The following is a 243,793-nucleotide window of genomic DNA, read 5'->3' as shown; positions in this document are numbered from 1 at the left end:
TTTCTATCATTTCACTTTTTGCCTTTCTCCTAGAAAGGTATAGCAATCACTGCAAAAACTAAAAATATAAAAGTGCTCAAAAGAGCCGAATGTCGTTAATCACTCGACTCAGTTCGACGAGCTGAGCATTTTCTGCATGTGTGTGTGTGTGTGTGTGTGTGTGTGTGTGTGTGTGTAACGCTCTCCCAATCTCACTCGATTTTCTCAGAGATGGCTGAATCGATTTCAATGAAATTAATTGCAAATGAAAGGTTTAGTTGCCCTATAAGACCCTATTGAATTTTATTGTAATCTAATATCTAGTTTAGAGGTTATGTATCAAAATGTAAAAATCACGAAACATCAATATCTCAGAAACTATGCAACCGATTTGTACAAAATTAGTTTCAAATGAACGGGCTACCTAAACAACTCTTAACTTTTGCATTTTATGGAGATTGAACATGTGGTTCAGAAGTTATGGAAAGAAACGTGTTCTGGAGACTATTTAATCTCACTCATGTTTCTCAAAGATGGCTGGACCGATTTTCATAAAATCAATGGTAAAATGGAAGGTCTTGTTGCTCCATAAGACCCTATTGATTTATTTTGCAATCGGATTATTACTTTGCCTGTAATGTTTAAAAATGTGAAATCCAGCTATGAAAAGAAACATATTTCGAAGACTACTTGGACTCACTCACTTTTCTCAGAGATGGCTGAACAGATTTCCACAGAATTAGTATCAAGTGAAAGGTCTAGCTGCTTCATAACACCCTATTGAATTTTGCTGTAATCGGACTGTAACTTCGTCTGTAATGTATCGAAATGTGAAAATCACGAAACTTCATTATCTTAGAAACTACACAACCGATTTGAACAATATTGAAATCAGATGAAAGGGCTATTTAAGGGTTAACTGATGAATTATGATTGAACACGTGGTTTCAAAGTTTGGCTGCCCTATACGTTACCTTCTCATTTGATTGTAATCAAACTTAAGCAACCGTTATGTTTTAATTCGTAAAACAACGAAAGTCTATTATCTCAAGTATTGCACGACTTATTTGAACATAACTAGTGTCATACAAACGAGTCATTTCTCAAACTTACAAATAACAACTTCATAACAATTTGATATGCTGTTCAAAAGTTTTGGAAAGAAAAAAAATTCAAAGACTATTCAAAACTATACCTGCTTCGATCGATATATGTGGCTTCAAAATAATTTAAATGTGGTATCGTACTATCTGAACGTTCCCGGTATCGCTCTTGATTAAATTGTTCGAAATTAAGAGTCATTTCTTTTATTTCGCTATTTCTTAAGCACTAACATTACGTCAAATTTCATATTTTATACTTCAATAACAACATCAATATTTCAGAACCCAAAGAGTGAATATACCTTTATTGGATTTAAGCATTCATGTAAATCTATTTTTATAAATAATAAGTTTGAATGAGAAAGGCTGAGTCTGACCGCTAGGTGGATTAATTTAGGTTTTTTTCTTTTTCTAAATCAAATCATGACAGTTTTACAGACATTTTTTTTAAATGTGATCGCCTATTTTGAGGCAATAGTTTTATTGTTTTATTATTCAGGACAAAAAAGAGAAAAAAACATTACAAACATACGCTCCCTCCAACATACGGAACTATCGCGGCATAATGCTGATCAACGCTACCTACAAAGTTCTCTCCCAGTTTCTACTCCGCCGTCTATCTCCTTTAGTGAAAGAATTCGTAGGGCAGTACCAAGCAGGCTTCACACAAGCACGCGCTACTACGGATCAAATTTTCACTCTCCGGCAGATCCTTCAGAAACGTCGGGAGTACAACGTGCCCACACATTATGTTTCCGTGGACTTCAAGGCAGCGTATGATACAGTCGATCGATAAACTGACACGACTTATCAAAGCTACCTTAGACCAAGTTATGTGTTACGTGTCCGTGTCGGGGACACTCTCAAATCTCTTCGAAGCGCGCAGAGGGTTGAGACAAGGAGATGGATTATCCTGCACGTTGTTCAACATTGCCCTTGAGGGTGTAATCTGACGAGCGGGCATTGAAACGAAAGGCAAAGGTAGTCAACTCATAGGCTTCGCAGACGACCTGGACATTATTACGAGAAACTCAGCGACGGCGGAGGAAATCTACGCCAGACTAAAAGTAAAAGATAGAAGAATTGGACTAGTAATGAATGCATCGAAAACCAAGTATATGAAAGGAAGAGGCTCGAAAGAAACTAACATTCGCCTCCCACGGGTGGTGATCATGGACGGTGACGAACTCGAAGTGGTAGAGGAGTTCGTCCCTCATACGACGCGACGTGGGACAAAACACAACACTAATCGTTCTTACTACATTTAACATTTTAAAATTTTTACCTTAAAACTGGACCGGTTTCGGGCGTAATACTGCCCATCTTCAGGAGGAGAGTCCGACTGGTTACACTTCTTTATACGTTGTTCGTATACGTCAGAGAGCAAAGAGATGCCACGGGATTCTCTGCTTTACTATGTTAAATAGGCAGGATGTGATGGGGGGATCGTCTTCGTTCATCAGCGGTTCTGTCGAATTACTGATGTGAAGCGATTCCCAAGCATTTAAGTGGGACGTTTTCCTTACGTTTTTTATAATTCTCGCGTTTTTCCAGTCTATTTGGTGGTCTGAAGTTACGGTGTGGGCGGCTACACTGGATTCGCAGGACTTGGCATTATCAACGGCATGTTTATGTTCTTTGATTCGCACTTTCACCTCGCGTCGAGTTTGCCCGATATACACCGAGGGGCAATTCTGGCATGGAATTCGGTATATTCCGAAATGCTCATCTGGGGGAACTTTGTCTTTTTAATTGCATAGCAAGTCCCGCAATGTGTTTTCGCTTTTGTGCACGATTTGAACATGAAGTCTTCTCAGTGTATTTTTAATTCGATTGGTTACTTTGGGGTAGAATGGTAAACTGATCCTTTTTATTTCACTACTTCCGGGCGATAGTGTGGTGATTTGTTGTCTCTCTTGTTTGCGTTTGTGTTTTTCTAGAATTTTGTCCACGAATCTTTTATCGTAGCCATTTATTTCTGCTGCTTTGTATATTTGTTGCTGTTCTTTGGCAAACTCCTCGGCTTCCATTGGCACATTGAACAACCGGTGGGCCATGGCATGAAAGGCTGCTTGTTTCTGTCCCCCAAAGTGGTTGGAATCGGACGTTATATAACGGTCGGTAGACGTCGGTTTTCTGTAGATCCCAAACTTCAATGTGCCATCCTCCTTTCGGGTGATCATCAGGTCTAGGAAGGGCAATTTACCCTCAACTTCCCGCTCTACCGTAAATTTGATTGAGTTGTGGCGGGAGTTGAGCAGATCTAATGTTTGGGGTAGGTAGCGTTCTTTCACCGGGGCAAAGACATCATCCACGTATCTTTTCCATACTCGTGGGAAATAATTCTCTTTTCCCGCGGCCTCTTCGAAATCGCTCATGAAAACGTTGGCTAACAGCGGTGAAAGTTTGCAGCCCATACTTAGGCCGAACGTCTGTTTGAAGCATTTTCCTCTAAAAGTGAAGTAGATTTGGTTCATACATACCTCAGCAATTAACAGGTAAGCTTCCATGTGGTGATGTGGCACCCGGCTGCGTTCTAAATGCCGGCGCAAGCTCTTTAACGCGTCGGTAACCGGTATGCTTGGAAAAAGCGCTGTGACATCGAACGATACCATAATTTCCCCTCGCTTAATTTTGAACCCTTCTAGTTGCTGAACCAAATCTACAGAATTTTTCACACTTTTTCCGTGGGTTATCGGGTACTTTTTCATTTCTTCCACCAGCCACGCTGCTATTTTCTCGGTTGGTGTGCGAATGTTGAAGGATATCGGTCTCATTCCAACTGGATTTTTGTGGATCTTCGGCAGGCAATATAGCGAAGCCACCATCGGGTTGGGGACGTGAAATTTCCTCTCGAGTCTCTCTTCATCCATTAAATGTGCTACCTTCTGTCGCGCGAAATTTACTTCCTCGACCACGTATACGTATACGAACAACGTATAAAGAAGTGTAACCAGTCGGACTCTCCTCCTGAAGATGGGCAGTATTACGCCCGAAACCGGTCGAGTTTTAAGGTAAAAATTTTAAAATGTTAAATGTAGTAAGAACTAAGGCTGTGCGAGATTTCGAATGATTTCGTATAATTTCGCAAAACTCGAAATTTCCCGAAATTTCGCGAAATTTCGGTTTCGCGAAATTGCCGAAAAATTTCGTTGAATTTCGCTAAATTCCGCCTAAAATTTCGCGAAATTAAAGTTCCAATTTCGACGATTACGAAATTTCGCGAAATTTCGGACCAAATTTCCGATGCACATTATTACATTATTTTGGTTTGTGCTCATTGCGCCTATAAATTAAATTGAATATATCTCAACAGATATCTGGTATACTAAGTCAGTTATAGAAGAATAAACTCTCAGTCGGTAATTTTTGTTTATAGAGACAAAACCGTAACATATTTTTTATTCACGCAGAGCATAAAATTCATGTCATCACTGAAGTCAAATTCGAGGAATATGAAGCCGTCCAAATGCACTACAAGGTATCTAGTAATTTGTTTGTAGGAATAAATTTTACGCATCTTTTACGTACATCAAAATGTGGTTATATTTGCAGCCCACAAGGTTAAAGAGGTCACTTTTTGTCTTTCGTTTAGGAGGGCATAGCAATTCCTGCCAAACTAAAGCTCTGAAGCTCTATCTTACAGGCCAAATGTTCTATGCTACTCGACTTGTAAAAATTTTCAAGCGTTTTTTCGGATTTCACTGTGTTAGAGGACTCCTCTTCGCACACCGTAGTGTATTTAAATGTGTTTTTTCAGATAGTTCATTGCTATCACTAGGCTGACCAGATATCGAGCCTTATAGTGTGCAGACAGAGTGATCGATGTGTTAAGCAGAAAAAGTTGTAATTGCCTGAATTTTTAGTATTGTTTCAAAACACTCTGACTTCAAAGTCAGCATAAATTTCAAAATTGCCAGGTACCTTATCAAAAATATTTTAAACGTGTTATCAAAAGAGTATACTTGATCAATGAATGAATAAAAAGTAAATGGTTCGCTATCGTTGAACACATAATTGGAAAATGTTACTCTTGTATAGGGGACACACAATTTTACAATGTCAAAAACAAGTTCAGATTATGGCATAGAAGTGATTCTGACTTTGCACTTGACGAATATACAAGGTGGAAGAAAAGAAAGGTTAGAAAGAACGAGAAATAAGAGAAGGAGGATGATTACGAATAACTTGATTGAGTAAAAAGAAAACTATTTGTTTGTTGCATTACAACATTCCATTCTAACTGTTGATTGGTTGAAAGAAAAATAATTTTTGGTTTGTTTCAAAGGGGCCGTTCCCAAACACGTAGTCATATATAGGGAGACTGGGGGTGGCTTATCAAAAGACCACGAAAAATCCCCCCGCGTGCGGGTTAACGAATAGACCACGTAGTCTTTTTTCTGACTTATAATTTATTATTGCCACTAAGTCAAGACGAAGCTTTCGCAATTCTTTAATTAATATATTTATTTGACACGACTAATTAATAAGTGGCACGGAAAGTTTGAGAGTTGTCAGCAATTAACTGTAATCAAATTTTTGAAACATATTTCAAATTTATCCGAACGAAGAAATTTTTTTTTTGTTTTAAACAGGCTTTGCCTTATATGGCATTTACTTCTTTAGAATAATAGTTCTATTTTGCAATGCGTCGGGATTTATGTTATTGACGTGGGACACGTCTTTGTTTACTATACTGGGATGCATTCTGTAAAATTGGAAATGAAACGGGCAAATGTTGCGTCAGATTTCAAACGCTAATAACAGCATAACCACATGATGGATAACAATAACCAATATGTTGTTGGATAGATAAAATGTATAACAATTTTGTAATGTGTTAATTATCACTCTAATTTCATTGCTAAGCGGTAAAATTGATAATTATTTTCAATAACAAATTTACGCGAATAATGAACCATTTACATGCGAGCATTCCTAGCACAGACGACGTGAATGGACACCATCCGTTCCCTGTGATATTCCCTGTATCAATTTCGAAATAAAAATTAAAAGAGTCTCCCCGTCCCAATAGGTCAATTTATTTTTGCTTCCATGAGCTTAGACTAATATGATGTCTCGAAGGTAAAAGTTTTCCTAAAAGTTTGAAACAATACCCATCCTTGAACAATCTCTAAACCTGCGTGTTAGGTACTGTAGAACCTAATAAAAACTGATGTCTTGAAAGAAAACATGCCAGTAAAAGCAACAGTACCAGTGGAGTATAGAACCGCAGGTCTCTCGTCGTCTATGATTGCATTGGTACTCTTCTATTCGTACTGCAGCAGTACTATTCGTATTGCAGTGGTACACTTTTGTTCGTACATTTCTATTCGTATGCAATTGAGGAAAAACTACAATGCTGCTGTTGATGGTGATTGAAAGTTTATTTCATAAATATGATTGCCATGAATTACTCAACAAGATTTGTAAATTTTTGCAACGAATATTTTTTTAATTTTATCTTCGATATTCACTAAATAATCGTGACCGGATAGTATCGAAAGAGTAAATTCCTAAATATATACATTTATAGAAGAGTAAGAACCTGCGAATGCTTGTGATTTTTTAGTTTATTGAGTAAGATTCGTACAGAATCTCTTTTTATATTTCAAAATTGTTAGATGATATATTATTATTCTTAGCTTTACCATAATAAACGTATATTTCCTGTCTTCGTAATACAGCGAATGTAGTTGCAGGCAAATGAAAAAATTGTCAAGCAAAAAATAAAAATGTAATTGTGGATTTCTACGATTTTTTGCTGGAACTTGTTAGGAGCTTTGTTCAAAATATTTTCTTATGTTTTCCAATTGATGAACCTTTGTAAGGGCTTCCATATTATTTTGAAAGTAATATCCATACTATAGATTTGATTTAGTTACAGTTAAATAAGACAAAACCATTCATTATGATAACGTAAGCATTATTGGATTTGGTTTTTGAGGATATAGAGATAATTCTGACTTTGACGCATCATGAGAAATTCTTGGTGCTTCTTCAACAAGCACGATATGCTTGTGCCTTGTTGAATACATATTTTTTTGCACAAAAAAAAAATACTAAAGGCATAATATCGCCAAATATAAATGATATTTCTTCGAGTGTTGTTGAATATATTCTAAAAATTGATTTCCAGGGGAGGCTGAAAATAAACACATTGATTCTGTCTGCAGACTCTGTATATTTTGTAACAAAAAATCCCCTAATTACAGTGTTTAGTCCCACGTCACCATTTCATACAACCCTAGGGCTGTATACCTTGTAGTATTTTTCCTGGAAGTATATTTCAATACTCAACGACCGGTAAAAAAATCAACGTTTTGGTCTTAAAAACAATATATAAGACCTGGATGTTCGTGAACTGAAGGAAGAAAGAAAGATGTTTATATTTTGTTCGACATTCAAAAACTTTGTAATTTATTTCAAGGGAAATACGGCTTTTTCAGTCTTAGGGGTGTATCAAAACGCTACTAGGTTTTATGTCCGACGTTTCGGCCTTTGAACTTGGCCTTCCTCAGGGGATCTACAAGTTTATTAAAAACATTTTATAAAAATAGTACTTTTTTTTTCTTCAAAAACTCTGACATTGTTTTTTTCAAAAAACTTACATAAAGTTGTACCGTTTTTCGTACAAAGCTTTACGATAGGTTGTCATAGCTGTCTATAGGATCTCTTTCAAAGTACCTATATTGAAACGTTAGAGTTAGTTTGAGCTTTAGAGATTACCTACAAACTTTTATCACATCACAAAGCACGATGCGTTGGTGGATTCAATTTCTTTTTCTCGGGCTTTTTATCGCATCACTCCCCTACGTCCCAGGTTTAAGTAATGCTATCGTCAGGTCACTATGGGGCCGTGTCGACTGGTGTGCCCCAAGGTAGTAACTTGGGGTCAATTCTTTTTCTGCTGTTTATTAATGACCTGGCCAAGTTAGAGCTGCATGGAAAGTTACGTCTCTTTGCTGACGACACGTCAGTCTTCTACCAAGGAACAGAATGCACCGCTATCTAGCTTCAAACTAATTTGATGTCAATGAATCTATCGAAAACCAAGTATATGCTCATTCACTCGTTCCGCAGAGAACTCCCGGCTCGCGAGCCAATTGAAATCGCCAATCGTGTCATCGAAGAAGTATTTGAATACCCATTTCTCGGCCTAACGCTAGACAATAGAATGAACTGGAAGGCCCATCTTGAGTCTCTCAAGCGAAAGCTAACATCACTCTGTGGTATATTAAGGAAGGTTTCATCATTTTTGCCTTTGGCGACTATGAAAACACTATACTTCTCACTAATCCATTCTCGGCTCCAGTACCTAGTTGAAACGTGGGGACTGGCTTGCAAATCTTCTTTGAGAGAGCTACAGGTGATACAAAACAGAAGCTCGAAAGCCGTGTTCCGGAAACCTCATCTGTATCCCACTCATCTACTATACGAAGATCCCAGGGACATAACCCTACCAATCCGTGTACTCCAGGAGTATCAAATGTTGATCCACTTGCGAAATAACAACACTTCAACCGTCCTTGTCACAAGAAGAATGCACGAAAACCGCTCAAGCAGACAAACTGGTCACCTGTATTTGCCACGATTCAACACGGAATACGGTCGCAAAAAATGTCGTACATTGGTAGCAAACTGTTTAACGACCTCCCCCCATCATGTAAAAATGCCCCCACAACATATATCTTCAAGCGTCGTTTGCGAGCTATCATGAAAACGAAAATACCACAGTATCTAGCCTAATTCTGGATTACACCCGAATACCACAAAACACTACTCACCAATGCCTCTGCCGTACGCCGTAACCAGAGCAACGCCATCAACGCGCGAACCACCAGCACCACCCCACAATTGTCGACAAGTATCATCACCAGCTTCAACTTATAGTTAACAACATCGTATCACACTTCCTTAAAAGAGCAGATGCTCACTGAAAGTGCAAACTTGTTCTAGCGATTCAAGTGTAAAAAATATATCGGAAATAAATTAAATTAAAATTAAATTAAAAGGTTTCACTTATTATCAACTAAATATTTTTCTAGATGATTTCTAGATGAGTATACAATTTACCATAACTATAAGCGAAAAATTTATCGTAGATGATCAATCTGCTTAAGCAAATTTTATTTATTTTGATACTCAACAACAAATTAAAAATCATTTTGAATATACTCAACAGAAAAGCGTATTTTAAATTACTTTCAGGTAAGGAAATTATTATATTTGTTAAAGACAATGAAATATTATCAAAAATTAAACAACCATTATCTGTTTGTTATTTTGGTTTTGAGAAAATGATATTACTGAAAATTCTATTTACAATTTGCGCAATATCTAATAATCAGTTTTCTTGAACCTTCTTTTTTTTCATAAAATTTTCATACTTTGTTGTACATATATTTGCAGAATAAGATCACAAAACAAAAGACCACGAAAGACCACGGGGGAGAAGGGGGGTATGAAAGGGATCAAAATATGACCACGTAGTTTAGGAATGGTCCCGAATGCATTTTATTATTTTGGGTGTCGCAGAAACTCACAGGGCATATTTTTTTAGGACAAAATTATTTTCTACAACCTTACCAGAGACGCTAATTATGCCAGTCAAACAAACCGATTTAGCTGAAAAAATAATTTTAATCTCCAATTGGACACTCTGTGGGTAATTAAAATATTTTTATAATCGAAACAGTTGGTTTGATTGGCATAGTGCCTTTGGCAAAGTTATAGATAATAATATTGTCCTTCCAAAAATAAACATGTTGTATTTTTTTTTAATTTAATTTTTCTTTGATTTCTTCATCGCTTCGGTATTTTTTTGTAATTTTTACACAAAAAAAGATTTTTGAAAAATAAGCTTTTTTATGTTAATTTTAATGTTTCTTTTACATTAAAAAAATGAATTTTTCAGGGTTTTTTTTCATCGGAAAGATAAAATTACTGTCTAAAACTTTTCCAGAGACGTCACACTGATCAAAAAACTTTTGGCTCTGAAAATATTTATAATCACAATAACCCTCCCAAAATAGCATTTTAACTAGCTTCTCAGCCTATAGAAAAGTTTATGCAAAGTTTAGGCCAAATCTAAAATGACAAAAAATATTGAAACTGAGACATTTTTTGTGGAACTGCTCAGTTAAAAAGTAATTTTAGGTTATATTAAAAAATGTGCAAAAATATTGAAAACTTCAAAGTTTACAGAATAGTTAAATTAAATTTTGTTTTCCTCGATTTGATAAAAATGTCACTTAGTCTAGTCTGACTAAACGGTGTTAAAAAAAAATTCAATAACACTGGTCGACAAAAGCGAAAAAAAAGTTGCCCTCCGAAGGTTTTACAGCTTTTTAACCATTCCTGTGAATTTTGCTGCTTTTAGAGAATGCAGAAATGCATCAGAAGGCCGCCGAGGAATTGCTTATCGGATTCGTCGCTTTTACGTTTGCATAGGGAACAACTCTTTGGAAAAGTTATCTTTGCTAGGGACACCAAAACTCACAGGAATGGTTGAAAACCTACCTACCATCTCTCATGTTTTCCAGTTCGAGCTCTAGGACAAAACTTGGATTTTGAATGATGAAAGTGCTATGAAAGAAGGATTACTATTATAAACATAGTTGCATTCAAACCAAAAGAATCAGTTCAGAAGTTCATTAAATTATTATTTACAAAGACATTTCGAGTTTGACCTTTATATCATTTGTATCTATCGCGCTACTATTACCTGCAATATAATCTGTATAAATGAATGCATCAAGATTTTAGTTTTTAACATTTTTGATTTTCTCGTCATTGTCGGTTTATCGATAACTGAATACCTACGTTACTCTTCGTCGACCAGGTAAGCACCTTGCGATCAGCTGTTGAAGGGTACTTCGTTAGCGTACGCTCCAACGTTACAAATCATTGTAATGCTATGTTTCAGAAACATTTATTTTATTTTTCGAAATTTCGCGAAATTTCGCGAAATTTAGAGACCAATTTCGTTTCGTCTCGAGAACTCGAAATCCACCTTGATTTCGTTTCGACTAATTTGGCGAAATCGAAATTAAGGGTCAATTTCGTTTCGTTTCGTTTCGACACCAGAAAAGCCAGTTTCGCACACCCCTAGTAAGAACGATAAGTATTGTGTTTTGTCCCACGTCGCGTCGTATGAGTGATGTTAGTTCTTACGTTGCACGAAAATACCAAATATTGAAGTGGGGAGGAGTTCGTATACTTGGGATCTATGGTAATCGCCGACAATAACACAATTAAGGAGGTGCAACGGCTTTGTCCTTCGCAGAACGCTTCGATCCAGAAGCATACGCCGCCGCACGAAACTGACGATGTATAAAACCCTAATTAGACCCGTAGTTCTCTATTGGCGTCGAGAAACCCAGGACCGAGTAGAATAGTGGAAAATTCCTGATACGGCACGAGCTACTTCGAGTACACCTAAATTCTAGTTTTTATATTCCTAAACAATTTATTAACACCGTAATGACCATTCATCGGTAATTTTAAAAGAAAAAGTTGCATTTTCAATCATTTGAAAGTCGCATGATTTACTTACTTACTTACTTAAATGGCCGTACGTCCTAAGACATGGCCTGCATAACGTGGTTCCGCCAATTCACTCGGTCCATGGCTGCCTGCCTCCAGTTCCGCGGGCACCCGGTACTTTGCAGATCGTGCTCCATCTGGTCCACCCATCTCGCTCGCTGCGCCCCACGCCTTCTCGTTCCCGCCGGATTTGAAGCGAACACCAATTTTGCAGGGTAGATATCCGGCATTCTAGCTACATGCCCTGCCCTGCGTATCCTTCCAGCTTTAGCCACTTTCTGAATACTGGGTTCACCGTGGAGGCGCTCAAGCTCGTGGTTCATCCTACGCCTCCACACTCCGTTCTCCTGCACACCGCCAAAGATGGTTCTTAGCACCCGACGTTCAAAAACTCCGAGTGCTCGCAAGTCCTCCTCGAACATTGTCCACGTCTCATGCCCGCAGAGAACGACCGGTCTTATTAGCGTTTTGTACAGGATACACTTGGTGCGAAGACTCAGATTATGCGACCGTAGTTTTTTATGGAGCCCATAGTAGGCACGACTTCCACTGATAATACGTCTCCTTATCTCCCGGCTGGTATCATTATTCTCAGTTACCAGGGAGCCGAGGTACACAAACTCGTCGACCACCTCGAACTCATCCCCGTCGATTGTTACCGTATTGCCTAGGCGTGCCCTGTCGTGCTCGGACCCACCTGCAAGCATATACTTAGTTTTTGACGTATTAATCTTCAGTCCGATCCTATCTGCTTCACGTTTTAGTCGGGTATACTGGTCTGCCACCGTCTCAAATTTTCTGCCGACAATATCCACGTCATCCGCAAAGCAAATAAATTGACCTGATCTGTTGAAAATCGTGCCCCGCATGTCAAACCCCGCTCGTCTCATAACACCCTCTAGCGCGACGTTAAACAATAAGCAGGAGAGACCATCACCTTGTCGGAGCCCCCTGTGAGACTCGAATGGGTCCGACGTTCCACCCGAAATTCTCACACAACACTTCACATCCTCCATCGTAGCCTTAATCAGTCTTGTCAGCTTCCCCGGGAAGCCGTTTTCCTCTAGAATTTTCCATAGCTCTTGTCGGTTTATTGAATCGTATGCGGCATTAAAAACGACGAAAAGATGGTGTGTAGGGACTCTAAACTCACGGCACTTTTGGAGAATCTGCCGCAGTGTAACGATTTGGTCAGTCGTAGACCGTCCTTCCATGAAGCCGGCCTGATAGCTTTCTACAAACCTGCGGGCTAATGGTGACAGGCGTTGGAAGATGACCTGGGAAAACACTTTGTAGGCGGCATTCAGGACTGTGATCGCTCGATAGTTCTCGCAGTCTAGTTTGTCGCCCTTTTTGTATATGAGGCAGATAACCCCTTCTTTCCACTCCTCCGGTAGGTGTTATGTTTCCCAGATCTCGACGATCAGCCGATGCAGCGAGCTAGCCAGTTTGTCGGGGCCCATCTTAATAAGCTCAGCTCCGATGCCGTCTTTTACGGCCGCTTTGTTGTTCTTGAGCTGCCGGATCGCATCCTTAACTTCGCTTATTGTTGGGGGTGGCACATCTTCGTCGTTCGTTGCACCGACCACGTCTTCTCCCCTCCTGTTGTGGTCTCCTGCTTGCACGCCATTCAGGTGTTCATCGTAGTGCTGCTTCCACCTTTCGATCACCTCACGATCATCCGTCAAAATGCCTCTATTCTTATCCCTACACATTTCGGCTCGTGGGACAAAGCCTCTGCGGGATCCGTTGAGTTTTTGGTAGAACTTTCGTGTTTCGTGTGTGTGGTGCAGCTGCTCGAGTTTTCCACATTCCTCCTCTTCCTGGCGACGCTTTTTTTCCTTGAAGAGTTGGACTTGCTGCCTCCGTTTCAGTCTATATCGCTCCACATTCTGACGGGTGGCTCTACGCAACATTGTTGCCCGCGCTGCGTTCTTCTCGTCCAAAATCTGCCGACATTCTTCGTCAAACCACTCGTTACGTCGATTCGGTTGCACGTGTCCCAGGACTTCCTCCGCAGCACTGCTGATAGCTGTTTTCACGGCATTCCAGCGATCCCCTAGAGGGGCTTCTTCAAGCTCTCCTTCTTCTGGCAGTGCAGCTTCGAGCGATGACGCGTACTGTGTTGCGATGTCGTGTTGCTTCAGTCGCGCGAGATTATATCGTGGCGGGCGACGGTACCGTATGTTATTCACAACGGATAGTTTTTGGCGTATCTTAACCATCACTAGGTAGTGATCCGAATCGATGTTGGCGCCTCGATGTGATCTGATATTGATAATGTCCGAGAAGTGCCGACCATCAATCAAAACGTAGTCGATTTGTGTTTCTGTTCTATTCGGTGATCTCCAGGTGAGTCTAGGGTGGAGGCTATGCTGAAAGAAGGTGCTACGTATGGCCAGGTTCTTGGAGGTGGCGAAGTCGATAAGTCTGAGGCCATTTTCATTCGTCAGCTGGTGTGAACTTAATCGTCCAATCACCGGTTTGTACTCGTCCTCCTGGCCAACCTGAGCGTTGTAATCCCCGATGATGATCTTGACATCATGTTTGGGGCAGCGGTCATATTCACTCTCCAACTGCGCGTAGAATTCGTCCTTGTCGTCATCAGTACTTCCGAGGTGAGGGCTATGCACGTTGATAATACTAATGATGAACAAACGGCCTTTGATCCTCAACCTGCACATTCTTGGGCTGACTGGCCACCACCCGATCACCCGCTTCTGCATCTCTCCCATCACTATAAAAGCTGGTAGATGGTGTGACCATCCCTGTACGTACGCACCATCGTCCCCTTCCAGCATACCTCCTGCAGCGCTACGATGTTGAACTTGCGGGTCTTCAATTCCTAGGAAAGCACGCGGGTACTTCCTAGGAAGTTGAGAGATCGGCAGTTCCATGTTCCGAGAGTCCAATCGTTAGTTCGTTTTCGTTGCCTAGGTCCTAGCCGTTTGTTCCGGTCCGTACTTAACGTTATTGCGTTCGTTGCTGTTGTTTTTTAATGGTGCGGGCTTGCAAGGCCAGCGACCAACTCCACTATGTCGCAGGAGGGCCATCGTAGTGCCATTGTTTAGAGTCCCGGACACTACCAGGACTTGAGAAGGACACTGCGTTACTTAGAACGCTTCTGCTGGTGTCGATCCCAGGAAACTCCCTTCCGAGGAAGGAAGCCCCGCCCCCTGTCAGCATGCGACCAGAAGTCCCACCAGGGTTGGTTACCCGATCTTTCCACTGGTTACTCGCACATCAGTTGGTACCACGAGAAGGTAGACGTACGGTAGCTGGAAGGCTGAGGTTCACTAGTGGGAACTGTTATGCGCCTTTGGTCCAGTCATTAACCAATCTTTATCCTTTTACGCATATCAAAATATGATTATCTTTTCAGGGTTAATAGCTGTTGTTGAAACGCTTCTACGGAAACGGGTATGAAACAAGAGTCGGTTAAAAAATGTCTACTAATCGCCTTGCGTTAAAATACATGTTCTATAAACGTGATATAGATGTTGTATCAACCAAAAGAGTTCCACAGCAGTTTATGCTGAACAAATAACACTTAATTTTTACTTTCAATCGCTAACCAGCGCTTCTAACTTTAATCTAACAACTCTTACCATTACAAATATTTGGGATGATTTATCTATTTAATGGGTGCTTAGTTTTAAACTAGAAAGCAAAGCAAAAACCTAACCAACAAACAATTTTGTGAAATTATGGCTTTGTAGTGCTAAAGCTCAGACGGAATACGCATAATAATACTTTAATAAACTGTAAACAAACAAGTTGTCTGTTGGGATGAAAGCGCAATTGATCCCTAGGACTAGAGGGTTAATAAGGTATTGTTCAACTGAACAAAAAGCCGGCCCTGCAACTACTGTTTCACGATGAAAACTGAAAAAGTGACAATCATAGTAAGCACAGTGATTCCAACTTGAATTGGTCGGTGTTAAGTCAGACCAGACCAAGTGACATTTTGAACAAAGATGAGAGAAAAATGAGTTTGAAGTTTGTTGCTCTGGGAATTTTGAAGTTTTCGATATTTTTGCGCAGTTTTGATGTCATAAGTTGGAGTAACTCTCTAACTGTATCATGCAATGTGACAATTAAATGTACTTGGTCCACTCTGATTGAATCAAAGAAGAATCATTAATGACTTGGTCCATTATGACTGAACAATTGAACAAATAATTTTAGTCGAACAGTCAGAAGACCATCGAACAGTCAAAAAGTTTTTAATATACATGGTTAGCTTCTGCGACATCCACAATTATTGAAAATAGTTTGAAAAAACTTTAAACTGTGTTTGTTTCAACAAATCAATGGTAGGAGCGGAATGTTTTAATGGAACAAAAATATGGTTAATTCACTCAATTAAGTTATTCGTAATCATCAACTTTCTCTGCAACTTTGGCCAAAATTGCCGTAGAATTGATAATGAACTGGATGGTTTCCTCGTGTTTTGGTTCTGGAATTTCTGTCACGTTGGGATGTAGTGCTTCAAGGACAGCTTCATGAAAAGTTGGCACAGGTTCTCCATTATTGATTAGAACATAATATTGAATAGATATTGACAACATGCTTTACACACTAAAATGTCAATCGAGTCAGCTTCTTCTTGTATTAATATGAAAGGTCTTCTCCAAACAATCGCTTGTGTTGCCTTTAGCTTCGTAATTTCATTACGGGCATCAATCTAATTAGCTTGCATAAAACAGTAACAAACATACACTTACCACTTATTTCAACCTCCTGAGGGTATAATTCATTGGTAAAATCATCAAGTTTTAAGTCAGTATTACTACTGTAACTGAACTTCTTTCTGAAATTGTGGAATGTTGTGTCACCCACACAAATGATTAACGTTTCTCATTTACGTGTTCAATCAGAGTGGACCATGTACATTTTCCTCATTTACTGGTAAAGTATACTTTTCTGACTAACGGGTTGAGAAGCATTCCGATAAGTTGCCTGATAGTGTTGAAATTCATTTATGTTGACTTCAAACCGATGCTGTAAATTCCGATAATTTCAACTTTTTTCTGCTTAACACATGGTTCACTTTGTCTGCACACTATAAGGCATGATATCAGGTCATGTTAGTGACAGCAATAAACGGTCCAAAAACACATTCAAAACCACGGCAGTGCGTGAAACTTTATAGATTCCGATGGGGGGTGAGTGAAAGAGTTCTCTGATACAAAGAAATCCGGAAAAACGCTTGAAAATTCTTCCGTTCGTTCGCTTTTACCAATAGCTGATCGAAGGCAGTCTCCTTGAAAATAAACACTTGGTCCATTCTGACTGAACACTGTAATTGCTTTTCATTGGTCATGCAGACAAAAATCATGCTGTTATTTCTGCTGTTTTAGAGGTAAATAAAATCTGATTGTTGTGTGATGTAGCTTAAGAAAATCTTTCTCCACTACTATCGTTAACTCGTTTTTTCCAATTTTGCGACTTGGTCCGGTCTGACTTAACACCGACCAATTGGTCGCATCTTCTTTCACCGTGAGAATTTCCTTGTTGTGACCGTGAATTGAATCCATATTAGGCCCCCAATTAACCTACCTCGTCTTGATGTCCCTTTTCTAGCATTTCATCCCGAGGACGAAGTGTTCACGCGCCGCTTCCATAGTGAAAAAAGAAAAAGAAAATCAATCTAGAATGAATAGTTAGTAAGTTTTTAGCTCTGAATCGTGTTCTAATCTATGCGGGCGCAGTTTATGCTATCAGTGATACATTTTGATGCTGTTTCGCAAGGTAATTTTCCAAATTCTAAACATTTTCTGCAATTGTCATCATAACCTTAATCATCAAAAAACTATTTGCGTTGGTTAGTCCTCAACGAAACACAGAATTTCACCGAAGAAAGTTTTTATGTTAACCTGTAATATATGTTTAGTAATTGAAGATAGTTAGGCAGAGGCATTTGTCTCTCGCTGTCTTTTGCATTCGAGAACATGCGGTCAAATCTACCTAGCTCTGATATGGTCACTTAATTCTGTCTGCAAGTTATAACGATGATTTGCAGAAGCAGCCAAGCATGGAAAAGTTCACTCACTAGCAATTTTTCATGCAAATGTGTTCTTTGATTTATCAGTTATCGTTCAACTATCTCCACTCGCGTGCAAGTTTTCCATAGAAACGCTGCTGATTGTTTTTCGCTTCTAAGAGTTCCGAATACCATAGAAGGAGACTGAATGCTTCAAACACGATAGTATTTATTGTATCCAAGTTCACTTGCATTCAACATTATCGCGAGAAGCTTTGAGATATTATCGCCAGTGATACAAAATTATGAATCCAAATGAACGTTAGATTGTGTTCAATTGTTTGCTTGCCGGAGCAAATAGGTATCATCAAAGCTTACGGAAATTGTAGCATGGTGCATTAGCATCTGATACTTGAAATCACCAAGAATCATCGTGGTATATCACGATGAAAGCACGACGTGGAGTAGCCGAATTACGCCTACAAGCAACCAACATTTGAAAGAATCATTGCGATCGCTTGAGTGCAATCGTTTACGATTCTTTCGTGAAACACTCGCTATATGTTGCTCGCTCCGCCTAAAGCAGGCAATACTAAAACAAAATCATCAAAGAAAGCTTCCATATATTTCTTTGCTCTAAGTTGTCTCTTGCAAGCTTGAGAATGTGTAACTTTTAATAGCGATGGTTTGCTAGGATTGAAAGCTTATAAATAGCACATTCAGAAATGATACCCGAATGATTGTTATGCGATACGAGTTTTTCCATCCTTGGAAGCAGCTATTGTTGTCTTCACGTATTCAATCATCTGATGCTATTAATTGGACTGCACTGTTTGCACACTGTTTCCAAATCTGCAAAAGAGATATTGAAATCATTTTGACTTTAAAAAATTGATTTTAGAGCCGTAGGGTCTTCAGCAAAGTTATTCCATTAATTACACTGGTCAACACAGGTGTGGCCCTTCAAACTAGAAAAAAATAAAAGATTGTAGGTTTTTAGCCATTCCTGCGAATTTTGGTGCCCCCAGCCACCAACATTTTTTTCAGAGACTTAATTAAGTTCTCTCGTAAACATAACGTTTAAATGATGAACCCAGCGAGCAAATATTATGCGAACTCTCACGTAAGTTAACGCGTTTGCCATTACCAAAACGCACCAAAATTTACAGGAATGGTTGAAAAGCTATAATCTTTCTAGGGCAGCTATTTCGAACCTTAGGGCAGCATTGTTTTCGCTTTTGTAGACCAGTGTAATTCATCATTGTATAAAAGGAAACCGGCAAAAAATGAGAAAATATTTTTTTTTCTCATTTTTGCATATAAAAAACTGCTCTGTTCGCCGAAGTTGTAGCACATTTTATGAGAAATCTGCCTATTTAAATGGATTTATGTTGATTTTGTTTAGAGTGCACCTTAACGCTCCTGTGCACCCCTGTACAAAAAAAATAGTTTTTACCTCGAAACATGAGCTTTGAACTTGTTTCTAATAAAATGTGCTACCACTCCAGCGAACAGAGTAGATTTTTGTATGCAAAAAGTAAGAAAAATAAAATCTGTTTCTCACTTTTATTTTTGCAAATTTCAACTTTTTTGTCAATGATTAGTTAATCTTTTGATGTTTTTATATTTTTTTGACACTTGCATTTATTACAGCTTTTAAAGTGAAATAGCGGCTAAGCTTATAGAGTTTAAGGCTTAATGTCAAAGAACAACTTATAGAGTAGACTTCAATGTTTAATTTAGTTACCTACAAAATCCATGTTTATCGCACATTTCAGACAGAAAATTGCAGTTAAGTTCTCAAAACACATTTGATTTCACATTTATTCTTTCCTAAGTGCTTCTTAATTCCTCTAGTTGAACGTTTTTAGGACACTATTGATTACGAAATTTTCTCAGCTTTCCAACGAAACCAACAGAATTGAGGTAGCTATCACACTTTTTGTGCTAGACCACATTAAAGGCAAACATAACCTAAAACTGAAAAAGTGAATAACTCTGCATTAGTTGAATTTTGACCATATGCGTAGAAGGATATTTTCATCTAATAGGGTCCTCTATCACTCTTTAAAGGATTTTAAGTGAGCTACCTAACACCCTGTATTTCTTTCGAAAGAATAAATTCTTATCTGAAACTTTGCCGAAGACGTCACATCAGAATAAACCGTTGTGGCTTTGAATATATTTGTAATCAACAATTCGCTTCTGGCATAAACCCGTCCTGAATAAAAATAGTTGAAGAGTTTGTTTATAAGACGATCGAAAATCGAAAGTCGGTAGTTGCGAACACGGCCAAAATTGCATTTTTCTGATACAATCCAAGATGGCGGCCAAATTCACGATGGTGGCCAAAATTTCTGAAATATGATTAACCCAAATGAAAGCCCAATCATTCCACTTTACAAAAAAGTGCTACTTGTAGTAGGCTCCATTACGAATTTCAGAGATATAGCTCAATAAAACATCAAGAATTGTTAAAATTTCCACTTTTCTAGGAACTATTTCACCCCTTAGTGACCGAGGGGTCAATAAATTCAATCAAACAAAAATGGCATAATCATTTTTTCTCTATTCCTAACTAATATGTGCATTTATATCAAATTCAAAAGACCTTAGGCACCTAGTGGCCTGGTTTCAGCGAGAATTGTTCATATATCAAGCCACACACGCTATAGGCATGCACAGACACGCTATTGACATGCACTAGAGATGGTCGGGTTTTTTTTTTCTTCACCTATCGTTTATTTGACACGGCACAAATACAATTTAATGTTTAACGGCGCCAATTATATCTGATGACTTAAAATCTTCAAGCAAATTTTTTATCCTCGCTGCCGACTACGAGCTGAAACTAAATCTAACTTAAGCTAGAATGTTTTGCATGAAAAGCACTGAATAGTTGTTTGATGGTTTTCCATCGCCATAGGTAAGCAGCATATTGAATATGTTCCGCTGCTGGGCCAAGATATTACGGACTGGCATATTGGGTTGTCTCCCTCGGGGCCTGAGAGTATCGTGCGGGTCTAGTTGCTGTTTCCGGATCCGGGGTCTTAACGTGTTCTTGTCGTTTGGTTGGATGTAGGCGGAAGGGGATAGGACTAAACTGGGGCGTGGATGGATTTCAGGAAAACGTATATAAGGGACATGTAGGATAGGTCACGGCTCGCCAAGACATCACGAACAGGAACAGCCGGCTGCCTACCTTCGGCCTGCAGGGAAGCTACTAATCTAGCCCTGGCGTCACGGTGTACAGGGCATGACCAAACAACGTGCTCTATGTCGTGATAACCTTCACCACAGGCACAGATACCACTCTCCCCGAGCCCAACACGACGGAGATGCGCGTCAAATCTATAGTGATTGGACATAAGCCGGGACATCACGCAAATGAAATCCCGACCTACATCCAACCCCTTGAACCACGGGCTCGTCGATACCTTGGGGATAATGGAATGTAACCATCTTCCCAGTTCCCCTCTAGTCCAAGAATTTTGCCAACTGATGATCGTATTCTGACGTACAAATGCGAAAAACTCATTAAAAGCAATTGGTCTTTCATAAATTTCACCGTTTGTTGCGCCCACCTTAGCCAAAGAGTCCGCTTTCTCATTACCCGGTATCGAGCAGTGAGAAGGGACCCACGCTAAGGTAATCTGAGTAGATTTTTCGGATAAAGCACTCAGATGTTCCCGTATTTTCCCCAGGAAATACGGAGAGTGCTTAACATCTTTCATCGATCGGAGAGCCTCAATGGAACTGAGACTGTCCGTAAAGATGAAATAATGGTCCGTGGGCATTTTTTCGATAATCCCTAGGGTGTACTGAATTGCAGCTAATTCTGCGACGTAAACAGAAGCAGGATTATCGAGCTTATGGGAGACGGTTAAATTGTTATTGAAGATACCGAAGCCAGTGGACCCATCGAGAAGTGATCCGTCAGTGAAAAACATATTGTCGCAGTTGATATTTCAATATTTATTAGAAAAAATTTTGGGGATCTGCTGCACGCGTAAATGATCCGGGATTCCACGAGTTTCTTCTATCATGGATGTAACGAAAAACACAGTAGAATCAGAAGTATTTGATAAGTTGACACGATTTGGAATATTCGAAGAAGGGTTAATATTTTGGGACATGTGATTGAAATACAATGTCACAAAACGGGTTTGAGAATTAAGTTCGATTAACCTTTCAAAATTTTCAATCACAGGACGGTTCAAAACCTCACATTTGATAAGAATACGAGATGACAGGCTCCAAAACCGGTTTTTCAATGGTAGTACTCCAGCTAAGACCTCCAAACTCATCGTATGGGTCGACTGCATGCAACCCAAGGCGATACGCAAACAACGATATTGTATTCGCTCCAGTTTGATCAAATGTGTGTTTGCTGCGGAGCGGAAGCAGAAACACCCGTATTCAATAACAGACAATATCGTTGTTTGGTTAAGCCTTATAAGGTCTCCTGGGTGGGCTCCCCACCATTGTCCGGTTATTGTACGAAGAAAATTCACTCTTTGTTGACATTTTTTCATCAGATACCTCACGTGACAACCCCAGGTGCCTTTAGAGTCGAACCAAATACCAAGATATTTGTGTAACAAAACCTGAGACATCGTTTTACCCATTAATTGTGTTTGGAGCTGAGCAGGTTCATGCTTCCTAGAAAAAACTACTATCTCAGTCTTCTACGGAGAGAAGTCGATACCTAGCTGTAAAGCCCAAGCAGACAAATTGTCCAAGGTATCTTGCAATGGTCCTTGCAAATCGGCAGCTTTGGCCCCTGTAACAGAGATTACACTGTCGTCTGCAAGTTGTCTTATCGTGCATGAACTTGCCAGACATTCGTCGATGTCATTTACATAAAAGTTGTAAAGAAGGGGGCTTAAACATGAGCCCTGGGGAAGACCCATGTAGCTAATGCGAAAAGTTGCCAAATCGCCGTGCGTAAAATGCATGTGCTTTTCGGACAACAAATTGTGCAAAAAACTGTTCAAAATTGGAGAAAATCCTTGTCGGTGAAGTTTACCCGAATGAATGTCAATAGAAACGGAATCAAAAACCCCCTTAATGTCCTAGAACGCAGACGCCATTTGTTCTTTGCGAGCATACGCGAGCTGAATATCTGTTGAAAGCAACGCAAGACAATCATTCGTCCCTTTTGCACGGCGGAAGCCAAATTGAGTATCTGATAGTAGACCATTTGATTCGACCCAATGGTCTAAACGACGGAGTATCATTTTTTCCATCAATTTCCGGATACAGGATAGCATTGCAATCGGCCTATAAGAGTTGTGGTCAGAAGCTGGTTTTCCCGGTTTTTGGATGGCGATCACCTTCACCTGCCTCCAATCCTGCGGTACAATGTTTTGCTCCAGGAACTTATTGAACAAGTTCAACAAGCGCCTGTTGGCATTGCCGGGTAGATTCTTCAACAAGTTGAATTTGATTCTATCTAACCCAGGCGCGTTATTGTTACAGGACAGGAGGGCAACTGAAAATTCTGCCATCGTAAAAGGTGATTCTATCGCGTCGTGGCCCGGAGACGCATCGCGAACAATGTTTTGCTCAGGAACAGAGTCCGGACATACTTTCCTGGCAAAGTCAAATATCCACCGACTTGAAGACTCCTCGCTTTCGTTGACCGTTATGCGATTCCGCATTCTTCGGGCTGTGTTCCAAAGAGTGCTCATCGATGTCTCCCTCGACGTCTCGTTCACGAACCGACGCCAATATCCGCGTTTCTTTGCTTTAGCCAGGCTTTTAAGCTTGGTATTAAGCTCCGAATACCGTATATAGTCGCCAGGTATACCTCCCTTCTGGAAGGCCAAAAACGCCTCGGATCTTTGCGTGTAGACATCGGAGCACTCTTGGTCCCACCACGGAGTGGGAGGCCGTTCTTTGATCGTTACGCCGGGATATTTCTTCGTTTGGGTTTGCAACGCGGCGTCGAGAATCAAGCCCGCGAGGAGGTTGTATTCTTCAAGTGGTGGATGATGTTGAATCGACTCGACCGCTTTTGAAATCGTTTCCTCGTATAACTTCCAATCGACATTCCGTGTGAGGTCATATGGAATGTCAATTGGTCGCATGCGAGTTGACCCGTTAGTAATTGAAATAAGAATAGGCAAACGGTCGCTACCGTGAGGATCGAGGATTACCTTCCATGTGCAATCCAACCGTAGCGCCGTTGAACATAATGATAGATCCAAAGCGCTTGGGCGCGCTGGAGGTTTCGGGATACGTGTCATTTCACCGTTGTTCAAAATAGTCATGTCAAAGTCATCGCAAAGGTTATAGATTAAAGAGGAGCGGTTATCATTGTAAGGGGAACCCCAAGCCACACCATGAGAGTTGAAGTCTCCCAAAATCAAACGTGGCGAGGGAAGAAGTTCTAATCAATCAAAGAGCAACCGTTGCCCAACCTGTGCTCTGGGAGGAATATATATTGAGGTAATACAAAGCTCTTAACCTTGTATTGTCATTTGACATGCGACAACTTCGATGCCTGGAATCGAGGGGAGGTTAATACGATAGAAAGAATAGCACTTTTTAATCCCTAAAAGTACTCCTCCATACGGGGTGTCTCGATCAAGGCGAATAATATTAAAATCGTGGAAGTTGAGATCAATATTTGAAGTAAGCCAAGTTTCACAAAGGGAAAATGCATCGCATTTGTTTTTATTTATCAAAACTTTAAATGAATCCATTTTTGGTAAAATACTTCTACAATTCCACTGTAAGACAGAGATAGAATCCTTCATATACGCAGTTGAATTAGGCATCGAAGGATACAATCGCTGCAAGGAGGGGCCATTGGGCAGTCAACTGCTTCAAAAATGTTCTAACTGTTAGGAGAAATGCTGTGAGAAAAATTTTAATTGGATCGGGTACATTGAAAGTTTCAAAAATCCAGTCCACAATGTCAGAAAAATTGACCAGTCCAGCATTTGATTAATCAACTGGATGTGCAAAAGAAACAACTGGGGTTTTAGATGTTCCTGGAAGTGCTGGGAACTCCTTCTGAGACTTTAAATTTGCAAGCCCAGGAGGAGTTTGCTTCGGCTTTTCCGCAGCACTTTTAGATTTGTTCGTATTATTCATTCCATCTTGAGAAACCTTAGGGCCTTTCCTGGGAAGCTTAGGAGAGGAAATATTTGTCCTCTTTCTAGATTCTCCAGGATTGGCGTAGGACGTTTCTGCTGGTGGATCGTCAGAGTCCGTTTCATCCGAAGACAGCAGATCAAAGGGGTTCGATGTTATGGTAGAAGTGGTCACGGTCTTCTTAAGAATTTCAGCGTAAGAACGCTTTGAGCGCTCCTTAAGAGACCGTTTAATTTTATCTCTGCGTGGTATGTACACCGGGCATGTGGAAAGCTCATGCAGATTTTCCCCGCAGCGAATACACTTTTCAGCGTTTACGCTGCAAGAATCTTCCGCATGAGTCTCCCCACACTTGCCACACCGTGCCTTATTGCAGCAGTAGGCAGCTGTATGACCTAACTGCTTGCAATTGGTGCAATTCATAACACGGGGCAAATACAAACTCACAGGCAGACGAACCCGGTTAATCGAGACGTGGCTAGGGAGAGCAGATCCGGCAAACGTAACGCGAAGCGAGTCTGACGGAGTGTATACTTTTTTACCGCTGACGAGCGACATAGACCGTAATTGCTTACAGTCCAATATCTTCGCCTCAGTATTGGAATTCTTGAAGCAACCGGTTGCACTCAGGATACACTCGACAGACAGACACGAATCGGTTATCACACCGTCGATCTCCACGTCTCGTGCGGGTACATACACGCGATACTCGCGTGTGAAGAGCTCGGAGCAAGCTATATCGTTGGCCTGATCCAGATCATTCACCACAATACGGAGCTTGTTTGGTCTGACTTTTGATATTTCAGTCACGGCCTTGTATCGTGACGTCAGATCCTTCGCGATTTGCAACGTGTTAAGCGATTTACCTCCTGGTTTGGGCCTCATGTAAAGGACCAGTGGACCCGTTGATCCGTCTGGGTAAAGCCTGGGACGAGGATTGATTAAAGCAGGGACAGACGGAGACTGAACAGGAAGGACAGGGTCGGTTGGGTTCGGAGACGGGGGATCGGGGGCTAAGGGATCCACGTCCATTGCGCTCAAACTAGCGCAACAGTACAGTGGCAAAGAAACACGTACCTCTTCTTCTTTGTTGTCTTCAATAGAACAATCACCGAGTCTTTCGGTGCTGGAACGGGCAGCTGCGCAGCGACACCACTTAAGCACAATAGCAGGATGACCTTCACTGCGGATTATCAGATTATCTTCACACCGCACTTCGCACTCTTTGAAACGCGACCGGGTAAGCAATCCCTTTTCCAATTTTTCTACACAATATCGGTTTTATAGCGAGACAACCACTTAATGCGTCCGTTATTGCCGAGCGTTCGGGACGGAATGATGGTCGGGTTTGATGTTTTTCAAACCCGTACCCGACCCGAACCCGAATTTTTTTTTTCGGTCGAAACCCGAGCCCGGCCCGAACCCGAAATTTTTTTATTCGTTCAAACCCGAACCCGACCCGAACCCGAAAAATTTATTTCTATGTGTAGGGAACCCCGGGTTACCCTACCAGGAATTGTGATATTTTGCGCGAAGAAATCTACACCGAACCACGAATTCCTGTACGCACGGTCACATGACCGTGCGGAATCTCTTATACTTTTAAGTATGTCACCTAATGTGACGGAACCCTGTAGGCATCTACGGGACGCGTGGGGGCCGTTACATATGAAACCCGAACCTGACCCGAACCCGAAATTGTGGAACCCGAACCCGAGATTTCATAGATTTTTTATAGTCGGGTTTCGGGTTTTCATACCCAATCCCGACCTGAACCCGAAATTTTCAAACCCGAACCCGACTCGTACCCGACACTTTCAAAAATTTTCAAACCCGAACCCGACCCGAGCCCGTCGGGTACGGGAAAACCCGAAACCCGACCATCTCTAACATGCACACGCTATATAACTAGCGACACATGTTATAGATATTCACACATGTTATATATGTGCACAAACCCTATACATATATACATACACGCTGGATGATGGTGGCTTCTCAAACCACTTGGCGGTGCGATTCTCGTTCAGTTTCTGGCTGTATACACCCAACGATATATGAATTGGATTACCGCTGGTGGGGTCCAGCTCAGATCGAAGGGGAGCCGAACTGAAAAAGCTAGGAACTGCACCTAACCACTACCACCTCCGCTGTTGCCAGCTGCTGCTCCACGCCGCCTTTGCCCAATGCCATCGCTGCTATTGTTCGCCGCTGCTACCGGCTACTAGTAAACTGAGCCTGCTTGATTTTTTTTAATTTTTACATTAAAATTGGCCTTTATTTAATTTCTTTTTGTTTTGTACAATGATGAAACATTTCCAGAGATTTACAACGTTTCGTTTTCAACTTCGGTTTCTTTGTTAAATATTTTTAATATCTGTTATTTCTTTCTTTTTCATATGTTCATTATTTTGATGGTTCAACCATCAGTACAGTCAAACCTGTTTTTGTGCGAGGGATAGGGACCGCACAAAATAAATCGCATAAAAAAAATCATTTGAAACTTCACGCGCAGCTACAAAACAATATTTCCACAGCATTATTGAAAAAAAAAATTATGTGGTGGATAGGGACCGCATAAAAAAAAGTCTCAGTTAAAAATAACTCGATAGTTGTTGATTCTGATTTAGAATACCTATGAGAACAATTTTAAAACATCGGATTGATAAACGAAACATTTTTAAACATACTCATCCGAATCGAATTCATTCCAAGAATCGGAAAAATTAAATGGCTGAAAATGTTGTCGGAAGTGGCCCTTTTTCATATACCGCACAAAAAAAATTCCCACAAAAACAGTCGCTTAAAAAAAGTCGCACAAAATAAGTTTCGCACAAAAACAGGTTTGACTGTATTTAGGTTTGAAATTCCTACTAACACTAAAATTTTATAACCTAATTCACCAGAATGAGTTGGTGCTCTGAGAAGAGAGAGACTTCTCCACAAAACTGGCATAGGAATCCTCTATTCACTCCTGTACTGTCTTGCATCCGGCCGCTCGATGTAGGTCTGTAATTCGGATGGCGTAGGGGGCATTCATAATGTTCCTTAGCAGACGATTTTGGACTACCTGGAGCTTTTAGTTTACTACCGGAGCGACTATCCTTTTGAAGATAGTAATTATATTTCGTTGCGACAACCGCGACCTACGGCATGTCAAAGGGTATAACTGCTTCATCAGTCCGATGCATCGTTTTCTGAGGCTATCTGTGTGAGCATTGCATTGTAGAGCAGTTTTTTGTCGATGGTAACACCGAGGTAGCCTGCCTTGCTGGACCATTCTACGGGATGACCGTTGATCGTGATTCGGCAACTTTCCGGTGGTAAGAGCTTTTGCGATTGTCGGTGCCTGAAGATTATTGTTTGAGCTTTCGCTTCATTGACTTTGATTCGCCAGCTGGCAAGGTAGGCTACGTATGCAGTTACCCCACGCTGCAGCCGGGCTCGGTAGTTCTTTGGCATTCGTCCATTGGCCAGTATCGCGCTATCATATGCGTACAGCGATAATTTGCACCTACTGGGAAGTGGAGGCACGTCTGATGTAAATATGCTGTACAGGATTGGGCCCAGTAAGCTGCCCTGTGGTGCTCCAGCTGGAATGCCGTGTAGTTCCGAGTCCGTTCCATAGAGATGGACTCGAAAACGCCGATCGCTCATGTAGCTCCTCATCATTTTGACCAGGTACAACGGGAACTTGGGCAGGACAAGTTTGTGGTCCGTCGTACTACACATTGTCGAATGCTTTTTCGACGTCTAGAAGTGCCATGACAGTGTTGTTGGAGAGTGATTCGTTTCGGTAGATGATGTTTTGCCCTTTCCGATGATGCCCTTTCCGAAAACCAAACTGTTCGGGAATGATGACCTCGTGCTCTTCGATGTGCCCCAACATGCGCTGAAATATGAGCCTTTCGAAGGCCTTGCTCACCGCTGACAGCAGTGTGATGGGCCTGTAGCTTGTCGGTAGAGTCGGATCCTTTCCTGGCTTCAGAATGGGAATATCTTTACATGTTTTCCATCTGGTCGGAAAGTGTTCCAACTAAAAACATCTTGTGAAGATGGCCGCAAGAAAACCGTAAGCTTTGCTGGACAGTTTCTTCAGTACCAAGTTGAAGATTTAACCGCAGCTTGAGGAGAAGCAGTCTCTCATATAGTCCAACGAGTGCATTCCCGGTTAACTAGGTACTCCATTCTGTCGTTCTTTTTAGGGAAAGGCAGCAAGCGTCCAATCAAAATTCGACATTTGCGTTTCGACATGGATCAACAATTTTCAATAGTACAATAGTTCGAGCAATCAGATTACAATTTTCTGCATTTGGACGGGTGCTTAGATGATTTTCCAATCGATTACTGCAAAAATAACGAAAATCGGTTGGGAGCTGACTGAGTTTAAAACGTTTGAAATTGGACAATTTTCGTAACGTTCTCGATGTTGTCGGTTTTGGAAATTGGATCCCTGTATTGGAATTGGTCCCTTGTATATGTTGCAGAAGACGTATTCTACGTCAAAAAAATTATAGGACAAAATGATTTCTTAAGCCCATATAGGATTTTAGCCAAATAAAAATGGTCAATCAAAATGGTTTTTTGTGGAATTGCACAATTGCTTGGAGATAAAACGGGCAATATTTGGAAGAATAACTACCTGACACAGTTTGCTGGTAGTTTCTTGCCCGGAAACAAAGGAAAAGTTATTCGAAAATGTGGACGAGTTATTTCCTGGCAAGGATTTTGTCATCATCGAATATCATTCAGTAGAGCCAATCAAACATATTTCATAAACATATATCATCTGCTTTTGCATTTTATTGGAACAATTGCCGTCGGTTATTCGCTTTTTCGTAATATCTCTGAATTGTTGAAAATAGCTCTTGTTTATTTATACAGCTCCCTCCACTTCTGCGCTCTGCCAGACCGAACTTGATGCAGAAATAAGTATACATCATCTTGGAGAGAATGATTCGAAACAAAGGCTTTCGATTGGTTTTCGACTAGTTACTTTCGCGCAAATTACTCACTGATTTTCAATGGATGATTTAGTTTCTGTGTCCTATGGATATAACTTTAACTTTGCTTTTGGACTATGTTCAACTATGTTTTTTCAGTGGTATCTTCCTATTGTTATTTGTTTTTGTGTGTCACACTAGAGATAAACTTTGGTGGGAAATAGTGTTTTTCTTTTTTTTCTTCTGCGGTTCTTTCTTACGTCTACTCAATAGGGTTTTTTTTTCTTCTCCGTTGATTTATAAGCTTGTCAGACACAGGTACATTTAAAAACGGCTTAACGTTATCTTGATTACAACTGTTGATTTCTTTTTTTGCCTAAATTTCATAAACTCTCTTCGATAAACCTATTATTTTTGTCTGCTCTAATTTGCTGTTATGCAATAAGTTTTAAGTACATTAGCGCTGTAAGCTGCCAGTTTTGTGTATAGGTTTTGGAAATAAAGTTTTGTTAATTTGCCCCAACTGGACTGTTGTTAGTTTTATGTTTGGGAATCAGCTGTAATTGACCGATTGAGGGTACAGTTCTGACGACAAGTGTAAAGGGGTTGTGTAAAGTTGGGATCTGACCGCACAAATTCGACGATCGTTTGTAAAATATATAAATTCGTGTTGTGTTATATTGAAGTATATTTATCGAAAAGTGAGTCATTGCCTCAAGGGTTTCAAATTCAAATGTCTTTTTTTTCCCGATCAACAAAACGTGTGTGTTTGACTGGTTTCTATTATTCTTGAAAAATACGACACTACTTGTAACTACCATGCAAGCGTTATCTGTCTAACGATGTCAAGTTGCAGTGTCAAACGTAGTTTAAATTCAACCATTAGTAAAAATGGTAAAAGTTGAATGGTAAAATCTTAGTTTTTGCAACAGTACAAAGAAGGTTGAATCAAATAAACAGGTTAGCATAGTGATACTTTAGTATTTTTTCTTGTTTGGTGGTGTGATTAAAAGTTGCGTTACCGGCGTATGAACGATGCGAAATTGTCGTTTTCAGTAAACATTTGTTTTATTCGGTAAATAACATGAATCTATCAAAACAACAACTGCTCAAATTATTTGTAATCTCGAATGGAACCTAATCTGGTGTAGCTTTTGCTTGGTGAAACTGTTCTACAAATATCAACCCTGGGTTGTAAGCGGATTCTTATGGGCACACTAGAGAGTATCCTATATTATTCTTTACTTATCTTGATGACTGTTACGATGGATGCATTAAAACGTTCGTCATGATTTAAAACGGGCAGATTTTTGCTTTATTTTTTGTATGACTTGTTAGTAGGCAGATTGTTACACATCAATAGTTACGTAAATTTTTCATACTAGTGGGAACTATAGAGAGAATATGGAATGAACGCACCATTCACACTACAGCTGCTGATGGCTTTCAGTTAGTGGTGTTTCCGGCCTGCTTTCAATTTTGTTTATAACTGAAAAAATCTTTGTGCGAGTTCATCCGCAAAGACTTACATAATTGGTGTTTTCTGTGTTTTGCTTTGACTGCATAGAAATTATGGTGATATTTATACAACCCTTTGATCATATCCAAATAATTTGACTTAGGAAATGTCCTTAATGGATCAAATGCAAATTAATATAACGTGTCTCGACAATGTGTTTTATAACAGTACTTCCCGGTGAGGCTTTCGTTTCAAAGTTTATAAGCTGAGGAATTTCTGTTTCTACTTGAACCGTCCTGGGATGAGAGATTTATTCTATTGCACTTGGATATTGCTCTCATATTTGTTAATTTTAAAATAGCTGTCGAATTCTAGCGGACTATTTCATGCAATGAACTTCATGTTTCTTTTTTTTAGGTTAAATCGATTGTCTATTGTCAACTAACACCTGTGTCTCTACGAGCATTTCAATCTATTTTTGTGAAATAAAAATAGTAAAATTCCGTTGTTTTGTTTATGTATTTTTTCTTATTTTCGATAATCTCCTAGATTTAATCAAAATACTATTCCAGTCAATATCGTTTGCTTTAAAATTACATATGTCTTAAATTTTCCAATTCTTTTATCACCTATGCTAGTTCAGTTAATTTACATCTTTCTCTAGTTCAATATTTCATATATTTTTGTTGTCTCTTTATTAACTATATTCTAGTATGGCATTTGGAATACTTTTGAACGTCTTACGTGTAAACTAATCTGCGAAAAAACAATAAGATCTGTCATAAAACAAATACTTCGTTCAATGTACTACAATATTACATTACATTATCGGAATATAATATTGCTTCAATTGTGTGGAACATGATATGAAATTTTAAAATATTCACGACGCCATTCTTCGGATAGGAGGCCTTTCCGAGAGTGGAACGGAGAGGAAATATAGCGAGTACATTAGGGTGCCAACGGCAGAAAAAGTGATCTTTTCAAACCGGACTGTGCAGGAAATATTTTTATCGCATCATTGGAAAACTCTGCGCAAAATATTAGGTCAATCATCTTAATAATATGAAAAAATTGTTGACTGGCTTCTGAAACTGTTCACCAATGGAAACCTCTTTTATTTTTTTTGCACACTATTTCAACCAATTATCAACATTTGGTAAGTTAGGCTGCACTAATTATCGTACGAATGGTAACCAAAAAATCAAGCAATTTGATGGTTTTAGTGTTTTGAAGTCAACATTTGTGATTGGCCACACAAACATATTATTTACCAATAATTATTTTAAATACTTTAGCTACTAACAAACCCTCCATAGTAAAAGGAATCCCATAAAAGTTTAAAGACTACTGAAGTATACGAGTTCTTGTTTTGCCTTTCTCCTAGAAAGGTATAGCAATCACTTGCAAAACCGAAGATATAAAAGTGCTCCAAAGGGCCGAATGGCATATATCACTCGACTCAGCTCGACGAGCTGAGCATTTTCTGTGTGTGTGTGTGTGTGTGTGTGTGTGTGTGTGTGTGTGTGTGTATGTGCAGATTTTTATTCTCACTCACTTTTCGCAGAGATGGCTGGACCGATTTTCATGAAATTAATTGCAAATGGAAGGTCTTGTTGTCCCATAAGACCCTATTAAATTTCATTCTAATCGGATTTTTAGTTTAGAGGTTATGGTATCATAATGTAAAAATCATGAAACATCATTATCTCTAAAACCACACAACCGATTTGAATAAATTTGTTTCAAATGAACGGGCTACCTGAAAAACCCTTAACTTTTGAATTTTATAAAGATTGAACTTGTGGTTCAAAAGTTACGAAAAGAAACGTGTTCTGAAGACAGTTTAATCTCACTCATGTTTCTCAGAGATGGCTGGACCGATTTTCATAAAATCAGTGTCAAATGGAAGGTCTTGTTGCCCCATAAGACCCTATTGATTTGTTTTGCAATCGAACTATTACTTTGACTGTTATATTTAAAAATGTGAAATCCAGCTATGAAAAGGAACATATTCCGACGACTACTTGGACTCACTCACTTTTCTCAAAGACCGATTTCCACAAAATTAGTGTCAAATAAAAAGTCTAGCTGCCTCATAACACCCTATTGAATATTACTGTAATCGAACTGTAACTTCGTCTGTAATGTACCGAAATGTAAAAATCACGAAATTTCATTATCTCAGAAACTACACAACCGAATTGATGAACATAATTATCAGACGAGAGGACTAGTTAGGCGTTAACTGATGAATTATGATTGAACACGTGGTTTCAAAGTTTGGCTGCCCTATGCGTTCCCATTTCATTTGATTATAATCGAACTTTAGTAATCGTTATTAAATTGTTAATGAAACAACGAAAGTCTATTATCTCAAAGATTACATGACTTATTTGAACATAACTAGTGTCATACGAACGAGTCATCTCTCAAACTTACAAATAACAAATTTCATAACAATTTGATATGTGGCTCGAAAGTTATGGAAAGAAAAGAAATTCAAAGACTATTTAAAACGATGCCTGCTTTGATCGATATTTGTGACCTCAATATAATTTAAATGTGGTATCGTACTATTTGAACGTTCCAAATTCGTTGATTCCTTGCGATGTGTTTAAAGTCTGCAAATGCACGGAGAATCGGCCATAGGATATGATCAAAGTCAAATAACAAATCGTTTGAAATGATTGGTTTTATCGAAATGACAACATCCTCGACTTTTGGCTTCTGTACATCGCCTTAATTCTGAATATATTCATATTAGGTGGTATTCGGTCATTTTCAGCAGATTTTCTGGCATCAATCTGACACCGGAAATACCCATATTGGAAGTTATTTAGTTATTTTGGTTGTTCTCCAGAAACTAAAAGTGGCCGTCTTTAAATTCAAAATGGTGCCCAGGGTCAATGTTTGGTTTCTATGCATCATCTCGATGTTCGTATTGAGTATTATTCGGTCATTTTCGACTGTTTCCTAGAAGTTGCCATTAAGCAATTCAAAATGGTGCCTGATTGGTTATTTTAGGCTGTTTTTCACAAACCGTAAGTCGCCGTCTTGGATTTCAAAATGGTATTTAAGATAATTTCTGGTCTCTGAGCGTCATTCTGATTGAAGAAACACCCATATAGGGTGTTATTCGATCATTTGCGGCTGTTTCCCAGGAACCGGAAGTCGCCAACCTAGAATCCAAAATGGGATCTGTGGTCGATTTCAGCTGCTGTGTATCATTCTAGTTCCGAAGACAATCATGTTAATCGGAAATCGGCCATTTTTGGCTGATTTCTAGAAACCAGAAGTTGCCATCTTACAATTCATAATGGTGTCTGAAGTCTGAATTTTTAGCTTCTTGCAACATTCTTGCTCCGGAGATACTCATATTCAGTGGTATTTGGTCATTTTCAGAAACCGGAAGTCGCCATCTAAGAATTCAAAATGGTATCTGTGGTCGATTTGAGCTCCTGTGTATCATTCTAGATCGGCCATTTTTGGCTATTTTCCAGAAACCGTATGTTGCCATCTTACATTCCAAAATGTTACCTGAGGTGGTTACCAATTATGGAACATATTTGTTACCACTGAAAACTTTCAACCACCAAATATGGTTCCATTTAGTTGATTAGTTCGCGAGATGTGCAGAAATTCATGCAGAAATATGTGCTTCCAGAAGAGGGAGGGGCGTCGAACCATTATGGACATATGTGTTACCTCTCAAAACATTCTCATACCAAATTTGGTTGTATTTTCTTGATTGGTTCTTGAGCTGTGCGAAAATTGTGTTTCATTTGTATGGGACCTCTCCCTTATAGAAAAGGGAGGGGTGTCAAACCATTATGCACATATTTGTTACCTCTAAAAATGTTCACCTGCAAAATTTGGTTCCATTCACTTGATTAGTTCTCAGGATGTGCAGAAATCTGTGTTTTTATGGCACCCCTCCCTTCCAAAAAAAGGAGGGGTGTCGAAACATTATGAACATATTTTTTATCACTAAAAACATTTACCTGCCAAATTTGGTTCCATTTAGTTGATTAGTTTTCGAGATGGGCAGAAATTTGTGTTTCATTTGTATGGAACTCCTCCCTTCCAGAAGAAGGAGGGGTCTCAAACTATCATAGGGACCTTTAGCGGCACCAAAAACCCCTTCATACAAAGTTTCACGCCGAGCGGTTCGGTAGTTTTCGAGCCTATTTGGATCAGACAGACAGACCGGACTGAATTTTTATATGTATAAATTACAACATCAATTTTTTGCAACCTTAAAAGTGAATATACATTTATTGGATTGAAGCGTTCATGTAAATCTATTTTTACAAATAATAAGTTTGAATGAGAAAGGCTGGGTCTGACCGCTAGGTGGATTAATTTAGGTTTTTTTTTGTATATTTCAACTGTTTAGTTATTCCTCTGGAAAAAGGGGAGAGGGATTCCAGCTTGAAAAAGATGCGAAAAAACCGATTCCTTTATGGTTCGCAATGCTACGATCTGCTCTCTTTATTGTAAATAAGTATGAATCAAGTTAGTTGTAATATTATTTGCAAAAGCTGTCAAAGTGAAGGAAAGTGATAACAACGTAATCCAACGAGAAATATGAAGGTGCGGAATAGAAAGTTCATCACATAGCACAGCAAATTCCACACATCGTCAAGCTCAAAATAATAAAGTGGAGATTAAAACGGGTAAAATGCACTAAAAGTTTAGTGTTTAAAAGTTTAGTTCAACACGAAGTTTTTGACGGAAATTGTTTATAGGAAGTGAAATTTTTGATATCCAATTTCAAGCAAAGATTGAAGAGCTCGGCCTTGACAACCGCACTTTTTGTAGTTACACATCCGTGACCTCGTTGGTGACTATTTGGAATAACTTTACCATCTTCAACGTACAACAATTAAGTAACGTCCATTTTGTATAGATCGATAACGGCGTCGACTACGTCCTTACGGTCGGTTAGGAAAAGGGAGGTTTGTTTGTTAGTGTAACAACCGTTGTTGTCAGAGACCGAGTTTATCTCTGCATCTCCAACGACTGTGACGGAAAGGTATGCTTTTGTGTTATTGTATCACCGTAGTAAGTGACAAATTACTGCTATACTGAGCCTCGTTACTCCTGCCAAGTACTGGCAATTATAATTCCCAGAAAAGGTTTCAACTGGGTGTCGCTCTTTTTTTGGAAACCAACGTGAGAGAGGGTGCAATTTAAAAGGGCGGAGTCTGAAAATAAACCCATGCCTAAAATTTCCCTTGGCATCGAATGCCTGATTCTATCAAGCTTCGAGTTTATAATCAGTCCGTTGTAAAAGCGGACTATGTAATCTTGAGGCTATGCAGCTCCTCTTTTAGTTTTGATGTCTTTTTTTGAAAGTACAAATTCAAATTTCACACACCTCTGGAACAAAGCATCGCCTGTCATAAAAGGTATGCAAAGTATTGTAGAGTTTAAGAATTGAATTTCCGCCAATGAAGCATTGAACATTTGCAAAAATGCCCCTGCACAAACTGCAATTCTTTACTTCTGTATAAAACTCGCTAGTAGCAAATAATTCGCTTTCATGAGCATCTGGTATTTCTGTTTACAAACACTTGAAAGTTGAAGGTTTTGTTGAATTTTCATAACATTTTCTTCATATATGTCTATCGAATGCGGAAACTCATTCATTGTTTTTACGGTATAAATCCTGAATATGTTTACCGAATGCAGAAACTCATCTGGGTTCCTATTTTGACCATAACATTCCTATATTCGCCAGTCGAAACTTTTCTAATGGTCAATTCAAAAAGTTCGTTTTACTTTTTTGACCGATGTAGGAAGGCGCCAGAGTAGTTCATGAAATTATTGATATGGATTTTTTTTGAAGTGCTAGAAACTTCGAACTCTGGTGTAATTTCGAAAAAAAAAACAATCGTGAAAAAATCTATTTTCTGGGACTTTGGAATTTTTGAGACGAGAGGAGTTTCATAGCTCAATAAGTCACAAAAAGTCATTTTTTCCGAGATAAGAACAGATCTCGGCGTTTTATGCATTTCTAAGACATTTGGCATCAAAAAAACTTCCATGTCAATTTAATTTCATAAACCTACTACCTGTGCTTTTAATCATCCATCGAAAAAGTGAAACTTTGTTTGCTTTGAGGCATGTCCGATTATGCGGAAATTCTGTTTGAGGACATTTTCCGAGAAGCCCAATCGTTAAATGAAATTCGTAGGTCAATTTTTTGTCATTGGCCCAGGTTCGGAAATTTTCAAGTCCCAGAAAGTCGACTCGACGTTTCATGCATTTCTAAGACATTTGGCCGCAAAAAGTTTAAACTTTGACCGCTTCGAGGCACGTGTTCCTGAAGTTCGATTGAGCTGAAATATTGCATGGGGACTTTTTTCGAGAAGACGTAACTTTTGAGCCCTCCTACTGCTAAACGAAGTTCGAAAAATCGATTTTCATTGTTCCATTGTATAATACTGAAATGTGAAAAAATTGTCAACTACTTGAATTGAAAGCAAGTGATCGTTCCTGAAAGGACGGTTTTGTTAGTTTTCTACAAAGCTAGGAATCAATCGAATAATGCCTTTTTTCCTGTTTTCTTCAAAGACAACAGCTTGGGTATTCGGAAGAAGATTTTCTTGAGTGTTTCTTGCGAATTGCCACTTGCAGGATGATTCTCGTTCTATTATTTCTAGCAGCGTTTCCCGCCAATTCCAACTCTTCCGCAGCAAGGTACAATAGAGCCGCCAGGTACTCCTGTATCAACCCGCATCCCGACCAGAAAGAAAAAACAAAAATGTAACAGAAGCTGTTAGTTTGTTACGGGAAAAACCTTACAGGTTGTGTTTTCAATTTGGTCTCGTTAGGTGTTAAAATAACAAAAATTATAACAGAAATGATTCTACTAGTATCAAACACATATCAAAATTTGTTACTAATATATCAGCTTTCTAACAAAATAAGATAGTATGTAGAACAATATAATAACAAACATTGTTAGAAACAACAGGTTTTGATAAAAACGAAAAGTTAGTTAGACTTGTTTCAGAACTAATTCATTACACGTTTTGTTATTATAACTCATTCAGATTCAATATTGTAATCAAAATTATATGGAAAAAAAACAAAATTCTATCAAAATATGTTATTTGTATCTCACGTTGATAGAGTTTTGTATTTTTTTAGTTATGCTCTTCTGATCGGGATATTTTACGGGTACTGGCCGTGGCATTAGCAGCCTTAGGACTGGCTATGAGGTTTCTTTCACGTTTATCGCCCACGTGGTAGGAACGTAATCACGAGAAACACGAAAAATGTGAACTGTAACCGATTTTACACCCTTATCGCGCGAAAGTCTGTTTACGCAAGGATGATGGTGTGACGAAATAAACTCGTGTATTGTCTTAAATTCCTACGGAGATGACTAACGCGACAAGTGGGCGGAGTCACGCATGAGAAATTATGGAAGAAAAAAAAAGGTTGGCTGCGTTTTACGTCAACGTTACGTGTTGTTCAACCGTCAACAAACTCGCCTTTAAGATGGCATCGAGCACAAAAGCTAGCCAAGTACGCTAGGTCCGAAGCTAAAGCTATTTCGAAATACACTAGCTCAAAGTGAATTGTTTCGCTCCTCCAGCCTAATTACAAATTACAGTTGGCTCTTCTCAAGTCCATAAACACGTTCTTGAAGCAATGTTGAATTTCTTACCTTGCAATTTATAAAAATTGCAGTTGCACATTTATTTCCAGCGATTGAAAAGTGACGCAAAACTATTTTTCAATAAATGCGATCATATTTAACTATTCGAGCTAGTTCGAATTATGCTTAAAACTTGTTTGTTGTTGTTATTACGTCGTTAAGTATGTGTAATTCAAATTAAACGGTTAGATTAATGCTACACAGCTCGGAAAAATCGTTTGTTAAAAAAGTGAAAAAATGCCATTGGTGTGTCACAATATAAAGACAATATAAACACAGTATCAAGATGAATACGACAAAATGGTGGAGGAATCAAAACATTTTCGATCGTTGCTTTTGCCTTCCACGGTCAAAACATGAATACTAAGAAGAAAAGCGAGATTTCTAAGCAGCGCTCTGGCGAGTGGCAGAAAAATAATAACTAGGGGAGGAGTGCCAGCTATTGCAATTCCTAAAAAATATACCAATTATGGCATTAGCCAGTTATGGCCCATGGAGTTTAAATGGAGTATTGCCATAACTGGTACCATTACGCTAATGCGATATGGCCATAACTAGTGCACTTGCCATAACAGACTTACCTACCCTACTACAATTGAATAACTTTGAAGCACTTAAAAACAAGACGCTCTTCGCTGCGGAATGCTAGAAGTGTGTGTTGCAGCAAAAGCTATACAAACATGAAATCGTCGCCTGCTGCACTGCAGCAAGTCTGCTTGCTACTTGTCGATCCGGTTTTCAGTCAATTATTCTGTTGCGACTGTGATCGGATGAACAATGAAAACTAAATTGTTGCATGTTAGCTTTTATATGTGACTAATGACAGTCATACTTCCAGTGTCGTTGTGCACTCGATTGAACAAAGCAACAACAACAACAACAACAACAAACCGTTTGTAAAGTCAAATCGTTTGTATACTCTAGTGTCCGCTGTGCTGGGGAAGTGCTTGGATTGCATCATTGCAGGCACGCGATTTGTTGAACTGTAATCAGAGAAATATGTTTCTCTACCCAACAAGATATCAGAGACTAAAATCATTCTATTTTCGATGTTTCGAAATGGCACCCTATTAGAGTAAGACGTATTCTACGTCAATAGAAAAGAAGTGTTCTAAGAAAAACTAAATATTAAGTTACATTGGGGACCCCCACAAAAGTTCACTTTTCATGACTCATGACTAAACAAAAACCATTGAAAACACAACAAAATTTAAGATACTTAAAAAACCAAAATTTTGTTTGAGACTAACACAATCCTTCCGTAACCTTTCTTCCACTCATATATTTACATGATATATTCCTTCAATCAAATGTTGACAGCTGAAAAGGGCCCGCCACAAGGTTCGTGCCCCCCGCACCCCCACAACCCTTAATCCGACCCTGGCAATAAGTGTTGAATGGGTCATAAGGAAACTGGCTTGCTATTAAACGAAAAGCTTTCATCGGTTGTCGGACGAGGATTGAGATTATTGAATTTTTGGGTGTTTCGCCCGGAAATTTGACCGAATGTACCGAAGATAAAGAGATTTTATATGAGTTTTCAAGAATATCATACCATGAGAAACCTAAATTAAACTATAAGGAAGACATTCAATGGATTGGCCGATTGATTTACTTCAAAAACATGTTTTTTCCGTTTTTAATTGGTTGGCCATGTATCATGAGATACAAGTATGTGATAAGATGATAGTAGATACAATTATCTTACATAATATGAAAAATAATAATAGAAAAAATAACTATTATATCGCACATCATATATCAGATGTCAGTAATGTATTAAAATCGCACACAGTTAGTCTGAATGAGTTTTTGAACAATTTCAGATGCCAGTTTATAAATGTTCCAAATTCCAATCTCGAAATTGCATGCATTTTCTAACAATTTGACATTAATCTTTTACTCCTTGGATAATTTCACGCCTTTCAACAATTGCATAGCTGTCAATTTCAACACTAAACAATGACGTCCGGTAGCGCTGAAATTTTGCGCAGTGCTTTTTTTTTAGCAGAAATAAGTATTTCCTGTGAATGACCACCGTCGTTGGCATCCTAAGGTACATCCAGATCTATTTTGAAAATTTATTGTTATTTGTTCTAACGCTACCGTTCGGATTATTTTTGCCTTTTGCCCGGCGCTTGACGCCATAATTAAATGCAAATTCGCCGCTACTGCCATTTCTCAAAGGCTGTTTTTATGGATCGTTGAGTATCTGCAGTAAGCTTAGCTTGTCTTTAACTTCAATCACATAGAAATGAAAGAAACAGATTAGTTTCATATGCACTTTTCGCGACGACCAAAACAAGTTAGTAAGTGAGTGAGTGAGTGAGTGAGTGAACGTACTGCATTCAATCAAACCTTGTCGTGACTTCACTTTTCCTCCCACTGCGCACTGCCCAACTAACTCTCAGTCAGCCTACAAGTTTATCAGTGCAAACCGGTCCGGATCCGCTGCTCGGCGTGAACCGCCGGAAACACTCTCGCAGGACGGTCATCAAAGGCAGGTGTCGAACATTTGTAGTGACTTGGTAACGACGTCATCCTTCAGGCAGGCTTCCAGGAACTCTTCGATCGTGATTATACCATCCTGATTGAGGTCTAGCTTTCGAAACACCCGATCAACCTGATGAAGTTATCAAAAAGTAATAAAAAAATTGCTCGTTTGCTCGCTGCCACAACCAAGGTAACCTACCTGTTCTCTAGCTTTCTGATCGTCATCGGGCTGGTGAGGCCTCCTGCCCATAAGCTCGTGCACAGCCGTCACAATTTCGCCCAACTCCCCCCGGCTTATGCAGCCATCACCGTTTATATCGTACAAGCGGAAGGTCCATCGCAACCGCTCGTATACGGAACCTCGCAGTAAAGTGGATAGTGTGACCAATAGATCCTGCGTAAAATTGAAACAAAATCACTTAATTATGGCGTTATGCTTTAAATATTTAACATAAAAACGTGACTAATTAAGAAAAAGGTAGCTAAATTACGTGCGCCACAAAACCCTTCAATCATTCGCCAGAACTGGAGCGAAGGGTAAATATTTAGCGTATTTAGCTTCCCAACTTAGGGGCTTGGTTGCGTGACGAAGTGCATTGGATCCTTTTGCTTGACTTGGCTCTAATAAATTAATTAAACTCCAGCTGGGGGTGGTTTGAGCTTTCTTCCCTGGTGCATACGACCAAGGAGCTAAGTGTTGTGGGAAAGTGAAACACCGTCCAGTGGAGTTTTCAGACAGTACCTGCATTTTTACAAACTTTATCGTAACATATTGGTGGCAATCTGTTTAGGGATGCTTCGCAAATACCGTTTGTCGATAGGTAGGGAATGAAGCATTCCTTGTACGAAATTAAATTCCCAACAATCGGTTTACCTAGTATAATGCCAGGTGCTAGAAGCCCCGTTTGACGGTAAATCTACCGTAATACGTAAATCTACCGTAATACCTATACTCGAACGGTGCATGGTGCAACGTCGTTACTTACCCGAAAGGTGATGGATCCGTTACAATTAACATCAAACGCTTTGAACACATAGTGTGCATAAAGGCTGGAGTCTGGGGAAGAAAGACGAAGAGCAGTAATTGTATATAAATGTTATGCAGACGATGCTGGGATTCAGTGCGAAACGGATGGCCGACTTACTTCCATGAGGGAAAAACTTTGCGTAGATATCCTTAAAACTATCTTCGTGGACTACTCCATCGGGGCATTCCTGAAACAAAAAAAAGGATATAAAAAAATAAATAAAAACACACAGCGCTAATTAAATGCTAATTGAAACAAGCAGGTAATACATTGTGTTTAATTTGTAATCAATTATACTGCTTTGATACGGGCGAGCGTGACTAATTACTATATGATTTTTTTCCAACCAATTTTGCAGCCAAGCAATAGCGGAATTTTAGAATCATTCGATGTTGGTCTCGATCATACAAAGTCTCGTCACATAAAAAAACTTTTGACATAAAACATGATAAAGTTCGTACACAACTTTTGCCAAGCAAATCTACTTCAAGCTTGATTACTGTTTTTAACTGGATTATTGTGTATGCTTTCCGCTGATTTCTTTGAGCAAAATTGCTAGAATCAGAAACAAACAATAATTGATTAAAACTCAAACTGAAGCTATAAATCGAATTCCCTATATTTCTACATTTTCTCAACTCACGTCATATGGTATTAATTGCAAAACTCGACACGGATGTGAACCAGGATGAATTCTCCGAGTGATTGTGCACGATTGTTTTCCTGTCGATTATTTTTCCCGCGTTTTGATTATTTATTCCGAACACGTCCGATTTGAACAGTAAAAAAACAATAACCGTATGCATCACGCAGTTCGTACCATTTGCCCTTGAGGGATAACGCCAAATGGAGGTTTAATGTGTTTTTGTGGTAAACCTGATTTGATGCGAAAACTATTATTATTCTAATCGCATCTAACGTCTTCGGCAGTAGCTTTCTTCGGGTATTCTTGTAAAAACCTGCCGAGGTCGTTCGATTATTTAGGTTTATCAGTTATTCAATTGTAATCAAATGTTGTCTTTATTTTAATTTGAATTGTTTGTTGCTATTGAAAACTGACTAATTCATTTGTAAAAAATCATAATTCGAACATTAAAATTTCTTTCAAAATAAACTTTAAGGAAATATAATAATACACCTAAAAAATAACTTCGAAATACTCAATAACCATTACAAAAATCAAATTATTTCAGGTAATGTTGAATAAGTTCTTGTTATTCTGTAGATTATATCTTGATGGAGAAAATTTTCGAGATTTACCAATAGATCAAAACACAATAAAATAAAATAAAAATATCTACCAAAATTGATATGTCAAAACTACATTTTTGGTATTGTTGACGTGTTTGACATTTTCGATATTTTTGATTCTCATTTTTACAGCTTTGGCATATTTTGGGTTTGCAATATTTTTAACTGTTAAAAAATTCTGCAATTTTCGGTGGTATTCAACTTAGTTCTCACTATGTATCAATAGATAACGCCATCAGTAAGTGCTGGTTGAATTTGACATATTCAAAACGTAATGAATCAAGCAGAGATTTATAGTAAACAAACTGCGTTGACAATTTAGTGACTTTATTGTGGCGTCATATACATTAGTTGTGTGGAAATTTCTCATTTTATGCCACATAATCGTGTTACTTTTCTCGTTTCATCCAAAGAAAACGGCGATTGAAGTGCATCGAGACCAAAAAAAATTTGCAGAAATTTTACTCTAAGTGAAACAACGTGCCGGTAATTTAGATATTGGCGACTGTCTGCGTGGTCCGGATGGCCATGAACCTTTGAAGACATTGAATTGGGGAAATTACTCGGTGAGGATCAATGTCAACTGCAGGAACGGCTTGTTTCGGTGTTAGGAGTTACTCGCCAAGCCATTTCGAAGCGATTGCATGATCGAGGAATAATTCAATGATTTTTAAACAAGAACTCGGGTTTCTTAAGATTTGAATCCAAGGGAAGCTGAGTGTCGTTTTTCGCCAACAAGCGGCAAAAAAAGGAAAGGTTTTTCCATAGTATCGTGACGGATGATAAATAGTAGGAAGGTGGTATCCAAGACATGACCGCTTGGTAGATGTAGGACTACATAAGATATTATTTATTGAAATCTTCTATTATATAATTATGTCGGTGCCTGTCTGAAATTTGCAATTATCTTTCTCAGTAACATGTAAAAGTTTGAGTAATGATTTTTGTTAAACTGCAATTGCGTTTAGAAGCCGCTGTAGATGTGCAATAGTGTAATGCTTACCACAATTCGATGAAACTGCGCATAAAAAACGGTATATTAAAACTAATCCGAATTAAACTGCAAAATCCGTTTTAGAAACATCACAACACTTATTAAAAATGATCTATTGTCTGAAAAAGACGGTTATAACTCGAAATTATAGCAGAATTTCGAACTCCATACTCATGTCTACCACCAGTCAATGTCAGCACGAACATAATTTTGCTGTTTCCCAGTCGCACAGTGGCAATATGCAACACGCAGCACTCTTGGTAGTTGCTTGCATCCGACCTCAGAACAGTTTTTCTGTCTTCCTGCCGAGCCGATACGTGATACATTGTTGCGTCTTTGAGAGCTCCATCGATCCGGTTTCACTAGTTTCCATCATGAAATGAGATTTATTTTTCGTACATCCGTATTCCTACATACGGAACAAAATCTTTGCGCGTCTTGCCCAGCTAAGAAAATGAGATAACGTGAAAGAAATACGGAGCCTGTAATAACTCGTGATTAGTTAGCTACAGCTTGTCCAATCGATTTTCAGTTAATTTTTTCGCTGGTTTGCAGTTAAGCGGTTACATACCTTTTTAGTTTTCAAAAAACCGAAAAAAAATTTTGTTGCATTATCTTCAAATACAACATCTTGAGAACATTTTCACAAATTTTCATGAAGATCTGAGCAATAGGAAGAAAGTTAGAGCGTTTTGTAACGCCCCTCGCCACGGCCGAATAAACTAAACTTGAAATTTTACACGCGATTATCTCGGAATAGTGTTTTCCGAAAAATGACTGCCGTGATCCTGATTGCGGGAAAACTACTGAACCGATTTCCTTCATGTTTTTTTTTTAATTTTCGTTATTAAATTCGCTGGTACTTGAACGATCGCTTTTTGAAACATACAGTTACATTTTGCCGCAAACATTTTTTAATGCAATTTTCAGCGCTCAAAATGTGCATTTTTTTGGAAAAATGTTCCCGTTTGCACTGAAAACAAAATACTTATGAAAGCGATCGTTCAAGGATACGGCACACTTCTAAACTAAAGAAATAATATGAGTTTTTTGATTTCGGTTAACCCGCTGAATCTCTATCAGGATCACCGCAAGCCTCTACAAGAAAATAGCGTTTCGGGGAAACGGCCATTACCCCAGTAAAAATTGATATATATCAAAATCAAACGTAATTTTTGGTGGTGGTGATAAACTGTACTTTCAGGAAAATTCCACTTTGATGCAATGAAAATGGTGCTATGCACTTAAAAATAAATTCAAACTTCACTCATTTTTCTCGACAAAGAGATATATAACCCCTTAAAAAGACATACTAATTATTATACGTCAAAAATAGAATCTTTGGCATCGGCAGGCAAGAGTAGCATCACCGCGAAGTAGATCTGATGCAAATAATAGGATAAATAGTTAAAGAGGTTGTTTATAAGACACGACCGCATGGTTAACGTAGAATTACGACAGCAATAGGTTTGGAAATACACTCGATTGGGGTTAATCAATTTAATGGTGTGAAGCGGTATATTTTTCCGTATATATTATCTTTGCTTTAAAAATGAACGAAATCCGTTGGAAACTGACTGAGTTTAAAACATTTGAAAGTGGGCAATTTTCGTGACGCTCTCGATGTTTTCGGTTTTACAATTTGTACCCCTATATATGTTACCGTAAGACGTAATTCTACGTCAAAAGCGCACTAATCGATGTGCCTCTGTTAAAAGAAAAATGAAAAATGTCAAGAATTTATATTAATTAATTCATAAATGATTCATGATCGCGTGCGATATCCGCTCTGACATAATGAATCTCACTGGACTCAGCACCGTGAGCTGAACGTGCCGAACTTTTCTGTTTGAAATCGGATTTGTTTCGTATATACCCGATCAGAAGAGCATAACTAAAAAATTTCAAAATTCTATCAACACAAGATACAAATAACAAATTTTGATACGATTTTGTATTTTCCCGTATGCTTTTGATAACGAAATTGAATCTGAATGAGTTATGATAACAAATTCTGAAATGAAGTAGTTCTGAAACAAGTCCAATAGATTTTTCATCTCTATCAAAACCTGTTATTTCTAACAATGGTTGTTATTGTACTGTTCTATATGCTATCTTATTTTGATAGAAAGCTGATACGTTAGTAACAAAACTTGATATGGGTTTGATACTAGTGGAATCATTTTTGTTACAATTTCTGTTATTTTAACACCTAACGGGATCAAATTGAAAACACAACCTGAAAGGTTTTCTCATAACACACTAACAGTTTTTGTTACAATTTTGTTTTGCCCTTCTGATCGGGATACCGCCGGTTATGCACAGTATCAACGAATCGTAATAAATACTACAGTTGCAGTTTATTAATAACCATTCATTATGCTTTTCCCGATACATGTAGTAGCCTTGAAAAATGCCGATTACTGAAATTGCAATTTTCCCTCAATTATCACATAAATGCTTCATGGTCAGATCGCGTGCGATATCCGCTCTGACTGAATATTTTTGCGAACGTTGCAGAATGACATAACTGGAAATAGAGGCGTGACTCCTTTATTTCCAGTTATTCCATTGTCCAACGTTCGAAAAATTTTATTTCGTATGTCGCAATACTAATGTACGGAAAATATTTATTATTTTATTCTGGTTTAGAGCTATCTTCTGAATAGCTCCGTCTTAATTTCAAGTTCCTACAGTTTATCTCAGTTTCGTAAAGGTAACAAAATAACATTGTATCGTGTCGTATTGCGGCTTGTCAGGAGACAATGTTCCCGTTCCCGTATCGAATGGAAGCAGGTTGTTGCCTGTTTGAAATTGCCGATGGTAGACATCATTATGAAGGTCAAAATTCTGCTCTGATTTCAAACTATAACTGTTTTGTTTTAAGACGCAATAGCATAGGAGCAAAATCATTTTAAATCGCCGAAACTTTGCACACGTATTTGGTTTAGCAAACTGAGCATTTTTCACAGGTGGAGAGATTTTTTACACCCATGAGTTACATTCTAAAAGGGCGTATGCCTTTTGGCATAGGTTTTATTCGAAGCATTGTAGCCCAGGAACCGTTGGTTGTATTGAAAAACTGTCTGAGAATGAGTTGTAGCGAATCAAAAATGCATCATAAAAAAAATATCCACTGTACAAAAAAAAATTTTTTGACCAAAAAAATTTAAAATAAACATTATATTTCAATTTAAAAAAAGAGTTGAATTTTTTTTAATTTTTTTTTTAAAGAAACTTGACGTTAATAGCAACTTTTAAAACAAGTCCAGGATGGAGAAATGAAAAAAAACTTTTTTATGGTAGATTAAATTTTTTATGAAAATTCTAATTAAAACCTTTTTCAAAATATTTGTATTCTGATGATTTTGAAAGATGCAGAGAAATATTTTGAATCAAAAAGCTCTTGATAGTTAACATTCTAAAGGCATCAGTTTTCGAGTTATTTCTAATTTAAGCTCGAAAAATTATAATTATTTAGGAAAATACACGTTTTTCTTAATTTGTCCATGGTTCTCCAGCAAAAACCATACGTTCATTGAAATGCTTGATTAAAAATATACAATTCATTCTTTGACAACAATACGATTGGGCGAACGGTTCTCAAGAAAAGAGTTAAATGTTTTTAGTGATATAAATATACTAAGTGATATAGATATATATAAGAATCAAATATTTATTTTCGAGTTTTATTATCTTAAGAACATATTTTTTTATGACATAGATACTTTACAGAACTAATTTCAGCTTATATTTTATATACATCATAAGTAAATGATTCGTCATCTTTTGAAAACAGCTTCGTTTGTATCTTATTTTCTGAAATCGGAACAAAAGAGTATTACTTTTGTGTGGCAGCTATTACTATAGATTTTTTGAAAATATTGCTCCATTCTGTTACTTGTTACCTTGTTCATATTCTTCATATGATACCCAACTAAATGACATTTTTGATGAATTTTTATTATTTTTCTGATTAGACCAATCATACAATTCTTTTGCGCTTGTAATGGGATGTTCATGTTCTTTAGCTATACTTGCATTTCTTGCCATTCGTTTTAATATGCCACCAATTGCATCGCATGGGCCTTTACCATGAGAAGTCGCAAAAAATGCCACTCTGCATCGACGTTATATTTTGTTTTGAGCCCGCAAAGTTTTCTCTATTTTTATATAGTGAGGCAGCTCCATCAGACATTAATATCGCTTTTTTCAACTCTATTGTTGTTTTTAAAAAACTCATTAATTTGGCAATGAACACCTGAACCGCAACAGTATCATGATGGAGTACTTCCGATATTATGATGAAGCTGATATTTTTAAGTGTTCCAGATTCTGAATAGTAAACAACGAAGGGATGAATGGTGGCTTGACTATTATTCCAATAACTACACGAATCACAAATTGATAAAGACGTATTAAAATGAGCTTGACTGTTCAATATTTTTAATTTTGCAATAACGTTTTCGTTTAATTTGCGTAAGCTTGATGAGCACCGATGATCAGGAAAGGGTTTACAGCATTTGGGCTTGGTGTATTCCGTTTTCACTTCATTCATCTTCACAAAATGCAAACTGTTACTAACACATCTGGTGTAGTGCAATCGTATTTATATACGAAAACAGATATTATAAATAACCCAGTAGTTATGGGTTGCGTACTTTACAAACAGTTATTATTAGTAAACAAGTAGGTAGTGTTGCACGACAAACATATTTTTTTATAAAACATTCGGCAAGGGGGAACGTGTAGGTAGGCTAAGGTTTAGCGCTTGAGTTATTTATCCAATCGTATTGTTGTCAAAGAATGAATTGTATATTTTTGATCAAGCATTTTAATGAACGTATGGTTTTTGCTGGAGAACCATGAAAAAATAAAGAAAAACGTGTATTTTCCGAAATATTAATAATTTTTCGAGCTTGAATTCAAAATAACTCGAAAACCGATGCCTTTAGAATGTTTAATACCAAGAGCTTTTTGATTCAAAATTACTCTCTGCATATTTTAAAATCATCAGAATACAAATATTTGAAATATGTTTTAATTAGAATTTATAAAAAAATAATCTACCATAAAAAAATTATTTTTCATTTCTCCATCCTGGACTTTTTTTTTAAAGTTGCGTATTAATATCTAGTTTTTTAAAAAAAAAATAAAAAAAAAATTCAACTAATTTTTTTTTTAATTGAAATTTTATGTTTATTTTTATTAATTTTGGTCAAAAAAATTTTTTTGTGCAGTGTATATTTTGTTGTTTTTATGGTGCATTTTTAGTTCCCTACAACTCATTCTCAGACAGTTTTTCTATACAACCAACGGTTTCTGGGCTACAATGCTGCGAATAAAACCTAGGCATACGCCCTTTTAGAATGTAACTCATGGGTGTAAAAAATCTCTCCATCTGTGAAAAATGCTCAGTTTGCTAAACCAAATATGTGTGCAAAGTTTCATTCAAATCAAAAATGGTCGATATTCGACCATCGGTCATTTGGTGCGATCTTGCTCATAGGTAACACGTTCTTGAGGCAATGTTGAATTTTCTTGCCTTGCCAATTCTTTCATTTGCAGTTTTTCGTTTGTTACACACGATGGAATGCATTCTACATAAAGCACAAAGCGCGCATTCCTAGCCAACTAGGTATATTCTGTCGACCTTGTTAGGGAAAGAAGCATTAAGCGACCAATTAGAGATCGGCATTTGCGTTTCGACGAGGTTTGAAAATTTTCAGGTGTACAATAGTTCGAGATTACAATTTTCTGCATTTGGACGGGTGCTTTGATGATTTTTCAATCGATTGCTGCAAAAATAACGGAAATCGGATGGATACCCGATCAGAAAAAAAATAAATGTAACAGAAGCTGTTAGTTTGTTACGGGAAAAACCTTACAGACTGTGTTCTCAATTTGATCCCATTAGGTGTTAAAATAACAGAAATTATAGCAGAAATGATTCTTTTTGTATCAGGCACATATCAAAATTTGTTACTAATGTATCAGCTTTCTAACGAAATAATATAGTATATAGAACAAAATAATAACAAACATTGTTAGAAACAATAGGTTTTGATAAAAACGAAAAATTAGTTAGATTTGTTTCAGTTATACTTCATTCCAGGTTTTGTTATTATAACACATTCAGATTCAATTTTGTTATCAAAATTATAGGAAAAATACAAAATTGTATCAAAATATGTTATTTATATCTCGCGTTGATAGAATTTTGTAATTTTTTAGCTATGCTCTTCCGATCGGATACTGACTGAGTTTAAAACTTTTGAAAGTGGACAATTTTCGTGACGCTCTCGATGTTTTCGGTTTTTGAAGTTTGATCCCTGTATTGAAATTAGATCCCTGTATATGTTGCCGCAAGACGTAGTTCTACGTCAAAACAGTGTATGTCGCAGAATGAATAAATTTGTGTTAGCAGTAGTGCTTTGTTAATTTGAAAAGTTGCCCTCCTGGGAAGGAACGAAAGGGTCCCTGCTCCCATCCGGCGCAGGAACGCGAGCATCGTCAATCGACCGGTGCAGGTACAGTCCGCCGCAGCTCCAACAAGGTCGGTGTTATTTATTATGAGCTATTGAAACTGAACGAAACCATCACTGAGGAAAAGTAATTGAATTGATGTGATTAGCCGCGCACTGCGTAAAAGTGATTTTGTTTGCATGACAACGCTCGGCCTCATACTGCCAAAGCCGTTATAAAAACACTCAAATGGAAAATCCTGCCCCAACCTCATATTCACTGTCCGATTATTACTTGTTTCGGTCGATGACACGAGATCTGGCTGATTAGTGGTGATTATGATTAGTGCTCACTGTGATCCAATCTAAAAACCAGAATTAATCCACCTAGTGGTGAGACCCAGCCTTTCTCATTCAATCTTATCACATATTTGTTACAATAGATTTACACGAACTTATCGGCAGCGTCAAAGCTATTCGAAATAATCGTCAGTGTATGATATGTAGCCAGTCTATAAGCTACATCTCTAATGATCAGCACGGTTTCATGCCTGGGAGATCTGTTACCACGAATTTGTTGGATTTCACCAGCACCTGTATTACTGCAATGGAGAACAAAACTCAAGTGGATGTCATCTACACATATTTGAAGGCGGCTTTCGACAAAATCGATCACAATATACTGTTGGCCAAACTGTCTCGTCTTGGATCTTCTTTGTGGCTGTTATCGTGGATTAGATCTTATTTGACTGGTCGTGAACTTCGTGTTAAAGTTGACTCCAGTGTATCTACGAGATTATGCAATTCATCCGGAGTGCCCCGAAGCAGCAACATAGGTCCGTTGTTGTTTACGCTTTTTTTTCAACGACGTTGCTTCGAAATTGCGTCTGGGTTGCAAATTCCTTTATGCTGATGACTTGAAAATATATTTGGTGATTCGTTCAATTGCAGACTGTCACTGTTTGCAAAACCAGCTGAATCTGTTCACGGACTGGTGCTTTCGCAACAAACTAATCGTGAGCGTACCAAAATGCTCCGTCATGACGTTCCATCGCTCAAAACAAAAAAACGATTATATTTGATTATTGCATTAGCGGGACTTCACTCCGAAGGGTTGAGAAAATGAATGACTTGGGAGTCGTTCTGGACCCAATACTGTCATTCAACAACCACTACATCTCGATAATTGCCAAGGCCAATCGACAACTTGGTTTCATTTCGAAAGTTACCAAAGGCTTCAATGATCCATACTGTTTGAAGTCCTTGTATTGTGCGTTGGTGAGACCAATTCTGGAGACCGCTTGCATTGTCTGGAATCCTGTTGATTCGTGCTGGATCGATAGAATTGAAGGCGTTCAGCAAAGATTTATCCAACTGGCCTTACGTCACCTTCCATGGCGAAATCCTCTAGCTTTTCCGGAATATGAAAACAGATGCAAACTTTTAAACAAAGACACACTTGAAAAAAGGCGTAAAATTCAACAGGCGTTGTTCGTTGCGAAGTTGCTCAATGGAGAAGTTAATTCCCCTCGACTACTTTCCATGCTGGATTTTCGTGTGGCTCAACGTCCTCTCCGGTACCGGTCACTGTTGCAGGAAAGATTCCACCGTATTGCCTATGCATTTGATGCGGCGATACCCTCGATGATTCGGACTTTCATGCTTGTGGAGGATCACTACGACTTCAGTGAAACTTCTAGTCGTTTTAGAAATAAGATTTCACGTTCGACAAATTTGTAAATTTTATTTATTCATTAACACACTACCCATGTCAGATGAAATACAGACAAATACAAATACAAATTCGAACACTTCAGTTTAAAAAAAATACACCTTGATTATTTCTGCTGGATTTTTTTCACTCAAATTTTTGGTAGCTAATAGCACAACTATATCGAACAGTTGAAGCATAACATGCAATGAAGAAATTCATCAAATCCACAGCTTGTTCTCGAGTTGTTCTTCTATATAGTTAAAGGTTCAGAGTTGAAAATGTACTCTTACAAGATTTTGTATATTTCAAGCACAAAACTATAATGCTCTCGAATGTTTTTAAATGTTATTTTAAACTTACCGTTTTGAAGCCTCGATACATGACGCGTATTTCCTGCCGGGTGAATTTTGTGAGCCGACAAAGGTCCTCGAGCGCCACCGGGACTGGTTTCGGAGCTCGGGTCGGTTCCAACTCGTATACGACTTCCTCGATTGGACTGTCCGGTGGGGTTGCCATGATTGCATTGAACTAATATTCCAACGGGACCACGGTTGCTGCTATTGATACTACGCGGGCTACGTAAGGATCGAGTTTAATTAACTTTCCGTAGGAGTTGCACTGCTTTCCTATGCTATGCTTAAACAAAGAACGTGGGGGAAAGGCCCTGTACTAACTCGCACTTGATGCTTTCGGTGGTATGGAGGACTCGGATGTGTGTGTGTTAACTTTCTGAATGAGGAAGCTTGGCTAATGGGCTCTAAAAGTTCTCTTTCGACGCCACTACCGGTTCCGCTGCAGTTCCATTGGAGGTGGTGTCGATGGTGTTGACTCTGGAGTGATAGATGGCCTCCGTGGTTTACCGCAAACCACAGCACGGGGTCTGTTTTCGACTTGTTTTCACGGGATCTGGAATAGACGAAAGAACACATATTGTAACACATTTTTTCAACGCTGTTTGTAGCAACGAAATTGCTCCTATTTGGAGGAAAATTATTACTTTAAAAAAAGTACAGGGGGACACACACGTTTGAATCATGAGCTCTACCGCTCTGGTAATTCTCATTCTAATTATACTAATGAAAAAATTTCATGATGGTTTATGACGCCGGAATGGGTCTATTCTCATAACGGTTCTTGCCCCATTAACGCAGCCAGCAGAAACCTGCCAGTCGAACAAATGACGACTTGTTGGTGCACGTAACCTTACCCAACAGAAAGGTCAGCTTCAATTTTCCTGTTATGGCCGAATCTGATTGTTAATGCATACCGTGACCAAATATATTAAATACCAATATAGTTCACTTTCGTGAAATTATGAAGACAAATTGAAAATGACAGAAGCGTTAGTCACCTTTTCGACCGCTAGGTGCGCCACTTCTGATTTTGTTCTACACGACATGCGAAATAGAGCAACTTTTGACAATAATATTACCCTAATGGGTACACTGAAAAAAATTCACATTTTATTGTGAAGTGGACTCGGCGGAATATTTTATAATAATAAAGTTCGCCTATGCATAAGGCAATGCATGGGTGGTGTTCCACGGTTTGTACGTTTGTCGACCTCCGACAATATTTTGAGTTGTAAAATGTCGACTTCCGGTGACTGGGAAACTGCCGAAAATGACCAAATACCACCTAATATGGGTTTTTTTAACTAGAATGACGCTCAGAGGCCAGAAATTGTCTCGAAATGCCAGTTTGAAATCCAAGATGGCGACTTCCGGTTTTTGAAAAATCAGACAAAACTTTGAATTGTAAGATGGCGACTTCCAGTGATTGGAAAAAAGAGGAAAATGACAAAATACCACCAATATGGATGTTTCTTTAACTAGAATGACGCTCAGAGGCCAGAAATTGTCTCTGAATACCATTTTGAAATCCAAGATGGCGACTTCCGGTTTCTGAGAAACAGCGAGATATGACCAAATACCATCCAATATGGGTATTTCCGAAATCGTGATGATGCACTGAAACCACAAATCGACCTCAGACAACATTTTGAGTAGTAAAATGGCGACTTCTGGTGACTGGAAAACTGCCGAAAATGACCCAAAAACAACCAAATATGGGTGTTTCTTTAACCAGAATGATGCTCAGAGGCCAGAAATTGTCTCCAAATACCATTTTGAAATCCAATATGGCGACTTCCGGTTCCTAAACAACAGTGGCAAAAGACCAAATAACACTCATTATGGGTATTTCCGGGATTGTTATGATGCACTGAAGCTACGAATCGACCTCAGATAACATTATGAATTGTAACATGACGACTTCCGGTAAATGGGAAACTGCTGAAAATAACCAAATAACACCCAATATGGGTATTTCTTCAACCGGCCGATTTCCATCCAATATGAGATGTTTCGATACCAGAATGATACACAGGAGCTAGAATCGACCACAGACAACATTTTGAATTCTAAGATGGTGACTTCCGGTTTCTGTAGAACAGCCGAAAATGACTAAATAACACCTATCATTGGTGTTTCTCAAACCAGAATGACGCTCAGGGGCCAGAAATGGTCTCCAAAAAAAAATAACCTAAAGGGACCAAATACCACCCAATATGAGTGTTTCTTTAACCAGAATGATGCATGGAGCTAAAAATTGACCTCAGAAACCATTTTGAATTGTAAGATGGCAACTTCTGGGAAACAGCCGAATACTACTGCATATGAATATTTCCGTAATCGAAATAATGTATAGAAGCCAAGCATTGACCCTGGACACCATAATGAATTCGAAGATGACCACTTTCAGTTTCTGGAAAACAACGAAAATAACTGAATACCACCTAACATGAGTGTTTTCGGAATAGAGGTGATGTACTAAAGGCAAAAGTCGAGGATGTTGTCATTCCGATAAAACCAATAATTTCAAACGATATAAACAAATCGCAAGAAATCAATGAATTTGGAATGTTGAAAATTATTGAATTAAACACAAAAATAGGCGGGACGAAGTTTGCCGGGTCAGCTAGTAAATACATAAATATGCTGGTTAAAGCAAAGCTGCAAGTGATGAATATGAAGATTAGAACTCGGGAGCAAAAAATTCGGAGGGATAAAAAAAACAAAAAATACTTTCAAAACGAAGAAAACTAAACATTAAATAATAGTTTTTGCATAACAGTTGTTATCACTAATTATGTTTGTTTTGTTGAATATCTTTTATATATAATATAATAAAGCTTTCAAACCAATTACAACATGATATGTATCCATACTTAAATTGTTAAATTGATAGAACATTCGAGTGTTATCTAAGCTAAAAGTTGCACAACAACCATATACGACTATTGACAACCATTGTGCGGTTTCTCCTTTTATCTTTTTCACGAGGTAATTGAAATATTCATTTAATTGTACACATCGTGGCCTGATTATTGAGCTTGAGCTTGACGGCCGCACATTTCCTAGTTGCTTCCCGTGATGGATCTGAGCTAGTGAAGTTACACAGGGAACCACGTATACAGCAACTTGGGATTAGTTTACCATTTACACGTCGTGGCCTGATTATTTGAATATTTCTTCTTCGTGCCTCGATAAGCTACATCTATTATATTATCAATATTCAACTCCCGGAATGGCGTTAGTTTTACATACAAACAATATACGCACGAAATCTGCAACATATTTTTTTCTGTGAAAGTATGAAATTGAGTCAACTAAATCTAAAATTGAGTAAATTCAGTTTCGTGTGTGAGAATGTCACACGCTCACAGAAATTCAACAACAATGCACAGTGATACAGTAAGGCAATGTAGGCGGACACGAGTTTTTCGATGCGATTTTGTGGTTTTAGAGTAAAATTTTTTTTTTTAAGAACTTGTTTCTTATATTTAGTCTATTTTTTATGTGCGAATGAAAATTAGGGTGGTCCTGAAATCGACTAAATGAAAAAACTAACTTTTTATTTGCATAAATAAATGTATACATTCATCGGCACAGTTGTAGATCAACTAATTTTAAGCAACTTTCGGTATTTCTTTGCAATATTTGTTCTATCAAATGATACCAAAAAATATTATTTATGTTTGCCCCAAACGGAGACATCAATATATCAAAAGGGCCAATTTTTAAAATAGAAATAGTGAAAACTCTTCATCTGTATAATATATCGACAATGTTTTTTCGTCAAAATTGGCGTATTTTTGATTAAAGTTACCGAAGAAGACCGAAAAGACTGTTTTTGGAAACCAAATTTCATGTCTACAAAAAAGTTTTTTTACAAAGTTACTTAGAATTAGTTGGTCTACAAGTTTGCCAAAGAATGTTTTATTTTGTTGATTTTAGGACCACCCTAATTTTCATTCGCACATGAATAGAGGACTATGTATAAGAAACAGCTTTTTACAAAAACTATGGCTTTAAACCGCAAACCAAAATCGCAACGAAAAGCCTATGTCCGCCTAAATTGCCTTACTGTACCACTGTGCAATGAGTTTAGTTACCTTTTTCACCACAAGAGGGGGTGTTCCCTGTCTGTCTTCACGGGAATATATGGGAAATTCGAGAGTGAACTATATTGTTATTTTAAGATATTTGCCGTGACCCAAATTTTCCACTGATGTACTCGTTTCATTTGGTAGCATCGGCATCCGCCCCCGTACGCCAATCAATTTTCAGGAAGTGGAAGTGAAACCTGCTTTCGGTTTTCCGCTTTCCAAATCGGTTTTGATTGTCCATTGGGGGCGATGAGGGAGGAGCCAGAAGAAATTGGCATTTATAAGTTTTCCGAGTTTGGTGAGGTGTACACGGGTAGCATCTGATAACGCAACAAATGCTAACATTGGTTTTCTTAACAATTTGGGTCTCATCTTCAACCACAGCCTTCGTGCTACAACTGGACACAGGGTTTCCGTTTTGGAGGCTTGTAATTCATTCCTACATTTGTTTTCGTTCGTATTCTGTCCACATGTAATTTCAAATAATTTTGAATTGATCGGTCCTAATAAATTTCAATTTTTTCAAATTTGGTCTGTTAATATAGGTCCTTCACTCATGTTTTTACATTTATTCTCAAAGGTTCCACATTTTCCTCAGCTCCTGAATATTGAATGTTTCCGAGCGTCGACGAACTGTTAATCCAAGATCCCCAAGTGCGGCTGATTCCCAAACATAATTTACCCCTTCTCTCTATATACCGTTTATAACCTGTACAGGTTCGGCAGTACTCGTGATGAGTGAATTTACTGGAATCCCTCCTCCGGGGTCAGTTTGGTAATTGAATTTATTGCTTTACACGTTCATACTATGAGGTTATGAATCCGTACGTGTTAACATGTTACGATTGGGTCATGAGTGAGTTTCGGTTATGCCATCAGAAAATCATTCGATCTGATAATAAATTGAGCTGCGAAGGTAGTATTACTAGGTAGTTTTACGAATTGGATTATATAAAGCTACTTGTTGCCTTGCTACTGGATAGTGCCACCTGGATGGATTTGTGATTTTTTTTAAGTTTTCCAATGAAGAAAATGAAGGTATTCTAGATGTGAGAAAGTCGAATAATATATAGACAATATCATCATAAAACACGTCACAGGGTAAAAAAAACTGAAAAAGAACGCTTCATTGTTAAAGGTACTCCCACAAAGGAAACGGAAATGGTTAGACACTGTTATATACGGTGGTCTTCACGCATTCTCTTTCTACAGCATTCGAGCATTATTTCCCTTTCGCATTCAACATCAAACAACACCACGTCTGAGCTCATTAATATAACAAACAGTAGAGCTTCATGGTTAGTGCATGCATTTTCTTGCTGCTTATCGTGTGTTCCTTTGGTTGTAGGGTAAGTGACGGAAAATTCGTTCATCGCATGGGGCGCATCTTGTAAATAAGTTTGAGAGACTGGACATTCTTGCAGCTACCCTAGTTTCACGCGGAGCTTACTGAAGGGCGCCGCAACCGGTGTAGTGGAACTTCATTCTCTCTTCATCGTGTCCGTGCCTCGCTGAAGAAAGGCATTACCGGAAAGTTGGCTCCATTTGTCACAAATGTGCTGTAGTGGCGTTATTTTGTTCACCAATCGTCCGGATCGTCCGGTTATCCGGTGTAATAAAGCTCATAGCAGTGGTCAGTTACGTACCAATGCAGAATGTTGGGGTAATGAATGGGAAAATAAACATGAATCATTCTAATTTCAGCATTTTTCAGCACTTCGTGGATTAGTGGTTTAGTGGGACAATAAAATCAGCGGCGAGCTTTTGTGGCTCTTTTTAACAGTTCAGTTTAAAAAACAATGCTGACTGTCATATTTTTGCCATCTGGCTTTCGAATGAATTTTTAAGGCGATTCCACTGCCTCTGTGAAACTAGAAGAAGGATGTACACCAAGGCAGAAATACATAAATACATTAAAATTTAGCTCCGTTATATAAATTTTCAATTGCTGCATCTTGCAACTTCGTCTACTGGCGAAAAATTGGTTGAAGCTGAACTAATGCTATTCGCTAACCGATAGTCGAAAAACTCTGAAGGTAATCATTATTCGCTTTGTAGAGCAACCAGCACGAAAGGAATAACTCTACTGGCATCATTATAAGTACAACGGGGAAGTGGGTATCCTGGAATTCAAAAGATTAGCTTTGCAAGCAAATTTAATTAATCCTATTGAGGCTTGCGGAAAATGCTGTGACGATGACCCGGATGAGATTATTATAATTTTTGGATCCTGGTACATAATTTATTCATGACTTTCGGTTTGATATATCAAATAAACGAGAAGCAATTATTTCCTATCCTCTACTGAAGATTGATTTGGTATGATTAACTCCAAATTAATGAGAGTTTTTAGCAGCTAAATGAGTGCAGTGCTGTGATACTGTGCGCTCGTTAAGATGGTCGATTTTTTCACTTTGGAAAGTGGAAATTATCTGCGCTTCTTTAGAGCTCTAGAGCCGCGGGGTACGCACGTATCAGGTTACTGACTATGTTTTGATTCTGTTTGGTAACCAAAAACAAAAGACGCCTTCGAAAAAATATGTAAGTACACTCCCCCCACAATTACGGATCACTTTTGTGGTTCATGGTGTTTAACTCAGTTAAAAAAACTGTTTGAAGGCATGTAACATTTTTGCAGTAAATCAAGCCAAATTAGCTAGCTTTGAACACAGAGAACAACATATTTACTGCCGCTCATGGCAAGTCCGTCCCAATTGCATTTTTGTCAATTTTGAGTTTATTTATGGAATCAATTCCTTTTTATATCTACTTTCGATAAAACAAATATTTTTGAATACTTTGTTCTGAGGAACTATGAAAAAAACAGCAAGTCGGTTTGTCCCAGCAAAAGTGATCGCAAGTCGGTCCTATTGCAAAAATCTTCGCAATTTAACCCCACAGCCAATAATGATTATGAAAAATGTGATATTTACCACAACTTATGGTCTTCAGGTTTAGAATTGGATGTACCAAGTGATATTCGATAGGAGGTTTGGTTGAATTTTACGCGTTCTACATCATGTGGCTCTAGGTGATAGTACAATGTTTTCTTCAAGACAAAGTTTCCACCAGTAGCTTTTTTCAGCTGTTGTTTGTTGACAGTAAACGCTTCAGGTGTGTCACTGTATTGTTAGTTAAAGCATTCTTTAGTAAATACTGGTTTTCGTATTTTATCCGTTTTTTTGAAAAGACGTGGGCAAGAATTGTTCAATTATTGTCGTGAATTTCATTTTGAAGAATTTGTCAGTCATATCAAATACTTCAGTACGCTACTTAGCGGTTTTTTAACGGAGCAAACATTTTCCTATAGGTGTTCTTTCATATTTGCTTCCACTGCTACGTGGAATCTGTCCGCCGGTCTTGATTGGAAAAGCATTTGAGTGCAAAATTTCACCTAAAGTGTTACGATTTTTAATTGCTGTTTTCTCATCAGCACCAAAACGCAAATGGGACGGACTTGCTATGAGCGGTAGTTTATTCCTAGATTGATGCTTTTATTATAAACGAATAAAATTGTCATCGAAAATCTATCAAAATATTTGTCGTTTTTATCAATCAGCATAGGAAGCACCCTCCTCATTCATAAAGTTTCTTTGTGATATAATCGCTGGTTCTCGTGCAAAAAATAGCGCGTACACAACGATCAAGGTAAGTTTTTCACGATTCATCAAAATGTTGATAACGATTTTTCTGTAAAAATAAGTAATTTTCTAAGTGTTCCATAATGGGGATCACTTCGTTTTAAGTGTGATTTTCACTAAATAAACCACTCTCTCAACTTCTATTAAGATCTAAATGAAAGCTAAACAGTGCTGAGTCTTTGGACAATACTGTTTCTAAAGCATGCGGGACAGGAAAGCTACCCAAATAATGGAGCAGTTCCCTTATATGCCTGCTGCACATCCTGCTGCACAACATGCAATAAGGACACAAGATATAAATGAGAATTATGTTTTCAATGCAACTAAAACTGTATTAAACTTGATTTATAATTTTTTTGATAAAGTGTGATAAAATCGAAATCAGAAGCGTGAGAAAACCAAGTGTGAATTTGGCGAGTAGAGATAAATACGAGTATTGATAAAATCGAAACAGCGCTGTAATCAAACTGATTTTTTGTTAGGTTTCTCTTGCAGGCGCTGTGATAAATTTTAAATGTTCTCATTCTGAGTGCCCAAAATCCTAATAGGGCATCGAACGTCTTCGGCAGTGGTTTTCTTCAGCAGGCTTTTGCACAAGAATGCTGCAGAAAACCTGACGAAGAAAACCACTACCGAAGACGTTCGAAACCCTAAATAAAATAAATTGGTGTCCGTAAATCACGTCATCACCCGAGATCAGCTCAACCGTGAACGGTTTGCATTGTTCTGCGTCAGGTTTGTTTACCATTCAAATAACGACAATCAACTGGAAAAGTTGAAAATCTTGGCAAAACAATTTTCAACTTTCTACGCCTTTTATAGCAAGAACAACGCCGGCGAGGTTGTGATGGCGGGTCATCAGATTAGGTACTATGATATGGGGATACGCGGTAGGCAACAAAGTCAAGCTGATGTAGCGTCGCACAGTGCGTTGAGCGATTGACAAAAAACGTTTTTCTTTCTTTTTTATTTGGATGCACCAAGCACTCAGAAGTGTTCGCAGATATCTCTTGGGTTGTGAACAAGTATTGGTGAGCTTTGGGAAGCATCGCAAATACTAATACAAGCATAGCAAGCGTTAGCGTTCAGAGCAATCATTAGTTTCACATTTCGTGCTAAATTTTCGCGCGTTTTCTAAACGTTGGTAAAACTTAATTACTTCGTGTATTCCAATAACACAAAATGGAAAATAATAATCAAGGTTAGTGCAATATATTTCATTGATAGAGAGACTTGGTTTCGATTGCGTGTATGATTAATTGGTATCATGAGTTGGTGAAGGTATTAATCCTTAAAAAAACGCGAACTCAAACTTTCGTTAGCGTTTTAAAAAAAGTTCCACCGAGTTCCTCTCTAAAACATACATCAAAAGTTTGCTTGAAGTGTCCTCTACAAAATATATAAAAATTAGCTGCAACTTCCTGCAACTCTGAGAGATTTTTTATTTTTCGTATGTTAATGCCGATCGCTCGTGAAGCGGCAGATATTTGAAAACTGGTTTAACTGCAATGCAAGCAAAAGAACACCATGTTTATTTCGTTATTGTCTCTACCAGAAGACACAGCTGAGCATGTTTATGAAAATTTGCACAAGTTTTCTGCTGTGTATTGTCCGAAATTGAACTCAAAATGGGAGAAATGCAATAGAATAAAAAAGTATTTCATGAAAAAGCATGAAATTTTGTTGGAGTCACCGCTTGCTCTTCCTCGATTCGGTGAGAATGATAATTATGAATACAACCACATTTCTTCTCGTGAGCGTCCTTAGAAACTTCTTGAAAGCTGCTCAACCAGATTTAAAAAACGGCGAGTTGCAGAGCTCGTTGAAAATAACTCCCCAAAAGAATTAGTATTTGCTGCTACCGTTTCGAACAACTATTCCAATTCGTCTAAAGATGACCCAAAACTTGACTTGATAATATAATCTGCATCATGAAGAATTTTAAATTGTTTGTTACTCTGGTGATTAAATATACAAAAAATAATAAAAATTATACGCAAAAGAATACCTAAAAAATCTTTTTTGTTATTATAATTGCGTGACTTATCTTTTGCAACTATGCAAAAGTAAGTAAAACATAGAAACCGCAGGTTTCGTTACAATGTACAACTTTTACAAAGAGATTAACGGTTTCTGGTATAGGATGAGTGCGTTGGCGTTTGGGACAGTTTTGTGATTAAGTGTATTACATAAGACTTTTATGCATTTGGTAGCTCTGAAGATAACGAACAACTTTCCTTGTTACATCAACATGTTTTATCGACAAAATCGTGTAGTTTTGATTTTTGACCCGTCTTACCCTACATTCAACGCACTGTGCGTCGTTGCTAAGACGGTTGTAAAGTAAATAAAAACGTGTTTATGAAGGAAGTTTTTAAAAGAAGAAGAACAAGTGATATTTCTGCAATTTACAAGTGATTTTTGTGTTGGTTTTAATTCCTTTATGTTACTTTATGCCTTAGATTTGATTGCTTTTGCTGCTGCTGCTCCCACTGAAAATGTTCAAATCAACTTAATGGTTGTGATTAAAGTTTTTTATTCAGAGCACAAAGACTGTAAGCATACATTCCTTGCGGATTTTTGCCTGATGACCGCATCTAAGGCTGGTCATTAAAAATGCAAGGTGTAATAAGTTGGCCAATTGCACTCAGAAAACGTAACAAAATCATGAACCAAGATGCTGTTGCTAATAATCTAATCGCATTTCTTAATTCAATGGAACTGCATTGTAGGTTAAATCGGTAATTATAAGGTTGTGGAATCAGCAAGCAAGACAGATTGAATACCGGCAGGGCGCAAGACCAATAACTCCGTCCACGTTTTGCCGGTCTCTAGTTTAAACATTTGGTGCCAATCCGGCACCAAATCGAGGCAATTTACAGCAATAGAGAAAATATAACACTTTCAGCAATAGAGAAAATATAACACTTTCAGTTTTTTCAGCGACCCATCCCATAGTATATTTACATAAAGGAGCATATACAAACAAATAAACCGCTCCTGCTCGTGGTTTGTATATTTTGGTAGTATCATCCTCTATTGGTAGCAAAATTATCCTTTATTTATTCCTGTGATCAATGGATGACCGTTTACCCTCTCTGTTTGCACAGGAAGGATTAAATTATGATGTAGCAAACAGGTTCTCGCTCTCGCAACAGTGGTTGTGATAATAAATAAGCACAGTCACCTTACCCTAGGCATACGTTGTGAACTTTGGCTTGTTTGACCACGGAATATGGAATTCATGGAGGAAGAAAGCGGAATTTCCAGGGAAGAATACGCTTAATGAACGGCAAACGATTACATGGTATGTCGGTGTGAACGACATAACCACCATCGGTCGACGTAAACACGAGCTTGCGAGCAAATTCATTCAGCTCAATAATTAATTTATGATTATGATTGAACGAACCGGAACCACCCAGCCGATCGACGGAGCGGCACGCCAAATGGAAAGGACCATAAAACACGCAATCGCCCGGATACAATCAGAATCGCGCGCTGCCGAGGAATTTCCATCATCCTGAAGGGGTCGTTCTTGAACTACGGGTTCTGGGTTTATACCCTCCTCCCTTTGTGTGGCTAATAGCTTCATTAAAGCTACAGAAAACCACCTTGTACTAGCTTGTCCTTTCTCTATGCTCTAAAATGTTTCAAACACAGTTATGTGCAATTTTTGAAATAATTTAGATATAATAGAGAATGAGTGTACGTTAGCGGTTAGCCATAATTGATGTAATCCATAACGTATCTGAGCTTTTTCATGCGAAACCGATTATTTGTTAAAAGAGATTAGCTATGTGCTCTGATTATCACGAGAAAAAGATCGTGATGTGATTTTTAGAAGCATATGAAGTCCCCAATCGGTTAATCGAAACGTTTGCTACTTTCGCGCTTCTGCTGAGGTATCGTCAGTTGAATTTAATACTGGCACAACTCAAAATTCATAGTTTCAAGAAAACTTGTTTGAAAGTTAGTGTCAAATTTTGTTTTAATTTTCGTGAATACTTCAAATTTTAAGACTTCCCATTTTTATTGAACCTGTTTAGGTCTATTATGTGTATATAATAAGCAAGTTATACGAGTTGTAACCTCAATTTGTCTTTTTTGGGACATTTTAGGTTTGAGCTATAAAGGCACATCTAGTCATAGTTCAAATTTTTTTTTGTGAATTTTGAAACGGATCTTTGTGAGATGAAACTTAATGGTATTTGGCATCGTTTGCCATTAAAAATTCGAAACTGCAGAATTTTTAATTATGCCAGTATTGAATTCAACCGACGATATGTGACCAACCGGGCAAGTGATTTGTTTAAGCCGAAAGCAAATTCGGAAAGCCAGCTGATACTGGCTCAACCCGCTGCTGCTAACGCAACCAGCTGCTAATACTGCCGCAATCTGCTCTTTTATAATCCAAAGAGTAATCTTTTATAGCCCGAAGAGTAAAATTAGGTATAAAGCGGGCATTACACGAAGTAAACATTCGCTTGAAATGACAGTCAATATTTGTTTGTCCTTGTAATAAAAAATATATGCTTTTATTATTTGTAGAAAAATATTAACTGTTGTATTTGCAAAACAAAATATTAGGTAAATATTTGCTTCGTATAAATCGTTCTTTGCTAGTAAATTTGCTACTGAGCGAATATTTGCTTGAATTTTTTCTTTGTTCATACTGAAATTTGGTATGAGCAAATTACAGCAAATGGGAAGCAGACTTTCCAATGCTCTTGTAGTTTTAAATCAACAAGAAACTGATATGATTTCTTTTACTGAAGGTTGAATAGTCGAAGAATATTAATTCAACTTGCAAGTCCTACATCTTTTACCCTGTAGGAGGAACTTAAGTAATAAATATATGATAGAATTTTATAATTGCAAGCTTGCTCATTAAATACATTAATATTTGCTTATAATTGATGTTTAAAAAATTACTATACAGGATTCCGTATAGTTTTTTTTATCAATTAGGATTACAACTCGATAAGGGTGTGAAAATGGACTTTGTTCACGCGCAGGAAGTTTTGATAAGAAATCGGCACTTCATCTTCTTCTAACTCTCGTCGTTCCTGAAGATTGTATGGCTTCCTGGCTTGAGCGAGCAGCTCCCGTATATGAACCCCGGTTTTTCAAGCGCACAAATACTGATGGCAACAGAAACATCCCGATCAGACAACTTCACAAGGAAGTAATTGTGAGCCGTGAGCTGTGCATATGAGTCGGTTCAAAGTGTTGAGTGAGCAGTCTGCAAAAAGTAGTTCCAAAAAGACAAAACAACAACGAATTTCCAAGAAAATATAAGGTATGGAACAGTCAGGGCAGTACCGTACATCATCCAAAACAAAGAAATAATATTCTCGAGTGGCACAAAAAATAAGCGAATGAAAACTAGATTCACTATTTTTGCTACGAAGATTATTGTCTAAAAATAATTTGCATCGTGTAATAGCACAACAGATATATTTACCACAATATTAGCAAAGTGGCTTCGTTACCTTCAAAGCAACCAGGGTTTTGTTCAAATATTTTATATAGTGTAATAGCAAGTATTTTCCCGAAGAAAAATATTGTGCAAATAAATTCCGGGGAGAATATGCCAAATATTTGCTCCGTGTAATGTCCGCTTTAAACTCTGTCGAAAGCCAGCAAGCGACCAATCTGAAGACGTAATTTCCGTTCCAACAAGGCTTGACAATTTTCTATAGTACAGTAGTTTCACAATCGAGCAACATTTTTGTGCATTTGGACGGATTCGTGCCTAATTTGCCAATCGATTGCTGCAAGAATGAAGCACCGACTCAGAGGCTTTTACAAAGGGACCCTTTCCGTTGAAAGATTTACAATTTGCACCCCTATGTATAGGCTAAAGAAAAACGTAGTTCTATGCCGAAAATATACCTGGCAGCTTTTGTCATATTTTTCTTTAAACGAGTACGTACACCGAATGAATTGAAGATGGAAGAAACTAGAACTCCCAAATATGTTCGAAATATGCGACAGTATGTGTTGTTACTTGCCTGGAGATGAATGTTATTATATTTTATCTTAAATTATATTTAATATAATAGTATATCTATACATATAAATATGCAGCTCTGTCTGCCTGTCTGTCTGTTCCTCTTTTGTAAGGGAGGGGTCCCCTACAAATGAAACACAAATTCATGCACATCTCGAAAACTAACCAAGCAAATGGAACCAAATTTGACAGGTACATGTTTTTAGGGGTAACAAAATCATTCATAATGGTTTGACACCCCTTCCTCTTCTGGAAGGGAGGGGTCCCATACAAATGAAACACAAATTCATGCACATCTCGAAAACAAACCAAGCAAATGAAACCAAATTTGGCAGGTGAATGTTTTTAGGGGTTACAAATATATCCATAATGGTTTGATACCCCTTCCTCTACTAAAAAGGAGGGGTCCCATACAAATGAAACACAAATTCATGCTCATCTCAAAAACTAACCAAGCAAATGGAACCAAATTTGGCAGGTGGATGTTTTAAGAGGTAACAAAATCATCCATAATGGTTTGACACCCCTCCCTTTTCTGGAAGGGAGGGGTCCCATACAAATAAAACCCAAATTCATGCACATCTCAAAAACTAACCAAGCAAATGGAACCAAATTTGGCAGGTGGATGTTTTTAGGGGTTACAAATGTATCCATAATGGTTTGATACCCCTCCCTCTTCTGGAAGGGAGGGGTCCCATACAAATGAAACACAAATTCATGCACATCTCGAAAACTAATCAAGTAAATAGAACCAAATTGGGCAGGTGGATGTTTTTAGGGGTATCAAATATATCCATAACAGTTTGACGCCCCTCCCTCTATTATTAATCCACCAAATAGGACCAAATTTGGCATGTAAATGTTTTTAGAGGTAACAAATATGTCCATAATGGTTCGAAACCCCTTCCTCTTATGTGAGGGAGGGGGTCCAAAAAAAAAGAAACACGGATTTCTGCACTTCTCGAGAACTAACCAAATTCGGCAGGTGAATATTTTTAGGGGTAACAAAGATGTCTATAATGTTTCGACACCCCTTCTTCTTCTGAAAGGAGGGGTTCCACACAAATTTTTGCACATCTCGAGAAATAATCAAGCAAATGGAACTAAATTTGATATGTTGAGGTTACTGAGAGCAAGAAAATTTCGACTCCAGACGCCATTGTCAAATTTAAGATGGAAACTTCCGGTTTCTATCCGGAAAATGTCTCTTAATATCATTTTGAAATCCAAGATGGCGACTTCCGGTTTCTGGAGAACAGCGGGATATGGCCACCCAATATGAGTATTTCCTAAATCGTGATGATGCATTGAAACCACAAATCGAGAAATATGACGCTAGAAATTGTCTCCAAATGCCATTTTGAATGCCATTTTGAATGCATTGAAACCACAAATCGAGAAGAATGACGCTAGAAATTGTCTCCAAATGCCATTTTGAAATCCAAGATGGCGACTTCCGGTTTCTGAAAAACAGCGGCAAATGACCAAAAATGAGTATTTCCGGGATTCTTATGTTGCACTCAAGCCACAAATCGACCTCATACAACATTTTGAATTGTTAGTTGGCGACTTCCGGTGACTGAATAAAAGACGGAAATGACCAAATACAGTCATACCTCGATATAAGGCAACTTAATTTTTATTTTCGTTACGTTATATCGAGTTACGTTATATCGAAGCAAAAAAATTTTTTTTAAATTTATGCAAGAATGTTAATGGTTGCTCAAATATGCGCGAAAACCCATTTTCCATCACCTATCAGTATTTTAAACCTTTCTTATGCCCATTTAGAAATATTTTCAGGAGCAAAAAAAATGTTTTTTCAATTGATACACAGGTTACTCTAAGATGCGTGAAAACCTATTTCCTATCACCCGTCAGTAATTTTAAATCATTCTTATGCCCATTTAGGACAATTTTCAACAAGCAAAAAATTTTTTTTTATATTGATGCAAGACTGTTGACGGTTACTCAAAGATGCGCGAGAACCTATTTCCCATAACCTATCAGTATTTTTTAACCTTTCTTATGGCCATTTAGAGAAAATTTCAACAAGCAGAAAAAAAATTTATTCTAATTGATGCAAGACTGTGAATTGTTACTGAAGGATGCGTGAAAACCTATTTTCCATCATATTAGTATTTTTAAACCTTTTCTATGCCCATTTAGGATAATTTTCGCATTAGTTTCATTAATTTTAAAACTTACTACAAACACTTTTTTGAAGCAATTTATACCCCGAAAACAGTTGCTGTATCATTTATTTTCAATTTCAATACACTTTCAAAGTTACGTTATATTGAGGTAAAAGTTACGTTATATCGAGTTATTTTATATCGAGGTTGCCTTATATCGAGGTATGACTGTACCACCTAATATGAGTGTTTCTTTAACCAGAATTACGCTCAGAGGCTAGAAATTGTCTTCAAATGCCATTTTGAAATCCAACATGGCGACTTCCGCTTTCTGAAAAACAGCCAAAAACGGCCGATTTCCATCCAATATGAGATACTCCGATACCAGAATGATACACAAGAGCTAGAATCGACCACAGACACCATTTTGAATTCTAAGATGGTGACTTCCGGTTTCTGGAAAACAGCCGAAAATGAGTAAATAACACCTATTATGGGTGTTTCTTTAACCAGAATGATGCATGAAGCTGAAAATTGACCTCAGACACCGTTTTGAATTGTAAGAAGGCAACTTCTGTGACACAGCCGAATACTACTACATATGAATATTTCTGTAATCGAAATAATGTATAGAAGCCAAGCATTGACCCTGGACACCATCTTGAATTCGAAGATGACCACTTTCAGTTTCTGAAAAACAACGAAAATAACTGAAAACCACCCAATATGAGTATTTCCGAAATAGAGGTGATGTACTAAAGGCAAAAGACGAGGATGTTGTCATTCCGATGAAACCAATAATTTCAAACGATATAAACAAATCGCAAGAAATCAATGAATATAAATGTTGAAAACTTATAAATTAAACACAAAAATAGGCGGGACGAAGCTTTTCGGGTCAGCTAGTATTATATATTATATATTATATAATATTTAATATATTATTATATTTAAATTTTCTACAAAAGGGAGAATTTTCAGTTACTGCTTTGATGGTAACAATAAACAGTTTTCCGTGTGGTTGTAACGGCCATCATTAGATAGTCGTGATCTCGTAACATGTGCAAAATATATGACAGCATGTGTTGTTACTTGACTGGAGATAAATGTTATTACATTTTAAATAACAAATTTGTTACAAAAGGGAGAATTTTTCGCTAAAAAATTTGCGTGTACCATTCAACATGGGTATGGGATGATTCTCACAGGTCGGGAATCGGCTTAAGATGCCATTTTGAAATCCAAGATGATGACTTCCGGTTTCTGTGAAACAGCCTAAAACTATCAAACACCATCCAATAAGATTATTTTTGGAATCGGGATGATGTTCAGAAGTCGTAAATCGACTCTAGACATCGCTTTGAAGAATTGAATCCGAATACAATCCAGTATGAGTATCTCCGCTATGTGCGTTTTACTAAAATTGGTTTTGTATTCGGTAAAGATTGTTAGATTGTAAAGGTTGAATTATAAGATGTGAAATGTGATGTAATATTTGTGAAGCGAGTTGTGCTAAAGAGGTAGTTAAATATGCTAAATATGTTAAACAGCGACTATGAAATGCGATGTCTCGCCAGCTATACTCAAGACGGCAGTCCCGTCGCGAGACTAGGCATCGCAGCCCTAGTAAGGCAGCATGCTGAAATAAACATATTACGAAAAATCAAGAGTTAAATATAAAAAATTAATCTTAATTTTGAAACCTTAAAACCCACGCCGGAAAAGCTCGACTAGTCTAATATACATATAGAAAATCTCCTAGCGCACTTGATTTAACTTATATTGTCACTTCCAGTCACCGAGGAGACGAGCAAAATGTTGTATTAGAGAACGCGAGTGAAAGTTGGCTGGTGAACGCCGAGCCGAGCAGTCTCGCAGACTCGCAGACGAGCTACTCGTCCAAAATCTAGCCGACTCGCCATCTGTGGCGCCAAAATTAGTCAGGCTAGTCGCCGCTCGCCTCGTCTTCTGTAATAGGCCCTATAGTCTTTAATAAATTCGAATGAGACAAGCATATTCCTAAATTATTTCCCCAAATCAATAAACTCGTCTGAACTTCTATTTCGACCATAATATTCCTGTGGTCGTCGCCTTCCTATATTATTATTACTATTATTACTCCTATATAAGCCATATTGCGAAAAACGATGTGAAGGTTTTCGAAGAATTCATTTTCTCATGCAAAGCAATTTGGTACTTAACTTTATTAACAATTTTGCGTTTTTTGACTAACCTTAAATATTTTGTAATGCCAAAGGATCTGAGTACACCATTCGATTCTTTTTTGTGCTTTACAATGAGTATTGCGTCGTTTTTTTATTACTTTTGTTACTTTACAACCTTCAAAAGGGCATTACTCAAAAATGTACCGTACGACGATTTTGAAATTTTGACCAGAGATTCAAGACGCCAAAACAAAACGAATGTTGTACTCAGATCCTTTGGTGCATTTTTTATGATAACAGTCTGTGGGAGCACCGGGATCTAGACAATTAAAGTCTGCAGAGTTATTTTTGAACAAAGTATTCTGAGGCAGAATAAAAATTTTCCACTTCTTATATTAAAGAGCGGTGCATGCCAAACCGCCAAGTCACAACTTTTCCCATTCTTTTTAAAAGACTGAGACTCGAGGGCAAGATTTGTGGGTTTGTCTATTTTATGCTATTGTAGACCGAAGAATTAATTCCGTGCTTGAAGCGTGTCAAGTATGCACTAAATACGTTACCATGACTTCATTTACTTATGTTGAAATCAGGATTTAGAAGTATGGAATTAAATTGAAATGGTAGCAAATCTGAACCTGCCAAGTCAATAATAGCGGTTTTTCTATGATTCACCTGGAATTGCACGAAATTGATCCTAATAATTTTGAAATGGGTTCCAGCAACTATGAATTGCGGATTCGAAACTATGGGTGGTACAATGAATGATATTTACCAATAAATCAGTAACAAAAAATAATAAGTTTTGATTTGATGAAATGAATATCAAAAAAAGAAACTCCACACGAACCATGTTTCTTACAGACCACGTAGTTTAGGAACGGTCCCTAAGCGAAAGGGCAGCGCTGCTCGGACCTGGACTGAGTAGAACTGATGGCGACGAACAATGAATGGATGACAAATGATGCAGGATCGGTACGACCATTACTCATGGTGTCCAATAAATTTTACATCGCTGCAAACTTAGCTGTCTGTCTGTTCATTCAGGCAAATAAAAACTGAACCGAAAGTAAATCTGCTCCTGCATGTTGTTGTTGGATACAGGAAATTTCTCCTCATCCTGTCGGTGTTTTGTGAGCGAAACGGAATCAGCGTGATTCATCCGAAAAACGATTCGTTTGCATTGAGATACATCAGAATTCCCTTACTCTGCGCGAGTCACAGAATCTGCAATTAGAATCATTTGTCGTGTAAATTGTTCCGCCTTTACCGGTTTTATCGAGATTATTTCTGATACAAGTCTCTTGCGGTAGACGAGTTAAAGCTGAACTGCCATCAATAGTAACTATATACATGATATTCAAAATGATGTAACACCTTGCGAAGGACGTCTTTCAGCAGAACAAACGTGACTTATCTTGCCATCGGTAAATTTGCATACCGAGCGAACGTAGAAAAGTGTACGTAGCATTCGCTCCGTGGTTCTACGATGAAGTTTCGCTGTGTTCATAGCTTGGTCCTATGGTTTTTTTTCCTCAGCTAATTTACATCTTCTCCAGAACGATTTCGCAAACCATCTATATTTTTTTCCCCTCTTCGACTTTGTGATTGCACTTTCGAATCATTTTGCCAGACTATTCATGCTGGCTTTTTTCCATTTTCCATACTTTCACTCCTGGATCATTGCCCAGCTTTAATGGTCCGCAGCCACAAGTTTGCATCACATTTTTCATCGTGGGGCTGCTGCCCGACACTTTTTTATCTTTATAATTTTTCACCTCCCGTGTCAGAGCGCAAGAAATATTTGTTCCCTTATCTGCATTCGTCGAGCGGAAGAAACGAGGACTAACGGACTGATGTTCGGAAGAATATAAAAGTCTATTTTTGCCGCTGGCTTGGCCAACAACTGTCGAATGAAGGAGGCCAATCTTCATGTGAATGGGTAGAGGTAGGTGAAAAGGAGGCGACAACGTCTGAAAAAATTAGTCTTGGAAGTGAGAACAAGATACCATGGCCTACAAAAAAAGAAGAATGAGAGTGGAATGGAACGTTCCCGATCAGCATCGTGTAGCCGAAAATGTTAACTTCATATCTCACTGTGAATTTTTATGCTATTAAATATAATGGAATAAGATGTAAACTCCAGAAATTTTGCTACCCAATTCCGATCGGGATGCCGTGTGGGAAAACTACACAGCTGTGCAGAAAGCAGTTGGCACTATTTTCTTGGCGATAAGGTCATGAATAATGGATTTGTGCATTTTCATCTTCGAGTTGAAATGCTTTTCGTATCGTGTCGATTGTGCAGCATGTATATGTGTTGTCAAAAAGAAACCATACCGTTGCATGCTGATGTCGAAACTCGTCTGTGATGCACAACACTGATGAACGCAAACTATTTATTCATCGAGTGATCTTATCTCGTTTTTAAAATTCAAAACTTTTTTAATCATGTCTTTCAGATCAAGACATAGAATAATTAGTGTGCAAAATTTATCACAATATAACTTTATTAGGCTATAAGTAGCTGTCTTGATGTCAACTGTCCTCTGTACAAATGTCAAAAATTGTAAAAATCTCATCCTAATATATATATATATATATATATATATATATATATATATATATATATATATATATATATATATATATATATATATATATATATATATATATATATATATATATATATATATATATATATATATATATATATATATATATATATATATATATATATATATATATATATATATATATATTAATTTAAAGCATAGTAATAATCTGGTAGAATAAAGTGTAAAATTCAGAACTTGCAATTTTTCTCAAATCAAATGATAAATAAGCCTTAAGTACATTGACTCTAAAACACACATTAAATTTAAATCAATTCCTAATATACACACTGGAAGCACGTTATCTTTTTCCAGACAGCGTGCGAGCGGCGGCGAGTGTACGTAACATGAAAATAATTCGTTTGTCGAATCACTTCTAGCTCTCGAAGGTTGGGCCTAATTCATGTAAGATGGATCAAGTTTCTCCTATTACGCACCGGTTAGCTGTGGACTGCTATCACCGCTATTGACCGCTGGATCCAGCGGTATATTCCCAGCGAAACATGGGAATAAACAGAGATACAAAAATGTAGGGCTGTTCAACCGAAAGCGGTTATTCCTTGGGCGGGCGCTTCACTGTGTCCTTATATAGTTGCCTTTCGATAAATGTTCCTAAAGTGGTCATTCGCTTTCAGGAATGGAAACTGCCAGCATTTGTTTACAAGCTCAATTTAATGTGCGATTTGTGGCTGTGAGGAAGCGATTTGATTCTCGTCTTTTCGGAATCTGTTTTAGACTCAAAAAAGAATCCTACTTTGCAGCTTTACTATCTAATATAAAAGATGATGAGAAGCTGGAAATGTTGAACCGGTTTAACTCGTATGCTAAGTCGAGGATTCGGCTCCAACCACAAGAGGCCACAGGTTATGGTAGAGAAATCGTTCGAAGTGCTGGTTTGTAGAGAAGAGCTTGTGGATCAGGTCATTTACTGTATAATGGGCAATAGATCCGATAATTTATGGGCGCTTGGGCGCTCTTCATACAGTATTAGATGACAGAAGGGGACAAATTGCATTGAAATCCACTTGACTGAAGAGCCGCTGTATGAAATGTTATCATTAACTTTCAATTACCGGATAGACATATGCAAAGTACCCTAATTTCGAGAGGGAGAGAGAGTGAAATGAAATTCACTGTCATCGCTTGCAACTCTGTGTCAGTACATATAAACGAAATGCTTCGCGGTTTTTTCACAGTTAATCTTGAATCTATATATATATATATATATATATATATATATATATATATATATATATATATATATATATATATATATATATATATATATATATATATATATATTGACCCACGATTAAATTTAACGACTTCTACTGAAAATTCTATTCGTCATCAAAAAGGGTCAACTTGAGTCCATCGCCTAATTTACAGAGAATTGAATCCTATAGAATCGGTTCTTTTATCTATCAACCGAAACAATAATTTCAAACGTGTTCGACATTTATTAGCAAGTCGGCAAAGTTTTACGAACTTGTACTATTAAGCATAAATAACAATCAAATGACCATGCGTTCACTTTTCTTCTATCGATGGAGGCGCACCGAAAAATCATTCCATGTTTCATTATGGCATGGCAGTGAACTTGCGAAATGTTTTGAATATTTTTCACCAAAAAGACATTTCAAACGCTCTTGAGATTTTTGATTTTTGATAAACGCAAATCAATAAATAAACATTATTAAATGGCTCGCTAAAACTTTGTATGTCGGTGCGACGTAAATCTACGATGTAACTTTTTTTTTATCGTGATTGGTTTGATGTGTTTTGTATACAAATCTAGAACTCGGTATTTTGTTCCATAATTTTTACAAGTATTTAGGCTTTGAATGCATGTTATTAGTTTGCCATTTTCATATTAAATATAAGATATAGTTTGTTTATCATACAAGCGAACTCGTCGAGCACGTTCTAGTCTACTTTAGTAATGGACGATTTCGCGCGCGCTTTAATTATTGTGTCTGTCGAAACAATATATTGGCCTATATTAAAAATTCTAAAATAAATAGGGCCCTCCGTATTTTTTTTAAAGGTTCTTTAGGCATATCCATCACTTGCTCTGAGAACCTTTCGAAAATTTCAGGTATAATTAGATATATTTTTTGCCCTTTCTCTCGTTAGCAGAGGTACTTTCGAGGTTTTTCTGTCTAATTAAAAATCATTTGTAATAAGTTTTGTTTTATCTCTCTGAGGCACCTTAAACTAAGTTCAACTTGGAATCAGGTTTGTCTTTTTAGCCTTTTCCTCTCCTTAGAATTCTTAATTTGAACCAAATTTATAGTCATTTTATTTTTTATTTTCTTCTGTTTCTTCTTTTTCCATGAAGCATTTCCATGCCATTTCTGGCTAATTTTTCATCATATTTGACTGTATTTTTCTGTCTCATTAAAGCGTCTTTAATCATCAATTTCGATTTCATAAGAAACAACTTTGTCAAAGGGACCACACTTCTATATGCCTATTGAAATAGACCTTTGAGGAGTTTTCTACAGATTGCCTAAAAATCATTTTTTCAATATAAGACTTAGCAGCGATTTTCTACATTTTTTCAATGTTCTACAATGTTGTTTGCTATAACAAAACAAACAATTTCATCACAGAAAGTTCATTTTTATCCCTCATATTTATTTGGTTACTGACGTTTTATATTAAAACAATGTATTGATTTACTAACAGATATCTTCAAAATCTGCAAATATCTGCAGACTAAACCATTTCTATATTAAAGTATAAGTAAAACATCACCAGAAACAGGCATTTGTCTCCTGTGTATGTATCTGTATGTAAAGTAATCTGTATGTGCCTTATTTTAATAAAAATCTTTAATAATTAAAAAAATACCTAAGTGTTAGAAATAAACTTTTTTCGGTGAAGTCGTGTGTTTTATTATAGTATAAACAACTTTGTAAAACATTGAATAATTTTTCTTGAAAATCACAATAAAAAGTTATATTGAAAAAATGATTGTATGGGTCGTTCAACAGGAAACATTACAACAGTTCATTTAAATTGGCAGACAGAGTCTTCAACAAAGTTGTTTCTTATAAAAAGTGCTTAATAATATTCGTTTCTCACTTTTAGGTAGATTAATCAGAAAATTACACCTCCATAACATAGAGAATAATTAATTGAACAACTTTTCTGAAGGTACTGTGGTTCTAACATTAATTTGGGCTTTGGAGACAGTGTGTGGTGGTGATTAATTAAACTTAAGCTCTTAAGATTTTTGACATATTTGATTCCCTTGACATTTCTTATATTTTTTGATATTTTTATCTTTCCGATATTTTAAATATTTCTACGTAGGACTACGTCTTTGTTTTCTGTACAAGGGAGTATCCTTTAAAAATGCAAATGAAACCGGTAAATAGTCGGTTAGATTTTCAAACGGCAAGGACAGCGTAGCCACACGATAGATTACAATAGTCAATAAATCGTTTGATAGATAAAATGTTAGATAATTTTGTAATACACTAGTTAGCATTACTAAATTATCGTTCGGGGGTAACAATTGATACAAAATTTCAAAGTGAAACTCCCGCGAACGATGAACCAATCATGTGTAAGCATGCTTAGCACAGACAACATGAGTAAACACCAACCATCTACTGTGATACCTCTTTATCAGTATCAAAACAAAAAAATAATAGAGTCGGCTCGTCCCAACAAGTTAATTATTTATTAGTTAAGCAAAAATGTATAAAGTTTTACGAGGATGTGAAAAATGAACTAGAATAGAACGTGTGACCTGAACTTAGGAAAATTATCCAGACATGATTCGAACCCGCAATCTCCGATGTTGTGGCGTAGGCAGAAATTCTGTATGGGGTGGGTTTTGATGAAGAAGAAATGTGAATTTTGATAGCATTGAAGATAGAGGTAAGTTGAGAGGCTGGGTGTAACCTAAACCAACTACTGTCATGTTACGAAACGGTATTGGAAAAAAATATTCGTTTGGCGCAAATACATCACTCATCCGGGTTGAGTAGCGTTGTAGTAGATAAATTAATGCAAGAGAACCACTTAGTAGCTGAATTGTTTTTCTGCTTTCATTAGCGATTAGCGATACTGTTTACCGTGAAATGCACGTGCTGTTCAAATTAGCTGTTGCAAAGTTCAGTCAACGATCAATTCGAAAACAACATTCAAATCAACTCAAAAAATCTGTCTTCTCGAAGAAAGTCTTTATGCAAAATTCCAGCTCAATCGTGCAGCAGCCTATTTCCTAGAAGTATAGTCACAAAATTCCATTTCCATAAACAGACATTTGATGTAACCTCCCGCAGCGTCGTCTGAAATAGTATATTTTCCTTCTCCAGAATAAAGTGCTGATACTAAACACCTTGTTTTCCACGGGAGAAACAACGACGACCGCACTGCAGCAAAATGAGTAGGTAACAAAAACAGAATAGTGATGGAGTGTTCCAAGCCAAGGTATGAATAGCTAGAAAAGGACATGGGGAAAATCCCAAAAAAATATAATACTTGATATCGGGAAAAATAGTTTATGCCAAATATTTTATAAATGGATGGATCGTTGAGTCAAAAGGTCAATGAAACTTTGACCGCTCGGAAGCTTGACATCCCGAAGTCCCATTAAGCCGGAATTTTGCATGGGGACTTTTTTCGAGGAGACATACCACTAAATTGAATTCATTAACTTCACTTACATATTAAGTTTAGTAAAGCGGGCAATGTATGTAGTTTCGTGGGAATGCGAAGATGAACGGGAATAGAAGGTGTAGACTTAGAAAAAATTTCCCTCGTCCGCCTTCCATGGGAGTTGGCCACCAACTGAAAGGTCTCATCGCTTGCGTCGCTGTAAATATAATAGGTCATTTTACATAGTGTGCGTAAAGAGACCACTCTCTAAGTTACAGAAATAAACTCCCACAGGGCAGTGTGTGCAGTTTTATCGCGGCGTGATGAGATGCGGGAACACAATAGTAGAGGGTGATTCGACATTGGTCTTAGGAAGAGTTAACCTTACCCAGTAGTTTAATTGGCCAAAACACCTTGCCGGAGACAACGGAGATTGCGGGTTCGAGTCCCGTCTGGACGAGGGAAATTTTTTTTTCTAAGTCTAGTCACACCTTCTATTCCCGTTCATCTTCGCATTCCCACGAAACTACATACATTGCCCGCTTTACTAAACTTAAAATGTAAGTCAATTATGACAAAAAATGAAATTAGTTCGTGAAGTTCACTTATAAACTAACAATCCATTAGCACTCTAATAAACAATAATGATGAATCCAAATATTGAAAAAAAAAAAATAAGTTCACGGTGGCAATGGAAATCGATTTCTCGAGTTTTGCTTAGAAGTAGTGCTTAAAAGTGTCGTTTTCCGAAAAAAAGCTTCCATGAGAAATTCAAGCTCAATCTAACTTTTAAAACACGTACCTCAAAAACCGGTCAAAGTTTCACTTTTTTGATAGATGAAAAAAAAATGCATAGGTTCTTAAAATTGTCGATATCGATGTTTTTATGCCAAATGTCTTAAGAAATGCATACACAACGTCGAGATCTGGTGTTATTTCGAAAAAAAAAACGATTTACTGGGACTTAAAAATTATTGAAATAGGGAAGTTCTTCAGCTCAAATTTCTCGCATACAAGTCATTGCCAGTCTACTTCACACTTTCTGTTCTCGTTTTTTTTCGCATTCTAGTAAAACTTCCTACATTGCTCGCTTTATCAAAAACTTAAAATGTAGTCATAAGACGAAAAAAAATCAATTTAGTTCCTCAAGTAAGGTAAACAGAGATGCCAGATGTTTTTGAAAAATGTCTGCAACTGCTCGAAAAACCGGAAAAATGTTCTCTAAATCTGGAAAAAATCTATCCGTGATCCGAAAAAATTTCGTTCGCGCAGGCAAAAGTCTGTAAAAATCTGCACACATTTAAAGAAAATCTGCGCAAATATAAGCAGACTCTTACAAAAATCTGCAGAAACCGTGGAAAAACTGCAAATATCTGTAAATCGATAAATATCTGCACACGGATTCCAAAAATCTGCGTTTTGCAGACAAACCTGCACATTTGGTATCACTGAAGGCAAATTGATATTTGCGAACTAAGACTAATTTGATGTCTCGAAGGTAAAGATTTTTCGAAAAGTTCGGAACAACCCTCGGTCTTGCTGTTAGAATGTAATAAAAATTGATGTCTTGAAAGAAAACCTGATGATAAAGGCAACTGTACCGTTTACGATTTTCTGAAGGTACAATGCGGAGAATGAACATTAGCGGCGATTTTGTGAAACTCGTGATGACCTTCATGAGGCACTCTAAATCTCAATTAGCAGTCAATGAATAGCGGACAGAGTCTTTCGACATAAAATGTTCACTTCGTCAAGGAGAACCTCCAAGCATGATCTTATTCGTAGTGTACCTGCAACAGCTTGTAAAACGACTGTCGCAGCAATATGGGTAGTCCATCAAAAAATATGTTGATGGTATAACTATTATTATGAAACATCCTAGTAAAATACGAATGATAATAGACTGCTTTCGTCACTTCAGCAAATCTTCTAAAGCGTGAATGAACCTTCGAAAACAAAATTCAGTAAGACAAATCGATGGTTGTGGGGTGGCGTGATCCACTCACAACCAACCCAACTGGTCTAGATTCAATCCTAGCCGACACCGGAAGATTTTCTGAGGCGAAAAATTTGGGATCACGTCTTCCATCGCATGAGGAAGTAAAGCCGTTGGCGCCGGCCCGTTAATCAACGGGTCGTCAGTTAGGGTCCTGGGTGGAGTCGCCTCCCAAGCGTCGGTGATTGGCACAACAACAGTGGCGGGACTAGACCGACGGAAAATGAGCGAGAATAAAAAAAAACACAAATGGTTCACTCTACGGGGAAGAAAGCCAAACGAACTATGCAGTCTCCGTGAGAAGTGACCCCTGCAAACATCAAGAGCCGCCTGATTGAACTAAGTCCCTGGGTTGGTACGTCGGTGGGTCCACTGCGGTCCACTGAGAGAGAGGCCGAAGAGGCTGGCACCCAATAGTTGCCGTGGTTGATGGGAAGCGGACCACGAAAGGTAGTCAACAAGGTCAATAATAAGGGTTACTCCTCGCACTCAAGATGGACGGGTGTAAGTTCTCGGATGTCTTGAGGACCATGGAAGGTGGCGCCCAATTGATTTGGGTGCGAATATGTGGAGCTTCCGTCGATTTCGTGCAGGCTAGATGATTCTCGAGCTCCGAAGGGATGCCAAGAGTAAGAGTCTTGACTGTAAAACGGTACCCAAACAGGCTTAATGGAAAGACGTGCGAGTTCGGGGTGTTGTATTGCTTATAACCTAAGGTGGCCACCAAGGAATTAGCCTTCTCAAGGGTCCTTACGAAACCCAGACAGTTACCACGAAACTTCCATCGACAGGTGGAAATCACACCCTGAAGGTCGTCAAGCCTAAGATTGGCAGGTTTTTATGCACCATATGCTTGAGTTCTTCGAAAGAATGCATAACTCATTTACTTGCCATGGACCCGCAGCACAGCACCGTCTATACCGAGCAGTCTCTGAGTTAGATATTGACGTCGTATCGAACCTACACGGCATCTCTCCCGGAAATGGTAACTGGGTTGCGGATTAGCTCAGTATGGCGGCCATTGGACGACAAACAGTTTCCCGGTTCTAGGTTGCTCCAATCTCAAACAAAGGATTCGCGGTTGCCAAGGTGGACGGAGTGCTCTATTGCAGTTGGTATGGTCAACCACGTTGGTTTGTCCAGCCGTTCGCCCGGACGGTCGACCAAGCAATTGTAGACCTGACGGATTTAAAGCCGTGAGTTTGGTTTGTGACTTAGATCTCCAAAAACAAGCGAATGCAGGAAGACAATTTCAGACGAAAAACACCAAACTTCTCTAAAAAATTTGTCGAATATTGTGGGAAACATTGTTTTTGAAGTTTTGCGTCATCAAACAAAAGCTCTTTGAACCTGAGATTGGAACCATCTGCTGTGCCGTACCTGTATACTTCAGTGGTGTAGTATATTATTTTGCATTTCACCGAGATATACCACATGTGCGTGGCTCCAATAGCATTATATTGTCTGTTGGTTTAAATCAGTCTCAAACCAGGATATTTAAGCGATTTTGTGCTCTATTACATAAACCAATCTATTGAACAAACCACACACACCTGTCTGTGGCCCCAACTGCATTCTGGTATTATTGGTATTCTGTGTGTAGCCCCAACTGCCTTTTGGTAAACCGATACCAAATATGAATAAGCTAATTGTGCTTTTCTATTCAACCTGCTAAACAAATAACTTAATTGAGACAGATAGGAGTTAGGGTAAGGACCCCACAATTCGCCCACCCACTAATCAACTAATTGTTTAGCAATCATGATATGTGTAATTAGTTAAGCTAGCTCATTGAATTATTTTGACTTAGACGCATTAAAAGAAATTTTTGGTGCTTAATCAACATCGCTCGTGATTCGCTTGTGCATTAGAAATTAGAAATAATTACATAACAATATCATCAAGTTTAAATGAAATTCTTTGGAGTGTTGCTGCATATATTATAAAAAGACTTTAAAGGAGGCTGAGAAAAAAACACGTAAGTCATAGAACAAATGAACGGATTCTGTCTGCGGATTTTGTAACCCTTGTAACTTAAAGCAGCGTTAGGTCCTACGTCATCATTTCATAAAATTCCTACCTTGTAGTATTTAACATTTTGCTTTTTGGAGATTCTTGACATCTTCGGAATGTGCCATTTTTATCATATGTTGAATGTTGAAAGTGACGTGTGTGAACGATTGAAGTTTCGTTGTCAATAAAATAGTCAACAGAATAGCCAATCGAAAAACCGCTCGTGATTTTGAATGGTTATATATGCATTTGATTCTGCTGCGGATTTAGAAAAAAGGAAATTAAGAAGTTCGTCCGAGCGAGTAATGAACATTGCTTCGTAAAATAATCGAGCGACACTAAGGTAATCGTATTGCCACACCGTAAAGTATTCTGATAAAGCCGCTGTGAAATGAGTTCGTATCACCACCGTAGTCACCGAATGTCAGAATTTCTCCCTGAACTCATGACCTTCCGCTTGTCGGAAGGATACGTAGAATCAACGGTCTGCAGAGACCCTCGTGAATGGACGGGCAATAAATTACATACCACGACCTTCTACCGACTTTTCAAAACGTTAGTTTATGCTGAGTGAAAGATTCATCTGAACCGCCCGGTCGTTACCACGGGAGAAGGGGGAAATCCGGTTTTCGTCGAGCTTTTTCTCCCCATCGTCGCAGTAATTTTTCAGCAGTTATACTTTCTATCTGCCCACCATGTGTTATCGTCATTTCGAGTTGCACTTGTGTGCTTTTCAAGGGCCAGTTTGTCTCTGAGTGGAGCACCATTTAATCTTCGACCCGCTTTCGTTGCTGTTGTACCGATAGATAGATTAGAAAGGTAGGTGGAGCAATCTGCAGTGTAGGTTGTGTTACGAAAAAAACTCTAATGGTTTTTTTGCTTCACCATAAGTTCGTCTTCCATGAACCACGCCAATATAGCGCAACCGTAGTTCCGAACGTACACTTATGGCATTTACGATGCAATTATGAAGGACCCAGAAGTTCGAGAATCTGTTCGCTTATGCCAGAACACAAGTTTGGATGGACTAAAATGTTCCAAAAGCACCGCACCGGATGCGCTGGAGATTCATATCAAATATGGAAGTGGGTATCTGCTCTTTTGCGAAAAAGATGTTACAGAGCGCTTTACAATTTGAGCAAATTGTATCCATTTGAGTTAATCGATCTACTTTGGCCGTAGAATTTACCAATTGTGGACGTGCAACGCTCGCCTTTGCGAGCACCAATCCGTCGGGATGATTCCAACTGGCCGGCTGAATCAGTAAAAGTACAAAGGAAACAGTCGTAAAAAGAGCAATCGAAATTTTCTGCAGCACGGTTTGCAGGGTAGAGTAAAAACAAGAATAAATATTTTATTACCACTTCGATAATACTTTTAATATCCAAAAAGGATGTCCTCTCCTCCAAAAAGGATGTCCTCTGGTTTCAGCAGCCGAATCGCTGGTGAAGCGAGAGGCATCACTTTTGTCTTACGATGGTGTTTGGTTTTGGTTTGTGGAATATCATTGTAATAAAAACGGTAGTTTCACCGAGCGCCGGCTAATGCATACTAGCTGTTGTATTATTATAACGCTAATTTATGGCAGGATTAGTAAAACTTTAAGAATTAATGTTTCTATTAGGTAGTAAATATATTTCTCGTTTTCAGAATGGATGTTAGGTACTTCTGTAAATTCAAGTGCAAATTGAAACATATACATTTCCAGGATTGTTACCCGGAAACAACGTTCGCTTGTAAGTGCTGATGCCAATATCCGCAACTTGTGGCCCATAAATATTCCCAACAGTATAATAATAATTTGTTTTGTGCCCTTTCAGTTTATGATTATGTGAGCAAGTTTCCTTCCACTTGTTTTCCACTCGGCTGGCACAAGATCATCAGTCCGCTATGCATGTTTCAAAAAGTCCGCAAGGGTTCCGTTGAGACTTTCTCTTTTTCTCCGATCTAAAGAAGGCTGGTTATGTAAACTTGATGTGTTTCTTTTGTGTTTGCGAATCATTCACACATGCTTCTATTCGCATTCGCACACATCCACTTGCTCACTCGGCTCGAGATCTGCCCAACGCGGCATTTTGCCTTTCATAAACCGGAACTTCCGACACTTCAGTCCAGTAGAAGTTTTTACCACCATTTCACTGTTTCATTCAATTGTATGTGGAAAGCTATGATTGTTCTTCCACACAGGAGCGCAAAACAGACGCTATTTAGGATGCCAAGTGTTATAGCTTTGCTCTGATCTGGCTGGAATTGTACATCTAAAAATAACACCTGCACTAGGCAACTGAAAGCGTAATCAGAATAAAACATATTGCGAATTCATGGTTTGGTGTTTCAATCTAGAAATAAATTAATTTTTTTTGGGCTAAGAATATTTTCAGTCATCAATACCAAAACCCTTTTCAAATATTAGTCGTGATTATAAAATAAAACTACTATATTAGCAAAATAATAATTCTAATTATTATTTTTGCTGAACACTGAACACTACAAGTCTAACGTCTATTACTAAGTTCTACGTGACCATTTTTCGCCATTGAGAGCAAGTTATATAATTTTTTATATATTGAGAAAAGAAAAAACAAAATGCGTCCAGTCTCTTAACCTATCGAGAAAATTTAGGTCATTTTATTTAATGCCCAAAAGTTTTACGATTATGAGAACAGACCAACACCGATAGACATCCACACCAGAACAAATTTATCTCAATAAAGCTTGTAAAACAAAAGACAACAATCATTAGCGCCGCATAGTCGAGGTTTCACTTCACCCAACCTGAACCTGGCGCTTGGGTGGAAGTTTGTGGTTTCAAGAAATCTCCCGTTCACAAAGGCAGTCTTTCAACAAAAAAAAATGCGTTCATTAGTGACATAGTCGGTGAAAAGTGCTGAATGCAGAGAACGTTTTATTCGAGCTATGTTTTGAAATACTAAAAGTTTTTTTTCCATGTTCTATATGGTTAGTAAGCAAATAGTTTTTCGCCTTTGATTGTCTGATCTTTCAAGGAGTCTCTCCACCTGTGGCTTCAAAAAAGGTAGTTTTTTTCTTTTTTTTTTTCGATGTGAAAAAGCGACACAGAGAAACAATCTTTTGCATTTATGCAGTTTGGACATGTCAAATTTCGGAAGAAAATAACACAAAATGGAGAACTTAAAACTATTTTGTACGGTGGCGGCGACGAATCCTATACTCCTAGAACAAAATGTGTTAGTTTTGACTTGATTTCCTCAGGTTTCTCTCATTCATTTATCATGTTTTGTTTTACTTGGAGCCAAATTTTTGAAAGGGTATATTCAAATATTGACTAACTCTTTATTGCAAAAATCTTAACTTCAAAATCAAAAATCCGATTAAAACGAAATTGTGGATAATTGAATATTCTAGGAAAAATTTACGGTAAAGAGGAACTCACAAAACTACTTTAACATTTCCCACTTCTGATTTTTCCATTTTTGGAAAGAATAATACCAGAAGTTCAACAGTTTTCACCTAAAGTAAGGATAAATTTTACACGTCACCTGCAAAAATTTAAGTAAATTTGTGTTTTAACTATGAATTGCTTTATTTTTCATGCATACTTACTAAAAGAATATTCAAAGCTCGACAACACTGCTTGCACAATCGATCCTTTTTTAGCTCGTAAAGAAAAACATATAAATATATAAACTAAACTAATTTCAAATGTAATGAGAAGAAATATCGATTTTTTTTTAATATTCATTTCATATATTTTTGTTTTTCAATTTATCATTATTATTATTATTACTATTCATAGTTGTAGTGTTGCATTTACAGTATTTATACATTAACTAGTTGGACTTGGCAAACGTTGTTTTGCCTCAACCAAATTTTAAGTTAGTAATATTATGTTGAAAACTTTAAATTATAAACTTTTTTGTTGTTGTTCAAGTTTTACTTCTAACTACAGTCGAATAGCATTCTATGCAGATTATTTCTTTGTGATGCTTGCTTACTTACTCAAGAATGGATCAGCTGGTCATTAAATAAATTTCGTCCCGCTTTCTATTCTCTTCATTTATTTAATTTTAAACTGAAGGTATGGGAATTCTTAATTGTTTTCACATACTTCCAAAGATTGACCTGGAGGTTTGTTTATAGTCTGCAAATACATGACGAAACGGATATTAGATCTGTTTAAACTGAAAAGGAAAATTGTTGTTTGTAATACATTGGTTTTTAGAGGCTTCCAAGCATGATCCGTTCCAAGTTGAGTACTTCGTGATTATTCTTACAATCTACTGAATTATTGATATTGACAATATGTTATGTAAATATGTCGTTGACGTTTATTGCCGCCAGGAATGCAAGTGCACTTGGCAATAATATTGCGGGATTGAAATCATTAAAATAAAAACCTCAACAGGTACTTCTTTATTGTCAATCGCTAACAATTGTAACGAGAAAAGTCCTTCCAGATTAAGAAGAGATGACTTCCAGAATCCGGAAGTCGACATCTTAGAATTCATAATAATCACCTTCATTCTTGTTTACGTTCGTATCCAACATTCGTACGAAAGTATGGTTTCGAATGAGTTCGAAAATGCCATTCTTGTTTACGTACAAAGGCCATACGAATCCATTCGTATCGCATACGAATGCGATACGTATACGAAAAAGGTGGATGTCTATGCAAAAAAGGTTGATGTCTAGACTTAAGGGTTAGAAAAAGTTTAAACGTCAGGAGAGAAATGTCAAGTGTGTCAAGCCGATTGAGCGAGGCTTCTGACGGCAAACAGTTTTTCACTGAATGAAAATTAAATATATTTTTTATTATAATTTGCATCATAAAAATACTTTGTTCTTGAAAATATCGTCGGTAAACGTAAGCATAAAACACAAGAAAATTCCGGCTACTCAAAATTACCTTTCCAGAAATGAAATTTGCAAGCGAAATATGAAAATGGAACCAAATTTGGTGCAAAAACATAAGATCGTCATGGGCCTGCGTGAAGCAATAAAACTTAAACTATTTACATTTTTTGTGCAGTTTGGGTTGTGTTTTGAAGTAAGTTGATTCTGTTTAATTCTAGTAAATATTTGTAATAATTAGACGTGTGGTCAGGTGAGAGCCGATAGACTCAAACTGTGATTCGGCAGGAGTGATAGTTTTTTCTCATATAGGGGACTGATAAGCATGGTTGATAAAAAAATCATCCTGGTCTACAAGCGGCCTGAAGAGCAGGTAAGTTTGCTAATGGAAATGATTACTTCCACTAGCCAAAATCAAACTGATACCGATTTTCTTGTGTGCAGCTGTTTTTAAGTTTTTTTTTTGTTACAGAACCTACAGTCGACGACGTTCTTCATCTACATTCAGGTCCCGATCGCAATCTCGACGTCGCACAACGTGTGACTTAAGACCCAACAGCAGTGATGGGCTCTGGCTACATCTGGAATTGATTACGACAATTAAAGTTTGGTCCTCAATGGATAAAGATATGACTCGTTTCGATCGGGAGGCAGCCACCAATGTAAATAATTTCATACAAAAAAAATCAAAAGGTGTTTTTTGCCTAGTAATATTTTTTTTAGCTCATAGAACGCAACGCAGTGATGCTGGAAGAAGCCAAGGACACCATTACGGCGCCGGCCTCGTTTATGATACGAATGCTGGCGTGTATTCATTCGCTACGGAATCGCCGCAGTGCGACCCAAGCCGCTGCGGCAGGCAATGATAGTGAAAGTGATAATGCCCCACGGGAGGGCAACAATAACAATGACGATATGACGGCGGCGACCTATCCCAGAACCGACTCGTCGTCCGACGGTAGATCGCCGAAACACTATCTTCAGTTTTAGGTTAAGAACGGGAAATGTGTTATTACACACGCTTGAGGAGCCTCTAATTTTTAAAACTGCCTCGCCCTCGCAACTCCTTAGGGGAAAGTGAAATCTAAACTGATTCGCTTATATAATGGTTTGTGTATTAACATTTCAGGCGACAGCGTAGGCAAGAATGATGTGATTTTGTTGTATAAATATTTTTATAAATAAAAACCAATAATAGCCAAATGTAACTAGTGTTAAGTTTTAGCAATTTCATGTCTTGCGTAAATTTGGGTTCCATTAAGCTCTCTTTAGATTTTATTTCATATTGTATGAGAATTGTTGGACTTCAAATGGTGAGTTGACAACCTCGAAGGAGCGGAAGCTGTGGGCCTCATAAGTTTTTGTTGTCAATACGACAACAGCTAAGTGCGAGGACGCTACGCGATCACTTGAGCGTTAACCATATTTCAGCGACAGAAGAAATGCTTCGACAACCCGAGCGGCTGTTCAATAAGATAGTGCGACTCAAAACAGCATCTGTTCCCCTTGTTAAGGGTGGCTGATCCAGTGTGAAACACGGGATTGGTGAAAGCTTTACGTGCAGTAGTCGTAAAAATCTTTTGTACAGGAAGCAACAAATGTAAATACAGACCGGAACCGGAACGAAAATGGACTAACGATTGGAAACTCGGATCTGTTGGGCAAATCAGACATTGTACAACAAGTAAAACCGCGATTTATCGTGAGCAATGTGTTAGTTAGACTTAGTTTAATTGCACATGTAATAAAAAATGACAAAATATAGAAGGGATTGTATCAGCAGGCATCAGACAATTTTTGGGATAGACGGTGTTGGTTTGCTCTCAAGGTAGACCGGAATAGGGCCCTATTACAGAAGTTTAATCGATTCGACTCGCCCATGTATTTCAAATGAGGCATGTTGCTCTTCGAAGCTTCTGTAATACAGCCCAATGTGAGAATTTTCGTCATGTACTTTGTGAGTAGAAGATGATGAAAAATAAAATACATAGTTGTTAAACCCTTTTACTCGAAGCATTTCGCTCTTTGAAGTTAAGTCCTGTTCGTCAACTCTATTGGATTTTATATATGTACATATATGCCCTTTTTTCAAGTATTCAGGCTTTGAATAGATGGAACTTTGCCAGTTTTTTTATTAGGCAGGTGTCTAAACTTTTTCGCCGTCTCAGGGAACTCATTCAAGCGCGATTCAGTTTACTCTTGGAAAGGGTGATTTAACAGAGATTTCACGCTCTATTATCTTTGCGCTCGATATGACTATTTCAATACAACGGCTTCAAAGTTCAATGATCACATGATGTAATAGTGAAGTTTTTGGGTGTGTCTCATGATGGCTCTCTAGTTAGTGACTTCGTTCGCGTTTATTCTTCACTTCACCAGTTTTCCAAGCCCATAACCTATCATATCACAAAATCAACCCGTTATAATTTTTGTTTCCCGTACAATTGCCAATAATTTGCTTTTGGCGTAATATTTGGCTTACGTTCTACAAAATCAATGCGTGAGATGGTGCACAAATTTAAACGGGAATTTTTTTGTGATACAAATTATTAACGATTGGGTATTAGGTAACCGAAATTAATTTGATATTTAGATTTTCTTGTATACCGATACAGCGGCTATGATACGGTGTCATTTTATTGCCTCCCTGGGGGCAGATGCTCAGAGAATAAGCAGTAACCAAATCGTGCGCGTATTTGTAAAGCAAAGATCGCACCACCAACCGTGCTGATCCAGATAAGTTTCTTTTTGAGTGCGGGGGGCAGGGGGCAGTTCACTCCGGATGTCTCCCTTAGGAAAATGACCCCATTGAGAATAATTTCTTGCGTGTCAGGAGGATAACATCCGTAAGAATAATGAAATCACCATGCTTCTCTATCGAAGAGTCACTGCAACAAATAATGGAGATACATCGGACATATTTAGTGGCATTGAAAATTTTAAAAATTCCAGAATAAAATTTTCCCATCAAGTTACATAAAAAAACTTATTGATTTGTTACATGTTACATGTATTATCATTGAACACGTCACACTTCATCTTATCGCATTGAGAGCAAATCACAATAGAAATATTAGTCCAAATTTTATTTTTCATGTAAAGTTTCCTGAAGAAACTAAAAAAATCAAGCGATATATATATATACATACATATATATATATATATATATATATATATATATATATATATATATATATATATATATATATATATATATATATATATATATATATATATATATATATATATATATATATATATATATATATATATATATATATATATATATATATATATATATATATATATATATATATATATACATATATATATATATATATATATATATATATATATATATATATACATATATATATATATATATATATATATATATATATATATATATATATATATATATATATATTTTATATATATATATATAAGTTAAAGTATGATGGACTTCGGGAGGTTTTCGATCGATCGACGGACTCCGACCCGGGCGATATACTGAGCTTGTGGAAGAATGTATCGAACGATGGTTTGGTTCGATCGCGTTGATGTTCCGATGAATCGATGGTCTTGCTCTTGCTGATGGTGCAGCGGTTAAGTTGGTGCACCATAAGTGATGATGTGGTGTTCTACTTGGTGGATTTGTCGATTGGTTGGCCGGGTGGCACTTGGTCTAACTTCTGATCAGCTGGCTTAAGCAAAACTGGAATCCGTTGTTCGATGACGATGACTAGATGGATCTTTTAAGGAGTGTGCGGGGATGTGGGTGATAACTTATATAACTTATATAGCTGCAACTCAAATATGCAGTATGTGCTTTTCCCACACCGGCGGCAACAACAACTACAACAACAACATCATCAGCAGACGCATCGCATTCCGGAGCACCATAAGTACCTGGAAACACGCGCTTGGACAGATAGATTAGATCAGCAGTTCGTTCAGGAGCTAGGGTTCAGTGTAGGTGAATTGCCTTAAATAAATCAGTCTTAGAGTGGAGTCGAGGTTGAATAGTCCGTTTTTCATTCTTAGTTTTTCAAAAACCTAAATTTCAATGTTTAATACTTAACTTATCTACTATATAAAAATGGAATTCCGTAACGTTTGATCTTATTGATATTATTCACTCAGTCTCTGAGGTGTACAGTAATCATCATCATTTTGAATCGTTCTGAATCAAAAATAATTAGCGGTGACATGTATGTTTTTTAACATGAAAATGTTCGCTGATGTTCAGGAAAGACATTCGAGAAAAAATAATAGGTATCTAATTACTAAAACTTGAGATATTATTCATAAAACTACGTAAAACATGCAAAATTATGACTTTCTGTGTTAAATTTGCCTCTAAATCAAAATTCTAAGCGATGATATATGATTCTTTTTTCACTAAAATGTTTGTTAATGTTCAGGAAAGACATTTGAGGAAAAATAATTAGTATCTGATCACTAAAACTTGAGATATTATTCACAAAACTACGTAAAACATGCAAAATTATGACTTTTTATACTTAATTCGTCTCCAAATCAAAATTCAAAGCGATGACATGTGATTCTTTTTTCATTAAAATGTTCGTTGATGTTTAAGAAAGACATTTGAGAAAAAATAATAGGCACCTAATTACTAAAACTTGAGATATTATTCACGAAGCTGCGTAAAACATGCAAAATTATGACTTTCTGTGTTAAATTTGCCTCTAAATCAAAATTTAAAGCGATGACATATGATTTTTTTTTAATAAAATGTTGGTTAATGTTCAGGAAAGACATTTGAGAAAAAATAACAGGTTTCTGATTACTAAAACTCGAGATATTATTCACAAAACTATGTGAAACATGTAAAATCATGACTTTTATGCTGAATTTGCCTCTAAATTAAAACTCGAAGCAGTGATCTGTGATTTTTACTATAATAAAATGTTCGTTGTGTTTAGGAAAGATATTTGAGGGAAAAATAATAGGTTTCTGATTATTCGAAATTTAAATATTTTCCACAAAACCACATGTAAAATGCAAAAACATAATTTTTTAGGCACAATTTGTCTCTAAAATTCTGATTTAAAGCGACGACACGTGATTTTTTCAATAAAATGTTCGTTGATATTCAGGAATGACATTCGAGAAGAAATAATAGTTATCTGATAACTGAAAATAAAGATATTAGTCACAAAACTAAGTGAAACATGCAATATTATGAATATTTTGGCTCAATTTGTCTTTAAATCTTAATTCAAAGCTATGATGTATGATTTTTTCCATTAAAATGTTTGTTTATGTTCAGGAAAGACTTTTGAGTAAAAATAACAGATTTTTGATTACTGAAAATTGAGTTATTATTCACAACACTACGTTAAACAAGCAAAATCATGAATATTTGAACTCAATTTGCCTCTAAATCGAAATTCAAGGCTATGATATGTAATTGTTCTTTATTGAAATATTTGTTAATGTTCGGGAAAGACATTTGAGGAAAAATAATAGGTATCTTATTGCTAAAAGTTGAGATATTACTTAAAAAACGACGTATGTTTGAAGATGATTTTCTGCATACAGAAAAACATATTAAAATATTCTTTTTTAAATTTATATATATATAATACATATAATACATGCAAATTTTTGACTTTTTGAGTATGAGCTCAATTCGCCTGTAAATTAAATTTTTGTTTTAATAAAATGTTCGTTGTTTCTTCAACATCGTGCGAGCCGAGCAGAAAAAAATTACATTTCTGATGTTTTCTCATTTTCGTGAATAGTAACACATTACGGGATTCGAAATACTTTTTTACTTTTACCAAAACTAGATCTTGGGACATTTGGCTGGAGGAAAGGCCGTATTTCATTGGTTTAATTTTTTTTAATGTCTACGTAGTTATGTGAATTAAAACGTAAAATTTTTCTCAGACGTGTTCCTTGGACATTAGCAAACATTTTCGTTATATAAAATTCACATGTTATCTCTTTAGATATGATTATAGAGGAGAACTAAGCATGAATGGTCACGCTAAATTATTCTTACTTTGATTTCTTACTTCTAAAAGTTACATAAAAAGAGGTTTTACTGTGAACGATTGACGAATATCCGGTTATCACCCGAGTGTGGTATATTCGGAACTGGGATGACCCCACATAACATTTTCCAAAATAACGACTTCTGGTTTCAGGAAAATAATCTGAAGTGGTATTTGGCCAGCCATTTCAATACTTCCGAAACTTCCGAACTCCATACGTCATTTTGAAATCCGAAATAGCGATTTCCAGTTTCTGTAAATCATCCCCAAAATATCAAAATATGCAATCCAATATGGGTATTTCCGTTCTGTGCGTTCTCAGAATGTTAAAGTACTTAAAGTGATGATGGACGTATAAGATGTGAAATATTTTTGAAGTGAGTTGTGCTAATAATGCAATGAATTATAAAAAATGATTCCTAATTTTGAAACTTTCGATCCCGAGCATCGCCGGGAATATATATATATATATATATATATATATATATATATATATATATATATATATATATATATATATATATATATATATATATATATATATATATATATATATATATATATATATATATGTATATATATATATATATATATATATATATATATATATATATATATATATATATATATATATATATATATATATATATATATATATATATATATATATATATATATATATATATATATATATATATATATATATATATATATATATATATATATATATATATATATATATATATATATATATATATATATATTACAAATTTACAAATGACTAAAAAATGCATAAAACGTCTAGATCTGGTGTAAACTCGAGAAAAAATTTTAACGGAAAATCGACCTTCTGGGACTTTTCTGTGCCGTTTTCTGTGCAACCGAAAGCTTAATATGGAATATTTTAGATCTGGCTTATGACAACTCGTTCCAAACCAAATGCAAATTACTATGATGTTCATTAGGTATCTCAAACTTGACTTTCATTAGAGTGGTTCATTTATTTTTATCCAGGGTGGTTCCAAACAAAATTAAAATTGAATTTGACGTTGAGAAGTAAGAAAAACCCTCATGTTTATTTGCCTACTTGACATCTTATACTTGATGTACCACGAAGATTGACCTACTAGTCAGTTACCACAACCACTAGGGTTGTGTCAACTAAGAAAACCATGACATTTTTTAATAATTAAACGAAAAAAAAGCCACCTCTTAACCTTCCGTTACACGCGCTGTTATATTTCGTACGAAATTCTCTGTAATTTCCCATTTAAAAAATATCGCTAGTCATGGTGCGTGCGGCAATGTTAATGACATAAGTTTCCTACTATGATTGCTTTTTCATATTCAATAACAATAAATTTCGTTCTAATTATTTTGGGAACCACCATAGTAAAAAATAAATGAACCACACTAATGAACATTAGAATCATGTTTAGCACGAGTTGGTAAAATGACTAGAAGCCAGTTTTAGAATATTCCATATTAACTTTTCGGTTACCCAGATAACGGCAGAGTCCAAGGTGGTCGATTTTCAGCCAATTTTTTTTTAGGTAACACTAGACCTCGACGTTGTATGCTTTTAAGTCATTTGGCATCGAAAAATGTTTCGATTTTTTTAATTAAATGTACTGCCTCCTTGGTAGATTTTCGAGATTCGAAAAATCACAACTTTGAGTGCTTAGAGGCATCCCTTAATCATCTCCGATTGAGTTGAAATTTTGCACAGATCATTTTTTTGGGCCAATGAACAGCGATTATCCGGGATTTTTTTTTTTGGTGTTTTCAATTTTTTATCCGAAATTTTACTTTTACCAACCCTTCATGTTTGGGACATATTCAAATGAAGTGAAATTATCAATGTCCATTTTTTTCCGTTTCTCAGGGTTTACCCCTTTCCGCCTCAGAAATAATTTCTGGTTACGTCACTGCATCATACAAGTAAAATAAAAAAATACATATTTATTCTATGTTCGTTAAAAGCAAATTTGAATATTTTTTCTGTGATTCGATTATTCGGAACGAAAAATTATTTGATGTTCCGGATAATCGTGTCCGACCTGTATATAGGGTAAGGAACGGTTCAAGCAGTGGCGCCTATTTTTATCAGTCAAAGAAAACGACCCTCAAACACCCGAATTTTAATCAATATGGACAGTTTCAATGATTTGAACAAACACTCCGATTACCTAGTTGTCTTACGAACACATAAAATACCGTTTAACACAGAAAAATCTTTGAATAAACATCAATTAAAAAAATCTAACAAAATTGCAGGCAACTCGGGTGCTGAAAAAAATCCCCTGCAAAACCGATGCAAACTGCTTAGAATAGGTTCGTTCGACGGAATAGTGTCCCTCGATTGGAAACATTGATGGTTTATTGTTAAAATTTGCTAACTCAGTTTTACAATCTGAAAACAAGTGCTAACAGACAAAAAGATAAAGAACAATTTGGTATTTTCATGTTTGAATTCCACCCAACACATATCGAGTATATCATCTCAATACACAGGCGGCTCCTAAAACTGCTTAAAATATGTTCCCTACCCTATATATACATAATTTTAGGAGGAAATTAGCTTTTTTTGTTTCAATTCCAATATTTAAGTTTAGTGTTCATTCTCCTTTTTTAATTAAATTCAAAGCCCCTTAAAAACGGGTTTATTTGGGAAGTCAATCATCATAAGCTTTTAGGTTCTGAATAACTGCTGAAATTATTTGAGGGCCATCCACATACCACGTGAACAGATTTTTAACAATTTAACCCCCCCCCCCCCCGTGTAGACAACTGCCCATATAAATTCTGAAACTTTTGTATGGACCGTGATCATTACACAACCCCCCCCCCCCTCAAGCTGTCCACGTGGTATGTGGATGGCCCCTAATACCATTGGAATGCAACTTTCATTAGATATGTGGAAATTAGAAAAATGCTCTGAAACTTAACCTCCAGGGAAAATGTTTTGTTTCATTTCTATATCCTGGATTTTTTGCCAATTTTTTTTAACACGCTAAGTTACTAAAAATCAACTCTGTTTTGTAAATAAATATTTATAAATATTATTAATAATTATTAATAAAAATTTATTTGTTTCACGTCAAAAACATGTTTTTACTATGCATTATTTGTTTTTCACATTTAATTTTCAGACAGTTTTTTTATACAATTGAAGGTTTATGGGCTACATTGCTTTGAAAAAGTCTGTACCAAAATGCATTTTACATCTTTTAGAAAAATAAATCCCGCTTACGACAAGTACTTAATTTGCTAAGTCGAATACGTGTTGAAGTTTCCGAGCCACCGTTATTGAGAAAGTCTCCTAGTGGTCCGTCAATATTATTTCCAACTGTTGAACCAGTCAGAAGAGAATCGTAACAATGTGCGCCACAATCCGCTATAATCGGCTGTTTGGCACTGGTTCCCATAAAAAAAGCCGATATCGGTGTGATCGACGAGGTATTTCAACCGGTGCTGAATCTAAAATGTAAATCTTTTAGTTAACAGAAAAATAGTTTTTTCTATTAAGCTTACCTTTTTCCTAATAATTCGGTTTCACCAACGGCTCTGTATCCTGACTGCTGAAATCGATCCTTTTGCTTATTCGGCCTGCCTCGTAAATTTTAATAAATCCATCGTCAATCAGTGATACAACAACTTTGTTCGTTGGCATTAAATGTATAAGCGTTTGCCACGACTTTCGCTGTTTACGTGAGGCAATAATCTAGTATGACTGTTTAACGTAGGTAGTTTGCTGGCTTATAAACAACTTGATTTTCTCTAGGCCAATAAGAGCGGTTATGGATCGATTCAACGCAGCTAGATCCGGGAGTACTTTTTGGTTAACAAGTTGCAGTAAAAACTATTTCTTCTCCGACGGCCACTGCAGCAACCTTAGCTACTTTCATTGTGATGTTCGTATCCTGTTGCCCATATACTACTTGCACTAATCACAATTTGTTTGGTGACCGACTCTTGCTGATATCACCAACATCTAATTACCCGGCACCGTCACCAACACTTTTTTTTCTTGATGGTAGCGACTTTTTTGCTTTTCTTCCGCTCAGAATTTCCCCGTAGCTAGTGGTAAACCTCAATCACTTACTATCGCTCTGTGCTTCGCTTTCAAGCTAGGAGGTTTTCACGAAAAAGAAGTTTTATTCAACTTAACCGATTTTTTCTACACGAAACAACCAAAACAACCCGCGGCGACGGCGATTCGTAGAGCGATCCGCAACTTTCGACTGACGTTGCTGTTCCGATACCAAAACTGGATTTAAAAATAATCGATTGTCACAAATGTTTTGCATTAAACACTTCACAAAACAATACATTTTCTTCGTCTTATTCAATTTTGTCAAAAAACTAACACCAAACAGCAGAAAAACCAGAAAAAAACTACCGGCGCCGGCAATTCGTACAGCGATTCGCAACTTTTGACTGACGTTTGCGAACGAGAGCAAAAATAATACGGATACGCATACGTACGTAAACAAGAATGACACGTTCGTACGAAAGCAACGATGTTCGAAAGCTCGAATTGGTTAGAACGAATCTAATTCGTATGCGTTCGTATCGCATTCGTACGTCGCTGCTGCTTTCGTACGAAAGCGATACGGCCGTAAACAAGAATAAGGGTGAATGTCTGGGGTCGAATTTTGGTTTCTGTGCATTATCTTAATTATATCAAGCTGTTTTTCGGAAGAATTAGTTTAAGCCTATGTGTTTTGTCCACATGCCGAATTTGGTTTTATTTGCTGGATTAACGTTTGCGGTAAAAAAATGGACAAACTTGCCTATTTTTCATAGGTTTACCTTTAATCGCACTGACAAAACTACTCATTAGGGTGGGACAAAAAATAAATTCTAGCTCCCATGCACTTTTCGTGTTCCTTATGGGTCCTATAATAACCGTGTAACTTTTCAAATTGATCGGTGGAACTATATTTTTGCGCCCGATTTTTAAAGTTTCCATACGATTTTATATGGGAAAATTCACTTTTTCAAAACTTATTCTCTAGATATGTTCAGTTGGCTCCTGAAAATATATCAATACATGATATTTGTAGGAAATTTTCTTGGAAAAAACTCTTTTGAACACCGTAAAGCGCTGCGATGCTTGTAGAAAAAGTTATTCACCCCAAACTGATTGAATTGAATTTTACTAGAAATACTGCTGCAGCATGGTGCTGTTACAAATTCAATCATGTGATAAGAAATGATATCGCGTAAAATTTATCTCGGAGGCTTCTCCGAAGATACTATGAGCAAATATTACACTTTGAAGCTTATTTCCACGCGAAATTATTTCTAATTTTTAAGCAAGTGTGCAATAGCAGACATTCAATCAGGAATGAATAACTTTTTCTACAAGCATCGTAGCGCCTTACGGTCTTTAGAAGAGTTTTCCCCAAGAAAATTTCCTACAAATATCATGTATCGATATATTTTTAGAAGCCAACTGGACATCTCTAAAGAATTGAAAAATTTAAAAATCTTCCCATATAAGTGAATTTTCCCATATAAAATCGTATGGAAACTTTAAAAATCGGGCGCAAAAATATAGTTCCATCGATCGATCTGAAAAGTTACACGGTTGTTATAGGACCCATAAGGAACACGAAAAGTGCATCGGAGCGAAAAAATAACACCATCGCTTTTTTCCATATAACCGTGTCCCAGTCTACTACTCATGCATCATCAATCATAGTAACCCATGAGTTAGCAAAAAAAAAATTGACAGCTTTATCAGTCAAACTCTGACTGTGCTATGCAGAAATTCGTGTTTCCCTTACAGAGAATAAAGGGGTCATAAACCACCATAATAATCTTCCATAGCCCCAGAAACTCCTACATACAAATTTCACGCCGATCCGTCGATCCGTTCTGGAGTTTAATCGTAACATACGCTGCCCATAAATACATAACAGTCCCATGTGAATTTCAATCACTTTTGAGATAAACCTCAGAAACTCCTTTACATTACGTGTGTTCTCGAACAATCATAAGAATAAGCTATGTTTATTGCTAAAATGATGGAAAAAATATAAATTCTCGTCAGGCCCATGTTACAAATAAATGTAAAACAGGCTCAGAGCTGAAAATAATTAGTAGAAAATTATAGTAATTGTCATTAAAAGATCAATTAAAGTGTACTAATCGGAACAACAATAACCTTATGGCATATATAAGTATTCTACCATGTATATTTAGATCGGATGAATGCATGTTTTAAATTTTTGTTTTTGATTGAATCAATAGGAAAGAGAAATTAAGCAGGGGTTTACTTGCGACTACTGCACTTTACTCAGTTGTACGTTTTTGGCAGTGTGACTCTTATGCGTTTATGGGCAGTACGGACAGCAACTTATTTTTTTTTATTAAATTGTTTATTTGACACGGTACAATGCAACTCGGCTTCACGGTGCCAGATACAAAATTACGAAGACGACTTTTGTTTATTTAAACGAGTGATATTTTTTTTCCGGGGTGGCGAGGCAGCCTCTGCCCTTACTACCTCAGAAAATGGGATATCCGAGTTCATGCCTTCATCTTCACTGCTCTCCGATACGATCTGTGGTGGTTTCTGCTCTTGCTCTTGTGTCTTCTTTCGTCTGTTATGTTTTTTGTCCACGGTAGTGAACTTATCGGCCAGCTCATTGAGCTGTAACGGGTTCGCTCCAACTGCTGCTTCTGCTACGTTCGTCTCTGTTGGTGTCTCAGCTAGTGGTGGTGTCTTTGCTGATGATTTCGGGGTTGGAGTCTCGGCTCTGCTGTTGGTAAAGGCTAGTTGAGTGGGAGCGGTTGAAGTGATGTTCGGTTGCATCTCGGATGGTAGTGACGAATTTCCTTTCGCTGCTTCAGTGCAAGATCTTCCGAAATGCACCTCCTTAGTGCAATATTGGCAAGTTGCAGGGAGGATTGGTCGGTGTAAGCGCATTCGTAAAATACGTACACCGCTGTAAACACCACCAAAAAAGTTCTTCAACTTGTCGTATCTGGTAGATACGACCCCTCCATATGCTGCCATTTGCTTACAAATCGCGTTTGAATTGACATGAATCGGCAAATCGTGCACTCGAACTTCGATGGCATCGTCTTCAATGTGCACTGGGATGGTGTATCGAGTTTGTTGATGGGAGATAGCGTGTTTAAAGCTGTTCTGTTTCACAAATTGTTCAGCTATTTCACGTCCACCGTGAAATGTTATCAGGATACAATGCCGTACATGGTGCATCTGTATAGCCTTGCACAGACTGAAATCCATTTTCATTCTGTCTCTGAGGAGTTTTTCTACCTCTTTAATCGGTGGTCGTATCGGGCATACTCGAAAATCGACACAGACAGTATCTCCACGCATTTTTGGAATGTTGTTCACTTCCATCAGTAACACGCGGCAGGCAAACCACTGCGAAATAATAGCAAATATAGCAACGTACGGCAATCTTAATCAAACAAAAGGGTATCGAAAGCGTATTGTTCTCGCGATCAAGAGCACTTGCGTCTGTTCTGGCTGGAAGACGAGCACGAACTGAGCAATTTATTTTTATTAATATAGATATATTATATGCTATGATGTCTGATTTTGTGCCAAACAATCGTCATTTGCGAGACGTGTTAATCTTCCCATTTCACTTGAAGAAAACCACGATTGCATACTTTGGGAATGATTCAAAACCAAGGAATAATGATTTGAAGCCAAAAGACGGTGAACACCGTTTTCTCGCCTGTTATAAACTGCTCCAGTGACAAAAAAGAAGGGGTTTCTTCATCTCACCCTGACGGATGACGAAAAATGGATTTATTACAGCTACTCAAAGAAAAAAAAGTCCTGTGTCTATCTAAAACTAATGAAATAATTCTCAGAAATTAATATGATGGTCCCGAACAGAACCAACATTACTTTTAGCGTCTGAAATTATCTCGATTCTGGAAATTCCCATATTTGGTGATAATCGGTTATTTTCAAAAAATCTCCAGAGACCGAAATTCGTCATTTTCATTCAAAATGGCATGTGGCATGTGGCCACAGAGCGAAATTTTCGTTCCGGAAATTGTTATATTGGGTGAGTGACCACACTTCTGGCTGTTTTCCAGGAACCGAAAGTCGCCATCTTGCATTCCACAATGACCCACAATGATATATTTTTTAACATCTGCTTCATTAGTTCTTGAGTTGTGCAGAAATGTAAGCTTTATTTGTATGGGAGTCCTCCTTTCTAGAAGAGGAAGGGGTGTCAAACAACCGTGGAAATATTTTTTGCCTCCAGAATTCTCCCGAAGTCACATTTGGTTCTATTTACTTGATTAGTTCTTGAATTGTGCAGACATTTGTGGTTCATTTGTATGAAGTCCTTCATTCCAGAAGAAGAAGGGATCTTGAACTATGCTAATCACCTTTTCCAGCCCCAGAGACTTTACATACAAATTGTCATGCCGATCGGTTCAGTAGTTTCCCAGTTTCTATGGTTCAGACAGACAGACAGAGCCGCTTCAAAAATGTATGAGAATGGGATGCCATCAAAACTCATCGGAGCACCGAGCAATAGACCATCAGATGAGATTACAAGGCGTCGAAAACCAAATAAAATCTCTTAAAAAAGTAGCAAAATATTTCCAGGGCGTTGAATAAGTTCGGATACGTTTTGAAAAAGTGTTAAAAATTTAGGTAATGTTCATTGTGAACCTTTACGACAGCTGCGAGCACACCCCCTTTGTGCTGTATTACGAGCATGATGTTTCTCAAAAAAGTAGGAGGATGGTATCAAAGACACGACCGCATGACGTAGGACTACGGTATTTTCCTATATTTTTTATCTAACTGTGCATTTTTATTTGCTGATACATTAGAACGCTTTGAACAATAGTTAATATAAATAAAACATATGAATGAATCCTTATTTATATAGGCATCTCCGCTTCGCAGATATTCGAATTAGAAAAGCATTTGTTCGTAGCTTGTAATGACAAGACAAACATTTGAATTAGCGTATAGGTAGATTTTCCTTTTCTCAGTAAACAGCAAATACGAACCTATTCGGTATTTGAGACCAGAACGATTCACTGCACCGGCCGCTATCGAAAAATGAACACCAAGGAAAATATGCTTATTTGCAAGGCTTTCCTCGCTATCAGCAACGTTTTGTAAAAGAGAAAATTCAACTAGCCATTTCAATTACAACACTTTGAGGCGCCAAAAAGTGCCAGGTGCCGATGATTCTTGTTCTCTGATTATTCCGGCCAGAATTCCAACCATTTTAATACTTTTGCAGCTGCCATGGTTTACTAACAGCCACCAGCATTGCGGGTGAAACCTGGCACGAGATGACCGGTACTATTTTGTCTTTCCCCCTTTCAACGGCCTGCATCTATCGTCCGTACGTCACTGGTACGGTTTTAGAATGAAAATGATGGCATGGGATGAAATGTTCGAATGTACCTTTGATATCAAGGTTTCGTCAGTTAGTTGGAAAGAGGGAGAAGTTAAGAAAAGCAGAGAATGGTAAGGGAAGTTAAAAAGCATCGGAAACAGAAAGTGACAGCAACAACAACAAATCGTTTACAAAGTCAGCTCGGTTGTATCTGCTAGTGTCGGCTGTGCTTGGGAAGAGAGGTAGTGATTGGCTGCTCGGTATGATTTAGACAATCGATGTTATTTACCAGTTTTTCAATAGGTTGTTTTTGTAACATAAATTTAACCGTATAAGAATTTCTGATCGATTGATGCCAGAACCTCGATAACCTGATTATAAATGACTGAAATATAAGAGCTCAAAATCTGACTACTTTTCCCTGGTTTTCCATGGTTCCCAACTTCCAGATAGAAGTAGTCCTACGTAAAAAAATCACACGCAGCACGCATTTGATCGATTGATATCTAGTCCCAGATGTTCAAAGTGCTCACTTTAAGTTTGCTCTGCTTGGTCAACATGTACGACCATACAAACAAGTACAGGGGAATAGGTTCCGGGGAGCTGGGAAACCACAAAGTCTTATCAAGAAAATCACTCAAATCCTCACCACCACACTTGGACGATATCTGCCATGTAAGCTGGTACGCCCTCCTGTTGCCTAGGTCTATTCCGATCATTTTGGATATTGTGCGGCTGTTGCAAGACAAAGAGTTTCTCTTCAGAAAACAAGAACTCCTACCCGGCGTGCCGTGAAAGTATCAGATTGGACACATCTAGGTCAGCAGTGATCTTCCGGTTCGAGCGGTTTATTGTTTCGACGAACCCGCTCTCTCACCTCCTTGATGACACTGTGGTCCAGAAATGAAAAAAGGTGGTCAAAAGTAATTTTCTCCTAAACGTTACATTTTAGAGCAATACTGTCTTCGGGAGAGTTTTAGAATAAAAAAGACCCTTCTTTGGACATTTACAGATCCGTGATGAATCCCCCTACAAGTGAGATAAACAGAATATTTTCTCTAAAAATCAATCTTTTTATCACTGTGTATGGCAAAGTTTATCAAAATAACATAACAAAAAACTTTGCTGAAGACACTAGGTAGCTATTTCTCAATCTTACTGAGCTATCTGATTATGTTCAACTATGTTTTAAAAAAAGGTTTTTGCCGTTAAAATTCATATTTTATACCATTATACCTTCGAAATTCGCACTGAATTCTTAAAACAACATCAGACCTTTATTTTTTATATGTTACAGCAGACTTTATTTTATGATAATTAGGTTTCTATCAATTTTTCCTGGCAAAAAATCAACTTTTGACAAATTAGTTTCGATTTTTTTGCCGTTTCCCAACACATCTCACGGCAAGATTACCACCAATTGAATTGTCCATGTGCTCTGCACACACGGCAGTTAAAATTTCTTGCAGAAATTTGCAGAAACTTATAAAATCATGGAACAAAACAACTTTAACGTAAGTTCATTTATGTCATGTTGATCAATGGCGGATCTTTGTTGAAAAAAACATAGCAAGCTTTGCATTTTTACGTTTTGATGCATCTTTTGAAGTATAATCGATACTTCTGAAAAATAAATCATCCAGTAAAGGCAGATCAACTCTAAACATAACCTATAGAAACGCAGCGACGCCAGCGACATTACTTATCTAGGGACTAAATAATCTTATGTCTAGAGCTTATTCCCGGCTGTGGAAATACCCATATTGAATAATCTTTGACCATTTTGAGCCTGTTTCCAAAAACCGGAATTCGCCATTTTGGATTCAAAAAAGACATCAGAAAGTAATCGCGGCTTCTCGATTTGCCAGAAACTAAAAGCCGCCATCTGGGATTGAAAAATGGCGTCTGGGGTTGATTTTCGGTCTTCAGATATCATCCTAATTCTGGAAATATTCGTATTGGGCTCACTTCCTCTAACTCAGTTTCGGTAGCCTACTTCTTCACTATATAATAAGAGTGTGAGAAAAGTCAATCTTTCATTTCGTGTTAGCGTGTAGGTGCAGACGGCCAGAACCGAACGCTATCAGTAACGCGACTCGTTTCGTATTGCACCATCATTACCATCGGTAGTTGAAGCTGGAAGTACTCAGAGTTTGAGATTGTTTTCGAGCATTTCCTTCTAGTTTGAATGTGTATAAAGCTGCACATGATCGAAGTGCAACAAAAATGTCTTCATTCGTTAGTTCCGGTTCCGGAGTCTGATGATGTAAAAACCTAAATTAATCCACCTAGCGGTCAGACTCAGCCTTTCTCATTCAAACTTATTATTTGTAAAAATAGATTTACATGAATGCTTAAATCCAAAAAGGTATATTCACTCTTAGGGTTCAAAAATATTGATGTTGTAATTAAAGTATAAAATATGAAATTTGACGTAATGTTAGTGCTTCTGAAATAGCGAAATATAAGAAATGACTGGAACGTTCAAATAGTACGATACCACATTTAAATCATGTTGAGGCCATATATATTGATCAAAGCAGCTATAGTGTTGAATAGTCTTTGAATTTCTTTTCTTTACAAAACTTTTGAACAGTATATAAAATTTTTATTAAGTTTGTTATTTATAAGTTTGAGAGATGACTCGTTCGTATGACACTAGTTATGTTCAAATAAGTCGTGTAATACTTGAGATAATAGGTTTTCGTTGTTTTACAAATTAAAACATAACGGTTGCTTAAGTTTGATTACAATCAAATGAAAAGGGAACGTATGGAGGAGCCAAACTTTTAAACCAAGTGTTCAGTCATAATTCATCAGTTAACCCTTAACTATCCCGTTCATTCGATATCAATATTGTTCAAATCTGTTGTGTAGTTTCTAAGATAATGAAGTTTAGTGATTTTCACATTTCGATACATTACAGACGAAGTTACATTCCGATTACAGCAAAATTCAACAGGGTGTTATGAGGCAGCTAGACCTTTCGTTTGATACTAATTCTGTGGAAATCATGTCAACCATCTCTGAGAAAAGTGAGTGAGCCCAAGTAGTCATCAGAATATGTTTCTTTTCATAGCTGGATTTCACATTTTTAAACATAACAGGAAAAGTAATGATCCGTTCGCAAAAAAAATCATTAGGGTCTTATGGGGCAACAAGACTTTCCATATGACACTGACTTTATGAAAATCGATCCGGCCATCTCTGAGACACATGAGTGAGATTAAACAGTCTCCAGAACACGTTTCTTTCTGTAATTTCTGAACCATATGTTCAATCTTCATAAAATTCAAAAGTTGAGGGTTTATAGGTAGACCGTTCATTTGAAACCAATTTTGTTCAAATCGGTTGTGTAGTTTCTGAGATATTGATGTTTCGTGATTTTTACATTTTGATACATAACCTCTAAACTAGAAATCAGATTACAACAAAATTCAATAGGGTCTTATAGGGCAACTAGATCTTTCATTTGCAATTGATTTCATTGAAATCGATTCAGCCATCTCTGAGAAAATCGAGTGAGATTGGGAGAGCGTTACACACACACATGCAAAAAATGCTCAGCTCGTCGAACTGAGTCGAGTGGTATACGACATTCGGCCCTTTTGAGCACTTTTATACCTTTAGTTTTTGCAGTGATTGCTATACCTTTCTAGGAGAAAGGCAAAAAGTGAAATGATGGAAATGACTTTTAATTCCAACTTAAATCCTGAGCAAGGCCGCAACATTGAAATAGTACAATATTAAATTTAAATGATGTTGAGGCCACATACTTTGATCGTAGCTATAGTTTTAAACAGTCTGCGGGTTTAGTTTCTTTCTATAACTTTCAAACCACATGTTTAAACATTATGAAATTCATTGTTTAAAGTTGAAAGCCCATTTATTTAAATTCAACTATGTTCATAGCTTCTAAGATATAAGAGCGTTTTTCACATTCTGACGCAGCGCCAAAACTAAAAGTTTGATTACAATGAAATTCAATAGCAACCTAAGCGGCAAATAGACCCTTCATTTGACACCAAGATAGAAAGAATCGGTCAGACCATCTCTGAGAAAAATGAGTGCGAAAGAAAAGTGCACATATACACGTACACACCCACACACAAACATATACACCTATACATGCATATATGCAGAAAATGCTCGATTCGTCGAACTGAGTTGAGTAGTATATGACATTCGGCCATTTCAATCATTTTTCTACCTTTTAATTAGCCAGTGATCGTTAGGAGAAAGTCATTATGTTTACTTTCATTATGTGATTTCACATTTTTATGAACAACGGACACAGTTACAATCCGATTGCAATGAAAATCAATAGCAACCTATGGGGCAACTAGACCTTTCATTTGACACTAATTTTGTGAAAATCGGTTCAGCCATCTCTGAGAAAAATGAGTGAGTTTAAACAACCTCAGGATAACTTTTCTTTACATAACTTTTGAACCATATGTTCAATCATAACGAAATTTAAAAATTAAGGGTTCTGGAGACAGCCCGATCATTTGAAACCAGTTTTATTGAAATCGGTTGTGTGGTTTCTGAGATATTGATGTTTCGTGATTTTTACATTTTGATACATAACCTCTAAACTAAAAATCCGATTACAATGAAATTCAATAGCAACCTATGGCGCAACTAGGCCTTTAATTTGCAATTAATTTTATGAAAATCGGTCCAGCCATCTCTGAGAAAAGTGAGTGAGAAACAAAAGTTGCACATACATACACACACACACACACACACACACACACACATACACACATACATACATACATACAGAAAATGCTCAGTTCGTCGAAAGAAGTCGAGTGGTATATGACATTCGGCCATTGGGACCACCTTCGGTTTTTCCAGTGATTGCTATACCTTTCTAGGAGAAAGGCAAAACATTTATACTTACGTTGCAAAAATTTATTGAATTTAGCGACTTTATGTTCACCAATAGATTACAAAATGTTATCCACTGTTTGCTTATCCGCTGCTGATTTCGGGGAACGGAAAAATACTTAAACATTTGATTGTGTTTTAATGGCATCTCCAAAATGTTTACTAAATTTTGTGATGCACTTCATATTTCATCAGTACCCCCGATTGAACGAGTCGATTGAAAAAGTCAGTGAACTGAAAATAAATAACTTAAATTGAGTTATCAGTCTAAAACTGCAAAATTTGTGTTTTTTTCTGTTCGATTTTTATCTAAAATCGCACAAAACTGCTGGCTACATTTCGAATGCCTAAGCAGAAAAGATCAACAGAGTCGTTGGAATAACATTTTATTTTGCACTTGATTACCGTTATCAACCGAATAAATCCCAAAGTACGATGTGACAACACAGAACCATTTTACGTTTATCTTTTCGTTTACTGCTAGTGTTGATATCGAGTTTGGATGCTGATACGCGCGTACATGCACAACGCAACGAACCGGACAGAGATTATTTGATAAATGGAGTTGTTTTTCGAGACACACTGTCTCCTCTCGATTTCCGCTACATGGCTTACGAAAGTTAATTTGTACCTACGGTGCGTATTATTCGCTGACACGGCGAAAACACACAAAAACAAGAAAAGGCTCAGTCAGACATATCGGAACATGTGATAATAATCATAAACTGTTAAAATAAATGTTAGTTATGAAGCTGATTAAGGTTGAGTATTTCAAGTAGTAACAAGACTTGTTTAGAATAAATCCCGGCTAATTGGATTTTAACTGATGCAATAATCGTCAAGCGCTAACAGGATAACACACTACCGACAGGAATATTAAATATGTATACAATTCCATTATTCCCAACCGGGGGATGTTCTTAATAACAGTTCACATCCAAGAGCTGCGTGTCTCGGTGGAGTTTAGTTAGATTTGTTCTAAAATTTACCTTCATTCGTTCAAGAGGAACACCCACCCGCAAATTCTTTCATTTTTTTTACTCGTTCCTCCTGCTCCAGTCTCGAATCGCCTGCTTGTGTTCCCACGGCAAAACGTTTCACTAGGCAATACCTAACATGATTCCCCGCATGCAATCTCCGTTCATTCACTAGCGGCAGATGAGAATTTTTATGCGTGATTCAGGCGCGCTAAAGTGCGTCAATAAGCAAACCCGCTCATACTCTGGGTGGCACGTCGTTATGCCGTTTTATAGCGAGCTTTTTTGCTTCAGTTTCATTTCGAGCTTGTCTACATGGTCTGTCGAGCCGTGAGCCGGAAATCAAGTGGAAATCACTAGCGCTGGTGTGAATATCGATCGCGCGGGGGAGGAACTAAAGCGCTTGTCGTCCTCGTTGGGAGTGCAAGCTCCTGTAGGGGTTGGGGTATTTAGATGAAATACTACAACCGCCGTAATTCTGGAGTAAAAAAAAATGCATTGGCTAGGATTATAGAAAAACTGGTGTAGCATCTGGTAGGGAGCCAAAAGGTTCTCACAGATGAGTGTTTTTCGAACTGACGGTTCGTGTTGGGGTGTTTCTGTTTGTTTAAGGGAAGGGCTTTTCTACATTTTTGTTACTGAACTGAAAGGACGTTTCAGAAGCAACCATATGTTTCTCCAAGTATGTTTTTAAAGTCAAAGTGTGCCAAAGTCAAGCGGCACGTAGGTCTCGTCTGGTCCTAATCCGGACTTGAAAGAGAACAGATTGAGTGGCGTCTAATTTTGATGTCATGTTGGGAGGCTTGGCTGACCAATGAAAAATGATAGATCGTCGTCGTTTCAATGCGAATGATGCCATTGTTAGTAAGTGTGATGCAGGGCGATAGGGAAAGATTTATTATGTTGGATAGAACATATTTGTCACAAATACGTATCAAATTGTTTTTTTTTTTTTGATACTATTTTAGTTTGGCAAAACAAAACAAAAAGTTTTCATAATTTAGTGCAACAATTTGTGAACTGATTTTCATTGTCCAATGAAAATTCAAGAATATTTGTTGATTTGGTGCTTCATTCTTGTCATTTTAAAATAATCTTGCAAAGGATTTTCGCTATGTTAAAATCTCAAAAAAAAAAAAAAAAAACAAAAATCATATTATGTTTTCACGCATAACGCCATCATTTACCTACCACCAAATCATTCAATACAAATGATGGATTTCGCGCCCGCTCGAGTAAGGGTCTGACAACACCCTTTCAGAATTAAGTGAAATTTTGTGGATGTGTAGGCTATACTAAACCAAGCAACGTTGCATACTTAGTTTAAAAAAATATTTGCTCAAATATTTGAAAAGAGCAGAAGGTTTTAAATATTTTTTTTATATAACGGTATATTTAAATATGACCTGTTTAGTATTTTCATGTTTTGACGTAGAATTACGTTTTATGGCAACAAAGGAATGCAAATTGAAAACCCGAAAACATCCAAAGCGTCACAAAATTGTATACTTTCAATTGCTTAGAACTCAATTAGTTTCCAGCAGGTTTCCTTCATTCTTACAGTAATCGATTGGAAACTTAGCTGTGCGTCCACCAAAATGCGGAAAATTGTTATTATGTGACGCTATTGTACTATTTGAAAATGTGGAGCCTTGTTCAATGCATTATCAATCAATCATAGCCAGGCTTGTAAATGGTCGTGGTAGAACCACTTTTCACTGCGATAATCGTCTTCTTCTTCCTCTGATGCTACCAAAGCTTGCTGTTCTAATAAATTCTTGAATAGGCTGACCAGATTTTCTCGGGATAAAAACGAAACAAATGGGTTCTAAAACGGGACACATGATAAGATTTATATTTGAAAATTTTTACCAACCAAAGCATGCAAATAATTATTCATTGCTTTAATGTATGTATATGTATATGTGATGTGTATGATGATGTAACATTGATGTTTTAATAATATTTCTCAACATAAATAGAACGAAGTAGACAGAAATAGTCCAAAATAACGTCGCCAAACGGATGACAGTGTGCATCTCTTTGATGCACGAGTGTCGTATGACCACATCCTGTTTTTTGTTTGAGAGGCGATGGTTGTTTTACATTTACGAGCGAAAACCTAATTTTATGCACACTAAGGAAGCGAAATCAAATGAAAATGCTGACCGTTTACAAGTTTGATCATAGCTGAAAACAACGTTAAATATCAACCGAAATTCTCAGTGTCGGTCTAACTGGAAGTATAACTCTCAGTTATCACGTATAAAAGCTTGCATGCACAAATTTAGTCATCATCGTACATCTGATCACTTTTGCAAGAGGATGATTCACTGGAAACTGGATCGACCAGCGATTTCAAGTATTTCGTACCCTTCCATAGCAGAAGGATCAACAGAAGAAACCGGCGGACCGTGAATTGGTGATTATAGATCTTTCGTAGCGCTCCTATTTTGATCTGCTATCTTTGTGAGATACACTGTCATACACGCATGTTCCTAGCTTTGTGTAAACTAAAATCAACCGTTATTTAAAGGACGATCACATATTTTCAATTGAGCTAGTAGAAAGAAGTCAGTACTACGGTACTCGCGATTTTACTATCAATTTAGGAACTCCTAAACCATGAACCAATCAGGCAAAAAGTAGATTAAAATCAAAATTCAATACATGCGAAGAAACAATAACCTTCTATAGTGCTGTGTATAAAAAAGGTTTTTACCCATTTTATCGCTATCGGCAATGTTTTGGCGTGTAACAGAAAAAAATTATAACTTCACAATCAAATGATTTTGAGGGCGCTCAGAAGTGCATTTGTTCGTAATAGTGAAAGCCGGTAATTTTGCTTTATTTCTCGTCATTGCAGATCACCATTTGCATAATACGTGAGATGATTTTTATTCTGTTGTTTTCTCAGCAGCTTTTTCAGCTACTAAGTATTCCATAACAGATAGCAGACAAACAGGTGCTCCAGCATCAAAGCAATTTTTTTCGCACTGCAGGCGATGAATTTGGCCTGCCGAAATCGGAGTCCGGCACGACATGAACGGGGTTTCGACTTTGCTTACTTTGTCGTGACCAAACCTTACCGTCCGTTTGTTACTATTTCAGGAACTTGAAATTTCTATTTGCTACCTTTTCTAACAAACGAACAAAACTTTTAGAGGAGGAGAAAAGATGACCTTAAAAAAACTGTCTGATTTTTCATTTGAAAGTATTGATAAAATTGAAAAATTGTATTCAAGATCCAACATTGTTTCACGTAGAGAAATGTTCATAGCCATGAAAAAGTTAATTATAAGTAAAACTTTTTCTTTGATAGTGCCCATATTGGAAAGGTTAGAAGAGTTTTAGGTAACTAAATTGTCTATCTAAAAACTTTGATTTGAGGGGATGGGAAATATTCACTTTTCTTTAAATTATTTTCTGTTTTTTGAATCAACTTTTTTGAGTACAGGTCGGACACGATTATCCGGATCACCAAAAAAATTTTTATTCCGGATAATCGAGTCTTCCGGATAATCGAATCACAGAGAAAAATATTCAAAGTTACGATTAACGAGCATAAAATAAATATTTCCTCTTTCTATTTTACTTGTATGATGCAGTGGCGTACCTAACCAGAAATTGTTTCTGAGGCGAAAAGGGGTAAAATTTTGAGAAGCAAAAAAAAAAATTAGACATCGATTATTTTCACTTAAATCGAACATGTCCCAAACACGCCGGAAGAGACATAAATGTTAACAAATATGCCAGAAGGGATGGTAAAGGCAAAATTTCGGAATGAAAATTGAAAACGAACTCCAAAAAAATAATTTCCGGATAATCGAGTCTCCGAATAATCGAGTCTCCGGATAATCGAGTCCAGCCTCTACTAACTCTAAGCAAAATCGTACTATTTTTACATTGGGCTTCAAGAAGAAAATGCAGCGATGAAGATAGAAAATTATAATAAATAAAAAATACGATAGTAGAAACTACGAAAAATAAAGTTCGGCAGGTGGGAATCAAACCCACAACTTCTAATCTCCAGTCAAATGCGTTTACGTTACACCACCGCAGAACGTTGAAGACGTAGTTCAAGAACCGGATTTTTTTATCGCTTACCCAATCTTCGCACTTCGTACATTCACTCAGTAGAGACTATTATTTGATAGCTGGCTATTGTTTTACACTATCAGTGTACACCCTTTTTACACCATCAGTGTTAATACAATAGAATGACTTCTGTGTGAGAGATAGAAACGTGCCAGTGCGTTTCCATCTCTACCAGCTGCAGCATCGACGTGCCCGTCACAAACTTCATTGTTTTTCTCTTTTGACTCTGGAATGAATAAAAGTGAAAAAAAGTTGCGCTAAAGCTCAAACAAATTGTCCTGAAAAAATCGTAGCTTTTCAACCATTCCTGTGAATTTTAGTACTCCTAGTTTGGTTAGACGAGCGTCAAAACTCCGAGAGTAATTGCTCGCCAGTCACTTCTGTTACGGGAAAACTCATTCAAGTCTCTGAAAAAGTTATCTTCACTAGGGGCACCAAAATTCACAGGAATGGTTGAAAGCCTATAATTTTCCTTTTTTGACGTAGAACTACGTCTTTGTTTTCTATACTAGATTACATTTTGTGAAATTGAAAATAAAACTGGCAAATGTTGCGTCAGATTTCAAACGATTATGGCAAGCGAACGACTTAATGCATCTTAGTCATTTATATGTCGGTGGATAGATAGAATGTGTAACAATTGTTTGATATAATGTTTAACATTGTAGCTTTACTGCTTAATGGTGAAAAAAGGTGAAAAGTTCCAAGGTCAAGCTTTCTCATACATTTCCCTCGCTATTGGCTTGCTTACCGAACACGGATAACAATAACATGGACGGAATAAATTCCACTGCCTACACATTTTGTCTCAACAAAGTGTTTTGGTTTGTTTGTCTTTCTCTAAGCTGCGTGGCCACGCCCTCATGGCAAAATCTACTCTGAACTCGATATAAAAGACTGCGTGTAGAAAATTCTGCGTCAGTCTAGTCTGTCACACAATAGCGAGTGGAGTATAGCTGTTAGAAGTACGCGACATTGAGAAACGAGAGCTGCATACGAGTCAACTTCCAGGCACTGCGGAGCATGTTACCTTTATTTTGCATACGGCAGCAATAGTTACCATCGTACGCTGCAGGATATTTTGCTGGCACAGCTACTAGAGGGCACAGCGGAGAGCAAATTTTATGCGCAGCCAACAAAATATTCAATACTACCGGTGGTGGCGCGATCATCAGCGTTCTATAGCACACATTTCGAGCTGAAGATTATGGAATCGGTTCTTTTTAGAACTATAAATGCTTGAAGATAAGAGTTATGAGAATTTTCACAACTACTCCTAGTGTGAAATGTTCATCTATTTCTCAATAATCATTTTTACAATAACGACCAGGGCGCACCAAAGATAAACGGTAGTGTTGCCTATGAATAGTCTATCACAGATATAACTCTCATTTCACGAATTTTCACTGCTAAATTGAGTGATTTTCCGGTTTAATTGTTTTTTTGTACTCACTCGAACACCGTTATCAGTCAAATATTAGTAACGAAAATTAGGTAACCTAAGAACCAGAGTGATTTTCGCATCGGGAAAGCAAAAACTTTCTTTTGATGCTTATGAAAATCGCTCAGTAGTATCGAAGGTAAAGCGGGCAATGTATGTAGTTTCGCGGGAATGCGAAGATGAACGGGAATAGAAGGTGTGACTAGAATTAGAAAAAATTTTTCCTCGTCCAGACGGGTCCCGTTCATCTTCGCATTCCCGCGAAACTATATACATTGCCCGCTTTACTAAACTTAAAATGTAAGTCAATATGACAAAAAATGAAATTAGTTCGTAAAGTAAAAAAAAGTATCGAAGGTGTTTTGATTTGTTCCTCTTTCTCTAAACTGTGTGGCCACGCCCTAATGGCAAAAATCTACGCTGAATTCGATACAAAGAAAATTAGAATGCGAAATAGAAAATTCAGCTTCAGTCTAGTTTGTAAAATTTTCATGTATTCATGAATCGTTGTTTTTACAATAACGACCATTAAATATAAACGGTAGTGTTGCCTATGAACAGTTTTTTTTTTATTCTCGCTTATTTTCCGTCGGTCTATTTCCGCCACTGTTGTGGCCAATTACCGACGCCCAGGGAGGCGACTCCACACCCAGGTCCCTAACTCACGACCCGTTTATTAACGGACCGGCGCCAACGGCTTTACTTCCTCATGCGATGGAAGGCGTGATCCCAGAGATTTTTTGCCTCAGAAAATCTCCCGGTGTCCGCTAGGATTGAATTTAGACCAGTTGGGTTGGTTGTGAGTGGATCACGCCACCTCACAACCATCGACACCTATGTCGGCGGTGGGATTCGAACCCAGGCGTCAAGCGTGGTTGGCGGAGACGTTACCAACCACACTAGGCCCCCGCCTTATGAACAGTTTATCGCAGCATATAATATTTAGTCCTACGTCATCATTTCATACAACCCCTAGGGGTGTATACCTTTTAGTATTCCAGTTTTTGCTCTAGGGCAAGACCTGTGTTGACCAATGTAGTCTAGATAAATTTCAAAAAAAAAATTAGTTTATGCAAAGTTTCCATAAAGTTTCATTGATTTCTGGTCGAGTAGGCGGGAAATCCGTCACAGACGTTTAGTCGATTTTGACTCAAGGCCTGTTGTTGAAACCGGCGTAGGGGAACTGCTCCATTATTCATCTCAGCCCGTATATTCATCTCATTCAACATGTAAACACAATTGAAAAAAGGAAAAAACGCATATTTTTTTCTTAAACTAATCTGCTAATCCATGGAATGGATTCTTCTTAGTTCACTTTACATTTCTCATAATGTTGAATCCTCGAAAACTCACTTAAATGCACTAAATTTGATATTATAGTGAGGCATCAGCACTCGAAAACTCATTTAATTCAATCACCTACCACAGAAAACAAAATTCGCGCATCGTTCTATACGGCTACAACGGGACTCGTTCAGCAGCTAACCAAAGTTTTTTTCATCACTAGTGGACCACTTTTCATTTTAGTCACTAAACAAAATCACTCACTACACTAAGAATACTTTAATCTTTGAAATGTTCACCTCAAATTTCCTAAAACAAGCTTGAATTAGCAGAAATATATGAGATGAATTCCTGCAACTCCTAAATTTCAACTGTATGTGTTTCCATCTGTTTTCACTGCGTTGAAAAAAATCAAAAGTTGCCAAACCAGTTTCTGTTAATACGAAAAAATCATACCGAAAATGTTGAATTATCCCAACATAATTGACATGAATCCACAGCACTGTATTGGTTACCTAGGTTACCAATTTTTCGCGTTAACAACTGTAGCGAATATCTAGGTAACCTACTACGACGGGCTGCGGCTACGTTCATTCATGATAATGTGATTCATTCGTGATTAACAGTGAGATGAATATAGGGGCATTGTGAGATGAATAATTGAGCAGTGATTCAAGTTTTGAGATGGATATGGAAGCGTTGGGAAAAATGGTTTGTTTTACAAAATTCAGGATAAATCTAGCTAATTTTACTAAATATACAATGCTAAACGATTCCATAAGAGTACGTAAGCATATTTAGCTTATTTGTTCAATGATTTCGTGAAAATTTGGTGTTAAATCCGTGCATTCTTCGTGAATATCGGCTTAATGGGATGAATAAAGGAGCAGTTCCCCTATATGATATAGTAGGTGAAACGTTCTAAAAATTGTTTCCCAAAAGCTCTGATCAATACTTAACTACTGTAGAAAAAAGCAGTGAAAAAAAATGCAAAAAATGCAAAAAATGCAAAAAAAGCATTTTTTCATTTTTTCGATAGATTTTTAAAATTGATGATATTTAGTAACTTTTAAAACATGTCGCATAAAGGAGCCAAAAGTACTTTGGATATTTTTGAGAGAACAAATTTTTGTCTCTAGTTACTCTAAGGGTACCTTTGAAATTTCGAAATGGTGACTCAAAGTCGCCCATGTGTAGCTTCAACACAGTTTCACTTCAAGGTGAGACTTTCAGTCACAGGGTTGGCCAAGAAGTGGTGTTTTTGAATCTTTTGCCGTCAAATTGAAGGTAGTTAGTGGGCCTTTCTAGGAAAAATATTACGCTGTACTCTGAACAACAACTATGCGAAAATTTTTATACAAACAGTTTTTGCTGCTCCGGAGGGTTCAAGACCCAGGAGACCTTTTCAATTCTATCATCAAAGTTATTGTCATTCAAAATTCAGTTCAATAGATCCATTAATCACCTTCAATTCAAAGGTTTAAAAGATTTAAAATCGGTTGAACGGCTCGAAAGTTATTTTTTTTTTTGAAAGTAAAGTTTTTTTTGCAGTTGACTTTTTGCGCCACACTATTATGAAGAGTGTCACTCTCAGGGCCAAAACAATACGGGTCGAAAAATTTCCGATTCAGATCCTGTATGATCTGAGCAAAGCATTTTTGGATAGGAGTTTCCTGCATTGAATTGCTAGTTGCTTGAGAAGTCTTCAAAAATACGAAAAATATTGTAAGAATCATTCAAATTATTCTCTACTCAACCGAAATTGTTTACGATTTTTTTATTCCAAATGTAAACAAGAATATATTGGGATAACAGGTTGTGGATAAAAATAAATAAAATTACGATATTTTTGCTTAGGAAAAACAACAATTTTGGAGTCGAACGTCAAAACAGTACCCCGAGGTTTCTGAATGTCTCTTTTCTTTTTACATGGAACATCTTTGAAACTCTGGAAGTGGTTTCTCAAGTTTGCTCTTTCAACCAGAGCTTACGTTTGCGGATGAAACTTCTGCAAAGAAAAAGGAACAATGTACCAGTCTTTCATTTTTATGTATAACACATAATTTTTTTCAAATAAATAAAATGTTCCCAGATAAATGATGTCTGAATGTTTTGCAACAGTAAAATGTAAATGAACAAAGTAAATGGGGAATTCAATAAAAAAAATTGCAATGGCGTATAGGTCACTTTTTCGTCGGCTAGAAATTAATGAAATATGCTCTACAAGCCTTCCATCTCAAAATTGACAATATTCCCGAAAATGTTCATTTCATACTTCTGTACAAAGAATTTGACGTCTGAGACATTTTTGCGATTACGTATGAATTTCTCTCTATAAACAAATTACTAGAATGGCTGCCTAGATTTTTATCTCGCATTCCCACATTCAACGCACTATGCGACACCTTGAAACCAAAAACTACTGATAATTTGGGCATAGTTGTTTTTTTTTTAAGTGAAAGTGATAAAAATTTGAAGTTTACCTGAAATTTTGTTTGTTTAGAGTATGAAACTAAAAATTGCCATTGGAAAAAAATTAGTATAGACGGATTTCGCGCCAAATGAACCCGCGGTTGGCAGCACCCTCTCCGAATTGGTTGAAACTTTTTGGGTGTGAAGACATCACCTAATTAAGCATCTCTGCATACTTACTTTTTTTCAAAATTAGTATAGACTGTCTTCTGAAAAGGGCGAAACTTTTTTGCCGATTTTTTGTAAATCAATATAATTCAAAAACGGTCAATTCTACAAAAGAGTGGTCTACAAGTAACTTTTAGGAAATTGTCTGAATTTTCCATAAAACATATGGAAAAAAACTATATATCAAGTCCTACACTGGAAAAATGCAATTTGAACACAAAACAACGATTTAATAAAAATGGTCATCTCCGATTTGGCTAAAAATTTTTTGGTGAAAGACAACATTGTTGGCTACATTTCGTTCATACATCGCAACTTGAGCATATTTAAGGAAAAAAAGTTATTCTCTAAAATAAAGAATGAAAATGCAAACTAAAACCAAGCTATATTATTTTTTTAGTGTAAAACACCTTGATAGAATGAAATACTTGTTATGTTGTGTAAATGTGTAATGTCAATAAATTAGGTTATTGTAGAACCAGTGTTTGAGTGTTGTTTTTGACTCTGGAAGCAAAATCCTGCGTGAAGCACGTGGCCACTGTAGAACATAGGTAACCCAAACGCGGTAGGTAATTTTCTCCCGAGAGGAGTGCTGCTGCTGGTGTTTTGACTGCTACAATACATGTTTATTCTACTTGCAGAATATATGTTTATTCTACGTACGTATCTTTTACCTATTTTATCTGTTGTGATATGTATGCACGCTACAAGTCTGTTCAAAAGCTGATTGTGTGATTTTAAATTAAGGCATAAATTAAAAGTAGAGTGGCACTTTTTCGCAACATCACATGGGAAAGGTCCCTGTGGCACAATCGGAGGTACTCTCAAACGAATGGCAAAGAGAGCAAGTCTTGCCCGAGATTACGGAAATACTATTGAAACTCCTAGAGAACTTTATGACTGGGCAGTTTAAAAAACAGACAAATGTATAACTAAATTAAATTTCTGCTACATATGCAAAGAACAGTACACAAAAATGTCAGAGGAACTAGAAGATCTATTCAGTCAAGTAAAACCTATACCTGGAACACAGAAATTTCATAGTTTTGTACCTTTAAGTAATAATCAAATAGCAGTTAAAAGATATTCTAGTTCAGAAGATGACCCAAAAATATTTACTGTATTTAGTAGTGGTAAGAAATAGATGCTAAGTGATTATGTTTGAAAATGAAATATTTGAATTATAAAGTAAAAAAATCGATTTTTTCTTCCACATTAACACGTTTCCATAGGTAAATTTATCAGGTCGGGTAAGTAAGATGTGAGAAGCATTCACATCTGTAATACAATGGACTTTAGGTACATGCATACACATAATATACTGAAGTTAGGCATTGAGTTTTACTTGTTTAAAATTGTTTAAAACTAAAATAATCAAAACATAACAAGTATTTTATTCTATCAAGTTGTTTTACACTGAAAAACTAATATACCTTAGTTTTAGTTTGCATTTTAATTTTTTATTTTTGAGAATAACTTTTTTTCCTTAAATATGCTCAAGTTGCGATGTATGAACGAAATGTAACCAACAACGTTGTCTTTCACCAAAAAATTTTTAAGCCAAATCGGAGATGAGCATTTTTTTTAAATCGATGTTTTGTGTTTAAATTGCATTTTATTTCAGTGAAGGACTTGATATATAATTTTTCCCATATTTTTTATGAAAATTCAGACAATTACCTAAAAGTTACTTATAGAACACTTTTTTGTAGAATTTACCGTTTTTGAATTATATTGAATTACAAAAAATCGGCAAAAAAGTTTCACCCTTTTTAGAAGACAGTCTAGAATAATTTCGGAAAAAGTAAGTATGCAGAGATGCTTAATTAGGTGATGTTTTCACACCCAAAAAGTTTCAACCGATTCGGAGAGGGTGCTGCAAATCCTTGAGACGATTTGGGATGAAATCCGTCTATATTCATCAAGTAAAAATATTAATAATGAAAAAGTTTAAAGTGATCATCGTTACTTCAACTGAGTAAAGTAACCTGGATAATTTACATAATTCAATTTTATGAGGAATTTTGACACAGTTTAATAAACCTACACCATGTCAAATAACTGTAACAAAATATTGAAAAAAAGCTATTTAACGGGGGTTATAGAACTCTTCGATATAAGGGACACGATAAGCAGAAAATGCATATAGGTATACGTGATGTTGCTTTCAATGTTGGGTGTATTTTGTGTTACAAAAAGTGACGAACCGCAGACGAGGTGCTTAACACTTGCGTGACAAATCCCCAACCTGTCGTCATAGGCAGTGTTTGTTTATCGCACAGTGCTATAAAGATATACTCGGCTGAGTAGGTAATGCAAATAAATTAAACCGCGATTGTCAAATGATTCTAATGCGTAGAACAAACTTATTACATGTTGAGTAAGACCGAACAGTTGAACGATATAATCAAGATACAAAGTTCATAACCTGGTCTCAATAAAAGGAAAACCATACCTCTCAACAGCTGAGAGAAGCTAAGTGAATTCGACCATAATTCTCCAGCGTTCAATTCAATACACATAGTCTAACTGACATTTATCAGTTCAATCGGAAAAACCACCCGTGCTGAAATACATTTTCGCTGGAGCAATATAATCAACAACATCTACAAAAAAGGCTCATCTGGTTTTATTTTCCACTAGCGAGAGGCGATGTGACGATGATAACACTGGAAACGATATTGATGAATGATATCTTACATCGATTATCTGTCTGGTGGTTTGTTTCGCCTCGTAGCGCCGCGAAACAAAAGGGCAATGCAGGTATCCACTTTTCGGCTACATTGACGTCGTTATTTTTACTTGCCGACGAGAGACGGAGGCGAAATCAAGGCCTCCAATCTGTTCTTTGGCAGCATTGGCAGCACATACACCATTTAAACACGTGGAATCATGAACCACCGCCACCTACGAATGTTGGGGTGGAAAGGGCAGAGAACAAAGGATGAGCCTGAGTCTGGAGGAGAAGTGTGCACCAAATAAGAGCAGATCTTTCCACCCACACAAACTTAAACACTTGATTGGAGCACCTCCACGCAACTTTGATTGCACACTGGTGTGTAAAAGCTAGAACGAAGTCTAATTTCAACCCTTGACTTTCCCGTGGGGTTTATCCTTCTTTATCTTCTCGATTTAGCTCTTCTGCCTTATCGCTCATACTATCCTCGCACGGGTGCGAAGGTGATTCACTTTTCTTCTAACACTTTTACTTTAATTAAGGCTGTAGTAACCACTCTCTGTCTGGCATATCGCATAACGATGCGTGTTATTTTTTGTTGTTGTACTCAAGCACACAAATACACACGGACACAGCTTTTCAAGCACAAAACTGCTGGTGCTGGGAAACCATCTGAAAATTCCCACCCATCACTAGTGAACTATTTTTTCAACCCCGCCAGCCGTTGCATTAATTAACATAGTTTCACTTTTCTGCCTCACATGCATTTCCCGGATACCTCGTTTCGTAGGGATTGTGTCGAGCTTTTAGGGAAGCAGTATTTTTTTCGTGACCTTAACTTGAGATAAGAGCACAGATATTCGTGCTTACCGTAGAGATTCTAAGCCAAGTATCAGTTTTTTTCCACAGGCTGAACAATCCTTGGACACTGACGGCCGCGAACTTCACGTATTTTCGTCACCCGTGTGCTGGCTTATCTCTTGGTGGTGGCCGTGGGACTGACTGAAGCAATTGCTTGCAACCACGAGTCGTAAAAACCTGATGCCACTTGATGAGCCCAACGCTTGACACCGCTGAGCTGAGAGCAAGGAGCGAGTTGGGTGGTTCGCTCTCTTCTCTCACTGTTTTTCTCCTGCTCAGGAAAGCGGGTTTCCACCTATACAATATACGGAAAAAGGCAGCACTTTGCAATGTATTGAAGCTTTCTCATTTTTCTTATCACAGACAGTACTAAATACCTTCGTCGCGCAGGGTGACCAGAAGTTGACCCCTGTTTATCGAACGAACGCGCGGACTCGGCTCGTAAATCACCATGTTGCTCCACCAAAACCGAAGCTACACTAAGCGGCGTAACTTTGCGTAACGTTAGTATACTATGTTTGCTAAATATATGTTTCTTAATTTTAAGATAAGATGAGAAAAGTTAAAACTTAAAATTCTGGCTATTGTCTTTTCCGAGTTTTGGATTTAGAATTTTTACTATCAAATGGAAGGCCACGGTTCGGTTATCGAAAAGTTTTGAGGTTTAACATTTTGTTTTGAAATTTTGTGTCAAATTGTGTTAAATTTGAGTTTAAATGTGATTTCGAAAAAATCTTCGCCTCACAAATTTTATTTTTGGAATGCAAACTTTCGAGACCTGGGGTTCGCATTTATAATCTTTAATTTATGACGAAGAAAAACTTCGAAAATTGCCTGTTAAACATTTTTCCTACAAATGATTTTGTTTTCTGGCATTTGACTTACTATCGAATTTTGTGTTTTCTGGTTTATGAATAGTAGAAGACTTTATTATAACCTTTTTGAAAATCGGCTTCTGACGAGAATGACTTTTTTTTAATTCGAAATCAAAGCTGAATTCGGAAGCTTGGCTTTCTATTCATTATTATAAAAAGTTGACTTACGATTTGCGAATATTATTATGCATGTTTTGAAGTTTGTGTTTATATGCTAAATTTATATTTTTAAAACCTATTCGTGTTTTTGATTGTCTCACTAGAATGATTTCGTTTTCCTACGAATAAAAAAATAGGAATGCAAAATATATAAACTCTGATCTATGGGTGGAATTCGTGTTCAATTGAATGTTAAATTCACCGAGAAGAGTTCAGTTATTTTTATTCGATGAAAATTTAACTATGTAATTATTGACCATGAATTTTTATTCTAACTATAAATAAATATAAATTTTTTTTTTAAATAATTTACTTATAATGTAGTTTAACGAGTCGTGATTTGCACCTTGCCTGATAATTTTACTAAATATAACCATATTCATATCATATTTTTTTAGCAATCAACACGGGACATGCACAGTGAAATACACGATTGCTGGAAAATTGATGTGATAGAAGGTAAAAAGGAAAACAATGAACTACTTTTCAAACTCAGAAAGCCAAACATTGGAATCACACAACAACATAATCGCAAAAATCTTATACTGATTGTTGGCTAATTTTGATAAATATCTGTTACTCCCATATCACTACTAAAAACACGTTTGTTGTATTGATATTTTGTCTGATAGCAATCACAACAAAATAATCATAGGGACATAGGGAAGCAAGTGCAAATTTATAATATTCACTTATTCGGAAATATTATAAAAGAAATATTATTTATTAGCATAAGACTGTTCAAAAGAGTTGCAATAGTTCTAGATCATTTTGAATGAATTTGCGTACGTCCAGGCAAGTACGAGAATCAAAAATAATAATTTCAAGTTTTACATAAGGTGAAATTCAAACCTCTTGTTTTTGAAAACAACGACGAAAGTTCCTGTGCACCGAGTCAAATTGCAGGAAACTAAAAAGGATAACTAAACATTTGATTGCTGTCAAATCATAGAGATTAATGAGAGAAAAACTTAAAGTTAAATAAAAAAATAAGAACGGTTTTAAGTTCATTAAGCAGACAATGTGTGCAGTAGGGAAAGCGAAAAATAAGCGAACTGGACTCAGACTGAGTTTGGTCTCGATCATACAGGTCTATAAGAGTTATCAGCATCAGCTGACTCTTCTGTGTGTGATGAGACATTCCTTTCAGTCTATAAATAACGCTTGCACAGCAGTGTATGTAGTTAGGGATGAGATTGTGGAACAGTACCACCGTCCCCCGTAGTTTAATTGGTCAAAACACCATGCCGGAGACAGGGAGATTGCGGGTTCAAGTCCCGTCTGAATGCGGTATATTTTTCCAAGTCAGTATCACATTTTCAGTTCGCTTAAAATAAATGAAATTTGTAAATTTGTCCTTTCACAAAAAGTTCAAGACGAATTTCTACGAAAACTGCACAATTTTGACTCAACATTCATAACTGTTTAAACTTGGAGAAAAGAGAAATCGAAAAGTTATGATTCTCTAAAAGGACGAAATCATTATCTGAAACTTTGCCGAAGACTATAATTGACTGATTATGATGAAAATGTTTTTAAAGTCAGAAAGCTTTGTTCGAGCAGTATGGTGTCTTCGGCAAAATAATAGGTGATAATTTCGTCTATCCAAATCTGGGTTTTTTCGGAAACGGGAAGACATCCTAAGGCCAGAAATCGAGACGCCATTTTGATGTTCAAGATCCGAAAGACACCGGTTTCTGGAAATTGGCCTAAGATAGCTGAAAACCACCTAAAATGGGTATTTTCGTAATCGAGATGATGCCCAGAGGCTAGATGCCATTTCGAATAGATAATGACGCCAGATTCTAGCGAACAGCCTTAAATGATCAAATACCACCTAATATCAGTCTTTTTGGAGCCATGATGAAATCTCAAGCCGTAAATTAACCACAGTTACGGGATAGCTCCAAACGGCCGAAACACAAACGGCCGAATCTCAAACGGCGGCCTCTCGCATGCAAACAACTGATCTATTGGATTGCCCGGATTACTGAAGCATAGGGGCAATCCCCTAGTTTACGTCCGAACGAGCGGTAGCGAGTAAGGACAGCATGCGCCCCGGACAATCGAGTTGGCCGAAGGCCACGAGTGTGTTGCATTAAATTTTTAACAAAATCAATTTTTATTTTTTTTTTTTTCATTCTATGAATTAATTAGGGAACAGAAACAACGAACCAGGAAACGAAATAAATATTTTCGAAACCATCTTTTTGTATAAATTCTCATAATTTTTCGCATGGGTGGTAATACTTTATCGAATCCAATGGCCAAAATTCTCCTCAAGCATTACTTATTTTATGGACGTTTTCTTACAACATTTCAGCTCTAGATAAGTCATATTTAAAATATAGAAAAAATTCCCTGCTATAAACCTAAAATAACGAACCTAAAATGGTACATAATCGAGTCCATATATCATCGTGTCTATGTATAATCGAGTCTATATATAATCGATTTTGACCTATAAATAAGTACTGTGACGTTTCGATAATACTAAGATCAATTTCTTATTTATTACATGTAATTTTTGTGTGTAAGTGTTTATATAAGTTCATATGTGTGTGAATGTAAAATTTTGAATGTTCGGTATAGTTGTGCTGTTGGCTACCAAAAATTTATTACTTAGAGTGAAAAAGAATTGCACCCGAAATTATAGAAATCGTGTAAATCTATTTTAACAAATAATAAATTCGAACGAAAGAGGCTGGGTTTCACCCCTAGGTGGATAATTTCGGGTTGCATTTGAATCAACATTAATTATCAATGATTTTTCGGCCTTTCGAATGATTCGGCCTTCTGTGGTTCGGCCGTTTGTTTTTTCGGCCGTTTGTGATTCGGCCGTTCGTGTTTCGGCCGTTTGTAGGTACCGTGCTGGATCGAAATCCGTACACCTAAGCATATGATAATCTTCGACGGTCAATATAAAATCAAGAAGTCACATATTGCTTTAAATTGACATGTTTACTTATAGGTCTGCTTATATTTTATCAGTATTTTCAAGCAAAATGATTTAAGTCACTCTGAAACTCGAAAAAATCATGTTTAAATAGAACATGTTTTGAATCGAAATCCGTACACAGTTTATTGTCTGAATCAAAACCCGTACACTTTTGAATCGAAATCCGCACACACGCGATATAGACTGGATCAAATTCCATAAAGCAATGAATCAAAATCCGTATGGATATAGAAGTACAAAAATGAACATCTTTTATTTAAAATTTATCTTCAAATTTACGAAAAAATATATTTTGAGGACCAATTGGTTCTTAAAGTTTCACACGGTTTTCTAATTTTTTATATCAGCTGCAATGTTTCGTAGCGTTTCGTTGCGGCACCCCTTATCGAAGAAAGCGGAACGCCGGAACCTCTCGAAGCTTTCTGGTACGACTTTTCCTTGCGCACCTCAGTCACAGCTCCTTCGAAATTGTTTGCCGTATATTTACACTTGTTTTCTTCCATTATTCTTTGAAAACAACAAGAATGTTCAACAATATATGCACGATACACACGCTGTACGGATTTCGATTCAAGCAATTAATAAGGATCAAAATCCGTACGGCACAGTTTTTGTCGAATAAATACAATTTTCACTATTTACCAGACAATATACAGCTCGAAAATGACAAAGACTTACCTTTTCTATCAATTCACAGAGTAAAACATTTATATCCCACTTGAAAAACGTTTTTATCTGAAGAACGTTTTCTTAGTAAATTCTCTAACGATACAACGAAATGACAACTGAAACCGATTCACGATTGATTTTTCATTTTTAATATTTTTATTTCATGGCCTACTGGCGCACAGTTTAATTTAACAGAAGGCCAACAGCTCAACGGACATGTACATGTAACTATCATATGAATTTTCATTTTTATAATGCTTAAAACTGAAGAAAAACATCAAGGTGTACGGATTTCGATACTGTACGGGTTTCGATCCAGCAATCTTTTCATAATCGTCACACTATTTTCAAAGAGTTGTTTCATTAGGTGTTGGATAAAAAGTTTGTCGTAATCTTGGCGTTAAAGAAAGTTGAAAGATATAAATATATCACTGAAATTTACAGCTCCAGACTTCCAACCCTATTGCAAGAAATACATCGACATAATACAGGCTGTTGTAATTGAACGTTAACCTTGCGGTTGTGTCTCATATACAACCTCTTTAACTTTTTTTCTTGAAAATTTGAACTCTTTTATTTTCAATTCGACAAGTTCAATCATTAATGATAGTTAATTTCCATTTTTTGACGTGGGACTACGTCTTTGTTTACTATACTGGGATGCATTCTGTAAAATTGTAAATGAAACTGGCGATTGTTGCGTCAGATTTCAAACGTTAATAACAGCACAACCACATGATGGATAACAATAACCAATATGTTGTTTGATAGATAAAATGTATAACAATTTTGTAATATGCTAGTTATCACTTTAATTTCACTGCTAAGCGGTAAAATTGATAAAAAGTTTCAATAACAAATTTACGCGAATAATGAACCAATTACATGCGTGCATTCCTAGCACAGACGACGTGAATGGACACCATCCGTTCCCTGTGATATTCTCAGTATCAATATCGAAATAAAAATTGACAGAGTCTCCCCGTCCCAACGGGTCAATTTATTTTTGCTTCCATGAGCTTAGTCTAATATGATGTCTCGAAGGTAAAAGTTTTCCTAAAAATTTGAAACAATACCCATCCTTGAACAATTTCTAAACCTGCGTGTTAGGTTCTGAAGAACCTTATAAAAACTGATGTCTTGAAAGAAAACATGCCGGTAAAAGCAACAGTACCAGTGGAGTAAAGAACCGCAGGTCTCTCGTCGTCTATGATTGCGGCGATACTCTTCTATTCGTACATTTCAGCGGTACACTTCTATTCGTACTGCAGCGGTACTATTCGTATTGCAGTGGTACACTTTTGTTCGTACATTTCTATACGTGTGCAATCGAGGAAAAACTGCAATGCTGCTGTTGATAGTGATCGAAAGTTTAACTCATGAATATAATTACCATAAATTACTCAACAAGAATTGTAAATTTTTGCAACGTATATTTATTTAATTTTATCTTCGATATTAACCAAACAATCGTGACCAGATAGTATCGAAAGAGCAAATTCCTAAATAGGTATATACATTTATAGAAGAGAAAGAGCCTGCGATTGCTTCGGAGTTTTTTGTTTATTTACTAAGATTTATACAGAACCTCTTTTTACGTTTCAAAATTGTTAGATGATATTTTATTATTCTAAGCTTTACCATAATAAACGTATATTAGCTGTCTTCGTGATACAGCGAATGTAGTTGTAGGCAAATGAAAAAAATGTCAAGCAAAAAACAAAAATGTCATTGTGGATTGCTACGACTTTTTGCTGGAACTTGTTAATAATTTTGAGTAAAATGTCTTTCTATGTTCGCCAATTATTGCACCTTTGTAAGATATTCTTTCGCGTGTAGTTGAATATATTTCTTAAATTGATTTCCAGGTGAGGCTGAAAATTAAAATGCGTACAGTCGCTGAGCACATTCATTCTGTCTGCAGACGCTGTTTATTTTGTAACAAAAAATCCCCTAATTACAGTGTTTAGTCCCTCGTCACCATTTCATACAACCCTAGGGCTGTATACCTTGTAGTATTTCAACTTCTTTTCTTAAAGTTTCTCTCGGTGTATATGTTTCCGAAAAGACAAAATTGTTATCTGTAACTTTGTCGAAGACGTCACAGTGATCATACATACCGTTCTGGTTCTAACAGTATTAGTAATCATCAATACAGTTAAAAGGGTTCAAAAATTAGTCTTGTTACAAAAATATTAAAAGCTCAAAATGACAAAGCAAAGTTACAACCAGATCAAAATTGGTCATTTTATGGTTTACTTTACGAACTAATTTCATTTTTGTAACATGACTTACATTTTAAGTTTAGTAAAGCGGGCAATGTATGCAGTCCCGCTTTACTAAACTTAAAATGTTTCCGTCTGGACGAGGGAAAATAAATTTTTTTTCTAAGCCTAAAAAAGTCACACCTTCTAGTCCCGTTCATTTTCGCATCCTCGCAAAACTGCATACATTGCCCGCTTTACACTTTATGGTTGCCCTTTTTTGTAAAATTGTTGTTTATCATTATTGATTCTTCGCTCAGCTCAGCTGGGAAATTTCATTTCAACGCACTGGTTTTGTGTATTTTTCTTATCAGCATAGTTCAATATTGTCATGTACAAAACAGTGTTGCCTTCATTCCAGAAAATACATCAAATACTTGAGACAGCTTTGTCATGTGATGGAAAACGCGCCTCCTTCCATTGTTAATTCGGTGGAGACGCCTGATTAAAAACTGTATCTTAGAGCTCGATAGCAATATATATACTAGAATAAAAAAAACTTTCTTTTACAAAGTTGTTACATATAGTGAGGTCAAAGTGGTTATTTTTATGCTATCAAAAATTAGAGTGACCAAAATTTACAATGAAACTATCATATTTTTGTAACTATAATTAAAGATTGTTCTGCAATGTTGTAGCTCCGTGAACTTTGAACGAAAAGGCGTTTTTCTATCTTTCAAAATAACCGATTTAGAGCTTTTTACTAAATTGCAAGGAGCAGACTACAGGTGTAGCCTCAGTTCTCAACCCAGAAAAAATGACAGATTGAAGCTATTTAACCGTCTCTGGGACAGTGAAAGGATTGGTATTGCAGTGGTACACTTTTGTTTGTACATTTCTATTCGTGTGCAATCGAGGAAAAACTGCAATGCTGCTGTTTATGGTGATTGAAACTTTATCTAATAAATATGATTACCATAAATTACTCAACAAGAATTGTAAATTTTTGCAACGGATGTTTATTTAATTCTATCTTCGATATTCACTACATAATCGTGACCGGATAGTATCGAAATAGTAAATTCCCAAATATACACATTTATAGAAGAATTAGAGCCTGCGAATTTGAGTTTATGAATTTTCGGTTTATTTACTAAGATTCATTCAGAATCTCTTTTTATGTTTCAAAATTGTTAGATGATATATTATTATTCTAAGCTTTTCCATAATAAACGTATATTAGCTGTCTTCGTTATACAGCGAATGTAGTTGTAGGCAAATGAGAAAATATGTCAAGCAAAAAACAAAAATGGAATTGTTGATTGCTACCATTTTTTGCTGGAACTTATTAATATTTTTTTACAAAAAAAATTAATATCTTAATATCTTCTCATGTTTGCCGATTAATGAACCTTTGTAAGGGCTTCCATATTATTTTGAAAGTAAGATAGATTTGATTTAGTCGAAGTTTAATAAGACAAAACCATTCATTATGATAACGTTAGTTTTATTGGGTTTGGTTTTTGAGGATATAGAATTCTGACTTTGACGCATTACGAGAAATTCTTGGTGCTCCTTCAACAAGCACGATATGCTTCTGCCTTGTCAAATACATGTTGTTTGCAAAAAAAAATACTACAGGCATAATATCGCCAAATATAAACGTTATTCTTTCGAGTGTTGTTGAATATATTTAAAAAAATAATTTCCGGGGGAGGCTGAAAATGAAAATACGTACAGTCACTGGGCAAACACATTGATTCTGTCTGCAGACTCTGTATATTTTGTATAAAAGAATCCCCTAATTACAGCGTTCAGTCCCCCGTCACCATTTCATACAACCCTAGGGCTGTATACCTTGTAGTATTTATGTATTTAAGAGCGTTTTCAATATTACAAAAGTTATCAAATTCCGCGAATTCCGTTCATATGATCTTCGGGGGGAATGGAAGTTCATATCATCACGAACACATCCTTGCTAATATCTCTTCCGGAAACGTCCGGCTTGACATTTGCGACTCGTTTAAAAAATGTTGATTTTGACAAATTTTGACGTTGAGTGTTTACGCGTACATGGGAAATGGAAAAATTGAAATACCTGATGGGGTGCTCCAAACAGAATTCCAGCTCAACAATGATTAAATAAGATTAGTGAATGAATTTCAACTAATTTAAGTTAACTTAATTTACTTGATGCACAGAATTAATAACACTTCGTACGAAATTCTTCCGATTGATTGTAGACCACCTCCCCCCCCCCCCCTATGTAACGATATGTAACGTTCAATACGACTTCCCCCCCCCCCAAAATTACGTAACGTTGAGCCTCCCAAAATTTTCGATTTTGAAAGAAAATCTCAATTACGTAACTGTTCTAACTGACTCCACCCTCCTCCGTATGTAACAATAAGTAACGCAAACTCAACCCACCTCCCCCCTTCATGCGTTACGTAATTTGTGTACGACGTCTTACTAGTTCATTTTACTTATTTTACATCTGATTATTCTGAAATCCGTTTATTTCCACTTCTCACTCAAATATTACCCAAAATATTGCAGCGAAAATAATTTTGGCCAGGTTTTCACTCGAATTACTCCTCTGTGCGCTGTCCGATCTTCAAAAAACTTCGAAATTAAATGTCCAGATCAGTTGTACTTTGACACTAAAATTGAACCCTTTAATCAGTTAAATACAGTCCGCTAACTTAGGCAGAATTTGAGTGATTTTCCTGACGAGAAAGTGCCAGAATTTGAACAGTTCGCTTTGGTGGGAATTTTTGACGTATTTTAACGATGATTAGAGGCACCAAAATTCTCAGAGACAATTGAACAGTTATAATCTTTCATTATTTCCAGTTTGAGCATTAGGGCCGCATTTTTCTCTTTTAAAACTTTCTCTTTTATTTGTATTTAAAATTATACTAATTAAAAAATTATACTAATTATAAATTCAAAAAAAAAGTGCGAGAATGTTAAAACTCAATATTTCAAAATATTTTTTCATTGCTAATTTCCATAACAACCCACAAATAAAAGCTCAATGCGCTTCATCAATTAAAAATATTAAATTTGAAATCAAAACCTCCGAAACACTATTGTTACAATTAAGTACGAGTGCCAATTTTGCAATAATTAATATTGCATGAAAGTCTGAAATTGAGCAGTTTCAGATTTCGGATTGAATAAGCCTCGAACTCGAAGAATATTATCAACAATAAATTTTGTTACTTCATTCTCGAGAGGTAATTATTTTCTTTTTGAAAATATTTGTATAATATGTTATAATATTTGTATAATATATTATAACAGGGGATTGAACTAGAGTAATTATCATAATATTTGTCAAAAACCCAGTAAGAGGGTATTTGGAACTAAGGAACTGTTGTTAAACTATTAATGTATTTTACTACAAACATAATATATAAATTTAAGTATGTCAAGTACTGCCAGAATGTTGATAATTTTTGATAAATAGTCAATTGGGCATTTTGTAAAATTAGATAAAAAAAATTGAAAAATTGGCCTAACAAGCCAATCGTCGTAGGTTCGAGTCCCGCCTCAAGAGAGACTGTTAGTATCAGTAAGATCGTAGCCTCGCAAATGTCCTGTACATTTAACAGTTGGCTGCAAGGTCTGTGTATGATAAACAAAAGGTCGAGTTCCGAATCGAAATGTAGCACCAAGGCATTGCTTTTTTACCATTGAGCATAAAAAAACATGTTTGAACACTAATTTTGATAATTCGATCCAGGAAGTACTGCACAAGAATGTTCGTCTGTCCAGGAGGCTTTAAGCTTCTAGATTACTAAACCACTTTTCACTATTGCCGAAATGTTTTTTCATTTCAGGTCCCGCTCAAAAATAATTAAACTCTTCTACTTTTCGGAAAATTACTATCAATAGAAAAACGTTAGAAACTCGACCCAACGCTCTGCTATTTCACTTATTCGTGTTGACCGGCAATAATTTTAGTATTGTCTTAAAAATAAAATACTTACTGATAATGCTAGTTCATATTTAGAAGAACATAAATAGTGGAAATATTTTGAGGCAAATTAAAATTTATTTTTAATATAAAGGTTTTGCCGAATATTACTAAGGTTAATTATGAAAAATCACAGGAGGGTTGTGTGCAAAGCCACGACCGCAAGGTTGAAGTAGAATACTTTTACATAGCTCTACTTACCGGCTGTACATTAACCTACGGCCGGCAAATCGGTTCGCGCCGCTTTTCGCGTTTAGGCCGTTTACATACTGGCGCGTTCTGCGTTGCGGAGACGGTTCGCCTTGCCGTGGATTAATGTACGGCTGTACATTAACCCGCGGCAAGGCGAACCGTCTCCGCAACGCAGAACACGCCAGATGTAAACGGCCTTAGCCTGGCAGAGGCCTAATGCGCACGGCCAACACAATTGAAAGGTGTTTTCACATAGAAAATTAGACACGGCTTTACTGGAGTAAGTGTTGGCAAATGCATCAACCGCTAAGGTGGCAATCCACATACCACGTGGACAGATTTTTAACGATTTTGACCCCCCCCCCCGCTCCCCCTCCGTGGACAACAGCCCATATAATGTATAGACCGTGGACATTAGCCAACCACCCTCACCCAAAGCTGTCCACGTGGTATGTGGATGGCCCCTAACACCGCCGCTGTCGTACGAAAGCGCGTCGTTTCATGTGGGGAATAATATCCACAACGAAAAATGACGCGCGTCTAAGCACACTCGAACTGTTTCGCCGTGCCGCTTCCATTTACTTCCTTATAACATCGGCCTCATGGAAGTACCAGCTGCACCTACCGCTGAAGCTGTTACCATACTGCTGCTGGTACCCAAAGCTATTAACTCTTCAAATTAAGTGTTTTATTTGTCCTCAGAAGAACAATTGTTCAATTCCATATCGGATATAATGCAATCGCATCTCTGTAATATTACCGACAGCAATATTCTTCTAAACAAAATGATCCAACTTTTCCATTAGAGGAAGTGCCAGCTGATGTACGGCAAAAATCTCGCCCGATCGCTCGCGTTGGCGTTCAGCCTGGCAGAGGCCTGAGAGGTGGTGACCAACCACAGGGCAAGTGATTTGTTTAATTTGAAGGCAGCCACAGGCGCAACCCGCTGATATTGTCTGTTACTGCAGAGTGCTGATATCTGCTGCTCCTGCTGGCAACGTTGTGGAGATCCATCCAGCTCACCTTCCGACTAATGAATGTAGCCAGTTTTCCCAGAAACATTATTTTATAGCCGAAGGGTGCTACGTAATAGACCACGCCTTTCAGTTTAGTTTTACCATTTCCTAATGTTCTTTAGACGAATTATTCCACAATTCGCATTTTATTTTTGTATCCAGCGAATAAACACCGATGGTGCTCTCACACACGCAACGGTTTTAACCCGTATCTTATTGCGGTTTGTAACATCAAGCGATTTCGTTTGCTCGCTGTTGCGTGTTGCATCGTGTTGCAACTTGGCAGCTGGGAGACGACGAAATTCTGTTAATGCTGATTGATTGAATCGACTTCATATTAGCTCTGCATAGTAGAACTAACTGTCTTTGTGAATGCAGTCTAACAGGGCAGTTTGTTATTCAAAGTCGGTCATGCTGATCGCAGCCTATGCGCTGCCCCTACAGTGGGAGGTTTACTAAATAAAGTTAAAGTAAAAATTAGACAACTACAACAGATATTGATTGCATCCCGCACAGAATGTCTGCTTGTGTTAATGCCAGAAAATTATTACCCTTCAATTATTTATTTTTTTGCCTTGAAAATGGCATTTTGCGGTTCAAAATCAGTTGCTGATCACAACCTTTCAGCTGCCCTAACAGTGGGAAAATAGAGATACACGGACAACATGCCCTTTGGAAGCTATTTCACATTCAGTAAATTAGACGGGTGCGACAAATTTAAATTGCTAGGATCCAACACAGAATCTTGCTTGCGTTGTCAAAAATTATTAACTTTCAATGACTTGTTTGTTTGCCTTGAAAAAGGCATTTTGATTTCCAAAATTGGATTTCCTGATGGCAATCTTCATGCTACCCCAACACTGGGGGAATAATGTCAGTCTGGCGACACACGCTGAGAAAAACCGCGCTGCTCCTGAGACGTGGTGACCAACCACAGGGATAATGCTGCTGCTAAGGAAGGACGACTGCTGTTGTCGCTGTCCAGAACCATTATGAGCGGCTTCGGCTGAAACAGGCTCTTATATAGTCCAAATAGCATGTTTTCAATTGCAAGGTATATGATTCTGTCGACCGTGCTTGGGAAGCAATCATATAACGACCAATCAGAGGTCGAATTTTTCGTTTTGACAAGGCTTGACTATTTTCAATAGTACAATAGTGTGAATAATAAAATTACAATTATCTTCTTTTGGGAAGAATCTTAGAAGATTTCCCAATCTATTGCTGCAAGAACGAAGGAAATCCATCAGATACTAACCGATTTATTAGCATTTGAAATTGGACATATTTTTCACTTTTTTCGGTTTCAGATTTTCATTTCACATCCCTATGTCACCGAACTTCCTGAGAGAAGTATTCTACTTCAAAAATTTTAAAAGTTTGAATTGTTGCAAAAGTCTTAGTCATTCGAACGACAAAACCCCATAAATCAGGAAAAGATCTGTATCTAGGCGTCTGGTTAGTCACCGAAAAGTCTGCTTTCATGCATCAACATAAAAATAGGTGGCAACCCCTATTGTCCAGCTTCCACTATTCTTTTTCACACATTTACGTGCCAGTTGCACGTCCTGGCAAACATAAACCATCAGCAGCCTATAAAAGTTTCACTCTCTTCGGTGTCGTCCTTTCGTCAGAGATGCGAATGAAGAAGCTTCAGCTATTTTTAGCCTTCCGAAGAGAAACCCTCAACTCCAGTTAAATTATATATAACCCCTGTGTGTGGCCACTCACTAGCACTACCCTCATTCGGCATGACTTAGTGTAGGTAGGGGAGAGAAAAAAAAACATTTTCCACGTGAGAGTATTTCAATGTTCCCTCCTCAAGTGAGAGGCCAGTGGCCTCGTGAGAGTACCGAGGGAAAGGGGCCCAATTAGAATCTCAGCTCTGTTTACAGTAAAAGTCGTTAGAGAATGTTGTTGGCACAGTCGAAGTGTCGGAAACCTGTAAACAATTTGTGGAACATGCCATCATGAGGCAACATTTGCATCACTTTCGCAAAAGGGTACGGATAGAACCGGCTGAGAGTAGCATCGCCAAGTAGATGCCTGTATTGGCAAATGAGATTTTTCGGCTTCCGCTGGTAGCATTCTATGCGAAGCAAAACGCTGCACAGCGGCAGGGATGTTTAGCATAAAACCACCGGAGTTATGTAATGTTATTTTATCGTATTGTCCTTCTATTTTACTTTGATCGTCGTTATGTGAGGAATTTATTAATTTGCTGCTCATGGTCGCACGGGTATCGAATAAAATATTTGAATTACGGAAGCGAGAACGAAATTCAATTTTATGCTGGGTTTATGTCAACTGCGCTGCATTAGGCATGAGAGAAATTATCCAATAGTTTCAGCCTTCGATTTAAAGGCAGACATTTGAGGCATGACATGATTTCTTTTCGAGTTTGAACGTTTTCTTACATTTGTCATATTAACTTATAATTTGTACCATGAAAAAGAAATGTGAAATACCTATACGCGGTAACGAATAGCCTTAAAAAGTTCGTGTTTTATTCAAATATTTGAATTATTGTTGAACATAATGTTTTTAATACAACTCCTATTGAAATTTTCACCGTTTTTGCAAACTGTGTAAGTTGTTCGCTTCTTTTTTTTTAATTTTTTAGTTTATGGACGTTGAATGTTCTACCGTTGTATTTATAACTCTCGAATTAGTTTTCGATAAAATTTGTGAAACATGCCCTAGCAGAGTCGACATTAAGTTTGGGCTTTTATTTATTTATTTAATTCCAAATAGAAATTTACATGGATTTAATGTGCTTTATTTAATTTCAGTATTTTTCAAAAGTCTGTCATAAATATTTGCTATGCGGAAAAAGAACATGCGTCTTACACCGTCCAGTGGCACGAAATGAATTTAAGTTAATTGTTTGAAGAAATAATTGAAAGGGGCTGTGATGAGGACTCCGCCGACTAACTTCTTTTGAGATGCATGAATATTTTTATCGTCTCTGAATACATGCTGTTCTCTTACAAAAACTTCTCAACCAAGCGCGCTGTCGACATGCTTCAGTTGCCAGAAAGGTCGAAAACGAGGAGTGTAAAAACTGCTTTCAATACGATAGAACATCTGGCACAAGATCAAAATCTGTTTTGGAACTCTGCCTATGAGTAACAAGTGACTGGTTTGGCAATATATAAATGCAACTTTTTTCGAGATATTTTAAAATTGAGTTTGCACCTTGATGAATTTGATTAAACTTTCCAAATTTCTGATGTACTGATTATTAGTATTGCAGCATTTCATATAATTTAATAGTTGTAATTTCACTCACTTCCTGCTTGATAATGTTCTTTTCTAATCGAAAACATTTTTCCCTTCCGCCTTTCATCGGGGAGCGTTTAAAATTTTCGACTATCTCCATGGATTCTAATCGCGTTGATAGTATCCGTATAAACCAGAATAATTTGTACCTGTTTTGCCTTGCTAATATCTACTTGATGCAGACAAATATGCCTGGCAGCCTAGAACATGATTGATATGTTCTTGAGCGAGTAGACGACAGCACAGCACTATAATTTGAGCATTTTCTCAGCCACACAAGAAACAATAGAACCAAAAGTGTAGTACATTCCCCCTTTGTCAGTAGAGCCAGCATGACAAGTGCAGAACTTCATGACGAAATCAGCAGGCGCTTAGTGGATTATATCTAGGTACATATATACATTCCTACTTGCACTGCATATAGTATTCGAAGCAAGTCACACTACTTAAACACGCGAGAATGCTTCGTTCGACGGCTGATGTTTTTAAGCTCTGACACAGCTGGATGCCAAAGGGTGAAAATATGGAGCGACATGCAGCGCTGCTTTCGTGATAAGACTATACAATAGTGAAGCCCAATGTACACATTCAACATGTCGGCTTTTTATTATTCATCATATGAATTTCTCTTTCACACGCCATGTTATGCTTGCAAAGCGTTACAGCATAGTTGAGCCTGCTCTGAGGACAATTTTTGGGAAAGTTTTCCAACAATTTATTTGCCACAGTGAAAGGGTGCGTTACGATTTGCACGAATGAGAGTTTTCGAAGTAGAAAAATTAGGATCCGAGCCAAAATTTGGGACGGTCACCTCGCACGGTACTGGACCATTATGCAAAGAGTACAAAGGAGCAAAAAAGTTGAGGAAAATTTCAAATAACTTTCATACGAAATGGAATCATTTGTGCTTAATGGGAGTGTTTTTTTCTGCTCATTCTATGGTTCCCAGCTGGAGTTACCTAAAATTGCATTTATAATTCATGAAAATTTTTCGCAGCTCAACGTGTCCATTGAAAATCCCACATGTGGGCTTGTCACTTTATGTCATTTTTCCAACATATCTCTAGATAAGATAAGCACTGATTTTCTCATTGTTCAATAAATAATACCGCACCATTCAACTATAGACAAATTGCACTAGAAAACTTGTATTATTTTAACTTGTCAAAGATAATTACACCAGCTCGAATGCATAATCTCTTTACCATGATATTACTCCAAATTTTGACTGTTTGTCCCTGGATCCCACCAGAATGAGTACAAGATAAGTGGGCAGCAATTAAAACTGCACACTATAATGGTATAGTCATCCGAAGCTGACTTCCTCGGTTTAAAATCCGTACGATAGAAGAGTCCGGCACCTTCGTTGTTTTGCAAATTAGCAACATCCTGGCGAAAAGTTTCGCTTTGCCTTATTCAAGGACACAAAAGTTGTTTGCATTTTTATGTACACTAAAATCGCGTTTAAGGCGGTTCTTTTTATACGGGTTTTTATACGGGATTCAATAGTTTTTCAGGTGGAATCCGGAGTTTCCACGCATATGCTAGTATTTAGGTTTTCAGAGAAGTCATTTTTTCCATATTCATAGATGAGACATTGCGAGGATTGAGATATTCGTTGGGGTGTCCCAAAAAAATCGATGTTGAGAAAATCAAGGTGCCCTAAATTGAAAGATAATATTATTTATAGCATTTTTGTAGAACCTTTCAACTTTCTAAAAAGTTGTTTTCAGGTTGCCCTAACGTCATTTATGAAAAAATGACTTTTTTAAGGTACATACCCACTTATTTGCACTTTTTTCAATTCTATTCGATACCTAAATTTTTCCTCATATTTTTTAATTTTTGTGGGGTCATTTTGAAATATTTTTCATGGTTCAGTTCGGCATAACATTTAGTTATTTGACTCTCCCAGAGCCCATTGAACATCACAGAAAACTTATTTTTCCCATAATTTTTAGATAAATCCCTTCAAAACACAAATAAAAAATTTTTGGTTTAACAACTGAAATGTTTACTACAAAGTGGGATTCAGGACGAAAATTTACATGAAAAAAGATCCTTGGTATTTTATCGGGGGGCTGAGATATTGGCATTTTTATATGCGATGGAAATCTAAGCATTTTAACAAATATGTTAAATAACTGTTTTATTTTAGGAGATAAAAAATAACAATGTTCAGAAAACAAATGCATTTTCAGATGGCTGATAACTTAGTAAAAAGTTTGAAAATTCGAAAAAATCTGCGAAAAAAGTTAGAACGAAAATTGTGATTTTTAGTGCCTCTTAATAGAAAACCTAATGTCGCTCGTAATATGTAAGAGATAGAACTTGGTGTCTTTGCTAAAGTTTCCTGTTTCAAAATAACCGAACACTTTGTCGAGGACACTTTGCGTCTATCTTATTCTGATTAAAAAGTAAATTTTTAATCTCACTCATTGGTGGATTGATCACCCATCTTCTACATTAAAAAATGCATTTTTGAATACCCTGAAACTTTTCCGAACATACCTTATGGCTATAATCAACATTTGAATCAATTTCCACAAAAACGGCAAAATAAAACACTGTGTAATGGAGATATTGAACTTTAGTGGCATTTTTGTGAAAATGCATAGTTTTCCATCACATGTAAAAACGCCAATATCTCAGCCCCCAATAAGATATCAAGGATCTTTTTTCATGTAAATTTTCGTCTTGAATCCCGCTTTGCAGTAAACATTTCAATTGTTTATCAAAAAAAAATTTTTGAAGGGTTTTATCTAAAAATTATTGATGGTGAAATGTTTGAATGGTATCTCTCATAAATTTCCGGTAGTCGTGGCGTGTGTACTAGAGCGAGTAAAACAACAACGAATTGTTCCAAAGTCAGCTGTGCTCGGAAAGTAAGGTACCGATTGGTTACTCGGTATAATTTAGACAATCCATGTTGTTTACCAATTTTCTCAATGCTGTCTCAATTAATTGGTTATTTTTGTTACAACAGCTCAACCGTAAAAAACTTTCTGATCGATTGATGCCAAAACCTCGATAATCTCATAAAAAATACTGAAATTCAAGCGCTCAAACCCTGACCACTTTTCCCATGGTTGAATTTCTTGATTTTCAAATTCTGGCAACTAACTTCCAGATAGACATAGTCCTACATCAAAACATAAAAAAAAATTTTTTTTAAGTCGTCGAATGGAATCGCGAACTTTGTTCTGATTTCGCGCCATCATTTTTTGCACACTAACCTTGTCCACCTCAGAGACTGGTGTGTTCCAATTTCTCGCCAGCTTTTTTCGAGATGACGAATCTTTTAAGCGCGAATTCGAAGGTAAATTTGTTTTTTCCTATAAGTCATTACCGCCCTACTATTTAACCACCTCTGTGAATTTTGGTGCCTCCAGCCATATCGAGAACGCTTCAAAACCTCCCATCCCCTTAAATGTGAACGTTAACCGTGCGCATCCTTTCACTGTTGAATCAATGGAGGCGCCGAATAACCATTGCACAGCGTTCTATGGAACGATTTTAAATCTAGAGCTCTATAGTAAAATTTTAAAGAAAAACTTTTTTCTACAAAATTGTGCAGTATGATAGATTGCACATTTTCCTGTAATTACAAATTAGGATGGCCAAAAGTTTAGATGAATTCCAGCATCTAACTTTCTTATCGTTGCACATAGAGTTAAACGAAGTTCTACAATGTTGAAGCCTCGTCAATTTTGCGCAACTTTTTAGAAGAAAGTTTTTTCTACCTTTAAAATCACCGATTTAGAGCTATTTTACTACAACACTGGAAGAAAACTACAAGTTCGGCTCCAAAGCACAAATTGAAAGAAAATTAAAGATTATAGCTATTTATGCATTTGCGTGAATTTTTGTGTTCCTAGCCATTTCAAAAACGCGTCAGAAGCTGCCACCTCAGGCTTGAATTCAAGAGGGCGAATGACTCCAGGCTAAGGGGTCATTCAATAATTACGTAAGCAAAAAGGGGGGGATGGGGTACACCAATTTTCTTACGCTATCTTACAAGAGAGGGAAGGGGGTAAAGTGATTATCTTACGTAAGAAAAACATTGTTAATGCAGCTGTTCAAATAACCATGTTCATGAAAGCGCGGACGGTAAAATTTCTTCAAAAGGAAATCACAGAATTACTCGAATAAAGGAGAGAAGAGGAAACGAAGCACTAAGTAGATAAAACTAAAAAAAAATCTAAATATCAGTAAGATCTTACTAGGGGGCAGGGCGGGTATCAAAAAATCTTGTCTTACAAGGGAAGGAGGAGGGTTTGAAAAAGTGGAAAAATACGCTTAAGTAATTATTGAACGACCCCTAAGAGGGCCCCCAAGCTCTTGCCAAACATTTAGCCACTTCACACTGTTTCCAAAGCTGCAAAAACGTGATCGAAATTATTTTGACCCAAAAAATTGATTTTAGAACCACAGTGTCTTCCGCAAAGTTGTTCCATCAATTATTCTCCATGTTATAGAAGTTGCAATTTTGTGATTAATCCACTAAACAATGAGAAACGAATTTTATTTTTCTCATTTTGAAATATGAAAATCCACTTTGTTCGGCAGAGTTGTGGCAACTTTGTTGAAGACTTCTCAGAACATTTGGATGGACTTTTGTGAAGTTTGGCTATAGATCATCCCCAAAAATCAATTCTTTTCATTTTAACTTTTTATAGTGATTTTCTAATATTTTTAATGTTCTGCAATGTTGTTTGCTATAATGAAATAAACAATTTCTTCGAATGAAGTTCATTTTCACCTCACATATTTCTATGTTTATTGACGATTTTCACTTAAATAATGCCCTAGTTTACACCACTTATTTTTTACACAAGAAAAAAAATTTGGAGCCTAAGTGTTTATAGCGAAGTTGTTTTCTTAATTATTTTTTATTTTATAGTAGTTGAAATTTTGTGAATAATCCACCTGAAAGTGAAAAACGAATTTTATTTTTCCCAATTTTGCATATTTCACTTTGCTGACACAGCACATTTTTTAAGAAACAACTTCGTCGAACGATACTTATATCTGCCAATTTAAATTAACTATTGTGAAGCCCTAAAACTATTTTCTAATATAACTTCCTATTTTGAGATCCTAAAATTTTTCAATGTTCTACAATGTTGTTTGAAATAATAAAACACACAAGTTTACCGAAGAAGATTTATTTTAATTTGTTATATTTATTCAGTTATTTGAGCTTTCTATTAAAATATTGCACTAATTTACTTACAGATATCTATACAGAGAGAATGCAAAAATGAGAAAAGTAAAACTCGTTGCTCAGTTTTGAATGGATTTTAGATGGAATAAATTGCAATTTCTATAACATAGAAAATAATTAATGGATCAACTTTGCTGGAAACACTACGGCTCTAAAATATTTTTTTTTGGGTCAAAATAATTTCGATCGCGTTTTTGCAGCTTTGGGAACAGTGTGAGCCGGTCTCGATCCTTGTGGCGGAGAAGATAATTTGGTGGTGCGACCAGTCTTCGTATAACACGTTCTATTCTGGCTTTCTAGCAAAGGTCAGAAGGATCCCAGATGATTTCCTCGGATTGATCGAACTAATGCACATAACAAAACCTTCAAGCAGTTTGGATCTATAAAATCTCGAGCGATTTTTGTGATAAAACAAAGTTATTTCGAAACTTTAGAGATGACAGCAGTGTGATGTTGATGGAACGTGAGCCCTGATGTCCAACAGAACTTCAAGATCGGTGATCTGATCTACGCGTCCGAAGGCATATCCATTTACCTGGTAATCAAATAAAATTGGCCCATAACCCAAGTAACAATTCTTTAGCTATTTGGTCTTCTAGCTGTTTTATTGCAGCAATGAATATTAGCTGCGGTTTAATGGCGGTTGTCAATCTATACTGGGTGCCTGGTCACTGTGATATAGAAGGAAATAAAAAAGCCGATCTCTTAGCGAGAATTGGTTCTTCAACTGCTTTCGTCGGGCCGAAGCCATTCTGTGGGGTATCTTCATCCTGTTTGAAATCTGAGCTAAGAGGCTGGAAGTCTTACTCCAAAGCAAGGCAATCTAAACTATTCATTACACCATGTAAAAGAATCACACAGAACCTACTCAGTGGTGCTTATTACGGGAGTCACTTCACGGTGAAATATATTTCACTCCCACGCTCACTCCACTTTTTTAGACCTATTCCCGATTCCACCTCAAGTGAGGTGACAAAAATCACCTCCGTGGAGTGAGATTGACAGTGAAGTGAAATTGAGAATAGGACAAGTGAAATGAGATTGTTTCCCAGCTCAAAAATGTCTAAGTCCCAGAAAGTCGTTTTTTCCCGTTTTTTAGATGACACCAGATCTTGACGTGTTCTGCATTTCTAAGACAATCGGCATAAAAAAATAAATGTTTTTTTTTTCGGTATCGAAAATTTCCTGAACTAGTTTGCATTTTTTTCATCGGGCAAAAAAATTAAAAATTGACCGCTTTAAGGCACGGATCAAACTCTGATTCGCTTCGTTACTGAAGAGTAAATCCAACATTTACCATTAGATCACAAATCAATCAACTTATGGCAGCTTCGTGGAATCATTTCACCGTTCAAAATGGTCGTGAAATAATTCCACGCGAAACGTCGCTTTTTCCGTTCTCACTTCACTGATATGACACTTATAATAACCCAGATTCCACGGCAGATGTCACTTCGCGACGTTTTTCTCACTTACGTGAGTCCCGTAATAGGATTTTGTTCACTTCACTCTGATTTCACCGTGAAGTGGCTCCCGTAATAAGCACCAGTATGAATAAAGCTGATCTGAGTACGATAACTGGCCTACTTACTGGGCACTGTCCGAGTAAGTATCACCTTAAAAAATTAGGTAAACTGACAGATGACTTATGTCGTTTCTGTAATTCTGAAGTAGAAACCTCGGAACACTTACTGTGCCAATGCAGCGCATTAATTCAGCAAAGACTGCGTATTCTTGGAAAAGGTATCCTCACGCCTAACGAGATATGGTCTGCTGAACTAATGAAGGTAAGGAACTTCATCAAAGAAGTCATACCTTCTTGGGGTGAAATGCAAAGTCTGGGTGCGACTATCACTGATACCCATAGTGATGGAACGAACTGACAGTGCATAAAAATTAACGCGGAGTATATCACAATATATCTAACTAATGGTAGCAGTGGTCATAGGCTCCTACAGGGAAAAGAAATGGCGGTAAAACCCGTTCCCAAAAAAGCAAGTTGTAATGCAGCAGTTCTCAACCATTTTTTGACGTAGAATACGTCTTACGGCAACATATACAGGGGTCCAACTTCAATACAGGGATTCAATTTCGAAAACCGAGGACACCGAGAGCGTCACGAAAATTGTCCAATTTCAAACTTTTAAACTCAGACAGTTTCAAACCGATTTCCGTCATTCCTGCAGCAATCGATTGGAAAATCATCTAAGTAACCGTCCAGGGGTTGTCAAAAGGGTTTAAGGACTTTAGGGGTCAAAGGACTTTGAACTGCGTTTATTCTCAGGCTTCCCATCACGTACCCTTCATTCAATCTGAAATCTACAGTACCCCTGTTGACTCTCCTTCTAACAAAAATAAGTTCCTATTATAATAAAAACTGGTTGTGAGTAACGTATAAAAGTTCTCTCCAGGGAATTGTATTTAGGCAATATTGTTAGGTTGGACAGAGGCTCGGTATAGTAGAGCAGTTAGCTTGAAACGGAAAGGTAAAACTTACACACAAGCACGGATATGAATGTTAAGCGTATCACTTACTTCGATACGGAATACAGAAAACACCTGGGCAGTATCACAATAGATCTAATCACTGGTCGCAGTGACGAGTCCACACAGGAAAAAATAGCTTTATAAAAGCAGTATAGCTTGCCGTCATAAAACATAGAAACCAGTTTTATTACGGTCATTCAAAATCTGAAAAACTGAGAGTCGGCCATAAAAAATCTCTCATAAAACCGCAAAAGCGGTTTAGTTTAATTAGTGTGATGCAAAATTTTGTAGCAGACTTCGTAAGACATGTATAGGAAAATGCTTCAGAGCATCTTGCAGCGCATTTGTAAACATAGATGACGTAGAACTCCAAAAACTTGATGAAGCAACACGTCGGTTAAAAGTAATTCCCTGTGTCGTTAAATAATGCGTCCTTGAAAATAGGTTTTTACCACGTATTACTGGAACCTAGCTCTATCGCCACAAAAAACGATAATTTCAAATTTTCAATCGCATAACAGTCACCGCGCGACGACAGCGTCTGGAGCAATACGCCCCCCTAAGAAACAATATAATTTAATATAATTTTGTTTTGTAATAACTGTTACACTAAAACGCCATTATTTCTTTTTAAAAAATTCAATCGCAAGCTTTCCAATATACCGGGGCAAGACGCCCTAGATGCAGTATAATATGCCCTATGCAGTAGCTTCATATGCTTTTACTACAGATCAGTACGCTAAACAGCGGTTGAAGTCTCAGAAGTAAACGCTAAAGCAATGAACATATTAGCCCAACTAGAGGTGGGGCATATCGTCCGGAGCTGCAGTGTAGCAGACAGCATTAAATATTTAAGCAAATTATACAATTTTTACCGTTTCCTTATTTGATACAGCTGCTTATAGGTTCACTTGATCCCATGAATCGCTAGGGTTTCCCCCGCCCCGAGGGAACGTTTTATACATGTTTAACCTTAAAGATTTGTTGATCCACGTCTTCTATGACGTTCACGTTTCTGATTGAAATTTCGTTACCTTTTCTGTTATACATAGGAGCTATTTTTGCTTTTTCATCTGTATTTCCGTTCACGGCTACACCGTCGATGACTACTTCTGAACCACCAAATCGGATCATTTCCGATGGTGTCAATTATTATTAAAGTTCATCTTTATTTGGTTTATTTTTATAATTTTACTCGATTTTGTGCAAATTTGTTTTGTCTTTTTTAGCTGAATTGTTAACATCTCTATGACTGAAGTAGCTCAAAGCATTCCGCATCATTTACGCGTACAGTAAATCCCCAGCTTATCATCTGACAAAAATCTTTGCGAATGCGGACAGTGATATCAATGATCATTTTGGTTAAGTGGGCACGAAGCCAATTTTTGATTTTTTGAAGCTCGAAAAAACAACTCTGCGTTTCAGTATATCATGGATAAGTAAGACAAAAGAAAAAAAATATTTAAACTTAGTGAGTGTTGCATGTAAAAATATTAGAACAAAATTGACTCGAAATTCTGTAAAACTTTTTTGCCTTAATATTGTTCCAATTTTGGCATCACGCATATATTACATTGTCTTATTTTGGTTACATACTTTTCCGGTTTCGGTATATTTTTTGTCAAAATTGTATACTAATTTAGATCTAGCCTGGTCTCTGCGTTGTCTGTCTATGAGTTATGCCGATGATTTTTTCGTATACCCAGATAGCACAAACCGTGGAAGTTCTCGTTCTAATAGACTCAGTGTAGGAAAATCTAGAGCATCCGAGGATAATAAAAAAATCTCGGCTGTTGTATTTTCATTTGTAAACATTCGTTTACCGTCCGATAAACTTTTACAATTGCTTTCTCTTTGTATCCATTTTTGTTTAGCATCGCGAAATGAAATTTCCCGCTTCGTTTCAATGAAAAACTTTCTGACGCCAGTAGCTTCTAACACTGACAAGCTTTTGTAAAGGCACGTGTAAGAGAAAGAGAGAAAAAACACCGTTAAAATAGTCTATTTTAACCTTCTTATTATCCCGGTCCATACAACTTGTAAAGCAAGCCAAAAAAGTTCTTAATCACCAATACTTGGGCAGACCGTTGGCGTCGAAAAAATCCTCAGCACACAGATCCGTGCTGCATAGCAGCGATCCCCCGGCCTTGCACTCGCAAACATTGCAGCGATTGCGAAAAACTTGCCCTGCAGGGCACATGGGCCGTACCTTTTGCTGTTCAGTATCGCTACGGGTGAATGTCCGCACAATGGCACTTAGTAAAGACTGGTCATACGAGCAAAAGCGGTGCTGCGTTGTGGTTTCTCCTATCGCCAAACAGTTTACGAAATCGCTGCCGGATCCGATTGTTCGCTTGCTGCGGGATGCCGAGTCCGATATGATTTCTGCACGCATCTCGACAGCTGAGAAAATAATTGGATATGCAGTTATCAAATTTGAGTTATTCTATTTCCTGCTTCGCTTCTACCTATCCCGTGGGCTGTGCATGCCATAAATCCTGACAGGCAAATTGCTACCAGCCATATAATTAGATAGCCCATTACGTTCCGGTTACTACGGCGAATAGATTTTATATATGCAAATTCACTGCTAATCTGCTTCCACTTACAATCACTGGCTGGTATTATTTCGTGCCGTACGTTAAATAGTGTTGTCCTGAGAAATGCAACTAGCCTGGTTCAGCTATATTTATACATATATGTATGCATGCATATAGTTGCTGGCCGCAGTGCCAAGTTCATGTCAACTATGAATGACAAGATAATGCAGCTAGCGCTAAAGTAGGTCAATTTCATTGTGAATGCATCACGGTCGAAACGGACTATTGTCATGTACGATTAATCATTGATTGGAATAAGCTAGCTTAGGTGGATTAGGAAACGAATCTTAAAACAACATGAGAACACGTTGGACGTTGGTATAGAGGCGCGTGGTTTTTGTTGACTATAACTGCTAATTAAACAGTATTGCCCAAAAAATGCCGTATGGCAAACGTCATTAACTTCGTGATCTACTCACCAAAAATTTTTAAATCTAGAGAAAAGTTTTCCACTTTAAGTTGTAGGTTCTTACAAAGGCGGCGATCGAATGGAATGCTCACTGTTTTCTGAACTTAATAGGATACTTGTTAGCGATAGCACTCTTCCTGTCTTCATTTCGCTCATCTACAAGCAATTCCTCTGAATGGTCGCTTTCCATCTAAAGTTAGGAGTCCCCGAAAGTCCACCTAGCAACGAGCCTTAAAACCAGGCATTTTAAGGGTTCCTAAGCCCAAACTCTTTGCAAGCACGGGTTTCTATTTATTTCTATTAAAAGTCAACAAACGAAGAATGATTAAAATGTAAAATTTCAATCGGCTTCGAAATGACGGTGTTATACTTCGATTTTAACTTAAGATTTGTTTCGAAGAAATCAATCGGCTAATTCATATACGTATGACATCAGTGCTGCGTTTATTAACTTTATAACTTTTACGTTTCTAATCTTTCTCCACCGAGAATCCAAACGTATCCATCCAGGACATTTTCTTAACTCGCACTAAACCTCCACTACAAATTTGCAGTGTATTCTCAGTCGACTGGGCCTCAACCCCTAATGAGTCTACAGACTTGGTGCTTATTTGAGTCCCGTCTAGCTCGGGTTCCAACTCGAGCAGCTCACTATTTACGAAAACTTTTGCATTCTCGATTACATTCTCGCTTACCGCTAAACAAAAATCCTTTGCTGCTTTGGCTATAACTTTAGATTGCCCATGGATTTCCGATAGCTGTAAGCTAACTTCTCGGCTGCCAACTTCCACTTGAAGAGTACCGTAAAAACCATCTGTAAGAAATGTATACATTAGTCTATAACTTGTAATGCCAATTTTTAGAAACAAGTCTTACTCATAACCAGCTTTCCACTACCTTCGGAGAGAACGGTGCAGCTCTTATGGACATTTTTAAGCAATAAATCGCCCTGACTAGTTTTAAAGCTCGCACTGTTGGAGTAGCTAGAATTCACAGTGATCGAGCCGAGATTACTTTCTGCTTCGAATACATCACCCTGCAGCTTTTCCAGAAGAATCTTCCCTTCACCACCTGTTAGCACGGAAACGGTTTGTGCTAATGTTGTTCCCCGGCATGAAATGTCTCCGCCGTTACTGCGTACATTTATTCCTGTACAGCGAAGATTTTTAGTATCTATATTTCCTCCTGACTGAACGTAAACTGTGTCACTGTACAGTTCTGAAATTGTCGTATTTCCTAAATTTTCCACAGCCAGATCAGCTTTAATCGGTATCTGCAAAAAACAGCTTACAGGAGCATCTCCGCTGTCCACAATCGATACATCCTTTCCGCTGATTTTTACTTCGGGTTCTCGGTCCGTATTAGGGACAATAATTTTCAGCAGGTTAGAATCGGGGCAGTCAAGCAGGTCGTAGGGGACAATTTTTAGATTGTAATTGCATTTGACTTTAATTCTACTGTATGAATCAACTTTGTTTAGGATTTCTTTACCGGATATACACCGGACAGTTGATAATGATAACGTCCTGATTAATTGATACGCCCACTGCGAAATCGTCGAGCGTTGGCGTAATGATATCATTGTTTTTTTCTTACTATTAGTACATTATTTTAGCAGAAATTTTATAAACTAACAATTTTGTAAATCTTTTGTTTACAGCTCCAACTATGTAGAGCAGAGACTCCAGATTTTTTCAAATGTTTGAATTGATAGAGTTCCGAAAAACTGCTTGAAATTCTAAAATATAAGGTTGTTTCGGCAAATATCTGCAAAAATTTCCACACGTTTTGAAAAAAATTGTACGATCTTAAGAGACCCGAACTCAAATCTGCACCCGCCGGATGTGTCATTATCTGTTCATTATTATTGGCGTTGACGGTGTTGCTGATATTCGTTTGGTTTCTGCGTGCGAAAAAGAAAGAAGGAAATATTTTTGCTTTTGTCATCACGCACATTTTGACAATTACATACGAGAGTTCACGTAGGTGCGAACAGCCTTCGAAATCTCTTTCAACGCGAATAAACCGAATTACTACATTAATAAAAACTATAAGCCTGCATATCTGGTATCCCTGCAAAAAGTTTGTTTTGGTTGTGTACTTATCAAATTCTCTTTGAAGGTTTTCATGGTGAAAGACTGGCAAAGTAATGATCTTGCCTGCGCGTAGCACTGCAGTTGGCACCTAGCGGAACTAACTAACTGCACTGAACCAAACACCACAGTGAGGCCGATTCCATATGAATGCTGACCAGGCACAAATATTTGCAAATAACGATGAAGTTAACAGCAAATCACTTTAATTTCTGCTGTTATGTTCATTTTTGTTGATATGCTCATGTTTGAGATACGGAACATCGGTCAATTGGATAATTATATAAATTCACAATGAATTCAAGAGACTTCTTTTTATTTTAGATTTTTCTTTTTTAATTTATTTTGAATTTTTAATTTAATAATAAGATAATCTTACAGATGATCCCTGTTACTGTATCGATGCAATCGCTTTCATGATCTGTAAAAGAGTCCTTTTATTGTTATTTTAATTCAAAAGATTCAATAAAACTTACGCTCAAATAAATTTTTGATCTCTGGCTAAATATGCTGCTTGCGCTATTCGCCATCGTCACTATTTTTGTTTCGCTTCATGGTTTTGAGGTTTGTCAATTGGAATTGCAGCTGTAATTCAATTGATTTAAACAGTGGTGATAATACAAGAGATATTCATTATAATACGATGGTGATTTCCATTAACCAGTTTTCAACGCAAGATCATTTCATTGGAAAGTGGTAATCATCGAGAAAACACAACACTTGAAGTAATCGTGACATTTTTTCTAAGTGTAGAAATGCGTATTTTTGGCGCAAGGAGAATTTTAATACTCTTTTTTTTATACTGTATGAAAAACAATTCTAGGTGTCTGGTGAGGTGAGCTCGATTCACTCCAACTAGCTGACATCCCTGACATCACTGTTGCTGCGAACGTATTTTTTTTTTCATAGATATCGTTGACATTGTGGCTTCCATCAAGCTAGGTACCAAGAACCGTTCTAGGTGCTATGAACCGATTTAGAAAACTAAAAACCGCTTCAGCCGTCATGTTCACACACAATTTCACCCACCGTAGATAAAAATACAGCTAACGACATCTACCCGCCACTGGAAAAGTAGCAAATGTTAGAACCACAAACAGACGTCACTTGTACACTAGCGCCGCGTGGTAATCTTATTGCTAAAATATATTTTCTGACGTAGAACTACGTCTCTGAGGAAGTTCGGCTGCATCGGAATAAAAAAAGAAAATTTAAAACCGGAAAAAGTTAGGAATATGTTTAATTTTAAATGTTAATAAATCAGTTAGTTTTCGTTGCTCTCAAATGCAGAAAATTATAATTTTATTATTCTTTATTGGAAATTGTCAAGCCTTGTCAAAACGCAAATTTCGATCTCTGATTGCTTTCCCAAGCACAGTTGACAGAATTATAGCAGTGCCGTAGCTACTCCGTCTTGCGTGGTGGGGCAAAGAAATTTTTCTGATGTTTTTTTCATGAAGGAAGTAATTAAAAAGTAATACATTTAGCTTAAATATACAGCAGCTAATCTGAAAAGTATGAAAAGTTAACAGGGCTGGTAGCAGGTCTCTTTTTAGAGACTTGGTCTCTATTTTGAAGCTAGTCTCTAAAAAGTCTCTTTTTTCAACGACAGGTCTCTAAAGTCTCTTTTTTCTTCTAAAATGGTCTCTTCTTTACCTAAAAGTCTCTTTATCGATTTCCCGTTCAAATTATTAGACGATGTTGGAAGGAGTATCTGTTGTGCTACAGGAAATGACATCACAATTTTGGACACCCGACACAATTCAAGAAAATATCCTGAAAAAGAAAGACTGTAGATTTTTAGGGATGCACGAGCCGTTGATACGCACCGGCTCGCGGAAGTAAAGAGCGATTTTTTGAGCACCTCGAAGCTGATCGTTCGCCCGAAACCGAAGTTTACCGAAACAATACGATTTGTGTGTATATGATACATATTCTGATTTTGATCTCCGTCAATGAATTCCTTGTACAACATTTGCGTTATGCGTTTCACGCATTCATTGTGCGAAGTCAGAGCAAATTCTGTGTGAATTGAAGATTGAACTTTTGCGTGTACACACTCGCAAAGTCCTATTGAATTCTGAGAAGCTACTACCAGCCCCGCAGTCGTGTTGGCGTGAAACCCTTCTCATCTTTATCGAATTCTAGAAAAACCGTTATGATTCTTTTGCTTTTATGAGATTTTTACAGTGTTTTCTAGCGACTTCTGGTTTTACTGGATTATTGAAAATAATGTTTTTTGTAAATAATTTATTTGAAGTGTAGCACAGAGGAGTACCTTAAACAAAAAGCTGGCCGAAATAAGAAAAAAGTTTTTTGTCGCTTCTTGGTGCCGCTATATTTTTTCTGCAGCTTAACTAAATTCTTCACACAATGCCATCACTCGATGAACGTCAAACGATATTATCATATGCTGGGAGCGCTGCAAACATTGACAAATTTTCAAGCATTTTTTTGGGAATCGAATCATTCATAGTAACAAGCTGTGCCAGGCGTCAAAAAATAACAATTGATCAATATTTTGCAGCAAATGAGTTCTTCATGTTCAATGCTAATAAACCGGTTGATAGACATTAGATACAAAGCGACCCGTTTGAAAAATGTTTATGACGAATTTTGACGTTAAGTGTTCACGCGTACATGGGAAATGAAAAAAAACCTGATGGGTCCCTGCCTCATGCTTAAAACAGTGTTTCAGCTCAACAAAAATTTAATGAGATTAGTTTAGTGAATGAATTTCAACTAATTTAAGTTAACTTAAAATAAACTTGATGCACAGAATCAATAATCCGGGTGAATAACACTCCGTACAAAAGTCTTTTTTCAACCTGCGTAAGTTCCACGAGGCATCATATAATCTGTGAGCATCAAATTGAAAATTCTAAATGAAGTTATTTTGCTATACCTATCATTTTTCTGGTAAATTCTTTGATTTGCTTCGCTGCCCCTTCTGCGAACACAAATTATACGAGCGTATCACCTTATCTGCTCACTAACATTAATTAAGACACATAGGCTATAAAAATGTAAACATTAAGTTGTCTGTGTGATATTTAGAGTTACTATTTGATACAATACTCGAACCAGCCACCTCCACTTCTCACTTGAATATTTCCCAAAATATTGTTAAATAGCAGCGAAAATAATTTTGGCCAGGTTTTTACTCGAGTTACTGCTCTGTGTGTCGGTTTAAATAAACTTAAGGACCTTGAAAAAATGGCTGATACATTCTATTGGTGTTCTGCTCGAAAATTTTGTATGCTCAAGGAGTTTTTCGAAAAAAAAATGGATTTCGAGATAACAAAAGATCTCAACTATTTCTGAGACATTTTTTTTCATCGGGTAAATTAGTAGGTAAAACTTGGACCACTGTTCGGTCTTCCTCCCAAAATCTGATTGAGGTCAAATTTTACATGAAGATTTTTTTTCGAGAAGACAAAGTTTTTGAGTCCTAAACGAAATTCGACACGGAGATTGCGGATTGATGTCCCGTCTGGACGAAGGAAATTTTTGCTAAGTCTAAATCACATCCTAAACCCGTGTTCACTATTCGCATCCTCGAAAAAAACACATACATTGCCTACTTGAAATTCGAGGGTCAGAATTTTCCTATAACAGAAGCATTCGAAGCTCAACAGCAAGTTAACAACAACAAAAAAGTGAACGAAACAAAAAGCGCCATAAGGCGAGGATTGCGAACCATTTGGAGATAAAAAGAGCGAAAATCGGGCAGGACTCTATGTAGAAACTTGTCAGAGTCGACGAATATAGTTTTCATAGTTTTCTAACACTGTTTTTTCCTTATTTTCAAAAATAAAACATTGGGAAACTTTAAGAAATATTGTTTGGAAAACCAGGAAAAAGCGAGAAATCGAAAATTGATTTTGAGTGGTCACCCTGGTATACGTTTGTATTGCCTTTTTAATACAATCTTTTTATATCCTAAAATTTACAGGCCTTTTTCTCAAATCAATAGTTTTTGCTTCTTAGTCTGAATTTCCTTTTTATAAATTTTCTTTATAGTCACTTTTTGGTCTCTTTACGGTTCCTGTTTGGTCTCTTTTTTCCTCATTTGGTCTCTAAAGTTCCTATTTTTGAGTCACTCAGTCGCTATCAGCTCTGAGTTAATGAATTCGCTGCATTTATACGAAATAGGAAAACTGCGCAAAAGGCAATGCAATCGCGTGGAGGAAAGGGGGGGGGAAAGCCCTCCCCCCCTAGCCCATAAGGTAGCTTTTCGGATGATCTGTTTGATCGTTATATGGTTGCTTTTCCAAGCACGGTCGACAGAATTATAGACCAAGTAATTCAGGAAGAATTATTTGGTCTATATGAGAGAATATTGGAAAGAAAATTTCGGATGATCTGTTTGATCGTTATATGATTGCTTTCCCAAACACGGTCGACAGAATTTTAGGCCAAGTAATTCAGAAAGAATTATTTGGTCTATATGAGAGAATGTTGAAAAGCAAGTTTCGGTTGATCGCATCATACCATGCGGATATTGAAAAAAGTAGGGGGGTGGTATTCAAGACACGACCGCATGACGTTGGACTACGGTATTCTTATATTCCATTAAAACAATTAATAGAAACAATTGCAACTCTAGTATTTGCTGCAATTTTATCTAACAGTGTATTTCTGAATGTTGAGACGTTAAAACGTTATAAATAATAATATATACTAAAAGAATGGATATCTTTCATTTAATCGCTGTCATTTCATACATATTCGAATCAACCCTTTGTTTGCTGCACTACCAAGACAATCATTTAATTGAGCGAATTGGTGAAATTTTCCCATCTAAGCAAAAAGCAAACTTTACGAAACTATCTGAAATTGGAGCCCAGAACGATTCAAACGAAAATTTTAAATTTGAAAATTGTTTGACATTTAATCGATAAAACTCATGCTAGGTTAGTTCCAGCCCAGCATATAACTTCATGTATTTGAAAAACAAAAACGTTTGGTTCAATAACTCAATATAGCAAGAGCTCAATCACACGTTTTTCGGTAGTTGTTTTCAAGGTTTGGGCGAGTGACAGGATAATATCTTAACTTCTTCAGTTGTGATTTAGAGCATTTCTAATTGTTTTGTTATTTTTCACGATAGCGACAAGTTTGTTTCTTTCTCTGTGTGCGAGAAACAAAATCAAAACCGCGCACCGAGAAACAAAAACGAAAATTTAATGAATGCTCATTGAGAAAACTTGCAACTCTTTTTACCAATAATTTATGATACTCAAAAGAACCCGTTTTGATCTAAATCAAATTTCTAGTAAATAAGTGTTGATCATTCATAGGTAGTAATTTTTCCTCGATGAATTAAGACTGGCTGAAGGAGTTAAAACGCTGCTGTAAAATCAAATTCACAACTGTGTTCGTTAAGACATTTTAATATTTTCAATGACAATAATAATCTTCGATAAACACCCGCTATAGTTATTCACACACATGCTATAACTATCTAAACACGCGTTAAAACTATTCATACACACGCTGTAGCTATAGTTTTTTATACACACATGCCGAAGCTATCCATACACACGCTATTCCTTTCCATACATCCGATACAACTATCTATACACACGCATAAGCTATCCAACCATGTGCTATTACTATCCATACATACGCTATAACTAATCATTACACACGCAGCAGCTATCCACACACAAGCTATAACTATCCGTACACACGCTGAAGATATACACGCAATAGCCATAATATGCTACACATGCTAGTGTCTTACACACGCTATAGCTAGCCATACACACGCAACAGCGCCATCCCTATCATCGCAAATGTCATAGCAATACAGATGCACATACGCTATATGTGCACACTGCACACACACTAAATGGTGGTAGCTTTCCTAGTGGCGGTGCTGGCTCGTGCAGTTTCTGGCAGTTCTGGCAGTTTCGTGCAGTTTTCACCCAACGATATCTGAATTGGATTACCGCTGGTGGGGTCCAACTCAGATCGAAGGAGAACCGAACTGAATGAAGAAATGCAGCTGCCCACTACCTCCGCCGCTGCTGCCTGATACCACCGCTCTGGTTCTGCTGCAGCTCAGTTTGGCCGCTGGAATCAGCCACCGCTGCTGATTATACAAGACCGGCCTGGTGGCCTTCCACTTGTTAACTGATGAGGCCTTCCACTTGCTATGAGACGACACAGGCTATTATATAGCCCAAAGCAAAAATCCATCCGCGAGCAAACAAGAAGCGAGCTTGTGATTGGTTGAATGTGCACGACTTTTAACACAACTTTTAACTAGTTTAGTATCGAAAACATATTTAAATTATTATATGACAATCTTGCGCAATATTTCCCCTATCAATCAAGCCATTGGTGTTTAGAATCTGTTCAGTGGTAATGATAAAAGAAGCATTTAAAACGGTGTTGAAACACCTGTTGCAGCTACCGAAAGCGAGCTCGTTATTGGTTGAAAGCTGCGAGACTGTTTACAAAGTCAGATCGGTTGTATCCGTTAGTGTCGACTGTGCTTGTGAAGAGAGGTGGTGATTGGTTGCTCGGTATGATTTAGACAATCGATGTGATTTATCAATTTTTCAATAGTGTATCTCGAACAATAGGTTATTTTTGTTACATAAATTCAACCGTAAAAGAATTTCTGATCGGTTGATGCCAAAACCTCGAAATTCTGAAAAGAAATGACTGATATATAAGCGCTCAAAACCTGACCACTTTTCCCTGGTTTTCCCCGGTTGAATTACTAGATTTTCAAATTCAGGTGTCTAACTTCGATATAGACGTTAGTCCAACGTCAAAAAAAAAATCGCTTCATAAAATATTGCAGAAAAATTTTCCTTGGTGTATTTACCAGAGCTGCGAAAAGTCAATATCATACTACTGACATTACGCCAAAATGATGCAACACCAGAATCAGCCAACTACGATGCATGGTTCATTACAAAAGAGTTTGCGTTGTTTCGATGATTCTGTTAGCGTCAACTCTCACTCTCATTTTTTTCTTGCTATCTTTCTCCATCATTCGGGTATGGCTGTACTGAGATTGAACCAGCAGAAATATCAAGTTCATTTTGACAGCATGATGTTATGAGGATAGCAAACATAAAATCAATGATTTTTCTTCAATTGATATGTATGATATTGATATATGGTCGGCGTGCGATCACACTGAACTAAGCACCGTTTTCTCAGTTTGAGTTATTGACACCCAATGTATATGAGAAGTAATAATCTATCTATTATGAAGTAACGAAATCGTTTGAGCATTTGATAACGATATTATAACAAAAATTCTCTGTAGCAGCTTGACTACACAGCAATTGCGGGGGTTAATGTTTTTCGACGCTTGGTTCGGTTTGGCTGCACCTGCACGCCGACTAAAAGCATTGTCAATAAACAACTATTACTTCGTTTTGTAACTGAGCGTATTTTAGTTTGGTACATTTTGAATCTGTATGATCGTTAGTTTTTATTCTCAGTAGAGAATATGCTTCTTCATAGCACGCCTATTGAAGACATTGTCAATAAACAACTATTAAGACTCGAATACACACACGGCGTTATGACGTCTTCTCCATCCGAATTAAAAGGCGTAAACGCGCCTTCCGTTGGGACGCCTTTCAACCAGAACCTTCTAGCTTTGCCTTCTTGTGAAGAAAGTAGTCGTTCGCCGCCTTCGGATGCGCACTTGACTGCCTTCCGTGTAGACGCATCGTGCCTTCCACACGGTCTTGTGTCGCCTTCTTTTGGCGAAGGCGGTGGCACGCCGTGTTGTATCATTTTCCGCCTGCTGGTGATTCTAGAAGTGTGTTGCCTTATTTTTTCTTCCAACAAACATAAACAAACATGAAATAGGTGGCATGACGACAAGAAGGTTAGCACACGGCGGAGTTTGAGAAGGCGTGATTACTCCTTCAGTGTAGACGAGTGGAAGGTGGCAGATGCTAGAAGGCACATTAAAAGGTTTTAAGAAGGTACTGACAATTTTCGTCAGGAAGGCGTTGTCACGCCGTGTGTGTATTCAGGCCTTTACTTCGTTTTGTAACTGAGCGTATTTAAGTTTGGTACATTTTGAATCTGTATGATCATTCATTTTTATTCTCAGTAGAGAATATGCTTTTTCATAACACCAATTGTAATAAAAAAATTCTATTAATTTTTTCAAATGATCTCATATCTGAAAAAAAATATTGCATTTTTATTTGCTCTTTGACAGCATGAGTTTATGAATTTGACTCTTGATTATCGTGCTTGTTGTAGCTTAAACTAAAAACAGTGTTAGTTCGCGGCAAAAATGAATCGCGGGTGGCAAAACAGAAAACTTTTAAATATGTATGGGTATGTATATTTATATTCAGATCCTGTTAAATTTTGGCACGGTTAAACTTTGAAACTGTTCAATTTCGGTTTGGAAGGGTTTTGCTTTTCTCCTAGTTTTCATTCATATTTTTTTAACGAAGAGGATGGCCGGAGTTAATTGACTGGTTTCGGATATATGGTCGGAATATGTTTCAGTGGCATGGTAACGATGATCAAAGCAGTGCTTAGAAGTGCTTAAAATCCTACCATGCCTCTCATTGTAAAATGTAAAAATGCGGACCTGTTCCGGTTGTGTTAATACTTTTCTTTTCGGTTTCTGTTGTTGAGTTTTAATTGATTAATAGAGAGAAGGAAAACTGGAAAATATGCTCGCACATTGGGTTTCGTTTTTTTAGGCAAATGTGTAAATGTATATATATATATACTATTTACTGCTCGCCCAAACAACTTTTGCACTGGGGAGGGGCATGGTTATGTGAAATAAGCTAAATAAAACACAAGGGATGCTACGGATATCCGCATCGGCATCCGCGAATGCGGAACATCCGCATGAAAATTGACATCTGCATCCGTAATCACATATCCGCATCCGCATCTGCAGATGTCTGAAAAATCGCATCCGTAACATCCCTGCTTTTAATACTTAAGTCGCCTGAGCTGGGCCTGAGCCAGCTGTAGCTGCTGCAGCTGCCCTGCCGGCATGCGACGGCTGGGGCCGGGCTGTGCGGCTGCATAGTCCAATGGAGAGGCCCGTTCGCTTTTGAGCTTCGCTCCACAAGCTGCACAGTACTGGAACAAAAAAAAAAAGCAAATAATAATAGAAATATACTGCAAATTTCCGCTGAAACGCAAATTACAGAAAACTTGCAAGCAAAGTGCAGATATATATATATATATATATATATATATATATATATATATATATATATATATATATATATATATATATATATATATATATATATATATATATATATATATATATATATATATATATATATATATATATATATATATATATATATATATATATATATATATATATATGGCAGAGCTGTATGCCACCACGGGTCGGTATTTGGCGATTACCGTAGGCCACGGAAGTGCTCACTGCAAGCAACTGCAAGTCCCGGACCATCAGCGAGAGCTAGCCTAGGTTGTGGTGAGACTCAGGCATTGGGCCGCCGAATTCTCGCAAAAGCCACATTATCCGGAAGCAGCTCTGACGGAGCGAATAGTGCCGCTCCCACCACCCAAATGCACTAATCCGCCCATTGGGATTGATGCCAGTAAGTTCCCAATTACGGCAACTGGTCGCAACGTCATATGATAAGAGTCGGATTTTGTTTTCGTACTACGATTCTGGGCTGGCACCTGCGCCGAGCTCCCTTAGTAAGGTCGTGTGACAACGGCTTGAAACGGCGAGACAACAACCGGTGCAGGGGTCTCCGTCCCGTAAAACCTGGCAGGCCTTCCAGTACGTTCCAAATTCATTGCCCGGTGGGAACCGGGCAGGAGTGGGATCAGATGTCCTTTCCTGACTTGCGCCGGTCGGGGGTGTCATAGTTGCCCCTAGCCATGGCCTCACTGCTTCGGCATAGACTACCATGGGACCAGATAGGCGACCACTCCAGTATGGATAAGGATAGCGGCTGGAAGGGGGACCCACTTAACAAAAATGAACAATGAAAATAATGCAGATCAACAATTGGGCGCAGATGGGTTGAAAAACCCGTTTGCACGAGGAGGCATCCAGAGGTCTCCGCCGAGAAAGGCGGAGATGGATGCAGTAAAGGACGCCTGCGAAGACGGCAAAGGCAGTACGCCTACCGGATCGACGCAAGACATCGCAGTGGCTGGTCCACTGTTGATAAAGGCGGTCGGAAGACAGCGAGACACGCTACCGAAGGTAGTAGCGCTGTCGGAGCAGCTCGATGCCATAATCGAGTTTGCGAAAAGTCGCACCAACACGACGAAGTACCTGAAGCAGGCTCTCTACATGCTTCGGTCCTCCGTCGATGCTGCGAAGAAGGAGCACGCCGAGCTCAAGGCAAGAGCGGTGGCTGCAGAGAAGAATGCAACGGAGGTGACCGGAAGGGCGACGAAGTCGGTCCAAACGGACACCTGCACGTTTGCAGCGGTTTGCGCCTCCGGGTCAGCCGCAAAAAGAGCAAGGCAGTCTCCGGGGGAAGCCCCCGAGCGCAACGACGAGAAGGCGACAAATCGTCCAAAAATGGGAAAGAAGGCGCGAAGCAGGGGCGACGCCCTCATACTCAAGACGGATGGGTCCAAGTACTCCGAAGTTTTAAAAAAAAATAAGAGGCGAAACCCAGCTCAAGGATCTGGGAGCGGATGTGCGGACCATCCGTCGTTCTCGCACCGGCGAGATGATCCTTGAGCTCCGAAAGGATGCTAAAAACAAGGGCGCTGCCTACAAGACGGTAGCCGAGCAGGTCCTCGGGAAAGATGTGCAAATTCGGGCACTCACCTCAGAGGTGACTCTCCAGCTCAAAAACCTGGATGAAATCACCGAGAGGTGCGATATTGCACAGGCCCTCAAGGAGAAGTGCGGAGTGGAAGTAGCCACTGAGGTAATTCACCTCCGTAAGGGTCCAGCGGGGACCCAGGTGGCCACATTCCGGCTTGCATCGGCCGATGCAACTCTGGCCCTGAAGACAGCCAAACTTAAGGTTGGCTGGTCAGTATGTCCCCTGAGCATACTCCAGCTGCCGGACGTTTGCTTCAGGTGTTTCGAGGGAGGACACAAGTCCTGGACCTGCAAGGGGCCCGATAGGAGCCAGTTATGTAGGCGTTGTGGTGGTGCTGGCCATAAAGCTAAAGACTGCGGGGAGCCTCCCAAGTGCTTGGTATGTACTGGAAAACGGGACGCCAAGCACTTTATGGGAGGCCCACGGTGCCCAGCCAGTAAGGCGGCCACGAAACCACGGGCGTGAGGGTGACACAATTGAACCTGAACCTTTGCTATGCGGCACAGCAGCTGCTATACCAAGCAGCGTCTGAGTCGCGGTCGGACATCGCAATCGTATCGGACCCCTACCGCATCCCTCCCGGAAACGGTAATTGGGTTGCAGATAAGTCCAGTACGGCGGCCATATGCACGACCAGCAAGTTCCCGGTTCAGGAGGTTGTGTCAACCTCAAATGAAGGATACGCGGTTGCCAAGGTGGACGGAGTGTTCTACTGCAGTTGTTATGCTCCGCCGCGTTGGTCTATCGAAAGGTTCACCCAGATGGTCGATTTGTTATCTATGGAGCTGACGGGACTAACACCCTTAGTAGTGGCGGGCGACTTCAACGCTTGGGCTGTTGAGTGGGGAAGCCGCCGCACGAACCGGAGGGGTCAGATCTTGTTGGAAGCTTTGGCAAAGCTCAACCTAGATCTGGCCAACGTTGGAACCAAGTGTACATTCAGCAGAAATGGTGCGGAGTCGATCATCGACGTGACGTTCTCCAGCCCAGGACTGATCGTGAACTGGAGGGTAGACGATGGCTACACCTATAGTGACCACCAGTCGGTCTGCTATAGCGTAGTCCAGAACGTGAGGCGGCAGGCGACGGGTAGAGCCAATACTCCGACCGTCCGCGGGTGGAAGACATCGCATTTCGATGCCGAGGTATTTGCAGAAGCAATGAGAAGAAAGCGCGAGGGGGGCAGTTGGCTCCGCCCGAGTGCTGACCAATTAGTTGCCACATTATCGCGGGCGTGCGACGCCACCATGCCTAGGACCCGCCAACCTAGGAATAGTAAGTCACCGGTATGCTGGTGGACCGACGCGATAGCGGACCTCCGTAGCGCGTGCCTCCGTGCAAGACGGATGTTGCAACGTGCACGTACCGATGCACAGAGGGTAGAGCGCCGTGTAGTATTCGGATCTGCAAGATCGGCGCTTAAAAGTGCGATAAAGGCGAGCAAAAGGGCCTGCTTCGAAAGGCTATGCGCGAGTGCCAATACGAATCCGTGGGGCAACGCCTACAGAGTCGTAATGGCGAAGACCAAAGGCGTGTTGGCGCCTGCAGAGCGATCACCAGCGATGCTGTAGCGTATCATCGAGGGACTCTTTCCACGACACGAGCCAAATCCTTGGCCTCCGGTTGCTGAGTCTCACGTCCGACGTTCCAGTATCTCAGACACAGACCAGGGATGGTCGGCCAACCTGCCGGGCATCCAATCCGTGAGAGACGGCAGCCGTGCAGAGGTTGTGGAGGAGGTAAGGGTTACGAATGAGGAACTCATCGTGATCGCCAACTCCCTAAAGGTGAGCAAGGCACCGGGACCGAACTTGGCCATCAGGACGGCCATGAAAGTGGCCCCCGATCTATTTCGAGCAGTCATGCAGAAGTGCCTGGATGACTGCCTCTTTCCGGACAGGTGGAAGCGACAGAGATTGGTGCTGTTGCCGAAGGCTGGGAAACCGCCAGGGGACCCATCGGCATACAGACCTATCTGTCTGCTGGACACTACGGGCAAGGTGTTTGAGAGGATTATCCTCAACAGACTGGTGAAGTACACAGAGGGTGTAAACGGTCTGGCAAGTAACCAGTTCGGCTTCCGGAAAGGTAGATCCACGCTGGATGCTATTCTCTCTGTCACCAAGACGGCAGAGGTAGCACTCCAGCGTAAGAGTTGGGGAATTCGCTATTGCGCAATCGTCACGCTTGACGTGAAGAATGCATTCAATAGCGCCAGTTGGGACTCCATAGCGCTCGCGCTTAGGAGCATCCACGTACCGGTGTCGTTGTACAAGATTTTGGAAAATTATTTCCAGAATCGGGTACTAGTTTATAACACGGAGGAGGGTCAGAAGTGCGTCCCAATCACCGCAGGGGTACCGCAAGGTTCCATCCTGGGCCCGGTGTTGTGGAATGTCATGTATGACGGGGTGTTGAAACTAAAGTTCCCTGTAGGGGTTGTGATCGTCGGCTTCGCAGACGACATCACGCTAGAGGTCTACGGCGAGTCGATCGAAGAGGTCGAGTTGACGGCCGCGCACTGCATACGCAAGGTCGAAGACTGGATGCACTCTAGGAAACTGGAGTTAGCGCACCATAAAACGGAGGTTACGGTTGTGAACAACCGCAAACTAGAGCAACAGGCGGTGGTCAGAGTCGGTGACTGCACCATTACCTCAAGGCGTTCCTTGAAGCTCTTGGGGGTTATGGTTGACGATAAGCTCACATTTAAGAGTCACGTCGACTATGCCTGTAAGAGGGCTTCAACGGCCGCTGCAGGACTATCTCGAATGATGTCCAATAGCTCAGCGGTATATGGCAGCAAGCGTAAACTTCTTGCCAGAGTGGTTTCGTCCATACTTAGGTATGGTGGGCCAGCGTGGTCCAAAGCGTTAGGTACCAACAGTCATCGTCGTAAACTGGAAAGTACCTACAGGCTCATGTGCCTGAGGGTTGTGAGCGCGTACCGTACAGTGTCATACGACGCAATCTGCGTCCTGTCCGGCATGATGCCTATCAGCATAGCCATTAAGGAGGACGTAGAATGCTTCGATCAACGTGACACAAGGGGTATACGAGGCACCAGAAGGTCATTCTCGATGATCAGATGGCAGCAGGAATGGTCCAATTCCGTAAAGGGTAGATGGACGCATCGACTTATTCCGGACGTATCCGGATGGGTCGGGAGGCGCCATGGAGAAGTTAACTTCCACTTGACACAGATTCTGTCAGGTCATGGTTGCTTCAGGCAGTATTTACACAGATTCGGGCATGCGGGGTCCCCCATGTGTCTCGAGTGCGCGGATGCGGAAGAAACTGCTGAGCATGTCTTCTTCGTGTGCCCTCGTTTTGTGCATGCGCGGAGCGACATGATGGTAGTGAGCGGGCCAGACACCACTCCGGACAACCTAGTTCGGAGGATGTGTAAAGACCCAAACATTTGGAGGGCGGTTTATACAGCCGCCTCTCAAATAGTTTTAGAATTGCAAAACAGGCGACAGGTTGACCACCGACACGCCAGTGTTAGCTAACGGCCAGTCTCCAGGTTAGTTAGCTAAGTTAGCAAAGATACCTAAAGAACCAAGAGGGTGCACAGAGCACAAAAGCCGCTCCCCGAAGCAATACCTAGCGGTGGTCCCGGGGAGTATTATGGGCTGGAGACTGGAGGGGTTTTAGTGGGTCCGGTCACTGATTCAAACTAACCCCACACTCCCTGAGGTTGGTCACCTCAGGGGTTTGGATGCAAATTTCCCCTCCACCCGAAAAAAAAATAAAAAAAAAAAATATATATATATATATATATATATATATATATATATATATATATATATATATATATATATATATATATATATATATATATATATATATATATATATATATATATATACTTAAAACTTACCTTCACCTCTTTGATGAACAGGTGCGGCCTGTTACGCTTGTTACACTTCTTGCAAATCTGTAAATAAATAGAAAAAGATATATATTAATATAAATAAAATAATATGTTTAAAAGAGTACTTACATCTGATTGCTTCTGCTGTGGGATCATCTTTTCAGGGTTTAGGTATGAGTTTCGGAAATAACTCGCAAGCATCCACTCAGAATGGTGTACAGAAAATGACTTCCAGTCCGGAGCAGAGATGCCAGATGTTTTTGAAAAATCTAGCGTGAGTTTTCAAATAGGCGTATGTCGCAAAAGTAAACAAATCGAGCTAATGTTCGCATGATTTAGCAAATTTTATTTCACTTGGTGTAAATTGATCATTTGTACCAAAACATATTAATTTATACTTTAAAATTCAAAACAACGCAAACGTCCTATGTCATCTTTTCTCAGTGTGTTCGCATTTGTTCTATACACCCTTTTCTCGGTAAATCGACGCATCTGTCAAAACAAAATAACATCGCGCACACTGCAGATAGGATCGTAGTAAACCGATGTATGTAACAACAATTTAGCAGAAAAAATGTTCTGCAGATAGGTCGTGTTCGTTTTTCGTATACCAGTGTATTTCATGTTTTCTTTAAAGAGATATAATCGAGCTTGAAACGTGAACCATTGAACCATTTTGTTACGATGGATTCCAGCCAAGCATGGAAAAGTTCACTCACTAGCAATATTTCATGCAAATGTGTTCTTTGATTTATCAGTTATCGTTCAACTATTTCCACTCGCGTACAAGTTTTCCATAGAAACGCTGCTGATTGTTTTTCGCTTCTAAGAGTGTCGAATACCATAGAAGGAGACTGAATGATTCAAACACGATAGTATTTATTGTATCCAAGTTCACTCGCATTTAACATTTTCGCGAGAAGCTTTGAGATATTATCGCCAGTGATACAAAATTATGAATCCAAATGAACGTTAGATTGCGTTCAATTGTTTGCTTGTCGGAGCAAATAGGTATCATCAATGCTTACGGAAATTGTAACATGGTGCATTAGCATCTGATACTTGAAATCACTAAGAATCATCATGGTATATCACGGTGAAAGCACGACGTGGAGTAGCCGAATTACGCCTACAAGCAACCAACATTTGAAAGAATCATTGCGATCGCTTGAGTGCAATCGTTTACGATTCTTTCGTGAAACACTCGCTATATGTTGCTCGCTCCGCCTAAAGCAGGCAATACTGAAACAAAATCATCAAAGAAAGCTACCATATATTTCTTTGCTCTAAGTTGTCTCTTGCAAGCTTGAGAATGTATAACTTTTAATAGCGATGGTTTGCTAGGATTGAAAGCTTTCAAATAGCACGTTCAGAAATGATACCCAAATGATTGTTATGCGATACGAGTTTTTCCATCCTCGATTCCAGCTGTTGCTCGGTATGTTTTTGTTGTAATATTGCTAATGAAATATGGCTCATAATGTTGGCCTTCACTTAGCTTGGATCCCCACTGCAAGTTTCCTCGCAAGTTACAGAAATTGTCTCTCAAACTCCGAGTGTCGGTTGTTTCGAAGAAGTCGAAACAAAATGGATTGAATGTCTTCCTAACTTACAGTTACGTGCTCAGTCGGGTGCTATGAACCTATCGATTAGTCAAGACATTTTACGGTCAGGTTAGTATTTTTTAACTCTGATTCTAGGGGCAAAAAACAATGAGACTCTAATGTATTTTTCCATTTCAGAAAATCATTTCAATGTTTTAAAAAATGAAACATTTCCTGCATCTATTTCTTCCTGCTCTTTTGAAAGAAGTTTACCGGAATGTTGCGTGTCTACTCCCGTCCAAGCTCGAAATGGGCCGCGTTTAGAGCTTGACAATCCATTGGACCTTTCTTCATCTGCTGTTTTGACCGACGTTGAAGAGCAGCCGATTGATCTATCAACACGAGCGAAAGCTAGCATTGAGTCAACTGCTGAAGCAATAGATCTTGCACTTCTTAGAACACTAGAGCAGACAATTTCACCAGTCATTCCATTGGACTTGCGAACCACAAACATCAGCCAACTTGAAAATCAGGACGAGCTTGTTTCATCTGAACAGGCATCTGTGACAAAGACCGAAGAGAGCAGCTTGAAATCCACCAAATCTAGTTCCTCTCCAATCATTGTTTCATCACCTCCGAATGCGCAGTCATTGCCATTTCAGCTAGCTGAGAAAACGTTCCGCGGAAACGTCAGCCAAGCATTTTGGCCACGAGAGATTATAGAACCGATCCCCAGTTGTTCGCCTCCAAAAAGAGCAAAATATTCACCAGGTAGTTTCTTTTTATTTGAACACGGCAAAAGAGTAATAAACTATATTTTTTAGGGATATCGTCGAGACTGAGTGATATGCCTAAATCTGGAACAGGATTAACACCTCAAGAAGCTGATCAAGGCATGGACTTTATAGATGAATTTCATTCTGAAGATGCTATTTATGATGTCGAAGGTGATCCCACTCTCTTGAACGATTTATCTATATATGAATATTTTGAAGAATGTCAATATCAACAAACTGATGACTCGTCGTATTCTCCGGATGATTCGGACACCGAAGCAAAGCGACCATCGTGGCGGCGAAAACGTAAGAACGAGCGTAAAAACACAAAACTAGCCAAAAATTCAACGTCTCTATCGATCGACGATCTGGTACATGGTATTTATTCATTAATCATTGATTTTATCAAGCATAAAATAAAATAAACATCTTATCTAAACGTTTATTTACAGGCGAATCAACAACTGACACAAATAAAGGCAGTAAATAATTGTGGAATTTTTCGGGTGCGGAAGCTCTTGAATTGGAATGTAACGAAGTTCAGGAAAAGAAAGTCAATATTCGCAAGCGCAATAAACTTTTCAGAGAGAGAGGGCTCATTTACACTCATTCCGACGGAACAGTTGTTCCAGCAAGAGTAGTAAAGCCGGTTTGTGATTGTAGGCTGAAATGCCAAGAGAAATATCCAGACTCCGTCCGCAAGCAGCTGCTAGCCAATTTACTGCGGCTAAAACTCTCGGGCCAGAACCAGTTTCTATCTGCGCATATGAAAGTTACCAGAACTGCTCGTACAAAAGTAACGATGATCCAAATTTCAGCAACTCGTATTTGTAAACCATTTTTGTCTTGTATAGGTCGTCAACTCTTGTCGCCAGTATTCCCGCCTCTATCGACTGCCAGGAAAGGACGGTTCGGTGCGAGTGTGCAAAAAAATGTTCTTGAGCACCTTCGATATTAGCGATCGAAAGCTCCGAACTTTGGCATCGAAAAAGATCACTGGAGCCGGAATCGCCGAAGATGATTGCCGCGAGTTTAACACAAGCCATCGAAGTATTAGCAATGAGCATCGAAAGCTAATTGAAAATCACATCAACAGTTTCCCAGCATATTCGAGTCATTATACTCGAGATAAGTCTAGCCGACGGTATCTTGCGAGTGATTTAAATGTCGCCAAAATGTATCAAATGTATCGAGATAAGTGCTTAACCGACAATGCTTGGATTCCGGTCCACTATCATACGTATAGACTGATATTCAACGGAATGAATCTAGGATTCCGCAAACCAAAATTGGACACGTGTGGTGTGTGTGACCAATACCGTATCCAGATTAAGCTGTCGAAGAATGAAGATAAAAAGTACCTGACTGCAGAGCATGAAGCCCATCTTGCGTCTGCTAAGATGGTGTATGACGAGAAAAGTAAGGACAAAATGAGAACCAAAGACGACGCAAGAATTCGTGTTGCGTCGTTCGACTTGCGGAAGCAATTGCCAACCCCTTATTTGACATGTGGTCAAGCTTTCTATGCTCGCCAGTTATACACTTATAACTTAACCGTATTCCAAACGCATAATAAAACACATTCTGCCACATGCTTTCTTTGGGACGAAACGAAGGCGCGAAGAGGATCTCAAGAAGTAGCGTCGTGTTTGTTACAAGATTGGCAAAGCATGCTTTCAACTGTTGAGCATGTCATTTACTATAGCGATCGATGTGTCGGTCAAAATCTGAACAAAACAGTTGTTGTCATGTTTGGCTACTACGTTGAACTGCAGGCCTCCATTGGGAGAAAGCTTACTATTGAACACAAGTTGATGAAAACTGGGCACTCCCATATGGAGGTTGACACTGTTGATTGAGAGAGCGAAACGAAGGACGACGGCTAATATTGAAATACCGCATGACTGGGCTTTATTTATCTCTGCGATTACGCGGTCTGTACCATTCAAAGTAATTGAACTGCAGCAAAAACACTTCCTTACTTTTAAGCTTCTTTGTGACCGGTACTCTAAGCCAAAAAAGACACCGGAAGGAGAAATGGTGAGATTTAAAGACATCATGGTGTTTAGGTACAGCACTGACGCTCCAGGGAAAGTTTCTTACAAATACGACCCAGGGCAAGACTTTTTCGAAACTGTTCATCTTTTACAGCAAACGGCGAAGGTCGAGAATATTACGTTGCATCCCCTGAACACTCAGCCACTGACTTTACCGGATGCCAAACTCAACGACCTTCGGGGTCTTCTGCCATATATATGCAAGCAAGATTATTATAAGACATTCCTGAAAAAATTGGTTCCTACCAAGAGGGGACGTAAAGCTAAGTCAATTAAAGAAGATAATTTCGAAGACGATATGGACGCAGAAGTAGCAGAAGAAGAAATGCCACTAGATTGATTTGCTTACTTTTTTTCCACTACTTTTTGTTTATTGTTCCATGTTTATTTAAATGTAAAAATAAACTTTTACACAAAAGCTACATTATTCTACAACATTTTTCTTCATGTAGTCCTTCAGGAATGGGGTGAACTGTTTCTCGTCGCCTAATCCAGTCTCTACCAGGCGATGACTCAGCATGATGTCGACAGTGGATTCGGTGAAATTTTCGGTGCAGGGGAATTTGCGCCATCCACCTGGACACCTCCAAGGGTGCGCGACACACGCTTCCCGTTAATTCTGTACATCACATCGTCAACCAGCATCAGCTTGTATGTGTTCGAGAGTATCTCATCTCCGATGAAAATATCCTTCCAGATTTTCATTACAGAATGGAAAGAAATATACAGCTAAAATAATAAACACTACGCTACGTCCACTAGAAGATCTCGCCGGGAAATTCGAAAGAGAGCTAAGCATTGCTTTTTATGTGCTACCGAATAATATTCGATCGGTGCTTCAATACGAGTGCTAGTTGTCTAATTCCTAGAAAAATATATCACAGTTCTTGTATCATTCAGAAAAAAATGGTAAGAATCATCTCAATTTCAATGCTTTTCCATCCAAACTTGAAGGTTATCAAACCGACTCTCTGAAATAAACTGATTAATACTGGTGTATCCGATTTGACGTAAAATAAAAACAATTAGCTCGAGCGACGAATAGTATAGGGCGTATGTAAACAAAGAACTGCCACAACGACGAATCATTAGGGTGTATGTAAAAATTACACGACAAAACGGCGTAAAACATTTTTTTATCAAATTCGCTAGGAAAATGACAAAAAAAAAACAGTATGTTGAAACATACAATAAAAACATAATTTTTTCACTTAACTCTTGCTAAAATCAAACCCGATCATAGAGCAAACAATTTTAAATAGCATTTATTCATACAAATAGAAATTTGTTACTCCTTTTTCTCAGATTCTTGCTGATGTTACATACGTCTATTTGAAAACTCACGCTTGAAATGTCTGCAACTGCTCGAAAAACCTACACGGAAAACAAAAAGTACCCATTTTCATGTCGATTTCACTCAACGGCGTCGTTCCGTGCAGGATTAATTCAATAGAAGGTATATAGCACAAAGAATAATAATACGTCAAAAATACCCAATTTTTAGTTCAATATATTAAACTATGCCATGGATAGATTTCATTCGATTGAAATAATATTAGTTGAAAAAAGCGGATCATTGAAAAAAAAAAACCTAATAAAATTTTCTCAAAACCTACTCACGTACCTTTTAATTTGGTGTAACTTGCTTCAATAATTTCCCCTTTAAGTGCCTCCTTTCCTAGCTCCATTCTCTCAATGCAATTTTAATCTTTTTCTTAATTGGCGGCTATTATTTAAAAACAGTAGCACAAAAGCAAGTTTGTCACTTAAAATCACCAATTTAAAACCAAAACTAACAATATCAAAGAAATCTCTGCCACTTTCGCGAAATCAATTTCTGCACGTGGGTTATGAATTTTCAACCAGTTTCATTTTTTATCCAATATTGGGTTCGACCTACTCAATGTTGACTTTTTGTCAAAATACCATCATTGAGTGAAAGCATGTTTAAAATAAATTAAGTTGAAATCACTCAGCGATAGCATTGCAAAACTACCCAACACGTAAGTTATATAAGGTTTACATCATTTCAGGTAGTTTGTACCCTCCGGTTGGGTAGATTTTGTTTTCCGTGTGGACTCTGCCATAGTCAAGTCATATAGCGAATTTCTTTATTCAACTGTGTGCGGGCAAAACTGCCGAGAAATAATTCAACGTCATCGCCATTTAAGACGCAAGTAAGAAAGAGATGCCAGATAATTGTTTACGAACTGCGGTGGTGGGTTGAAGCTGACAAATTTTACAGTGCGCTTCGGGCAGCACGACAGGTCAAAACTGGGTCAATATCGAGCGAATAAAGAAGGGTTTTGACAGCAGTTAGTGCGCTTTCAGGTCAAAACGAGGTGAGCTGGTGGAATAAAGAAATTCGCTATTAGTGGTCAATGGTTCGATAAAATCGATAGTTTTCAAGCTCTTATCGATATAGACCATTTTACGAACTGACAGGTGTCAAGGATCCTGCTGATGATGATGTTGCTTTTACGTGCGTTATGTCAGCGGTTCCGAGCTTTCTGTCAAAATTTCATTCATGAATTGAGTTCAGAAACGTCTCGTAAAATAGTCTATTATTGCAATAAGAAGCGTTGCCGTTTTTTAATGTAGAAATGTTGAGTAGTTGTGGTTAAAGTCGCAAGTTGCAAAAAGATGTCGTTAGCATTCCAAACGAGTAAAAATTTGAAATCGCGATTTCTGGAGTTTTTTGTTCTAGCTTGGATATCTGTTATCTGTGATTAGAGGTAACAGAACATTCCGAGATATTGCAATCAAATACGATAAAGTCGCATTGTCATACAATTGAATAAGAATGTTCCAAAATTGCATTATCACAGTGATATTAGGCCGCAGGCTCACAAACTTAACTAACAAATTAATGGCCCATTTTTTACTGTCCTATGCAGCTGTCAAAAAAATGGGTAAATTTAAAAATGTGAAAAGGATAAAATTGTATAATATAATATCCACTATCTGGCTGCAATATCTTTGTTGCAGAGATTCGCGATTCTGACAATTGCTGATAGCCGATAAAATACTCCTGTATTCGTAAATAAGAGTTATTTTTATACATTTGCAAATTATTGAAAATAATTGATTTCACTATTTTGAGTAACAATCACAAAATTACTGTTTTTGCATGGATGCAGGTTTTATTTAATAATGGGTAAAATGTCACCCATTTTATTGAGAAAATTCATTTCTCAAAATGAATGAAATTGTACCCAGTTTTCGCTACCGCTCACCGGTCGCGCTGTCGAAGCGAGAGGGTTATGAATATATTTTCTCAAGTTTTTGGTGGTTTACTTCATGGCAGTCAACTTGTGCTAGTGGTTTGGTTTGACAGTTTCAACTTCTTGCAGACTTTCCCGGCGTCCTTCGCTGTGAGTCTTGTGATTATAAAGCTATTTTTCTTGTTTAATTGTATTTTTCGGAATCATTTGGAGGTGTTTTGCACGTTAAAATCATGTCTCTGGACGACCAGTATAATAACTTCCTAGAGGAGTTGGAACAAAAGCCGGATATTAGCAAAATTCGCTTCGATGAGGACGATCCCATGAGCGACGTTAACGCGATAGTAGAAGCTGAAAATCGCAAACGAAAAATGGCTAAAAACCCTCTAGCTTTAGCTGGTCAGCAGCGGCGTGAACCGATGGATTTGCTAGAGCGAATGCAACAAGAAGAAATCGATGAAGATCCGACGACGGAGTTGAACCCTAATGATCTAAACCAGAGAGTGTTGGTAATGAAGTCCGGCGAGATGGACATTCTGCTGGAACCGGAGAAAGCGTTGGTGTATACCTGTTTCAACACCGCCTACGACCGGGCTTCGCTTAACCGACCGGACGTGTGGCACCAAATTATGGTGCACCATGAAGGAAAGTTCTCGAAGAAGGAAATTCTTGACGGTTTGTTCACTCTAATCAGCACCGACGATTTTTACCCGGTCGCTTATCGGCGGCATGCGAATATTGACTTTTTCCTGGTGCGTTTATGCAGCAAAGCGTTGGTGAAGTTGTTCGATAAGAATCTCAAGCTGAACGTGGGTCCAAACGATGCGGATCCGTTGAAGCTTACGGTTAAGCTGAACATCGCTAAATTTGTGCAGGGTCAAATTCAGCCGAGTGGAAAAGTTTTCGCGGCGGTGGCTGAGCGCTGTGAAAATGCGGTGGTTTATGGTTTTTCAAATTTGCTTAACTTGGACAACTTCAGGGATCATAGCGACTTTGAGGAATTGTGCGTTTTTCTAGGGAATCGAGCCCATCTGGAACTGGTGTGTAGTTCCATTAACCGTTTGGATGACGTTCGGGTGAAAGTGAATGCGATCAAATTAACGAACAATTGCATTGCGCACATTTCTCCGCTCGTTGCCATTAAGGATTTGCCAATACAAACGCTGGACTTGCGCTATAACAGAATCAAACATCCAGCTTCGCTGCGACCAATGCAGGGCTGTGGAATCAATGAATTGTATATCGAAGGAAACGGTATTGTGGATGTTCCCGGTTATATGGACGTTCTGAAGCAGTATTTTCCGAGTATAATTAAAATTGTAAGTTAAAATTGAGGAGGGGAATGTTTTGAATTGTTGCTAATGAAATTGACTATTTTAGGATAATACTTTTATTGGAGCAACGGCCAGAAAGCAAGCGACCGCCCCGGCTTCTCGTGGTGTCGGTGGAGATGACGAGGTGGAGCTAACAGCCACCGGCGAGATGTATTCATGCGTTAATGGAGTTGTCGAAGACGCTAAGAGTTTCAAAAAGTATAAATTCAACACCAAATGGCACCAAGTTGTAATAGTTCACGAGGGACGCTATGAAAAATCGGAAATTTTGGAAGCCCTGTTTACCCTGCTCGATGGTTACGATTTCTATCCTTGCTACTACAAGACCTATTCGAAGCAGGACGAGTTTCTGGTCATTAATTGCTTCGAGGCACTGTCTTTTCTGGTACAAAGTAAATTGGTTTTGCGAATGAAAAATTCCAACGAGCTGATTTCGATCGTGCTCAAGATGAATGTTGCCGATTTTAAGGAGGGCCAAGTAGTGGTCGATGAAAAGATCAACTTCATTTTGCTAGACCGGTTTAACGATCGCTGCTTGGATCTTTGCTCTTTGCAGCAGCATTTGAATAAAATAAAATTTGCTGACGTGTGTGCCAAAAGCACCCGGACCTTATCGAAAATTTTGTCCACCGCTGGAAAGAAGTTTGGAAACGTTTGTTTGGTGATTCGGTTGAGGAACAACGGACTCAAGCACTTGGGAGCATTGTCATCGCTGATCTCGTACCCAAAACTGGTGTCTTTGGATTTGAGGTACAACGAGGTTAGTATTTTACTTTATTCTGTGTAGGATGTTAGAAATTGTTGCCATCTTCGGAGTTGATGACGTTGTTAGTGCACTCCTTAGCTAGGTAACAATCGTAAAACAGTTCTCCCGGGCTGCACCGGCAACGGTTGCAGCCAAGCTGAATACTATTGTCTGCTGCGCACATCTTTGTTCCCGGCATGTTGGGGTTTCCACTGTTAGGACTGCATGTGTAAATGCAGTGCTGGTAATTTCCAAGCACGTTGCATTTACAGAAGTAGCATGGCTGAAAATTGAAAACAGGTTGCTTACTCACGTTAGCTAGAAGTGAATTAATCATGTCTTACGTGATTCAGTACAGCCCTTGAAGTGCACGGTAACGGCACTTCATCGAACATTTTTTGGATTCCACCTGGAACTGCTGCTGGCGGTTCATCGGCTGTGAGTTGTAAAATAGTTGTAATAATTCAATTATTCATGGTAGTTTGTGAATGTTTTATTACCTAAACATTGGACCGCGACCAGAAGTGTGACGATGCTACTTAGTAATGCGCTTGTACAACTCATTGCTTCCCTTTGACTGTCACCAAGAACTGTTTCCCAATTGGATAGTCAGACTCTAAAATATTGAGGGTGATTCGTGCGTTTGTTTGCACAGGTGGACTTCAGTTCGTCTCTGTTATGTTCAAGTGCATTCCAGCTTTGTTATTGGCACACAATAAGGGTGTTTGTTGAATCTTCGGTAGTTGAAAACGACTAGGGAACTCACCATTCAGTAACATAGCCGTGTACACGGGGTTTTTTCTTGAGTTCAAATCTTCCCTCTCCCAGAAGCAAAAGAAAAACGAAAAGCTTTTGATAAGAGCGTCAGGAAAAAAAATTCATGAATTTATATTTTACTGCGGAATACTTGGCATCAGAAATCTATTATGCATCTGGATCATCTTTCATCCCGAAGAACGGTGTTGTCTTAAAAAAATTAACAAGAAAAAGTCATAACTAAGAAAGAACTATATTGCATCTCTCCCTCCCACTAGATTGGCAACTTCGAAGACCTGCAGGGTGTGATGAAGAACCGCATCAAGGAGGTCTTCCTGGATCACAACCCGATATGCAACACGGCGCCATCCAGCATCGAATACATTCGCCAGGTGCGGGCCATCTTCCCGGGGATTGAGAAACTCGACGGTATGCCTCTGCTGGAGAATGGTAATTTGAATTTTTCGCAAAATTTTATCTGCACACCGGAGGCATACAAATTTACGGAATCGTTCGTGAAGCACTATTTCACCATCTACGATTCGTTCCAACGGTCCAGTTTGAAGGAGCTGTACCACCCGAAGGCACAGTTTTCGATGACGAGCAATTTCGCTCAGTCCAAAACACTGGACTCGCATCAGGTGCGGCTGAATGCTTACCAGGGCAAGAGTCGCAATTTGCTTCGGCTGGCAAACATTGATCGTGCCATCAGTAGTTTAGTGGTGGGAAACGAGAGAATTGCAAATGTGCTTGTTTCGTTTCCAAAAACCGAACACGATTTCTTCTCGTTCCGCGTCGATACGCCCATCTTTCGGCCGGAGTGTGTGGTAATAACTGTGCATGGAGCATTTAAAGAGATGGCCAATTCGCTGCTGAGTGACGATTTTGTTCTCGGCTTTACGCGCACCTTTTACATTCAACCGTGCGCAAAGGGGCTGGGAATCTTCGAAAGGGCAATTGAGTTCAAAATTTTTAACGATCTGTTCCACATGTATAATTTGACGACGTACGGACGGGAAAATGTTTTCAAGCATCATGATGAAGCGGATACGACCGTAAGTACATGCTCGACAGACTGAATAATAAAGTACTGATGATTTCTTTTTATAATAGGACCCCTTCGTACCACACAGCGAGGAGCGTGAAAATACGGTAATCGTTTTCCAGGAACTGACACGACTCAATCGAAAGTGGTGTCTGCGCTGTCTGGAAGAATCTTCCTGGAATCTGAAGGTGGCACTGAACATTTTCTTGAAATTGTATGAGGAGGACCGCATTCCTGACAATGGATTCGACGCGTCGCTTGTATTGAAGCGATAAGTGAAACTCTTAGTGAAGAGAATTTATTTTTAAATACATAACGTGCAGTAAGCTTACATTTCTTTTGACGTTTTGTTTTGCTTCCTATTGTGTTGTATCACTCTGTACATGGAAAGAAAATAAAATTCTTAAACATTCTATTAACGGAGACATTTACATTCTGCTCGTTACAAATAGCCGCGTTCTCGCGAGTTTTGATATTATTGCACATTTCTTCTGTTTGTTTGATGCCTTATGCCAAGTTAGTTCTGCAAGATTGACAGTGAAGTGAAAATGATAATAGGAAAAGTGAAATGAGGGAGTTTTCCAGATCAAAAATTTACTACTTTCCTAAGTCCGATTGAGCTGGAATTTTGTATGCGCACATTTTTCGCGAAGACGAAAGTTTTGAGCCCTACCTACCGCCAAACGAAATTTGAAGGTCAATTTGTTTCCGCAGTTCAAAAATTTGTAGGTCCCAAACGTTTTCCAGGTTCGAGTCCCAAATCTTAAAACCTACCTAGTTGCTTTTTTCCACAAAAAATAGTGATTCGTCTTGCTACTGAGAAATAAATTCGATATATTATCATTAGATCACCCTTACCAATCAGACGAGAGCCGGGGTGGCTCTGGCTGTATCAAGAAGTTGTCGCCTTGTTGCTCGGTTTTGGGCTGTGTTCCGCAAGTTCCCCAGGCGTCTCACCACCCACAAGTCTCCTTCGATATGGTCGAGCCATCGTACACTCTGCGCCCCTCTATTTCTGGTGCCGGCAGGGTTGCTTAAAAGAAGTTATTTCACTGGGTTGTTGTCTGGCATCCTTACGACGTGACTGATCCACCGCAACTTATTGACTTTCGCCAGGTGTGCAATGGGGTTCGCTCCAAGCAGCGCGTGCAGTTCGTGGTTCATGCGCCGTCGCCATTCTCCGTCGTTTGTCTGTACTCTACCGTAGATAGTCCGCAACACCTTCTGTTCGAAAACTCCAAAGGCGTAAAGGTCTTCCGTGAGAAGTGTTGTTGTCTCGATTCCGTAGAGGACTACCGGTCTTATCAAAGTTTTGTTCAGCGTCAACTTCGTGCGTCGTCGCACTCGACTCGATCGAAGTGTCTTCCGAAGTGAAAAGTAGGTACGATTTCCAGCCTGGGGATCTCCTTGCTGGTGTTATTGTTGGTAGTCACCAGTGACCCCAAATACACGAACTCGTTGACCGCCTCAAGCTCATCGCCGTCTACAGAGACTTGAGTTGGGAGGCTGATGTTGTTCTCCTTGGAGCCTCTCGCTCGCATGTATTTGGTTTTCGACGCATTTATCCGCATTCCGATCCAGCTTCGGCTTTCAGTCGGGCGTAAGTTTCCTCCGCCGCACAGAGGAGTACCTAGAACAAAAAGCTGGCCAAAATAAGAAAAAAGTTTTTTGTCGCTTTTTGGTGCCGCTATATTTTTTCCTGCAGCTTAAATAAATGCTCCACAAAATGCCATCACTCGATGAACGTTAAACGGTATCAGCATATGCTGGAAGCGCTGTAAACATTGACAAATTTTCAAACATTTTTTTGGGAATCGAACCATTTATAGTAACAAGTTGTGGCAGGCATAAAAAATGACAATTGATCGATATTTTGCAGCAAATGAGTTCTTCATGTTCAATGCTAATAAACCGGTTGAAAGAAATTCCGAAATTTCAAAATTATAGTTACTCTTAAGAAGTTTTAGAAATTAGTGATTTTTACGTATTTTCGAGCATTTTCAATATTAAAAAAGTTATCAAATCTCGCGGAATCCGATCATATAATCATCGGAGGAATGGAAGTTCATAACATCACGAACACATCCTCGCAAATATCTCATCCGGTAACGTCCGGATTGGCATTTGCGACCCGTTTGAAAAATGTTGTTTTTGACGAATTTTGACGCTAAGTGTTCACGCATACACGGGAAATTAAAAAAAAAAACCTGATGGGTACCCTGATGGGTGCCTGCCTCACGCCTAAAACAGTGTTTCAGCTCAACAAAGATGAAATGAGATTAGTTTAGTGAATGAATTTCAACTAATTTAAGTTAACTCAAAAATAACTTGATGCACAGAATCAATAATCCAGGTAAATACCACTCCGTACAAAAGGCTTTTTCCAACCTACGTAGGTTCCACGAGGCATCATATAATTTGTGAGCATCAAATTGATAGGTCTAAATGAAGATATTTTACTACATCATTTTTCTGAAAAATTCTTAAATTTGTTTCGCTGCCCGTTTTGCGAAAACAAATCATTCGAGCGTATTATCATCTGCTCACTAACATTAATGAAGACACATAGGCTATGAAAATGTAAACATTAAGTTGTGTGTGTGATATTTAGAGTTACTTTTTGATATGATACTCGAACCAGCCACTTCCACTTCTCACTTAAATATTTCCCAAAATATTGCTAAATAGCAGCGAAAATAATTTTGGCCAGGTTTTCACTCGAGTTACTCCTCTGTGCGCCGTCGCAAAGTTACGTGATATGATGTCAAAGTCATCCGCGAAGCCCAGAAGCTGAACAAACATTGTGAAAATCGTGCCCGTTGTGTCGATCTGTCGAATCGAGAAGATCTGGTCCGTGGTGGCACGGGATCCCATGAAGCCCGCCTAATACTGGCCCACCTTCTGGTTTAAGGTGATAGACGACGGAACAGGATCTGTGAGAGTATTTTGTAGGCGGCATTGATAAGCGAGATACCGCGGTAGTTGCTGCACTCCAGCTTGTCGCCCTTATTGTAGATGGGGCAGACGACTCCCTCCATCCATTCGTCTGGCAGTTTTTCCTCCTCCTAAATTCAGGAAATGACCCAGCGCTCTAGCCAACGCCTCTCTTCCATGCAACGTTGCCAGTATGCCAGATAAATCTGGATTTTGCCAGATTTCTGTTTGCGTGCCAGACAGCGTTGCCAGGTATCCAGATTTAGCTGGATTATCCTGATTTTTGGACATGTATCCAGGTAAACAGCTTTGATGTCAAATTATCCAGATTTTTAATGGATGACCCAGATTTTATCCAGATTTTATTTTCTCTGTTCCGCAAAAAGGTCATCACTTCAATTTTGGCGCGAAATTTTGCAATTATGTCACCTCAAATTTTGCGTACACCAAGACTTTTATCCGAAAAATTAACCTTTCACCCCACGAAATGACTGCCAGATTTTTTCCAGATTTTTATTTTGCCTTTTCCAGATTTTTTAAAAAATGACCTGGCAACGCTGGTGCCAGACAAACAGATAAACCTCAGAATCTGCCAGATATTTGTAAATGAGCCAGATTTCATCCGCGTCGTCTCGCAAAAAAGTTATTACTGCGAGATGGGCCGTGCTACCTACCTACACCCGGCGAGAGAAAAAAAAAGGTCATCACTTTCAATTCTGCCAGGAATTTTATCCAAAAAATGAGTGACAGATTTTTGTCAGACTTTTTATTTTCGTTTTACCAGATTTTATTCAAAACTTAGTGGTAACGCTGCTCCCATTTTTTGAGAGCTCGCTCGGCAGCCCGTCTTTGCCTGCGGCTTTGTTGTTCTTCAGCATCCCGATCTCAAAAAGAACTTCATGAACATTGGAGGTTGGTACTCGGCGCCGCTCCACTTCTGTTTACTGTATCGCCATCCACTTATCGAACACCTCGCTGGGATTCGTGAGAAGGTTCCAATCCACGTCGTTGCACATGTCAGCTTGCGGCACATGGCCTCTGCGAGACTGGTTTACCTTCTCATAAAACTTCCGCGTATCACTGGCACGGTGCAGCTGCTCCAGCTCCTCATGTTCACGATCCTTTCGCTGGCGCTTCTTTCATCTGCGAATCGTGGTCATGTCGTTTCGTGCCCATTTATAAATAGCCTTGTTCTCTTTCGTTGTTTCGTTGGCCAAGGATATCGCCCAGGTCCGGTTCTCCTTATTCACCGCTGCCTCGCACTCCCTGCCATATCAGTCGTTTCTGCTACTCGGTGCTTCCACTCCTAGTGTCGCCGTTGCGGTCTCCCAGATAGCTGTGCGAATGCCGCACCAACCGTTTTCGAGAGGCGATGCGCCAACCTTCTCCGTCGCGGGTAGTACCACTTCGAGCTGTTGCGCATATTTCTTCGCAGTTTGGGGGTCCCGGAGCTGCTTGATGTGAAGCCGCGGGGTTCGGCGATGTCGCGCTTGGTATACGGTCGACAGTTTTGAGCGCAAAGTGAGCTCAAAGATGATGACCACATATTTCGAACGAATGAACAAAAAGCTCAAAAACTTGCTCAGCAGTTCGAGAGTGTTCATAATTTCAATTTTAACGTAATGAGCCCTATTGAAAATGAAGTTTTACAAAAGTATGATCACAAGTTAAGAATTTCTTTCTGAAGAGGTACTGAAAACAAACTTGAACGAAATATGAACTATTATCAAGAACTTCAGAAACATGAAAGCACCATGAGATGATGGGATCTTTTTATATTCTCACTTGTTTTCCGTCGGTCTAGTTCCGCCACTGTTGTTGTGCCAATCACCGACGCCCGGGAGGCGACTCCACCCAGGAGCCTAACTCACGACCCGTTGATTAACGGGCCGGCGCCAACGGCTTCACTCCCTCATGCGATGGAAGGCGTGATCCCAGAGATTTTTCGCCTCAGAAAATCTCCCGGTATCGGCTAGGATTGAATCTAACGTATGAGGAAAAAAATCCAAACAAACTTTCAATCCTAAATTAAAATCTTGCGCAACTTTTTTTTCTATACTTGTTCATTTATTCAGGTAATGTAACTCATTTACAAACCTCATAGGAAAAACTCAGCTCCACATCGCGTTGATTTCCTGATCCTCTGGGGTACTTGCTTTATAGCTTCCTGAATTTCAGATGTTTCAATTGTTTTGAGCTCCTTCTTGATTTTTCTATCAAACAATCGACGTTTTTTTGCTCTGTAACCTTTATGGCAGACCATTCGCTTCAAATTTGCTCAGAAAATTTCAGTAGACTGCAGCTGTGGCACATTTTGAGGATTATAACCTTTCGGAATAAACCCGATTTTGCCTTGCCGCAAATCCGCTAAAGTTGTGTTAGCATAGTGTGACAATGCAAGGTCTGGCCAAAACACGACTTTTTCATTTTTATGGTACTTATATTTGAAGTTTTAAACCCATTTCATGCAGAGACCTGTTCACCGTTTTTGAATCAATCGGATATTTATTACCCAGCTCACGATATAATTACGCCGACCGATCAGGCATATCCGTCCTCAATTTCGCTCGAACTTTGCTCTCTTGCAAAGTGCATGTTCGTCCGGAACCAGATTTTTTTTTTGAAGGTATTTCCATTCTCGAAGAGTTTGTCAATAATGTATATGAATGTTTTTTTTCTATATCCAACATCTTTAGAATAGTGGAACACTTCACTGTTAGATTTTTCTTTATTTCGCTGAGGGAGCATGCATAAATGATGTAGCTTTTTTAGGTTTTTTTGACCCCCTCCTCCCCCATCGTAGCATTTCGTCACAAAGTCAAACCCCCCTTTAGATAATGACGTAGCTTTATAACACCCCCCCCCCTCATGACAATTTTACTATAAAATAAAACATTGTATCATAGATGATCAAGAAAAGGCAAGAAAGTAATTAAAACAACCCTGAACAACAAAACAAACAATCAATAAAAAGAATAATTAAAAAAATCCAAAATTTTTTCTTAGTTTATATTTGCTACGTAGCTTGGCTTGAACCCCACCCTCCCCCTTGTCACATTTCGTCACAAAACTGCAAACCCCCCCTCCCCCTGGGATGCTACGTCATTTATGGATGTTCCCTCACAAAAATTGCAAATCAATTTACGACGATCTTCTTCCGACCACGCCTTTTCCCCAACTAAGCGCTACTTGACAGAATCGACTGGTAGTGTTACTAGTTATATAAAAGTGGATTTTCATTTTGTGGAAAAGGATTTTTCGATTTGTGCAGCACTTCGAAATCGTAGACCAATGTTAAAGTTGTTCGGATTTTTTTCCTCACACGTTAGACCAGTCTGGTTGGTTGTGAGTTTTTTTTTTTTTAATAGGGGGGGAATGTTTGTAATGATTTATTTATGTACTGATATCTATTCAGAATTAATATTGTGTGTTCTGCCACAAATGGTGACATTTCAACACTATTATATATATATATTTGTACGTTTTTTATATTATTGAATGTTATTAGCTTTCGCAGTTAAGTTAATGTAATTGTAGGAATATTATCAAACCTACTTGTCAAGGAAAAAAAAAAGAAATAAAACAAAACTTAAAATAAACTTAAAACTATCTTACTGACTATAAAGTGAGCTAATCGTTGCAATTGAGGATTGCAACGATTTTTGTCGGAATTTGTTGATAATTTGGCTTGACATATTTTCTAATGTTTCTACATTAGTGAGCCTATGTAGCTCGTTTGTGCTAAACCAGGGAGGACGCTTCAAAATCATTTTCAAAAGTTTATTCTGAATCCTTTAAAGTGTCTTTTTCCTGGTTGTACAACAACTTGTCCAGATGGGAACTGCATATAACATTGCTGGCCTAAAAATTTGTTTGTAAATTAACAGTTTATTCTTGAGGCAAAGTCTAGAATTCCTGTTGATAAGAGGATATAAACATTTGATGTACTTATTGCACTTTGACTGGATATTTTCAATGTGCTCCTTGAAAGTAAGATACTTATCATAAATTAGCCCTAAGTATTCAACTTGATCAGACCAATTTAAGACCACACCGTTCATCTTAATAACGTGGTTATGGGTGGGTTTGGGAAATGAAACTCTTGGCTTATGAGGAAAAATAATTAACTGTGTTTTAGAAGCATTAGGGGAAATCTTCCATTTCTGCAAGTATGAAGAAAATATATCTAAACTTTTTTGTAGCCGACTGCATATAACACGAAGGCTTTTTCCTTTTGCGGAAATGCTTGTATCATCACAAAACAGAGATTTCTCACAACCTGGTGGTAAATCAGGAAGATCAGAAGTAAAAATGTTATACAAGATTGGGCCCAAGATACTCCCCTGAGGCACACCAGCTCTAACAGGGAATCTATTAGATTTACCATTTAGATAGTTAACCTGAAGAGTGCGGTCAGTTAAATAACTTTGTATCATTTTTGTGAGGTAAAGCGGGAAACTGAAATTTGACATTTTAGCTATTGAACCTTTATGCCAAACACTGTCGAATGCCTTTTCTATATCTAGTAGAGCTGCTCCAGTCGAATAGCCTTCAGATTTATTAGTTCGAATCATATTTGTTACTCTAAGGAACTGATGAGTAGTGGAATGCCCATGACGAAAACCAAACTGCTCATTTGCAAAAATTGAGTTCTCATTAATATGTGTTATCATTCTATTGAGAATTATTTTTTCAAAAAGTTTGCTAATAGAGGAAAGTAAACTAATTGGTCGATAACTTGATGCCTCAGCTGGATTATTTTCGGGTTTTAAAATTGGAGTGACTTTGGCATTTTTCCATTTCGTAGGAAATTGTGCTAGTGCAAAGCATCTGTTAAAAATTTTTACCAAGAAATTTAAAGAGTTTTCGGGAAGTCTTTTAATATGGATATAGAAAATCCCATCATCTCCTGGCGCTTTCATGTTTTTGAATTTTTTGAGAATAGTTCGCACCTCATATAAGTTTGTTACCAATACCTCTTCAAAAAGAAATTCTTGGGTGGTAATCTGATCATACTTCTGGTTTACTTCATTTTCAATAGAACTTACTACGTTCAAATTGGAGATATGAACACTCTCAAACTGTTGAGCAAGTTTTTGAGATTTTTGTTCATTCGTTAGAAAAATGCAACCACCATCTTTAAGGACTGGAATTGGCTTCGAAGGTTTCTTAAGAACCTTCGAAAGCTTCCAGAAAGGTTTTGAATAAGGTTTTAGTTGTTCAACTTCTCTCATGAAATTCTCATTTCGCAAGAGAGTGAATCTATGTTTAATTTCCTTTTGTAATTCTTGAAAAATAATTTTCAAAGCAGGATCACGAGATCTTTGGTATTGACGTCTCCGTATGTTCTTCAAACGTATAAGAAGTTGAAGTTCACTGTCAATAATTGGTGCATTAAATTTCACTCGAGCCTTAGGAACTGATAAATTCCGGGCATTGAGTCTGCTAAAATTTTCTAATGCTCTGTCAATGTCAGCACTATTTTGTAAAATAATATCATCATTCAAATTTTCTTCGATCGTAGAACGATATCTATCCCAATTAGTCTTGTGATAATTAAACACAGATCTAATGGGATTTAAAATAGTTTCATGGGAAATAGAAAATGTTATGGGAAGATGATCAGAATCAATGTCAGCATGAGTTAATAAATCACTGCATGAATGACTTTGATTTGTTAGTACCAAATCAATTGTAGACGGATTCCTAATAGAAGAATAACATGTAGGACCATTTGGAAATAAAATTGAATAAAATCCAGCCGAGCAATCATTAAACAATATTTTTCCATTGGAATTGCTTTGAGCATTATTCCAAGATCGATGTTTCGCATTAAAATCACCGATGATTAAAAATTTAGATTTATTTCTTGTAAGTTTTTGCAAATCTCCCTTGAAATAATTTTTTCGCTCACCAGTGCATTGAAAAGGCAAATACACTGCGGCTAGAAATAAAATGCCAATACTTGTTTCAATTTCAATTCCCAAACTCTCGATAACTTTGGTTTCAAGATGGGGTAAAACACGATGTTTTATTCGACGGTGGATAACTATTGCAACTCCACCACCGGCAACATCAATTCTATCAAACCTATGAACCATGTAATTTGGGTTCTTTTTTAGTTTAATATTTGGCTTTAAAAGCGTTTCAGTCACAACTGCAATATGCACATCGTGGACTGTTCAAAATTGAAAAATTCATCTTCTTTCGCTTTTAAAGAGCGAGCATTCCAATTTAGAAAATTTACAGCATTATTTAAAATCATTGCTGAATTTCAATTTCATAACAATATTAGTTGTAAATTTTATACCTTCTTGAACAGCCTTGTACATCGAGTTACAGTTCAACAAAACGGACATTGGCTGCAGCATGGATTGTTGTAGGTATTCAATCTTTTCGGGAGTTGGATTACCTAAATCAATACTGGCTGACTTTTCAGCTTCAAACACGAATGGTTTGTTACTGTTTGAATTAGAAATATTACCTGAAAGGACACTGGCATATGAACAGCCTGGTGTTGCCTGAACAGGATTATTTTTCTGAAATTTGTTATCTGAATTTAAATTATTACCTACAGACACACCTGCTAATGAAAGTGCTGGTGATGCCTGAACAGTATTGAAAGTCTTTTGTATACCCACATTGACAACAGGTTGCTTAGAATTCCTACGTTGTCTGGAAGCAATAATTTTTGACCTTACAGGACAATTAAAGAAATTAGATTTGTGATTTCCCCCACAATTTACACATTTGAAACTATTAGTGGTCTCTTTCACGGGGCAGATATCTTTCGTGTGACCAGTGTCACCACAAATCATACATTTTGCTGCCATATGGCAGTTTCGAGTTCCATGACCATAGGCTTGACAATTCCGACATTGAGTAAGATTATGGATTTCTCCATGTCTCTTGAAATTTTCCCACTTTATTCGCACGTTAAATAAAACACGTGCTTTTTCCAAACATTTCAAATTATTCACTTTGGTACGATCAAAATGTACTAAGTAATTTTCCTGGTGTATTCCAGTTTGATTAATTTTGGCATTTGCTTTTCGTTTCATCAAAATTACTTGGTTGGGAGCAAAACCAAGTGATTCTGACAAACATTCTTTAATTTCCTCAATAGTTTGGTCATTTGAAAGACCTTTCAAAACAGCCTTAAACGGTCTCTCGATTTTGGCATTAAAAGAATAAAATTTATACATCTTTTCAGTCAAATACTGTAAAAGATGTTTATGGCCATCAAGAGATTCGGCCAAAATACGAATTTCGCCTTGGCGGCCAATTTGAAAATTAACTTTCACATCCGACAGAAACGATGAAAGCTCTGAACGAAATGCTTTAAAATTTGCTACAAATACCACAATATGTGGAACTTTAACCTTCTTCATAACGGCTTTATGCTCAGTATGAGAAGTTTGGATTTCTTGATCCCCAACGGAAGAAAGAATATCATACCTGTTAGTCGAAATTTCAGTGTCACTTGGAGGAGATGCCTCACGTTTCCTTGAAGCCGCATCAAAGCGACCTTTTTTATTCTTTCCAGGCATAACTGGAAAACTTCACTACACTTTCACTTCACTATAGAATTTAAGTAGAAATATCTCAAACCAAATTTACTCACTAAACACTCGTTAACGTTAAAAACAAATTTATTACTTTGCGTTTCAACAGGTAGTCTCTCAAGAAGATTGCCTGTTGAAAGCGAAAAACAAAATTTCAATATCTCTCGGTAGTCTAAGACTTAGCCTCGAGCTGTTGGTAAAATGCGACCTTACTGTAGGACAGTTCGAGACGATCTGGTTGGTTGTGAGTGGATCACGCCACCCCACAACCATCGACACCTATGTCGGCGGTGGGATTCAAACCCAGGCGTTGAGCGTGTTGGCGGAGATGTTACCAACTACGCTAGGCCCCCGCCTCGATGGGATTTTTATTATCCTCCTCAAAAGACTTCCCGAAAGCTCTTTAAATTTATTGGTGAGAATTTTCAACAGATGCTTTGAATAAGCATAGTTTCCCTTAAAAATGGAAAAATGCGAAAGTTACTCCAATTTTAAAACCTGAAAAAAAATCCAGCTGAAGCATTAAGTTATCGTCCAATTAGTTTAGGTACTCTTTTCTATGAGAAAACTTTTTGAAAGAATATTTTTTAATAGAATGATGACACATATCAATGAAAATTCAATTTTTGGAATTTAGCAGTTTAGATTCCGCCATGGGCATTCGACTACTCATCAGTTACGTAGAGTAACTAATATGATTCTGAAGGTTATTCCACTGGAGCTGCTCTTCTAGACATAGAAAAGGCCTTAGACAGTGATTGGCAGCTAAAATGTCCAATTTTCGTTTTCCTCTTTGCATCATAAAAGTGATTCAAAGTTACTTGACTGACCGCACTCTTCAGGTTAACTATTTAAACGGTAAATCTGATAGATTGCCCTCTAGAGCTGGTATACCTCAAAGAAGTATCTTGGGCTTAGTCTTATATAATATTTTTATTTCTGATCTTCCTGATTTACCACCAGGATGTGAGAAATCTCTGTTTTGTGACGATACAAGCATTTTCGTAAAAGGAAAAAGCCTTCGTGTCATATGAAGTAGGCTGCAAAAAAATCTAGATAGGGAAACTGTTCCATTATTCATCTCAGCCCATATATTCATCTCATACAACATGAAAACACAATTGAAAACAGGAAAAAACGCATATTTTCTTCTTAAACCAATCTGCTAATCCATGGAATGGATTCTTCTTAGTTTACTTTAGATTCCTCATAAAGTATAATCCTCAAAAACTCACTTAAAAGCACTAAATTTGGTATTATAGTCGAGCATCTGCACTCGAAAGCTCATGAAATTCAATCACCTGCCTCAGAAAACAAAATCCACGCGTTGTTCTATACGGCTACAACGGGACTCATTCTGCAGCCAACCAAAGTTTCTTTCATCACTAGCGGACCACTTTTTATTTTAATCACTAAACAAAATCACTCACTACACTAAGAATACTTTTATCTTTGAAATGTTTACCTCAAATTTCCTAAAACAAGCTTGAATTAGTAGAAATATATGAGATGAATTTCTACAATTCCTAAATCTCAACTGTATGTATTTTCATCTGTTTTCACTGCGTTGAAGAAAGTCAAAAGTTACCAAATCAGTTTTTGTTTATACGAAAAATCATACTGAAAATGTTGAATTATTCCGACATATTTGACATAAATTTACAGCACTGTAGTGGTTTTAGGTTAGGCGTCATCCATTAATTATGTAAGGACTTTTTTCGAAATTTTCGACCCCCCCTCCCCTCATAATAAGGCTTAGTAAGATTTTGCATTACCCCTCTCCCCCTCACGAAACTTTCGTAAGATTGTCTTTTTAGGGAAAAAAATATTTTCGAAGGTAAAACATTTTTTTTACACAAAGCATATTCGTAGAGGATAAAACAAAACAAGTTAATACAGTTAATACTATGTTAAAGTAAACAAAATTCAAAATTAGGTAGAAATGAAGTAAAGCACGCAATCACCCAGCAATGGCGAATTCACTGCTTTCCCAAGGTTCAACTGTTAAGATCGCAGGGATAAATAATTCAACTAATGTTATTTTTTTTAGTTTTGTAAATTTTTTTTCAGTTTTTTTTAAATTTTTCAATCTGACGTAAGATTCTCTTGAATCCCCCTCTCCCCCTTTGTAAGCATTCGTAAGAAATTTGGATACCCCCCCTCTCCCCCTTACGTAATTTGTGGATAACCCCTTATTAATTTTGCACGTAAACAACTACAGCGGATATCTAGGTAACCTACTACGACGGGCTGCGGCTACGTTCATTCATGATAATGTGATTCATTCATGATTAACAGTGTGTTGAATATGGGGGCATCGTGAGATGAATAATTGAGCAGTGATTCAAGTTTTGAGATGAATATGGAAGCGTTGTGAAAAATGGTTTGTTTTACAAAATTCAGGCTAAATCCAGCTAAGTTTACTAAATATACAATACTGGGCGATTCTATAAGAGCACGTTGGCGTATATTGTTAATTTGTTCAATGATTTCGTGATAATTTGGTGTTTAATCCGTGCATTCTTCGTGAATATCGGTTTAATGAGATGAATAATGGAGCAGTCTTCCTATATTTTCCTCATATTTACAGAAATGGAAGTTTTCTTCTAATGCATCAAAACATAATTAATTATTTTTCCTCATAAACCAAGAGTTTCTTTTCTCAAACCCATTAATCATGTTGTTAAGATAAACGGTAAAATCTTAAATTGGTCTGATCAAGTTAAATACTTAGGGCTAATTTATGATTAAAATCTAACTTTCAAGGAGCACATTGAGTATATACAAATAAACTGCAATAAATATATAAAAATGTTTGTATCCTCTTATCAACAAAAATTCTAGACTTTGACTCAAGAATAAACTGTTAATTTACAAACAAATACTTGAACCAGCAATGTTATATGCAGTCCACATCTGGACAAGTTGTTGTACAACCAGAAAGAAGATCTTCAAAGGATTCAGAATAAACTTCTGAAAATGATATTGAAGCGTTCTCGCTGGTTTAGCACGAATGAACACAGGCTTACTAATGTGGAAACATTAGAAAATATGTCACATAATAGTCGGTAAGATAGAAGTAAGGTTAGGTTGAGGTTTAATTTTAAATTCATTTATTATTTATTTTGACTAGTAAATTTACAATTTTTTCACAATTATTTTCACTGAACCGCGGAAGCAATTACTATCTTTTAATGAAATAACAATTTAGAAAGTATATGTAATAGTGTTGATATGTCACCGTTTGTGGCAGAACACACAATGTAAATTCTGAATAAATATTAGGCTGATACAAATTTCGAATTCTTCTTCAAAATTAGCAAAGGGGGTGGCAAAAAAAAAACTGAGACGAAAAAAAGAATTATCTTTGATAAAAGTTTGTGTGCAAGTTACGACGTTTATAACTTGCATTCAAATAAATGTTGAAAAATAACACTTTACTATCATTATTATTTATTTCGCTTCCCTTTTGACGATACTCTCGCTGTCACTGGACTTGTTTGTTGCTAAATTAAGCATCTATGCTGTCGAAAAACCAATAAAATGATCAAAACGAGTTGCGCCTTTTTTTCTCTTCCTTCCATTATTCAAGATTTTGGTGGTGGGGGAGGGGGGGGGGGTGGTGACATAAAATTAAAATAAAATTTGTAACGGCCTAAGTAAATAATTAATTCATTCATTAATTCTTACGCGAGCTGTTGACAGAATCTCCACAATTTTACACTACACTTTTATTTCACTTCAATTTTTAATTCTATCACTAAGAGTGCATACGCTTTGACAAACAAGTTCTTGAGCCGCATTTTCATCGGTGCTGTCTGAGATTGTCATTTTCGGTTGTCAGTTGCGGTTGTCAGTTAAAGCGTAAAATTCTAATTTTTCTTTGAGATCACACTAACATTTACCATAACTGCCGGGAGCTTCTTAGCCGCTAGGTTACAGAGTTCGTTCTGACAGGCAGGTGGTTCGAATCTTAGTAGAATCAGGCCATTCGATAGCATAGGAATTCAGGCATGGGTTTATTCTCAGGCTCCTCCACACGAAAACTTCACTCAAGACTGAAAAACTCGTATCTAAACCTTCCGATAAAGGCCGAAAAAGAAGATAAGAGCATAGTAAGTCTGGATGAATACAAACACTATAATACGTAGCAGGTAGCTTCTCAATAAGTGATTTGGTGATGCACAAATGATAAAAGAATTTATTCAGGTTTCCACAAAGTCTGCACTCGACCAGATTCCAAAATTACGGTCCAATTATCTTTCCAGATCACTGAACTCGTTTTTTCACTCTACGCAATCCAGCCAGACAAAAGTGCGCACGTTGCCGGTAGGATGGCAGGAAATTTACGAAGCTGATTTTCAAGAATACTAGTTACTGCCTTGTTCAACTGCTTTCCCAAAGCTCGATTGAATTTCAGTGCATCTTCTTAATCAGTTCACGGCTGCAAAGAAAGAAACTTTCTCTATTACACTCTTGCCATCGCCCTCACCGGAAGAAGGATAAAACCGCACCCAATCGACAGAAGCTTCCAAATCAGCGCGCGCTCGTCGGATAGGTTTTTCTTCCATCCGACTCCCGGTTGAAGCAACTAAAAGTTTTCCACGGGTAACCGCAAAACAAGGCTTTTTAGTTACTTTTCCTCGGGCGGCTCGCTTTGCGCCCGTGGGAACCTGGACGGTGCTGCAGAGTTTCAAAGGAGAAAAAAAAACCCTGAGAAAGGGAGCCAAATGAGCCGATCCGAACGTAATTAGGAGTCACGCAGCAGTGTGCCACTGCTGCTGCTGCAATCCGGAAACTCGTAATTTGGGATCTGCGGAAAATCTTGCTCGTGCATAGACTGGTTTTGCATAGAATCGGATAAGCCAGACAGGCAGACAGGCAGGTAGGTCGGTAGAACGCAAGGCGAAAGCGGAAGCAAAGACGAAGGGAGTTGAAGCGTTGGTTCTGCACCATGAAATCTCGTTACAAGTTGCATGCAAAAATTGACTCGTTCATCGAGAAGGAAAATCCTTGCAAATGAGAGAGATACTATGGCTAACAGTTTAGAGATCGAAGGCGAATGTTGGATTCCGAGAGGCACATGTTTCTTAATATCTTAAAAATTGTTTTTAGTGATGCTTTTGTTACAGTCAGTATTTTATTGAGTAAGGTAAATTTGCAAAAGTTGGATACGTAGAGCAAATTAATTCATACTGGAAAGTTCAGTCTGTGCTAGCATCTATTTCGAAATTAGAGAAGTTCACTGAAGCATACAAATAGACTGTAACGGAGAAAGCCACAAAAACTACGTTTCACCGGTGCGATCGAAGTAAAAAGTAAAAAGTTTCTTCGACACAAGGATACAACTGGGGGGAACAGGGGGTAAGATAATCTTGCGGTGGATTTAGACATAAGTCCGAAAAATGTTTTTCAATTATTTTTTTTTTAACATTATCCCTAAAGGGAAAGGGTTTTGGTTAGGCTCTAGCTTAATTGGCTCCGTCCCCAAAAGTTACTGTCTGGATTTCTCCCTGGGAGTTTTTGTTTCATAATTGTTTCGAAAGGATTTCCTTGAATTTACTGATTTACAATTGACTTGTTTGTACATGAAATAAAGAGTTGAGGTTGGGCTTGAGAGTGTTTGTCTTGATTGTTTTCAAGAACAAAAAAAGGTTTAATCTATTTTCTCTGGGTTGCTTGTACTTATTAGTAAAGAGCTCTATACTGACAAAAAGGTTTCGAATTGATTGTGCTCGAATTGTGAAGAAATTTTCAAAAGCTTTTTTTCGTGGATTCGTAATACCCTTTCTTCCTCCGGGGCCGACCTCTGCCGTTGTTCGTAGCGTCACCGAAGTACACAGTTTCGGTTTAAAGTTTCTTCGTTGTGCAATAGTTTTGCTTCAAGTATTGCCAGATCCGAAAATCTGAGCTGATTGACGTCAAACAACGCGCGTTTCGGTTTGATTGTTTGAATGCTAAGGGGTTTTACTTTTTTCTGAGTTGCTCAACTCGTACAAACCAAGTTTGGTTTCATTAGTGAACGCAATTTGGGAGCTGGCAGCTATACCGTGTGTTTTTATTCACAGCTTGAAACAAATTGTTTTCATTTGTATTTAAATGGAGATGAAATGTTAGCTCATTCCAAGTTCATTCGGACAACTTACATGTTCAATTAACCTTTAGCCCTGCTGAGTCTCGATATTTTCGGTTTGTCAATTCGTATCCCTATAATGTTACCGTAAGACGTAATTCTACGTCAAGAATATTATTAGCACAAAACGCAAAATTTTAACCTAACCATAATAATCGATTAAAACCGTTTACATTTACAGTTTGCGAAAAAGCAATTCAGTTGTTTTATCATTATGTTATACTAGTTGAACGTTCCCGGCGATGCCCGGGATCAAAGGTGTCAAAGATAGTTTTTTTTTATATTTCATTGCTGCATTAGCTCAACTCAGTTCAAAAATATAATTTACATCTTATACTTCCATCATCACTTTAAGTACTTCAATATTCTGAGAACGCACAGAACGGAAATACCCGTATTGGATTGTATTTTGTGATTTTGGGCTGATTTACAGAAACTGGAAGTCACCATTTTGGATTTAAAAATGACGTATGGAGTTCAACTTTCGAAAGTATTGAAATTGTTGGCCAAATATCATTTGAGAAGTCATAAATTTGCATGTTTCACGTAGTTTTGTGAATAATATCTCAAATTTAGTAATCAGCTTGTCATTTTTCTTCAAATCTCTTTTCTGAACGTTAACAAACATTATAATGAAAAAAAAACACGTGTCATCGCTATAAAACGACGTATGGAGTTCCACTTTCGGAAGTATTGGAATTGTTGGCCAAATATCACTTTAGGTTATTTTCCTGAAACCGGAAGTCGCCTTTTTATTTCACAAAACTTCGTAGAAAATAAGAAAATAAAAGATTTTTAATGCTTAAGCTGCCTCTTTATCGATATTCAAACCAAAGAATCTTAACCTTTCCTCCAGCTAAATGTCCCAAGAGTTCTAGTTTGGATTAACGTAGAAAAAGTAAAACAGTAAGGCGTCTTACACAAATTACGTAACGCATGAAGGGGAGGAGGGGGGTTGAGTCTGCATTACTTATTGTTACGTAGGGGGGACGGGGGGTAGTAAAGACAGTTACGTAACTGTGATGTTTGCTCGAAATTGAAAATTTGATCAGCGTTGCGTAATTTTAGGGGGAGTCATGTAGAACGTTACCTATCGTTACATAGGGGGGAAGGTAGTCTGAAATCTAGATCATTAGCGTTACGTAATTTGTGTACGACGCCTAAGGTTAAGAGCTGAATGACCTTCTGGTTAAAAGCTCTCTAATAAAAATCAAATTCAAATTCAAAAGTACAAAAGTAAATCGAATGCCGTAATATGTAACTATTCACAAAACTACGAAAACATCAGAAATGTAAAATGTTTATGCTTGAGACATGGATTATTCTGCAAAAAAAAAATGTAAATGGTGAAAGAACAACGAACATTGTATTGAAAAAAAAAAAAAAAACACAAATACCTAATTGAATTTTGATTGCGCATAAAAAGTCAAGATTTCGCATGTATACGTATAATACGTATAAATTTAAAAAAAAAGTATTTTCATGTGTTTTTCTGTATTCTGTATGCTGTATATGGTCCTCGTGGCTCTGTGGTTAGCGATGTCGATTGTCTCCCACACGGTTGTGATATCGGGTTCGATCCCCGATCAGGTCGAGAATCTTTTCGAACTGGAATTTTTTTCGACTCAGCTCTGGGGCACGGTGTACCGTTGTACTCATCCTACAACATGCAAAATGTGCTAAGAACAACATCGATAACGAATCACATGTTATCGCTTTAAATTTTGATTTAGAGGCAAATTTAGCATAAAAAGTCATAAATTTGCATGTTTCACGTAGTTTTGTGAATAATATCTCAAGTTTTAGTAATCATATACTTTTAATTTTTCCTCACATGTCTCTCCTGAACGTTCACAAACATTTTAATTAAAAAAGAATCACATTTCATCGCTTTAAATTTTGATTTAGAGGCAAGTTCAGCATAAAAAGTCATAAATTTGCATGTTTCACGTAGTTTTGTGAATAATATCTCAAGTTTTAGTAATCAGATACTAATTATTTTCCCTCACATGTCTTTCTTGAACGTTAACAAACATTTTAATGAAAAAATAATCAAATGTCATCGCTTTGAAATTAGATTTAGAGGCAAATTCAGCATAAAAAGTCATGATTATGCAAGTTTTACGTAGTTTTGTGAATAAAATATCAAGTTTTAGTAATCAGATACTTAATATTTTTCCTCACATGTCTTTCCTGAATGTTAACAAACATTTTAATGAAAAAAGAATCCCGTGTCATCGCTTTAAATGTTGATTTAGAGGCAAGTTCAGCATAAAAAGTCATAAATTTGCATGTTTCACGTAGTTTTGTGAATAATATATCAAGTTTTAGTAATCAGATACTAATTATTTTCCCTCACATGTCTTTCCTGAACGTTAACAAACATTTTAATGAAAAAATAATCAAATGTCATCGCTTTGAAATTAGATTTAGAGGCAAATTCAGCATAAAAAGTCATAATTTTGCAAGTTTTACGTAGTTTTGTGAATAAAATATCAAGTTTTAGTAATCAGATACTTAATATTTTTCCTCACATGTCTTTCCTGAACATTAACAAACATTTTAATGTAAAAAAAATCACATGTCATCGCTTTAAATTTTGATTTAGAGGCAAATTCAGCATAAAAAGTCATATTTTTGCTTGTTTTACGTAGTTTTGTGAATAAAATCTCAAGTTTTAGTAATCAGATACTTTTTATTTTTCCCGAAAAGGCTTTCCTGAACGTTAACAAACATTTTCATGTAAAAAACCCACATGTCATCGCTTATGCGATGATGGTGGTGACTGTACACCACTGTGACGGAAGCAATAACATCAATAAGATCAAACGTTACGGAATTCCATTTTTATATAGTAGAAGAAGAAGAAGATACTCTCTCATAACTACATTACAAGTTCAAATAATTATTCTCTACCAATATTTGCCCCGGATATTAAACCTCTAGTGCCCAAGTTATTTTTCAGGCGGACCTCGGTAAAAACACTATGAATTTTTATTATTATTATTATTTTTATTTTTATTATTTTTATTTATTGAAGCTTTTTAGAGGTTCAACTGAAGCGTATCTAAAGGCAGCACTGGGCACTAGAGGGTTAAGGTATTATTCTCCCATTATAACTACCAGGAATACAGAAGCATTTTCAATCAACTAGTGACATCAGGCACTACAAACCGGTCGAGTACGTTCAATTTCCCCCTGAGGATGGAATCTATGATTTATTTAATATATATTTTCTTCAATTGTGAGCACGAACATAAAGCGAACAATAGTCGGTAATATTGTCAACTTTTACTGCATTGTAAACTATTCTCAGCTGGTAGCGCCAGCCAGTTCAAGCGACAAATGAGGGAATGTCAAAGAAAAAATACAGGAACCTGAATGAATACTGCAAACATAGATCAATATTTATATTAAAGTAAATAATACCTTTTCTTATATTTAAGATTTGATTGATCATTGAAAATAAACGTTAAGCACGATTTATTTTGAATAGCAGGGTGTACTGCTACTTGTTGAGCTACTGGAGAGGGATCCTATTTTGATACAGGCATTCAGTGTGCCATTGTGTGCCATAGCCTCTAAAGCCGGATTAAATTGAATCAATATTTATATACTATCGAATTGAATCTCTTGTCTGCTAATCTGATACAACATACTTACGGTTATATCCCGGAGTAGGTGGGAAGAGCGTTAGCAATAGCGCTCAGCGGCACAGATATCGCAAACGAAATATGAATGCATCTGATGAAATTCGATTATGGAAATAAACCTCCCTCCCTCAGACTCGTTAGGAAATGAAGCGAAGCTTAAAATATGCAACCCCAGGGTGCTATCTGCTGCGTATCTTCGGGCTACGTGAATCGTAAAAACTTTTTCCCATGCCATTTGATACCGAAAGTACGTGTGTGTGTGTGTGTCTCTTCAGCATTTTCCGTGTCCCGAGCAAAACGTGACCAACGTCTAGACGGAAATTATTTGCACTCGAACAATTTATCCTGGCAGATTCACTTTCAAACCGATAACCACCCGCTGCTGGTTGCATTCTAGCATGTCTGGTGCAAAACGGTGTAACTGAATGTTCCTATTTGCGGTGACACGCTCCAATGGCACCCTGGCAAAGGTTGCTCCTCGAAGACGACACTCCCTCTCGGAAGGATTACTCAATTTAATAGGATAGAATGTGATTTGCGGCACCCGATGTCGTTCCGTTTGGCACGGACAGGTACCTACTTCCGAGCTTGAAAATATCTTATTGTAAACGGTGTGATGTGATGGAATTATTCGGTTCGCTTGTTGAACCCATCACTGCTGCTCGCAGCCAGGGTGTGCTACAGTCTTTGGCTTTCTTTCCGAGAAAATGCTGTAACTTTGTTTCGCGTTTTGTGTAGCGTCAAACTGTACAGATTGTGGTACACACTAATCTCACTAATTAAAAGAACTAAATTGAAGGACTGACTGGGGGCCGTCCTTAAACCACGTGGTCACATTTTATCAAAATAATACGAGAAATTTCAAAATTGTTTTGAACAATTTAAGGTGCTTCTAACACAAGGCTATAGATACAGTAGATACAAACATTACCATACTTAAAGGGCGCTCTTGATGCACCTATCGAATAATTTGAACAATTTATTTGTAAGAAATTGAAGGCTGGAGGAAGAATAAAACTGTTGAAAACGTTCAAATCTCACTTTCGAAGTTGGAAGTTGTGTTCTGGAAAGCTAAGTGAAAAAACGCTATTAGTATTTCCGCAACCGACATGACGCTATGAAACCAAAAAACGATAGGGTAGGTGAGCCAGTTATGGCAAGTGCTCCAGTTATAGCTATATCGCATAAGCGCAATGGTACCAGTTATGGCAACACCCCATTTAAACTCCATAGGCCATAACTGGTTCATGCCATAACTGGTACATTTTTTAGGTATTGCCATAACTGGTACTCCTCCCCTATCTGATATAATTTTGGAAGCAAATTTGTGATTTCTGGTTTTTGCAAGGCTGTGTAAAACTGAGAAAAATGCTAAGGCCATGATATTCATATTTTTAGATCCTGGGCAATGCCCAGAAACGGTGTCCTATGTAGACCGCAGGCCGTGTCAGAATCGGACATATTACGCAACCTCAATGCACCTCGAGTTTCTCTCCAGCAAAAGTTAGTTTAGGGTCTAAGCTATAGAAACCATACCATACGTTCCAAGGTACCTACCGTTTCCGTAAATGGACAAAAACGATTAAAATATTTCAAACTCATTTTGTTCAAGTTTCCTCCGATGGAATATTTCCAACCACTTTTATTTAGAAGGAGGAAACCTGAGGTGCATGAAAGTTGCATAATATGTCGTTTCGGACACAATGTTACCAAAACACGTCAAGTAACGTGAGAGTGTCGTATAGAAAGTGCTCACCGGCGAGCAATTTTGCGTTTACGAGAAAACTCATTTAGGTCTATGAAAAAAAAAAAAACAGTGAAGGTTAGGGGTTCAAAAATTCATAGGAATGGTTGAATATCTATAATCTTTCATTTTCTCCGGTTCGGGCTTATGGAAAGAACTTTTTTCATTTTGTCGATCAGTGTAATTTATCTGAGAAAATACGAGCTCATGAAAAGTATCGACGCGAAGTCTCTAATTATTCGGTTACCCGGACATCGGGATTTATGAACCTAAATTAAACTCAGAATCGCCGAAAACCCCTTCTAAAGGCCAAAAAAGAAAATGATCCCAAATTGAGTTCAGAATCGCCGAAAAGCCCTTCTGAAGACCAGAAAAAGCAAAAAAGAAAATGATCCCACATTTAGCTCAGAATAGCCGAAAAGCCCTTCTAAAAACCAAAAAAGAAAATGATCCCAAATGAGCTTAGAATCGCCGAGAATCTCTTTCAAAAACTAGGAAAGACCAAAAAAGAAAATGATCCCAAATTGAGCTCAGAATCGCCGAGAAACCCTTCTAAAGACCAGAAAAGGCCAAAAAAAGGAAATGACCAAAATTGAGCTATGAATCGCCGTAAACCCCTTTTAAAGACCAAAAAAGGAATTTATCCTAAATTGGGCTTACAATCGTCGAAAACCTCTTTCAAAGACCAGAACAGGCCAAAAAAGGAAATGATCCCAAATTGAGCTCAGGATCACCAAAAACTCCTTCAAAAGGCCAGAAAAGACAAAAAAAGAAAATGATCCCAAATTGAGCTCAAAATAGCCGAAAACCCTCTCTAAAAGCCAAAAAAGAAAATGATCCCAAATTGAGCTTAGAATCGCCGAAAACCTCTTTCAAAGACCAGAAAAGGCCAAATAAGAAAATGATCCCGAATTGAGCTCAGAATCACCGAAAAACCCTTGTAAAGACCAAAAAAGGAAATGATTCCAAATTGCGCTCAGAATCACCAAAAACTTCTTCTAAAGACCAGAAAAGCCAAAAAAGAAAATGATTCCAAATTGAGCTCAAAATAGCCGAAGAGCCCTTCTAAAAGCCAAAAAAGAAATGATCCGAAATTGAGCTCTGAATCGCCGAAAACCCCTTTTAAAGGCCAAATAAGGAGTTTATCCTAAATTGAACTTACAATCGCCGAAAACCTCTTTCAAAGACCAGAAAAGGCCAAAAAAGGAAATGTTCCCAAATTGAGCTCAGAATAGCTGAAAACCCTATCTAAAAGCCAAAAAAGAAAATGATCCCAAATTGAGCTTAGAATCGCCGGAAACCTCTTTTAAAGACCAGAAAAGGCCAAAAAAGAAAATGATCCCAAATTGCGCTCAGAATCACCAAAAACTCCTTCTAAAGGCCAGAAAAGGCCATAAAAGAAAATAATCCCAAATTGAGCTCAGAATAGCCGAAAGCCCCTTCTAAAAGCTAAAAAAGAAATGATCCCAAATTGAGCTCAGAATCACCGAAAACCCCTTCTAGAGGCCAGAAAAGGCCAAAAAAGAAAATGATCCCAAATTGAGCTCAGAATCGCCGAAAGCCCCTTCTAAAGGCCAGAAAAGGCAAAAAAAAAAATGATCCCAAATTGAGCTTAGAACCACCGAAAACCCCTTCTAAAGACCAGAAAAGGTCAAAAAAGAAAATGATCCTGAAATGAGCTCAGAATCGCCGAAAACCCCTTCTAAAGGCCAAAAAGGAAAATGATCCTAAATTGAGCTCAGAATCACCGAAAACCCCTTCTAAAGGCCAGAAAAGGCCAAAAAAGGAAATGATCGCAAATTGAGCTCAGAATCACCGAAAACCACTTCCAAAGGCCAGAAAAGGCCAAAAAAGAATATGAACCCGAATTGAGCTCAGAATCGCCGAAAATCCCTTCTGAAGTCAAAAAAAAAAAAATGATCCCAAATTGAGCTCAGAATTACCGAAAACCCCTTCTAAAGGCCAGAAAAGGCTAAAAAGGAAAATGAACCCAAATTGAGCTCAGAATCGCCGAAAACCCCTTCTGAAGGCCAAAAAAGGAAATGATCCCGTTGAACTCAGAATCGCCGAAACCCCTTCTTAAGGCCAAAAAAAATGATCTCAAACTGTGCTCAGAATTGCTGAAAAGACCAGAAAAGGTCATAAAAGGAAATGATCACAAATTGAGCTCAGAATAGCCGAAAACCTCTTTTAAAGACCAGAAAAGGCCAAAAAAGGAAATATTTCTAAATTGAGCTCAAAATCGCCGAAAACCCTGACTGACCGCACTTCTCAGGGTAACTACTTATATGGTGAATCTGATAGATTCCCTGTTAGAGCTGGTGTACCCCAAGGAAGTATCTTGGGCCTAATCTTATATAATATATTTACTTCTGATCTTCCTGATTTACTATCATGAGAATATGAGAAATCCCTTGTTTTCGACGATACAAGCGTTTCTATAAAAAGTAAAGGCCTTTGTGTTATATGCAGTCGGCTGCAAAAAAGTCTATTCTCTTTATACTTGCAGAAATGGAAGATTTCTTTTAATGCACCAAAAGCACAATTAACCATTTTTCCTCATAAGCCAATAGTTTTGTTTCTCAAATCCGCCAATAACCACGTTGTCAAGATGACCGACGTGATCTTAAATTGGTTTGATCAAGGTTAATACTTAGAGCTAAGTTATGATGAGAATCTTACTTTTAAGAAGCACTTTAAAAATATCCAATCAAAGTACAATAAATGTATAAAAAATATATCATCTTAGCAACAGCAGTTCTAGACTTTGTCTCAAGAATAAACTGTTAAGACCAGCAATGCAGTCCCCATCTGGACAAGTTGTTACACAGGCAGACAGAACATGCTTCAAAGGATTCAAAAAAAAAAACTTTTGAAAATGATATTGTCCTCCTTGATTTAGCACGAATGAACTACTTAGGCTTGCTAATGTAGTAGCATAAGAAAATATTACTCACTTTATACCACCAAACTGTTCCAAGCCGTGCGTGGTGTGGCCTTTGCTGTTTCTAAGGGTCGTCCCCAATCGACTCGGTTCATGGCTGCAGTTCGCCAGTTCTGCAGTCTGCGTAGAGTCCGTCGGTCGTCTTCCACCTGATCGAGCCCGCGGCCTTTGGAGACCAACGTATGCGTGATTTCCGAACACATAAAAAATAAGCAAAAGCAAGTTTTCAATAAGCAACAATTAGCTCACTTTAGGGTCAGTAAGATAGGTGTAAGCTTAAGTTTAAGTTTCATTTTATCGTGTTTTTTGGTTGACGAGGTTAACAATTTCCCTACACTCCTTGACTTAACTGCGATAGCCATTACAATCGTTATGTATCGTTATGACTGTTCACCGCTGGGAAAAATAATTGATTTCATTTATTTACATCTTTTGGTCTGGTACAGAGAATGTGACAATGCAGCCCAACAATTTGTTGATTTTCAACACTCTCTTTTGAGTTTTTAGTTGAGAGAGTCGCAGAAATCGAAGAAGGAACGTGATAATAAACTAAGCCAAAATTCACTAGAATGATTCTTACAGCTAGTCATTACAACTGAAATTTAAAATCTATGTAAAAGTAATTCTGAACAAATAATAATAAATAATGTTTTCACTACAAAACATTCCCACCTTTTGAAAAAGTTAATGTAACTAAGCCTATATTTGAGAATTATTCATGAAGTCGCGAATACTTTCTATGCTATTACAGCCACGTGTTTGAATTATAAAAAGGTAATTTTAAATAAGCTTGAATTCAGGGTAACGAATGTATCATACTTTTCTCGTCTTTTGGTGGACAAAAATCAATAAAATAACAAAATGTTTACCAGAATAAGAATCGTTTCGGATGCATGTTGTGCGATTGAAATTTATAGAAATTGCTAATGAGTATGTAAATTTCTAAGCATATTTGCCCCAGTGTACATTTTTCAAATTAAACTTTTTAATAAATTCCAAAAAAATCGAGTACGTTTCCTACAAACTGTGCGTTACATAATAAATGTCTACCTGTTCTTTTATTTTATATGACCCAATGCGTAGAAGTGTTGTGATACTTTAAAATCATTTTTATCGTTTGTTTGATTTTGAACATGAAACAAAAATACGTAGAGTCGCAAAGTGGGCATTGCAATGAAATAGTTCAATTATCAGTTCGGTACCCTTGTTTGACTTCTGATCTCAAGATTTTTTTTTGCCTTTCTCCTAGATAGGTATAGCAATCACTTGCAAAACCGAAAGTATAAAGTGCTCCAAAGGGCCGAATGGCATATATCACTCGACTCAGCTCGACGAGCTGACACAACCGATTTGAACAAAATTGGTTTCAAATGAACGGGCTACCTGAAAAACCCTTAACTTTTGAATTTCATAAAGATTGGAAATATGGTTCAAAAGTTATGAAAAGAAACGTGTTCTGAAGACTGTTCAATCTCACTCATGTTTCTCAGAGATGGCTGGACCGATCTTCATAAAATCAGTTTCAAATGGAAGGTCTAGTTGCCCCATAAGACCTTATTGATTTGTTTAGCAATCGGACTGTTACTTTGCCTGTTATGTTTAAAAATGTGAAATTCAGCTATGGAAAGGAACATATTCCGAAGACTACTTAAACTCGGTCATTTTTGGCGGTTTTTTCTGCCAAAAATGGCCGATTTCCGTCTAACATGAGTGTCTCCGGATCTAGAATGATACACAGCAGCTGAATTTGACCACAGACCCAATTTTGGATTCTAGGTTGGCGTCCTCCGGTTTCTGGGAAACAGCCGAAAATGATCGAATAACACCCAATATGGGTGTTTCTCCAACCAGAAACCAGAAGTTGCCATCCTGCAACTCATGATAGTGTCTGAGGTCAATTTTTAGCTTCTTGCAACATTCTGGCTCCGGAGATACTCATGTTGAGTGGTATTTGGTCACTTTGGGCTGTTTTTCAGAAACCGAAAGTCGTGATTTTGGACTTTAAAATTGCCTGTGAAATCAATTTCTATCATCTGGGAGTTATTCTGGTTCCGAAAACATTCATATTGAATGGTATTTGGTCATTTCCGGATGTTTGCCAGACATCGGAAGCCACCATCTTAAAATTCACGATTGTGTCTGTGATCAATTTTTAGCTTCTGTGCATCTTTCTGGTCGGCAGATACTCATATTTAATGGGAATCGTCCATTTCAGGCTGCTTTTCAGAAACTGGAAGTTGCAATCTTACAATTCAAACGTTGTCTAAAGTCGATTTGTGGTTCCAGTGCATCATTCCGATTTCGGAAATAGCCATATTGGGTGGTATTTGGTCGTTTTTCGCTGTTTTTCCGAAACCGGAAGTTGCCATTTTGGATTACATAATGGCATTTGGAAACAATTTCTTGATTGAACGTCATACTGGTTAAAGAAACACTCATATTGGGTGGTATTTGGTCATTTTCAGCTGTTTTTCAGAAAAAAATGTTGCCTGAGGTCGATTATGGAACATATTTGTTACCACTAAAACATTCACCTAAACATTCACTAAACATTCACCAAATATGGTTCCATTTAGTTGATTAGTTCGCGAGATGTGCAGAAATTTGGGCACCACTATGGACAGATTTGTATTTTCTTGATTGGTTATGGAGCTGTGTGAAATTTGTGTTTCATTTGTATGGGACCCCTCACTTATAGAAGAGGGAGGGGTGTCAAACCATTATGCACATATTTGTTACTTCTAAAAACATTTACCTGCCAAATTTGGTTTCATTTAGTTGGTTAACTCTCGACATGTGCAGAAATTTGTGTTTCATTTGTATGGAACCCCTCCCTTCCAGAAATGGGAGGGGCGTCCAACTATTATGGACATGTTTTTTACCCCTTAAAACACCACATGCCAAATTCGGTTTCACTTGCTTGGTTTGTTCTTGAGTTGTGCAGAAATTTATGTTTCATTTGTATGGTACTTCTCCCTTACAGAAGAGGGAGGGGTCTCAAACTATCATAAGAACCTTTATCGGCACCAAAAAACCCCTACACACAAATTTTCACGTCGATCGGTTCGGTAGTTTTCAAGCCTATATGGATCAAACAGACAGACAGACCGGACTGCATTTTTATATGTATAGATTACAGCATCAATTTTTTAGAACCTAAAGAGTGAATATATATTTACTAAATTGAAGCGTTCATGTTAATCTATTTTTACAAATAATAAGTTTAAATGAGAAAGGCTGGGTCTGACCGCTAGGTGGATTAATTTAGGTTTATTAAATTCATTATTGATATGTTACGTCACGGCAAGTGTTATTTTTTGAGTAAAAACAGCTGCTGCTAGAGCAGTTTTTTGATGTTTTTCAAACACTCAGACGAAGTCATCGTTTACATCCTTACAAAATCAAACATCAAAACTTTGATTTTTTGAATTAAGAATTTAGAGACCACGTGATTCAGGAACGACCCCTTTGATGAAAACGGGGTTTTATCTCCTTAGAAGTGTGATCAATCTCATTATAAATGACATTGATAGTGGTGTACATAACACGAGACTGAGTGAGTGAGACATGCATTCAGAAGGCGGATTTGGGGTTTGGATTACATCTTCTTACTATACAAATGGATATTCGCAAGAAGAAGCAACCGATGGTAGTTAATTAAGCTTGATGAATATAACATAACTCTGCACGAGCTCTTGCAAGAAGTTCAATTACATGCGAGCAGAGTACGACGATGTTGGAGTTGATAGACGGTAGAGAGGAGAAAAAAACTCCTTGTACATTTGTCCATCTAGCAAAACAAACAAACTTCCATCCGGTAGAATACGTTCTTGTCCCAAGAGGCACCTTATTTTCACTAAACCCCGCAATACCGACAGAAAGTTGATTACAGAAAGCATTTGTTAATTAGTGCTGATTTATGTGTCTTGCGTAGACCGCACGGTCCAGGGAAAAACAAAATCCGACCTCGGAGAATTGTTGATTCTTTATTACTGTATTACAGACAAATGGTGGTGGCGGCGCGGTCGGTGACAACTGGAGTAGGCGGATTGCCGTTGTTGCTTGTCACTGTAGATATTCACTCTTTTTTACTGCAATTTTTTTACCAGTATGTTCAGCATTTCTCCATGTAAGTATAATTAAAATTACAATCAGCAAGTACAGTGTGTCCCAGAATCAGTGTCTCCGTTTTCCATGTGGGTTTTATATCAACAGAATAATTTCTGAAGAAAAGAGGTTATTACAGTTATGCGTGTATCATAACTGCTTATCTGTGGGATAAATAATTGATTTTATTTATTTACAGCTTTTGGTCCGGTAGAGAGAATGTGATGATGCGGCTCCACAATTTGTGATTGTGCGTGTTGAACGCCAAAATGCTGGATGGATGAAAAAAAAAAAAATACACCACACATTTATTTCCTGTTTGCAGTCTTGAAACAGATTACTATATTATTTATTTAATTTTTCATAGTGTGGGGTTGGTAAATGGTGAATGTTGCAGAATTCCTCTGAAGATTCAACAAAATGTATTTTTACTATTCGTCTCTCATTCGATTCACAGTTTTTAGTTGAGAGAGTCAGAAAAATTGAAGCAAGTACGTGATGATAAACTAAGCCAAAAATCACCAGAATGATTCTTACAGCTAGTAATAAAAAAATCTGCCATTAAAGATGCTGGCACATTGCTGGAGGGACTAAAATCAGCCATTATAATGAAGCACCCTCTTATGTGTCGAAATGTAAAATTAATGTTTGGATTCTCCTATTCATAATTATCAGTACATGATTTTAACAAGCAAAACTTTGCCCTCCCATATCGAGCCAATGCATCGGAACCACAGACCCCTTCTGCAATGATCGTGTCGGTTCTGCATTTTTCCCTGTGTGATCATCATTATGACGACGATGATGATGGTTGCGGCGAAGAGGTTCGTTAATGCACGACATGCACACCCCACACACTACTGTCTGCTATCTGCCGAGTGCAGCAGAATAGCTGACAAACTCGGAATGGAAATTTTAAATTTAATTACTGCTGGGGAACGAGTGAAAAGTTTCTTTCCGTGCGGTGGATTCGTAATATAAAATTTCGACCCTAGAGAAACCCACCGGTAACTAATTGGGAAAGCAAAGTGGCATGTTTTGTTGCTCATAAAACTTAGCACCAAATTAGTAATGAAAATTAGTATCATGGCTGATTTCGGAGCTTTGAAAGCTGACCTGGCGGGAGCTCGATCATAGAATAGTCATAACTCATACATGTTAACGATATGTTGGATGACACATGTTAGATTTCAAGCTACACCCTCGATTCTCCGTTCTAGTGTTCCTATTTGAGATATTTGTTTAATTATACAAACACATGTGTTTTTTTTGCTTTTTATTACTTTTTTTTATGATCGAAAGTCGTAGAGGTGGAAAAAAATATCAATATCGGATGTCAAATGTCGATTATCACCGTGATTATACTTTTCATCATGGGGAAGGCAAAAATGAGTGAGCAGTACAATACGCTTGAATGGGCAAAAAGGATACCAGCGTGGTTCATGGTTGCGTGGTGCAACGCATTCAAAAGGACTAAATTTTTTAGATTTACATTCTGAACCACTCTAACATGCACGGATTCATAGGAAAAATGATGGCCATCGCTATATAAACGTGTGAATGCAAAAAGTGTTGAGTGTCAGTTAGAAATAAAAGGAAAAAACTGTAATTCGCTTGTACCCATCATTTATACATTACGTGTTTTTGGCCTTTTTTTCTCGCATGCAATCAATCCTTGGTACCTAGAATAAATAGATGATAGTTAAACACGAAAATATAAAAAACATATGCTTCAATTAATTATTTTTGAGATTAGAGTTTTTGTTTCAGCACAATGCTTCCAGAACATTTGAAGTTTATGTATACAGGCTTTCCAGCGAAATATACAAATGTGGAAATATCAAATCCTTTTTACTTCCGAGATATTCCAAGAGCTTTTTTCAAGTCATGAGAGCATATACCGCTCACTACTTAAAATAGAATAGTTTTGAAAATAAAGTCAAAAATCTTTAAAAATTAAGAATAACAAAATCTAGCTCTGTCCAATCTAAAGCAATACTGTTATTCCAATTTTCCCATGCATTAGCTTCACTATTCACTGTTACGTACTTTTTGCTCTGATAACGTTTTGCTGAAGAACTCATGTTTTATGCATTATGGTTAAGCTTATTTCACCCGGTGAAGGTATTTGGACCGTTAACGGACTTGAAGCGAGCCGATCGATGTCAATTTGCAGGGCGCTCAAGTGTTGTAAAATCTCGGTAACGGCTTTTCTCGAAATCGAAATAAAACTCAAAGCGAAAACGAGGTTATTAAATGATTTTAAATTCCATCTAGCAAAATATTTTAGGTTGTGTTTGAAGTTAGTTAACACTGGGCGACAAAAGCAAGAAAAAAAATTATCCCGAAAAGATTATAGCTTTTTACGAATTCCCATGAATTTTGGTCCATAGTAAATGCTGAAGAGCGTCAAAAGGTCGCGGGATAATTGCTCGCCGCGTTCGTCGCTTCTACGTTTGCCTACGGAAAAAATTTATTACAGAAAAAGTTATGGACGAAAAATCAATTTTGAGGAGTGTTCCTCGTAAAACTCTATTTCGTATCAGACGTACAGATAGAAGATTACAGTGTTTAGCAATTCTTTTTCTTATAGATTTTCCTACAACTACAACTGCTTAAGAAAGCAATATGGTATTTTGAAAATTAGAAAAAATAGTTTTTATATCTAACTACTAGGGGGATTAATTAAAAAACCGAAAAAACCAAAAAAACGCCTTGTTATATGGAATAAACTTGCTGAAGACACTGGGTACATAAAAACAATATTTCACAGTCAAATCTAAAACGATCACGATTTTTCGAGTTTAGACCACTGTGAATTGCCCTTCTCACGCGGTCATCGCGTTCTTTGATGATTTTCACCACTTTCCCTTGCATGCATTGCGTGCCTTCTCTTCTACTACGACCACTAGATCTTATGACTCTATTGGCTTTCTTTTCTCAAACCATTCAGTTCTTCGGGCTCTAGTCGGAAGATACTCACGCACCCAGCGACTCCAGAACTGATCATCCCCCCTGGCATTTATTCCATTCGGACCGACTCTCCATCTCTGTAATGGATTTCAGAGTTTGCACTACCTCTCTCGAGCTCAAAAGAAGGAAGTGGTTTGACCTAAAGTTAATGAAACTCAAATTCACACTTTTAACTCACCCCATTTTATAATTCTATCACTTCACTTTCACTTTCACTTGCAGATACGTATAACAGCTCAAACGAAAATTAATAAGTTTATAAAACTTCCACCTGCTTCACCAACGTTACAAAAGTCTCTTTATTCGGCTTTCCAGACGTTTTCATAGCAGCCAAAGCACACTTTATTGTCCGCACAAAGCTCTTCCATGCACCATGAGCTCGTTATTCATCACTACAAAATTTTAACCTCTGTCACTGCGGATCTCGACAGGTGCCCCTGGTGCACTTATGAACCGGCGATGTTCCATTTCGAAAGATTCGGTAGAAAGCGAGTGTACGGCTTCCGGGTGGTCTGTTCATACGGTCATGCAGATGAACAATGCAACTCATCTCTTGATGTGACTTCGATTAACGCGTGCTCCAAGTGGCCTAAAATAATCCACGCCTACATATGAGAACGGATGCAAAAGCATCAGTAATCTTGCTTCGGAAAGCGGTAATAATATTCTTGCTGATATCAGCCACAAAGCAACTGCACTACCCAGCGTTGTTTAGATATATACATATCGTTGCTACTACCCTGTCATCCGACCGATTGATTTAACACACATTCATGTGCGGCGAAGCTTTTCGGATAAAACTAGTTTTCTCCTGCTCGCCACGACTGAATAAAGTCACTGACTCATCGGTATACTGCTTCTCTACACCCAGCGAAAAATGGTAATCTCTACCAACTGCATCTCTTGATGCTCGAGCCCAGCATGCCGCTCTCCTCATTTTTAACATCTCTTCTTATCACCACAGCAGGTGGCCGTGTAAGTTTTTACACCCTTGTCGAGCGATACTGACTGCAATTGCTTGCAATCCAGTATCTTTACCGGCTTAATGCAAGAATCTTTAAAATGGCCGGTTCCAGCCTTCAGCAGGTACTCGACGGTCAAACTCGAGTCGGTGACAACGCCGTCGATCTTCACTACGCGAGCAGGAATGTACACGTGGTACTCTAGCGTAGAAAAAACTCAAAAGCACCGGCACTGAAACACGCAGTTTATTTAGGCGAACTTAGGTGATCTCTGTCACTGCTTCAAATCATTTAGCCAGATCCTGTAGAAATTTCATTTTATGTAATAAAAAAGTTAGAGCGAAAAATGTGATTTTTCAATCTAAATCGGTTATTATCAAAGATAGAAAAAAAGTTTTTTTACAAGGTTGCTTAAAATTCACAAAGCAATAAGATTGTAGAAAAAATTTTCTTTTAGCTGCAAATATAAAAAGGTTAGCTGCTTGATTTCATCGAAAATTTGGGTCACTCTAATTTTTGATAATTTTTCAAAAAGCGCTTTCTCATATATAACACAGTTATACCACAATAGAGCTACTTTCAATGGTCGCAGCGGTTCAGTCTCCTACAGGGAAAAAAAAATCATAGGTAACAACTTTGTAATGGGAAAAAGCGACCATCAAAGCAAACTGGGATGTCATAAGCGGATTACGACAGTCGAAATAATTCATAGAGCCAAATCGCGAGAAGAGCCTCGTGCTGCTCAGATTAGATAAGAAAGACTTGAGGACATTCACAGGTCTTATTACAGGGCACTGTCCGAGTAAGTATCATCTCAAGAAGATAGGCAAACTTGATGATGATAAATGTCGCCTGTGTGGCATCGAAAGCGAAACTTCAGAACATCTACTCTGCGAATGCCGAGTATTAATACAACGCAGATTGCGTATCTTCGGTAAGAGACACATAGAACCTACCGAAATTTGGAGGGAAAGTCCTGGTGAGGTAATAAACTTCATACGAAGTGCGTTGCCCAACTGGGATAAATGTGTAATGTAGCAAGGACATCAACTCGCCAAATAGTGATGTACCTGCTCGTACGCACTTAGAGTAAGGTGAAGCATACCACAATAGATCAAACAATGGTCGCAGTGGTTCAGTCTTCTACAAAGTAACAACTTTGTAGAAGAAAGTGTTACTCTAAAATATGGCTATCGAGCCGTAGCACATAGGGGTATTTTAGGTGAAAAGTTGGAAAAAATTATTTTCATGCGTAAATACGCTAACTTTTTTATTTATAGCAGTTTGTCAGTTTTGTCTTCAATCAGTCTTAATATGAATAAAATAATCAAGCTATAAATAATATCCACCTATCAGTGATGTATAACTTTTCTCATACAACGTGGTAGGTTCCTTGTTGGTAATATTGCGGCGAGTGATTTAGGGCCACATTTGGTGGAAAAAACTTTTCTAGACATATGACCTAACGTTAATCCACTAAAAGTTAATCCACTTTTGAATTTCTTGAATACTTTTTGCCTTTCTCCTAGAAAGGTATAGCAATCACTTGCAAAACCGAAAGTATAAAAGTGCTCAAAAGGGCCGAATGGCATATATCACTCGACTCAGCTCGACGAGCTGAGCATTTTTTGTATGTGTGTGTGTGTGTGTGTGTGTGTGTGTATGTGCAGATTTTTATTCTCACTCACTTTTCTCAGAGATGGCTGGACCGATTTTCATGAAATTAATTGCAAATGAAAGGTCTCGTTGTAAGACACTATTAAATTTTATTGTAATCGGATTTTTAGTTTAGAGGTTATGTATCAAAATGTAAAAATCATGAAACATCATTATCTCCGAAACTACACAACCGATTTGAACAAAATTGGTATCAAATGAACAGGCTATCTGAAATACCCTTAACTTTTTATTTTATAAAGATTGAATTTGTGGTTCAAAAGTTATGAAAAGAAACGTGTTCTGGAGACGGTTTAATCTCACTCATGTTTTTCAGAGATGGCTGGACCGATTTTAATAAAATCAGTGTCAAATGGAAGGTCCAGTTACCCCATAAGACCCTATTGATTTGTTTTGCAATCGGACTATTACTTTGCCTGTTAAGTTTAAAAATGTGAAATCCAGCTATGAAAAGGAACATATTCCGACGACTACTTAGACTCACTCACTTTTCTCAGAGATGGTTGAACTGATTTCAACAAAGTTAGTGTCAATTAATAAGTTTAGCTGCATCATAACACCCTATTGAGTTTTACTGTAATCGAACTGTAACTTCTTCTGTAATGTACCGAAACGTGAAAATCACGAAACTTCATTATCTCAGAAACTACACATCCGATTTGATCAATACTATTATCAGATGAGCGGGCTAATTAAGGGTTAACTGATGAATTATGATTGAACACGTGGTTTCAAAGTTTGGCTGCCCTATATGTTCCCATTTCATTTGATTATAATCGAACTTAAGCAACCGTTATGTATTATCTCAAAGAGTACATGACTTATTTGAACATAACTAGTGTCATACGAACGAGTCATCTCTCGAACTTACAAATAACAAACTTCATAACAATTTGATATGTGGCTCAAAAGTTATGGAAAAAACAGAAATTCAAAGACTATTTAAAACTATACCTGCTTTGATCGATATATGTGGCCATAACATAATTTAAATGTGGTATCGTACTATTTGTTGTGGTCCCCGTGGCTCTGTGGTTAGCGATGTCGGTCGGCTAGCTCTCCCATACGGTTGTGATATCGGGTTCGATTCCCGATCGAGTCGAGGATCTTTCCGAGCTGGAAATTTTCTCGACTCAGCACTGGGGCACGGTGTATCGTTGTACTTATCCTACACATGCAAAATGAGCCAAAATAACAATATCGATAACGAATTCTCTCAACTAATCTAGTTGATCGAGACCGCTATTAGCCCCAAGGCTAAGCGTGCGATATTGTTTGTTATCGTACTATTTGAACGTTCCAAATTCATTGATTCTTTGCGATGTGTTTAAAGTCAGACAATGCACGACGAATCGGCCATAGGATATGATCAAAGTCAAATAACAAATCGTTTGGAATGATTGGTTTTATCGAAATGACAACATCCTCTACTTTTGGCTTCTGTACATCGCCTTAATTCTGAATTGATATTCATGTTGAGTGGTATTCGGTCATTTTCAGCAGATTTTCTGCCATCAATTTGACACCGGAAAAACCCATGTTGGGAGGTATTTTGTTACTTAGGTTGTTTTCCAGAAACCAAAATTGGTCGTCTTTAAATTCAAAATGGTGTCCAGGGTCAATGTTTGGTTTCTATGCATCAACTCGATTACGAAAATATCCATATTAAGTATTATTCGGTCATTTTCGACTGTTTCCTAAAGTTGCCATTTAGCAATTCAAAACGGTGCCTGAGGTCAATTGTTAGCTCATTGCATCATTCTGGTTCCAGAGATACTCATGTTGAATGGTATTTGGTTATTTTAGGCTGTTTTTCACAAACAGGAAGTCGCCATCTTGGATTTCAAAATGGTATTTAAGATAATTTCTGGCCTCTGAGCGTCATTCTGGTTGAATGTTTTAAGAGGTAACAAATATGTCCATAATGGTTCGACGCCCCTCCCTCTTCTGGAAGCACATGTTCCTGGGAAACAGCCGAAAATGATCGAATAACACCTAATACCGGAAGTCGTCGTTAGAATTCAAAATGGTATCTGTGGTCGATTTCAGCTCCTGTGTATCATTCTAGATCCGGATATTGTGATATTGGGAAGATATCGGCCAGTTTTGGCTGTTTTCCAGAAACCGGAAGTTGTCATTTTACGATCCAAAATGCTGCCTGAGGTCGATTATGGAACATATTTGTTACCTCTAAAAACATTCACCTGCCAAATTTGATTCCATTTAGTTGGTTAGTTCGCGAGATGTGCAGAAATTTGTGTTTCAATTGTATGGAACCTTTCTTTTAAAGAAAAAGGAGGGGCGTTCAACTATTATGGACATATTTTTAACCTCTTAAAACATCCACATTCCAAATTCGGTTTAATTTGCTTGGTTTGTTCTTGAGTTGTGCAGAAATTTATGTTTCATTTGTATATGACCCCTCCCTTCCAGAAAAGGGAGGGGTCTCAAACTATCATAGGAACCTTTAACGGCACCAAAAACCTCTACATACAAATTTTCACGTCGATCGGTTCGGTAGTTTCCGAGCCTATATGGATCAGACAGACAGACCGGACGGCATTTTTGCCTTTCTCCTAGAAAGGTATAGCAATCACTCGCAAAACCGAAAGTATAAAAGTGCTCCAAAGGGCCGAATGGCATATATCACTCGACTCAGCTCGACGAGCTGAGCATTTTCTGTATGTGTTTGTGTGTGTGTGTGTGTGTGTGTGTGTGTGTGTGTGTGTATGTGCAGATTTTTATTCTCACTCACTTCTCTCAGAGATGGCTGGACCGGTTTTCATGAAATAAATTGCAAACGAAAGGTCTTGTTGTCCCATAAGACCCTATTCAATTTCATTGTAATCGGATTTTTAGTTTCTACACAACCGTTTTGAACAAAATTGGTCTCAAAAGAACGGGCTACCTGGAAAACCCTTAAGTTTTGAGTTTTATAAAGATTGAACATGTTTTAAAAGTTATGAAAAGAAACGTGTTCTGAAGACTGTTAAATCTCACTCATGTTTCTCGGAGATGGCTGGACCGATTTTTCATAAAATCAGTGTCAAATGGAAGGTCCAGTTGCCCCATAAGACCCTATTGATTTGTTTTGCAATCGGACTATTACTTTGCCTGTTAAGTTTAAAAATGTGAAATCCAGCTATGAAAAGGAACATATTCCGACGACTACTTAGACTCACTCACTTTTCTCAGAGATGGCTGAACTGATTTCAACAAAGTTAGTGTCAATTAATAAGTTTAGCTGCATCATAACACCCTATTGAGTTTTACTGTAATCGAACTGTAACTTCTTCTGTAATGTACCGAAACGTGAAAATCACGAAACTTCATTATCTCAGAAACTACACATCCGATTTGATCAATATTGATATCAGATGAGCGGGCTAGTTAAGGGTTAACTGGTGAATTATGATTGAACACGTGGTTTCAAAGTTTGGCTGCCCTATACGTTCCCATTTCATTTGATTATAATCGAACTTAAGCAACTGTTATGTATTAAATTGTTAACAATACAACGAATATCTATTATCTCAAAGAGTACATGACTTATTTGAACATTACTAGTGTCATACGAACGAGTCATCTCTCAAACTCAAAAATAACAAACTTCATAACAATTTGATATGTGGCTCAAAAGTTATGGAAAGAAAAGAAACTCAAAGACTATTTAAAACTATACCTGCTTTGATCGATATATGTGGCCTTAACATAATTTAAGTGTGGTATCGTACTATTTGTACGTTTCAAATTCATTGATTCTATGCGATGTGTTTAAAGTCTGCATATGCTTAACCAATCGGCCATAGGATATGATCAAAGTCAAATAACAACTCGTTTGAAATGATTGGTTTTAATCGAAATGACAACATCCTCGACTGTTGGCTTGTGTACATCGCTTTAACTCTAAATATATTTATATTGAGTGGTATTCGGTCAGCAGATTTTCTGGCATTAATCTGACACCGGAAATACCCATATTGGGAGGTATTTAGTTATTTAGGTTGTTTTCCAAAAATTAAAGTGGTCGTCTTTAAATTCAAAATGGTGTCCAGGGTCAATGTTTGGTTTCTATGCATCATCACGTTTACGGAAATATCCATATTGAGTATTATTCGGTCATTTCCCACTGTTGCCTAGAAGTTGCCATTTAGCAATTCAAAATGGTGCCTGAGGACAATTGTTAGCTCCTTGCATCATTCTGGTTCCAGAGATACTCATATTGGATAGTATTTTAGGCTGTTTTTCACAAACCATCTTGTATTTCGAAATGGTATTTAGGATACTGGTTAAAGAAAAACTCATATTGGGTGATATTTGATCACTTTGGACTGTTTTTCAGAAGCCGAAAGTCGTCATTTTGGACTTTAAAATTGCCTGTGAAATCAATTTCTGTCATCTGGGCGTAATTCTGGTTCCGAAAACATTCATATTGAATGGTTTTTGGTCATTTCCGGCTGTTTGCCAGACACCGGAAGTCACCATCTTGAAATTCAAGACTGTGTCTGTGATCAATTTTTAGCTTCTGTGCATCTTTCTGGTTCCAGAAATACTCATATTTAATGGGAATCGTCCATTTCAGGCTGTTTTCCAGAAACCGGAAGTTGCCATCTTACAATTCAAAATGTTGTCTGAAGTCGATTTGTGGCTTCAGTGCATCATTACGGTTCCGGAAATACCCATATTGGGTGGTATTTGGTCGTTTGCGCTGTTTTTCCTACACCGGAAGTCGCCATTTTGGATTTAATAATGGCATTTGGAGACAATTTCTGGATTTTGAACGGCATACTGGTTAAAGAAAAACTCATATAAAATGCTATCTGTGGTCGATTTTAACTCCTGTGTATTATTCTAGATCCGGATATTATTATTTTTGGTGGAAATCGGCCATTTTTGGCTGTTTTCCAGAAACCGGAAGTTGCCATCTTACAATCCAAAATGGTGTCTGAGGTCGATTATGGAACATATTTGTTACCACTAAAAACATTCACCTGCCAATATGGTTCCATTTAGTTGGTTAGTTCGCGAGATGTGCAGAAATTTGTGAAGAAACATGTACTTCCAGAAGAGGGAGGGGCGTCGAACCATTATGGACAAATTTGTTACATCTAAAAACATTCACATACCAAATTTGGTTGTATTTTCTTGATTGGTTCTTGAACTGTGCGAAATTTTGTGTATCAGTTTTATGGGACCCCTCCCTAATAGAAGAGGGATTCGGGTGTCAAGCCATTATGTACATATTTGTTACCACTAAACACATTTACCTGCCAAACTTTGTTCCATTTGGTTGATTAGTTCTCGAGATGTGCACAAATTTGTGTTTCATCTAACTATTATGGACATATTAGTTACCCCTTAAAACATCCACATGCCAAATTCGGTTTCATTTGCTTGGTTTGTTCTTGAGTTGTGCAGAAATTTATGTTTCATTTGTATGGGATCCCTCCCTTTCAGAAGAGGGAGGGGTCTCAAACTATCATAGGAACCATTATCGGCACCAAAAACCCCTACATACAAATTTTCACGTCGATCGGTTCGGTAGTTTACGAGCCTATATGGATCAGACAGACAGACCGGACTGCATTTTTATATATATAGATTACAACATCAATATTTTAGAACCTAAAGAGTGAATATACATTTATTGAATTGAAGCGTTCATGTAAATCTGTTTTTACAAATAAAAAATTGTATGAGAAAGGCTGGGTCTGACCGCTAGGTGGATTAATTTAGGTTTTTTAAAGTGACTCTAGCTTTGAAAACTCTTATTGTTTTTACTTGAATAGGGAGAAATACAATCGAGATACTATCTTTGCATATCCAAGTATATATAAAAAAATAACATTTTGGAAGTAAAAATGTTTTAAGGTAGTGCTGTTTCAAGCGTATTTTGATGTTTTTCACACTATAAATGGTGAACAAGATTTTTTTTAAATCAAATTAAAAGGTTTAATCAGATCAAATCAATAAAATCGCTCTGCAGTTCGTTTTTTGATGCAAACTTTTTCTCTGCTTTAGTTTTAAAGATTGCAATTAAAATGATGCAAATTTTGTAGAGAATTTAAGGTAATAAGTCACTTTCAAATAAATCTATTTGTTTGGTGGAAAATGAGAATTTTAAAACTGTAATATTATTGGTTATACCATGAGATTGATTTTTGAAATTTTATGAGGAACACGATGAAACTATCAAGTTTAAAATAGAACCGGCTGCAATTACCGGAAATTGCAAATTTAATGAAAAAAAAAAAAAACAAAAATAATACATCTAGCAACACTTTCGGTCAAAAGTTATATTTTATATGCATTCCTTTTGCAATTTTATTCGAAAATCACCTATCAGTATTTTTCGGACGTTTTACGTCTACAAATTGTAAGAAAAAGGAGAGAGGGGTTTTGAACTGTTTTTTTTTTGGTAAATTCGCATGGAACTACCCATATATTGAAAGGAATAAAATCATGATATATCATAAATGCGCAAACATGCGCAACTTTTTTTCTCTGGACGTGTTTCAGGAAACTCATACCTTCCTAAAAATGAGATTGTTTGTGCGTAGAAACGTCCAGAACATTGAGAAAAATAATTTTGAAGCTTAATGCGGAAGGCAAATTTTCAAAAATGTTGAATGCAAAATATATAGTCAGAGAGAAATGAAAGTATGTATATGAAAGCTCTTTCTCTCTCCGACAGTTCTTTTTAAAATGACGTTGAAACAAGGAGCATTCCGCAAACTCATTGTACAGTTCGCTATAAACTGAACCACAATTTCGGCAAAACGTTCACGGTAAATCATTTTAAAAGCGAAAATCTTCCAATTTCGACTGTGTATAATTTCCTGCAAACCTTAATATTAATCCGCCAGAAAAGTAATGGAAGACCGTTCAGAGGACAGGAAAGGACTTTTCATTTTTGTCTAAATTATGGTGTTATAATTCCATGTCTCGCAAAACACCATATAGGTGAAAGGTATGTGTTTTGGCCAGATAAAATTGTATCATCACATTACGTCAAAAAACGTTCTTGAACAACCACTCGACTCCATATACTCAACCGTTACTTACTATAGCACATCGTAGCCCTTTTGTTGTGTATATCCTAACTATTGTCTAATTGTGTTGAAATAATATTTTAAATCTCTAAATTTTGTCATTGTTCATAATTTTGTTTGTCTAAATTTTTGCCTCCGAAAAACTGACGAGGATGTTGAGACACGCTGATGTTACGAGCATCAAATAAATCTTATAGAATAAACAATTCGCCTAGTGCAAGAAACATGGAAACTAGTTTGAAAGTCCAAACGCATAACCAAACGATTCATGAGATGCGAGAAAAATTTCAATTTGCACTTCTAAAGTCAGCCCTAGTCACTAATTAGACGTCAAAAAATTCAGTTGATACAACTATTTTAAATTTCGTGGCAAATGATTCAATTAATAAGTTCAACAAAAAATAAAATTGAGTACATATTGTATATCCTTCAATCTAAATTACGCCAGCTTTAGTCGGTATGTTTACTTTTTTTGTTTGTATGGTTAAGTTTAAAGCTAATCACCATGTGGTCCCATCCATCACGTTCAATATCCCGCAAGCCAGTGCTCAACAACAACTGACCGCAGAATATTGTCCTGAGGGTGCCAAAATGAACCGCTGAACTGCTGCTCCATGTGTGTGTGTGTGTATTTGAGTGCTTGTGTGAACGATGGATAGAGTGGACAAGTGGACAGACGCTGCCGCATGCCGTTGCCGATCTGTTTTCCTAATGGTGAGCTAAACATAAACTTGCTGTGAGCTTTTCCTCCCGTTTGCCACCTCGCGGTGAACCTGCTGCATTTATTCAAATCTCGTCGTGCCTCAAGTGCCTTGTTCTGCACGCGGATTGGGTTTTTCACTTTTGGAAGAGAGGCTAGATTGTTGAGAAAATATTTTAAAACGATGTTTATTTAATATTTTGTTCAACAATTTAAATAATTTTGTAATGCGACGGAAACAAATTGTTTACCACCGACTAATTTGAATGTGGATTACCATCACGGCGCACGGTGCACTGGCACGGAGTGAATGTTTGGATAGGCTTTCGAGCTTTTTGTTGCTTGTGTGCAGCCACCAACCGCCGGAGAATTAAGGTTTATTCATACGTTCTGCGGGTGTTGTTTCTAATCAGAACGCACTGGTGCCAGCCTGTAAGGTTTCTACCGTACCGCCGGCTAGTGTTAATCTGCCTTCTCGCGGGTAGTCGACTGTTGTGCCCTCCTGGCGGTGTGTATCAATGAGACGAAGCGTTCGCCGGTTGGTTTACAGGTAGCGGTATTCCGGAATAATAGCGTCAGTTGGCCACATTTTCACCAACTTTGGGAATAGTAGAATTATTTAGACCTAAAACGAGAAGTTTAATAAATATGTTGGAGCTAAAATAATGCAAAACAATTCCGCCAGGGGAGGAGGTTTGTTAGCGTGGACGCCTGGGAGTGCGATTGGCGCACCGCTTGGTAGTGGAATATTTCAACAGTGGGACACAGCGATTTTTAACACGTCAATTCCGGAGTTTGTCCATGTTAGACAAGGGTACAAAAATAAACTCCGACGAAGTTTGTCATCATTCACCCAAAGTGCTGCTTTTGACATAATTTTAATGCCTTCAATCCAGCCCACAGCCTAAAGTGTATCCACACTCTGTGGTGGATCCGCAAGGTTTCCCGAGGGGCGCATTGAAAATGTTTATGCAATGAAGCATTATGCCACCAAAATTTATTAGATACCATTCATTCCCGTCGCTAGATCGTGGTACACGGACTGCATTATACTGCAAGCCCAGTTATACACCGCTGGATGCAGCGAGCATCTGGAGGGACTGAACCACATGCTGCATCACTCTGGTCAACCGAATGGTCAGATGACGAGAGTCTATTTATCAAAACTCAGAACTACCGCCAAGGTCAGCTCTGCAGTAGTAACGAATCAAGTGTTATATATGTTATGAAAATAGCCAAGAACGCACTATCTGGATCAGGCAAGTCCATTTCAGGCTCGTCGTACGGTTGACAATGCTAAATCAATCCCAGGATGCAGATCACAAATCTTTGTCATGTCAAACCCTCGTGAGTGTTTGCGTATCACCACTGCCGGAATATCCAGCCAGCGTATCTTTCTTGTGATGGCTTGCCATTCAATGCACGTATTAGTTATCTACTTGCTGGTTTTCGCTTCAGTTGTTATAATCCGATGGATCCACAAATCATTCGATGCATGATCGAACCGTTGAACCAGGAAAGCTCCTAGGATCGCGATGAAAACACACTCGAAATGAAAACAGAGGAATTTCACTTAAATTTATCGGTTGACAATACGCTCTCAGATTTCAGTGGAATCATGAAAGTTCGTTGTCAAAGGAAATTTGTGTAACATAAAATATCCAATGGTAGTTTGTAACTCAAAGATTGGCGTCTTTAAACTTACAACGTTTTAAATTCCTCATATCACTGATGCCACGCTATGAATTTTACTGTGACAACGTAAATATTGTTCACCAACAATTCTCAGCTCATCCGGAATCCATTTGTTTTCCAAAGTCAAATTGTATATTTGCAACCTTAACGGTCTCTATTCACACTGGGTACATAAAACTGTTCTCATCGGTAACTTTTGGATTATACCCCAACCCGACCAGACTGCGGTGGCGAGACTTCCCAATGTTTATCTATTTTTCTCAGTACAGATTGCTATTTATTTTAATTTAACTTGTTGACACTGCATCAGAAAAGGCGGACAGACGCGCACACACACCGAGCGAAGTTCAATGAAAAGGAAGTTAAACTACAACGCACAAGTTAACCTTTTTTAAAGGGTTTCACTTGAACTTTATTCGAGTACGCATATCAAGCATATCAAGTTTCACGAGCATAATAAAACCGCCATGAACGCACAGTGTCAGCACGTTCCGGTCTTGGTTTTTATCCATGTTTGTGCGCACATCGTGGCAGAGTGTCAGGATAACATAGCCGGCAGCAGCAGCGGCAGCAGCAACGATAGGAGATTCATCATGCTGCGAGCGCACTTTCATTTCCCGCGGGTGTTCGAATTCGAAGCAAACAAAAAGTTCAACATAAATTAAATTTGATGTTCTGTTTGTTAGCATTGCTACTTTGCTTGCTTCAGATTGGATTAATATGCGGGTGACGCCAGCGTTTGGGCGTTCAGCAATTCGCTTAATTTGTCAATAGAAGTATTTTGTTTTGGCATGAATTGTTGAACGGTTGAAAATATATTTTAATTTTACTAATAGTGTGATTTTCTTCTGTTAGGTTTACATGTATAGAATACGCTTTTCCTTGAAAAATATGGTAAATTTAGGAAAATTACGGAAAGCGATTTTCGAAGCACTTTTCAGTAAGTATTCGGACAGAGCTGGATTTTACTGTGTCGGGGACTCGTTATGTCTTCTTTATCATTTATTTCAGTATTCTCACCTTTTTTCCCAAGCGACGAATGGCTCAAATCAAATGATAGCATCTAGTATTAATCGTTTTATCAGTCTCATTCAGACTATACCTCAAGTATCAATGAGTTGCTTGGTTTTATTTCAAGTTATGAAGATTTGATGCAGCTGCAATTATCATAAATTTTACGACGGTTACGAGTGGAACCAAAAAACGGCTTATTCATGTAGCGCTTGTATACAAAACCCCGGAAACCGATCTCATTGCGATTGCGCGTTTGTTACTTCCGACACGACTATGTAACATTTTTTTAAATTATCGACGAATGTTTTTAAATTGTAATGTCTACAAAAGATAGCGTTTATTTAATATGGTGTGTGTCATCAAACATGTCGTCATTTGTGTCTGAAAAATTGAGGGAAGTTTTACTTCAGCATTTCCCTATTGTGATGTTCAGCAAAATTGCTTCCCTGAAGACCTAACACAACAAAACGACCGACGAAAGTTTTGGAAAAGCTTCAAATAAAGCCTACGATAACTATGTTTGTGTAATGAATGGATTAAATCGACTGACTGTAAATTTAATAGATATTGCTAATCGGACCGGACCCAAATCGCACCGGAACGAGCTTGTTCCGATTTTTTACCGCAACGGACCGGACCGGAACGCGGACCGAAATTTTCGTTCCAATGTCGAACACTATTGAAATTCTCATATTTTTTAAAACATTCAAGTCGTTTAGACTGTTCAAATTAGTTGAAGCAGCAAAGTTTAATTCCGAATTCATCGAAACAATGAAGTGATCAAAGTCACCCCGGAACGATGAGTGATGAAAAAAATTTTAAGCCTATTTAAAAGCAGCAGAATTGTTGCTAAACTTTTAAAGTAGTTATCGGATCTTGATCAATGCATGCCAGAACTCATTTTAAAAATATCAAACAATTTTGTATTCATTACATTCTTAAAATATTTAAGATATATGTATTCAAAAAAGTGATCAAAGTCACCCCAGTTTACGGTACTCAAGTTCACGGACTAACGCAACAACATATTGAAATACTTAATACAGAGACTTCTGTTGATACCGCTTCCAAATGCAAACGGATGTGTTAACCTTCGCAGAGGTTTACTGCGTAAAGAGAACAAGGCCTCGCGAGCACCAAAACACGGTTGATGCAGCTAAGCTCAGAGGCTGGCTTGTCAACCGGACCAACTCGGCCCACGGGAGAGAAGGGTGTAGCTACTGGTAACGGTCCATGGATTACCGTAGTAAACACCAAGTGGCAGAAGCGGGATAAGCGTGAAAAACGCCCCGATATACCGCGTAAAGGCAAGACGAGAGGAATGACGTGCTCATTAGGGTGGGGAATCGTTATATGGAAAAATGAAACTTGATAGCAGAAAGCCAGAACCAAGTTTTTGAAGTAGAAGACTTCTCTCAGGAAGTTCGGCTACATAGGGATGTGAAATGAAAATCTAAAACCGAAAAAAGTGAACAATATGTCCAATTTCAAATGCTAATAAATCGGTTAGTATTCGATGGATTTCCTTCGTTCTTGCAGCAATAGATTGGAAAATCTTCTAAGATTCTTTCCAAAGTAACATAATTGTAATTTTATTATTCACACTATTGTACTATTGAAAATAGTCAAGCCTTGTCAAAACGAAAAATTCGACCTCTGATTGGTCGTTATATGATTGTTTCCCAAGCACTGTCGACAGGATCATATACCTTGCAATTGAAAACATGCTATTTGGCCTATATAAGAGCCTGTTTCAGCCGGAGCCGCTCATAATAGTTCTAGACACCGACTACAGCAGTCGTTCTTCCTTAGCAGTAGCACTAGCTCTGTGGTTGGTCACCACGTCTCAGGAGCAGCGCGGTTTTTCTCAGCGTGTGTACAGCGACAACAGCAGTCGTCCTTCCTTAGCAACAGCACTAGTCCTGTGGTTGGTCACCACGTCTCAGGAGCAGCGCGGTTTTTCTCAGAGTGTGTCGCCAGACAGCCATTATTCCCCCCGTGTTGGGGCAGCATGAAGATTGCCATCAGGAAATCCAATTTTGGAAATCAAAATGCCTTTTTGAAGGCAAATAAACAAGTCATTGAAAGTTAATAATTTTTGTCAACGCAAGCAAGCATTCTGTGTTGCATCCTAACAATTTAAATTTCTCGCACCCGTCTAATTTACTGAATGTGAAATAGCTTCTACAGTGCATGTTTTCCGTGTATCTTAATTCCCCCAATGTTAGGGCAGCTCAAAGGTTGTAATTAGCAACCGATTTTGAACCGCAACATGCTTTTTTCAAGGCAAATAAAAAAATAATTGAAGGTTAATAATTTTCTGGCATCAACACAAGCAGACATTCTGTGCGGGATGCAATCAAATTCTGTTGTAGTTGTCTAATTTTCACTTCATTTAGTGAACCCCCCACTGTAGTGGCAGCGCAAAGGCTGCGATCAGCATAACCGACATTGAATAATAAACTGCCCTGTTAGAACGCATTCACAAAAGCAGTTAGTTCGACTATGCATAGCTAATATGAAGTCGATTCAATCAATCAGCATAAACAGAATTTCGTCGTCTCCCAGCTGCCAAGTTGCAATATGCAACAGCGAGCAAACGAAATCGCTTGATGTTACAAACCGCAATAAGATACGGGTTAAAACCGTTGCGTGTGTGAGAGCACCATCGGTGTTTATTCGCTGGATACACTATCTACTGTCTACTGAACGCAATAATCTGCTTACATGCGACATGGGGACGGGAACATTTTCTTCAACCAAGCTGCACAGCACGACACAAAACATGTTATTTTGTTGCTCCAATGAGAGTGCTATCGGTCCGGCTCGACAGAATGTTCACAAGAAATCATTTTTGTGCATCCGTGCTACGAAACTGAGGAAAAACTTTAGAAACTGAAAAAAGAGGTGGAGCTTATCAAATGATCGCTCTGAACCAGAATGAAGTCACACATATTTTTCAAGCTATATCATTCCACCACGTACGTAAAATAATTCATTCCTATTTTCTTCCCTATATAAGAGCCTGTTTTAATCGAAGCCGCTCATAGTATTTCTGAACAGCGACGACAGCAGTCCTCCCTTAGCAGCAGCGGGAGCGAGCAGTGGGTACCATCGATAGCGGATAGCGGCCACAACTGTGGCATGGCTGCGAATAAGCGTAGCAGTTTCTGCGGATCTCACCATCGATAGCAGTAGGGCCAGCAGATGCAGGTACAGCGGATACCAATGGCGGCCACAACTGTGGCATGGCTACGGATAGCGTTGCAGGTGCTCAGCAGTTGGGCCAGCGTATAGCGGCCACAACTGTGGCATGGCTATGCATAGCGTAGCTGTTGCAGCGGGTATATCAGCATCGATAGTAGCAGGGTCAGCTGATGCAACGACACTCCCTTCACTAAAATGCTGTTTCAGTGTGGTAGCGGGAAGCATCAGCAGCAGGCTTGCATGAAGTGAATACATCAGCCAGCAACTTTCTCTAAGGCCTCTGCCATAGTAGACGCGAAAAGCGGCGCGAACCGATTCGCTCGGCCGTAGGTTGATGTACAGCTCTACTGATGGCTGTACATTAACCTACAGCTGAGCGAATCGGTTCGCGTCGCTTTTCGCGTCTATTATGGCAGAGGCCTAATGGGAAAGTTGTATCAGTTTGTTCAGAAGAATATTATTGTCGGTAATATTACAGAGATGCGATTGCGTAAATCCGATTTTGAATTGAACAATTGTTCTTTTGAGAACAAATAACACACTTATTTGAAGAGTTAATAGCTTTTGGTACCAATAGCAGTATAGTGACAGCCTCAGCGGTAGATGCAGATGCAGCTGGTACTTCCCTGAGGCCGATGTAAAGGTAAATGGGAGCAGCACGGCGAAACAGTTCGGGTTATGCTTAGACGCGCGTCATTTTTCGTTGTTGATACTCCCCACATGAAACGACGCGCTTTCGTATGATAGCGGTGGTATTAGCGGTAGATGCATTTGCCAACACTTCCACCAGTAAAGCCGTGTCTAGTTTTCAATGTGAAAACACCTTTCTCATTGTGTTGACCGTGCGCCTTAGTCCTCACTATCAAGGTAACACAGAGATGTAAGATAAACACTACATCCTATGATAAATTGAACAATTGTCCTAATAAGGACAACAAATGAATTAATAAAGATTTAATTTTGAATTAGAATACTTCTCTCAGGAAGTTCGGCTACATAGGGATGTAAAATGAAAATCTAAAACTGAAAAAAGTGAGAAAAATTTCAAATGCTAATAAATCGGTTAGTTTTCGATGGATTCCCTTCGTTTTTGCAGCAATCGATTAGAAAATCTTCTACCAGATTCCTACCAAATGCATGAAATTGCAATTTTATCATTCGAACTATTGTACTATTGAAAACTCTTAAGCCTTGTCAAAACACAAAATTCGACCTCTGATTGGTCGTTATACCGCGCTTTCCCAAGCACGGTCGGCAGAGTTATGGACCTAGTAAATTGGGAATGCATCATTTGGCCTATATAAGAGCTTCATCAGGTAATAAACATTTGAACAACTGAAATTTGAAGAACACAAATGATTATTTGAAGAGTTAATATTTTCTCGTTTTGCGCTATAATCCAAAGTTAATTATCTTCATCTACATGCATACTCTGACTATTATTACGTGTTTGCGTCGCTTAGTGTTTGGCTACGGTCATGCAGAACGCAAATAACGGCGCGATGCGATTCGGCAAGACGAAATCTGTTGAAATGTATAGCTCTACTTCGCCTTAAAAAGAGCTGTACATTTCACCACGGTAAGGCGAACCGCATCGCGCCGGCATTCGCGTTCTGCATAACCGTAGCCTTTGTTCCGTTCCCGTTTAATGATGTCGTATTAAATGTGCATATTACAATTCGGCAGCACTTCAACTTCTCATTTGCACAAAATTTAAAAAAATCCAATGAACTTCATTCAAAATATCAGACAAAAAGAAATTACAATACTGCCAATGAACGGTCAACGTTTATTTACTAGAAAAAATGACTGACACGCAAGCAGCCAGGTTATCTTTCTTGTAAAAGTATTCTACTTCAACCTTGCGGTCGTGGCTTTGCATACGACCTTCTTGTGATTTTTTTTGTTCTATCTGGGGCCCAAAACAATCCTAAATTTATCGGAAGTCGATTGGTTTTGTCTCCGCTTGGCGCATTGCATTTCAAATTTATATGGAGATTTGTATGGAAAAACCTACTTCTTGCATTTTCCATTCTAAACAGCTCAAAATGGTTCAAACCATAGGTTTCATGACTTCAAATGGTAGGTTTTTTGATGCCTAACAACTTGGCCGAAGATACTAAAGAGCTAGGGTGTTTAAAAAAATACTAGAGCTGTTCAAAGTTGAATATGTCGAAATTTATGTTGCAAATCATTTTTTCTGCCAACACTGCCAGATTCCACCAGAAGTAACCTCTGAAATGCGTTGTAGATTCTATTTACGTCTAGAATATTGACCTGAATTTGTTTGCTTGATCCAGCTGAGTGTATAAACTCGTTACGACAGGTTACTTCTGATGGGAACAAGATTTTCTGCATTTAAATCGACATACTCAACTTTGAACAGCTATAGCTCTTCTTAGGGCCATCCTAGCTCTTCAGTGCCTTCTGCAAAGTTGTTAGGCATCTAAAATACTATACTTTTACATAGTGTAATAGTGTAGTGCATTTTCAGATCATTATTGAGCTTTCTAGAAAGGTAAATGCAAAAAATAAGGTTTTCCCATATACATTTTCAATCAAATTTGAAATGCAATGTGCCAAGCGGAGACAAAACCAATCGAATTCCGGTTAGTTTAGGGTTGTTTGGGGCCCAAAAGGAAACCAAAAAACTTGGTTCTGGAAAATCGATCGCTTTCCCCCACCTGCTCATTCACAAGACTGATGGATCTAAGTGTGAATTTAAAAATTATAAAATCTAGCAGTTCCACAATTTCACATAAATAAGACTCACCTAGCTCTGCCAAAGAAAAGGCAGTGCGCAGTCCGAATAATAGTGATATTGCATGTATAATTGCCGTGAGAAAGTTTGCGAAAATGCTATGGAGAAAAATATTATGAACTTTTGTTTTCATTTATATCTTGTACTTATATTCCATTGAACTATAAAACTGCAATTGCAAGTTTACTTAAAATATTATAAATTTAAATTGAATCCAACACAAAAAAATTATCATTTCGCCAAATTCACGGTGAATTTTTTTTGGTCGTGATAAAATCGGAAAAGCACTGTATTAACTTATAGGTAACTCAGAGCGAGAGGCTTTTCCCCCAAAATCCAGTCACCACGTACGTAGCTGTGTTTTTCATGCCTAGGGCATTTCTCGGCCCGTTTCTGTCGCGGATATGAGTTTAGTATAAGTACTCTTCTTTTATCTTGGGAAGCTTTCAAAAGCGCGCGTTCTAGTACGTGCTTTGGCTAGTGACATCGACATTGCTTTTCGCTGGCGCACGCAGACGCCTTTGAGTACCAGCTACGGCCTAAGTTTGTTTATACATCGGGTGAATGAAAAGTGGCTTACTTGGCTAGGCATCGCGGAGAGCCAAGTGTTTTGCCAATGTATGCATAGCGGAAACGTTTGTGGTCTGTTTCATCAAGAACTTTTCCTGCTTGCTTTCATTAAAAAAGATGTACCGTATGACAAATTCCTACGTGACAGAACGTTGGGTATTCCTGCGCGAGGTGTGACGTCACACGAGTTCGGGCGATCACCCAGGAGGTGACTCTCCAGCTTAAGAACCTGGACGAGATTACCGAAGGGTGCGACAATGCACAAGCCCTCGAAAAGCAGTGTGTGTGTCAATATGCCCCCTGGATACCTTCCAGCAGCCCGATGTCTGCTTCAGATGCTTTGAGAGCGGGCATAGAATCGTGCCCCACCAGTGGCGGGCCATGAGCAAGAGGTTGCAAGGAGCCTCCCAAGTATTTACAGTAGCTGCTATACCAAGCAGCATGCGAGTCGCCATCGTATAGAACCCGTATCTCATCCCATCTGGAAACGGTAACTTGGTATCGGACAAGTCTGGTAGAGCGGTCATATGGACGACAGGCAGGATCCCGGTGCAGGCGACTTCAACGCTAGGGCTGTTGAGTGGGGAAGTCTCTGTACGAACCCGAGAAGCCGGATCCTATTGGAAGCCTTGGGCGAAGCTCAACTTGGATCTGGCTAATATCGGCGATAAGTGCACCTACAGCAGAGTCGATGTGACGTTCTGCAGCCCGGGACTGATCACGAACGCACTCCAACGCAAAATGAGGGGCATCCACTATTGCGCAATCGTCACGCTCGATGTCAAAAACGCGTCTGATAGCGCCAGATCGAAATCTTTAGCACTCACACTAAGGAACACCGCAGAAGTACCGCAAGGCTCTATCTTGGGCTCGGTGCTGTGCCATTGAGCGAATTTTTCAGGAGAAGCAATTTTCGAAAAATCTCTGAATAAAATTCTGTTCAACAGATTCTTTCGAACAAAATGTTCTAATATAAAGTGGTTCAACATGGAAATACATAAAATTAACAGTTTCTTTGCGAAATAAGTGATTTTATCTCACCAATGTACATAGATCACTCTGACTTCATATATATATATATATATATATATATTCACTGGAATCCTCGAATCGTTTCGGAACAGAGTGGTCTATGTGCACAAACCTGGTAAATGACAATGAAAATGACGGTAACCCGTATAAAATGGCTAGTGTCACATGTTATATGATACATATAGCATGTCACATGTAAGATGTCAAGTGTAACATTACATGTAACATGTTACATAATATTTAACATGTTACATTTTTCGTTTTACATTACGTGTAACATGTTACATATTACACGTGACATGTACACAACAAGTGACATGTTACTTATCACATGTAATATGCTACATGTTACGTGTTACATGTTTGTCTTACACCGATTTATGTACATAGACCACTCTGTTCCGAAACAGAACGGCCATTCTGTTTCGGACGAAATTTCAACACGATATAAATCAGCTTTAAAGTTCGATTTTTCGAAATTTATTTAATCTCCCAACTTCAGCTTCTTGAGTAGATGCGGTTCATGCAAAAACTCATTTTCGAAAAAAATGGTCTTTAGACCACTCTGTTCCGCAACGGCTCAATTGAAACCGGTATTTTCAATTAAAATCATAGAAGAATGGATGCGCTTCATGAAGCTGGAGCTAGCGCACCACAAGTCATTGTGGTAAACAACCGAAAATAGGAGCAGGCGGCAAAAATTAGTGCTGGTGGATGCACCATAGCCTCAAACCAGTCTTTGAAACTCTAAGGAGTGATGGTTGACGACAAGCTCACCTTTGGAAGCCACGCCGACTACTCCTGCAAGAGGGCTTCAACGGCCATCGCGCATGGTCTTTTTTTTTTCAGGTAGAAGGAAAATTTGCTGCCAAACACCTGAGAGACCAACCTCATGTAGTGTGGGGTTTGATCCACCAAAAACCCTTCAGTCTCCAGCCCATAATACTCCCCAGGACGACCGCTAAGTATCTGGTACCTCGTAGCCCCTTGTGTTACGTTGGTTGAAGCATTCTACGTCCTCCCGAATGACCTATCAGAGTAGGTATCATGACGGACAGGACTCGCAACTTTTAAGGCACATGAGCCTGCAGGTACTTTCCAGTTTACCACGATAACTGTTAGTACCTAGCGCTGACTTCCATTCACCGCTAAGCTATTCGACATCATTCGAGATAGTGCTGCAATAGCCGTTAAAGCCTTGCAAGCATAGTTGATGTGACTTTCAAATGTGAGCTCATTGTTAACCATAACCCCCAAGAGCTTCAAAGATCGCTTTGAGGTGATGGTGCAGTCTCCGACTCTGGCCGCCGCCTGTTGCTCTGATTTGCGGTTATTCACAACCGTGACTCCCGTCTTATGGTGCGCTAACTCCAGTTTCCTGGAGTACATCCAGTCTTCGACCTTGCGTATACAGTGCGCGGGTGTCAACTCGACCTTGTCGATCGACTCGCCGTAGACCTCTAGCGTGATGTCGTCTGCAAAGCCAACGATCACAACCCCTACAGGGAACTTGAGTTTCAACACCCCGTCATACATGACATTCCACAACACCGGTCCCAGGATAGAACCTTGCGGAACTCCTGCGGTAGTTGGGACGCACCTCCTTCGTGTTGTAAACAAGTACTCGGTTCTAGAAGTAATTTTCCAGAACCTTGTACAGTGACACCGGTACATGGATGCTACTGAGCGCAAGCGCTCTGAAGTCCCAACTGGCGCATTTGAACGCATTCTTCACGTCAAGCGTGACGATTGCGCAATAGCGTATGCCCCTTCTCTTGCACTGGAGTGCTACCTCTGCCGTCTTTTTGGTGACAGAGAGGATAGCACCCAGCGTGGAACTACCCTTCCGGAAACCAAACTGGTTACTTACCAGACCGTTTACATCCTCCGTGTACCCCACCAGTCCGTTGAGGATAATCCTCTCAAGCACCTTGCCCGCAGTGTGCAGCAGGCAGATAAGTCTGTATGTCGCTGGGTCCCCTGGCGGTTTGCTAGCTTTCGGCAGTGAGACCAAACTCTGCCGCCTCCACCTGTCCGGGAAGAGGCAGTCATCCAGGCACTTTCGCATGACTGCACGAAACAAGCCGGGGGCCGTTTTAATCGCCAGCCTGATTGCCAGGTTAGGAAGTTCTTCCGGAGTTGGCGATCACGATAAGTTCCTCATACGTAACCCTAACCTCTCCCTCGATCTCGACACGGCCATCGTCGCTCACGGATTGGATGTTCGGCAGGTTAGCCGACCCTCCCTGGTCTGTGTCTGAGATACTGGAACGTCGGACGTGAGACTCGACTGTCGGAGGCCAAGGACTAAGCGGCGTGGCGTGGAAAGAGTCCCCCGATGATACGCTCCAGCATCGCTGGTGATCGCTCTGCGCGCCTTTGGTCTTGTCCATTAAGATCCTATAGGCGTTACCCCACGGGTTCGTATTGGCACTCGCGCACAGCCTATCGAAGCAGGCCCTCTTGCTTGCATTAATCGCACTCTTTAGCGCCGATCTTGCAGAACCGAATGCTGCGCGGCGCTCAATCCTCTGTTCGTCTGTTCGCGCACGCTGCATCCTCCATCTTGCGCGAAGGCACGCACTGCGGAGGTCCGCTATCGCATCAGTCCACCAGTAAGCCGGTGGCTTCCCATTACTAGGTTGGCAGGTTCTAGGCATGATGGCGTCGCACGCCCACGATAGTATGGCAACTGGTGGTCGCTATTGGTGTAGCCATCGTCTACCCTCCAGTTCGTGATCAGCTCTGGGCTAGAGAACGTCACATCGATGATCGACTCCGCACCATTTCTGCTAAATGTACATTTGGTACCAACGTTGGCCAGATCTAAGTTGAGCTTTGCCAAAGCTTCCAACAGGATCTGCGTTAGGTACTGCTCATATGCCTGAGTGTTGCGAGCGCGTATCGCACGGTGTCATACAAGGCAGTATGTGTCCTCGTTGGAATGGTGCCCATTAGCCTCATAGTCAGGGAAGATGCAAACTGCTTCGATGGACGTGACATAAGGGGTATACGGAACACTGAACGATCATCCTTGATGGCTAGATGGCAGAGGGACTGGTCCAAATCTATAAAAGGTAGATGGAGACATAGACTCATTCCTGTTGTAGCCGTATAGATCGAGAGGCGACATGGGGGAGTCAACTTCCACCTGACACAGATTCTGTCAGGCCATGGTTGCTTCAGGCAGTATCTGCATAGATTTGACCATGCAGACTCTACTAAGTTTTTTGGAAATAAATATTGAAATTCAGTCCGCAAATATATATTTCGACTGTGACATACAGTCTTCCTCAGTGCTTATGTGCACTGAGGAAGACTGTATGTCACAGTCGAAATATATATTTGCGGACTGAATTTCAATATTTATTTCCAAAAAATTTAGTAGAGTATAACGAAAACCGATAGCTATTTCTTTGATTTCTCAATCACTCTGCTAAGACGCTCGTTATAGATTTTCTAAACATGCAGACTCGCCGTGGTTCCCCAAGTGCTCAGTTGTGGAGAAATCTGTAGAGCACGTGTTCTTCGTATGCCCTCGTTTCGCGCAAGCGAGGAGCGATATGATTGCGGTGAGCGGACCGGACAACATCCCAGAAAATTTAGTTGGTAGAATGTGCGCGGACGAGGCCATCTGGTGGTATCATTACGTTTTGTTACCCACGGGATGGACAAGAAATTGTATTTTTTTACGTTGCGTAATAAATGGATGTCGCTGACATATAAATTAAATTTACTGTGCAGAGTGCCTAAAAGTTTTGTATGGACCGTGGACATTACCCCAAACCCCATTACCCCCCAAAAGCTGTCCACGTGGTATGTGGATGGCCTCTAAAACATTCTAGAACCAAAACGGTTTTTTGATCGGTATAACTTTTCGGCAAAGTTGTAGATAGTATTTCTGTTCTTAAAAAAATGCCCTGAAGAAAAAATTGGAAAAAAACTTTTTTTGAGTATTTTTACTTTTTTTTTCAACTTTTTCCGAGTTAAAACTATTATCAACGTTATACTAACATTGTTTAGTTTTCGTGAAAAAATTAGATTTTCAAGAAGTGTAACTTTTGAGATATTTAAGTTTGATTAATATGTATGCTCATTTTTTATGTCTTACGGCACATGTTTTTCTGTAAGGACAAAACTACTGTCTTTTTTTGTAAGATATGGAATACTGTGACCAACTTTGCTGAAGACATCAGGCTTATCAAATAACATATTGCGGTTTTATTTTTCTTCTTTGAGCCTTGTGCAAGCGAATTGTGCCTATTCTAACTGAACTGCATGTAAATTTCGGCAAAAAAGATCACGGTTTCGACTGTGTATAATTTCCTACAAAGCTCAATAACAATTCGCCAGGAAGGAAGTGAGATAATAGATGAAAGAGGATTTCGTTCTTCTTATCTAAGTCATGGCTCAAGTCCAGTGGTTTGGCTATCAATCAAGATATGTACCAGAACGGGTGTTTGAAGAAAATTTTTATAAGGTATGTGTTTTGGCCAGATAAAGCATAATCACATTACGGCAATAAGCACAAACCATCCAAAACAACCATTCGATCAAATGTGTACCCAATGTGTACAACCCAACGAGTCTGCCTCAGTGTCCTCAAATCGAAGATTTCTTTGGGATTTTAAGTTCGTTGGTGTACGAAAATAACTGGAGAGCAACGAACTACAAACAGTTGGTTGGTAGAGTCAAGAGATGCATTCAAAAAGTCGACGTAAAGGCCGTACAACGCTTTTGTTTCGGCATCATGGAAAAGTTTCGTCGAAAAACCGATTACGGACCTTTTTTAAACATTCATTATTTTTTTTTTGAGTAAATTTACTTTTTTTGGCAGTAGTAAAATACGATCTGAAATTTTAGTTGTCACCCATTTTGCCTCTAATCGCATATCAGTCCCATCTGGAAAATCATCAAGTTGAGTAAAGAGCGAGTTCATTAAGCAGACTTGCGTGTTAACGGGAAAAAGCCGTTATTAACCCGTAAAGACCCGGGACGGAACTTTTTTTTAGAAAATGGTCGTTCTCAGCGATGCTGCGGCCGATTTGAGTAAACTCGGAATATTATTCAAGGGGAATAGTTGCTCTAAGTTTTAGTAAGGGTGCCACCCCTCTGAACCCCTCCCAGTTTATGTGAGACCCAAATATGTCTGTGCCTTTTTTATTTTTTCCTACTGATTGAACAAACGCATGGATTTATCATACGTATCAAATGTCCTTTGCATCAAATTATGTCGAGTAGATGAAATACGATTAACAAAAGTAAATTTTGAAGTTACCAAATTATTTCAGTGCAAAATCACATAACTACGTATTTTCATAGAAAGTCAAAAAAGATGTTCTACTGAGGGAGATTGTAGCTGTGTCCTTCAAGTTTTCTACTCTACATTTTTAGAATTAGGTCTTCTAAGTCCAAATATGTTAAAAGATTCATTCTAGCATATACAGATTTTGAGAAAAACAAGTTTGAATTCACTTAAGTACGAATTTTCATGGAAATTCGATTTTCTCAGTCTCTCACAGTAGGTTTCTATTTTGTTTTTCCATTTTTCAACTTTGCATTTTTAGAAAAAGGTCTCCTGAATTCAAATATGGCGAAAGATTTATTCTAGCATGAACAGATTTTGAGAAAAACAAGTTTGAATTCACTAAAGTACGAATTTTCATGGAAATTCGATTTTCTCAGTCTCTCACAGTAGATTTTTGTTTTATTTTTCCATTTTTTAACTTTGCATTTTTATAAAAGGTCTCCTGAATCCAAATATGGCGAAAGATTTATTCTAGCATGAACTGATTTTGAGCAGCATCGCTGAGAACGACCATTTTCTAAAAAAAAGTTCCGTCCCGGGTCTTTACGGGTTAAAAAAAGAAATTTAGTTCGAGAAAACAGCGCTTGAAGATATTGGCCCTGACGACTCTGTTGATATTGGTTTGGTTTTTGCTTGCGAAAGTGAAGGAAGGGAATATTTTTGCTTTTGTTTTCACACATGAATTGACAATTGCATATGAGAATTCGCGTAGGTGCGAACAGCCTTAAAAATCTCTTTTACTTGTGTCAGGGCCAATTTTTCTTGTTTTTGGTATTTCTCTTGTTTAGGGTGGGTTATTCTAATCGAGAGTTGGCAGCCCTTGCACGCTGACCACATTTCATTTTTTGTGCGGCAGTTTTTTTTACTGATTACGGGGTTAAAATGGCATTAAAAATACTACAAATTGTGTTAATTTATAAAGTACTGTTACGGGATAACTGTGAAGTGAAAACAATAGAAACTAATAACATGTAACTGAGAAATGAGGTGAAAACATTCGACTCTAGTTCAAGTGCACGACTGCCAAATATCCTTGTGTGTGTTAATAAAAAAGTGTCGCAAAATCGCAAGTATACAAACGGGAGGCATCAACATGGTGTGTGTATTGTCGTATTCCAGTGTTTCCGATTGTCAGACGAACAAATGAGATAAGTACATACACATATAATGTAATCTGTAAATAGCGGTAGTTACTATAGCGGAGAAATTTGACCTATGCATACAAAAAAATGATGATACTGATAGGTGTTTATTTGCGTGAAAAGTGAAAACGGTTATTTTCGTTTCGCCTGAAGCAGTGAGCTCTTCCCAGATTCTCCATATATGGTCTTTCCCCATTTATTTCTTTTGAGTATGCTTCGTTTTGGCTATGCTTGCTGTTTTGTTGTATGAGTGCATTTAGCGAATGCAAACAAACTACGTGAGGATTTTTATTCCAATTGGACTTTTATTGATACAGTGTTGCGTAAATTTCTAGTTTGAAACGAACCAATTTATGTCAGTTTGGGAAATATCGATGAAGTAATGCTATTTCATAGGTATAACTGCGTGCCTTATTTAATTATTTATTTCTTTTCACTACTGTCAGATGCATAGAAATTTTAATTTTGAACTCATCAATCTTGCTGTGCCTTTTTATTGATTTCTCTAGCTTTTAATAAAGTTGTGGTTGCGCATAGACGGGTCTGTTAAAAACAATGTGCGTTTTAATCCTGCGTAGAATGAGAGGCGTGTTTATTATTTTTTATTTATGGATTTTTATTTGTGGAAGTGAATAGAGTAAACTTTATGATTGAACCATATTAATGACCGAAAGGGCGGAGGAACCAGTAGGTCGTTGATGAGCAACAAACTTTTCGAATTCGTTTGTTAACGAATCATGAATTCAGATATTCTATATCTATTATTATTGCGGCAGGAACAAAACTCATACTTATTTGATGTTTAATATTTAAAAACCGATTAAACCCAATTTTTACACAATAAATTCCACGGTTTATTAGTTAAGTTCTCACGCTGTACTTTTATGATTTTTCTAGCTTTTAGACAAATTTTGATGTATGACTTTATTTTTGAAAAGTTTTGGCGAAACCTTGTAAGTCGGCGTAACAAGAGCTCGAAACAAGAATATTCGAATATACATCAGTCTAATACGCATACATGCGTTTACTTTTAATTGTAAGGTTTTGGATGCATGGAACATTGCTATTTTCTATATTCAATAAGGCAGGCAATTTTGGACCATTGCATATCTGCATTTTTAAATTATGAAGGCTTTGGATGCATGAAACTTTGGCAATTTTTCTATTTAATAGGTAATTTTTGCATCGATAATTCATAATAATTACGAAAAGGCTCAACTAGGCTAAGCAATATTCGGGTTCGATACGACACAGACCGCGCTAATCAACGGTATACATTTGTTTGAAAACAACAAATCAATAATGGCCAGTTTGTCAACGCTCGAACATCTATGGATATTCATACTGATTTGAACTATGTGATGCTTCAGTTAAGTTCTAACTTAGTTTATTAGTAACGTTCTGTTTTAGGATCCATTTATTTTACTATGTGGTCGCGCGGTGTTGTGACTCGACGTTCGGGTGTATTTCGAGGCGAACGATTACTGGGATTTGTGTATTTTGTGATCTTATTTTTTTTCTAATCGATTCATGGCTTTAATAAGAAGTGTGAATAAACGAAATGAAGGAATCATTTATTTAGATAGACTAAATGAAGACTGCATGCCCGCGAATTTCGTGTGTAATGCTTCGGTGTGGACGCGTCTTTGGCTCGAGCAAGTTTAAATTCATAGGTTTTAGGTATAGAGTATATATATAGGATAGATTTCGCGTCCTGGTACCCAGATATTAACCCGTGTCTCTCGGTAACCGTTTAGCCGGAGATTACATGCTTAAGCTCAAGGTCATAAGTCCAATATCCTCGCGTACGCTTTATTTTTGAGGTGATACGTCATTAAACAAAATAAGTTCGGATCACGTTATGTTTTCACGGCGGATATAATGAATTCGTAGGCGCGATATTTTTTTATTAGGAACCCGGTACTTAAACTCAGCGCATCGTTTACCAAAACAAACCCAGCTGAAAACCTTTTCCTTTTCCTTTTCTCCAACATCCCAGTGATTGCTCGTGGAAGTGCAGAGGTGTTCTCGGCTTCCAATAAAGCGAGTATCACGTCAACATTTTCCTATACAAACTCCTTCTTTGACCTGCAATCGGATGCGGCCGGCGCTGGTATTGCCTGATATAAAGATTAGGGTCATCAGTTTGTACACATTGAGGATGAATGTTAGTCCCAAGCATCATCCATTGGTTCTCTGTGTAATTTCAGCTGATCTGGCAATAACGGAGTAGCAACCGCGGGCGGTCAATCATGCTCATGTTTAGGGTGGGTTATTCTAATCTTTTCGTCATGATGTAATGAAATAGACCTCAAGAATTGCCTTTGTCGTGAAAATTACAATGAAAAATAAGGAAGAGACTGATATGCGATTTTTTAGGCCATCGAGTAGCAAAATAATCGCATACCAGTCTCACTTTCAACCACTCGGTGTACTGCCGGTACCCGTATAACTGTCCCATACTGATTTTGGTCACTTTTGAGTTATCATCGGGAATTGACTTAATTGTTATCATATTTTCTGGAAAAAAATTAAAATTGATACTTTTGTATGGAAAAACATGGAAAAAATACCAAGTTGTTTTTGTCCCATATTGAAAGTACCCGCATTACAGTCCCACTGCATAGTGGTACAAACTGCAAACATATAATTTTGCTCCAGATTAGTGTATATCGGATTATTTTAGGCATATAGAAGTATGTCATTTAATTACCTAGACTGATGTTGTTTTTCGGTAGTACAATCTACGTTGCCATGATACTGCTGGTTGCTGGCTGAATTTATATGTGATGGGACAAAATATGCGAGTGCTTTTGAAATGTACCCGCATATTTTGTCCCATTTTGTCTTTTTTTTCAAGTTATATAAAATTTAAAACCAATTCCATCCATGATTTTTGTTCTCAACGATAAACTTGTGGTGCCATGAAACTGTTATGGTCATTGGTTCTGGATGTAATTGCTGGAAATTCGAAAATTCACGGATAATATTAAATCGCCGTTTTCTCAACTTGTTGTTTTTCATTATGGGACAGTTATCCGGGTACCGGCAGTGTAGGAGTAGTCATATTTCTCAAGTATTTTAAATATGGGCAGACGTTTTTGGCCGTTAGTATATTGGAAAAGTGGTATTGAGAAAGGGAAGTTTCCAATTGACGGCGATGAGAAGAGGTGCAAGCTGTTTTTAGCTAAGCAATTAAAACTTCTGAATTTTGACAATTTCAACTTGAATAATTATTTGAAGTGAGCAGAACATCCACAGAAAATAACCCCTTGTAGAAAGCAGCATTGCTCAAGGCTATTATACCTCTGATTGACGAAACCAATAACCTTTCGGGAACGAACTTTCAGGAAAAGTTGCAGTTTCAGTGTCTACTTAAAATTATCTTTTGTGTAGAATTTATTTGAAATAACCTTGCAATTATTAAATATTTGATGATTTTTTAACAGTAAAAAGCTTGAAAAACAGCACCAAGTATTTATTATATGGATTGAAGAAAAAAATATGGCCATACTTAGGAAAAACATTTGGTGGGACTGATATGCGATTATTTTTAAGATGGGACAATTTTACTTCACTTTTTTCTGACTTTTTTCAAATAAAACATACTTTTTTGTTTCCTTAATCGATAGTAGAGTAAGAAATACATGGAATCTGATATTTAACGCAAAAACGATGAAAATCCATATGGGACTGATATGCGATTATAGGCAGCATTGTTATATGTAAAAACTTGAACTCAATTTCCACCGAGTTTGGCTTTATTCTGTTGTATAAGAGCCATTTGGCCCCGAGAACATTATTGCCCACCTTTCTCCTCTCAGTACAAACCTGTTATAAATAAAGTAAAGTGTCTGTCTGTCTGTCAATGTTTGCTAAAATACTCCTCCTCTAGATGTTTTCAGCTCTACGACGCGAATCGATGATCTAAAATTATTCTACAAAGTAAATTATGTATTTTATTGCCATTTTTGCTAGCCCCGATAGTAACGGTGGTCTTTATTATTTACGCGAAAAGAGGCTGCATCCCACTTTTCTCCTGTTGAGCATTAGTTGAGTCAGTGCTTCCTTGTCGGTCCTATCGTTCTCGTTATTTTGTTTGGCTCTTCTTCAACGTCGGGCATGTTTAGTTCAAGTAAACGAAAACGGCACAGCTTTAGATGCTGTACTTCAACAAAACATAAAGGTGACAAATGTTTGTTTGCGCTGCAATGTGGACCTATAGCAGGCCAATATGTTTCGCTTGTTTGTTCACTAGCAGACGTAATTGGCTTCTACTTTTTGGCATTAAGTTATAAAAGACGCTAGTTTATGTTGTCCTTTGTAATGTTTTATATCTTTTTGTATCCATTGGAACCTAACCGGAAATTGAACGCTAGATCATTATTTTGTGTCTCTGTGTTTGTACAACAATGTGCATCCATCAATCAATGGAATGCAGCAAACGCATGGTCATTTGTTTTCCCGTGCAGTTTATCCTATCGCTTCTGGACAAACAAAATCATTTACCATATTCGAAAAAATTAACAATTCAAATATCAGCACTGCCTATTAACTGGGGGCCTCATGGGTTTGAAAATCATAGCTCTTCAGATATCTCAGCATCTAGTTTAACGAGGAACTTTTTATCGAATTATTTGTCCTCCATTGTATTGTGGTTGAGAGTCATTTCCGCACGAAAAAATAAATAACCGCACTACAGCATTGATTCAAGAACCCTTCAGTCATTAAGATTTTTTTAGCACTCCAAAAAGCGAGGACAGATTCGAGAGACTGGTATTTTATTTCGAAACCTGTCAGAAAGAACCCACTTATTACCACGCAGAAGAACGTGATTGTGTTTTGTGAATGCACACGGAACGGGATAGATTTTATTTTTATTCCATCAGTACACTGCCAGAGGTCAACAAGTTGACTAATTAGCATAATTAGCCTTAGGCACTGGGAAAATACTTAAAGATCATGTTTTACGCAGAAGAAAATAAGGCATGCTGTGTAGCATACCGTTATGCATGTAAATGTGATTAGCTTCGTATTCTCTAGGTGCTTCTCCCCGGCTTGTGTAGCAATTAGGGATTATTAACACCCCAGTGTGCGGAAGAGATTTTATTTTCTTTCGATGATACAGTTCAAACTCAGTGAGTGAAAACCTGTGAATTGCGCAGAGGTAGAAAGGCTGCCAAAACCACAACTCTTTTATGGAAGATTTTAATAAATTTGACGCAATGAACAGCAGAGTTGTGAGTGAATAATTTAATTTTTTCCTCTCATTCCAAAAAGTAAAAGCTCAGCTTGAAATTCGCAATAAAAATTTAATCCCCAATCATGCATTTTGGGCGTTATTTATGTCGTGAACGAGTAATGTTTTAAAATAACTCGTCAATAAAATTAACACCAACCCAAAAATCCATCACGGCATGAAAATCCTTTTCAATTGCGCCCGCTTATTAATGATCGTAAAATCGCACATAAGTCATTCATAGCTTCATTAAGTCAAGTGCATGATTACATCGAATTGGAAGATGCCAATTACAAGTATGGGGAATCAAACCTCATTCACACGGTTTTTCAATTGCTACCCAAATTGCACTCGCTCTTGGATAATAGCTGCATACACTGGAGCGAGCAGCAGATAGAGAGCTTTTCCACTTCAACTACTCCATTATCCGTTACTGAAATTGTGCACATTCGATAATTGAAGGCTTTGGAAAATTCAAATACAGTGCCATATTCAATTAGACAAGCTCTTCCATTCCGGTGCTCACGTGTGACTTCCGGCGGAATGCGACAAAGCAGCACGGCGCTGATGGTGGGCGGCAAATGGTACTCGCAATCTGGCTAGATAAAATTCAATTCAAGAGCACTTTTCTGATGGCGTATAAATTAATTCATCGATCGAAATTGGATCCCCCCGGGCACTAGAGACTCACTCCGAAGTATAGGAAGAGAGAGTGTGGTAGAACTCTGACTTAATTTTCTGCCAGTATTCCCTCAAGACTGGATCGCTGATGCTCAACGGGTTTGAATATTGCAAAGGATGGGACGAGCTATCGAAAAATTGCATAATGATGATTAAACTAATTCCAAGGTTTTATGAATTTTGCATAATAAATTAATCCTTTTAATCGGTAGCAGAGGGCATACGCTAAGTGAAAGTAGAAGCATTTTCACAAGACGTAGGTGATTGGTGACGGTTCGATGAATCCACTTCCGATTTATACAAAGGCAGACACAAAAGTGCAATTGATTTAGTGCATGAGTGTGTGACAATGTGGATTGGGAGCATATGTTGTTACAGACGTGGTAACAACGTTGTTTATTCACTAATTCCGTTGGAATTATATTCATTTTTGTTTTCCCATAAAATCTGGTTGACTTATGCTTGAACCATAAAATATTGAGTTAAAGGTTTTGTTATGGTTTATTACACGTATTTAAAATTTATTTTTTTTTTTCTTCATCTATAGTTTATTTGACACGGCACAAATACAATTCAATGTTTAACGGCGCCAATTATAACTGGTAGCTTACTTTCTAAAGTATCTTAATAACTAAAAGCAAATTTTTTATCCTCGCTGCCGACTACGAGCTGAAAGTAAATCTAACTTAAAGCTAGAATATTTTGCATTAAAAGCACAGGTTTGCTGTTTGATGATTTTCATTGCCATAGGTAAGCAGCATATTAAATTTGTTTCGCTGCTGGGCCAAGATATTACGGACTGGCATATTGGGTTGTTTCCATCGGGTCTTGAGAGTATCGTGCGGGTCTGATTGCTGTTTCCGGATCCGGGGTGTTAACGTGTTCTTGTCGTTTGGTTGGATGTAGGCGGAAGGGGATAGGACTAAACTGGGGCGTGGATGGATTTCAGGAAAACGTATATAAGGGACATGTAGGATAGGTCACGGCTCGCCAAGACATCACGAACAGGAACAGCCGGCTGCCTACCTTCGGCCTGCAGGGAAGCTATTAATCTGTACAGGGCATGACCAAACAACGTGCTCTATGTCGTGATAACCTTCACCACAGGCACAGATACCACTTTCCCCGAGCCCAACACGACGGAGATGCGCGTCAAATCTATAGTGATTGGACATAAGCCGGGACATCACGCAAATGAAATCCCGACCTACATCCAACCCCTTGAACCACGGGTTCGTCGACACCTTGGGGATTATGGAATGTAACCACCTTCCCAGTTCCCCCTTGGTCCAAGAATTTTGCCAACTGATGATCGTATTCTGACGTACAAATGCGAAAAATTCATTAAAGGCAATTGGTCTTTCATAAATATCACCGTTTGTTGCGCCCACCTTAGCCAAAGAGTCCGCTTTCTCATTACCCGGTATCGAGCAGTGAGAAGGGACTCACGCTAAGGTAATCTGAGTAGATTTTTCGGATAAAGCACTCAGATGTTCCCGTATTTTCCCCAGGAAATACGGAGAGTGCTTAACATCTTTCATCGATCGGAGAGCCTCAATGGAACTGAGACTGTCCGTAAAGATGAAATAATGGTCCGTGGGCATTTTTTCGATAATCCCTAGGGTGTACTGAATTGCAGCTAATTCTGCGACGTAAACAGAAGCAGGATTATCGAGCTTATGGGAGACGGTTAAATTGTTATTGAAGATACCGAAGCCAGTGGACCCATCAAGAAGTGATCCGTCAGTGTAGTACATATTGTCGCAGTTGATGTTTCGATATTTATTGGAAAAAATTTTAGGGATCTGCTGCACGCGTAAATGATCCGGGATTCCACGAGTTTCTTCTATCATGGATGTATCGAAAAACACAGTAGAATCAGAAGTATTTGATAAGTCGACACGCTTTGGAATATTCGAAGAAGGGTTAATATTTTGTGACATGTGATTGAAATACAATGTCATAAAACGGGTTTGAGAATTAAGTTCGATTAACCTTTCAAAATTTTCAATCACGGGACGGTTCAAGACCTCACATTTGATTAGAATACGAGAAGACAGGCTCCAGAAGCGCCGGGATATTTCTTCGTTTGGGCTTGCAACGCGGCGTCGAGAATCAAGCCCGCGAGGAGGTTGTATTCTTCAAGTGGTGGATGATGTTGAATCGACTCGACCGCTTTTGAAATCATTTCCTCGTATAACTTCCAATCGACATTCCGTGTGAGGTCATACGGAATGTCAATCGGTCGCATGCGAGTTGACCCGTTTGTAATTGAAATAAGAATAGGCAGATGGTCGCTACCGTGAGGATCGAGGATTACCTTCCATGTGCAATCCAACCGTAGCGACGTCGAACATAAGGATAGATCCAAAGCGCTTGGGCGCGCTGGAGGTTTCGGGATACGTGTCATTTCACCGTTGTTTAAAATAGTCATGTCGAAGTCATCGCAAAGGTTATAGATTAAAGAGGAGCGGTTATCATTGTAAGGGGAACTCCAAGCCACACCATGAGAGTTGAAGTCTCCCAAAATCAAACGTGGCGAGGGAAGAAGTTCTATTAAATCAAAGAGCAGCCGTTGCCCAACCTGTGCTCTGGGAGGAATATATATTGAGGCAATACAAAGCTCTTTACCTTGTATTGTCATTTGACATGCGACAACTTCGATGCCTGGAATCGAGGGGAGGTTAATACGATAGAAAGAATAGCACTTTTTAATCCCTAAAAGTACTCCTCCATATGGGGTGTCTCGATCAAGGCGAATAATATTAAAATCATGGAAGTTGAGATCAATATTTGAAGTAAGCCAAGTTTCACAAAGGGAAAATGCATCGCATTTGTTTTTATTTATCAAAACTTTAAACGAATCAATTTTTGGTAAAATACTTCTACAATTCCACTG

At 38.0% G+C, this 243,793-nt stretch overlaps 8 protein-coding genes across 13 annotated transcripts; 3 read left to right on the top strand and 5 right to left on the bottom strand.

Moving 5' to 3' along the window:
* Positions 1-2,830: 2,830 nt before the first annotated feature.
* Positions 2,831-3,910, bottom strand: LOC129729094 (uncharacterized). Its single transcript, XM_055687574.1, has one exon. It carries the CDS (start codon positions 3,908-3,910, stop codon positions 2,831-2,833), a length of 1,080 nt encoding a protein of 359 aa, XP_055543549.1.
* Positions 3,911-29,490: 25,580 nt separating this feature from the next.
* Positions 29,491-121,614, bottom strand: LOC129726781 (Kv channel-interacting protein 1). 3 transcript variants are annotated; one of them, XM_055683864.1, is made up of 7 exons: positions 120,647-121,612; positions 112,591-112,807; positions 53,102-53,647; positions 42,436-42,505; positions 42,277-42,347; positions 41,490-41,684; positions 29,491-41,420 (listed from the first exon to the last, which is right to left on the bottom strand). In XM_055683864.1, exons 3-7 carry the CDS (start codon positions 53,255-53,257, stop codon positions 41,292-41,294), a joined length of 621 nt encoding a protein of 206 aa, XP_055539839.1. In that variant the 5' UTR covers positions 53,258-53,647; positions 112,591-112,807; positions 120,647-121,612; the 3' UTR covers positions 29,491-41,291. The 3 variants fall into 3 exon arrangements, with proteins under 3 accessions (XP_055539839.1, XP_055539840.1, XP_055539838.1); XM_055683865.1 differs by lacking the exon at positions 112,591-112,807 and having other exon boundaries at positions 121,494-121,614; XM_055683863.1 differs by lacking the exon at positions 112,591-112,807.
* On the top strand, positions 86,898-89,223 carry LOC129726782 (DDB1- and CUL4-associated factor 6-like). Of its 3 annotated transcripts, none has more exons than XR_008728407.1 (4): positions 86,898-87,229; positions 87,280-87,589; positions 87,689-87,878; positions 87,940-89,223. XR_008728407.1 is itself a non-coding variant. In XM_055683866.1 (3 exons), exons 2-3 carry the CDS (start codon positions 87,834-87,836, stop codon positions 88,204-88,206), a joined length of 312 nt encoding a protein of 103 aa, XP_055539841.1. In that variant the 5' UTR covers positions 86,930-87,589; positions 87,689-87,833; the 3' UTR covers positions 88,207-89,223. The 3 variants fall into 3 exon arrangements, 1 of the variants encoding a protein (XP_055539841.1); XR_008728408.1 differs by having other exon boundaries at positions 86,905-87,412; positions 87,470-87,589; XM_055683866.1 differs by having other exon boundaries at positions 86,930-87,589.
* Positions 121,615-146,530: 24,916 nt separating the features above from the next.
* Positions 146,531-147,217, bottom strand: LOC129730677 (uncharacterized). 2 transcript variants are annotated; one of them, XM_055690204.1, is made up of 3 exons: positions 147,149-147,214; positions 147,008-147,093; positions 146,531-146,942 (listed from the first exon to the last, which is right to left on the bottom strand). In XM_055690204.1, exons 2-3 carry the CDS (start codon positions 147,078-147,080, stop codon positions 146,605-146,607), a joined length of 411 nt encoding a protein of 136 aa, XP_055546179.1. In that variant the 5' UTR covers positions 147,081-147,093; positions 147,149-147,214; the 3' UTR covers positions 146,531-146,604. The 2 variants fall into 2 exon arrangements, with proteins under 2 accessions (XP_055546179.1, XP_055546178.1); XM_055690203.1 differs by having other exon boundaries at positions 147,008-147,217.
* Positions 147,218-147,969: 752 nt separating this feature from the next.
* Positions 147,970-149,654, bottom strand: LOC129729262 (uncharacterized). Its single transcript, XM_055687773.1, has 3 exons — positions 149,521-149,654; positions 148,425-149,451; positions 147,970-148,362 (listed from the first exon to the last, which is right to left on the bottom strand). Exons 2-3 carry the CDS (start codon positions 149,128-149,130, stop codon positions 148,019-148,021), a joined length of 1,050 nt encoding a protein of 349 aa, XP_055543748.1. The 5' UTR covers positions 149,131-149,451; positions 149,521-149,654; the 3' UTR covers positions 147,970-148,018.
* A 16,302-nt stretch (positions 149,655-165,956) lies between these two features.
* Positions 165,957-167,378, top strand: LOC129729093 (uncharacterized). The gene is made up of 4 exons (XM_055687573.1): positions 165,957-165,993; positions 166,063-166,635; positions 166,689-167,018; positions 167,093-167,378. The coding sequence occupies exons 1-4, from the start codon at positions 165,957-165,959 to the stop codon at positions 167,128-167,130; spliced, it is 978 nt and encodes a 325-aa protein (XP_055543548.1). The 3' UTR covers positions 167,131-167,378.
* A 4,648-nt stretch (positions 167,379-172,026) lies between these two features.
* On the top strand, positions 172,027-176,132 carry LOC129731712 (nuclear RNA export factor 2). The gene is made up of 4 exons (XM_055691929.1): positions 172,027-173,240; positions 173,302-174,015; positions 175,035-175,811; positions 175,870-176,132. Exons 1-4 carry the CDS (start codon positions 172,155-172,157, stop codon positions 176,074-176,076), a joined length of 2,784 nt encoding a protein of 927 aa, XP_055547904.1. The 5' UTR covers positions 172,027-172,154; the 3' UTR covers positions 176,077-176,132.
* On the bottom strand, positions 173,994-174,739 carry LOC129731713 (uncharacterized). The gene is made up of 3 exons (XM_055691930.1): positions 174,501-174,739; positions 174,345-174,436; positions 173,994-174,283 (listed from the first exon to the last, which is right to left on the bottom strand). The coding sequence occupies exons 1-3, from the start codon at positions 174,562-174,564 to the stop codon at positions 174,047-174,049; spliced, it is 393 nt and encodes a 130-aa protein (XP_055547905.1). The 5' UTR covers positions 174,565-174,739; the 3' UTR covers positions 173,994-174,046.
* Positions 176,133-243,793: the final 67,661 nt, after the last annotated feature.

Source organism: Wyeomyia smithii, chromosome 3 (genome assembly GCF_029784165.1).
Source record: "Wyeomyia smithii strain HCP4-BCI-WySm-NY-G18 chromosome 3, ASM2978416v1, whole genome shotgun sequence".
Taxonomy (NCBI): domain Eukaryota; kingdom Metazoa; phylum Arthropoda; class Insecta; order Diptera; family Culicidae; genus Wyeomyia; species Wyeomyia smithii.
This window is presented reverse-complemented; position numbering and strand designations above follow the sequence as displayed.

Excerpts from the sequence above, each read along its gene's own strand:
- LOC129729094 (XM_055687574.1), bottom strand. The coding sequence starts at position 3,910 with ATGGTGGCTTCGCTATATTGCCTGCCGAAGATCCACAAAAATCCAGTT.
- LOC129729093 (XM_055687573.1), top strand. The coding sequence starts at position 165,957 with ATGAACCTATCGATTAGTCAAGACATTTTACGGTCAG. Across the intron at positions 166,636-166,688 it reads AAGAGCAAAATATTCACCAG|GGATATCGTCGAGACTGAGT; the intron begins GTAGTTTCTTTT and ends TATATTTTTTAG. Across the intron at positions 167,019-167,092 it reads GATCGACGATCTGGTACATG|GCGAATCAACAACTGACACA; the intron begins GTATTTATTCAT and ends GTTTATTTACAG.
- LOC129726782 (XM_055683866.1), top strand. The coding sequence starts at position 87,834 with ATGGATAAAGATATGACTCGTTTCGATCGGGAGGCAGCCACCAAT. Across the intron at positions 87,879-87,939 it reads ATCGGGAGGCAGCCACCAAT|CTCATAGAACGCAACGCAGT; the intron begins GTAAATAATTTC and ends TATTTTTTTTAG.
- LOC129726781 (XM_055683865.1), bottom strand. The coding sequence starts at position 53,257 with ATGGCAACCCCACCGGACAGTCCAATCGAGGAAGTCGTATACGAGTTG. Across the intron at positions 42,348-42,435 it reads AAAGTTTTTCCCTCATGGAA|ACTCCAGCCTTTATGCACAC; the intron begins GTAAGTCGGCCA and ends TTTCTTCCCCAG. Across the intron at positions 41,685-42,276 it reads ACGGATCCATCACCTTTCGG|GATCTATTGGTCACACTATC; the intron begins GTAAGTAACGAC and ends AATTTTACGCAG.
- LOC129730677 (XM_055690203.1), bottom strand. The coding sequence starts at position 147,080 with ATGGGCTATCTAATTATATGGCTGGTAGCAATTTGCCTGTCAGGATTT. Across the intron at positions 146,943-147,007 it reads ATGCACAGCCCACGGGATAG|CTGTCGAGATGCGTGCAGAA; the intron begins GTAGAAGCGAAG and ends TTATTTTCTCAG.
- LOC129731713 (XM_055691930.1), bottom strand. The coding sequence starts at position 174,564 with ATGAGTTGTACAAGCGCATTACTAAGTAGCATCGTCACACTTCTGGTC. Across the intron at positions 174,437-174,500 it reads GGTCGCGGTCCAATGTTTAG|CCGATGAACCGCCAGCAGCA; the intron begins GTAATAAAACAT and ends TACAACTCACAG. Across the intron at positions 174,284-174,344 it reads CAAGGGCTGTACTGAATCAC|CCATGCTACTTCTGTAAATG; the intron begins GTAAGACATGAT and ends TTCAATTTTCAG.
- LOC129731712 (XM_055691929.1), top strand. The coding sequence starts at position 172,155 with ATGTCTCTGGACGACCAGTATAATAACTTCCTAGAGGAGTTGGAACAA. Across the intron at positions 174,016-175,034 it reads TGGATTTGAGGTACAACGAG|ATTGGCAACTTCGAAGACCT; the intron begins GTTAGTATTTTA and ends CCCTCCCACTAG. Across the intron at positions 175,812-175,869 it reads ATGATGAAGCGGATACGACC|GACCCCTTCGTACCACACAG; the intron begins GTAAGTACATGC and ends TTTTTATAATAG.
- LOC129729262 (XM_055687773.1), bottom strand. The coding sequence starts at position 149,130 with ATGATATCATTACGCCAACGCTCGACGATTTCGCAGTGGGCGTATCAA. Across the intron at positions 148,363-148,424 it reads TAGTGGAAAGCTGGTTATGA|ATGGTTTTTACGGTACTCTT; the intron begins GTAAGACTTGTT and ends CATTTCTTACAG.